Source organism: Balaenoptera borealis (assembly GCF_965194805.1).
Source record: "Balaenoptera borealis genome assembly, chromosome: 1".
In the NCBI taxonomy this organism is placed as follows: domain Eukaryota; kingdom Metazoa; phylum Chordata; class Mammalia; order Artiodactyla; family Balaenopteridae; genus Balaenoptera; species Balaenoptera borealis.
In genome coordinates, this window is record NC_138860.1 from 168,077,756 (window position 1) to 168,317,421 (window position 239,666).

At 47.2% G+C, this 239,666-nt stretch overlaps 8 protein-coding genes and 2 long non-coding RNA genes across 47 annotated transcripts; 7 read left to right on the plus strand and 3 right to left on the minus strand.

Annotated features, from left to right (window-relative positions):
* The first annotated feature begins 7,250 nt into the window (after positions 1-7,250).
* On the plus strand, positions 7,251-27,439 carry AK2 (adenylate kinase 2). Of its 3 annotated transcripts, XM_082366604.1 has the most exons (7): positions 7,256-7,427; positions 16,504-16,629; positions 18,368-18,478; positions 18,607-18,701; positions 23,030-23,102; positions 24,296-24,491; positions 26,541-27,439. In XM_082366604.1, exons 1-7 carry the CDS (start codon positions 7,329-7,331, stop codon positions 26,543-26,545), a joined length of 705 nt encoding a protein of 234 aa, XP_082222730.1. In that variant the 5' UTR covers positions 7,256-7,328; the 3' UTR covers positions 26,546-27,439. The 3 variants fall into 3 exon arrangements, 2 of the variants coding, with proteins under 2 accessions (XP_082222730.1, XP_082222731.1); XR_014237390.1 differs by lacking the exon at positions 18,607-18,701 and having other exon boundaries at positions 7,251-7,427; XM_082366605.1 differs by lacking the exon at positions 26,541-27,439 and having other exon boundaries at positions 24,296-24,662.
* A 37,597-nt stretch (positions 27,440-65,036) lies between these two features.
* Positions 65,037-108,409, plus strand: RNF19B (ring finger protein 19B). 5 transcript variants are annotated; one of them, XM_082379137.1, is made up of 10 exons: positions 65,037-66,179; positions 78,141-78,346; positions 79,915-80,059; positions 81,430-81,592; positions 82,043-82,157; positions 83,137-83,277; positions 84,223-84,430; positions 87,210-87,341; positions 88,374-88,815; positions 90,186-108,409. In XM_082379137.1, the coding sequence occupies exons 1-10, from the start codon at positions 65,548-65,550 to the stop codon at positions 90,336-90,338; spliced, it is 2,337 nt and encodes a 778-aa protein (XP_082235263.1). In that variant the 5' UTR covers positions 65,037-65,547; the 3' UTR covers positions 90,339-108,409. The 5 variants fall into 5 exon arrangements, with proteins under 5 accessions (XP_082235263.1, XP_082235262.1, XP_082235261.1 ...); XM_082379136.1 differs by lacking the exon at positions 90,186-108,409 and having other exon boundaries at positions 65,039-66,179; positions 88,324-88,512; XM_082379133.1 differs by lacking the exon at positions 90,186-108,409 and having other exon boundaries at positions 65,043-66,179; positions 88,374-89,189.
* Positions 66,186-75,870, plus strand: LOC309622877. The gene is made up of 2 exons (XR_014241167.1): positions 66,186-68,010; positions 68,794-75,870. It is a non-coding gene; the product is annotated as an uncharacterized lncRNA (long non-coding RNA).
* Positions 108,410-110,607: 2,198 nt separating the features above from the next.
* Positions 110,608-117,255, plus strand: TMEM54 (transmembrane protein 54). Of its 11 annotated transcripts, none has more exons than XM_082345880.1 (7): positions 110,608-110,846; positions 111,697-111,771; positions 112,494-112,549; positions 115,471-115,530; positions 115,686-115,874; positions 116,004-116,138; positions 116,517-117,255. In XM_082345880.1, the coding sequence occupies exons 1-7, from the start codon at positions 110,831-110,833 to the stop codon at positions 116,637-116,639; spliced, it is 654 nt and encodes a 217-aa protein (XP_082202006.1). In that variant the 5' UTR covers positions 110,608-110,830; the 3' UTR covers positions 116,640-117,255. The 11 variants fall into 11 exon arrangements, with proteins under 11 accessions (XP_082202006.1, XP_082202007.1, XP_082202009.1 ...); XM_082345887.1 differs by lacking the exons at positions 111,697-111,771; positions 112,494-112,549 and adding exons at positions 111,778-111,899; positions 113,096-113,289 and having other exon boundaries at positions 110,628-110,846; XM_082345886.1 differs by lacking the exon at positions 111,697-111,771 and adding an exon at positions 113,096-113,289 and having other exon boundaries at positions 110,629-110,846.
* A 128-nt stretch (positions 117,256-117,383) lies between these two features.
* HPCA (hippocalcin) lies at positions 117,384-125,659 on the minus strand. 4 transcript variants are annotated; one of them, XM_082345812.1, is made up of 4 exons: positions 125,289-125,383; positions 122,262-122,660; positions 117,880-117,985; positions 117,384-117,758 (listed from the first exon to the last, which is right to left on the minus strand). In XM_082345812.1, exons 1-4 carry the CDS (start codon positions 125,346-125,348, stop codon positions 117,661-117,663), a joined length of 663 nt encoding a protein of 220 aa, XP_082201938.1. In that variant the 5' UTR covers positions 125,349-125,383; the 3' UTR covers positions 117,384-117,660. The 4 variants fall into 4 exon arrangements, with proteins under 4 accessions (XP_082201938.1, XP_082201936.1, XP_082201935.1 ...); XM_082345810.1 differs by lacking the exon at positions 125,289-125,383 and adding an exon at positions 125,477-125,659 and having other exon boundaries at positions 117,384-117,985; XM_082345809.1 differs by having other exon boundaries at positions 117,384-117,985; positions 125,289-125,390.
* On the plus strand, positions 117,867-118,888 carry LOC309623701. The gene is made up of 2 exons (XR_014241464.1): positions 117,867-117,976; positions 118,063-118,888. It is a non-coding gene; the product is annotated as an uncharacterized lncRNA (long non-coding RNA).
* A 1,274-nt stretch (positions 125,660-126,933) lies between the features above and the next one.
* On the plus strand, positions 126,934-170,925 carry FNDC5 (fibronectin type III domain containing 5). 3 transcript variants are annotated; one of them, XM_082345984.1, is made up of 7 exons: positions 126,934-128,222; positions 138,671-138,928; positions 140,506-140,621; positions 141,125-141,323; positions 141,684-141,773; positions 143,847-143,980; positions 169,042-170,925. In XM_082345984.1, the coding sequence occupies exons 2-7, from the start codon at positions 138,760-138,762 to the stop codon at positions 169,048-169,050; spliced, it is 717 nt and encodes a 238-aa protein (XP_082202110.1). In that variant the 5' UTR covers positions 126,934-128,222; positions 138,671-138,759; the 3' UTR covers positions 169,051-170,925. The 3 variants fall into 3 exon arrangements, with proteins under 3 accessions (XP_082202110.1, XP_082202109.1, XP_082202111.1); XM_082345983.1 differs by lacking the exon at positions 169,042-170,925 and adding an exon at positions 144,889-145,285 and having other exon boundaries at positions 126,937-128,222; XM_082345985.1 differs by lacking the exon at positions 169,042-170,925 and adding an exon at positions 144,339-145,285 and having other exon boundaries at positions 126,940-128,222.
* S100PBP (S100P binding protein) lies at positions 149,491-181,079 on the minus strand. Of its 9 annotated transcripts, none has more exons than XM_082345750.1 (8): positions 180,943-181,034; positions 177,926-177,967; positions 174,906-175,022; positions 173,296-174,134; positions 172,549-172,634; positions 170,932-171,035; positions 154,311-154,398; positions 149,491-152,094 (listed from the first exon to the last, which is right to left on the minus strand). In XM_082345750.1, the coding sequence occupies exons 4-8, from the start codon at positions 174,130-174,132 to the stop codon at positions 151,953-151,955; spliced, it is 1,257 nt and encodes a 418-aa protein (XP_082201876.1). In that variant the 5' UTR covers positions 174,133-174,134; positions 174,906-175,022; positions 177,926-177,967; positions 180,943-181,034; the 3' UTR covers positions 149,491-151,952. The 9 variants fall into 9 exon arrangements, 8 of the variants coding, with proteins under 8 accessions (XP_082201876.1, XP_082201877.1, XP_082201883.1 ...); XM_082345751.1 differs by lacking the exon at positions 180,943-181,034 and adding an exon at positions 180,786-180,918; XR_014232370.1 differs by lacking the exon at positions 177,926-177,967 and adding an exon at positions 167,282-167,309 and having other exon boundaries at positions 152,079-152,094; positions 180,943-181,065.
* Positions 181,080-181,221: 142 nt separating this feature from the next.
* On the plus strand, positions 181,222-210,007 carry YARS1 (tyrosyl-tRNA synthetase 1). Of its 4 annotated transcripts, none has more exons than XM_082345524.1 (13): positions 181,222-181,451; positions 184,656-184,802; positions 184,939-185,114; positions 191,976-192,105; positions 194,647-194,727; positions 198,537-198,629; positions 201,131-201,266; positions 201,742-201,827; positions 204,720-204,855; positions 205,633-205,730; positions 206,593-206,786; positions 207,329-207,470; positions 209,155-210,007. In XM_082345524.1, exons 1-13 carry the CDS (start codon positions 181,395-181,397, stop codon positions 209,263-209,265), a joined length of 1,587 nt encoding a protein of 528 aa, XP_082201650.1. In that variant the 5' UTR covers positions 181,222-181,394; the 3' UTR covers positions 209,266-210,007. The 4 variants fall into 4 exon arrangements, with proteins under 4 accessions (XP_082201650.1, XP_082201653.1, XP_082201652.1 ...); XM_082345527.1 differs by having other exon boundaries at positions 181,224-181,364; XM_082345526.1 differs by having other exon boundaries at positions 181,232-181,600.
* A 285-nt stretch (positions 210,008-210,292) lies between these two features.
* On the minus strand, positions 210,293-238,769 carry NHSL3 (NHS like 3). Of its 6 annotated transcripts, none has more exons than XM_082345408.1 (7): positions 238,181-238,769; positions 216,864-217,034; positions 216,723-216,778; positions 216,308-216,431; positions 215,628-215,744; positions 213,013-215,544; positions 210,293-212,582 (listed from the first exon to the last, which is right to left on the minus strand). In XM_082345408.1, the coding sequence occupies exons 1-7, from the start codon at positions 238,410-238,412 to the stop codon at positions 212,560-212,562; spliced, it is 3,255 nt and encodes a 1,084-aa protein (XP_082201534.1). In that variant the 5' UTR covers positions 238,413-238,769; the 3' UTR covers positions 210,293-212,559. The 6 variants fall into 6 exon arrangements, with proteins under 6 accessions (XP_082201534.1, XP_082201533.1, XP_082201536.1 ...); XM_082345407.1 differs by having other exon boundaries at positions 216,864-217,037; positions 238,181-238,768; XM_082345410.1 differs by lacking the exon at positions 238,181-238,769 and adding an exon at positions 228,331-228,521.
* Between the last annotated feature and the right edge of the window lie 897 nt (positions 238,770-239,666).

The following is a 239,666-nucleotide window of genomic DNA, read 5'->3' on the forward strand; positions in this document are numbered from 1 at the left end:
GCTCCCCACTGCCTCTGTCCTTTCCCCGCCCAGCCTCAAGGATGTGGAATCTTAACTCACACCTCCCCCACCTCAATCTACCTTCCACTCCAAACTCTAACTGAAAGTGCTCCCTTGTTAAAGGTCATGGACAAACTGTTTGAGGCCAGTTCCAAGGAGCTTTTCTCAGTCCTCATTTTGACTCCTTCACGAAGGCAGATTATATTATTGTTCATGAATAGTCACTGCTCCTTCTACTGGGGTCCTCCCAGTGGGAGAAGTATATTCCTGTTCTCATTGCCTGCAGTATGGCCATGAGACTTGCTTTGGCAAGTAAAATATGAGTGCATGTGACCTGTGCCATTTCTGGGCAGAAGCTTTAAGACCCAACATCATTGTCCTTTTTTAGTGCTGGGCTGGTAAATGTTTAACAACAGGCCCTCTAAGGGGAAAAAAGTATTTGCCAATTTCTATAGTATAAATGCTCCCACTGTGACTGATTTCAAGCTACCAATGTGACATCACTGAGCGTGGACTTGGGAAGATATTCACACTATCAGCTCTCACTAGTACAAGCCATCTCTAACACAGCTGTGTACCTTTTGTCCCTCCCCTGAGAACAGCACTGTTCTCGATAAGGACTGCTCAGCCACCATCCCCGATGTATAACAAAACCACAGCTGACCTGCAGCTGACATGTACCCTTTTCTGTAAGTTAATATTTTGGGGTTATTTGTCACTGCAGCATGACTGCGCTGAAGCTGACTAATGCACTCCCTGAAACTCTTTCTTTGGCTTTGGTAACACTCCTTCTTATCATTTCAGTCAACAGACATTTATCAGTGCCCACGGCATATGAGAGACAATGTGGCATATGGTTAACAGTACAGGCTACGGAGCCAGGCCACCTGAGTTTGTCGTCCAGCTCAGCTCTGCCATAGACTAGCCATGACCTTGGGTAGATTACTTAACCTCTTAGTTCTTCCATTTCTTCATCTGAAGAATGGGACTACTATTAGCACCTACCTTATAAAGTTGTCACGAGGATTAAATTATTTAATATGTGCAAAGCACTTAGCACAGTGCCTGGCACAGGGTAATCAATCATTAAATGTTAGCTTGTATTATTAGCCCTAGCCACAAGGCCCCACACTAGGAGCAAAAGATCCAGTCAGGGCACCCCTGCTCTCAGGGAGTTTATTTGCAGTCTGAGGCAGGAATCACAATAAAAGCAGAAAATTACAATAAATCATGACAAGTGCAAGAAAAGGAGGGTGTGCTCTGGGAGCCAGAGCATCAGGACAACTAACTCAGAGTGTGAGGCTGTGGGTCAAGTGCCCAGGAAGACTTCATAGAGAAGGGAATAAGTAAACTGGGCTTTAAAGGAAAAGTAGGAGTTTTCCAGATGAAAAACCTTATGGTGGGTAGAATGAAATTTCAAGTTTTCCTCTTAACTCTCTAATCATTCCCCAATTCTTTTGCTGGCTACCTCTTTCCCCTTAAGTTCTAGGTTCCCTGATTTAGTCTTCATTCCCCTTCTCCTCTCTCTACCCTCTCCCGAGACAAATGCATCTGCTCCGTGGTTTTGATGCAGGTAGTAATAGTTAAGGCACTGTGCTAAATACTTTATATCCATCATCTAATTCAATACTCACCACGATCCTATGCGGCAGGTATGATCATCCTCACTCTGCAAAGAGAAACTGAGGCCCAGAGAGGTTAGGTAACTTGCCCAAGTCCCATATGGTGCCTTCAGCAGCAGGTACCAGAGTACCCAAATGAATGTGGTTTGAACATGAGGGATTTATCTCCCATCACAAGAAACTTAGAGGAAGGTGGTGCTACTAGATTGTTTAATTGAGCAGCTCAGTAATGTCAGACTCTGGGTCAGCTTCTCTGAGTCTCTTGGTTCCTCCCTCATGGTCCCAGGATGGCTGTCAAGCTAAGTATTGCATCCTCCCTCAACACCCAGAAGCAAGCAGGAAGGGACATGTTCCTCCTGGGCATCTCTCTTTTTACTGGAGAAGAAAGCCTTCCATAGAAGCCCCTAGGAAAATTCCTGTGAGTCCCTTCCTCCCCGCCCTCTTCTTTCTTCTCTTACCCTCTCAAGTTGTAGCTGCATGCAGGCTGACCCTCTCTCAGCTCTGTACCCATCAGGGTTTTGGTGCCTAACCTAAACAGTGAAGGAATTGATTGAATAACGTGGGGTGTTTATGAATTCCAAACATGCATAGGAACCAAAAGCAGTTAGTCTAAGAACACAGGCAAAGACGTGGCACAGGAAAAACCTGGTTGGACGGCCACTACTGGCCATTGACCACCAGCTGCTGTGGGACTCTCCCCTCCCCCCAAGAACAGGCTCCGCCACTTCACCTCTCTCTCTCAAAGGTCAAAGTCCTGGGCAGGAACATCCCACTGGTCAGGCCTGGTCATGTGCTCAGTCCCCAGTTGCCAGGAAGGCAAGCAAGGTTCCACCCTTTCAGTTTCTGTAGGTGAGCCATGGCTCTTTTTTCCCCAAGCCCTTTGCAGCATAGAATTTCCAATGACGTAAGAGAGGCGTTCTGCTGAGTACCACGGTTCCTTCAAATTGCCATAGTCTCTCTTGCCTCCAGACCTTTGCACACACTGTTCTCTTTGTCTCCTCCCTCCTCTCTAGGCAGATCCTCCTCATTCTTGAGATTTCATCTCTCTTAGATGTCACGTCCCCTCAAATCCGGGCTAGGTGCCACTCCATTGTACTCCTGCTGCAGCCCGTTCTTTCCCCAGCATAGCCTCCATCACTGTACTGAAATTCACCATCTTGTCTTTTTTCCCCACTTGACTGCAAGTTCTATGAGGGTGGATACCCTGCCCTTCTCGTCCACCACTGGATCCCTAGCACCAAGCACAATACTGGGCACATAATATATGCTCACTAAGTGTATATTGAATCAATCAACTGAAGAATGAATGAGATGAATATTAATGGCACCAGCATCCCCCTATTCACCTGGCCCAAGACTGGGACATTCTCATCCCCATCTGGTCTGGTGTCAAGTCCCATTAATTCTACGCCCATAGAAGAGTCCAGTTCCTCATTACCTCTCTCCTGGACCTTTGCAATAGCTACCTGTGACTTGACAGCTATCATGTCCAACAGTTCTTCCTTCTTTATTTTGGAAACTGTCATCATTTGCTCTGGCGGAATTACTTCTCCCTTCTTGAAGTCTTGAGGGGACTGTCAGTCAAGGTACTCTCCACATTTGCCAAGGGGCGAACATGAGATCCAAGCCAAGCCAGGACTTTGACTATTGAATGGAATGGCAGAGATACAGAAAACAGCTGAGCTGAGTCATTCCAATCGTAGCATCCTTGAGAAATTGTTTGTTTGGGGGTAGCCTCACCCAAGTTTAGAACCAAAAGAGAGATAGCTACGGAAGTAGGGCAGAGGGAGATCAGAATATCAGCTTTATTACTGACAAAGTTGTTGGGGATGTCCCTTTAGGTCCGACTGACAAGCGGGTTTACTAATACTGAACCCCCAAATTAATCTTCTCCACCCAGTCTTAGGCAGTGCTGGAAAATTGTAGTCTTTCCTGTGAGGGCCAGACCCTGGGAAATTTAGAACATTGAGGAAGAGAGCAAAAAACATGGTTCTTGTGGGCAGGTGGATCTGAAGGAGAAAGAAGGAGGAAGAGCTGAGTTGAGCTCCATTCCTTCTCCCTAAACTTACCAATCAGATAAGTCACTCTTCCTCCTCCTCCTCTGGGGAGGATAGATGGATGAGGGGGTGCGGCAGGAAGCAAGAGTATTACTCTAAAAGGGGTCCCTCCACACGGAAAAAAGCTGGAGGAAGAAATAAACATTCCCCTCAGCATTGTCCCCTTGTTCCTGAAATCTATTGTAGATTACCCAGAGCAGCTCTGGCTCCTCTCATTCCTGGGGCTGGGAGTTGTACAGCTGTATCCTTCCAATTAACTTCTTTCTTGCTTAATGTAGCCAGAGTCTGTTTCTGTTGCTTGCACCCCAAGAACATGCATTCATTCCTATTGCTGCTGTTAACAAATTTGGTGGCTTAGAACAACACAAATGTATTATCTTCCAATTATGGAGGTCAGAAGTCCAAAATGGGTCTTATGGGGCTAAAATCAAGGTGTCAGCAGAAACTGTGCTCCTTCTGGGGGCTCTAGGGGAGACTGTTTCCTGCCTTTCCAGCTTCAGAGGCTGCCATCATTCCTTGACTTGTGGTCCCCAGCCAGCAATCACACCACTCTGACCTCTGCTTGTGTCAGCACATCTTCTCTGGCTCTCTTGCCTCCCTTTTATCCTTATGAGGACCTTTGTGATTATATTGGGCCCATCCAGATAATCCAGGATAATCTTTCCATCTCAAAATCCTTAACTTAATCACATCTGCAAAGTCCATTTTGCCAAGTATGGTAAAATGACCATAAATTCCAGAATTAGGATGTGAACATCTTTGGGGGGCATTATTTTGTCTACCACAAAACACTAACAGAAAGATTTATTAGCTTGTCTTGCGTTCATTTCTTTCCTCTGCAGTCTGTCCTGCAAGTGATCTTTATAAAATGTGAATCTAGTCATGACGATCCTACCTAAGAAACTTCCTGATTCCCCAAAGCCCATTGAATAAACCCCATAACACACCCGACTCTTGCTCCAAACGTTCTCTCAGCCTGAAATGTTCCCCCACTCCAAAACCAAATCCTCTGTAACCTTCAAGGTCCCTCTCACAGAAACCTCCATGATCCCTCTGGCTGGAATGCATCTGCACCATGAGTCCCACATCTGCAGAAACTGTCTTGTCACCTGGCAGTGCTGGGTACCAGCCAGTCAGACAGATCTAACCTTTCTGTGCCTTTGTTTCCTCTATTTAAAAAATGCAGGGACTTCCCTCGTGGTCCAGTGGTAAAGAATCCGCCTTACAATGCAGGGGACGCGGGTTTGATCCCTGGTCAGGATACTAAGATCTCACATGCTGTGGGGCAACTAAACCTGCGCGTCACAACTACTGAGCTCGCACATCTCAACTAGAGAAGAGAAAAGCTGCACGCCACAACTAGAGACAAGCCCGCACGCTGCAACGAAAAGGTCCTGTGTGCCGCAGCTAAGACCCGACACAGTCAAAAATAAGTAAAATAAATAAATAATAATAAAGAAATCTTTTTAAAATTTTTTTAAAAATTAAAAAATGCAGATAATAAAGTAGTTACCTCATTTATATTTGTTGTGAGAATTAAATGAGACAATGCATATAAAGTGCTGAGCACAGCGCTGGCACACAGTACCCAATATCAGGTAGATGATAGCAGTTATTATTAAAATTTAATAGTTGGGGGACTTCCCTGCTGGTCCAGTGGATAAGACTCTGTGCTCCCAATGCAAGGGGCCCAGGTTCGATCCCTGGTCAGGGAACTAGATCCCACATGTGCCGCAACTAAAGATCCTGCACACCACAACGAAGATCCTGCGTGCTGCAACTAAGACCTGGCGCAGCCAAGTAAATACATAAATAAGTAAATAAAATATTTTTTTAAAAAATTTAATAGTTGAGTGAATAAATGAATGGAGTACTCTCTCCTTTCCCTGGGCTATCAATATTCCCTTTATGATCCTTAGCATGCCCCAAAACTAGGACATTTAAAAAACTTGAATGAATAAACCTGATGTTTTTTGTATTTCTGTGTAATCTTAGCTGCTTTGTCTCCCGGGGGCTCCATGCCTGGTCAGGATCACTGTGGGGAGTGATGGTAGAAGGGAAAGGCTGTTCTTATTCTCTCTTGTCTGGTGCCTCGGGCACATGAAACCTTGATAAACTCTGGTCTTTTTGGACTGAGGTGAATTTGGGGCACATAGAGGCTTCCACCAGAGAAAATATGCTTGCTCCCCACCCTCACGCCCGTGAATCTTGTGCTCTCTGGGGCACCAGTTTGCCATTCTCAGTGTTAATTGTGACTCTGCTACTGTGTGACTTTGGGCTGGTCACTGCATATCTTCCTGGAAAATGGGCATAAAAATTCCTGCATCCTTCAAGGTCAGGAACCTTGTAGAAGTCCAGTGCAGGCATGAGGAATGAATGTTAACTTCTTTTCTGAGGTGGAATAGAAGAGACCAAGCTGAAAAGATAGAAAATTCATTTCCAGGATACAAAAAATGAGTTCTGGGACTTCCCTGGCGGTCCAGTGGTTAAGACTTCACACTTTCACTGCAGGGGTCATGGCTTTTGATCCCTGGTCGGGGAATTAAGATCCTGCATGCCGCGTGGCGCGGCAGGAAAAAAAGAAAAAAAAAAAAAGAAATGAGTTGCAATAAGCCTGTGGGGAAACATAATTGTTTTATAATCACTCTCTGGACTAAAGGTCTTGCCAGGACCTCAGGGGTTGCTTCATGGGGGTGTGGATGAAACTTTCACACACCAAAAAATCTGTCCAAGAGAAGGTCATCTCTTTTGAGAAAAACTACCTTTTCCTGTTTATTACAGAATTCATTATAGAATTTTTTGAAAATATAAATATGCACAAAGAAGGGGAGAAGCTCCTGTAATCACACAATACAGAGATCATCACTTGTAACTATCAAACAAATTGGGATTTTGTTGCAACTGTAGTTTTGTATCCCGTTTGGTGAACATTTTCCCATGCAATTAAATATTTTATGCAATGGGGGGGGGGGGATTCCAGTATACAAATTTGTTGCAATTTATTTAACTAAGCTCTTATTGTTGAACATTTAGCATATTGCCTTTGTTTTTCGTTTTTGTTTTTTTATTTACTTGTTTTGGACTTTGGGGCTGTTATAAGTGCTTCAATTAGTATCTTTGTTAGACAGATCTTTACGTATATCGTAGATTATGTCCTTTGAATTCCTGGAAGTGGAATTGCTGGACCAAAGGAAATTTGATACATATCTGCCAATTTGTCTTCTAAGACTGATTTCACCCATTTGTACTCCCACGGGCAATTTTATAGGACTCACTGGGGTTGCCGGTGTCATTAACTGTCAAAAGCCAACCTAGAACTCCCAGCCGGGCCTCTAGGTTTGCTTCATGTTTTCCCGCCCACTCCGCATACCCGCCGCGCGCCCCACACCCACGTCCATGATGGCCCGCCCCTTCCTTACTCCCTTACCGATTCTGTCCAATCAAAAGCAGCCTTCCCCAGTATCGATGAGTGGTTGGTAAGATGAAGTGTCCGTCGCGCTCAGGGGTGGGCGTAGCGGACTGACGGACGTGTCGACGGGCCATTGTGAACGGCGAGCGGGGCGTGCGTGGCGTGCGTGGCGCGCTGGCCTGGAAGCGCTGGACTTGCGAGGAGTGCAGGCGGGTTGAGCAGCGAGAGGTTTCGGCGGCCATGGCTCCCAGCGTGTCCGTGGCCGAACCGGCTAGAGAGTGTCCTGAAGGCATCCGGGCCGTGCTTCTGGGGCCGCCCGGAGCCGGCAAGGGTACCCAGGTGAGTTGCTGAGCCGGGCTTGTCGGCAGAGCCCGTGGGACTCCAAGGTCAGGGCTGCCGGAGGTCCGGGTCGCCCCTGAGCCGGGCCGCTGGCTGAAGCCAGGAGGGGTACCCTGGCTGGCGTCTGGGGTTCTAGCAGGTGTTTGGGGGAGTGTCCAAATTGGAGGTCGAGGGAGTCTGAGTTAGAGATCTTGAGGGACCCAGGCTTGAGGTGCCGTGTTAGGTGATCCTAAGGACTGATTAGATCCCTTAAGGGTTTAGAAGCTGGGAAGATTTGAAGGGTAAGGTGAGCCCTGGGCTGAGGCATGTAGATTACAACCCGAGTGGACGCAGGGACCCCAGATTGCCTGCCATTTGGAATAGGTTGTCGAGGGTTACGTTCCAGGCACTCGGGGTAGGGGGAAGTTTCTGGTAGTGACTAACGCCTGAAGGTGGAGTAGCATCTCCCGCTCATGGGGGAAAGCGGGAGCTGGCCTGTGCTGGTTAGGAGTACTGCTAAGAGAAGTGAGGTATGACCTGCCTGAGACAGTTAAGTTGGGGGGATGGGAGAGAGTACCTCAATATACAGGTGAGAAAACAGGCCCAGGGAGGTCAGGCGGCTTTCTCAAGTTAGCAAAATTGACTTCATGGAGCCTGGAACCTGAGGGCTCTGAGTGATTGGAGTCTGAAATTACCTTCTGCTGACCGTGGGGCCTCACTTGGCACCTGGGACATAATGGGCCCATAGATCAAGGTTGGGATTTATGATCTCACTTAGGATTTCGAAGCCCATAGGTTGGATTATCAATATCCTCCTCCTGCCTGGGGTCTGGCATTGCCCACCCCACCCCACCCCACCCCCCGCCACCCGCGCTCAAGTTTTTGATTGCTGTTAGGGTCTAAAGAGGGAATTCCTGAAAGTCTGAGCTGCTAAGGGAATGGGGTTCTGGGTGCTGCTCTGTGCCCCCTCTTCTCTTCTGAGCCCTTGCAAAGATTGCAAAGTCCTGGCAGACAGATCATTTGTCTTACTCATTCCTGGGGCTCCCGTGACACCCAGCACATTATTTGATGAGGTTACTGGAAATGGACGAACACAGATTCATGTGGGTGATGAGGAGAAGGGGAGTCTTGGAGATTCAGTTCATTCCTGTGACTTTGCTTTTTGGCTCTGGCTACTAGGTGAAGAAAGACCACTTTCCCTTTTCTCTCTATAGCCAGAGCCGATTTGCCCTTGGGGGTCATTGTTACCTAACCCCCTTGTCCTCAGTAACATTGAATGCTCCTCTTTCCTGTTGCTACCACTCTCAGTTATTAGGTAACCTGCAGTTTAGGAATGTTTAATCCCAAACTCTACGGACTTTTGCTGTGAGTGACCGAGATAAACAAGGTAGCTCAAATGCATCAGTTGTTTTTTCTTAGTTCATATTGAAGTTAATAATTTCAGTAGTTGTGAAATGGACAACCCATCCCTGTGCTGAGACAAGGGCTTTATAGTTTAGCAAGCTTTGTAACTTCTAAGCCTCACTGCTCTCGCCTGAAAAATGGGGCTAATACTTACCTTACTCATTCAACATGTCATGAGCACCGAACATTGGAGACAGCAGTAAAGCAGACTGATAAGGTCCTTGCCCCCCTAGACCAAAAGTTAACAAGGATACTGGAAAATTATGTTATATGTGTGTGTAAAGCACACCTAGATGACAACCTGGCACATAGTAGGTGTTCACTAATTATTGACTCCCTATCTTAGTAACACATCCCCCCAACCCCCAGCTCAGCTGTATCTCGGTGTAAAGGGTGATGTTTTCAGGAAGTTTTGAAGAAAATTATACTATGAGCTGATTTATAAGGGTGTATGTATGATGGGAGTTGGTCAGAGAAGGCCTTGTGGAAGTTGAGGAGATGTGACTAGAGCTGGGACTTAAGGGTAAGATTTACACAAGTCGCTTAACCTCTGTACACCTTTCTCTCCGTAACTGGAACAATAGGAATACTGGTGGTTGTAGTTTTATGGAGTTTTTAAAAACAGTGTTCCTAAATCAGAGGTTGCAAAGTGGCAGCCTGCAGCAGAATTTAGCCTGCAGACACACCCCAGCTTTTTATTATGAAGAGTTTGAATACACAAAAGAAGACAGGATTGTGTAATGAGCCCCCATGTACCCATTATCCAGCCCCAGCTGATGGCCATTCCTTCCCCATCCTCTCTCCCTTCACAGATTATTTTAGAGCAGCTCCCAGACGTTATAACACTTCATTTGTAAATATTTCAATGTGTATTTCTAAAAGACGAATTCTTTTTTGTAAACAAGCACACTATCCCCTAAAAACAATAATAACAGTAAATGTTTACATTTCCATTCATTTGTCTCACAAATATGATCATTTCAAGTCCCTTTTAATTTACAGGTTCCCCCTTTTTTTTTTCCTTGCAGCTTTTTTGTGGAAGTTGTTTATTCTGGGAGTATCCCTCTTTCTGAGAATTTTTTTATTGTATCCCCATGCCATATTTAACATCTTCCTCTTTCTTTCCTGTAAAAAAACAATTAACCAGATCTGGGTTCAATTTTTGGCCCAACTACATCACAGGTGGTGGTGTGCTGTCCATTAGGAGGCATACTGTGTCTGCTTATCTCTGGTGTTGAATGCCTGGGTCCAGGAATTCACTGTGGGTGGCAAAATGGTGATGTTCTACTTATATCATTCCCTTTTCATTTATTAGCTGAAATATTTCTGTAAAGAGAAACTTCTCACCTACTATTTGGTATGGTTTGTACAGTAAGGGTAGGTTAAATGCTTGATTTATTCCTTTAAGTTGTCAGCCTTCAAAATAATAAGTTGACCACACAGTGTTTTCAGTTGTGAAATTTCACTTAAAAATCCAGAGCTCTCGTTTCTCTTGAGAAGACAGATCTGGTGGTTCTGGGCCTCCATTCCAGCGTGGCACGCAGTTGAGTGGGGATGCTGCTTTGGGTGGTCCATGTGCTCTCCTGTCCCCTGCATAGCCCTTTTCGCTGCCTGTTGCTTATATTTGACCCGCTTCATTTGTGTTGCCTGCCTGGTAAATGTTTGTGATCTTTGATGTAAAATCCTAACCTGGGTTAGTGCCTAGTGCCTGCTCAGTAATGTTTGTTTTCTTCCCACTAGTGCTTCCTTTTATACCTGCATAACTCAGTATTTTAGGTATTTAATGTTGGCATGACTGAAATAATCTGTTTCCTTTTAAAACTTTTAATTTTTAACTAAAATAGTTAAACATTTTAAAACTACCTGCTTTTGCATCAACATAATAATGTCTAAAACATCTGGAACACTTGGATTTGTTGTTTTGTTTAAATAACCTTACTTCCCTGTCTCCCTTTTAGGGTTAGATGTTCCTATGGTGTGGCCAAAACAGGGGTATGTTTTCTGTTTCCTCTGCCAGCCCCTTTCATAGTTTCTTCCATGTGTCCAGCTGACACCAGTTCTTCAAGGCCGGCACGCTTAGGCCGTCAGCTGCCATCTTGCAGGTCAGGCTCTGTCAGTTATGTCGGTGCATTGACGCTCACAGTGCAAAAACAACTCTGTGAGACCCATGCTCTTACTCCCCCTTTTACAGGTAGAGAAACTAAAGCTCAAAGAGCTTGTTCTCTGGGTTACAGGGCACGTAATTGGCTGATCTTGCATCTGAATGACTTCAAAACTCCTGCTCTTTCTGCTGCTGTCTGCTGCCCTGGGTTAGATTTGTCTCCTGCCCTATGCATGTTTTGTTGGATAAGTTCCGTGCTAGAGATGCAGGGCAGCCCTTGCCCTCAGGAGGGTTTAATATTGCAAAATAGTCACCCTGTGCTGGGTTATGTGACAGACCCTACCCCCCACAGCCAAAGATATTACAGGTGTCATCTGATTTAATCCTGCAACCCTAGGAGGAAGGTCCTGTTGTTATCTTTGCCTTTGCCTGGTAAACTGAGGCCCAGTGTGTATCTTGCCCCAGGACATACATAAAGTAGCAAAGATAGGATTTGAATTTGTGACTGATTCTTGAACAGCGTTACCATCTTATTGTTGCTATCAATCTAGGTGTAGGGGCAGAAATGAACATGCATGCAAGCAGTACTTACTAGTGCACAGTACCATATGGGAAGTGTGAGATGAGTGACTGACAAATGCTAGGACAGTTTGGGGTTAGAAAAGAACTATAATTTGTTGAGAGTCTTCCATTCTTCCTCCTACACACCCAGTGATGTTGGTACTAATATATCCAATTTATAGTGATTAAAGGATCACTGGCCTGAGGTTACATGGTCAATTAACAGGCAGAGCTGAAATTCAAACACAGGTTTCTGTGCTTTTAAAAAACTTTTTAATTGAAGTATAATATACATAGAGAAAGGTGCAGATATCCTAGGTGGGCAGCTTGATGAATTTTCACATGTGAACACACTTGTGTAGCTTATACCCATATGAAGAAACAGAACATTGCCAGCACCGTGAAGGCCTCCTTGTGCTCCCGTCCACACATATACACACACTTTCCCCAAGGACAGCCACTAAGGCTCTGGGGTGGGGGGGTGGCGTTGTTGTTAGTAAAGCCATGTGGTGTCATGGATAAGAGCTAGGGCTCGACAATCTTGAGGCCAGTTGCCAGATCTGCTGTTACTAGCTTTGTGATCTTGGGCAACTTAGCCTCTGAATTTCATTTGTAAAATGCAGATAAAAATAGTTACTACCTCACATATTTGTTATGTATTATACATACTAAATACTGTAAAACAATGCATGGAAAAATTGCATGGCATCTTGCAAACACCCAGTTAGCTGATGTTGATATGATTCCTTCTTGGAGGAAGAAAGGGTAGTTGGGGAAGGTTTTTGGTGGGAGAGATATGCTCAGAATTTGACTACAGAGGAGGGTAGAGCTTGGATCAGTAGGAGGAAGGGAGAGGGCATTCTTGCATAGAGAGGATCTTGAGCCGAGGTCCACGCAGAGGCTTATGTAATTGGAAAACGTATAGAGCAGCTGTTTGCAGTTGTGCAGGGCATCCTGGTAGGGGACTTGTGGAGGCAAATTTGCGTAGCTTGGGAGGTATAGGAAGTTGGCTGTGGAGGACACGGAGTGCTGGACTAAGGTGTTGGGACTTCTCCCCTGTTGCCCTGGGGGAACGTTGAGGCTTCTGAATGTATGTTTGTTGGGGGGTGGGTAATATGTCCAGCAGTATTTTAGGAGATGATTGCAGCTGCCATGTGCAGAAGCATTGGAGGTGGAAGTGGGAAAGACTGCAGCAGAAAGATGATTTCGAGGTAAGAAAACAAGTGAGCTTGATTAAATCAAATCTTAAAGACTGACATTTTCCCTTTATTTCCCTAAATGCTGGGCGCTATGCTGGATTCTTTTGCGTATACGATCTTGCCAAATCCCCATAACAGCTCTGAAAGTAGACATTGTTGTCTGTACAGTAAGTCCCCTACATACGAATGAGTTCCATTCCGAGAGCGCGTTCGTAAGTCAAATTTGTTCGTAAGTCCAACAAAGTTAGCCTAGGTACCCAACTAACACAATCAGCTATATAGTACTGTAATAGGTTTATAATACTTTTCACACCAGTAATACATAAAAATAAAATAAAACATTTTTAATCATACAGTACAGTACCTTGAAAAGTACAGTGGTACAGTACAACAGCTGGCATACAGGGGCATCGGGTGAACAGGCAAGAAGAGTTACTACTGACTGGAGGAGGGAGAGGAGGTGGGAGATGGTAGAGCTGAAGGATCGTCAGCAATAGGAGATAGAGGGCAAGCTGCAGTTTCACTCACGCCTGACGTTGATGGCACAGGTTCTGGTTCCTAGCTGGATTCAATTCTATCTACCCTCTTGAAAAAATGATCCAGTGATGTCTGGGTAGTAGCTCTTTTTTTCTCGTCATAGATGGCACAGTACCACTGGATTGCATTCTGAGCGGCTGCTGCAACCTTCGTGTACCATTCTGCTTTCAGGTGCTGTGCCTTTAACAGTGCCTCCTCAAATAAAGAAAATCCCCTTGCCATTTCCTGCATCGTGAATCTCTTCAGTTCTTCAGTTACTTCTTCCTCTTTTCTGTCTTCGTCCTTTCTCTGGGCCTCCAATTCCTGGCACTTCTTAGTACCAGCTACATCACCGCTTCTTTTACACTTGTTTCAGGACATCCTGGGCTTGAAATAAAGATACTATACTTCTGTACTCTTTTACAGTACTGTACGGTAAGGTACACAAAAGCGCAACCACTTGTAGAGGATGCACGCATGTGACAGTGTATGCCAGACACGTGAACTAACTTACATGATTGGACATGTGAATGCACGTTTGCATCTTTGAAAGTTTGCAGCTTGAAGGTTTGTATGTAGGGGACTTACTGTACTCTAGAGATGAAGAAACCGAGGCCTAAGGCTATATAACTTGTTCAAGGTGACACAGTGAGTAAACTGTAAATCCCAGATCTGTACCACTATAAAACCCAGTCTTGTACCCCTGCCCCAGGGCTTCACAATCTGTGTGCATCAGAATCCCACCACGCTACCTGAAAACCACTCAATCATACACTTTAAGGGCAGGCCTGGCTTTGTATTTTTAGCAAGTGCCCCGGATGATTGTGATAATACACTGATGTTTGAGAACACTAACCCCACCATGCTGCCTCCCTAGTGGTTTTAGCCATTCTGAACCACACCCCCTTCCCAAACCACAGGTTTCTCATACAGAGGGGGGGCCTATTTCTTGGGCTCAACAGTAGCCCATGGCTAGTGAGACACATGTGGCTCAGGGCCTCAGCAGCAGCTGAGTGTGGCCCAGGGGTCAGCAGCACAGCCAGTCCTGGAAGCTTGTTTAAAATGCAGATGCTCAGGGCCCACCCTGTAGAATCAGAATCTGCATTTTAGCAGTACCCTCAGGTGGTTTGGAGTAGGAGAAGCATTCCTCTAAAAAAAGTATAAGCGTGAAGTGTAAGGGGAATGAAATACAGCTATTTCATCAGGCTTCTTCTATAGTTTGCAAGTAAAGAGTAATGCAAAAAAGAAAGACCTTGAAAGGAGGTCTTTTATTTACTGAATGCCTACGGTGTGTCTGATATTTTGGGTGCTTTATTTCATTTTATCCTCACAACAGCCCTGTGAAGTAGACATTATCCCTATTTGACTGGTAAAGAAACAGATTCTGAGAAATTAAGTAACTAGCCAAAGGTCATAAAGCTATTGAAGGCAGCCAGGGTTCATGTGCAAATCTGTCTGACTCCAAAGTTCATGCTCTTTGCAGCCCACCCCATTGACTCCCGTGCAGCCAGCAAGAAATGAAGGAGCTAGTCTTCCGCCATGCCGCGTCTTCCCTCTGGGAGTGTGCTTCCGCACAGCCGTAGAGTCTAGTCACCTGAAATAGCACAGTAGAGTCCTATGGTTTAGAGTGGTAAAAATTGGAAGGTTAGGTTCTGTGCTAACAGCTCTTCTCTGGTGTTTTGGTTACTCTTTCCCCTGGAACAAGCCTGACCTCCCAATTTTTCACCCAAGTTAATTTCAACAACCAAGGAGAAAGATCGGCAGAAAAGCACAGCTCTCTGGGTTTGTGGCCACTGTGCCAGCCCGAAGGACCAGAAGGTTTTCTATCACCAGAGCGTCCTGACCTTCACTGGTTTCCCAAGTGCGGTTTTAAATACCTCATCTGGGTTCCATTTTGCTATGCAGTCGGTTCTCTGAGCTGAATCAGTCCATGAGTCACAAGCCAGCACTTGTTGCCCTGAGCCCTATCTATTTAGCCTTTACCATGTGCACCTGAGAAAGCTCCCAATGAACTGGTTTGAACAAGGTTCCCACCCTACTTCTTTTCCAAAACAATTGAACCAGAAAGCAAAGTGTTAGGCTGCTTGAACTGGTTCTATTCCTCATGAATTCTGCATTCTTTTTGGCCACTACAAAACCAATGTCGAACTCTCCAGGGTCTCTTCTCTTCTAGTCTTCATTCTGTTGTATAGTCCACCAAACTATGAACTCATAGAGGACAGAGTCTGTGTCTCCTATTCTTCTGTTTCCCTGGTACCCAGCAAGGTTCTTAGAAGAGGCATCTTCGAAGTATTAGTATTTTCTTTCTGTATGAATGAATATGGAATTGACAGGGGTTACAGTAACAGCTGATGTTCACTGAGCACTTACAATGTGCCTGGCCCTGCGTATGTGGAATTCTATATAATCTCATCAATCCAGTGATATAGGTAACATCTCCATTTTACCTAGAGGAAATTTAAAATTTAGAAAAGTGATACAATTCTTCGCAAGTCACATATCCAGTCATTGGTGGACCTGGTGTCTGAAACCCAGGCAGTTTGACTCTCAAGCCTATGCTCTTAGCCAAAAGGCTATACTGCTCCCTAAAGCTACTAAGCACTTACTGTTTGCCAGGTGCTCTTCATATATATGTCTCATCTGATCCTCACAGCTACCTTCTGAGACAGAGACTTTTTGCCTTCATTTTAGACAGATGAGAAAACTGAGCCTCTTGAGAGGTTAAGTGATTTGGCCCAGATAATGCAGCTACCTAGTGACAGGGAAGGGGAAGAACCGAGTCTGCCAGAGGGAGACTTCTACACGTGGCTCCAGCTGCCTCCCACACTGGTGACCACAGTACTTGACAGCCACACGTCCATCCCTTTGGCGAATATTCATTCAGCACATTACATGCCAACCGTTGTGCCAGGTGCTTTATATACATGAACTCATTTAAACTTCAGAGCAACCGTGTGAAGTGTTGGTACTGCTGTTTCTGTTTTTCCCATTTATAATGGGGAAACTGAGGCTTACGTGTCACTAGTGTGTCTAGTGGAAGTAGTGATAATAGCTGATATTTATGATGGCTTCCTGTGCTAGGTGCACTGTTTTAAGTGCCTTATATGTATTATCTCATGTAATTCTTAACTACAACCCTATAGTCATATGTTAGAATATAATGTAAGGTACTTTTATCCCAGTTACAGGTAAGGAAATAGGCATTTGTCAGAGTTCACATAGTCAGTAAGTGGCAGGGCCAGGTTCATACCCAGGCAGTCTAACTCCAAGGCCTGCACTGTTAACCTTATCTTGTTTTTTGTCTTCCCCTTCATAGGCACCCAAGTTGGCTGAAAACTTCTGTGTCTGCCATTTGGCTACTGGGGACATGCTGAGGGCCATGGTGGCTTCTGGCTCAGAGCTGGGAAAAAAGCTGAAGGCAACTATGGATGCCGGGAAACTGGTAGGTTTGGTGGTACCAGTGAATGTTGATGTTCCTCAGAGTCTAGATCTGCCCTGCCTAATAGGGTGAGCACCAGCTACATGTAACTACTGAAATTAATTTTAATTTAATTTAATTTAAAATTAACTTCTTCAGTTTCACTTGCCACATTTCAAGTTTTTGCTAGCCCTCACAGATATAGAACATTTTAATCATTGTAGAAAGTTCTGTTGGACAGCCCTGTACTGCGGGGTATTTTAACAAACTGGCACATTATGTGAACTTTTACAGTAGCAAGTTACTTGGTTCATTCTGAATTTATGACACTTATTTTATTCACGGTATTCTTGAAGCTCCTTTGTGCTGGCACATTTTGTAATATACCCAGTTTTAAGGCCAAGAATGAAACTGCCATCCCTAGGCCAGAACTCAAGGGTGATTCAAGAGAGGACTCAGGTAGTCTCAGAAGTGTTTTTAATCTACTTTTGTGATTCTGTTCTGTGTCTTTAACAGAGGGGTTGCTTGGCAGTTGACAAAAGTAATCCTTCTTATTTGGTGAATATAATAGCATTTTCTCTTGTTTTTAGTCCAGTTGATCTGATGGGAGAAGTACAATTTATTACCTACTAAATGTTTTTTGATTAGTGCCAGAGCTTAATTGTAACTGAGTTATTCTGGGACTTGGCCTTAGGAAGAAGTCATTTTGTGCTTGGCTCTCTGGTCTTTACGTATCTTAGAATATTGGTTGGGGTGGGTGCTGGGCCTCCTGTCAGGCTTTGAGATTCTGGACCTGGGGTAGCCCTGCCTGTGCGCCCAGCTGCCCCTTTACTTCTAGCTTTCCCTTCATGTTAGTGAGGCCGTAAGTCAAGCCATAAAGCTAGATATTTTGGACTTTGGGTCTTGGTAGAAGATCCCATACTGAGAAAAAATTGGGTTGTGGCAATGAGATTACTTATCTCCAGCCTTCACTTAGTTGCAGAGCTTATACTTTGTCCCCAAGTTCACAGCTGGTCCCAGGAGATAAGAGCATTAGCTACCAAAATGGGCAGCCTTCACTCTAATACTGGCAGGGAACTTTTCTTGCAATGAAAGCCCAGGAGGAAAACCAGTTTTTGGAAGCTAGGAAGGATCCTTGTTGGGGTTTTTAGAGAGGCTCAGAGGAGTGTTTGGCTGGCTTCTTGGTTCCCTGGTTCTGAACCAGTCTCGCCAAGGTCAGTGAACTTCTCTGTTGCTTCATGTCCGAGATAGCCTGGGTCACTTTACTGTTAGCCTAATCAAAGTTGTGAAACAGGAAAAGTTGGTGCCTTTCTACATTCTGGTCAACGCCCATTCTCTCCTGGAGCCCTCCTCAGGTGGTCTCTCAGCCATATGTCCTCACTTATGTCTTGAAGATAGCTGATTGCTGAGGAGCTGTTATCTGACTGCTAGGACTCTGACTAATGGCCAGAGAGGCCCTCAGGACCTGAGAAATGGAGGTCTCCTGGTGGGGTGATAGGCACTCCTCTTCCCTCACCCAGATTACTGGGACACAGGAGAATCTCAGGGGAAGAGAATGTGTATATGGCAACCACAGAAATAATCATGAAACTGAATCTTCCAAATGGAGCCACTCCATATTTGCTCTGATTTTTGCTTCTTTGGGGTCAAGAACCTGTTTAGTAATCAGGTTATACAGACATAAACTTATGACCCTGGAGTTGGGCTAATGCCACCTAGTTAATGGATTTACCCCCAAGATTGTTTTGTTCTTGACTTCCAGGTGAGCGATGAAATGGTTGTGGAGCTCATTGAGAAGAATTTGGAGACGCCTCCATGCAAAAATGGTTTTCTTCTAGATGGCTTCCCTCGGACTGTGAGGCAGGCAGAAATGGTGAGTGGCTTGGTTTTGTATCACCATTGCATGAAAGCAAATCCTGGCCCTCTATCTCTGTATTCCTTTGAGGGAAATGGGTCTTATCAAGCTCTGGTAGCTTAGGTGGGCCACACGCTCTTTTACAGCTTGATGGCCTCATGGAGAAGAGGAAAGAGAAGCTTGATTCTGTGATTGAATTCAGCATCCCAGACTCTCTGCTGATCCGGAGAATCACAGGAAGGTATTTGTCCCCTGAAGGTCTCTTCTTTTCATGCTTCCTCAGAGCTTTGTCAGACGACAGGAACTGCTCCGGCCTAATCCCAGCCGTGAAGCTTAGTGCCGTTTCCACATGGATTGACCTTATTTGGTGACATGGGATGGGGATGTGGAAGGAAGAGCAAGGGATCTGAAGTCCAGCAGCAACTCAGTCCTGTCACCTTTTAACTCTGACCCTAGGCAAGTTTCTTAACCTCTCTAAGGCTGTTTCCTCATATGTAGAGAGGGAGTAATAGTACCTGCTTCGAGGACCCATTGTGCATGGTAGATAGCATATTGTGCGTATTTCAGAGCCTTGCTTACCTGGGTGCTTAAGAAATACTAAATTCCTTACATGTGTATCTCCATTTTAGTGCTTTTTAAGTCCGATTTCAGTTGCAGTTGCCATACCTTGCTGTAGGCTTTTTATTATAAAAATATTAGGACCATCTACACAGTTTAGAAAATTGAGGAAAAACTTGCTCATGGTCCAGCCAGCTTAGCGAATAACACTATAATTTTTTTGCGTGTTTTGTTTTAAAGTGCTTATTTCTCTATAGTAGTTAACGTTGAACACAGAAATGCTTCTGCTTCTGATGAGTTTGCTCCTAAAAAGTGCCACTGCTTTAGGCTACAGTTTCCTCAGCCCTCTTTCACTACCACTCTACCATCTGCTTTGTGCCTTCCAGAAATATGTGGGAAGCTCTCAACCACTAAAAGACTCTCCCATTCTTGTCCTTATTATGGGCTATATAGCTTTTTTTTAATCCCTCAGTCACTTTAATGGAGTCTCAGGAAGGTGGTCAGCCTACCATCTTGAACCAGACTTCCATGACTATTGTTTTTAATTGCTGCATGATACTTCACAGTACGTGAACCATCATTTACTTAATTGTTCCCCGATTGTTGTACATGTGTGTTCTTCCAGTTATCCATTGTTAAATTCATGCTGTGACCATCGTAGTACATGTAAGTTTTTTAATTAAGGGGGCAGTGTTTTCTGATTGTAAGTGTTATTACTTTGATTTCCTAATGAGGTTGAACATTTTTCTCCATGTGTCTGCAGTCCATATCTTTAAGGAGAGAGGCAGCAGAGTAAGTGTTGGAGGTGTTCTCCTGGAAGGCTGTGTTAGATACAGTGGGATCCACCTTATATTAATTTTCTTTTCAAATGTCCAGGTTTCATGTTTCCAGCTATTGCATAGGCTCCTTCAGTGCAGGAATTTTGTTTCTTTGCCCTGGCACAGAGTAGGCAAACAAAGTTGATGTAGTCCAAGAAGCAGTAGGGTTGACAAGAAGGGACATGACCAGGGCTGCGGTCCCGGACATTGCAAAACAGATGTTAACAGTACTAGGTGACACGAGGGGTCTTTGATCTGATCAGCTCAGCTTCCTAAGTGCCTGCTTTGTGCAGGCACAGCTCTGGGAGCAGGGGACCAGTAGAGAATATAGAACAATATGCTGGTGCCCATGTCTGACCTCAGAGCGTCTACAACCCCTACATGAAACCTGGGCTGTTTAGTGCAGTAGGGGTCCAGGAAGACAGCCTGGGGGCAGGGAGGGAAGTCTGGCTAGGAGAGGTGTAAAGTCAGACTTGACCTTCCTGGATAGAGAGGATTTTGCTGAGGCTTTCCCAGAAGGGAGTAGAGGCAAGAATGAGTATGCATTCAGGGAGGGGCTCTAGCTAAGGCTTCTGGCAGAATGTCTGTCCAGAGCTGGAGAAATGGCTTGGGAGGCTGGGTGGTAGAATGAGTGCGGTTGGGAAGGTGGAATGGGAGCCTGGCTGGGGAAGGTCTGCCAAGGAGGAGAGGGTAGACAGGAGTGAGTCAGGAATCATGGGATGTTCTTAAGCCACTAGGCGCTGTGGCAGATACAGCATTTTAAGAACATTAGCTTGGTCCTGGTACACAGGCTAAATTGAGGGAAATAAGAAACAGACAAGGACCCCACTTGGAGGAGCCTGATGTGATCCACCGGTGAAGTGATGGAGACTGGGGTTGGCTGGTGGGGCACTGAGGGATTCTGAAGAACAAACTCCAGAATTGTAGAGGGCGAAAGAGGCAAGACTCGGTCTCTTGGTTTGGAAGTGAGTGGTGTAGTGTGGCCCTCTCCCTTACAGAGGAGGAAACAGAACAGGTCAGACTATGTAAAGGTGTTTTTCCAAGCCCACTTGCATATCAGTGGCAGAACTAGCACCAAAAACCTGCTTTCTGCCTCCTCGTCCACTATGCTGATTGTTGCAAGAAAAAGAGTCAGGAACTAGCCAGTTTAATACGGATCTTATTTAAATCTGACATGATAAGGACCCCACTGTAAATGTCTTCTGAATTGGCTCTGACCTCACTTCTAATAATTGTATGGGTTATTATTTTATTTCTTGCCATAAGTATGGCTGGTGGGTTTTGATTTTAACCTATTCAGTGTTGGCTCTCTGGTATCATTAGCCTAATGTCTTGTACCATCCCCATTTTGTGGATGAGAAAACAGGTGTCTAAAGTATCACACCTAAGGTAGCAGTGGCTGTAGCATCCCAGCCCAATCCCTCCACATCGTCACCTCCGCCTCCAGGCCAGGCTCAGTGGCTTATAGAGCTGTTTTGGTTGGTACTTAAGACCAGTCCCATTTTAAGAACTTGGAGATTGGTTTCTTTTCCCTTCTAGGGAATGAGTCTTGCCTTCTTCTTAAAATGATATTTGGAAGTGGGGAAGGAGCAGTGTTATATGTAACTGGAGGGCTGAGGGAATCTGGGAATGTGCAAGAGCTGATGTAGAGACATGGAGAGGAGAGAATTGTGTTTGTTGCAGCGTGGCTGCTGTGTGCCCTGTGCTTTCCAGAAGGTGAAGAAACAAGGTCCAGGGACTTCCCTGGCGGTCCGGTGGTTAAGACTCCACGCTTCCACCGCAGAGGGCATGGGTTCGATGCTGGTTGGGGAGCTAAGATCCTGCATGCTGCACAGCGTGGCCAGAAAAAAAGAAACGTGGTCCACATTTCATGCCCCCAGCCCTTCCCAAAGGAAAGCTGTAGCTGAGCCCCGTAGCTTCTGCTCTTCCTCTCCTTGGGTCTCCTAGTGGGTGTCATTTCCCAGTGGATGCACCAGAGGAACTCCTCCAGCAACTCAAGTAAAGGAGGGCCCAACCTCGTGTTACATGATTGCAGTCACAGGCCCACTCAGTGTAACTTACTCACTCTGCTATCAACTTGTCCCCCATGCTGTAAATGGACCACCTTATTCTATAAATGGACCACTTGGCCCCCCAAAATATGCTGTCATTAAAACACAGTATCACATTTTACAAACGTGTGGCTTCAATAGTCTAACCCAGACTTTCCCAACTGATGTGCTGAGATGTTGACCCCCTCAGCCACGAGAGCAAGCACCCTGAGTACTTTCTGTGTATGCCAAGAGGTGAAAAATGTTGGGAAGCTCTGGCCTAACAGACCTTCATGAGGAGAGTAGCCATCAGTTAAATAAGCAGACCTTGGTTGGCATAGAATTGGGAAGCCACGCGAAGTTGTGGGCACCAGCTGCTGAGCAGTGTTTGGCCTGCCTCCTTCCCTTCTTAGGTTTCAGGGGTCCTGTGGTGTGACCATTCCCAGTCAGGAGCGTGGGCTTGTTGCTTAAGGGGACACGGCAGAGATGCAGCTGCCAGCTACATATTCTGTACCAAGTAAATGCTTCTTGAGCTCTTTATTCTATGACTTAATATGTTGTTTTCCCTGATGCCTTGAATATTGCCCTCTGATGGCTGGGCTTTCTGTGTCTGTGTGGTCACAGAGGTGTTCAGCATTGTCTGCTGGTGTCTGCATCCACAGCACATGTTTTTCCTATAGCACCTTTCACCTTTGGTTTTATAACGAAACTAATTTAGAAAATAAGGTTAGTTTCTCTGTCCTCTCTCCCCCATGGCACTTTGTCCAAATCTCTGTTAAAGGATTACCAAATTTATTGTAGTTATTTATTTCCACATTTGTCTCCCCCTCTAAATTAATCACTGTTTGTGAGCAGGGATCGTGACTCATTGCTCTATAGCCCCTGAATTCAGCTTAAGGCCTGAATCGGAATGCTCTCACACAGCCGAATTAGGCCGTCGTTATACCAGCCTCTTCAGCCAGACACGTATTTTAATGTTGGGTCAAAAGAGAAAACTTACTCCCTCTGGCATATGCCCAGTTATTTTCCTAAGCAAGAGATGCCTGTAACGGGGTTCTCTGCTGGATTAAAGTCCTTGCATCCAGCTTCTCTGTCTGTGCTTGTCATCTTGGAGACCCCTGGGGTTCCGGCAGCCTGATTCCTGTTCATTTGCTGTCTTTCAGACTGATTCACCCAGAGAGTGGCCGTTCCTACCACGAGGAGTTCAACCCCCCAAAGGAGCCCATGAAAGATGATGTATGTAAATTCAGGACGGGAAGTTTCCTTTTCTTTCCTTCCTCTCTCTTACTTCGCTTTTTTTCTTTTTTCTTTCTTCCCTTTGTTCTTCCCATTTTCCCTTTATTCCTACCAATATTACGAACTTAACCATGAGAAATATTGCTATCACGTAAATCGCATGGGCTGTGGCTCGTCTTTAGAGTGTCCCTCCAAGTGGTTTATTGCTTGACCTTGAGGTAGCCACCAGTGCCAGCCACTTCCCAGTGCCCAGTGTGTACCTGTCTTTTGTCCAGAGCAGCCCCTTCCTGGCATCATGGCAACCTAAATGGTGAACTAATCAGGAGACGGCTGCTTGAAAGCCCCGGATTAGAGCCACGGTTGGGAGGACAGTACTGAAGAGATGTTTGTTGACCAGTCCTGCTTCAGAAGAATATCGTCTCTCTCTAGTGACTGTACTGTGCCCTACAGATTCAGAAGAGCCTGGCCAGGTTAACACTGCCAAGTTCCTATGACAGTCTTTAATTGTTTGCAGATGTAAAAGGGGGGGTCTCATACATGTTCACTGTAACATTTGCCGTAAATAGTTCACCTTGTCTGTTTTAGAACATGCAGGCAACAGTAAGAATTTCCTGGATTTACCTTTGTCATATGAGACAAGTTCATCAGGTCATACAGGTTCCTAAGCTATCTGTCAACTTAGTCACGTTTCACAGAGTTGGCAGTTCTATCACTCAGTGTTCCCTGTCGCTTGCCACTTTCAGAATGTTGATGGCCGGCACCCCAGTAAAAACACTGAATACTTATGCAGCTAAGATCCTAATTGCTACTGCATCTGTGATTTTGATGTATTCTCCTGGTCTCAGGGGCCTCTGTCTTTCTTGTTTCTCACCCTAGAAGTGTTTGTCTTGGAAGCTGAACAGCCTGAGCACAAGCCGTGAGAGAAAGACCTTGTCTGTCCCTCTGTCTCAGCCCTTTCCTCACAGTTGCTGTTTCAGGCTCCCTGATTTCTCTGGACCAAGTGGTCTGCTCCTGGGACCAGCTTGCTGGGAGTAGTGAAGTTCTTTATGGTTCTTTATTGGAGGGGGTCTAGATTGTCTTGTCTTTCCCTCTGATGGACTTTGGGATCAGACAGCATCTCAGATCTGCATCCAGCATTGGATTAGGAGAACTTGCTGAGTCCTGGCCTTTCATTACCCTCTTCCTGTTCTCAGATCACCGGGGAACCCTTGGTCCGCCGATCAGATGATAATGAGAAGGCCTTGAAAATCCGCCTGGAGGCCTATCACACTCAGACTGCCCCGCTGGTGGAGTACTACAGTAAACGGGGGATCCACTCTGCCATCGACGCATCCCAGACCCCTGACGTTGTGTTTGCAAGCATCCTAGCAGCCTTCTCCAAAGCCACATGTAAAGATTTGGTTATGTTTATATAATGTTGGGTCCAAAAAGGAACTTCTTTCTTCTTCCTATCCTTGTTGAGGGAGTGGGTGGGAATGGCGGAGCAGGCAGAGGGAGGCTTCTTCAGGCCAGCAAGAGTATCATTTGATGGACTGATTAAAAAAGCACTTGCTTCATGTATCTTTGGCGTGTGTGCAACTCTCATCTCATCTGTGTGTGTGTGCGTGCGCGTGCGCATGAGTGTGTCGGTATAAGTATGTGTACACTCTCCTACTTTCTAAGTTATAGGCAAGATTGCTTTACTAGCTGTTTATTTCTTTAGCCATACTCTAGATTTTATTTTTTGACCAAAATAAACTAACTCAGGTATCTACCAGGCGTTCCAGTTCCCTAGTATTTTTTCCATCTCAACAGCTAATTAGAAGTCCTGGGTCACATGAAGTCAGGCAGGGCCACAGTTCCTAGTGGCAGACTGTTGGCCAGAAATTCCACTTGTTTTCTCACCCGTAATGAAAAGCCAAATGAGTCAGTGTGTGGAAAGGGATCATTAATTTTTTTCCCCTAAACAGGAAGGAAAAGGCACTTACATTATAGATTCCAGAAATTACTGGGAGAGGATATCACCATAGAAAGAGCCAGGCCAAGTTGGAATATTTCTGTGAACTGCACCATGGTTCTGTAAAGTAGGAATCGTTTGGGACCTGTGTTGAATACTGAATTGTTGCCAAAGAATTAAACCAGGTGAAAGGTCCTTTTGAATTTAGACTCTCTTCTGAACATCCAGGCTGGGCATCTGAGGGCAGTCAGTCCACTTCCCCAAAGAGAGACCAGGCTAGGTTTATTTTTATTTTTAATGTTCCCCTCTGTTTCCAAGTATGAACAAACCAGTGATTTGAGGATCATTTTGGGATCATTTTGATTAGAATTTATTCAAACCCAGTCTCTCTGCAGGATGTGAAACCCATATCCCTTTTAAACTCAAACCCTCTCCCTTCCAGATCCAGTCCTTCACCCCTTACGTCATGATGGTGGTGGCCAGTCTCCCCAAGAAAGGATCACCCCAAAAATAAGATCACCTATGGCAGTAACCAGCTTTTATTCCTAACCTCAGCTCCCAACTATTAAGCATTTCCTGAGGTCCATGCTGTGCCTTTTGGTCTCTGGTTTGATTTGGGGCAAACAGATGAATTAATAGACTGCTGTGAGGGACCACAAAAACAGCAGCCTCTGGAAAAAAACCATTAAAAAAAATCAGTGGCAGGTCCAGTAAATAATGCCACCTGCCCAGTGTAATCTGCTGACTTAGTTTAGTGGACTATAAAGTGCCCAGTCCCCATCTGACCTGAGTTCTGCTGTCTGTGGGACCACCAGAGGTTTTGTCCTCTGTCCATCTGGAAGCTGGCTATGGGCACGTGGCCATCTCGTGTCCCTCTTTGTCTGCTTCAAGTGAGTGTCTGCTGACTCTGCTCTGCGTTGTTTCCCTGTCTGTAAACTAACTCCATCCATTCTTAACGGAAACCCAATCTGGCGTGGGGTGTTTCTGGGAAGCACATGACTTCTGGGAATGGACAAGGAAGGGGAGTGAAACCAAAACTGTCAGCTATGTCTGTGGGGATCTGGGCTCCTTCTCTGGGTGAGGGTGGCCTCATGAATCTTGGAGTCGACTCCTCTTCGAGTAGGGACAGTTGCAGGCATTTGGCCTCAAAGGTGAGGTCCTTGAATGTTTGCTGATAGAGTGTGCATGATCCTTACTCAAATATTTGTCATCCGTCTATATGCATTCACGTGTGCACACACGTGCGTGTGATTTTTGGGCTATCAGTGAAAACTGGAAGATCGTCGGGGGTGCATATGCCCTTTTGGGGGTAGGTACGATTCAATTTTTGCTTCATTTAATTCCAGAACCGTAACCTCAGCAGGCATGAGAGCTTTCACCTGGCAGAGAAATGTCCAGTGTTTAATGCATTTGGTTGCCGGGGCGTGCATGCCAAGCTTCTCTGATATTTACTTGGTTTTTAAAAACCCATTTTGTTCTCTCTTGTTTCCTCTCTATTTCAGCCTAGTAACAGAAGGCCAGGCGAGACTGCACCACTGCTCATCACCCTGCGGCGTGATCCCTGCTCTTAGGTGCTGGGCAGAGGGAAGGGGTGGTCAGGGTAAGGATGGAGAGGGAGGAGTGGTGAGGGCTCAAGAGGAGAATGGGAAGAGCAGCAGTGTTGTAGTGAAGCAATTTCTTTTCCATGGAGTAGGAGTCCTAAAAAGTATCAGCAAAGGGAAAAATTGATTTTTTAAAACACTGATTGGAGGGTATAAATAGAAACAGGGAGATGCAGTATTATTTCTAAGGAATCACGTTGTCATTTACTCCGGACTGGTGACGATATTTTTTAAAGCCAGTGCCCTAAGACCTCAGCTTTTATCAGAACCTCATGCCAGCCCAGGAATGCAGGAAATCACACTGTTGTCCTGTCTGTCCTGTAGCTTGGAACAGGGCAGGAGTTGTCTACTAACCCTGGTTCCCCATACCATGAGATCAAAAAGTCATCTCCCCATTTGAAAGAGATATAGAGTGTGTTCATGGGGGTAGTGGCTCAGCAAATCAGGTTTACTGGAGTCATGGGGCAGGTGGAGCAGGCTGGTCTCACTCCCTTTCCAACCTACCACTGATGTACCAGCCCACCGGCTCTCGTGGGTAAGCTCTCGACAGCCACCCAGCATATGCCACAGTCCTACACTCTTGCCTTCTCCATCCATGTCGTGTGAAAGGACCCTTTTTAATAAATGAGCAAGTGTCCTAAGCGACCTTATCCAAAGATTGTCCTTTCCATCCTCAAATCCTGTGACTGGGATCACTCAACAACACTGTGATGTATTATTTTCAATGAGGTGCCTTTCTTAACTGTCCAAATGCTGCCTTGTTTGGCCCCTAAATCAATAAAGTGTGTTAAATGTTTGTATCCCCTGTTGTGGCGTTTTTTTAAGGGGATGTGGGCTAGTAAAATGACATTGAATTCTGGATCTGACATTGAATTCTGGATCTGACATTGAATTCTGGATCTTGTGGTCACTAGAAGTCGTGAGAAGACAGGAAGGTCCAAGTGTATGTTCATCAGAAGAGCCTGCACCCTCTTGACCTTCAGCTGATGTGCAGGATTTTCTTGAGCCCAAGGACAAGGCAGCTTGGTCTAGTGGAGACCAGCGCTGTGCTTGGAGTTCAGGGGATGTACAACGAACTCCAGCCAATCATTTACTCTGCTCCTGTTTCCCATATGAATAAGAGACTGGTGATGCCACCTTCTCAGACTCGTTGGCAATAAATGAAGTTTATAAGAAGAAGCTTTTTGCTTGGTGCCTGGCACACAACAGACACTGGATAAATGCTAGTTGGAACTGAGGGTACACAGAAAAAATACCTGCTTCTTGCCAGGCTGGATGATTATTGAGCAGACAGTTGTCCGCAGCCTAGAAAGCCAGTGCTTGTAATCCCTGAGCCAGATTCTTGGCTGCCTTTTCAGCTGCCTCTTTAATATTCTTGGTTGCTTTGTAAATCCATTTCTTCCCCTGCAAAAATGAGCTTAAATCATTTGTCCAAACTGAAGCTCTCATGCTCTTTGGAAGGGCTGCCTTTGCTAGTGAGGTTTCTGAAAAATGACAGCTGTCCTGAAAACAGAGGAAGCTGGGCTGGAAGCGCTGTCCTCCAGGCAGGCGCTCTTGCTCTGGAGAGGGCAGGGCTGTCCCTGGCGTATGAAATCCTGCCGCCTCTTCCAACTCCTCCCTCTTCTGCTCCACCACTTCCCCCACCTCTACAGAGTCATTTTCAGGTGTCAGCATGACTTATTTGCCCTGACCTTTTCATCCCCTGAGGTATTTAAATGCTCCATGAAAATTTTCTTCCCTTCCATGATCATCGTGCAACAAACTGGGGGAAATCTGTGTCAGAGCAGCCTGGGAGCACACATAGTATGGTTGGAAAGGATAAATTTAAAGAAGACCGGGTGAGCTGTTATTCACTCACTTTGGGCTTGGTCTCATCTGGAAACCGAGATTGGCTGAGGTAAGAGTCGCCACCATGCAGGGAGGGCTGACACGCCAGCTCCTGCAAAGTGGCCTCACACCTACAATCCCACAAAGCACCCTAGGCAGTTGGAAGTGCCTTCTATCAACACTCAAGGAAGCCTAGACTCGGAGTGGTGGTCGCATTCCTGAGGGCACCATAAGAAGCAGAGTCAGGGGCTTCCCTGGTGGTGCAGTGGTTGAGAATCTGCCTGCCAATGCAGGGGACACGGGTTCGAGCCCTGGTCGGGGAAGATCCCAGATGCCGCGGAGCAACTAGGCCCGTGAGCCACAACTACTGAGCCTGCGCGTCTGGAGCCTGTGCTCCGCAGCAAGAGAGGCCGCGATAGTGAGAGGCCCGCGCACCGCGATGAAGAGTGGCCCCCGCTTGCCACAACTAGAGAAAGCCCTCGCACAGAAACGAAGACCCAACACAGCCATTCATTAATTAATTAATTTAAAAAAAAAAAAAAAAAAGCAGAGTCGGAGCTCAGTCTCTGACACCAGAGTCTCCCCTTGACCTTGTTGCTGAAGTGACTGAGTGACTTGGCACCGCTGCAGCAGAAAGGGCCCCTCCGGATGGGTTCTTTTTCGCAGACGCCCACACCACCAGAGCTGATTTGGGGGAAATCATTGCCAGACTGAGGACCCAAGGTGTGTGCTTAGGATTTCGTGTGCATGAAATGTCGCAGACAGGACAGAGCAGGGTGAAGAGCAGCCTTGGTCCTCAGGAAGCCTCACCAGCCTTTTCTCAGGAAGACAGCTGAATGAGTCAGAAGACAGATTTCAGCAGCAACTCCACCACCAGCCCTCTGGCAAGTTACGGCACTTCATCAGTTGAATGGGAATGATCCCCACCCCTCAGATGTGCTGACAACACTGGTGACCAAGACATTCACGCGGGCCAGGTTGCCCGGCACACAGCAGGTGCTCAGTGTATGCTGATGGAGTTCAGAGAGAAAATGTGGGTGTTGGCAAGAGCTGTTGTCTTCCTGACTCAGGAACCAGGCTAGGTTAAGGATTCTTTTTTTTTTTTTTTTTTTTTAATTTAGGTGTACTTGATTTACATGTTGTGCCAGTCTCTGCTATGCAGTAAAGTGACTCAGTTATACACATAGAGACATTCTTGTTTTATATTCTTTTCCATTATGGTTTATCCCAGGAGATTGGATATAGTTCCCTGTGCTCTACAGTAGGACCTTGTTGTTTATCCGTTCTAAATGTAGTAGCTTGCATCTACCAACCCCAAACTTCCAGTCCATCCCTCTCCCTCTCCCCCCCTCCCCCTACCCCTCCCCCTCCCCCTTGGCAACCACAAGTCTGATCTCTATGTCTGCGAGAGTCTTTCTGTTTTGTAGATAGGTTCATTTGTGCCATATTTTATTTTATTTATTTTTTTAAATTTATTTAATTTATTTTTGGCTGCGTTGGGTCTTCATTGCTGCGCGTGGGCTTTCTCTAGTTGCAGCGAGCGGGGGCTACTCTTCATTATGGTGTGTGGGCTTCTCATTGCAGTGGCTTCTCTTATTGCAGAGCCCAGGCTCTAGGCGCCCAGGCTTCAGTAGTTGTGGCACGTGGGGTCAGTAGTTGTGGCTTGCAGGCTCAGTAGTTGTGGCCCACGGGCTTAGTTGCTCCACGGCATGTGGGATCTTCCCGGACCAGGGCTCGAACCCGTGTCCCCTGCATTGGCAGGCGGATTCTTAACCACTGCGCCACCAGGGAAGTCCCCTGTGCCATATTTTAGGTTCCACATATAAGTGATATGATATGGTATTTGTCTTTCTCTTTCTGACTTATTTCACTTAGTATGATAATCTCTAGCTGCATCCATGTTGCTGCAAATGGCATTATTTCATTCTTTTTTATGGCTGAGTAGTATTCCATTGTACATATGTATACCACATCTTCTTTATCCATTCGTCTGTCGTTGGACATTTAGGTTGTAAGGATTCTTAACCTGAAGATCTCCTAGAAGTCTGTGGACCTCTGAAATTGTATGCAGAATTCTGTGTTTTTGTATTTTCATAATTAGGTTCTGCATACATTATCTTATTTATTCTTCTCAATAACCATGTGGAAGTAAGTACTATTATTATCTCCATCTTATGTCTGTGCATTTTGAGGCTCATACACCTGTGAATGGCTGAGCCTGGTCCGTGGCTCCACACGTCAGCCTCTTGCCACCGCACCAATTGTTTTGACGCTTTGCTGGGAGAAGGGAAAGATTCTCAAGGCACTTGTGTGATACGGAGCAGCCTGAATGAACAGAGCAGAATTCGAGTAGGTTTGCTCTGTCACAGTGAAGGGCCTGGGTCAGGAGTTCTGCCTCAGGGTAAGGCCGTTTTCTGTGTCGTTTTTCTTTCTTGCTTCCTCGCTATGGGCATGAAAGCACCAATGGACTGGATTTGCAAAGCTCTTAGAACCACCCCTGGTCCAGAAGGACGGGTTACTGTGGGAGAGAGGAGTCAGTCCCCCCCCCCTCCCCGGTTCTGGAAAGGGTGGCAACAGGAGGCTCTGCCTCACGGTCGTGCCTCTCAGGCTGCAGCTTCAGACGGCTAATGGCATTGCGTTATTCATAACCCCAGAGGGAGTGCCGCGCTCCTGACATCTTGGGAATGTGGCAGCTCTGTGTTTAGAGTCATCCAGGGCAATGTGATGGTGAGCTGCTCTCGCACAATGGCCTCTTTCAGGTGCCCAGTCTGGACGAGGTGCCCCCAGCAGAGAGCAGAAGGGAGGAGAAAGACAGGTGTCAGAGGGCAAGGGCAAGACAAGACTTAAGCTCCCATACTGTGCCGGTAACTCAGGCTGAATAGATGTGCACTTTGGGGGTAAAATCGCTGTAGAGCAAATTATTACATTGTACGGTGTCCCTTAAAGACTTTTGAGACAAGTCGCTCTTGAGCTTAGAGCTAGGAGATACTTTTGCTTCCTATTTAGCTGGTCTGCATTCTTCTGCTAGGTAAGAAATGCTTCATTTTCTACTGTTTCCTTTTTGCCCTGGCTGTGAGGAAGCTTGTCTTATGTTCACTTGCTATGCTTTCCTCTGCCCTGGTTTCTTAATAAAATTCTTACTCCACCTCATCCGAACTCTGCTGTTGTAATTTTAGTGTTTTGTGCTCGGATGTGTGTTGTAAACTGCCTTGAGTCTATTTTGGAAAAGAAGTGGGGAGTGGAGAAAGGGCTAATTATGTGGCGTAGGAGGTCAGATTGCAGAGAAGAGGGTAGCTTCGTGGAGGAGGTGGATCGGGGTGGCTCGGTGGAGGGAGGATGGGCGTTCCAGGCAGAGGGCACGGCCCGAGGGAAGGTACAGAGACCACTGGTGCTCACTGGCGGCTTTTACCTAGTGAGCCCCTAGAATTCTTGGGAAATCTACAACTGGTTGGAAACAGTGTTTTTCAAACCAAGCATAGGGACCACAGAAGGGAAGTTTTTCAGCTCAAGAGTAGTGTCGAGGGACTTCCCTGGTGGTCCAGTGGCTAAGACTCCATGCTCCCAATGCAGGGGGCCTGGGTTCGATCCCTGGTCAGGGAACTAGATCCCACATGCCGCAACTAAGAGTTCGCATGCCGCAACTAAAGATCCTGTACGCGGCAATGAAGATCCCGCATGCCGCAACTAAGACCCAGCGCAGCCAAATAAATAAATATTAAGAAGAAGAAGAAGAATGTCGAGAACACAGAAGAGCAGGAAACAAGGACATGTACACATAGGGTTGAGGGCCCACCATAAGCTTAGCCCACATGCCATCCTTCTTCCCTCTTCTCCCAAACTCTCCACATTGGTGCTTTGACCATGAATTGGGTGATCCTTTGCTGTGGGACTGAAGAGGGGGAAGTCCCTCAGTTTTACTGTCAGCTCAGTGTTCAGTCATGTGCCTAGTGGTGTGGACATGGGTTTGGGGATGACAAAGATGACCTGTAGTTAGATCTTGGCACTGACTGTAGCTCACTTGTGTACCTTGGGGAGACGCTTAATTGCGAAGCCTCCACGAACTCATCTGTAAAATGAGGATCATAGCATCCATCTGTGGGTGGGCAGAGTCAATGTGAATTGAAAAATAGCAGCTGCCCGATAAATGACCCTTTTTTTCCTCCTTTCCCATGGCCGCTTGCTGAGGATAAAAGGACCTTACCATAGCTACCAGGTATTTCAGAATGTCTACTTCACCCATTCCTATTCCCCAGTGCCGCCTCCATCCCCCTTGGCTATTGCACCAAACCAGGACAGGCTGCTTTTCACTGCAGTGTTTGCTGAAACCACCTCTTGGGCTGGCCATACCTGTTCTTATTCTACAGACCACTCGATGGCTGCCTGCAGGAACTGCCCTTGAAGTCAAAATGAGAGGGAGTGCAAAAGAGCACGATGGGATCAGCTCGGTGCTTTGTGACCACCTAGAGGGGTGGGATAGGGAGGGTGGGAGGGAGGGAGACACAAGAAGAAAGAGATATGGGAACATAGGTATATGTATAATTGATTCACTTTGTTATAAAGCAGAAACTAACACACCATTGTAAAGCAATTATACTCCAATAAAGATGTTAAAAAAAAAAAAAGAGCACGATGGGAGAGATCTGTGTGCTTCCGAGGCAGGGGCACCAGGGAGGTGCCGGACTGGGCTGAAAATTGCCCTAAAGGAATGAGAGCAGTACCTCTGCATTGTGGTTGGCACGATTAAACAGGTTTATGTATATCAGGGGCTTTAGAACATTGATGGCCTGTGTGCTCAGTATCTGTTCCCTAGCTGGCTCTGGCTCAGCAATTCCACTTTGTTAAACATCCTAAGGAAATGACTAAATATGTGCAGCATTTGTATGACAGGGTAAGAATTGGAAACAACCTAAATTTCCAGCAACAGGGGGGATAGGCTATGATTCATTCATGGGATGAAATAGTATGCGATCATGAAATCATTCCAAGACAGAAAAATTTCATGATAAACTATTGAGTGAATAAACAAAGGTTATTAAACAATAGAGAATGGGTCCATTTTTTTTAACTAAACATTTTATTTTGGAATAATTTTAAGTTTACAGAAAGGTTCCAAAGATAGTACAGAACGTTTCTGCATACACTTCACCTAGCTTCCCGTAATGTTAACATCTTACATAACAATGGTACATTTGTCAAAACTAAGAGATTAACACTGGTACATTATTAGACTCTGACTTTATTTGGTTTTCACCAGTTCTTTCACGAGTGTTCTTTTTTTTCTGTTTCAGGATCCAACCCAATATACCACATTGCATTTAGGGTGTTTTTTGTTTTTAAAGTTTATACACATAGAAAAAGCATCTGGAAGGTTATAGATGAAAATATTTTAACTGTGATCATAGCTGAGTGTTGGAACTAAGGAGTTTTTCTAAAGTTTTTCCTGGGTCTTCTCATTTTTCTGTGTTTAATGTATCGCATACTTAACAAAAACAAAAAAAATAATGCCTTCAGGCTGAGCTGGTGCCCTCTCTGATTACTCCTAGTATGACTATGCTGTGTTGTGATTATTTGTTCATTCGTCCTTCTCTTCAGACTGACCTCAAAAGGAGGGGTCGTGTCTGTTCATCCCTCTTTCCCCATCTTGAAGCATGGGTGGAGGCACTAAATTACTGAATTCTGGTTGAATGAATGAGTAAAGTCAGAGAAGTTTATTGCTACCAACTCTCACAACTAGTCTTAGCACTCTCAACTCAAGGAAATCCCAGGCTTATGTTTCTCCAGTTAAGTGACCCCTGGCAGAAGTACTGGACCTTTTTTTAAAGTTTGCAGTCCCAGAGTTGACTCTCATGCCCATTACTGAATGAATCGCTGTGGCCAGGGGCATGGAATATGCCAATCAGCCAGGCCTAGGTCAGTTGATCAGCCCTTTAGATGGTGTCCAAAGAAAAGTCAGAGTTCTACGATCCAAAGGAGCGGGGATGGATGCTAAGCAGGTTAAATACAACTTCAGAGTCAGCTCCCAAAGCACACATTCAAATCCCTGATTCTTTCCATCAGACTATAAACTTGAGGAGGGTAGGTCCACATTAGTACTGTTCATTGCTAAATCCCTAACAGCTAGCATAGCACTTGGTATGTAGCAGGGGCCTAATCAATATGTAAGTGAATAAATACATCTCTTGGTAAACAAAATTGTTCAACTAGATGGTGTTTGAATCAGGATGATTGTAGTTGCAAATAACAGAAAACTGGCTTTAAAAAGGAAATTTGGGGCTTCCCTGGTGGCGCAGTGGTTGAGAATCTGCCTGCCAATGCAGGGACACGGGTTCGAGCCCTGGTCTGGGAAGATCCCACATGCCGCGGAGCAACTAGGCCCGTGAGCCACAACTACTGAGCCTGCGCGTCTGGAGCCTGTGCTCTGCAACAAGAGAGGCCGCGATAGTGAGAGGCCCGCGCACCGCGATGAAGAGTGGCTCCCGCTCGCCACAACTAGAGAAAGCCCTCGCACAGAAACGAAAACCCAACACAGCCAAAAATAAATTAATAAATAAATTTTTAAAAATTTTTAAAAAAAGGAAATCTGTTTTGTGCAACCTGAAAAGTCTAGTGGAGCGTGACGGGCATGATTTGATCAGGACTCTATTTCTCTGCTAGTCTCCTAGCTCTGTACTCTCAGTATCATCCTCAGGCTGACTTCTCTCATGACAGCAAAATGGCTGCAGCAGTTCCAGATCTCACATCTATGCTCTATACCATCTGGAGCCAGAGAGAGAATCTGTATCCCAGAATTTCCAGCAAGATTCACTGTGGACTGAATAAGGTCATTGGCCGACTTGTGAATCGGCCATTAGGGGCCGGGGTTATTTATTGGCTTAGCTTAGATCGTGTGCCTTACCCTTAGAACGGGGGGCAGGAGGAAGTAGAATCAGCTTCCCTGAAACCATGTGTATTCCCAGTGGATACTGAGACTTTGGAGAAAGGGAAAGCAGTCTAGATCCTGGAGAGGTAACAAACAGGAATCTGACTCAATCGCTGAATTGTGTGGCATAGACAAGGGCTGCAGAAGTTAAGAGAAGGCAGTGAGTGAGGGGTGCAGCAGCCAGAGAAGGGAGGCTTCACAGAGGAGGAGAAGAGATGGAACTAAACCCTGAGATGAATGATTTAGGCAATGGGGAGTAATGGGGTGGGTGAAGAGGAGGGAAGGACCTCCCGTGAAGATGTGATGAGCATTTCCATGTGCCAGACTTCATGCTAAACCCTCTGTAGGCATTATCTCAATTAATCCCCACAGCGACCTGCAAGGTTAGTGCCTTCATCATCTCCATTTTACAGATGAGAAGCTGAAGCCCAGAGGACACACAGTAAGTGTTGAAGTTGGGACTTGGACCCAGCTTGTCTGGCTCTGGAGCCATGATACAAGTGAGTGAAAAGGACCAAGTCACCTGAGAACCCTGTGCACTAGTGGAGTGGCCTGACCTCAAAGGTCATCGTAGAGGTAGTGAAGAGTGTAAAGCTAGGCTCCAGAGTCTCATCTCCCAGCCTGTGTTCATGCTGTCTCCTCTACCTGGAATTCCTTCTCCACCTACCTTTTCAAATCCTACCTCTTCATGGCCCAGTTCAAGGCCTGAGCCCCATAATACATTATAATGCCTAGCCATGTGAATTGCATGAGACTGTCTTCCCACTAGGCTTCTGTGAGGTCCTCACAAAAACTGCACTTCATCTTTGTTTTTGGGAGGCTTGACACAGTGAACTGCCCTTTACAGTTGCCATGGTGACTTCGTCTGAGGACTGGAGGGACATCATAGACACAGAATGATAGAGCCCTCGGATTTGCCTTATCTAATCCTCTCACTTTATAGGAAGACAAACAGGCCAGGAAGCAGTTGCCCAAGGAAGCAGTTGAGTATAGAACCCAGGAGTCTGGGATTCCAAAATGATATGACTTGAAGAACATTGTTAGCTCTGGAGCCAGACTGAGCTCAAATCCCAGCTTCTCTGTGCCCAGGCTGTGTGACCTGGGCAGGTTACTTTACCTCTCTGAGCTTCATTTCTCTCAGCTGTGTAGTGGGGTTGTAATGGAGCCTACCTCCCAGGGCTGTTATGAGAAATAAATTAGATAGCCCTAATAGAGTTTCCAGCACAGAATCTTGCACATGATGGCTCTGCAGGAATTGAGGGCTTTTGTTATTGGAGTTATGAGACATGGTGACACCAACCCCACCCAGCAGGGCCTTTGGAGTTCTCTCCTCTTCCACATCCTAGTCCACGCATCTTCCCTTCAGAGCAGCTGAGAGACAAAAAGGAAGTCGCTGTGACTTTGGGGTGGGGGTGGGCCAGAGTCCCCCTCCCTTGGGATGCTGGCTTGGGCTACTATGACTCCCTTGTAGGTCAGAGCCCTCCCCTGTCCCTTGCTGCCCCACTGGCCTGAGGCCACCAAAGCCAGGCCCTGAGCCTCCGCTGCTTTGGCCTCAGGCTGGCACAGGTGTGGGGAAGTTGCAGAGCTGGGCGGGCTTGAGCTGGAGCTGGGCCAGAGTCGCAGCCTGCAGCGGCAGCAGTGTGGTCCCTCACATGCTCTGCGCCAGACCAGCAGAGCAATAGGAATGACAGCACTGGGCAGACACCCAGAATGTGAGGTCCTTTGTCTCTGGGGTGGAGGTACTCCCAGGGCCAGAGAGCACAATCCCAGGGCTGGACCCCCCGACTCCCATCCAAAAGACATACCAGGTAATCCCCTTTGAGAGTCCCCACCCAGCCCCTGCTCCTGTGCATATGAGCCCCTGACCCCCCAGGTTCTGCTTCTCCCTGACTGGGGGATGGTAGACAAGTCACTTCACTCCTGTGCGCTTCCTCCCCTGTACCATGGGGATAATGATGCCTTCTTCAGAATTAAATAGATTCCCATATGTGAGAGTGTCCCATGCTAGGTCTTCACACAGTGGATGCTCAATATATGTTTCTCTTCTCCTCTCTCAGCTGTGTCGTTGCCAGGGCAGCAGGGATAAGAACCAAGGCATGATTCCTTTGACAGTTTGCCAAGCTCTGACCATGGCTGTCTGAAGTCATGCCTTCCATACCCACTGGATGGACTCCCAACACCTGGGCTTGGTCCTGGTTCTGCCCCTTACTAGGCAGCCTTTATGTATCATTCACATTCTATGAGCCTCAGTTTCCTCATCTGCAAAATAGACACATTCATTGATTCGACAAATTCACTCTTGTCTGTACTGGGCTCTGGGGACCAAGAAACAAAGATGAATGAGACTGCTTGCCTTCAAGGACCTCACAGTCTAGTAGGGGAGACAAATGTAAAATCAGAGACACATGGTGGGAGCAGTAAGAACACAGCAGGGAGCGACCAGCTTAGCTCAGGTGGATTGGGGAAGCCCTCAGAGGAGGGGACATCTGAGTCACACCTTGAAAGATGAGTAGAAATTTGCCAAGCAGCCACTGGGGACAGGTTTTGTGTCAAATGTGTTTTATTATTTGGGCTGCCTTTCCCTACTAGCTCCTACCTCAGCCCACCTTGCTCACAGGGGGAAACAAAGAAATGCCCTAGAAACTCATCTCCAGGCCAAGAGTTCCTAGCACAAGGGGCAGGGGAGGCATATCACCTGCAGGGCAAAGTCTAGACCCACCAGCCTGCCACACGGAGGCCCGTCCACCTTCATCTTCCCCTTGTATTTTACGCTCTGGCACAACAGAACCACTTAGAGGTCCCTGAAATCAGCACCACCCTATTTCTCCTCCCTGAGTCTCCTCCCTCTCCACACCCACCTGGCAACCTCCAGTTCATCTCCTGGAAACATGATGGGGTGCAGAAGCCACCTAGGCACCTTTTTATTTATAAATACATGGACTCATCCTGCCTCCCCAAATGACTGGGCCCTCTTCAAGGACAAAAAGTAGGTCTCAGTCTCCTCTGTTGCCCCAGTGCCTAGCACGGGGATTGATCCAGAGCTGCATTTCTGGATGGATGGTTCAAAGTCCACTTTTTCAGCAAACACTGGGCTCCTGCCTCTGGCCTGCTGGTGCTGAGCAAGGCATAGAGGATACAAGAAGCACAGGGTACAGTCCAGGGAGAAACACATGTCAACAGGTAATTACAGTGTTGGGTGACATGGTGGGAACACAGGTGAGAGCAACTGTAGGTTTCCCCTGCTATCCGAAAGCAGAGCATTCCACTGCAACCTTTCATAAGCTAAAACGGCATAAGGTAAAGAAGCAATTACCTTAGGACACAAGGATGCACAAAATAAATCAAAATAAAGCACAGATGCTCACAGACACAGTTCAAAGCTATGGCGGCTTGATGCTGAGGTGCTGAGTGTAGTTCCCAGGGAAGGAGCTGGGCAGTGCCACTTTCACTGCCCTGCTCGGGATGCACGCTGCCCCTACAGCTGGATGCAAAACAAACGCTGAATGCTATTTTCGATTTTTGCCTTGTTTTGTAAAAGCAAAAATCCCCTACGGATTTCTCTTGGCCTGCAAAAACAGGTACTAATGTAATGTAGGTCTTTTGTAAAAAGCAAAGTGGTGTAAAGCAAACTTTTGAAAAGCAGGGGATACCTGTAACTTTGGGTGCACTGGGGAAGGTTTGTGGGAGTCAACTTGGAACTGGGCCTTGAAAGTGGAGCAGGAATTTGCTGGGTGGTGAAAGAAGAAAAAAAATTGTACAAGGCACAGAGGCATGAAAAAGCACAGCATGCTCCAGGGACAGCAAGTATTCGTTATGGCTGGGGCCTGGGGGCAATGGCCGGGGGCTGGGAGATGAGGCGAGGGGAGCAGGCAGGGGCCGAGGAGCAGCACACCTTACCTTCATGCCAGAGAGTCTGGACACATACATGTCCTAGATCCAGTTATTGAAGATTTTCAGACAGGAACGGAATGATGTGGTCAGTTTGAATTTTAATGTATAGGGGAGAAGGGATAGAGAGGCCAGGGAGAGGCTGCTCTGTTAGTCCAGGGATTTGGGCCACTTAATAACAATGGTTAACACTCAGCGATCACTCTGTATGCGCCCCATTCTAATTACCTCATACAAGTCAACTGATTTAATTCTCCAAGGACCCTATTTTAAAGATCGAAAAACTGAGGCATAAAAGTTAAGTACCTTGCTTTACTTGGTAAGTGGTGAAGCCTGGATTTGCACCCTGGCTGGCACACTTCAGGGCCCGTGCTTTTAGTTTCTGTGCTATATGGGTTCTCACTATCATTATAGTAATAATAATAATGCTATGCTAACGAGTGTTTGTTGAGTGCATATTCAGTGCCAGGCTCTGCTCTGTGCACTTCGGACTCTTACCTCGGGTTTAATCAAGTTCTAATCAGGTTGGCAAGGAGGACACTGTCCAGCTGGAAGGCCATCCCCAGAGCCCATAGTCCAGGCCTTGCTGTGACTGAGCCACTCAGAGGACCTGGCCACTTCCCCAAATTGCTGACAGCGACCTTTGGCAGAGGCATCCAGAGCCTCGTGCTGCAGTTGGCTGAGAGCCCAGCCAGAAGGGCTGAGCCAGTGTGGGGTGGGCAGCTGCAGGGCCTGGGCCCCAGGGGCCTCCAGGAGCCCTGGCTCAAAGCCAGGACACTGTGCAAGGCTGCTACAGCCCATAACTGGGGACCAGGCATCAGGACCCCTGGGTTTGGGCCCAGCTTGGCCACTGATGTGTTATGGGATCTTGGGCAAATCCCTACCCCTCCATGGGCCTCAGTTTCCTGGAGGGTGAATGAATAAGATTGCCCCTGTCCTTGACCTTCCTTCCTTATATGGCCTGTGATGGGCAGGGCAGTGGGAGTACCACAGAGTCGTCTCTCCTGCCAGGAAAGCCAGGCCCCAGGTTATTTAGGATCTCTCCTTGGTGCCAGGCCCTGTGCTGTGTACCTAGGCCACAGAGCAGGGCTGAGCTGATCCCTGCCTCCAAGTAGTTCCCAGTCAGTTGTGGGGTTGGGGCACAGACGGGAAAACCAATCACAGCCCACTGTGGTAGGTACTGCACTGCATAGAGAGAAGGGTACCCAAGGAGGGGTCTGTGGGGCTCCAAGGAGGAAGCAACTGACTCTGTCTGCAATGACCTGGAAGGCCTCCAAACAGGAAGTCCATGGAGCTGGACTGTGTCTTGCATCTTCCAGGTGGAGAAGCGGGGGAGGTGCGTTCCTGTTGAGGGCACAACCTATGCAAAGACCTGGAGGCAGAAAAGCCTGGGTCTGTTGAGGAAAGGGTGAGAGCCATGTGGCAGGCGGTGGAGAGGGCAGTGTGTATGTGTTCGAGGAATGGGGCTGAACGGGCAGGTGGGAGGCAGCAAGGGGCTGCACTGAGCACCAAATTGCCAAGGCACAGCTGAAGGCTCCTCGGCCAGAAAGAGCAGGGCCCACACACAGGCTTCGTGGGCAGCTGGGAGGGCCAGGAGCCTCTGGAGTCCCAGGTGGCCCATACCACCTCCTCCCTTCCCGAGGCCAAAGGCCATCCTGCCTTGCTGTTCAGGGCACTCCATCCCCTCCAACCTGAGATAAAGCCCTTCACAGAGCTGCCCATTCATCCCAAACACCTCACCCTTGTGCGCTTCATCCTCTAGCTTCTGGGTTTCTCCAGTAGTCCAGTGAGGTAGCTGAGGCTCAAAGAAGCCGCCAGGTGATGCAGAAACAGTTACTGAGCACCTGTGGGTCAGTCACCACGCTGACCTCTGGAGAGCAGGCCAGACAGGATGCCTGCAAGGAGCCTACAGTCTGGCTGGGAGGACAAATGCTAAACAGGTGAGCATGCCAATAATTAATGATTTACCGTTGTTTGGATTGTTTAGAAAAATATACATAGCTGGAGAACTTTATAATAGGGAGCTGACCTCTCTGGGAGACAGAGAAGGCATTCCTGAGGAAGTGATGTTGCAGTCCGAGCCTGAGGATGCAGAGTTGCTGGCTTACTCAGTGAAGCATCAGGGGGAAGAATGTTACCAAGTCCCAGATGACTTGTCCCAGGTCATCTGGCCACAAGGGGGATCTGATTCCAGGCCCACTGCCTCACAGTCCCCTCCCGTCAGTATTTTTCTCACATTATTCAAATGTCAACAGCAAAGAATTTCCATATCTTTGATCTTGCTGGATCCTCCCTGAGGTAGGGCCCACCTGCCCATTTAGGGGCAAACTGAAACCTAGGCAGTCCAAATGACTCACCCACTTCCACACAGCGAGTCAGAGCTAGGACAAGAACCCACATGTCTGGGCTCTGAGATACCCAGTGAGATCATGGAGGAAAATCGCCGCTGTCTTTCCCAGCATTGCCTTGAACCAGACCATCCCTGGGATGACAGACACCCAAGGGACTTTCCTGGGAAACAACTTCCTTGAGGGACATGAGAGCTGCCCAAGAGGGTAGCCCAGAGCTCAGAGCAAACACTCAGACCATGGTTCTTTCTGCCCTTGATGTTGCAAACAGACTGCTTTTGAATGAAATGGAGCGTAAGCAAGGGCTGGACAGGCCTCTAGGGGATGTGGGCACCACCCTCAGAAAGACCTGTGAACCGTAGGAAGTTCTAAGCCCTTGAGCACTGGGCCCTCAAGCCCTGAAGTGGGATGGGTATCTTTGGACCCCAAGGGGGTCTCATTCCCATTCAGGGAACTCTGGGTCCCAGTGCGAAGACCTGTAGGCCATTACAGAGAATATCTTTTGGGGGTTCTAATGAGGGGTCTTTGGATACTGTGGACCCTGGGGAGGGGGTTCAAACAATAACAGATCACTTGTCAGAAACATGGGAACAGTTGAGGGTTTGAATATATTTGTGTGTATATATTTGCCGTGTATCTATGGAGTTGCTTCAGTCCCTTTCATTCCCAGAGCACTCATTCGTTGATTATCTTATGTGTTCCACATTGGCCCTAAGAGCTTCATCTTATGGAGCAAAAGAGATTGAAGATGGAGAAATAAAGAGAGCTGACCAAATCCCCACAGAGAGGGACACATCGAGAATCAGACCTGACCCTCTCCTGTGGCCTCCATCTGCCCTTGCACCCTCTGCCCATCCTCCGCCCACCCTCCCCCAACCCAGCTGGCCTTGCCTTTCCAGCCTCTGCTGAGCTGCAGGCCTTAGAAGCCAAAGAACCAATCCCCACTCCACACCTGAGTTCTCCTTTCTGAAAAAGCCTTGTCTGGGGAGGTAGGATGAACCAGAGACCTTAATCCTGGCTCTGCCTCCTTCCCTGCATTGCGGTGAGTTTAAGTGAAATCGTGGATCTGAAAGTGCTTCGTAAACTGAAAAACGTTGAACCAACACAAAGAAGGGGAAATCACCACTCTGCTCCGTACAGAGATGGGTGGTTTGGAGTTGTGCCTCTGAGGGGCTCACGGTCTGGCTAGACAGACACACAGACCCACAACCTCAATATGGCATGACTAGTGTGCCGGCCAAGAGATGTGCCGGGCACTGTGAGGGCACGGACAACTCCTAAGGAAGAAGGGGAAGGCCCTGAGCGGAGGACACCTTGGAGATGGGCCCTGAGGGATGTGTGAGAGTTTACCAAGTAGACAAAAGACATGCATTTCAAAGGCAGGAACAGCTGGTGCAAAGGCAGGGGGGCCTGGAGAGGGAACGGTGTCCAGCTAGAGCAGGAGAGTCCAGTCAGCGATGGGGCAAACGAGCCTCGGCAAGGCAGGCCAGGGCGGGGCAAAGAAGAGCGCTGAAGTGCTTACCAAGAAGATTTGGAGTCCTTTTCAGTAAATAATGGGACTTCTAAAGCAGGCAAGTGGTACTTATGCAAGAAACAGTTACTCGGTTTTTTTTTACAAATTTCAAAATAGAGGCTCAGAGTGAGCAAGCAAATTGCCCAAAGCCTCTGTATTTGTCAAGAAAACAGAACTAATAGGAGATATGTATGTCTCCATACTTATATGTATGTATGCACTTATATTTATATTTTATATATATTTATATTATACCTACAAAAGATTTATTATACATATATGTATAATAAATATACATATATATATATACACACATATATATAAAAGAGATTTTTTTATAAATTGGCTTATGCGATTATGGAGGCCAGCGAGCCCCAGGATCTGCAGGGCGAGTCGGCAAACTGGAGGCCCAGGAGAGCGGATGGTTTAATTCCAGTCCAAGTCTGAAGCTATCTGGACACCCTGTGAGCAGTCAATTTGACACATAGAATTATCACAGCCTCACAGCTAAATAGTGGTAGAGCTGGGGTTCCATCCCAGGACTATCTGACTCAAGAACCCGTTGCTGCGGCAGCCTCTGGGCAGAGATCCAGGGCTCTCCTTCCCCAGCCTGGTCTCCAGCCCCATGCCAGCTGGAAAGAAGCAGCCAGTCACCAGCCAGGTTAGGCCGTGGGCCAGTCAGATAACCCAGCAGGACTTGGGGAAGGAAGGAGTAAACAACAGCCTCTCTGTTTCAGGCAAGGCTTTACAAAGGGTTTTACACCCTCTTGGGAGGCAAGGTGAGGACAAGGGGGTTGGGGCTTCAGAGAAACTGCCCAGCAGGAGCAGGACCTGCTCCGCCCTAGTCAGGCATCTGAGCAGCTATGCCTCTGTCTCCCGTCTCCCCCTGCTCCCTGGCCTGGAGAGCCATTGTTTTCAAGATTGCTAGAACTGGAAAAGCCCCCAAACTTCCCTTCTTCAAATCAATTCCACACCATTATGCAGATGGCAAAACAGAGGTCCAAAGGGCTTTCCCACTCAGCGAATCCAGTTCTTGTCAACCCACGTTTATAGGTCTCACTGTGTTCCATTGTGTAGGGGCTTAAATGGTAAAGGGATTGGATAGGCAAGTCCAGGAGTGTGCTTAAGTGACCCTTTCCCCCACCAGCCTGGAGCCCCTAAGGAATAAAAATGGACCCACCTCTGGGCCTCCAGTGTGAGTACAGGGCCTAGCGTAGAGAAGGTGTGGGGCTATTCAGTAGTGTCCCCACACGTTCCACAAGGTCCTGAGGTACCTGTGAGAGACACAGAGAACAGAATCTACATGGGGCTACTATAAAGGTGGGTGGTAAGAGACAAGGAGTTGAGGATAATACATCCCAGGTTCCAGGCTTCAGCTTCTGGGTACATGGGGTTATCCTTCTCTAATTTTAAGGACAGTTGGAAGAAGTGCAGATCTAGAGGGAAGATGACAAGAACAGTTGGGACCTTGAACTCATGAGTAAAGGTCTGGAGAAGGAAAAGTAAGAGGCTTGTTTGGGGAAGGCTGTTGGTGTGTCTTGGAGAGCAGGAAGAATTAGGTATGAGTGGTAGACGGTTTTGAACGGAGGATGAGGTTAGTCCTTGATTCCCTCGGGGCAGTGGAGGGCCACTGAAGGTCTGTAAGCAGATCCTCAGAGAGATGATTCCAAAGGGCACTTCCAGCAAGCACCATGGGACTAGCACCCTCAGATTCCTCAGAGAGTAGGGGGAGATGAAGCCGGGCTGTGCCCACATCAGTGTCCACTTTCTTCCCCGTTCACCTCATTTGAGCTCAGCAACCCTGAGAGTGGGGAGGGGTAAATGCCCATTGGGCAGATGAGAAACTAAGACGTAGAGAGGTGAAGTGTGTGCCCAGGGTCACAGCTGGGAAGAGAATCACTTGGAGCCCATCCCCCTCCTACTTTACAGAAAAAGAACGAGAGGCCCAGAGGGGAATATCCCCATTTTGCCCATGAGGAAGTAGAAACACAGGAAGGTTGGGTCTTCTCCAAGCTGTTCAGTAAATAGTGGTCAAGCCCTCCACCTGTCCTAGGTATTTTTTCATCTCTCCACAGAACTGGGCCTTTCTACAGTCCCCAAGCCCAGAGTTTACAAAATATTTGCCTTGGCCACTATATCTTCGGTTCTAGATAATGCCACTGCGGAGCCAGGTGCAACCTTACCCTCCGTACTGAGATCCAGGGAGGGGAAACAACCTCCCACGTCACCCAGAAAATCAGGATCTGACTCCAACTATTTCTCTTGGACTGGCAGAATAGAGGCTCAACTGGTGGTGGGACCAGCCTCTGGGTGACCATGGGAAACCTCTCTGTGGAGAGGAAGGTTCTGAGGCCCAGAGATGGCAAGGGGCTGGCCTGAGGCTCCACGAGCTAAGACCTGTTGCTGCCCTATCACACCACTTGGCGAACACCAGGTACTTTCTGGCAGTGATGGAGGATGGGCTGGGCCCCAGTGCCTGCCCCACATCCCACCATGAAAGCACACCAGGAGCGAGGGGCTTTCCACCCAGATCTCTGAGAGAAGTTGCTCCATCACCCTGTCTCACCACAACCATTTCCTTCTCTAAAAACTCTCTTCGCCACAGGCTCTGAGGCCAGCCAGGCTGTCAACATGGAGGACCCAGACTAGCTTCTCTAGCTGTAGCCACACCAGGCTCAGGAATGTCCCAGGAGGCCTCTTGCCTCTGCTACTGCCACAGCTGAGGGTGTGTGCAGGGTTGGCCTCAGAGTAACACGCTCCCATTGTTGCAAAGCCATCACACATCACACACAACAGCTCACTTAATCCTCACAGCCAGCCCGTGGGGGTGGGAACACTTACTATCAATGGCCCTTTTACAGGTAAGGAAACTGAAAGCAGGAAAGAGCTCCGAGTAACGACTTTTCCCTCTGACTGAGCAATCTACTCTTCCTAAGGGTCTGCTCAGTAGTGTCGAGTATCACGTTCTGAGTTCTGTTTAGCTTTCGGAGGTTATTTTGGAAGTTGCCTGGGAAAGAGTTAAGCTTCGCAATGCGCCAAAGCGGAAGGGTCCCCCGGGGTTGGGGAAACTGGAGCGGGAAAGGAGACCTGACTTAGGGAAGGTCACACGGCAAGCGAACTGACTAACTGGCTGGGGTCAGACTTGGCGGCGGGAAGCACCTGACAGGCTTGCACCCTGACACCAGGGCTGCTGCCTCCCATCCCTAAGGCCTCAGCTTCTCAGCTCTCTAAGCGGGGAGCCCTTCCAGAGCTCATGCCTCCGGTGGCGCCGCAGACTATGGGAGCTGCGTCTGCGGAAACCGGTTTATCTGCGTGGGTGCAGAGATTCTGGCCCCGCCCCCTTTGGTGCGGGCAGTTCCTTCAGCCCCCTCTAGCTTCCCGGACCCCTCCAGCCCCGCCCCAGCCCCGCCCCCTGTACCCCAAGCACCAGAGGACTTAAAAGGCTCCGCCCCCAGAGATGCGCCAGGTGTAAGGGGCGGAGCCTCTCGTCCCAGCGGGGCCAGGCGGGAGTCACGCACCTCTACCTGAGGAGTCCCACCTTGGGAGGTGAAAGGTTCGCTCCCCATAGGAGAAAGAGGGTCTGGCTGGTGGGCGACGCCTGCTGCTACTGACTCATTCATACACTCATCCATTCATGCATTCAACCTCCCTGATGTTCATTCGTGCACTCCATCAGCAAATTCTTATCCCAGAACCTTCTAATTCTCTCACTAGACTCCTCCGGACAGCCACACTGGGTCACGCCTTTTGCTGGACTCTGGGGACACAGAAATGAACAAGGTGGACATGGTCTCTGCTCTGGAGGAGTTTAAGAGTGTAAGGAGGGACTTCCCTGATGGTGCAGTGGTTAAGAATCCACCTGCCAATGCAGGGGTCATGGGTTTGATCCCTGGTACGGGAAGATCCCACATGCCGCAGAGCAACTGGGCCCCTGCGCCACAACTACTGAGGCCCGCCTGCCTAGAGCCCGTGCTCCGCAACAAGAGAAGCCACCGCAATGAGAAGTCCGCGCACCGCAACGAAGAGTAGGCACCGCCGACCACAACTAGAGAAAGCCCTCGCGCAGCATGAAGACCCAAGACAGCCAAAAATAAATTAATTAATTTAAAAAAAAAAAGAGTATAAGGGGTACAGCAGCGTGTGTCTGATGCTATAACAGAAGGATGGGCACAGGACAGCAACAAGACGAGGAGGGAGCCTCAAGTGTGAGAGCAGCCAGGCAAGGCTACAAAGGGGAGTGGCATCTGACCTGGATCAGGAAGGGAGCAACAGATGGCCAGGTGAAGTTAATAATAGTAACAACCCAAATATAAGCTCTTTGCAGGCTCTTACTGTCTGCTTTATTTCCATTACTTTTCATCTTTACTACAATCCTGGGAAGTAGATATTATCACCTTCATTTTACACATGAGGAAACTGAGGCTTCAAGAGTTTACATAAATTGTCCAAAGTGATACAACCAATAAGTTTTTTAAAAGCCAGAATCTGAACCAGGTCTATCTCCAAGTTTAGACCTAGATTTAAGTTTAAAAATACCAAATGTTAACTATAAAGGCCTGGAGGCTATACCCAAAATATTAGCAACGGTAGTCTCTGGGAGATGAGTTTACATTGTTATGCATTTGAATTATGTATGAGACGAGATATCTCAGTTAGAATTCAAAATTTCCCTATGGCAGATTAGTTTTGTTTTCTCCTATTCTTTTTCTTCCCCCAGAAACAGAAATTGCTTGACTGTGGGGGTTTTTTTCTTCCTCGATTACAAAAATATAGTATCATTTTTTGAAAATCAGTCCTTTTAAAAATAACCATTTTCAGTGATTAGTTTCCCTCTGTGTTTTCCTAACTTACTGCATCAAGCATGAATTACCTTTGTAATTCGAAAGTAAATGCTATTTTTAAGAAATGAATTGCACACCTCAAGGACTCAATGATCTGAACCACCAGAGCTCAGGCAGTTCCTGAAAAAAAGGCTTGGGGGTATTGGTTGACCTCAGACAAGAGTGAGTCATCTCAGTGAAGTAGCTGCCAAACACTGGGCAGACAAGTAGAAACGCGAGCCCCAGATTGGAGAAGGAAACCTCCCCTGCGCCTCAGGGCTGGTCAGACCTCATCTGAGACTCAGGCAAGCTGGAGAGCTGCCCCGCAGCTGGGGAGAGACCTAAGCGCAGTTGAGGGACCTTGGAGAAGAGGCACCTGGGGAGAGGTCTTCACAATACACACACAATTGGCGTGCAGGTATGAGCAGGGCGACCAGGGGGCTTAACTTGTCTGGAGAAATAGCAAGCAAGGAGAGGCTGGAAGACCGTCTCATTAAAGGGTAGCTGTGTGGGTGATAGATCGCATTAGGAGACCTCCCTAATATGTACAATGTTAGTCAGATATGAAGGGAGAGAGATACATCCCCAACTCAACATCTCAGAGGGAATATGCTGGACCTATCAATAGTAAACAATAGTGATAACAATAATGAGAATTGTTTGTTGAGTGCCTATTGTGTGCCAGGCTCTTTATGCCTAGCACATTATATGTAATATATATTGTAATACATGTAATTATATACAATATATAATATAAATTATGTCAATTATTATATATGGTGTGTTATATAATATAATTATATAATATAAAATATAATGTTTATAATATAACTATATATATAGAGAGAGAGAGAGATAGGCATAAAGAGCCTGGTGATATATATACCAGTGACTTTCAAATTTGAGCTACACTAGAATCCTCTGGAAGGCCTCTTGCCACACAGATTGCTGGGTCCCACCCCAAGAGTTTCTGATTCAGTATGTCAAGGGTGGGGCTAATTCACAGGTGATTAAACGCGGCTGGTCTGGGAACCACACTTTGAGAACCACAGTATACATTATCTTATTTATTTGTCACAACCGCCTTACAATAGAGGTTCTGTTATCAGCCCCATTTTACAGATCAAAAAACAAACAAAACAAGACACATCCGATGTTCCTCACGGAGGTAAAATTACTGTTTATAGCTAGTAAGTGGCAGAGCCTAGATTTGAATCCAGGTTTTTCTGACTCCAAATTTCAGACTTAACCAAAACAATCAGTTCTTTTTTTCAGTTAACTAATAAATAGAAATCAAGATTCTAGTGTTTGAAATTAACATAACATTGTAAATCAACTATACTTCAATAACATTTTTTTAAAAAGATTTTCTTATTTGGTAACAAACCTGTAAATTTTTCCTTCAAGTTATTAAAGAAATAAAAATTCTGATCCTGGAAGAGGCTGGGCAGGAGTTACCAGTATTCCAGAGACGGAGAAAAAGCAAATCCTTGCGGGGGAGGCGGGAGTGATGATTCAGTCCCTCCCTCCATGTGGGAGGGGCTTTGGATTATACCTTGCCCAGCATTTCTCAGTTCTTACAGCTTCAGGATCTCACGTTGGGGGCTCTCTGCTGGGGCAGTCGTTCCTCCCTTTCTTAGGATGCAATTGACCAAACACGTATCGAGCATCTTGTTCGATAGAGCAGGGTAGGCTGAGTAATGGCCACCCAATGATACCAGGTCCTAATCCCCAGAACCTGTGAATGTTACCTTATATGGCAAAAGGGATTTCGCAGATGTGTTTACATCAAGAAACTTAAAATGGGGAGATCATCCTGGGTTATCAGGTGGGCCCAATATAGTCACAAGGGTCCTTATAAGAGAGAAGGCAAGCACAGAGAAGAGAGTGGAAGATGCTTCGCTGCTAGCTTTGAAGATGGAGGAAGGGCCACAAGCCAAGGGATGCAGCTTTAGAAGCTGAAAAAGCAAGGAAACAGATTCTTTCCTAAAGCCTCCAGAAGAAATGCAAGCCCTGTCAACACCTTGATTTTAATCCCTACAAGACCCATTTTAGCCCCGCAAGACCCATTTTGGACTTCTGACCTCCAACTATAAGATAATAAAATTGTCTTGTTTTAAGCCACTAAATTCATTGTAATTTGTTACAGAAGCTATAGGAAACTGGTATGAATATGTGCCAAAAATAGAAAACTGCCTCTGGTTGTTCCATAAATGTGTGAGCCAATAAATACGCACACATCCACATTCTCGCTCACACTGCTTCTGCCTTGTGCATGCAGGGGAGCAGGTGCATACAGTGGCCTCAGTGGCATCCGGCCTCAAAGAGTGAGAGTACCTGGAGCCACCTAGACCCACACAGACCACTTCTGGGCTTACTTCCACAAGTAAGCAAAGGTGATTCATTTCCTCAATAAACATTTACTGAGTACCTGCTCTGGGCCCAGCTTGGTGCCAGATATGGATATGAAAGATGAGCCAAACGGATCCTCATGGGGCTTCTGGTCAGGGGGTGGGGCACAGAAATTCACTGCTCTTTCACATTCATAATTATAGTGTGAGTGTCTCAGAAGGGGGTTCAGTTCTAAAGTCAGCACCCAGGAGGAAAGGGTGTATCATTCAAAATTACATTTGAGGGCTTCCCTGGTGGCGCAGTGGTTGAGAATCTGCCTGCCAATGCAGGGGACACGGGTTCGAGCCCTGGTCTGGGAAGATCCCACATGCCGCGGAGCAACTGGGCCCGTGAGCCACAATTACTGAGCCTGCGCGTCTGGAGCCTGTGCTCCGCAACAAGAGAGGCCGCGATGGTGAGAGGCCCGCGCACCGCGATGAAGAGTGGTTCCCCACTTGCAGCAACTAGAGAAAGCCCTCGCACAGAAACGAAGACTCAACACAGTCATAAATAAATAAATAAAAGAACGTGAATTTCTTTAAAAAAAAAAAAAATTACATTTGAAAGCTCTTAAATTACCTATAATGCACAATAATTCTTTTGCATGCTTGGGTCTGAGAACTCGGCTGAAGGGAATAACTAAAGGAAAGGCTGTCTTGAGATATCTGTACATTGAAGCTGCTCTGCCTTTAAGAAAAAGACCCCATCTCTAGGGATGAATTGAGGTTGGGCAGAGAATTTGGGAGTGCTCCTGGCACCTGCAGGGTGATTCCAGTTTGCTTTTATATTACACATGTATCATCTTAGTGCACGTTAAAAGATTAGTTGTTGTTTTTTTTTAATACTTTATTTATTTATTTATGGCTATGTTGGGTCTCTTAGTTTTCGTGTGAGGGCTTTCTCTAGTTGCGGCAAGTGGGGGCCACTCTTCATCGCGGTGCGCGGGCCTTTCACTATCGCGGCCCCTCCCGTTGCGGGGCACAGGCTCCAGACGCGCAGGCTCAGTAATTGTGGCTCACGGGCCCAGTTGCTCTGCGGCATGTGGGATCTTCCCAGACCAGGGCTCGAACCCGTGTCCCCTGCATTGGCAGGCAGATTCTCAACCACTGCGCCACCAGGGAAGCCCGATTAGTTTGTTTTTATGAGGATAATACAAATTCTGGAGCTGCATCTTTGGAGGTCAGTGGTTGGAGGATAAGTTCGTATTATTTAAATATGCCTCGGATATGAATCCACAGGGCAAACTGTGGGCAGTATTATTATGGAAAAGAGCTGAACCCATGAGAAGCTATGGTTGGAAGAACACGGGGTCCCACAGAGGTTTTCCCAGAGGAAGTGACATTGAACTGACACCTGCAGGACAGGGGGACAGGTGAACATTAACCAGGAAAGACGGCTGACCGGGAGAATATTCCAGGCATGCAAACTACCTCAGTAAGTGGCTAGAGTTGAGACCTCCTCTGTAGACCCAAGAGAGTGACACCCACAGTCCCCTTGCTGCCCAAAGATACCCTGGGACTCTCTGCCCTAACCCTGAGACCTTTAAGAGATCCTTGTCTGTGAACCCTAGGCACAATTCTACTTCCTGGAAAATGCTGGGGATTTCTTAAGATTTGGGATTTCTTGTTCATGCCTGGGGCACTTTTTGTTTTCTGGAACAGTGTGGTGAGGCTTTGCAGGGAGTGGTCCTAGAATCTGTTCTGACATCAACTTGCTGTGTGACCTTGGACAAGTCAGGTCTCTCTGGGCCTTGATCTGTCCATCTGTAAAGTGGGTTGAGCCCTTCCAGCCCTGACACAGTCCCTCTGGGACTGTGGAGAAATAGCGCCCTACAGTGGTTTGAAACCCCAGACTGTGGCACCAGCTCTGAGTGGGAGTCCTGACTCCACAGTTTACTGGGACCTGGGGCAAGTCATTTCACCTCTCTGAGGCTCCATTTCCTCATCTGTTTTACAGATGATGCCTTCGTTCCCATCCCTCTGGATTGTACGAGGATTAAATGAGATCAGGGACATAAAGCATTTGTTGCTGTTGCAGCTGTGGTCATTTTTTGTTATGGCTGTGAAATGGGACGAGTTAACTCTGCTGATTTCTGCAGAATGCACCACCCTCAGGGTTTACCACCAGTGCAATCTCGGCAAACAGCGTCAGAAGTTCCTCTGATGGGTGTTCAGGGAAACACCCAGAACTGGGTAGCTGCATTTGGCAGGAACTGAGGAAACTCCCCACAGGGAGTTATGACAGGTGGGCGGTGGCTGTACTAACTTGTGAGTACGAAGATGATTCCCAGACTGAGCTGCAGGAGTAGGCCTGGGATGGAGTCTGGGTAGCCTGAAATAGTTCAGGGTGGGAAGGGAAATGTCCTTTGCCCTCAGCTGGTAACCAGGGTCAGAACAGGCTGGAACAGGATGGACAGGAGGAGGACTGAGTCTTCCCTCACCTATGACCAGCCCCTGAGCCTCTGGCCCTGCCCCACTTTGATTCTGACCACCTGGTGTCTATTCATATTGCAGCTTAGACAGTCTGACTGCTCTTGATACAAGGGATAGGAAACTGAGTCCCAGGAAGGGGTAGGGACTTGCCCAAGATCACAGCAAATCGGAACCAGAATTGAAGTCTCCAGGTCTCAGATCCAAGAATCTCTGACAGCATCCAAGAATCTCTAAGGCTATGTGAACTTAGTCAGGTCACTCCACCTCTCTGAGTTGGTTCCCTCATCTGTAAAATGGGGCTCATCATATCTACCTCTCAGGTCTAGATAAGGAGCAAATGAAAAAATGACTCAGATCCAAGACTTGGTCAAGTGAGTGAGTAGCTGGTTGTTGCCTGGCCACTGCAGCAGCCCCAGATGTTTTCTATCTCCAGACTTCCCTGGGAATCAGGCCACCCAGTGACAACTGGGCTCAGACCTCAGAGAGAAAAGTCTCTGGCTTATGGGGCAGTAGGGAGGAAGGCTTCTCCTTCTGAAGCACTGACCCAGGCGAGGCACAGTCAGTTCCCTTCCAGGTCCTAGAGGTCCTCCCAGGCAGCCCAAACTTGTCTATCTTTCTAGCTTAGGGACAGATTTACATGAGTCCTTCTCTCTAGGCAGAGCTGAGCTGTGGGCTGTCAGCACACACAGCAGCAAGTGCTGGAGGAGAAAAGCCTGCCGGGGCCTTTTCATCACCACTGAGAGGCACCTTAAGAGAGTAATCTGGAGACACACCTGGGCCCAAACCCTGGCTCTGCCACTCATTGGCTATGTGACCTTAGGTCACTCCACCTCTCTGAGTTGGTTGCCTCATCTGTAAAGTGGGATTCATCATTTCTACCTCTCAGGTCTGGATAAGGAGCAAATGAAAAAATGAATGTAAAGTACCAGGCCTAGAAGTGGGCACTCAGTATCAGCACTGGATCAGTTAGCTTTCTCAATTGCAAACAAGTCCACTCTAGGTCATCTTGCAGAAAAGGGCCAGAGAATCAGGCTGAGAGGCTATACAGCGAAAAACAACAAGCCCAGAATGCAAGTTCACGGCACGGATAGGGCGGCATGCACCAGGGATGCTCTGCAGGCTCGCTTCCCCGACAGCACTGTTTAACGTTGCATCCTCCTCCTCCTCCTCCACCCCATCAGCACTCCCTGACCTCCTTACTCTGCTTAGCCCTTATCACCTTCTGACATAACTTACTTATTATGTTTACAAGTTGTCTGCTTTCCCATAACTTACTTATTATGTTTACAAGTTGTCTGCTTTCCCTTGTAAGCATCATGCGAGCGCGGATCTTTGCTCTGTTCACTGAACAAAGTATGGCACATAGTAGGTGCTCAAAAATATTCATTGAATGAATGTACATAATGTCCCTGAGGTCACACAGCTGGGAAGCAGCATGGCTGTGATTAGAATTCAATTTTATTTGGTTCCAAAGCTATAGCATCTTCTTCCTAGGCCTGTTAACGAGGCTCAAATGAGTTCACGTGTGTTAGCCACTTAGCACAGTGCCTGGTACAAAGGTTATTGTACCATAAATGTGGGCTGCCATCATCATCATCACTCTTACTATTATTATTATTGAAGGGTCCCCCCTTCTCTCCTCATGGGCTCATTTTTCTAAATTCCATAATACTTCCGTCAGCTATCTGGGGTGTGACTTCAAGCCTGGGCAGACACACTGACGTGAACCTCAGGAAGGAAAAATACAGGTGTCTCCAGACAGCCCAGGTCGCAGGGAGCCCTGCCTGCCACCCCCACCCCAGGACCCAATCCTCTATGTGGCCTATATTGTAACTGACCTGAAATTATTCTCTCACAATGGCAAACAACACAGACTTCCTGTGTTTTGAGAAAGGGGAAGTCCAGCCAGCAATTTACCTTGAGTCATTTGTTTCACGAAGGAAGCCCCTGCAGTAGGCAGAAGGTAGCAGAAGAGAGAAAGGAGGATTCTAGGAGTGCTACCACTTCTCGGCTCCATGCTGAGCAAATCTCCTCTCTGGTCTTAATCTTCTCATTTTGGAAAATGGGACAACGATCTTTATCTCACCTGCCCCTCTGCATTGTACTAGTATCAATGACTATGTGTGAGGAGCTGGGAATACGTAAGCACTGTGCAGCTGGGAGGCCTTGGAATGGCCCCTAAGTCCATAAGTTAAAAATACACAGATCTGGGCTTCCCTGGTGGCGCAGTGGTTGAGAATCTGCCTGCCAATGCAGGGGACACAGGTTCAAGCCCTGGTCTGGGAAGATCCCACATGCTGCGGAGCAACTAGGCCCGTGAGCCACAGCTACTGAGCCTGCGCGTCTGGAGCCTGTGCCCCGCAACAAGAGAGGCCACGATAGTGAAAGGCCCGCGCACCGTGATGAAGAGTGGCCCCCGCTTGCCACAACTAGAGAAAGCCCTCGCATGAAACGAAGACCCAACACAGCCAAAAATAAATAAATAAATAAATAAATAATCCTTCCCTCTACTAAAAAAAAATACACAGATCTGGATTCAAATCCTGCCTCCATCACTTTCTAGCTGTGTGTTCCTAGGAACGTAATGGACCCTCTCTGAGTCTTGGTTTCTTTTTCTATAAAATGGGCCCTTGGTTTCTTCAGCTGTGAAATAATAGCTTATCTCCTAAACTGGTTTTGAGGGTTAACCGAGAAATGCACATCAAGGCCAGGAAGGACCTAGGCTCAGAGCAAGCCTTCAGGAATGGTGGCTCTTGTTTTTAATCCTCGATGACCTCTCACTTCCTCACCTCTCCCCTGTGTGCTGCCTTGTCCAGTCCCTGCTGTGCTCAGGACAAAGCCCCTTCTGAGACTGCTTCTCATAGACCTTCTCCCACATCTATGAGGCCACAAATAACTGTTAAAATAGTTTTACTGATTACAAAAGTAATAAATCCATGCTAGAAAAAAATTTTTAAGCAAATAAGTAAAAAGAAGAAAATAGAGATTACACATAACTTCACCACCCAGAGATAATCACTATTGATTGGGTGACTTTCCTCCCTGATTTCTTTCTAATGAATGTGTAACAGGATGTCCCTGTTGTTTTGGCAGAGGTAACAAATGCCATGAACCATGGACCACCCAGGCAGAGCATGCCGAAGGATGGAGAAACCAGTTCTACCAGCATTACCCCATCACCCACCTCCGGTCATCACAGAGTGTGTGTGTGTCTGTGAGAGAAACAGAGACAGAGATGAAGAGAGAGGAGAGGCTGGTTGGGAGGGATTTCTTATGGAGAGGACTGTTGGTTATTGTTTGGTCCCCACTGCAAAACCCCCTCCACCCCAGAGAGGTGGACTTGAAGGGAACCACTTGGCAAGTTTGAGATGTACCTGGGGTCCACAGACCAAAGAGAAAGGCAAGTCTAAGGCAATGGCACACTCTCCTATCACCCACACTTCACCCAGCACAGAGCTTATCACGGTGAATTGGAAATGTTTGCTGAGTTGTCTGCCTCGCCAGCTTGACCTAGAAATGGCTTTCAGTCTGGGCCTTGTATCCCCTACCCCTGCAGAAGGCCTAGCACTTAGTTGATGCTTGCTAAATGTTCTGGTGAATTGAGTGAAGACTGAAGAAGCTGTGGAATCGAAAGCAGAAAGATCAAGGATTTTAGAACCACACAGATCTAGGTTCAAATCCTGCCTCTGCTACTTTGTCGCTGTGTTCCCCTTGAGGAAGTCACGTCATATATCTTACCTCATTTTTTTCACTTGAAAAATGAGGATAATTTGAGTTTCTGTTCTGCAGAGTTTTGAATGATCAAGCGGTGGCACATAGTAGGTGTTCCAGCAATGATGAATGAATGAAGACACAGTAGTCTTGGAAACGCTGCACACTGGCTGGGCCTCCCTGTTTGAACTGATACAGTTCTGGAATTTCTGGATCCTGGTTTCTTTCCCCTGCTCCTTTCTCAGTCATCGTCATGTCATTGTCGTCATCATCATCATCATCTTTATAGCAGCAACAACAGCTGCTGGTTGAATGGAAATTTACAGAAATTCCATGACCTGGTCTCATTTAAATCTCACAATAATCCTGTGAGATCTATAATTCCCATTCCACAGACAAGAAAACTGAGGCCTAGAGAGGGTGAATGACTTGTCCAAGGGCACAAAGACCTGAGACTTGAGGTGCTGCTTTTGGCCTTCCTTAAACTAATTGATTTAACATGTACTCAGCACCCACTGTGTGCCAGGCACTTGAAATTAGCAGCTTGGCTCCTGTCCCCTTATAGATGAGTGGGAAGGACAGACATGCAAGTTAAAACAATAATTATAACTCTGCATAGTAAGTGCTGTCCAGGAAAACTCCAGAGAAGATGATTATTTCTTCTGCTGGGGGCAATCAGCTGGAGAGCGAGTCCAGTCCACTATTTTCTATCTCTGTGGCTTTGGGCAAGTTACTGCACCTCTCTGGGCTCTAATTTCTTCATCTGTAAAATGGGGATTATGATAATAATATCTCTCTCATACAATCACTGTGGGGATAACAGAGATAATGTATGTATTTGCACAATGTCTGGCACAAGTAAGCACTTAGTAAATTATAGCTGGTTCTTTATTACTGTAACCTAGATGTCAGCCAGGGCCCTCCTGACCCCTTGAGATCATGGGATGAGCCCAAGCACTCATTCCAAAACCCTCTCCAAAATTACTGCGAATTCTTGGGAGATTTGATATCTCGTGGTCCAGCTCCTGATTCAGCCTGCACTATCTTTGATTAGCACTATGCCAAAACATGTAAAACTTGGCCCCTTCAGCCATTTTCACAAACACCCCAGTCGGGGCAGCCTCAGTGAGTATAGAAGACTTTTTTGAAGATTTCCAGGAATGGGAGACAGAGGAAGAGACCACATCACAGTTACAAAAGACCTCAGGGTGAACTAAAAATACACTGGTTCTTGGACTTCCCTGGTGGCGCAGTGGTTAAGAATCTGCCTGCCAATGCAGGGGACACGGGTTCGATCCCTGGTCCAGGAAGATCCCACATGCCGCGGAGCAACTGGACCTGTGAGCCCCAACTACTGAGCCTGCGCTCTAGAGTCCGCGTGCCACAACTACTGAAGCCCGCACGCCTAGAGCCCATGCTCCACAACAAGAGAAGCCACCGCAATGAGAAGCCCGCGAACCACAATGAAGAACAGCCCCCGCTCACCGCAACTAGAGAAAGCCCACGGGCAGCAACGAAGACCCAATGCAGCCATAAATAAATAAATAAATAAATTAATTAATTAATTTAAAAAAAAATACACTGGTTCCCAAGACAGCATCAGCGGCTCTTCTGCTTCCCTCTACACTGTTCCTACCCCCTCAGCTGTGGCCAGCTCCTGTCTCCTGGCCATGGATATCTGCCATTTGGCTATTGTCTCTACTCTCACTTCCTAAGGAGCTCTCCAATTTCCCTTCCAGGCATTATCCCACTGTGTGAAGCCTTAGGGGTTGGGGGGCTGGCTTCCCCTCCCGTCCCCAGTCACCCCCTCACGCTCTCCCTCACCCCCTGCAAGTCCAAGCACAACAGGGCCCCTCCCTGGCCTTCATGTAGACCCCATGAATGAGGAAATGTCTGTCATCATTCACAGCAGTTGATGCTGGTGGGTAGGTGTCCTGGCTGGCTTTCTGCTGCCTCTGCCCTCCCCCCGCCTCGGTTCCTACCCATTTCCCAAACCCAGTCCTCCAGTTTCTGGTAGATTCTCAGAGTCCTCAGTAGCTTAAAACGTCTAGAGTCATTTTAAGAACAAATTCAAATCCAATTCCTCTTCTTTGTTCCCTCCACAACAGCTGCCTCTGGGAGTTTCAAGACCACACCTTCACCTTAAACAGTTTTTCAAAGTATTTTCCCAGTGAAAGCCATCCTCTTTCCTAAAGAGAAGAGGTCACACACTGAGGGTCTATGAGTTGCATCTGGTCCACAGGATGTTTAAAAAATCAAATCAATATTTAAAAAGTGAGCGATTACACATAAAAATCTGGATTTGTAGCTTTTCCTGTACACTCATAATATCTGGCGTCATAGGACCCACAGTCCCCGCAAGAAGCATGTTGGCCTCAATGGAGAGCAGCGTCCCTGCCCTCTAGCCAAGTTCTTCTTATGCCCCTGCCCACTGGCCCTATTTATTTCTCCTGTTTGACCCCTGTAATCTTTCAAATTTGTGACCTTTGTTAAGAAGCATTTCAGCAGCAGTTCCCACCCCCCATCGAATTATTATAATAAAGTTGGGTCTATGAATGTGCTAGGTTCGCAAAGGGCAACCTAGGCGAAAAGTACAGCAAGAATAGTCACTTGAGTATGAAAGTGATGGCTGTTCCTGGAGGGGCAAGAGGTCCAGAGGGACTGGGTCTCTGGTGCAAGAGAGCAGTGGGACTGGAAAGGGTTAAGCTGGGGCTTGGTTATGAAGGGCCTTAATGCTCTCCTATAGGGCTATTGGGAGCCAGTGTGGGGTTTAAAGCAGGGCGACACATCATGAGGTGCGCCGTAAGAGAAAAGTGGTTGGGAAGCTCGTGGGGCAGGCTAGATTGAAACCCTCCTGTCCCCCGCTGTCCCTGCAGGAAGCCCAGCGACAGGCTGGGGCAGTGGTCCAGGAGGGCCAGGGATGCTGTGGCCTGACGGCGTGGCAGCGGCAGTAGTAATGGCTGGAAGGGATTCCGGAGGCAGCCTTGCCCCGGAGTGGGTATGCTTGACCTTGACGGAAAACATTGCGTGCGCGGCGGCTGCAGCTCACTCGCCTCCCCGCCCTTCCCCCGCACCGCAGCGGACTGCGGCGGAATCCCGGCCCCTCGCCGGAGCGCACTCCCGCGCGGCTGCGGCACGCGAGGGGCGGGGGCGGGAGAGCGGGGGTGGCAGGATGGCGGGGATGCCAGTCTCCCCCGGAAGGCGAGGAGGGGAGGAGATGGGGAGGCTGGTCACGTGGTGCCGCCACTAGGCACAGTCCGATTGGCAGGTCCCGCAGCGGAGCCACCCGGGCTGCTTGGGTTTCCAGGCACGGAGCAGCCCCCTCCCCTCGTTCGAGGGCTCCGGGGTGCGCTGGTCTCTTGCGGAGGAGGGTGGGGTGGGGACGCTGCTCCCTCCGCAGGGTGTAGCGCAGCCTGCTGCCTGGCTGCTCGCCACGGTCCTCACTGCATCTTGGGAGGTCTGATCATTGTCTCCGTGAGCACATCCCTTCTTTGCTTCTCTCCCGCCTTCCCACGTCTGCCCCTCTTACTACCATGCTAGCTGGAGACCAGCTTTGTTTAGGCTGGCTGAAGCAGGTTTCTGTTACTGGCCGCAATGTTGCAATTTGGGGTAAATCAATTAACCTGGCTGGAGGCGGCGAAGATTAAAACAGAAATCCCACAGACACTTCCAGCCCCTACACATCCAAACCGACATTTTTCTCTCTCCAAACTGCGCCTTCTTTTTGTCTTCATCTCTGTTTCAGGCAAGAAGCCCAAAAGCCATCTCTGTCTCACTGTCCTCCATCAAATCTATGACAAAAACCTGTTAAATTTACCTCCAAAATCGTTCTTAAAACTCAGTCCCCAGCATTTTTCCTTAGTATTTATCCTGATTTGTAACTATGTTTATCTGTGATTGTTTTTGTACAGTTTTTCCCACTGGACTGTAAGCAAGCTCCATGAGAACAGGGACCTTATCTATTCTGCTCATTGCTGTATCACCAGCACTGTACCAGGCACATAGTAGGTGCTTAATAAGTGTTAACTGAATGAACAGATGCACAGCAAGTACTGTACTAGGTGTGGAAAAGGGGCTCAGATTTTAAGATGAAACACAGCTCTAGCCTCAAGAAGTCATCTATCCAACAAACCCACCCTGAGACCTTCTCCATACCAGGTGCTGGGGGGACCAGTGCACAAGATGAGTAAGACTGCATTTCTACCTTCCCCCTACATCTGGGGAAGGGGGACCACACATGACTAACCTAGACAGTAAGACGCTGTGGTACTGGGGAGTCAGGGGTGGTGGCCCATACCAACCTCAAGAGTCAGAAGAGTTCAGGATTTGAAATCTGATGATTGACCTCCCCGGCCAGCTTTGCTGCCTTCTGGCTGTGTGACCACAAGTCTCTTCTCTCTCTGAGGCTTCACCTCCTCATCTTAAAAATGGGGATAACAATATCATCTCAAAGGGCTGAGAGATATGAAAGCACCACGTGCCAGGTTTTATGACAATGTTGGGTGTAGGTGGATGACTGCACCTTCTAGTTTGCCCAGAACAGACTGATCGACACCTGTTGAACCAGGGCAATTGATAATAGCATTCTCTTTCATTCTCAAAAGTGTCCTGGGTTTGGACAGTAAATCATGTGGTCATCCTAGTAATAGGTGTGACACTGGTGTTATCTACATCATGCCCTGGGGACACAAGAGAGGGAGGGAGGTGAGTCTGAAAGTAGGGAGGTGGTGACCATGAAATTTGAACCTGGAATTATGCATGGGATTATAAGCAGAGGGACTAGTATTTGCAAAGAAGCAAGATGCATGGAAGGAGATGAGGCTGGCAGTGGGAACTGTAGAAAGTTTTTTCTTTTTTTTTTCTTTTTTTTTTCAAGACACCAATTGTACTTGAACATTTGTTACTTTTTTTAAAATTAATTAATTAATTAATTAATTTTTATTTATTTATTTTTGGCTGTGTTGGGTCTTCGTTTCTGTGCGAGGGCTTTCTCTAGTTGTGGCAAGCGGGGGCCAGTCTTCATCGCGGTGCACGGGCCTCTCACTATCGCGGCCTCTCGTTGCCAAGCACAGGCTCCAGACGCGCAGGCTCAGTAATTGTGGCTCACGGGCCTAATTGCTCCGCAGCATGTGGGATCTTCCCAGACCAGGGCTCGAACCCGTGTCCCCTGCATTAGCAGGCAGATTCTCAACCACTGCGCCACCAGGGAAGCCCTAGAAAGTTTTTTGAGGAGGGGTTGACATGAGCAGATGATTTCACAAAAGACACCAATTGAGGAGCTGGGGCCAAAGTCCAGGCAAGAGAGGTGATGAGGCCTGAACCAGGGTGAGGTTCCATAAGCACTTTGGAGTAAATAAGACTTGGATATGGGGGTTGGAGGACAGGTCAGAGGCAGGAGGACTTCCAGGTGGATGGGGAAGCCATTCACTGAGGCAGGTAGGGAGGGGGAAGGGCCAGGAAACCTAGGAGATAGGAGGCCACCCAGATCAGACTGACTAGGCCGGTGGCATTCACCATTCCTGATCCAGAGGGAATAATTAGGGGTAACAACAGGTAGATCACTCCTGAGGCCAGAGGAAGGAGCTGGGGCCCAGCAGTATTCAGGTGACATCTGATTAAAATTAGCTTTCAAAGCAACCTGGAAAGGCAAGAGAAAGCTCAAAAGTAGAGCCTCAAGAAAGAGCAGGTTTTACAGGCCACCTTCATTGTACATATGGCTCTCCTTGATCAGAATGTTCCCACAGTGCCCTACTACTTAACAGAATAAAGGCTGAAGTTCTCAGGCTGGCATTCAAGGCTCCTGGTGACCTGGCCCCAACCTATCTCTGGTGAACATTTCATATTTTACCTGCTCATGTTTGACCCCCTCCCTTCTTGTGAAAACATAAGAATTGCCCTTTCCCCTGGTCCTACCATATGTTCCAGGTGGGGACTTTCAATCATGGCATCCCATCCCCCATGACCAAGGGCCCAGTAGCTGTAGTACTTGTCTCAAAGGGTTACATGAGCCCCAAATCACTTTTTTGGCCTAGGCTAGTTTATGTTGTGCTTCTTTTCCTTGCATCCAATGGAGTCATAATACAGAAACTTTCCATTTTTTCTTCTCTTACACATGCTTTCAAACATTCTCTATTCCTGTCACACCCTGTTGCTCACACTTCCTCAGGCTGATCCAGCCTTTGTACCCCTATGCCTTTCTTTCAGGCTCCCTCAGTTTGGAATGTCCTTTCTCTTTCTTACAACTTTTCAACTCTAACTCATCCTTTGAGACCCAATCCAAAGGGCTCTTCTTCAGGACAGCCATCCCTCACCACTGTCAGCAAGGCTTACCATGCCCTCCTCTGGCCTGTCACAGCTTTTTGTACATGACCTTATCACTTAGTATCCCAATGACCTGCTTTCTTGTCTGCAACCCCTATTGGACTGTGCTTCATCTCTATGACCATAGTGCCTGGCAAAGAGCCTTCCACAAAGTAAGTATAAATGTTTACTGAATGAGTGAATAGATAAGTGAGAATCCTTCTCTCTCATGTCATCTCCCTGAGTCACTGCTCAGCTTGTATCAAGTGGAGACACAGAGGAAAAAGTGGGAGGAATTGCTTTAGTCCCTTGATTCACGGGTGATGGATTCAGGAGACAAAACCCAGTAGACATGGGGCCATAGCAAAGTCCAGTGGCATTTATGAGAGGTCAGTTTTCTGCCAAAGCACTGATGGTGGCAGCTTTGAGCTGAGGCAGAGTTTGTTTGGGAACCAGAGCCAAGAAAAGCAAACATTCGGTGCATTGAGGTTTTCAGCAAGCTAGGATTCTGACAGCTGTTTCTGTCAGCTGCACAGGAGGAAGCATCTCAAACCCAGCTGGGTCTGCCTGGAATCAGGGGTCCGCATCTCCTTCAGCACAACCTGACCCAAGGAACAAGGCAGCCTTCTCCCCCATCTTTCATCCCTACCACAGGCACACACCTCCTCGAAGGGGGCTCTGCAACCGCTCAGGACATTGGGCACCGAGAACAAAGTCAACAGTGATTATAGGGAACTGTGGCTGAGATAACATCACTTACTAAATAGTCCATGCCTCCCCCCCTACATTTCCCAGCCTCCTTTGCAATTAATTGGGCCTGTATGACATTTTCTGCCTAATAGTCTGTGAGTGGAAGTAACACGTGTCATTTCCAGGCTGAAGTATTGAATTGATGGTGCACAACCCTCCAGCTCTCTTTCCCCTATTGAAGCAATCCTGAAAGCCTTGGATTGAGGTGGTAGAGCCCAGACTTCTGAGTGACCCAGAGACTGCCTTGCCTCATAGCAGGCTTTGTATGACTGGGGAAAATATATCAATGTGTTAAGGCATTGAGATATGAGCTGTTACCACAGCAAAGCCTAGCCTACTCTGACCAATATACAGAAATTAATTGTTGTTTAGCCATCCAGCATCAAATCTCCTTCCTCCTTGAGGAGAAACATTTCTCCTCCTTATGGGACTCTTTGGTATTGCCCAATCCAGCAGTCATTTCTCTGTTCTTATCTTTCTTCATTTCTCAGTGGGATTTGTCACAATTGACCACTCCCCCCGGAAACATTTTATTTAGGTGTCTGTGACATCACGCCAGCTTGAGTTTTCTCCTGTCTCACAACCCCTGCTTCTCAGTTTCCTTTGCTGGCTCCTCTTCCACTGTTTTACCTCATGAGTCTGAAGTTTCTCAGGGTTTGTTCCTGGGGACTTTTCTCATGGTTTTAAATACCACCCATGAAAAAGACAGCTGGTTACCTTCCAGTACTCATTCCACCATTCTTTATTAATAATAGAGCACCTATTTCTAGGGGCACCTTGTGCCCAATCAGAAAACTACATGTCCCAGTATGGCCATGTGACGATGCTTTGGCAAATGAGATGTAAGCACAAACGTGCCAGACTTTCCAGGCAGTCTTCTTAAAAGGAAAATAGTGTACCTTTCTTCCCTTTTCCCTCCCCACTGTCTGGAATGTGGACCATAATGAGGTGATCTTAAGATTAGAAACCAAGTGCTGAGGACGGCAGAGCAGCCTTGAACTGCCTACTTTGCGACTTAGTTTTCACGAAGAGAGAAATAAATTTCCATCGTAAGCCATTTTTTTTCTTTTGTTATTTGCAACTGAGTATAATCCTAACTGATACATTCCCATTGCTGTTAAAGTGGCTTGCTTGCCTCGCATTTGTAAGTCTGAATCCAGATCTTCCCCCCGGTCAAAGCAGTGGGGAACCAGCAAAAGAAAGGCACTTTCAGGCAAAAAAAAATGCTGGGCCTCCTTCCACAAATTGTAAGTAACGAAGCTACCAGGAGGTAAGAATGGGAGGTGGGCCTAGGAATAGTTTATTAGCTCACAGAGACCACTGAATGTTAGATTAAGGGATTTGGACTTTGTTCTATAATTCTCTTGCAGATAGGGGGACCCCGTCTGTCTTATCTAATAATGCCTCCACTTAACAGATGCTCAATGAATATATTCTTTATTAATTAAAGCTTAATAAACAACAACAAAATAAGTGTTGGAAGGTGGACCAGCTCGGAGTCACCATCTGATTTACCCTTATCTGCTTTTTACAGATGGAGTAACTGAAGTATCATTTGCTGCAAGTGGCAATCGGCCCATCCTTGAGGAAAGGCAAACCGCAAACTCCACCTTGCGGATGATGAGGGTCGGGGCGAAGGTATTGTAGGAGGAGGCCTAAAAAGCAGTCGGGTTACCGTCTCCTCAAGATGGAGGTCCTGGAATCACCTGACCCCGAGGAGGCGGAGCTCCGCTCTAGCACGCCCAGCACGCCCCACCCCGCTTGGCCCCGCCCAGCGACCCCCTCCGGGCGGGGCGGCGCGGGTTGTGAGGCCTCTTCGCGAGGCGCCTGCGCAGTGGGCAGCGGCGCGCGGGGCGGAGGCTTTATAACCACTTCGTCGCTGACTCTCGGTTTCTATCTCTGGGAGGGCGGCTGAGGCGGCGGCAGCGGTCGGGACGCCGGCTGAGGGGGCGCTGAGGCGTGAGCTGTGGCGGCGCTGGGCGCCCCTCGCTCCTCGGCCTCTGGGGGCCATGGGCTCCGAGAAAGACTCCGAGTCGCCGCGGTCTACATCCCTGCACGCGGCTGCGCCCGACCCCAAGTGCCGCAGCGGCGGCCGGCGCCGGCGCCTCACCTTCCACAGTGTCTTCTCCGCCTCGGCCCGCGGCCGCCACGCCCGGGCCAAGCCGCAGGCCGAGCCGCCACCCCCGGCCGCGCCGCCGCCGATCGCCCCGGCCCCTGCCGCGGCCCAGGCCCCGCCGCCTGAGGCGCTGCCCGCCGAGCCGGCCGCCGAGGCCGAGGCGGAGGCCGCGGCGACGGCGGGGCCCGGGTTAGACGATGAGGAGGCGGCGGAGGGCGGCGGCTCGGGCCCGGAGGAGGTGGAGTGTCCGCTGTGCCTGGTGCGGCTGCCGCCCGAGCGGGCCCCGCGCCTCCTCAGTTGTCCGCACCGCTCGTGCCGGGACTGCCTCCGCCACTACCTGCGCCTGGAGATCAGCGAGAGCCGGGTCCCCATCAGCTGCCCCGAGTGCAGCGAGCGACTCAACCCGCACGACATCCGCCTGCTGCTCGCCGACCCACCGCTCATGCACAAGTACGAGGAGTTCATGCTGCGCCGCTACCTGGCCTCGGACCCCGACTGCCGCTGGTGCCCGGCCCCGGACTGCGGGTGAGAGCGGGGGCGTGGCCCGGGGGCGGTGGCCGCGGCGGTGGGGACCTGGGGCCTGGGGCTGGTCACCGCGTGTGACCGGCCCCAGGGGAGGTCCTCTGCGCACCGTCTGTGTGTGTGTGTGTGTGTGTGTGTGTGTGTGTGTGTGTGTGTGTGTGTGTGTCCCAGCGTGGAGGGAGAGGTGAGGGATGACCAGGGGGAGGGAGGGCCAGGCGGCAACTGCGGCGAGCCGGTAACCGCTAACCATCCGCTTGCCCAGAGAGTAGGGTAAACGCACCCAACACCCCACCCCTGCCCGAGGGCTTGAAGTGGGGGCTGAGCAGTCGGAGAGAAGGGAGCTGTCCATCAAGTCAGGAGGCAGGGAGAGGCCGTGTTTGGTCGGATGCATGCCCCTCTGTCCAGAGGTAGGGGGTATGTCTTAATGAGGATGGGGAGGGGATATCTGGCAAAGGGTGGAATGAGAATATCATTCTGAGGGGGCAGCGCTTTGGAGGGGTGTGTCCATTTGGCTAGGGGCATACTTTGCAGCGTTTCAGGAGAAAGGGTGTTCTTTCTGCCCACCACTGCTGAAAGTTGGAATGCAGGTGACTGAAATGGCACTAACGGCAAAGGACAGCTCCCAGGCAGCGCTCTGGGGGCACCCTGGGCATTGTGGTGTGTCTTCTGTGCCAAGCTATTGGGGGGCCCCCTGTGGTTCTTACAGTGCTGTCTGGGCAGGGTGCAGAGTAGACAGACCCTTTCTTTGTCCAGAGAAGCAACGGGGCACTGAAAAGGATGCCCAGAGGTTGACATGGTAGGAGAAAATGTGTTTCCCAGCTCCTCTGATCTTGAGTTCTTGACGATGCACCATGTATGCTGACTTTTTAAGGTCAGTGAGAAAATAGGCAGTAGATGCAGAGACATACTACTACCAGATTTCACCAGCTGGAGCATTCAGTGGAGACCGTCCCCCACCCCCCACCCGCCCCCCGACCCTTACCTTTTAAAATCTGATTGTGTGTTACTGTCAGTACATCCCATGAACGATTGCATGCAGCAAAGAGGGGCGTCAGACTGTGCCATTACCTGCTCTGCGACCTAGGACAGATCATTTTATTCTTGTGTGTCATGTTTTGAGGACAAAAAGATGCTAGGGACTCCTAGTAAAAAGCTGAGTGTTCGTTTCTTTCAAAGGAGTTAAGAAAGGCTCTTAATTGTAGCCTGTATATCAAGGCTGTTTTAAGATTTCCATGATTCTGCTTTTTGTCTCCTTCAAAGGAAGCTGACTTAGAGTGTCTAGGGGAGTAAGATGAGTTATTTTCTTCTATTTTTCTGTTCTGACAAACTTGTTTAGAGATGGATGTGTTATTTAAGCTCACTGAGTTGGGGTTTCTAAATTACTTTGAAGTGTTATGGTCAAAGGTTGGGGCATTTAACTATGGTAGGTCACTTTCACTTTCAGTTAATAAGTATCAGAAAGAACCTCCTAGGCTCTTGGAAAAGTTTGCTTATATCTGGAGATCTGGTGATCTTCCTAGCCTTAAGAGGTTAATTTACGTGGTATTGACGTTTTACAGACACTATTGATCTATTTTCTGAACCAAAGGAATATTTACTTAAGAGAACACTGCTTGATTAACTTTGGAATAGTATATTAACTCCTTTTTCAGATGTGAATTTCCTTGAATTTTAACTGAGAAATGTGACATCACTGATTATATTTCTGGAAAAGTTCTCTTTTTGTTTTTATTTCTCTGAAGTCAATCTCTGTCTTTGCTCACATCAATAAAAATGGACAGGAATTAATTTACAATCTTGATGATGACAACTCTAAACCATTACTGATTTGGAAGTTAGTAAAAAATTAGGTCATTTCTTATATTAGCCAAGTATTGGATTACTACCATCCAGAGGTTTTTTTTAATTAGATAAAAAACTGTAACAATTTTAATATAATCTTTAAATGTGTTATCTGTGGGTTTAAAGAAGGTGAAGTCTGGGAAAAGCAAGCAAGCTAGCATCTGAGTATCTATGTGTCAGGCATACATAATTTAATTTGATCCCTGCAACATTGTAAAATAGATTTGATCTTGTTTTACAGATAAGGAAACTGAAGTTTAAATGAATTGAGTGACTTGTTTAGGGTCATATAACTAGTGGGTGGTGGAATCAGGCTTGGAACACTGGTCTTAACTCCAACCAAGGCCAGTATTCTTTTCTCTCAAAGAATAAAAAGCTTCAAAAAAGCATAGGCTTATCAGCATTATTGGGGATGCTACTGTTTGGGTCATTTCATCAAGTGTGGCCTAAGGACAGTGTTGAGAGAGCCAAAAATGCTAGAATCTGGTTTCTCTTCTGATTCTTATTGTTAACAGCCTATTACCTACTTTATTTTTCTTACCTGAAATAAGCCTAATCCTTTCCTTACTTGAGAGGCCTAATTGATATTTTCAGAGTGTTTTGAGAATTCAGTTGAATGTGTTAGATAAACAGGGAGTAACTTTAAATTTCTGTCACTTCCCAAATAAGTGGGGATGTGGCCAGTGGTTTTGCCACCTCTTTTTAATGTCATGAGAAAAATAGCTTGTTTTGTTTTGTTTTCTTTTAATCAAACTGTTCTATTCTTCTGGGTCAGGTAAAAATCATGGATGAGAACTAGAAGAGAAGCCTCAGACCCCAGTTGTCTCTTCTCATACCTGACCATCTTTACTGCCTGCAGATTAAGTTCCTGCCAGCCAAATTTATCAAGTTCTTTTTTGCTCTCTGTGTGTATATGTGTGTATTTGGCAGGGTGAGGGGAGCATATAAGTGATCTGATCATTAGTTTTACTGTGATTACTCATGATAATAAGAACACTATATGTTAAACAATTCATTATTTGTTTATAAAATATTTGTGGAACAGAGAAAAGAATCTTGAATTTTTCTTTTTTCATACTTAAATACAATTTTATTTTATTCATAAATAAGGGAACTGATTTCTATGGGAAAACATTCACATTATTATTAATATTATTAAGTACAATATTACCAAGTGCAATTTTTTTTTTTTTTTTGCTGTACGAGACTGTGGGATCTTAGTTCCCAGACCAGGGACGGAACCTGGGCCCACGGCAGTGAAAGCGCCGAGTCTTAATCACTGGATTCCCAGGGAATTCCCACCAAGTGTAATCTTTAAAACATACTTTCAAATGAGATAAAATTAACTCAGAATACAGATAACTGACATTTTTATAGTCCTTTATAATCTTCAGACTATAACTTCATTCAGAAATAATTTCATTTTAGTTCCATACAGGTAGATGGTGGTAAACTCATTTTATAAAAGAAAAGCCAGTTCAGAAAAGTTTAAGTGTGGGACCCAGTGTCTCACAGCTGATAAATGGTACAGTTGATATGCTACCCCTTAGAGTCTCTACTTAAGCACAAGGTCTTTTCAGAAACCTCCAAATCATGTAAACATGTAATGTTTTCCTCTCAAGTGCCCTGTTACCTATCTTTAAACCCCTTCAGAATCTCTAGAAGACTGAGGGGTGAGCAAAGGAGACGACAGAATATTTCCTGGCATACAGGGGGCAGATCTTCTGTACAGATGAATAGGAGATAAGGCTGTCTTGACCTAAATTCTTTGTGCAGGTCCACCACTCCAGCCTGTCATTGCTGCCTCTGTCTCCTGCAGAGTCCCCCGTCCCATCTGACTCCAGAAGGTAGTATCATTTATTGGCCTTCCTAGATAACTGAGCTGGATTATCCCATAAACAGGAAGCTTCTGTTTGTCTCTTAACACTTTTATGAGGGAAGAGCAAGCTCCCTGAGCAAGACAGATTTCTCAGTCAGTGAGGGAGGATTTTTCCTTTCTGAAGCCTTCCTGAACCTCTTCTCTCTCTCTCTTTTTTTTTAAAAAATATAATTAATTTATTTATTTTTTAAAGGTGGAGATGGGGAGCTTTTTTTAAAAATGTTTATTTATTTAGGCTGCTCCGGGTCTTAGTTGCAGCACGTGGGATCTTCGTTGCAGCATGCAGGCTTCTTAGTTGCGGCATGCAGACTCTTAGTTGTGGCATGCAAACTCTTAGTTACGGCATGCATGCGGGATCTAGTTACCCAACCAGGGATCAAACCCGGGCCCCCTGCATTGGGAGCACGGAGTCTTACCCACTGGACCACCAGGGGAGTCCCCTGGACCTCTTTTCTTAATTTAGCTCTGTACCTTCATTTTCATAACTCTTTATTCCCCCTACAACGCTTCTCGCCATTTACATCATCCTACAGCCCAATATGTCTTTCTCATGTTTGCCAGAGTACTCATTCTAAAGTGGAACATTTTATATCATTCCCCTGCTTAAAACTGCTCATACCTGACCTACAAGATGACTTCTTATGTTTTTAAGAACTTATTCTTTATATGATCTATCCTTATGATTTAAGACCCTTTATGGTCTCCAACCATCTTTTGATCTTATTTTCTACTTTTCACCAACATCAGTATTTCCCAAGGTATAGGCATTACTAATGAAAAGAAAAATGTTTTATGATTGAATAAGCTTGGGAAATGTTGGATTGAACAAAATAAAGCAACTCTATTTCTGAGCTCCTTAGACCCTTTAAAAAATACTAATATACACTGTAAGTCTTGTTAATGCTAATATGCAAATCTTCAGTCTGGTGTAATTTCAATAAACTGAGATCACCAGGAAACATGTTTTGTTTTGTTTTGTTTTGATGACATCTTTAAAGCATACCTGAAACTTTCCCTATTTGCAGTTTTCTAAACTCCTTGAATAGTTATTCTGTCCTGCCTTCTGTTACTGTCCTTATTTAACACTAAATCTTGTGCTCTGAGTAAATTGGGAGCTCCTCTAGACTAAGATATCTATATTCCAACTTTTTCTACAACTCTGAACAAAATCTTTCAATTAGGTCCCAGAAGAATGGGATGAATAGTTAAATTTTTGATACGGGAGATAAAGAATACAAACACGACAGTTTTGAGAGGAGAAACAGAAAAGAGGAGGGTGTGCAAGAAGAGGACAGACAAGTAATCATTAAACAGACACTTTTCAGAATCATATGGTGTTGAAACTTAGGTGAGTACTGGGTATTACACAAAGGACTTAGACATGGGCCTCTTGACAGGGAGTTTGGCCTGGTAGAGGAGACAGATAGATAAGTAGGAAGATAATTATAAATGCAATGTAATATATACTAAAGAAAATACAAGTGTTCTTATAAGATGGATGGAAGGTTTTGCATGATGGTGTCAATAAAGACTTCGTGGAGGAGGTGATATTTGATCAGGGCTTGAAGAATATGAGTAGAAATTTATACCAGACAAACAAAGATGAGGGTAGAGAAAAAGGTGTCTTAAACCAGAATGTTATGAGCAAATGCATGGAGGTATAAAAATTCAAGACTAAGTCTGGAGTCTTGTTTGGTTAGCCTCTAGATGTACAATATGGGGAACATGATCTGGGAAGTGACTTGAGATCCATCTGAAAAGGTAGATTGGATTCAGATTTATAGGTCTATCTATGCCATGCAAAGAAGTGTAAGTTTGAAGGACTTTTTTCTTTTTTGTTGAAGGATTTTAAGCAAAAGAGTAACATCATGATAGATAAACTTCTGGAACTGGAATTTGGATTGGAGTAGGGAATAAAGAGACTGCAGTCTCTTGCAATTGTCTGGTCAAGAGATGACATGGGTTTGAACTAGCGCAGTAAAAAGGAAGATAGTAAAAGTATGGCTCATTGTGACAACTTGGCCCATGTTTTCCACCCTTATATACACTCAGGGTCTGTTTGTAAGTGATTATATGGCCTGGAACAGTGAAGTACAGACATAATATAGGAACACATTTCTTTAACTCCCAGGGTTTGTTGGAGCATAATCAAATTCATACTATTGGGAATTTTTCCCCCAGGGCTGGAGTAAGGTAATGCTGTGGTCTAGCTTGTCACACATTATAATGTTTCTCAAGATAGGAAATTAACAAAATTAATAAAAGTTGTATGAACTTAAGGGGGGGAGGAAAGGATGCTTCTGTGTTCTTAGCATCATGCAATTTCCTACACCTTCCATTTAGCTTCTAATTAGCAGACCTGAATGCTCTGTTCAGCTAAGAAGGCAGAGTAGGAGAGAGGCTCCAGTGTAGGACATGGAAGAGAGGGAACAAGATAGTCAAGGCAGTTTTGGTCTCAAGGATGAAGGGTTTTTTTTGACTGCCTGGGGTAGAAGATTGCCCTATTCAGAATTTAGGAGTTTGCTCCGCAAAGGGGCTTAAACAGAATTTTAGGATTAAGTTATACTGCTTGACATAAAGAAAGCCAATAGATACATGGATAAGTTTAAAAGATTGCTTTAGGGAAAAGTAATGGCCCAGGAGAAGAGCTAAATGACCTGGGGAAAGTAAAAAACCCAGACAGGAGAGGGTCTCTATCATTCATTCCACACAGGTATTTTAAGCATGAATCAGTGTGCTAGACCCTGGAGATTAAAAGATGGTTGATACTTTTCCTTGTCTAGTCTGGTTGGGGAAGCATACATATAAACAGATAATTACAATATAATGTGTTAAGTATTGTAAAGTAATTATGCACAGACACAAAGTGGGCAACCAACTGCCTGGAAAGGTTAAGTGGATTTTATAGAGAGGATGACATTTGAGCTGGTTCTTAAATGGATAAGTATTTGCCAGGACAAGAAGTAAGGAGAGGACGTTTCGAGGCTGAAAGGAATAGAATATGCAAAGGCCAAGAAGTAGGACAAAACGCGCTGTTTATCTATAGCATAACTTTTGGGGCAAGATCTCAAATGCAGTTTGTTTTTTAAAAAATTTTATTTATTTATTTATTTATTTATTTATGACTGTGTTGGGTCTTCGTTGCTGCACACAGGCTCTCTCCAACTGCAGCGAGCGGGGAATACTCTTTGTTGCAGTGCGTGGGCTTCTCATTGTGGTGGCTTCTCTTGTTGTGGAGCACAGGCTCTAGGCGTGCGGGCTTCAGTAGTTGTGGCGCGCAGGCTCAGTAGTTGTGGCTCGCAGGCTCAGTAGTTGTGGCACACGGGCTCAGTTGCTCCACGGCATGAGGGCTCGAACCTGTGTCTCCTGCACTGGCAGGCAGATTCTTAACCACTGCACCACCAGGGAAGTCCACAACTGCAGTTTTAAAACATGTTTAGTTTAGTTTTTTTTTTAATAGAAATTTATTATTTATTTATTTATTTATTTAATTCATTTATTTTTGGCTGCATTGGGTCTTCGTTGCTGCGCATGGGCTTTCTCTAGTTGCGGCGAGCGGCGGCTACTCTTTGTTGCGGTGCACAGGCTTCTCATAGCGGTAGCTTCTCTTACTGTGGAGCACGGGCTGTAGGCACGTGGGCTTCAGTAGTTGCGGCACTCGGGCTCAGTAGTTGTGGCTCACGGGCTCTAGAGCACAGGCTCAGTAGTTGTGGCACACGGGCTTAGTTGCTCTGCGGCATGTGGGATCTTCCCGGACCAGGGCTCAAACCCGTGTCCCCTGCATTGGCAGGCGGATTCTTAACCACTGCGCCACCAGGGAAGTCCCAAAACATGTTTAGTTTTAAAACATGTTTAGTTTTAAAACATGTTTAGTTTTAAAACTCGAAGGCTGCAAGCACCTATACTTCCATTTTAGGGATAGAATCTAAGGTTTGGAGATTTTAATTAGCTCAGTGTCATGCAGTATGAGTCAGGGGCAAGGAGCCCAGACCAGGCACCCAAAAACAGGAATGCCAAGTCTCGTGCCCTGAGTAATTCTGTGTCATGGTAATAGGTTGCTGGGGGTTCTTGAGTATTTGGGGTTATTTTACTTCCTTGGAACCAAATTCCACACCCAAAATTGACATTGTCAATACTATTAAATGTTCTTTGAAAAAAAAGAAAAATCTGTTAATAAATATTTACTTCCACCATGTGAGGTAGGAATGGATCATGAAATGCTCAAGACTTCCTGACTGGCAGTCTATCTAATATGTATTGTCAGAAGTTGACTTAATAATTTTCTGAGATCATCCAGTACCTTTCTCATTTAACACAAAGTAGCAAGCAAGTCACTTTCTTCAGGAGAAACGTTGTTTATCTTTAGTAGTTATATTACAACTAGGTGGGATAAATTTGCTCAGAACTCCTACAGGATATGAATCATTTGCATTCATACATTGACCTCTTCTCACTTTGCTCTTTCTGAGAAGAGTTTTAATACAGCCTGTATTATGTAACATAGATGATACCTTGTCATCGGTAATTTCAGTGTCATTCTCAAATCAGCTTGCAGAATCTATGATGAACCTGAGAACTTAAGTTGCTATCGTGAACATCTAATGTACAATCAAATAAGCAAACAAACCATAGAATAAATCTAAGAAAGTGTTATTAGTCTTTTGTTTAAGCTGTTTGAGGTCTTTGACTATTGGAGTAGAACATGGAATAGGTGACAAAGCCCCGATGGCAACACCTAAGCCTGAAATCATTGACCTAAAAATTGTTTGAACTTTCACAGCTGCTGTCTTCCATTCTTCATTTGTTTGTTTAAATTACTTTTTTTAAAAAAAGAATTATTTTAAACAAGTGTCTACTTGTTAGTCTGTGCATTTAGTTGACATTTTTAGAATTAGTCAGAAAGGCTAATAGTTTGTAAATATATTGGATTGTTTGTAGGAAAGTATTCTTGGTAAATAAACAATTATAAGAAGCAGTTGATACTGGTGCTGATAGATTCTGAATTGTCCATCTTTACTAAGAATATGTGTCAGAAGGGATTGCGGGGAGATATGGCCATATTCTATGTTAATTCATAAGATAGATGAGTGGTATTCTTGGATTCTGGAACCTGTCAAGAAAGAAGAGATTTCAAGGTATACATTCAAATTGGGGAAAAAATTTTTTTGGAAAGATAAAATGAGCTTTCAATAGAAGTTGATCACGAACCCATCTATGTTCATTGTCTCTCAGTCTGTCGTCAGACCAGCTTCACTATGAAACTTAAAAATGAAAAAGTATTGAAATCATAAAACTCCTAAAAGAAAACATACGCAGAACACTCTTTGACATAAATCATAGCAATATTTTTTTGATCTGTCTCCTAAAGCAGAGGAAATAAAAGCAAAACTAAATGGGACCTAATTAAACGTAAATGCTTTTGCACAGCAAAGGAAACCATTGACAAAGCAAAAAGACAAACTACTGAATGAGGGAAAATATTTGCTAATGATATGACTGATAAGGGGTTAATATCCAGAATATATAAGCAGGGAGAGGGTGCGGAGAAAAGGGAACCCTCTTGCACTGTTGGTGGGAATGTAAATTGATACAGCCACTATGGAGAACAGTATGGAGCTTCCTTAAAAAACTAAAAATAGGGCTTCCCTGGTGGCACAGTGGTTAAGAGTCCGCCTGCCAATGCAGGGGACGTGGGTTCGAGCCCTGATCCGGGAAGATCCCACGTGCCGCGGAGCAACTAAGCCCACGCGCCACAACTAGTGAGCCTGCGCTCTAGAGGCTGCGAGCCACAACTGCTGAGCCCACGTGCCACAACTACTGAAGCCCGCTTGCTTCTCTGCAACAAGAGAAGCCACCGCAGTAAGCCCGCGCACTGCAACAAAGAGTAGTACCCACTCGCCGCAACTAGAGGAAGCTCGCACGCAGCAATGACGACCCAATGCAACCAAAAAAAAAAAAAAAAACAACTAAAAATAGAGCTACGATATGACCTAGTAATCCCACTACTGGGCATATACCCTGAGAAAACCATAATTCAAAAAGAGACATGTACCACAATGTTCACTGCAGCACTATTTACAATAGCCAGGACATGGAAGCAACCTAAGTGTCCATTGACAGATGAGTGGATAAAGAAGATGTGGCACATATATACAATGGAATATTACTCGGCCATAAAAAGAAACGAAACTGTCATTTGTAGTGAGGTGGATGGACCTAGAGTCTGTCATACAGAGTGAAGTAAATCAGAAAGAGAAAAACAAATACCGTATGCTAACACATATATGTGGAATCTAAAAAAAAAAAATGGTTATGAAGAACCTAGGGGAAGGACAGGAATAAAGATGCAGACGTAGAGAATGAACTTGAGAACACAGGGAGGGAGAAGGGTAAGCTGGGACGAAGTGAGAGAGTGGCATGGACTTATATATACTACCAAATGTAAAATAGATAGCTAATGGGAAGCAGCCACATAGCACAGGGAGATCAGCTGGGTGCTCTGTGACCACCTAGAGGAGTGGGATAGGGAGGGTGGGAGGGAGACGCAAGAGGGAAGAGATATGGGGATATATGTATACATATAACTGATTTACTTTGTTATACAGCAGAAACTAACAACATTGTAAAGCAATTATACTCCAATAAAGATGTTAAAAATTTTTTTAAATAAAAAATAAAACAAAAACAAAATATATAAGCAGCTCATACAAATCAACATCAAAAAAATTTTAAAAATGATCCAATTGAAAAATGGGCAGAAGACCTGAATAGACATTTCTCCAAAGAAGACATACAGATGGCCAACAGGCACATGAAAAGATGCTCAACATCATTAATCATCAGAGAAATGCAAATTAAAACCAAAGTGAGACATCACCTCGCACCTATCAGAATGGCTATCATCAAAAAGTCCACAAATAACAAATGTTGGCAAGGATGTGGAGAAAAGGGAGCCCTCATACACCATTGGTGGCAATGTAAATTGGTATAGCCATTATGAAAAACAGTATGGAGGTTTCTCAAAAAATTAAAAATAGAACTACCCTATGACACAGCAATTCCATTCCTGGGTATTTATCTGAAAAAAGAAAAAAAAGGACCAACACAAATTGGAAAAGATACATGCACCCCAATGGCAGCATTATTTACAATTGCCAAGATATGGAAACAACCTTAAATGTCCATCAACAGATGAATGGATTAAAAAGACATGGTATATATACACAATGGAATACTACTCAGCCATAAAAAAAATGATATTTTGCCATTTGCAACAACATGGATGAACCTGGAGGGTATTATGCTCAGTAAGATAAGTCAGACAGAGGAAAAAAAAATACTGGATGATATCACTTATATGTGGAATCTAAAAAATAAAACAAACTAGTGAATATAATAAAAAAGAAACAGACACACAGAAATAGAGTACAAATTAGTGGTTACCAGTGGGGAGAGGGAAGGAGTAAGGGACAGGATAGGGGTAGGGGATTAAGAGGTACAAACTACTATGTATAAAACAAATAAGTTACAAGGATATATAGTACAACAGAGGGAATATAGCCAATATTTTATAACTATAAATGGACTATAACCGTTAAAAATTGTGAATCACTGTGTTGTACACCTGAAACTTGTATAATGTTGTACATCAACTAAACTGCAATTTTAAAAAAGTATACTTGCTTTAGTTTTTGCTATTGTACTTTATTTTATAAATGTTCTATCCTTTAAACAAATTCTAATTTCTCTAAATATATCAAATCATCAAAAGGAAATAGTTTTGTACCCTTATTTATGAAACTTGCTGGGACAAATTGCTCCTAAAGCAGCTTAAACTATGACTGAATACATGCTAGAAATTCAGGCTGGACTCCCGTGGCAGTCCAGTGGTTAAGACTCCACACTTCCACTGCAGGGGCACAGGTTCGAACCCTGATCGGGGAGCTAAGATCCTGCATGCCATGCACTGCGGCCAAAAAAAAAAAAAAAATTCAGGCTAAGTATGATATTTTCCCCTACTTTTTCAGGAGGTAAATATGTGTTTTTAGAATCTCAAGAAACAATTTACTTTCTCACACAGAATATTTTACAGTTTGTTAGGTGTGCTCGTGCATGTGTTATTTGTTATATGTGTGTTCTTTCCTCTGCATCGTATGAAGTGGTGGGGATACCACACAGTGTTACCCCACTGGGACTGAGGCATGTCTTAACTTACTTATATCTCTTCCTGTTTCCTTACCCAGGTATGCTGTTATTGCCTATGGCTGTGCCAGCTGCCCAAAGCTGACCTGTGAGAGGGAAGGCTGCCAGACTGAGTTCTGTTACCACTGCAAGCAAATATGGCATCCAAATCAGACATGCGATATGGCCCGTCAGCAGAGGGCGCAGACATTGCGAGTTCGGACCAAGCACACTTCAGGTCTCAGTTATGGGCAAGAATCTGGACCAGGTATGAGTTGGCATTGTCTCATTTGTCTCTTTATTGATATTTCATAATGTGAGCCCAAAGCTGGGAGAGATTACCTTACTCAAGGATTAGAGAACAGAGACTATTTGTGTTTTGTTTGTTTGTTTTTATAAATTTATTTTTATTTATATTATTTATTTTTGGCTGCATTGTATCTTCGTTGCTGCACTCGGGCTTTCTCTAGTTGCGGCGAGTGGGGGCTACTCTTCGTTGCAGTGCACGGCCTTCTCATTTCGGTGGCTTCTCTTGTTGTGGAGCACAGGCTCTAGGCACGTGGGCTTCAGTAGTTATGGCACACGGGCTCAGTAGTTGTGGCTCACGGGTTCTAGAGCGCAGGCTCAGTAGTTGTGGCGCACGGGCTTAGTTGCTCTGCGGCATGTGGGATCTTCCCGGACCAGGGCTCGAACCTGTATCCCCTGCACTGGCAGGCGGATTCTTAACCACTGCGACACCAGGGAAATCCCAAGTGCAGAAACTATTTGGTAATACTTTCAACACTGTATTTGGTACGTAGCGTCTCTCTCTGACCATTTAGAGGTTGTCCAACCCAGGTGAAATTGGAATAAAGCAAAACTGAATTCTGTAGTTTCTACCTTCTTAGTAATATGTCTCAGATTGGAGAGTAGTTGGGTCCTTTAGCTAGGGGCTTTTTTAGAACTTTCACTGTGAGCAGAAAGACGTTTAGTATTAGAACTGTACTGTTTTCCTACCAGCTTTAAGTACATCACTGGTTTTGGAAACAGGGTACAGATTTAAGGAAAGGAAATAATATTAGTATGGATTAATGATTAACCTTAAAAGGAGGAATATCACACATTCAGTTCCAACCTTGACATGTCAGAGTGAACCTCTTTTAAAATGTCAGTGGGTTTATTGCCTTTTATACGTGTGCTTTATTTCACTGATGTCATTTGAGAGAAGCTAGTAGGAAAGATTTTACCATTCACTTTTTCCTGGCACAGTATAATCTCCTAAATTTTCTTTGTAATAGGGTAGTTCCTAGCTTGCTGTGAAAATTACCAGGTGTATGCTACATAGCATACTCAATTGTTTGTAGGATTTGAATTTTAAAGTATCGTGAGAAGGAACTGTGGATTATGTTAACAGCAAATCACAGTGATACTTGTACCTGAGAAATGAGTTTCCTGAACTAAAATTTTTCAAGACTTAAAGCCAAATGCAGGCTGCAGACTGTTCTTCCTGTAGGACTGTGCTTTTAATTCTGCCAGCCTATTGGCTGCTGAAATTCCATTTTTCTTGGAACCATCTTTCTCTCTAGGGAAGTCTCCTTGCTCACAGTGTGGCTCTAGTGCTGTGTAAGATGCCAGATTGGGGGATAGGCAGCTCAGTATGAGACAGGATCCATTTTATGAAATTTCCTGAGGTCTAGACATAGCCAGCCTTCCAGTGAAGTGGGTTGCACAATTTGGAATCCTCAGTCAAGAATTCTTGACTGCCTCTTCATTTCTTGTGCATACTCCTAGGAATAATAAAATCAAACGAGGTTTAACTAGGGATATTTTTCTACCTATTCTTCCTCCCCCACTTAGCAGATGACATCAAGCCATGCCCACGATGCAGTGCTTACATTATCAAGATGAATGATGGAAGCTGTAATCATATGACCTGTGCAGTGTGTGGCTGTGAATTCTGTTGGCTTTGTATGAAGGAGATCTCAGACTTGCATTACCTCAGGTGAGATGAGAAAGTGTCTATTGTTTTTATAGTCTTGTTCTCTTACTGATTTAGGGAAAAGGATGTCAAAGAAACATCATTGTCTGTCCTCTCATTACAGCATAAGGAAGCTGTAAAAAGTTCCTCTGAAACACCCTTCCAATCATGTTTTTCTCCAGCTCAGCAACTTCCAGTGACTGTTTTCCATTACCTTCCAGATAGAGTTCAGTTTCCCTAGCATGGCTTTTAAGGTTTTCTGCAGTCTGGCCCCAATATACCTTTTTCCATTTTGCTTTCATAAATGCTATGTCCCAGATTATCTGTGTCTCTTCTGTGTTATCTTACCTCCATACTTCTTCATGTTCTTTCCTTCACCTAGAATGCTTTCTAATCACTTCACCCCCCAGCAACCCCCTTTTATCTCAACTGTTCAGTTCTTATTCAGCCTTCAAGGGCCACTTTAAATGCCATTCCATCCCTGATGCCTTCCCCCAGTTTTTTCTGCCTCATTCTTCTTTACTGACATTCTTTAAATGTTCTATAAACATCGTCATGACTTTTACTTCATTTACGTGTCTCATTTTGTTAAACTATATTAAGAGTCTTCAGGCCAGTATTACCTTTTTACAGTTCCTTGGATGTAGTAGTCATTAAAATATTGTCCTGAAGGAGTTAATATTTACAAACTTAACATTCATTGTGTAGATGGAACATCTTCATTTCCAATTTAGCAAACATTTGATTACTTACAGTATACCAATTATTGGGGACACAGGGGTGCGTAAGACATGATCCCTACTTTCAAAATTACTTACTCTATCTAGTAGAGAAGACAGTACAAAGGCAGGCAGTGGACAAAAGTGGTTGGACTCAGAAGGGCTGAGTGTAAAAGTAGCCAAACTCAGAGTATGAAACTGTCATAAAGGGTATGATGAAGTCTTTTTATATCCTATCCCAGGAAGATGGTTTGCAGTATCTACATATGCCAGGAAAACTATGCAAATCAGAGAGAGTTCATTAACTGCAGGACACAGTATGTCTGGATGAGATGTCAAGTGCATAGACTATGCAGGATCCCACGTAGTATCACTCAAAGAAGTAGGTTCAGTTTGGTGGGTTAGAGAGGACAGAGTGCAGCAGAAAAGAATGGAAAAGAGGTTTCAAGTCTGGAGGCCTGCCTTTACGAAAAAAGGAAAAAAAGTAAAGAGCCAGAACTCTAATAGTCTGGCCTTGTCCTTTGCTCCCCCTTATGTAATAAATTCATTTCTTGTAACCTCTTGTAACTGTTAATCACTCCTATAGAAAAGGAGGCTCTTGCTCTTATCAAGCTCTCTGATGACAATAGCTGCATTTGTAATATTGACATTAACTTCAGCATGTTTCCTCTGTAGCCCCTCTGGCTGTACATTCTGGGGCAAGAAACCATGGAGCCGTAAGAAGAAAATTCTTTGGCAGCTGGGCACATTGATTGGCGCTCCAGTGGGGATATCCCTCATTGCTGGCATTGCCATTCCTGCCATGGTCATTGGCATTCCTGTTTATGTTGGCAGGAAGGTAAGATATGTTGAGCTCTGTGCATGTTCCATCTTCAGGTTTGTTGGTAAAGGTTTGAAGGAAATGGAGAGGAGCTTATGTTTCAGAGCTGCCTGAAAACCAGCTGGTTCTTAAATAAAAATAATTTCTTAAATGGATTTTCATAAATCCCCAAGAGATCTGAAAGTTCTTATTAACATCCTGGGCCCGGTTTGTTTCAGTGACTTAAAGGTAAAATGCTTACTTCACTCCCCTGAGTTACTTTGTCTCTTCTTATATTAACTTTTTCTGTATTAGTTTATATCATCCTGGTCTGAGTTAGATTAAAATGTGAGAAAGATGTCTCTTTGACATGGGGGAATATGTTTTAATATAGATAACTTATAAGGGAATATTCACTTATCCTTTTTCTCCCTAGCAAAAAGATTGATGTCCTAACCTGCTGACCTGGATTTTCTTTCTTATTCTTAGATTCATAGCAGGTATGAGGGAAGGAAAACCTCCAAACATAAGAGGAATTTGGCTATCACAGGAGGAGTGACTTTGTCGGTCATTGCGTCCCCAGTTATTGCTGCAGTTAGTGTTGGTAAGAAGCTAGCCAGGACCATGACTCCTCCCCTTACACGACCCACTCCCATCAGCTTTCTGGCCTTGCAGTTTAGCCAGCTGGCCAGATGTTTCACCCTGGATGCTCCTGCATTTTATGTCAGACCCACCTTGGGAGTTTATTAGGCACTATTATTATTATCAGCCACACTAAAGTATCAGAGTTTGGGATCTTTCATTCGTAAGTTAGTGCCTAGAACGCCATCTGGCACATAAAAAAGATTGAATTAAAAACTATTACTTTAAGGCCTAGTTTTTCACCTTTCCTCTTCCTTCTCCACTTGCCACGGAACCCACAAAACAAAATTACTTTTGATTTGCTTAATGCCTCACAGTATTTTGGGAGGCATGAAGGTGTGTTTTAGAATAATAATAATATAATATTTTCTGAGACTCTCCATGTGCCAGGAGCAGGTCTGAGTGTTTCGCCTGTATTAATTTATTTAATCCTCACAGTAGCCCAGTTGTAACAGAAAGGTGCAGTAATTTGCCCAAGGTCGCTTAGCTGGGACATGAATTAAGGCAGTCTGACTTCAGAGTCTGGGCTTTTAACAACTAAGCCATTCTGCCTTCCACAGCAGCAAGATTTTGGAATTAACACTCTGGGGGGATCCTAAACCCTAGGAGTCACTTATTTAATGTTTGATTATTGATTGGTTCTTGGATTAGCACTTCAGCAGTGAATGGAAGGGGGGAAGTGAAAGCAACATACATTTACTGTGCTGAGCACTGTACGTACATTGATCATTGGCAACTCTAGGAAGATATGTCCAAGGTTATAACAGCTGGTGAATTGGAGACAGGGTTCTAATCCAGGCCTTTCTGATTCCAAGTCCAGTCATCATTCTGTCTTTCCTTGGCCCTTTATAAAGTGGTTTGTCTATGTTCAGCCCTGGGAAGGAGAATTCAGGGCAGCTGCAACCTGATGGCCTGCTGACATGTTTCCTTATCTTCCCCAGGTATTGGTGTCCCTATTATGCTGGCTTATGTTTATGGGGTTGTGCCCATTTCTCTCTGTCGTGGAGGTGGCTGTGGAGTTAGTACGGCCAATGGAAAGGGAGTGAAAATTGAGTTTGATGAAGATGATGGCCCAATCACAGGTAAAAGGAGAATTTTAATTTCCCTTTGAATTTATGGAACACAAGATAAAAGTCAGTAAAATTCAGCACATTTTACAGGGAGATTGACATTGGATTATGTTGGCTAATGAGCTTTATAGGAGGTAAAGTATTTTTAGCTTTTCATTTCTTTGTTCCAGAGTTATTAGGTTAATTCCCCTGGTACTTGCCTCTGTGTGGCAGGTACAAACTAGTAGGACTCCAAGTAACTCTTAAGTATGCTGGTAATAGTAAATTACATAATTATAATTATAATAAAGTCTTATATCTGCATGGTACTTTATAATTTTCAGAAGACTTACACAGTTATTATTTTCACTTGGCTTTTACAACAGCTCTGAAGAGAGAGGGCCAGGGCTGTTATTATCCCCAATTAATGGAACCTATTTAAGCCTTTGTCTCAACATCTGTTAAATGGGTTTAAGAGCTTCTGCAGAGCTGGAACTATAGCAAGTCTTCTGACTTATACTTTGATGTTGTTTCCACTTTACCATATTAACTAACCTGGGACACAGAGATCCCCAAAGGTCTTTCAAACTTCCTACTAGAGTCAGCACACAACCTAAGTGTACTTTGAAATTTTCATGTTTAATTAGATGACATCTATAGTGTAATGGAAAGAATAGGAGACTTAGAATCAGATTGTAGTTTTGTGTGACTAGCCACAGACAAGGCATTTAGTTCTAAGCTTTCGTTTCCTCACCTAAAATTGGGGCTATTAGTTCCTAGTTATTGGGAAGATTACGTGTGAGCATATGTTAAAACACCGGATATGTGGTGGCTGCCTGTAGTAGCTATTCATTAAGTGAATAAATGAGTATTTTTCTACATGAATATTCTCTACTCTGAAGAGTCATTGCAGGAAAATGCCAGACTCTGTTTTGATGCTGTGCTATCATCAATTGAGATGTTTGGTTCCATCCCCAGTGGCAGATGCCTGGCGAGCCCTCAAGAATCCCAGCATTGGGGAAAGTAGCATTGAAGGTCTAACTAGCGTATTGAGCACCAGTGGAAGCCCTACAGATGGACTCAGTGTTGTGCAAGGTCCATACAGCGAAACAGCCAGCTTTGCAGCCCTCTCAGGGGGCACACTGAGTGGTGGCATTCTTTCCAGTGGCAAGGGAAAATACAGCAGGTAAGCAATTTCTGACAGAACCAGCTGGAATTATAAGAGGTAACATATCATATTGAGCCATTTCTCTGTGCCAGGCATGTCTTATATAGCATCTCATTTTGATTTAATCATCAATGGTGTTTTTTTGTTTTGTTTTAACTTTTACAATTAGAAAATAGGCTAGAAAGGTTAAGCGACTTAAAAGTTCTGTGTTTCTTCCCACTGCACCATAGTGGCTCCATATAAAGAATAATTTTTTTTTTTTTTTCAACACAATAATCCTGTGTTCCTGGCCAATCTCTCTCTCTGGTTTTTTTTTTTTTTTTTTTTAAATATTTATTTATTTATTTTGGCTGCGCCAGGTCTTAGCTGCAGCACATGGGATCTTTAGTTGCAGCATGTGAACTCTTAGTTGCAGCATGCATGTGGGATCTAGTTCCCTGACCAGGGATCGAACCTGGGCCCCCTGCATTGGGAGCACAGAGTCTTAGCCACTAGACCACTAGGGAAGTCCCAATAAAGGATAATCTTGACTTCAGATCCTCCCTCTACTACATTAGGCTGCCTCCATCAGGAAGGGGAAGCATGCATTTTTGTAGAATTCCCAAGACTGTGTCCTCCATTAGACTTATCACTGGCTTTTAGTTGAACAGCCGTTTATACTGTATCTTGTTGGCTTATTGGTGCTGTGATCCTTAAAACCTTCCTATTCTGATTCCCATTTGATAGATAAGGTAAATCAATTCCATAAACTTGTGTTGAGAATATGCAAAGCTTTATGACTAAAAAGGTTATGACTTGGTTGGTCGTTTTACCAGTTAGGAAAAACAGAACATATTCAGAGGAGCATAGCAGATGTTACATGAGAAGCAGTTATTTGAACGCACTGGAGAAGAGAGCCCTAGGGAGGGGTAAAGGTGGTACAAAACAAAGTAGGGAGGTAGGGGAGATGCTTGCCTTCAGATATCTGAAGGGCCTTGAACTGGAAAAAAGGATTAAGAGTTCTGCCTCATGCCAAGAGATAGATTAAGACGATTTGGCAGAAGCTAGAGGGAAACTAATTTTGTTTCATTATAGAGACTATAGGAAAAATCTATATAAAGTCCAAAGAAAGGATGGATTACATTAGTAGATAACTGACCTGCCTATCCCTGGAAGTGTTTAAAGTGAGACCAGAGGGCCATTTAGCTATTAGAAGGAGTCAAGCAACAGATGGCAGATGGACTGGATCCCACACCTGAGTGCTTGTCAGTTACTTGGGAGCCTTTTAAAAGTAGATGTCAGCACCCTATCCCAGAATTAATAAATTAAAATCTCCCAGATTCTCTCCTAATCTCCTAGGGATCTGTGTTTTGAAAAGGTTCCCCAGGTGATTTTAGCATAGCCATTGCACAGACTAGCATCTGCAAACCACCTAAGGTGATAGATGGCCTTTGTAAAAGGCCTCTTCCAATTCTAACTGTGATTCTATGGCAGAGCTGAAACTAGGACCCAGGTCTCTGACTCAATGTACTTTCCATTGCACTGCCTCATTTTCCTGAGCCGTGGCACATTTTTGAAGGGCATCTAAGACTGGAGCAGCAGAGCAAAGACTCAGGCAGCAGGATGGAGGTTGATTGAATGTGCAGCTGCAGGCTGCTTCTGACTTATCTGCGTTTCATGACTCTGGTTGTCTCTTGTTAGGGGATGCCGCCTGCACATGCTGGAGAATTCACTGCTGTGCTTTCTTAAAACCAACACCCCTGTAAATAAGCAGACATAATTGGAGACTGACTTGCTGAAACTGCAACTTAGCCAGTCCAGCTGTTCCAGTTCTGTGAAAGCCTTTTATAGGAAGTGAATGAGTCAGATGGGTTTGACTGTGAAACCCATTATGAGGAAATACTTAAGTGTGCAACCAAATGATATTGGAGTCAAGAAAGGAAAAGCTATGGGTCCTCTGAGACACCATTGGGAAAGTTTGCTGCTCTTGTCGGAGGTTGACTCTTATTATGTCCTTTAAGCTCATAGGCTGGGGGTAATTTGATTGCTAAATGTTTAAGTTCCTAGTATGTGCAAGACATGGAGGGTAAAGTGTGAATGAGGTGTGGTCTCTCCTTTTTTGGAGTTCACAGATGAGTGGGAAAGAGGTACATAAATTGATTTAATAAATAGGTAGGTGCTGTGGGAGCACTTAGCAGGAAGTGACTGGTTTGATAGAAGAATGAAGGGAGATGATACTTCCTTTGTTGTTAAGGACTGAGTATGAGTTTGTCACATAGAGAAAGGAAACTTTCAGAGAGAGGGACTAGCATATGCAAAGCCATAGAGGTATAAAATGTGTATAGGTGCGTAAGGAAAGAAAAAAATTCAGTGTGATTATGATTTAGGACCTATGGTGAGAGATGGAACTGGAGAGAGAGCTTGGAGGCATATCAGTAGACCTTAAATGCCTGTTGGCAAGAGGGAGCCAAGAGAGGGCTGTTAGAGTGATCAGGTTTTTGTCCACGTTGGCACTGATCTGGAAGTTGTTTGACTTGGACTTAGGGCTACTGGAAAGAGCCCAATTGCAGTTACCCACTCGGGAGCTGTTGAGGGCCTGAATTTAAACAGTAGCAGTGGGGATGGAAAGGAGGGGACGATTTCAATAGATAAATTTAAGAGAGAAGATGTGTGGGCATCTGTTTGAGCTCTTTGACATTTGGAGACGATCAGATCAACTCAATTTGCAAGAGAATAATGGAAGAGGCATGTGCCAGGAAGCAGACTGTCTCAGAATACCCAGGTCTCGCATTAACTTAAACGTCCCCTCTTTACACAGGTTAGAAGTCCAAGCCGATGTCCAAAAGGAAATTTTCCCCAAAGACACAGCCAGTCTTGGTGCAATTAGTGACAACGCAAGCACTCGTGCTATGGCCGGTTCCATAATCAGTTCCTACAACCCACAGGACAGGTATGTGAACAGTCAGAAGCCTAGGAGAGGTTGCATTTTTTTGGTTGGGTTTTGGCCTTAGAAGCTCAATGCCTCATGTTAGGGCTCTGTGTACCATCTAGTGTGATACATAGTGTGTATACCCTGTGAATTCATCAAGCAAGTTCTTGGTATGGGAGTATTTGGCATCTCTTGATTGATTTTTCTTGTTAGCACTTGATTTTTAGAGGTTGTTTCTTTCTTCCTTTTCTTTTTCCTTTTTTTTTCCTTTTCTTTTCTTGGCTATTGCAACAGTGTAATTATTCACATGGAACTGAAGAGCTAGATTGGTGTCCACTGATGTATGTATGTGGCTCTATGGTTTCTGCTCTCATGTTGCTCTTTGCTTGATGTGGCTCCTGTAGCCTATTTCTCTTTATATTTGAGAAGCTAGTGTATCTGGTATGGTGTGACTGCAGCACTCCCTACTGGAGAGATTCTGGTTTCTTCTAATTGTGGCAGAGAAGTAAAGAGCTGTGACTCTTCTTTCACTTTCATATTTTGAGTAAGATAGTGTGAGGCTCTGAACCTTAGTTGAATTTTGGAAGCTCATTTTTAGTTGTTTAAAGAAATTGGCAGAATAACTATTAAGGACCTACTGTATAGCACAGGGAACTCTTCTCAGTACTCTGTAATGACCTATATGGGAAAAGAATCTAAAAAAGAGTGGATATATGTATACATATGTATAACTGATTCATTTTGCTGTACAGCAGAAACTGATACAACATTGTAAATCAACTATACTCCAATGAAAATTAAAAAATAAAGAAATACAGAAATTGGCAGAGATGTTTGTGTTTGTGTGCGTATTTTAAATCAACGAAAAGCTCTAATTGTTCTTCTCCATCTTATTTGAGTGTTAGGTTAAATTTTATTTTCTCTAAAAGTGAGCTCTATTCTACTATTTACCTATATTTTCGGACTTTCTAATCCTGAACCCACAAACTGCTTTTACCAACAGGTATAGCATGACCCATGCATGATTCAGCAAAGTGGATTTTGTCTCCACAGAGAATGCAACAATATGGAAATCCAAGTGGACATTGAAGCCAAACCAAGCCACTATCAGCTGGTGAGTGGAAGCAGCACGGAGGACTCACTCCATGTTCACGCACAGATGGTGGAGAATGAAGAAGAAGGTGGTGGTGGCGGCGGCAGCAATGAAGAGGATCCCCCCTGCAAACACCAAAGCTGTGAACAGAAAGACTGCCAGGCCAGCAGACCTTGGGACATCAGCCTGGCCCAGCCCGAGAGCATCCGCAGTGACCTGGAGAGCTCTGATACGCAGTCCGACGATGTGCCAGACATCACCTCGGATGAGTGTGGCTCCCCTCACTCCCAAGCTGCAGCCTGCCCCTCAACACCCAGAGCCCCAGGTGCACCAAGCCCAAGTGCCCATATGAACCTCTCTGCCCCAGCTGAGGGGACGACTGTCTTGAAGCCGGAAGATGCAGAAGCCAGAGTATGAAGTGGAATAAATGCTCCTGTTCTGAGAAGCACACTTGTAACTGCATCTTTTGGAATCTTTTTGTGGGGGCAGGGATTTATGTATTTTATTTCAGAGATTCTCTGGTCACAGGTTTTCCCCAGGGAAATTCTGAGAAATTTGCAATTTCTTACCAGAGGAAACGTGGAAACTTTGCCCTTAGTTCCATCCCCCGTCCCCTTTGCCCCCCCACCCTTTTTTAGTTTTAATTTATTGGTTAAACTGATGGTGGCAATCTGTGAGGTGTGTCAAAGAGTGTACAGATGGATGTGTGTATATTGTATGTATGCTAACATATTACTGAAGGACACATTTTAATAAAGATTTCTGTCGTAATTCAACTCCTCTCATTTTCCTTGGCTTGGATAGTTCTCCAGAGCCAAGTGTTTGAAACAGACCACTACATCTTTAACAGTCTCTAGATCTAAGCTTTCCTAATCCCAGGGAAGAAGGATGGTATTCTAACCAGACTGCAGTGGAGTCATCTGTAAACCAATGACTCCTAGTATGACAGGAAGCAAAGCCAAGCTTAATTTGGACTGTGTAGTCAGACTGAAGAATTAGCTGAGTCAGCCAGATAGAGAAGCTGGAGATTAAAATGAGCCTTGTTTGCCCTCTAGAGGCAGCTGTGCAGTTTTCCTATTAAAGCTTTATTTACCCCTTTCTGCATTATAGTCACTATTAGAAACGTGCTTCAGAGGAGGGAAGGGGTATCAGTTCCAGTGGCTCTTCAGAAATCCCAGTGAATGTTGCATGGTTATAAGTTGGGGAACAGAGTATTCTTACTGGATAAAGAAATGTACCTATTCTGCATGATCACCAAGCAATATCCTAGGTGTTTATTATGCTCCCGGGTACACATTCCCTGTTCCAAAAAACTCTCTAGTTTTGCCAATCTAGTTTAAGTAAGAGGGACTAAGGAATCTGACTAGGATTTGTAATGAAAGGAGAGAGGAGGCATGCCATCAAAATCACAACATATTTAATTTTATCTGATCTTATAATTTTGTCAGAATTGAGCTAAGTTAGTGCTATTTGGGGTTTTGGCTGTGTCTAGAATAATGGCCTTAGAAATCAAAGCTCATACATAGTATAGCAGAAAAATTAAAAGATTCATGAAACCTGATCTGAGATTCCAAATCTGGCAGTAATTTACTCTGTGACTGTGTGAGTCAGTTACTCTCTCATGCCGCTAATATCCCCAACTCTCAGACAGTATTTAAGGAGCTTCCAATGCCAAACTTCTCTGTCACTTTAGGCCTGGGCCCAGAGGAAGAATTGAAAACATCCTTTCCCTGAGGACCAGATGGCTTTCTGTTTCCTTTCACAGATGCACCTGCTCTTTGTCTTCCTGGCCTGTGCTTTACTACGATGAGGATGATGAGTCTGGACAACAGCCATCTTGGAAGATTCTTATATCTTGGGCACTGCAACCAGACTTAGCACATTGCCCTGCACCTGGGACAGGAGGTGCTGTTAGTGGACTTTGAAGAATGACCTTTGAAGTGGTCTCGAGAAGAATGACCAAGAGGGTGTCTTTGTGTGAAAAAGGGAACTTGTTGGGAAAAGGGGCAGACTGTATGGAAATCTCTGAAATGCAAATTATCAACTCAAGACTTGCATTTCTCTTGAAGCAGCATGAAGAGAGCAATTAACTTGGATAAAATCAAGGAAGTCTTTTGGAGGGGCAGGAGTTTGCAGCCAAACCTGTATTTTTATCTAGGCTCCAGTTCTTACTGCTGCGAGAGTTGGGCTACTTACTCTGAGTGTGTTTACACTTAGCCAAAGTGGGGATCATAATCCTAATTATGGAGTTGTAAGGATTAAGTGAGATGGCGTACTGAAAATGCTTTTGTTAAAGGCCCATATTTTTTTTTCTCCTGCAGGAATAAGAAGAAATAAGGGAGGTTATGGGTGCCATCTAAAAAAAGCCCAGAGCTCTAGACCAGAGGCTATGAAAAACTAAGCTGCTTCTAATCCTTTGCAACACTGTTGTATCTCCTAGACATTAGATGAAAAGGCCCGTCAGCACCACCTGGAGGAGAACATGAGTAATGCGTGGGAAAAGTTGATTATCCGTTTAGAAAATGGGGAAAGTTTAATTTCTTACTTGTACAGCGTTCATTCATTCTGAAATACCTACTACGTTTTAGGTATAGGACGCAGCAATAAGGAAAACACAAAATTCCTGTTCCTGTGAAAGTCACACTCTAGTGGGAAAAGACGGTCAGATGTATAATCTGGATGAGGATAAGTGCGATGAAGAAAAGCAGGGAAAGTGGAAAAGAGAGCTGCTTTAGGTGGGTACTATGGGCCTCTCTGATAAAGGTAACATTTTATTAGAGTCTTGATGGAGTGAGAGAGAGCCATGTGGATTTCTAGGGCAAGAACATACCAGACATGAAAAATAAAGTACGAAGGCCCTTTGGTGGAGCATCCTTAGTCTGTTTAAACACACACACACAGCATAGAGGCCTAAATGGCCGGAACAGAGTGGACCAAGGAGGAGAGTAGTAGATCAGGTTGAAGAGGTGGCTGAGGACAAGATTGTGTAGATTATCAAAACAACTCTGCAGACAATGACATTTTAGGTTACTCTGAGACCAGGAAGAGAGGTAATCTTCAAAGCCAGACAGATGGGGTGTTGTGGTCAACTTTAAAAGTGGCTAAAACTGGGAGAGGGCATGTCTGGTCACCAGTCCTACTTAGATAGGCCAATGGAAAGAAATTTGTGGAAGTGCTAAATGGATACTTATTCATTCTGACCTCTTTCTAATGTACTGTCTTATACTCTAGAGGCTGGAAAGTTAAAACAACATGTCTCACACTTCCTTGCAACCAAGGTTCTGAATGTAATTTATTTTGCCAGATGCACAAACAAGGATATGGAAGGAGGAAATGATTCAGGGGTCATCTTCAGCAACTTTGTTGTTCCTGCAAAAGTATAGAGCCCTTAGGTTTCCCTCCAGTGGTATTCCAGTATCCATCAATAGTTGTGTGGATGTTGAAGGGACTCCTGATCCATAAATAACCGTTCGTGATACATGTTCTAGTAGTCAGCCTCTGCTGGCCTCCTGGTTCCTCATCTTCCTGATGGTGGCAGAGGTAGTGTCTCCCATAGTGGACCGATCTGGGAGTCTTTCCTGGAGGTCCAGCCTAGAGCCCATTTGCCCAGCTTTCCAACTCCTTTGTAAGCACCTAATTTACATGTACTGAATTCTACTTAAAATAGGTGGAAGGGTTTTGTTTCCTGCAGTTACTGAACCCTAACTGATATGGTATTTGGTTCCAAATTTGGTTATAGACAATAGGCCCTCAAAGATGGGATTTTTTTTTTTTTTTTTAATTTATCTTTGACTTCGTTGGGTCTTCGCTGCTGCGCGCGGGCTTTCTCTAGTTGCGGCGAGCAGGGGCTACTCTTCATTGCAGTGCGCGGGGTTCTCATTGTGGTGGCTTCTCTTGTTGCAGGCTCTAGACGCACAGGCTTCAGTAGGTGTACCACGCAGGCTCAGTAGTTGTGGCTCGCAGGCTCTAGAGCGCAGGCTCAGTAGTTGTGGCGCACGGGCTTAGTTGCTCCGCAGCATGTGGGATCTTCCCGGACCAGGGCTCAAACCTGTGTCCCCTGCATTGGCAGGCGGGTTCTTAACCACTGCGCCACAGGGAAGCCCAAAGATGGGATTCTTGATTAGTTATGACTAAGTTGGATTTGAAGGAAATGAGAATCTAGTTGCCATTGAAAATGGTAAGGTAGTAGGCAAAGATGACTTACATCTGTGGTCACATTAAATGAATTGTCTTTTGGATAAAAGACTTTGATAGACCAAGTGGCTGCCACAACAGACCATCGTGTAAGAAATGAAGACTTAAATGGTGGTGGCTTATGCTAGAGAGATTAAAGAAAGAAAATGAAAGGCTCAAGAGTTTAAAATTTTCAGCTCAAAGCTGTCTCTTGTAGCCACAAGGCTGATGTACATGAAAATCAAGGAGAGATTCTGGGTTAAATTCTTAGCTTACCAGGTCTCTTATATGAAAATTAGGATGTTGTTTAGGAAAGAGTAAGATGTGAAATGGGGACATGTGAGTAGATTTGGGTAAATCCTAGTGTTCTGAACCCACAGACTACAGTTAGCTTCTCTTACCAGCAGAAGCAGCCCTCCTCCCTCCTTCCCCCGTTGATAGGGCTGGTCCTGTCTTCCCCCGTTGATAGGGCAACTTACCTGCGGTAGTTGCCTTGAAAGGGAAGGCTTTTGTGTCCCTTCTCATGTACTTCTCATGTCCCACCCACTACCCCTTATTGCTACCAAATCTGTGACTAGAGTCAGATCCCAGTATGCTTCAGAAAGGCAACCACAAAATCTGACCTGAGAGAAAGAAAGGTTACAGAATTGTGAGATTTTGCTAATTTGAATCAGCAGCAACCTGGGGAATGTATGTGGACTGGATTCTAAAGGTATTAGACCAGGAAGAAAAGAACATAATTTTATTTTCATTTGGGTTGAACTTATTAATATGGGCATGATAGAGATTCTGGAATCAGTATACTGACTTTAGCAGCTAAGAGTAGCTCTTAGCTGGTTGGTTGGATGAAACCTGGACTTAACAGTGGTCTACACTCAAATTGAAATGCTAGAAATTCCTTAGTATAGCGTTAGAAGATGAATCCAGAAACATATGAAGATAGAAGTGTTGGTGTAGATTTATCATATGTGTGACCTACTCGTCTCCTAATTTTGCCCTCTAAAATTGCTCAGAGGACATTCCTTTCACAAAGGAATTGGAAAGTACATAGATAAAGGGAACACCATACCTTGAAAGTGCTGTAATGTATGTCCTCTATAGTCGGAAGTGAAGCTAAGAGGTGCTGCCATTGAAATGGAATCCCTGATATCAGTAGGTATGACGGAGATCCTGGAGTGGCAGGGGCCAAGGGGCAGTACCAAGGCAACAGAGCAGGAATACTTGGTTTGTATACACAAAGCAAAACTCCAGGTCTGGCAAAGAGAGGCCTGTTTTAAGTCACCAAAATGGAGAGTTATGGACACTCACTAAATTCTCAGACCCAAAGCCCTTGAATAAAGGAATGCTGAGTACCCTGGAGAAAGCACCCAGCAATATTACCATAACTAAATTGTAAATTTTCTAATCTTCCCCAAAGGAATCTTAAGTCAATTAACTATGTTCCTGTGCTTAGGGAAATGGAAATACCCAGGCCTTTAGGGAATACTTGGAAACTGACCCTAAGCCAGTACTAATCTCAAGGGACCTAAAAGGTCTTTGTGGACCACTAGTTAAAAATAGAAGCCTTTGGGGTGTTATGGGTTGAAAATTCATATGTTGGAGTCCTAATCCCCAATACCTCAGAATGTTACCTTATTTGGAAATTGGGTTGTTGCAGATGTAATTAAGATGAGGTTATACCAGAGTAGGGTGGGCCCCTAATCCAATATGATTGGTGCCATATAAAAAGGGGAAATTTGGACAAAGAGTCACTCATACAGGGAGAATGCCATGTGAAGATGAAGGCAGAGATCGGGATGATGCAACAGAAGCCAATGAATGCCAAAGATTGCCAGCAAACCATCAGAAGCTAGGGGAGAGGCATGGAACAGATTCTCCCTTACAGCCCTCAACAGGAACCAACCCTGTCAACACGTTGATCTTGGACTTCTAGTCTCCAGAACTGTGAGACAATAAATTTGTAATGCTTAAGCCAGCCAATTTGTGGTACTTTGTTATGGCATACCTAGCAAACTAATACACAGGGATCATGTAACTTAAAAGGAATCTTGGCCTGTATCTATCTCACATATTCATCCTGTGGTTATTTCCCAGTTCCTGTAAGCACAGTTGTAATAGATGTATTTGGCACCTGGCAGAATCTTCACATTGACCGGTAGAGTGAAAGCTATTGTGGTAAGAAGAGCAGAGGAAAGCCCCTTGCACAGTCCTCCACCAGAATCATAAGCCAGAAGAAATAGTGCATCCTGAGGGCATGATAAATATTACCGCCACCATCCAAGACTGAGAAATTCCACAGTGGTGATCCCTATCATATCTACATTTAAATTATTTGCCCGGTAGAAGACTTGACATGTAGCTGTTATTTCAAATATAATCACTTTGAAGCAAGTCAACACCTGCCCCAGCACCTGCAGCCATGCAACTACTGACCTGGAATATGCTTTTTTTCTCTAACCCAAATAGCAGAAAACATGAAAAGTAGATTACTTTTACCTGTCGAGGTCAACAGTACCACTTACTGTCCTACCTCTGGGCGGTATCACCTCTCCAGCTCTGCTGAAATCTAATGTGCAGGCACTTTAGTCATTTCCTATTTCCCAGAACATCACTCTATATGTGATGGCATGTTTTTGGACATAAAAAGCAAGAAGTAGCAGGTATCTAAATGCCTTGGTAAAACACAGGTGTTCTGGAGGATAGGGGATAGTCCCTGCGGAAGCTTAAAGGAACTTTCAGCTCCATGAAATTTTTCGGGATCCAGAGCAGGAGTCTGGAGGATGGCAGTTTATCTAAAGTGATCGATGAGCTGTACACCCCCCGCCACTAAGAAAAATCCTGAGCATTTGGTGGATTTCTTGATTTTGAAGGTAGCATACCCCATTTGATTATGCTGCACTGACCCGTTTTCCAAGTAACCCACAAGGGCTACTAGCTTTGATGGGCCCAGAGAAAGAGAATGGTCACCAGTTGGTACAGGCTGCAATGTAAGCAGTTGGAATTTTATGACCTAGCAGATCCAGTGGTGTGCAAAGTCCCTTGGCAAATGAGGCTACTGTACACACACTGTGGCAAACATCCATAAGAGAAAAACAGCACAGGGCCATCAGATTTCGGAGTCAAGCCAGGCTATTTTTGGCATTGGCAATTCTTTTGAGAAGCTGATGTTGGCTTACAGCTGAGCCCTGCTCCATGTTCTGGAGGGACCAGCTGGGCACTTAATATCAGATCAGATCCCTCCCACCACAGAGAAGACAGGGATTTGTCCTCACTGGAAAAGACACTCAAGATATGAATTGTTTCCATGTATGCCAAGCCTAAAATATTCATAAAGAATAAACTTTAAATGAGAAAAATAACAATTATCAAGCCAAAGACATCCATCCCCCCATTATTCTAAATTTGACTATATGTTCACTTTGAGAAGCATAGTGGTTAAGAGGGCAGACAACAGAACCAGAATGCCTGAGTAGGAATTCTAACTCCACCATTTATTTAAGTAGCTATGTCCTTGGGCAAATTATTTAACCTTTCTGTCTCCGTTTCTTCATTTGGGACTATGAGGATTAAATGAATACATATGACAGTGCCTGGCCTGTAGTAAGAGCTATATGGATTAGCTAGTGTCATCCTTTTCATTTATTATTATCATGCTCATCATCATTGTTACTATCCATGAACTTACTGAATGTCTATTCATCTTATAGTATTCCACACAACACTGCCTCTCATCAAGTGAGGCAATGGGCTAAGACCCATGGGATCATCCAAAGCAGCTGGCCTCACACAACAGTCAAATGGCACTATTGGAAGACAGCATCTCATGCAGTGGAAGTTCTGTCCTATAGGATGAGGTATACGTTCTGAAACAGTGACCTATATATAACCCATTCACAAAAGTTTTGCTTCTTGCCCCTGTGACTTTGGTCTTTGTTAGTTTAGAAGTCTCAATACCCAAAGGAGAAGTACTTCCACCAGGGCACATAACAATGAGTCCATTGAACTGGAAGTTTTTGGCCACTTGGGGCTCCTCATCCACTGAACCAATAGCCTAAAAGGGGGCAATTGTGTTAGATGGAGAGATTGATCCTGATTATCAAGGGAGATAGGTTTATTGTTACTCAGTGGGGGCAAGAATGAGTGTGCCTGGAACTTAAAGGGTGCTCTGGGCTACTTCTAGTACTGCTGTATGCAGGAGTCAAGGTTAAAAGGCTATTCCAGGGAAGGCTTAATTCCTTTAGGAATGAAGATTTGGGTCACCACACCAGATAAAGAGCCTCATCTGGCTGAGATACTGGCTGTGAAAATGAACTTCATAAGTAGTAGAGAAAGATATTTATGAATATAAGTAATTCCTGAAAGGTGGAGAGATGAGAACTATATTAGCATTTCATATTTTTCCCTTGCTCTGGTATGTATATATTTATAGATATCATCCCATTTCTTCCCCTCCCACATTTTCCCTAGTATCATAAGGTGTGTTGGTAAGTTGATCAGTTAATCATTAGGTTGCAGGTTGTTGAGACAGGATGGTAACTGAACTGGAATAAATATCACCCAGAGCTGGATACATGGCTAATGAGATTTTGGATCTCTCCTTTTAGGGAGGGTGAAATTGTATAGATGTGGTGAATTGCTTGTCAGCATCCATTCCAATCTCTTTCTCATAGTGCCAAGGCCAGAGTTAAATGCTACACTTCCCAGAATCCCTTGCAGTTAACATTCTGCATGCAAATTAGGGTCTATAAATTGCATCCATTTATATAAGAGTTGGGAGGAGAAAGTAAGGCAAAGGCCATCTCCCAGCTGTGTGGTTGTTGCTTCATGTTTGTGGCAACCTTGAGTTACTTCAGCAGCATTCCAATGTCCAAGCACTAGTTTCATGAGGTTGAGAAGCAGTGGTGGCAGCAGCAGAGGTAGATTTCTGATCCCTGGTCCTTAGATGGCAGCCACATGGTGTGTGTGTTTTTTAACCATCTTCTTTCTTTATGGAGATATAACTCACATAACATGAAATTCACCATTTTACTTTTTTTTTTGGCCGCACTGTGCGGCATGCAGGATCTTACTTCCCTGACCAGGGATCGAACCTGTACCCCCATGCAGTGGAAGCGCGGAGTCTTAACCACTGGACTGCTAGGGAAGTCCTGAAATTCACCATTTTCAAGTGTGCAACTCAGTAGATTTTAGATGTATTCACAAAGTTGTGCAACTATCACTGCTGTCTAATTCCAGATGATTGCCATCACCCCCCTGAAAGAAACCTATTATCAGTCAGTCCCATTTCCCCCCTCCCTCCAGCCCTGACAACCACTAATCTACTTTCTCTATGGAATTTGCCTATTCTGGACATTTTGTATAATCATACAAAATGACTTTTGTATATGACCTCTTTCACTCGGCGTAAGGTTCTCAAGGTTCATCCATGTTGTAGCATGTATCAGTACTTCATTCCTTTTTTCTTGGATGAATAATATTCCATTGAATATTGTAAGGATTTTGTATGGATATACTACATTTTGTTTATCCATTTGTCAGTTGATAGATATTTAGATTGTTTCCACTTTTTGGCTATTGTGAATAATGCTGCTATGAATATTGATATACAGATATCTTCAAGTCCCTGGTTTCAGTTCTTTTGGGTATATACTCCAGGAGTGGGGTTGCTGGATCATATGGAAATTTTATGTTTAATTTTTTGAGGAACTACCATCCTCCTTCCATAGAGGCTATACCATTTTACCTACCAGCAATACACAAGGGTACCAATTTCTCCACATCCTTGTCAACACTTGCTATTGTGTCTTTTTCATTATAGTTATCCTACTGTGCATAAAGTGGTACCTCATTGTGGCTTTGATTTACATTTCTCTAATGACTAATGATGTTGAGCATCTTTTCATGTACTCTTTGGCTATTTGTATATCTTCTTTGAAGAAATATCTAGTCAAATCCTTTGCTCATTTTTAAATTGGGTTGTCTTTTTTATGGTTGAGTTATAAAGACTTCTTATATATTCTGGTTATAAGTCCCTTTACAGATATATGATTTGCAAATACTTTCACGCATTCTGTGGGTTGTCTTTTTACTTGGTGTGTTCTTTAATGCAAGAATTCTAGTAGCAGCCGCCTAACTCATCACCTTCATGATTGTGCCAGTTAGCAGCTATTCTGGGGTCTTGTTCTGGAAGTCATTCCTGGAGCCCACTCCTCCAGCCCTCCCAACTATTTTGTTTAAACCTCTGATTCCCTGTATCAAATCCTTTTCTGCTTAAAATAGAGTGGTTTCTGTTTCCTGCAACTGATCCCTGACTAGTAAACAGCACAACTTGAAAACTTCGAGCAAGGATGTGACGTGTCATTTTGCTAGAGCTGATGTGCAGCCAAACTATAATAATAATAAATTCCTGGAAAGTCAAATTTGGACACACCTTTGCCAATCCCTTCATTTGTCAAATGAAGGAAGGAAATGGAGGCACAGTGAGGAAGACACAAAAACCATGAAGCTGAGGACCTGCACCTCCCTCTCCCATCTCCCAAGGCCAGCAGACCTGAGCTGATCTTGCTTCATGAAATCAGCGGGATCTAGGTCACGTAAATCCAATGAGGCCAGCCCTGCCAACCTTACTGCAGCTGATTGGACACAGGATTTGGGCCCAAGCCAAATGCTGCTGTGAACAACATGGATGTGATGGAGGCCACACACCCGTGTGAGGCCGTCTGGTATGAGAGACGTAAGTGCTAGGAGCACATCCAGAGCACGTTGCCAGATCATTGTTCCTGTTCTCCAGGGACCTGCTTGGGGCCCCTGAGATGGCTTCCCCTGATACCTCACATCCTCTGAGTCCGTACCATGGCCCCCATTCCTGAAAGTCATCTGAACACCTGAAGAAGCTAGGAACGTACCCAGCCATGGCCACTGATTTTCTGGAGATCGAAGCCTGTTCGAAAAAGAAGCAGGCCGCAAACCCCGATCTGGAATTCATGCTCTTCCCACTCCAATATGGCTGTACCTCATGCAGACATGAGGGAGAGGGCTTCATGAGTGGAGGGTGACAAAGAGAGAAGACTGCTGGTTCTTTGTGGCTGAATTATCAGGCCTGAGTTGTCATCACAAGGATCCAGCAAGGGCGGGATAACCACCCCTCCTCTTACTTTTGTGCGTCTGCCTTTGTGAGTGGCTTGGGATATAGTTCCAGCTCTGGATACTGCTTTGTCATTCCTTAGGCACCAGCCTTTGAGGAAATCCACTCATTGCTCACCATATGTGGACAGCTGCTCTGTTCAGGCTCTGTGTCAGGGCACAGAAACCGACACCCGGAGACAGACCCAGGCCCTGGAGATGGAAAATCACCAATGAAAAAACGCTTCTTGAAATCATAGATATGAATGAAAGGGAAATTGGCCTTCTCTTTTCATAAACCTTTAACCAGTGAGTGCAGGAACGGAGCAGCCAGGAAAGGGAAGAGGAGAACTGGGAATGAAGGAAATGATGGGGTGAGGATTTCAGGAAGGAAAACAGGGTTAGCTGACATGTGAAACAGGTCAAGCTGGCCAAGGGCTGGATTTGTCACAGGGGAAGTAACTGGTAACTTTGGAGACAGCAGTTTCAAAAGATGGCAACAATAGAAAACTGATTTCGTTTAGTTGAGGTGTGAGTGAAAAGTAAGGAGGTACTGCTAAGAAGAGGAGTTTGTCTTTTTTTAAGTACAAGAGATTCAAGCATGTTTGGAGGCTCAGGAGAAAATAGGGTAGAAATGGAGAGAGTGACAATATAAGAGAAAGGAAGCTATTAGATGGTGCTTTGTCTCTAGGAAGATAGAGGGATGGGATCAAGGGCACAGGCAGAGGGGCTGGCTGTGGACATGAGAAGGACCCCCTCTGCTCTCAGCTTGGAGGGAGGTGGAGACCACCATGAGATCTAGTCTCCTTCCCCAAAAGGGATAATCTTCACCATGAGAAGATATAAAATGCCTGCCACAGAACAGATGGTCGATAAATATCAAGCCTTTCCTCCCTTCCCTGGCGGTGCAGTTTCAGTCCCCTGAGGCCACATGTGACGTCACTCTGGGGTGTTTCAAGGCTAAAGAACACAGCTCCAGCTGGAGAAATTAAACGCAATCCCAAGCTTTTCTGGAATTCTAGGGGAGTAGAGGCTGCTTTCTCCTGAGGTTCCAAAGCTGGGAAGTTGTAAGCATGGCTCTTCCTCTACATGGACAGAGACTGCCTGATACTGAAACCAGCACAGACGAAGGCAGAGCTGAGAAATGGAGCGAAGACAAGAGACAGAGCACCTTTGAACATACCAGATGACATTGGGGTTTTTTTTGTTATTGTTCTTGTTGTAGTTTGGCCACGCCACGTGGCTGGCGGGATCTCAGTTACCCGACCAGGGATTGAACCAGGGCCACAGCAGTGAAAGCATCGAATCCTAACCACTAGACCACCAGGGAACTCCCTATGTGACATTAATGCCAGGACCTAACCACGCCTAAGGCCCCCAAACTTTCCCAGAACGTCATCCAACAAATTCCTTCCCGCTACCCAAAGCCCATTTCTGTTAGGATTCTGTCACCTGCAACTGAAGTTCTGACTGCTATGAGAAGTGGGGTGTTGCCAGTGATGCCCCTAACATGTGGAAATGGCTGAGTTGAGGTGGGGTACAGAACAGTGAGGATTTTCCAACTGTTGCGAGAATCCTGGGATTTTCCATTCCCAGGAGGCTAGGAGGTCAGCATTCCCTGAGATGCAGCTTCAAGGCCAGGGTCTCCTGAAGCTCAGACCATGTACCTGACGTAGGTGGGATGCTTAGGGGACTTGATAAAAATTCATCAGGGGGTTGTGTGCGTTGGCTATTTTCCCAAGCCTTGAGTTCAGAGTCAAAGGGATAAATTTTGCAGAAAGAATAATGAAGAATAAAAGCTAACATTTCTGAGGCACTCATCATGTGCCAGGCTCTCAGGGCTTTACACATATTAACTCATTTAATCTTCACAATAACACAAAGAAATGGGTACCATTGTTATTCCCCATTTTACATTTGAGGAACTGAGGCGCGAAAGAATTTGCCCAAGATCACAAAGCTAGACAGGGATAGAGCTTGAATCCGGGCAACATGACCTCTGAGCTTATGTACCTACAGCTTTGCTAAGAGAGATAGCCTGTAGCCAGCAATCCAAGCTGATGCAGAGTCTGACGGTCACATGCTTTGCAAGATTGAAAAAACTCATCTATTCACGTCAAAGCTAAAGTGAGTGGGAATAAAGGCAGGGAGGTAGGAAGCCCAGCCCCTCCCAAACCCTTCCTACCTGTTCCCACTAAGAGGACAGTGACCCTATGTAAAGAGCCTTCCACTGGGATGCAGCCTAGTGGTCAGGGACAGCCAGCTGTGCCTTGCCCCCATGCCTGGTGTTCACAATTGCCTCAAGGCAGAGGTGAAGCTGGAGGCCCTGAGCTGAGGACTGGGAGGTCCTGTTGCTAAGACCCTGCATACCAAGATCAAGGTCTAGATTTAGGGACCATAATTCATCATTCTTCTGACTTGGTTATTAACTCATGGAGTTATCCAAATGTGAATAGCCAGAAAACTTACACAGCTTTTAAGGGAGTGGTTCTGTGAGAGAAACCCAATCCTGGCACGTGGAATCCTGTAATTGATCAACCCCAGGGGCAATGTCTTGGCCCCAAACAATACCAATCGGAAAGCCTCAAAATTCTTCCAAGATGTGGCCACAGTTACAATGGTTAGATGAGATTCCCCCAACCTGGCAGAGCAGCCAGACTGGCCTCATTTTATCAAAGCAGGGAATCCTTGCTGTTCTCACTCTGCAGGATACAATACACACCACGGACCACTGGGTGTTTTTTCCCCTCCTCTCCTGTTCCAAATGGGATTGCTTATTTATAATTACCTTGTGTTCCCTTCATCAATGCACCAAGGTATTAGGGGCTGATTAACTTTATTGTTTATCTATAGCAGTGTTTCCCAAACTTTTTGGTCTCAGGATCCCTGTACACTCTGAAAAATTGAAGACCTGAAAGAGATTTTGTTTATGTGGATTACATTATTGATATTTGCAATATTATAAACTAAAATTAAGAATTAAAAATAATTATTTATTAAAAAATAATAAACCCATCAATGTTAAAGTAAATAATACCCTTTTCAATGAAAAATAATTACATTTTGCAAATCGAAAACATGAGTGAAAAGAATGACATTGTTTGACATTTTTGCAAATCTCTTTAATGTCTGACTTAATAAAAGGCAGCTAAATTCCCATATCTGCTTCTTTATTCAATATGTTGAGATATGTGGTTTTGGTTGAAGTACAGAAAGAAAATTCAGCCTCACACAGGTATATAACTGGGAAAAGGAGGCGTATGTTAAAAGGATTTTCAGATAATTGTGGATATTCCTCTTTGATACTCTACCTAAACTTGACAAGTCATAGTTTTGTAAAATTTAGTTTCAGTGTGGAATCTGAAACCATATCTGTCAACTTTCCATTACATTAAAATACATTGGTCTATCTTGCACTTTGAATTCATCCTTAACCTGTGCATGATTTTGTACAGTCGTGTGTTGGTCACTTGGAAAGTATTGATTGGTTCACTGAGTTATACAGATCTTCCAAATGTTGACACATTTCATTATACAATATAAAAATCATATATGTTAATGTCACCACTAAAAGTCTTTAATATTGGGAAGCTGCTAAGCTCACGGCAGTGGAGACCAATTTTCCAAACATCTAATTTTCACTCAAAAGCTCAAATTTTATCTTTGGCAGCAAATATTGTCAATTTTTTTCCCTTGAATTGACAGGCTCACTTCCTTCATTTTAGAGAAAATGCCTGCAAAAAAACCTACATTTCCATAACCACAGTATGTCTTTCAATCCTTCTTTCAAGTAGAAATGGTGCTCATGAAAAAAAGCAGCTAGTTCATCTTGTAACTCAAACAATGGCACAGGTGCTTTTCCTGGAGACAACCATGGTACTTAGGCAGACGGCAGAATTCTTCCCATTTTGTCAAAATATTTAAAAGAAGTATACTCAAGGGTAGAGAGTTAATAAAGTTAATAATATTTACTGTTTCATCAAGTCATTCTTAAGTGAATCTGGTATATTTTTTTTTTGCTGTGTGTGCACAGCAGTGACGGATACAATGACTACGAGGGTATCCTGGAGTCCCTACCTTTCATAGTGCTAAGGGGACGGCTGTTTGACCCACCATTGCTTTTCCACCATCAAAACTGGAAAATAACATCTTAGAATTATGATAAAAATAGTTTTGACTTCACAGACTCCCCGATAAGGTCTTGGGGATCCTCAGAGGTTTGCAGACCACACTTGGAGAACCACTACCAATGCTTTATTCATCAGTTAACAAATATGTATCATGCATCTACCATGTCCCTAAATAACACCATTCCAGGCCCTGAGTTTTGAGTAGTGAGCTTTATATGAGTTACTTAATGCCTCTGCTCTCATATGGCCTACATTCTTGTAGACAGAGCAGAAAATTAATATATAAATGAACAAGGTTATTTCACCTAGAGAAAAGTACCTTGGAAAAATAAAACTCTGTACTCCTTGAACATTATATAGTAATGAATGTCAATTATTTCTCAATAAAACTTAGGGGGAAAAAGAAAAGAAAACTGGATAATTTAATAGAAGGAGGCTTTGGGGTAATTTACATTCACGGTTCAATATGGTGTCCACTAAACCCTGTGTCTATTTAACTTTAAATTTTAATTATGTAAATTAAATAACTTAGTTTCTCAGTCATACTAGCCACATTTTAAGTGTTCGGTAACCACATGTGGCTAGTGGCCACCCTATTGGACCATGCAGGTATAGAGCATTTCCATGATTACAGAAAGTTCTACTAGACAGCACTGATTTAGACAGACAGAGAAAAGATTTGAAGATTTGAGGACAGAGTATTGAAGGCAGAGGGACCAGCAAGAGCAAAGATCTACTTTAGTGCCTTGAAAGAAAAGGAGGAAGAGCAGGTGGCTGAAGTGCAGTGATTGAGAGGAGAGTGGTAGGATGTGGTATCAGAGAGATGAGTGGGGGGACCTCGGCATGTTGGACATTGTAAGCTGTGGTGAAGCCCTACATAGGCCACTAAAAGGAGGTGTTTATTTTGTTTTGTTTTTAATTTATTTTTGGCCATGCTGCATGGCTTGCAGGATCTTAGTTCCCTGCCCAGGGATTGAACCCGGGCCCTTGGCAGTGAGAGCACCACCAGGGAATTCCCAGGGAGGTGTTGATATGACCTGATTTATGTTTTTGAAAGATCACTCTCTTTGCAGTGTAGAAAATAGATTTTAGGCGTAGATGTAGAGGGGCCAGTTAGGAGGCTACTAGATGCAGGGAGTGGCTGTGGAGATGGAAAGAGGCTGTTTGATTTAAGATATATTTTGGAGATAGGATGACAGGACTTGTCGATGGAGAGAATATGGAGAATGAGAAAAAGGGAGGAATCGGAAATGCGTTTTATGTTGTTGGCTTGAGCAACTAGGTAGATGATGGTGCCATTTATTGAGATGGGGAATACTGGAGGAAGAATGAATTCAGGGGAGTGGAACTAAGGGCTCTTCTTGGGTATATTCAGTTTAGATGGCCATTAGATGACAAGGAGGCATTTGGGTACACAAGTTTGGCATTTGGGTACACAAGTGGTCAGAGATGGAGATATATATTGTTGTTACTGACATTATCATTGACAAGTTGATAGTATAAAAGCCAAGAGACTGGATGAGATCACTCAGAAAGAGGGTGCAGATGGAGAAAAGACCTTTGCCCAAATTCTTAGGCATGCCATCATGAAGGGTCAAGAGAGTGGAGGCTCTTAAGAAGCTGAAGAATTGAGAAGGTAATAGAGAAAGTAATCTGGAAAGATAGGAGATAGGTGTCAGGGAGTAGGGTGCTGAAACGTAAGGTCTTAGAGGTAGTATAGTTACTGAAGATGGCAAGGTCAAGGGTTTGACCTTAGAATGGGTAGTTGAAAACTACCATGTGGGGTCTTAGCAACAGGAACTCCCAGTCCTCAGCTCAGGGCCTCCAGCTTCACCTCTGCCTTGAGGCAATTGTGAACACCAGGCATGGGGGCAAGGCACAGCTGGCTGTCCCTGACCACTAGGCTGCATCCCAGTGGAAGGCTCTTTACATAGGGTCACTGTCCTCTTAGTGGGAACAGGTAGGAAGGGTTTGGGAGGGGTTGGGCTTCCTACCTCCCTGCCTTTATTCCCACTCACTTTAGCTTTGACGTGAATAGATGAGTTTTTTCAATCTTGCAAAGCATGTGACCGTCAGACTCTGCATCAGCTTGGATTGCTGGCTACAGGCTATCTCTCTTAGCAAAGCTGTAGGTACATAAGCTCAGAGGTCATGTTGCCCGGATTCAAGCTCTATCCCTGTCTAGCTTTGTGATCTTGGGCAAATTCTTTCGCGCCTCAGTTCCTCAAATGTAAAATGGGGAATAACAATGGTACCCATTTCTTTGTGTTATTGTGAAGATTAAATGAGTTAATATGTGTAAAGCACTGAGAGCCTGGCACACAACAGTGCCTCAGAAAGACCCACTGCGTTGGGTCTTCATTGCTGTGCGTGGGCTTTACTCTAGTTGCGGCCAGTGGGGGCTACTCTTCGTTGCAGAGCGTGGGCTTCTCATTGTAGCGGCTTCTCCTTGCGGACCACAGGCTCTAGGCGTGCGGGCTTCAGTAGTTGCGGTGCACGGGCTCAGTAGTTGTGGCTCACAGGCTCAGTAGCTGTGGTGCCCGGGTTTAGTTGCTCCATGGCATGTGGGATCTTCCCAGACCAGGGATCGAACCCGTGTCCCCTGCATTGGCAGGCGGATTCTTAACCACTGTACCACCAGGGAAGTCCCTGTTTCTTTTTCAAGATTGTTTTGGCTTATTCTGGGTCTTTTGCATTTCCATATGAATTTTGCGATGAGCTTGTCAATTTCTGCCAAAAAAAAAAAAGGCAGCTTGAATTTTGGGGAGAATTGCCATCCTACCAATATTAAGGCTTACAATCCATGAACGCAGGATGTCTTTCCATTTATTTATGTCTTCTTAAATTTCTTTTATGTTACTGATTTTAAGCAGAAGAGTGACGTGATCTGATTTATACTTTAGGAAGATTACTCAGTAGTATGAAAAAACAATTGGGGGAAAGAGATGCTGCATGAACAAGGACAATAGTAGCAGAGACAAAGAGGAAGCACTAGTTACAGAAATATCTATGATGTAAATCGGCAGGACTTGACGATTGACTTTACGTAGAAAGAGAGGAAAGTGTAAAGAATGAATCCCAGGTTTTTGGCTTGGGTACCTCGTGATGCCACCCACTGAGATAGAAAATACACAAGAAGCAGTAGGGGGTAAAATTTGGTACATGTTGAGCTTGAGGTGACTGGACACCCAGGTGGAGAGGTAAGATCATTGGATATTTAAATCTGATCCTCAGGGGAGCTGTCTAGTCTGGGAGAATCATCATATAAAAGGGGAGCCATGAGACTACATGAATTAACCAATGGGACCCATAAAGGAAGCAGCAAGGATACAAAGGAATACCAATATTTAAAGGTTGAGCTGATGACAAAAAGTCTACAATGGAGACTGAGAAGGAACAGCCAGAGGTAGGAGGAAAACCGGGAAGGAGATGTGTTACAGGAGTACGGAGAGAGTGGCTGATAATAATAAGTTAGGAACTGAAATGCTTCATTGGATTCAGTGTGGTCAGAAGTCACTGGTGACCTATAAGAGGGCTCTTCCAGCAGAGGGCTGGACCGCACTGCTGTGGAGTGTGGAGGAGGTGGTAGTTGAGAAGATGGAAACAGCATGTAAGGATAATTCATTTCAGAAGTTTGGAGGGGAAGGGAAAGAAAGTACAAAAGCAGTAAGTAGAAATGTAAAGGGAGCCAAGGGAAGGTGTGTTTTTTTAGGATAGAAGAGACTTGGGTATGTTTATAGGCTGACGGGAAAGACTTGGCAGAAAGGAAGAGGATGAGGGATGAAGTGTGGTCCATGTGGAGCTGGAGGAGTGACTGGGAGAAGGAGCAAGGTGAGTGGATTTAGAACAGTGCTTTCCAAATGTTAACATGCATACTAATCACATATCTCAAATCTCCCTTCTTCTTTCCATCTTCATAGCCACCATCCTGGTCCAAGTCCCCTACATTTCTCATTTCTCACCTGGACAAGTGAGCTGGCCTTCAGATGCTCAACCTTGTGATGTAGGCTTGGTGGTAAAGAAGCCAGGAGGGGCTAACTGAACAGAAGAAAGGAGAATGGGCTGGTGGCCTCTGGGAAGTCAGAGGATGAGGCCATGGGAGTCAAAAGACCAGCATGGTGCAAGAGAAGTCTTTGTGGGGTGCTCAAGGCTGGGATTTCAGAGGGGACCGTTCAAGGCATGAACCCGGAGAGGATGGCTGGGGTCATGATGAAGGTCACTGAGGAGGTCAAGGAAGAGTACTGGAGGGTCCTTCACGTGGATGAGCAGGGCAATTTGGAATGACTGCCTCAACAAAATCTGGAAACCCAAGTCCTTGATAGATGGAAGGGGATGGCAGAGAGGGCAACAGATCAAGGTGATGAGAAGGGGTGGCAGAGTAAAGCCGGGAGTCAAGAGTCTCAGAGAAGGAGAAAATTACATACGCACATAGGAAAAAACCCTCCAAAATGTGAATGCTGATTATCCGTGGGGATAGGGAGGATTATGAGTAGTTCTGATTTCTTCTCTATACTTTGCTGTTTTTTTCCTCTGTTTTCTACAATAAGCTTTAAAAAAAAAAAAAAAAGAAAGAAATGTAAAAGATAGAAAATATACAAAGAATAACAAACTCCCCATTCACACCATGTAGAATTTGTCATTGTAAATATGCCTAAGTCCCCTTCAACCCCCTCCTCCTCTCAGCATGATCACTTGGCTTTTCGTTTTATGTATGTGTATGGAAAGACACAAAATTGAATATGGTAGGGTCCGTGTGTGATTGTTCTACTTAGAGGGAGGAAGTATTCTAATAATCAGGGAGGAAAAAGCCTTTCTCAGGTGAAGAGGACTTGCACAGGGACTGGAAGCCTGAACCCCCTTCCCAGCTGAGCAGCCTGGCGGGGAGGCCATGCCCTCGGAAGACCCAGAGTCCAATTGAAGTGTACTGAACCACACCTGGTTGTTAAGTGTTCCAGGAAGAGAGAGAATTTCTATTTGTATTTCTCTGGCTAGGTTTCAACCAAGTCTCATATCTCTCAAGTCTTTTTATTGCTCAGAAATCTGGGAAGGCAATCACTATCTCCATTTGACAAATGGGGAAACTGAGATCTGGGGAAGGGCTGTGAGCTGCCAGGGTGTCACAGTGAGTTGGTGGAGCACAAGGGGCTAGTGCTGTAGCCTGGGGTTCTTTCCAGAACCCCAGAACCCTAGCCAGTGTGCAAAAGGGTGAGGCGCAGGCAAGGGACACTGGACAACTCAGACGAATGGACTTTGGCCACTTGACAATAAGCAAAGAGAAATGGCAATAACTTCAGGGCGCTAAGGCTGGGCCATGGCTGGGAAACTGTGTCAGAAGAGAAACAGGTGGGCCGTTCCCTCCTCAGAGGCCCCAGAGAGTAGGCCCACTCCCTGGAGACTGTGGCTCCCCTGTCCCCCACCACACTCAGGAGCAGCCTTCACAGTTAAACAGATCTGGATTCAAGTCTCAGCTCTACCAATGATACATGCTGTGTACTCTTTGAAAAGCCCCTTTACCTTTCTGGGCCTCAATTTTCTCATCTGTAAAATGGGGTAATAATCTTTAACTCTCAGTATTGTTCTAAAGATAGAAAGAGAGAACCCTCATTTATTCATCTGAAAGCAAAGACATTTAAAAGGTCTGGGTCCCCAGCCTAATTCCAGACTGCCCCAGTTGGGGTCAGTGTCAAGGGGACAGCCTGACACTGATAGAGAAGCCACATGCACGCACATGCATGAGATTTGACATTGGCTTTGCAGTGACCACACGTGCTCTCCAGGGCAGCCCTTGGGAGGTGGACTTGGTCATCAGTAAGTTGTGTGCCCCACACACAAGGCACATGCATTCAGTGGACAGCTGGTGTTAGATGCATCAAGCCAGCCCCTACCCTCAAGGCCACTGACCAGTGAGGTAGGGGGTGCAGACTGTGAATTGATGCTGCCCAGATACCATGGAAGTGCCTCCCAGAGGCCTGCCTGAGGGCCAAGAGCCCAGGCTGGCAGCCACAGCACGGCCACATTAGAGAAAGGGCACTGAGACCCCTACTCCACCTCTTCCGCTGGACACTCTTGTGTGAGTCCATTTCTACATGTTGAGGATGAAACAAAGGGTCATTCTGGCACATTGAAGGGGCACAGTAACCAATAGCCAGGAATAGGAACGCTCTTGTTAGGTGCTCCTGCGAAGTCTGCACTTTGCAAAGATACTCTAGAGGGTTTTCAAAGCGTTTTCTTACCTCATTTTTGTATCTCACCATGACTTTAGGGGACAGGAATTATTATCCCTGATTTTCTGAGAAGGGAACAGAGACCCCCCCCCCCATCTCCACCCCCACAAGTAAAGCACCTTGCTCAGCATGCGGCCGAAGACCCTCAGGCCACGGCAGGGAGGAAACCTGAGGTCACGGCGCAGGTCAAGGACAGAGTCTGGCTCCCTAGGTAGTGCTCTTTCACCACCCACTGTTGCGCTTCCCCATCCTCTAGAAAGAAGTGGATTCCCAGCCCTCACCTCGGGGCTTTCCTGTCCAGCTGCCCACCAGGTCGTGACAACCACGCATCAGGCCCCCATCTCACTCCCTAGCCCGGACGATCGCAGCTCCTCTAGGCCTCAGTTTCTAGCTGTAAAATGGGCATCACTGGAGCGGGGTGGGCTGCGGGGGGTTGCTGGCCGGGTGCCGGCAGGCATCGAGGCGGGTGGGTGGGGCCAGCGCTGTGACTCAGCCGGGAGGGCCAGGAAGGGCTGCCCAGCCGGTCGGACGGGCCCGGGATGCAAACGAGCCGCCGGGGCCCTCCCGGGGCCGGGCCGCCCAGGGGGTGACGGGAAGGGAGGCCGGCCGGGCGCCGGGTGCTCCGGGCTCGAGGCGGGAAGTGGGCGCGGCGCGGGCTCTGCTGGGCGCTCGGCGGCTGCGGACCAGTATGGGAGTGGGGCCGCCCGGCCACCCGCAGCGTCTGGAGCCCCGCTGAAGCCGCCGCGGAGACCCAGCTCGGGAGCCGAGATGTGTCTGCGCCTGGGTGAGCCGCGGGGGGACGGCCCGGGAGGCCCGAACCCGCCCCAGATCCTCTGGCAGGGGCGGAGCACTGTCGTGGGCGCCCGGAACCCCGGGGTCCAGGCCGCCTTCTGTGCAGGTCACTTTCTGCTCTGGGCCTCAGTTTCCTCAGCACTGAGCTGGCGAGAGGAGGGCTTCTGGTATCTTCCGATGTGGGGTAGCACCACGGCCTCTCGCTCGCCCCCACTGCCCCCCCACCCTCCTTTCTTGCGGAGGAGGGACCCCCAGGTGGGAGGAGAGCAGCCAACCCCCACTGCCCCCAGAAGGGAGAGCACAGGGAGGGGATTCAGAGCCCGGGAGTTCTGAACCAGAGGCTGCCTGCCCTTGGCTTCCTCAGCCTCCCAAAGGGCTCCAGCTCCCATACCCTCCACTCCCCCAAACCGGGCCAGGTGAGAAGGGCCATTGGCAAACACGATCCAGACAGAGGAGTGGGACTGATGTGTCCCCTCCCCTCACTCCCTGGACGCAATGATGCTGCTCTTGGGCATCAGACAGACCTGGGGAGTCCCTACTCTCTAGCCAAGAGAACTTGTGAGCCTCGGTTTCCTCATCTGTAAAGTGGCGAGGGAGCACCACCTCCTAGAACCATCCTGAGCCAGGGACTGCCCTGAGACTCTGTCCAGTGCTCCAGGCACAGCCCCACGCTGGCACTGTACCTCCAGTTTGACCAAGTCTTGGTCCTGGGATGCTGTTGTTCATGAGCCCAGCCCTGAGCCGGGTGTGGTGTCTGGGTGGCCAGGTAGGTGGGTGGATGGGGTGAAGTGGGTCAGGCCCCTGGGACAAAGCTGCCATGCCCTTTCCTGTTTGGCCAGCAGTTAATCTTCATGATGCCATCCAGTCCCACGGTGCCTGTCCAGCCCATCGTCTGCCCTCTGTTTCTCCTCGATCTGGTACAGCTCGAGAGGGTCCTGAAGGCTCCAAGGATCTCAGAGACCGGCTAGACCAACCCCTTCCCATTTTACATATGGGGAAGCTGGGGCCCAAGAAGGAGAGAGGCTGGTGCAAAGTCGCACAGAGGGTCTGTGACTGAGTAGCCCCAGCCCTCTGCTCCCGGGGGCTTCCTCTGGGCGCAGCGCCCCCAGGGACATCCAGTCTAGGGATTCCTTCCTTTCTCTCTCTCTCTCTGGCTGCAATACTCTCATATATGAAGTATGACCCAATCCTTGCTGCCACAGATGGGGACACTGAGGTCTAGGAAGGGACTCACAGGTCCCACAACGAGCAGCTAAAGGAAGAAGGGGAGGCTGTTTAGTTCTAGGGGCCAGGCCAGTCTTCCAGTCTCACAGAGCTGGCTAGAGTGAGGGGGCTGGTGAGCCTAAGGGGCCAGCATGGTGCAGAGCCAGGACCCAAAGGGGACATTCCAAAGAGCAGATCTGGAACAGCCGGAAGGAGGGCTCCTGATCCTGGGAGTGTGCAGATAGGGGCCGAGTAGCCACTTGGACACTCAGAGAGGATTTGCGTATGAGTCCCTGGCTCATGTCCCTGCCTAGTGCCCCTGCACCAAGAGCTCGCTTTCCCAGCACCCCCCGGGTATGCCCCACTTTCCCATCCATCTCCTCATGGGACCCTCCTTCCCCACTGGGAAACAAGGGTTATTCTTCCCATTTTACAGATGGGGAAATGAAGACTCGGAAGTTTGAGTATTTTGCTGGAGTCAGTTCAGCAATTGTGAGTTGAGTATCTACTGTGTGCCAGGCCCTTTACACCAAACTGAATCCTGAATAGAACCTGATCCCTGCCCGGTGAACTAGGGGCTCCTTGGGGCCTGGGCAGTGACCATCAAGCTCTCTGTGGTACCTCAGGGCCTGGCATGGAGCAGGCACTCAGTGAACATTGATGTAACAAATGTATGGATGAAAAGTATCAGTGGATGCAAAGCTTAGTGGAAGGATCATGGGTCTAGAGCTAGAGACCTGGGTTCAAATCCGGACTGTGCCACGCATGACCTTGAACACTAACAAGGACTACTACCCTTTATTAAGTACCAGCTGTATGCTTTTCCAACCTTAGAGATCCAAGGACTCTCATGAAAGCACTGTGAACTCCTTTTCCTGATGAGGAAACTGAGGCGCAGAGAAGACAAGTTACTGGCCTTGAGTCATCCAGAAATAGATTTAGAACCCAATGTCCATCACTCCTGCGGGGGCCTCAGTTTTCTCCTCTGCCCAGCAGGATGAGCCCTACCCATGGCCCTGACATGGCTGTCCCTCACAGGTAGCCTGAGTGTCTGTGACTTCCGGAAGATGCTGATGAAGACGGGGCTGGTGCTGGTGGTGCTGGGCCACGTGAGCTTCATCACAGCCGCCCTCCTCCACGGCACGGTGCTGCGCTATGTGGCAGCCCCCCATGATGCTGTGGCTCTGCAGTACTGTGTGGTCAACATCCTCTCTGTCACTTCCGCCATCGTGGTATGGCCAGGCTGGGAGGGTGACTGGCAGGAGGGGGCTGGAGGGGGCTGGAAGGGTCTTCGATGAGTCCCCAGCCACAGCCTGGGGTGGGCAGGCAGACAGCCCCAAGTACTAACCCCTGTTCCACCACTTACCAACGGCACCAGTCACCCAACCTCTCTTTGCCTCAACTTCCTCAGCTGTAAAATGGGGATGGTAACAGTGTCCATCTGAGAGGGTCCTGATGAGTATTGAATGAGATCATCCACATAAAGTGCTGAGCACAGTGCCTAGCACATGGTTAACACTCACTACTGTGAGCTTGGATTATTATTACAATAGGGAAATAGTCAAGGCACTGTTGGCCAGAAGGAAGGAGCATCAGCTCAGCTTGGGAGGGTTCACAGAGGTGGAGGCCCCTGAGGTGGGTATTGATGGATGAATAGGAGTTCAAAGATAGGCTGCAATTACCATAACCTGGGTATGAAGCCTGCTGGGGCCAGCAGGTAGGAGAGGAAGCTGGGATGGCTTTCAAGTACGGAGAATGGCAAATGCAAAGGTGTGGAGGTGGGCATGGATAAGGTCTGCTCTGGAGACACAAAAAACTAATCTGGCAGGAGCTTAGCATTAGGCCTGGACTATAAGTGCTCAATAAATGGTAGACATGGTTATGACTGGATGTCAGTACCTGTTTGATGAATACATGAATGAAGGGGCCTGGTATTCTCAAGTTCGTAAAGCCCTTTCCCAACTGTCAGCAGAGGTGGCTACAGCCTTTGGGGAACATCTGCACATCAGTGTCTGAGTTCCACCCCTGCCACCTCCTGGCTGAGGGGTTTCTTTCTCTCTCTAAGCCTGTTCCCTCCCCTGCAAAATGAAGCTCAGACAGCCTGCTGGCCCTAAAGCAAGGATCACAGGCCCCGGCAAGTAGGAGAGCCTAAGTCAGTGGGACAGAGCTAGGCTGTACAGATATGTGCAGTGTCCCTTGGGGTTACTATTATTGTTGTTTATTCGTCTCACCAACCTTGTGAGGAAGGCAGGCAAGGCAGTGAGCTCGGGGTTAGGAGGTCCACCACAGATGGGCTCTGGGCTGGACCACTTCAGCTGTGCTCTTATTTCCTCAGTTAATCCCCACAGCTCCCTGCAACACGGGGCCATTATTTTCCCCACTTTACAGAGGGGGAAACTGACTCAGGGATTCACCCAACCTCTTGCTGATACAAAGAAGCCAACCTGGATGTAAAACAATCTGTGGCTTACACCAAAGCCAGTGTCCTTTCCCTGAGCTCATTCCTGCTGAGCAGGCTTAGCCCAGAGAGTTTGAGGCACTTACTAGTGGCTGCACAGTGAATTACAGACATTGCTGGGCCCCCTCTCATCTCACCTGCCTCCCGCGGGTCCAGCCCTTGCCTGATAAAGTGAGGGAACTGAAGGAGGGAGCCCAGCTGAGTGAAGATATTAAAAAGAAGATATTAAAAAGAAGATCCAGAGGGCAGCTGGTGGGCTTAACAGTGAGGTGGGCCCGCGTCTTGGGGCTAGGGGTGGTTAGGGAGGCCTGCAGGAGGGAGAACCCAAGCAGGTAAAGAGGAGCAGGAAGGGCGTTCCTGAGAAAGCGCTGTGTAGGTGGCACCAAGAGTAGGCTCTGTGTGGGTGTCCATATCCAGGGCGATGAGGAAAGAGCCTGGCCCAGGGTGGAGTTGAGATACTGATGGGACAGGGGCCAGGTCACTGAGAGCCTGGGATAGTTAAAAATACTCCTAGGGATTTTGAATTCTACTCCATAAAGTATCCTGGTTTATTTTAAAATAACAATTTTGTTTTTAGTTCCTTGCCAGTTGAGTTACTGAGTTTCTTCCAAAATCTTTTCCACTCCAGGGAAACATGTCATATATATCCTGTGACATGGCTCTGTGGCCCTGGGATACACAGGTCCCTGCTTGAGAAATGCAGCTGTAGGCAGTGGGGAGTCATGGAAGGTTGTAGGCAGGGAGTGACTGTGTTTTAGAAACGTCACTTCAGGGCTGGACCATGAAGAGGCAGTGTCCCCATGCGGATGGGGGTAATGAAACCAAAGCTAAGCAGGGGGTGCGGGTGTGGAGGGCTAGAGTTGGTGTTGGTAGAATCTTTGCTGGAGAGTGGCCCTGACCCCCTGCCCACTCTCCTCCAGCAGGGGGTCAGAGCTGACTTGAGCCTCCTCCACAGGTCATCACCTCAGGCATTGCAGTCATCGTGTTATCACGCTACCTCCCCAGCATCCCTCTGGTATGTGGTACCTCCTGGGATGGGGCTGTACGGGTAGGGGCAGCAGCCACCAAGGGCCTGGCCTGCTTGGAGGGGGTGAGGCTGGCCCCATGGGGGCCAGAGCTGCCCATGGGGCCGAGCCTGATGTCCACTGACCGGTGGCCTCCTTCATCCAGCGCTGGACAGTGTTTAGCTCGAGCGTGGCCTGTGCCCTTCTCTCTCTGACCTGTGCTCTCGGCCTCTTGGCCTCGATTGCTGTGACCTTTGCCACCCAGGGCCGGGCACTGCTGGCCGCCTGTACTTTTGGGGGCCCCGAACTACTGGCACTGGCGCCCGACTGTCCCTTCGACCCCACTCGCATTTACGTAAGTGCTTAGGCCTGGGAGGGGGTGGGAGGGCAGCGAGGTGCTCATCAGAGGTGGGAAGGGTTCTTGGAGTCCTGCCCTCCACTCCTCAACCCCAGGCAGCCATCACTGCCCCCTGTCCCCCTACAGAGCTCCAGCCTGTGTCTCTGGGGCATCTCGTTACTGTTCTGCATGGCAGAGAGTGTGTTTGCTGTCCGCAGTGCCCAGATCACCCACCAGTTGCTGGAACTGAGGCCCTGGTTGGGGAAAAGCAGCCATCACATGGTAAGGCCTGCCATCCCCCCCCAAGCCCTGACTCTTCATACTTCCTGGGAGCCCCTGCTGGGGAGCTCAGTCTGATCTGTCCCCACCCCTCTGTAAAGGGCCCCCACCTTGAAAACTGGGGCAATAGTTTTCTCCCCAGGACCAAAAGGAGAGACTTGGAGGCTCAGAGAACTCAGATCTCCCAGCTAAGTCATACAGCTGACACTTGGCTCTCCCAAGGCCCAGGATGAGTCTTGGGGAGGGGGAGAGGTATCTGGGCTGGAATTGGGGGCACTCCAAGGGTATGGCCTGACTCTTGCATAGTGGAGAGTAATGATGTCCCTTCACCCAAAAATCCTCCCGCCCCCCCACTCCTCCCACTTTCTGGATGTCCTAGAGGAGGAGACCCAGACCCAGTGGGCCTGGCAGCCTCTGACGTCTCCACAGATGCGGGAGAGCCCAGAGCCCATGGAGGACCATGACCTGCCGAGCTGCACTAGCTCTGGGCTGATGACCCTTTGACAGCTGTTGCCTCACCCAAGCCCTGCGGCCACTGCGGCCCTCCAGCCAAGTCTGCACTGGGATCAGGCCAGGATTCCTGCAGCCAGCCAGGAGGGCTCACTGCCACTCCAGGACCTGGGGGGGGGGTCTTTCACCCCTCTCCTCCAGCCACCCAGCCCACTGCACTGAAACGAGACTTTATTCTGAAGATATTAAAAAGAACAGAGATGCTCCACGTGGATGCATGCAGCGGGGGGGGGGGGGGGACTCGGCCGGGGGCCTGTGCTGCTCTCCCACACAGGACACTGTGGGTGGCGCTCTAGGTGTGTCTGCCCATCTGTCTGTGGGCCTGTGTGTGTATCTGAGAGAGACAAGACACACAGAGGGGTCAGTGGGTCTGTGTTCATCAAAATGCTGAAACGCAGGCGGGGGTTCATGGGACTCACAGCTGGGGGGCTGGAAGCAGGAGGTTTTCCTTTTGCATCATGGCCTCCGGGGCAACAAGGGCAGGAGCAGGCAAGGTTGAGGCCCTCCTGCAGGGAAGGATGGCTCAAGGAAGGTTTCTCCTCAAGCCCCCAAACCTCTGGAATCCTTCTCTCCGCTCAAAATAAAAAGACAGGCATGATTCCCAACTCCACCAAGGCTGAGATCTACAAGGGTTGGGGTGGAGGCAGGGAAGCTTGCCCCGTGGTTGGCGGAGGGAAGTCTGGCCTCGTGGCTGGCTGTGTGCGCGGGTGGGGGAGGGGGAATGGCTGAAGTTCTGATAGCTAGGTAAGGGAGGGCTGACTCTGAGGGGCAGACCAAGCCACAGCCTGTGTCTCTATCATTGCCAAAGGGAGATATTGCCTCCCGGATGGGGGGTGCTAACCACTTGCGGGCTTGGGCCTTGGGGGGGCTGCAGGGTTCCTTTCTCCATAGGCCCCTCAGAGTGCAGACCCTGGGGGTGGCAATCTGACCCCCAGCCTGGACAGACACAAGGGCGAGGACGCTGAGAGCCGGGAGAGGGCCAGTGAAGGCAGGGAGGGGAAACCTGGCTCCTCGCTCAGAACTGGGAGGCGCTGCTGGGGTCGCACTGCAGCAGACGCACGATGGACGGGTCGCTTTTGGCCCCGCGGATGAACTCCTCCAAGGACAGCTTGCCTGCGGGGTGAGGGGAACAGTGACGGAGGAGAAGGCAGCAGCAAAGCGAGGGGCTGCAGAGCCGCGCCGCGGGAGAGGAAGGGGAAGTGGCTCCCGCCCCGCCCCGCCCCTGCCTCCTCACCGTCGTTGTTTGTGTCCATTTGGCGGAAGATCTTCTCAGTCCTCTTTTCCGGGGTCGACTCGTCCTCCGGCATCTTCATCACGGACGAAACCATCTTGTAAATGGCCTGGGGTGCGGGTGGGGAGGGAGTGAGGGGGAGCCTGCCTGATCCCTCCACCCCCAACTTTCCAAAAACGCCCCCAGGTGCGCTGACGATTGCCGCTCCCGCCAAGGTGAGGAGGAGAGCGGGTGACGGAGGAATGGGGGGACTGGGAAGTTCTGGAAGGAGTGACTGAGAAGGTTTCCAGAAGAGGGGGCTATTGGAGAGAGCCCTGAACAAGTTCCCTTGGAGCGCTCGGTGGGAAAGGAATTGCTGGCAGAGGGATCTGCATGTACAAAGGCCCCAAAGCGGGCAGCCCTGAGTGGACGCCGAGAATTTGGGGATGGCTGAATGCAGGGGGTCAGGAGAGATGTTGGAGGACATCGGGGCCCAGATGGAGAAGAGCCTGGAACGCCCGGCCAAGGAGCTTGTGCCGGACGCCCCAGGTTCCCAGTTAAGTCCCAGGATGAAAGAGCTGCTTCTCAGAAACTTCGGGGCTCCGGGCGGCCCACCCTCGATGGCCGACAGGGGGCGCTGGGCGAAGGGGATGACACTGGGCTGCGATGCCACTGTGGCCGGCAGGGGGCGTAGAGCCGCCCTGAGAGCTGGAGGGCGGGAGGCAGCTGGGTCCACAGGGCGCGGGGGATATTATGCAAATAAACGCACGTGAGTACCTGCCCGGGGCGGGGACAGCCTCGGCTGTGCTGGGCCGAGGACGGCTGCCGCCAGATGCAGGAGCTTCGGAGGCGACTCGAAGGAGGGTTTTTGCGCTAAGCCTACACAGAGCACAAAGGACTTGGCCTGTGGGCTGGGTCCCGGCGCCCCGGAGCTCAAGGACCAGACCCGTCGCCTCAATCTGCCAGCTTTTTGCTACTGACACCTCCTCCAAGAAGCCTTCCTTCTCCCATCCCATAAACTTCCCTAGCCTCAGATCCGGCTTTGGCCTCCGCAGTGGTCTCTTCCGGCCTCTCTAGGGTCTGTCCCCAACGCTGCCTCTGAGACCTCTTTACAAACACAGATCTCCACCACCACGTCCCCAGCCCAGGGGCCGCCCCCTCGTTCCCAACATACACAGGCCTCCCTCCGGGCCTGCCGTGCACCCAGCTCCTTCTGGATGCTGCCCCACGCTCCTTCTGCTGCCTCCCACTCCTCCTTGGTGCTCAGCTTACATGGAGCATTCTTAGGGAGGCCTTCTCTGATCCAGGCTGGGTCAGGGCCCATACGCTGCCCCAGAGCCTCCTTTGGGGACAACTCTCAGAAGTAATTATGCCTTTGTAGGATTGCTCCTCAGCCCCAGCATACAGATAAGGACCATGGACATCTAGCTAGTGCCCAGATCCACAGAATTTAGCACAGTGCCTGGCATCTGACAGGGACTCCCCTGTTTAAAAGCCACTGGCACCTCCCACTGCCCTCTGTTATCAGGTCCAAACATTTGGCCCTTGGCATTCAAGGCATTTCACACTCTGGTCCCTGCTGACCTCTCCACCATCAGGCCTCCCCTAGTAGGTGATTCTGTCATAACCAAATACCCCTGCGCCTTTCAGGTCTCCCAGAGTTTACAGCCTCTGCCTGGAACAATAATACTAACTACCATTTACAGACACTCACTATGTGCAAGGTCCTTTACATACATTATTCTCACCCTTGCAATAGCCCTGAAAAGCAGGTACTGAGATCCCCATTTTCCAGATAATAAATTGAGGCTCAGAAAGGAAATTGATGGCAGACACCAGATTAGAAATTGCTCCCTCTTAGCCACTGGATAGATGCTTGTGGAGTGCTAATGACCCCTCAAAGCAGGGTATATGAAGTAAGGTGGCCTGGTTCCACTAATCACTTGTTCTGTAGCCTTGGACAAGTACTTAACCTCAGTTTCCTCATCTGTAAAATGGGGTAATCATATCTCCCTCATTTGGACTGTCTAGAGTATTAAATGAGATACTGTGTATAGCTGCCTAGAGTAAGTGGTCACTAAACATAATCATAGTATAACCATTACTCAACCACCACAGCCTCAGGTCTTCCCTGCCCTTCAGTCCCCTGGACTCCCAGATGTCACCTTTACACCCCTGTCACCGAGCTGGTCAGTGTGGCCTGCACACTTGTCTCTCCCAGCAGAGTAGGAGCTCCACGAGGCTGAGGTGAGGTCTCTTCCCTTCCAGTGTGCCCACCACCTGGCACAGGGCTCCGTCCTGAGAAGGACTGAGCAAGTGACTTAGAGAGTGACTGCTCCCCTGTGACAGCCCTTCTCCTGGGCCTCCTAATTAATTGTCTGGAATTACTGCTCACTCATTGTTTCAATGGAGCCGACTTGTAATTAATCGGTCACTAGGGTTTGCAGAGTTCTGTCTGCACCGGTCGTCTGGAGCCGCTGGGTTGCTGTAAAGGAACCCAGGGCCTAGATAGCAGAGGCCAGCCAGGAAGGGGTCCCAAGGATGCCCAAAGAATGGTACTGGCTTGACCAATGCCCTGGGTTTGGAGCTTCCAGCAAGGCTGACATTTACCAGTATACGCCAGGCAACCACACTAAGTGGTAAAACATGAATATCCATACAGATTAGTTGATATCCTGCTGCTGCCCAATCCCTGAGTGACCTTCCACCACCCTGTCTACCCCAACCCTTCCACCAGGACCCCCAGAACCCCCCACTATCCATCAACTAGAGAGTTAAGGCCTGGCCCATGGGAGTCATTGATAATCATTAAGTCTTTTCCCTAGTGATAGACATAGGGAGAGCACCACATCCTAAGGCAGCCCATTCTACTCTAGCTGGAGAGAGCAGACCCAGAAGTCAAAGTCAAGAGTCCACCAGTGGCTGGATGAGTTGGGAGGGGGAGCAGACAGCAGAGCTGAGGGACCAGAAGGGAAAGAATTCAGAGAGGAAGAAGGAAAGGGAGCAAGAGCCTGTACAAAGTGGCACATTCCAAGGATGTTGAAAAGGCCATTCTGGCTGGAGCAGAGAATGTGCAGAAGAGAAAATAATAACTGACAATCGCTAATGTTTACTGAGTGCCAGTTATATGCCAGGCCATCTACTAGAGTCTTTATCCTGCTTTATACCCACAATAGCCCTGGAAGAAGGGGTTAACACCCTCACTTTATAGGTGAAGAAACAAAGGCTTAGGAAAAAAGTGAACAAGGAACTGGTAGGTAAAATAGGACCAGATCCCTGATGGACCTCAATGCTGCTGAGGGGATGGGCACTCTGGAAGGTTTTTGAGATAAAGCTAACGTACTATACTTAAATTTGTTCTAAGAAAGGACATTCCTATCAGGTCCTTAAGTCTCCCTGTGAGATCAGTCTCACCATCCCCATTTTACAGATGGGCAACCTAAGAGTTGAAGCCAACTCCAGAACTGAAAGTCAGACCCCTTTTAAGAGACAGCTCTGAGTGTTGACCAAGTTGAACCTGACTCCACTTAGATGCTGTGTGACCTTGGGCAAGCCACTTCACCTCTCTGAGCCTTATGGGGTTGTTGTAAGGATGCACTGAGCTCATGGGTATAAGCATCTCACAGTACTAGGCTCTTAGTGGGCTCTCAATCAATTAGTTGGAAGGTGGCTGGGTATCCAGATGGAATGTGGGCGACAGAGCCAGGTGGCCCATTCACAGGCTGTGTGATCTCAGGCAAGTGTCTTTACCTCTCTGAGCATCCGTTTCCTCATGAGTAAATGAGGATCAGTGAAACATAACTGGCCTGTACTCTGCAGAAATGTCAAGTCTTGAAAGACAAAGAAAGGCTGAGGAACTGTTACAGATTAAAGTGGCCTAAAGAGATAGGATGACTAAATGCAATGTGTGATCCTAGACCAGAGCAAAAAATGCTATAAAGAACATTATTGAGACAGTTGGCAGAATTCAATATGGTCTGTAAGTTAGATAATAGCATTGTTTCTATGTTAAATGTCCTGACTTTGATAATCATATTATGGGTTATGTAAGAGAATGTCCTTGTTCTTAGGAAATCTATCCTGATGTATTCAGGGGTAGAGGGTCATGTTCAAAACAAGAAAACATTACACACACACACACACACACACACACACACACACACACACACACACGATGATAAAGCAAATGTGGTAAAATGTTCATTGGTGAAGATGGGTAAAGGGTATGTGGAAGTTTTCTCAACTTTCAATTGGAAATTACTTCCTATTAAAGACTTCTTTAAATGGGTCGTAAGAATAGCACCTGCCACTGCCTACCCACAAGGGCTGTTGAGAGGGTAAAGAGGGCTGGCAGGTGCAAGCTGCTGGGCCCTGTGCCTGCCATTCTGCGGGGCCCAGGGGCCCACCTGCACGATCTCCAGCATCTCCTCACGGCTGATATAGCCGTTGCCGTCCAGGTCGTACATGCTGAAGGCCCACATGAGCTTCTGCTCCAGGCGGCCCCGTGAGGTCACACTCAGCGCGATGATGAACTCCCGGAAGTCGATGGTGCCATCGCTGTTGGTGTCAAAGGTGCGGAAGACATGCTCCGCGAACTTGGAGGCGTCACCGTAGGGGAAGAAGTTGGCGTAGATCTTCTTGAACTCATCCACGTTGAGGATGCCCGTGGGGCAGTCCTTGAGGAAGCCCTTGTACCACTCCTGCAGCTCCAGCTCTGAGAACTCTGTATTCTCCCGCAGGTCCTGCAGCATCTCGGGCCGCAGCTTGCTGTTCTGCTTGCCCATGGCCACCAAGCCAAATCCCACCTGGGTCCCCGAGGGGGTCAAGGGACAAAGAGGAGTGGTCAGGCCCTCCTGGCCCCTTGACAACACTCCAGGAGTGCCCCCAGACACCAGCCACCCCAGCCTCTCTTTTGACCCAGTGAGAGAGAGGAGCTGGCCCAAGATCACACAGCTTACATATACCCAGGCACCCTGCCACTGTGTCGGCTCCACACCATTTCCCCAGACCTTCTACTTTCCCAGGGAACAGACCTGGAGACAGAGGAAGAGAAGGGGGCTCACCTTTACTGAGGCCCTTCTCAGTGCCAGCCACTGAGCCTTCCCAGGGTATACCATTTCACCCTCACAAAATGAAGTCTGGGAATTAGCCCATTTTACAGATGAAAAGGTAGGCTCAAGGAAGTAAGGTGACCTGCTTCAGGTCACATAGCCATGAAGTGACAGGGCTAACTCCCAGAGTTGCCAAGGGAGGTGCAGAAAGGCCCTCTGGTCTTCCTGCCTCCTACCCACTGCCCCCTTACTGCCTCACATACACCTGCTCACACAAAATACACCTGCAACCCAAACACTGACCTGTTCTCCCTCCCACCATGTGTGCTTGACAAGAGGCAGAATAAGGTAGGTGTTAGCCTGGGCTCCAGAGCCAGATCACATGGGTTTGAATCCCAGCTCTGCTTCTTACCAGCTATGTGACCTTGGGCAAGTTCCTTAAACTCTCTCTGCCTCATCTGTAAAGTGGGGGTAATAGTACCTACCTCATTATTGTTGTGAGGATTAAATTAGTTAATACATATGAAGCACTTAGAAAGATGCCTGCACATGTAAGTGCTACCTAAGTGTTAAATAAATTTAAAAGATTTACATGTGTCCAGATGCCAACAGTAAACAAATGAATACATACTGACACACATTAAGCTACACAGCTCACCAAACCCACACATGGATCCCATGCCACTCACATACCAGCACACACCCACCCAGGGTCACCATGCCTCCACACACAGCAACATTCCCTCTGTTCCACAGCTCACATGTACTGACACAGCACCACGCACGCACAACTCCCATACCCTGTGCATCGAGACACACCAGCCCACAACCGCACATGTCTCACACATGCCATCACAAGCCAGCTCCCATGCCTACACCTCTCACATGGCCAGCTGCACGTGGGACCCTCAGACACCCTTGCCATCTTTCTTTCTTTACAGGGTGCTGTCAGGTGCCAGGAGAGGGAGCTGCAGCCCTTCTCAGGCTTATGACAGCCCCCTCTTCCAGGGAGACCCCTAGCCAGTCAACCCTCCCCCAACACTTACCTTTCATCTAGTTCAGAAAGGTCCCCTCGTGCAGGAGGTTAGACTGTGGAGGACTGAGGGGAAGGTATTGGAAAGGAGACAGCCAGGCGGTTCTGGACAGGGATGTAGGGATGTGTGTAGGTGAATCTCCCCCCCAGCTGTGAGACAGAGTGAGGGGGTTATTCCTTGTGTGTGCATGTGCACATGTGGGTGAGCGTGTGTAAGTGCATGTGCTCATGTATGCGTGTGTGTCCCTGGCTTCTGCCTTGCATTTGTCTCCCCATGTATTTCAATTTATATCTGTGCATGTGCATATATGTGCGTGTGACTAGGTATGCACCCATTACAGTGTGAGGGGCATGTACCTGTGTGGCCATTTGGGGGACCTGTGTGTGTCCTCAGCAGTGTGTCACATGCATGTTTCTGTAAGTTGGTTCCCCTCCTTTCTAAATCAGCCTTTTTTGCCCCAGGCTGAGGACCCACTGAACAAGTGTGTGGGAGGGCACTGAGGAAATGCCTGGGGCCGGGGTGGCCGAATGTGTCCCTTAGTCCCCTCCTCAAGGTCCAAGGAACTGGGTCATCTGGGTGGAGGCAGAGAGACGCGCTGGGCAGGAGAGATCTTCCAGTGCCCCCTCCTCCCTGCCACCCTCTGAGTCCCCCCCCCCCTCAGTTGGAAGACTTGGAAACGATGGTGGTAGAAGATTCTGCTGTCTCCGCAAAGACCCCGTCCCCAAAATGGAAAGGACCTAAGCTCGGTCTGAGAAACCCGCCTCGGAGACCCTCTCCAGTCCTCTCCCCAGCTCTCGCCCTGGCCCCCGCCTCAATCCTTTCAGCACTCGGGAAGCGCCAGGCGCGTGGCCCTTCCTGGAGGGGGCGTCCGGAGGCAGCCAGAACGCGACTCCCCAGGCTGGCCACTCGGCGGTCAGGACCCTGGATAGCGCCACGCGTTTCCCGGCGGGAGCCCCACTCCCTGAGTCCCCGGAGGGAAAATTCCTGGGAGGCACGGGAGCGGCGGTGTTGGGGAGCCCTGGACGTGGCCCCCTACCTCCGGGATGCCCCTTCCTCGCACCCCCTGACCCCGGCCGAGCAGCCCCCACTCACCCAGCGACGCGGAGACACCGACTGCGCAGGGAAGGCGGCGCTGCTGCAGCGCGCGGCGGCAGAGGCGGCCGGAGGGGCGGGCGGGGGGCGGGGGGCGGGACTGCGAGGGAGACGCCCTGCAGCGTTAGCCCGGTGCCCCTCCCCTGGGGCGGGGGTCCCCGTTCCTCCCTCTGCCCTCGAGCCCTGATAGTGCGTGGAGCAAAGGATTAGGCTCCGCCCCCGCCCCTGCCCGGGAGAGGGAAGGGGACGCCCTCACCTCTCCGGCCCCCCCTCCCGAGGGAGCACCCCGCCGGGGGAGGAAGGCAAAGGTCCCCATCTCCTCAGCCTCTCGACTCAGGTAGCCCGAATACGGTGGACAGTGGGGGTAGTCAGTGCCCAGACACCTCTTTCCTAAGCCGGGGACAACCCCCGACAGCTCCGCCCGCCTGCCTCCCCCATCCCTACCTGGGCTTGGAGCCGCAAGTCACTCCGAGGGCGGAAATCGGATCCTGGGCGGCTCGATAGGTACCCTCCCTGCACCTGCGCCTCCACTCCGGAACTAACTGAGCTCTTCAGAAAGGGGGCAGCGCCCACTCCTCCAGTCCCTGAGGTCTTGGGGGGCAGGCACGCCCCCTACCCCGCCTCTGCCTTAGAGAGCCCCACCCCCTTTTCCCGCCCGCCACACAGGATCTCGTGCCCAGGACCCCTCTCAGAATGAATTCCACCTCTTAACGTGGATCTAAATTGCTCCTCCCATTCCCCCCCACTCCAATCAAGAAGCCCTCTCCCTCCCTCCCCAGCCTCCCCAGTGCCTGTACTGGATTGCGATAAGTGAGGGCTGGGGAGCATCTCCAGCCTGGGGGGTTCTGAGGTGTGTAAGCCCCCTGCCTGCAAACAGGACAGCCCCTTTCCAGAGTCACTGAACTCTATCAAAGCTTCTCCTGCCAGGATGGGGGCTGCATCCTCCTTCCCACAGCCTCAGCAACAATCCAGACCTCCTGGGCTTGAATTTTGCTCTTTCTGTATTTCCGGGGGGGGGGTGTTGATCCTAATTGTCCCCACTTCACAGATGAGAAAACTGAGGTTCAGAGGGGTTAAATGATTTTTCCAATGTCTTGACAGCAAGCGAGTGGGCTTGGACTTGAACCCATGTGTCCTCATCCATTCATTGCACAAACGTTTATCAAGCATTAGTTCTGTGCCCAGCACTGTTCTAGGCAGTGGGGTTACAGGAGTGGACAGTAAGGCATGAATATAATATACAAGTCAGTTCTGTAGTGTATTAGATAAGTGTTTTGGGAAAAGTTGAGATCAGTGTGTGGAGGTTGGGATAGTGGCAGTGCTTAGGACCATGCCAAGGACTTTAGATTTTATTCCAGGTGAGATGGGACGCTCTTGGGGCTTTGAGCAGACTGGAAGCTTACTCAGATATTCTGTCCTCAACTGACTTTGAGGAGTGGGGTCCAGGATGGGATCAGGGGGCCCTCTCAGGGTGACAGATGACCAGGGTGGCAGAGATGGGTCTGGTTTCTGGACCTACTTTGAAGGTGAGCTGATAGCACTTGTCATCTGACTGGACGGCTCCTCCCACTTCCTTGGCAGCAGCTAGGACCCTCCTGACTCCCTAGGGCTCAGACCTCCAGGTTCTCAGACCAAGCCTGTCAGGTGGTCCAAATCTAGCCTTAGTCTCTCCTGCTGGAGGACAAGCGGGGAGCCTCAACTGGAGGAACTCGGGAGCCAGGCCGTTGTGGGTGAGGGCAGCTGGACCCTCCAGAACATTAGTTCCTCTCTGTACCTTGGCTCTGGTGTTGGGACCCCCGGGGAGGCACCAGACGTGTGTGGGTGGTTCCCAGCTGCCTCCTGCGAGAGGACCTGGGGGTGGGGAGAGACTTGCCACTCAGGCCCCTTGAGTGACAAGCTCCCTCCCCTCTCCCTCCAGGTCTGGAAGACCGGCTCAGCTTGGGGCTGGGAGAGGGACCTGCCCCTGGCTCCTCCTCACCCTCCTCCTCTTTCCTCTATCCCCTGCCAGCAGCCTGAGAATCTTCCCAGCCAGGTCTGGATCCTCCTTTCCATCCTTGTGGGGTCTCAGTTTCCCCTCACTGGGGACTGCTCAGCCACTCTGCTTCCTCCCGCTTTCCCCCCTCTCCTCCCAGCTTCACCTCCTTCAGGCTGACTCCTGGGTTCAGCCTCTCGGGAGCCTACTTCCCCCACCCCACTGTTTTTCTTCTCTGTGTGAGTGACTCTGCTGCCCTGCCCTCAGGACCCCCAGTCTGCATTTCTGTCTCCCCAATAGATGGGGCTTCTGAAGACAAGGCCATGTCTTGTCCTCACCCTCGGTACCCCACATCCCTTTGACTTTCCATACCTCAAATGAGTAGGGTGGATGGCGGGGACAGGGCAGAGTTTGGGCTCTGGGAGCTCTGCTGATTACTTCCCATCAGCCACCTCTCCTCTCCTGGGGGCCTAAGAAGTACTGGGAGCCCCCCCGAGCCAAAAGGGAAGGCTTGGGGCTCCCCACACTGTACCCCAAGGCCATTGGCCCACGAGGTATAGCCCAGAAAAGGGAGGCAGAGGGCAGTTGTCAGAAGGCCTGGGTCCCTCACTTTGAACGACCTGGAGCAAGTCTCTTCCCCTTTGTGAGGAGAAAGGTTAGACAGGTGACCTTCGTGCTCTGACATCCCTATCAAAAACCCTAACCAGAGTACAGACAAGACAGGCCTCACTTACTGCCTCACTGGCCCCTGGGGGAGTGTGGCGACATGAGTTTTACACAGATGAGATCCCAGTGGCCCCGGAACCCTGCAGATTTGAAGGATTCTCTGAAGGCCTGTTGCAGGGGTGGAGGTGAGGGGTACCCTTGCTGGTGATACTCAGCGCCCCCCACCCCAACCCAGACTGAGGTGTCTAGGAGGGAGGGAAATGCAGAAGCGAGTTATTGAGAGAATCAAGCAAGGGATGAGTGGAGCGGGGACTGCATATCTCTTGAGCACCTACTGTATGCAGAGTTCTTTGCCTATGTCACCTCCTTTGATCCAAACTAATCCTGAGGAGGCAGTAATGTGACTGCCATTTTACAGATGTGAAGACTGAGGCCCAGAGAAGTGAAGTCACCTGTCCGAGGTAATACAGCAAGAAAGTGACAAAGCCAGAATTTGAACCCAGTTCCATGTGACTCAGGAGCCCAGGTCCCTCTCTGGAACCTCTCAGTGAGGTAGGTGAACCTAGCCCCTCCCCATCCCCCTCAGAGGCACAGCTCCCAGCCTCCCTCTTAGGTCCCAAATGGTTTGGAAAATCCTGATGGGAGCAGATGGTGGGGACAGATGGAGGGAAAAGCATCTCAGGGCTGAATTACACAAACAAACATTGATAAAGTGATTAAAACCTCAAGCCACCCCTTTCCAAAGGGCCCTGCCCACCCCAGCCTGGAGCACAGTGGACCCAGAGGTGGGGACCTGGGGATCTCTGAATGCCCAGCATCTTAGCCCAACTGATCCCAGCTTCTGCTCACCTCCCTCACTGCCGGGGACCACCCCCGGACCAGAGCCCAGGGCGGCAGAGCTGCCAGGAGCACAGCCGGGAGGGGGAGGGGGCGGGCCTGGCTGTTCCCGAGGGAGCTGGGCTGAGAGGAACAGAAAGGCGGGAGGGTGGGGAGGGTGGGAAACTCCTGGGAGCTGAGAACGAAGACCTGAAGTCAGTGGTGGGCATGGGCGTGTTACGGTGGGGCTGGCGTCCCTCAAGCAAGCCTCACTTTACAGATGGGGCTCAGCTCCCACTGAGCAGGGCCGAACCCTGTCCCACCACCCATCCCCATGGTGGAGAGGGGCAAGGCCCTTCACCTGCAGAAGGTCTGGTCGGTTTCTCCATCTGTAAAATGGAAACTATAATATTAACACCTCCCTGGAAGGGGCTTGTGAGGATTAAGTGAGATGGAGCTTGTAAAGTTCAGGGCACTGGGCCTGCACACAGGCAGCACTCCAGGCTGTTAATAGGGCCTCCCTGCTGTAGCAGGATTGGGAAGGCTGGGGCTGCTTGGACAGTGTCCCTCTCCAGAGCAGCAGTCAGGGCTTGAAGATCCCACCGCAAGAGCCCCTGAGGCTGCCGGGCTCTGCAGCAGAGGGATCCTCCTGGGGAAAAGCAGCTGAAGAGCACCAACTCCCTCCCGAGTAAAGGCAGCTGATGACTCTGCCCAGCCCAGAATCCAGGACCCCCAGGGAGAGAGAAAGGGGCTGCATCTTTGCCGGTCCCTCTCTATGAAGGAACAGACTTCGGAGGGCAATAGACCCAGGCTCAGATCTTGATGTGGCCCCTTCCCAGACTTGGGAAAGTTGGCAAAAACAACCCCTCTGACCCTCTGGCTCCTTCTCTGCAAAACCTGCAATTCCAGCTGCTTTCTGGACTTATTCCCGCAAACCCACAGACACCTCAGACTCAAGCCAGTCAGTATCCAATTCATCACCTTCCACCACAGCTTGCCCTGTGCCTGGGTCCCCCTCCATCACCAAACAGGCCCGAGATCCACCATCCAGGACCCCTCCCTTCTCCTCACCCCCACACCTGCTTCCTTTCCAAGTCAGCGTGTCTACTAGGGACATCTGTCAGCCCTGACCTCCTCTCTCCTTGCCGCCTCCCCTTCCCCACACCCTCATCGGGTTGGCCCTGTATGATGGCTCTGGCCCTTTTACAGCTCCTGCCTTCAGTTTCTCTAAACCTAATCCCCTTCCTCCCTGCTTAATAACCTTCCATGGCTCCCCACTGCCTACCAAATTAAGTGGACATTCCAGGCTCTCCATGACAGACCCCAACCCTAGCTTCCCATCTCAGCTCTGCCCGTCCACCTTCCTTCAACAACTCCCCACCAGCCAGCAATCCTCTACCAGACTGTTGGGATCTCCTACACCAAGAGAAGAGATCTAGAGTCAAGGCTGGGGAAAGGGGGCTCCCTGCTCCCTGACCCCCATAACGCTGCATATGGGTTTTAACCTAGTTGGGGGTGGGGTGAAGTGAAGCAGGCAGCTGGGATCACGTACCAGCCAATGCTTGTCTGCACAATAATCCCTCTGCTGGTTAAAGCAACTCCTAGCTGGAAGGGCCTCTGGCTCAGCCAGGGAGAAACAGTCACTTGCTTGTGGTCACCCTGCCAGGGCACCCTTTTGTCCCCTCCCCAAGTCATAAGTGACCCCTTCTGTGACAGCTTTCCTGACAGATAAGCATTCAGATCTTTCTCACACATTTCCATTGCTGGTTCGCTTCTCCTGGTCCATCTCTGACGGTCTGAAATTTGTTGCTGGGTTCACAGCAAATAGAATGGTCACTCTTGGAAGTGGAATAAAGGGCAAGAGGCTGAGTGTTCACTTGTGACTTCATAAGCAGTTCTGCCTGGATGTATTACAACCTGCATGCAGGACATTTGAGACTTGAGTCAAAATCTAAAGAGTCAAGATTTCTTTTTTTAATTAATTAATTAATTTTTTAAAAAGTTTTGGCTGCACCGCATGGCATGTGAAATCTCAGTTCCCCAGCCAGGGATTGAACCCGAGACCCCTGCTTTGGAAGTGCAGAATCCTAACCACTGGACCACCAGGGAAGTCCCAAGAGTCAAGATTTTTAAAAGATGGTTCTTCCTCCACTGGGATCTGCTCCCAGAAGTCTTCCAGCAGCCCAGCTCTGCCCTAGGGGGTTGCCCAGGCTGAAGGCTGCACCCAGCACCCGTGGCCAGTGTGACTCTTCTCCCAGCAGACCTGACCCCACCACTGGCCAGCTGTGTCCTCCTAGAGCCCCGGTTCTACTACTGGGAAAAGCCTCCCTCCCTGAGTTGCTGTGAGCAGCCCACAAGACACTGGGAGGGTCGTGCACATGAAGGAGGCTACTCTGTGACACTCCAGGGCTCTGGGGTGTACACTCATACAGCCTTGAGGGCAGGGGCCCCCAGCGAGAGGAAAGGTAACATTCCAGCTCAAGGATTCTGCTGGCACCTGCGATTATCCCCATTTTATAGAAGAGGAAACAAGCACAAAGAGATCGAGTTCCCTGCCTGAGCCTGTGCATGGGGTTAGAGCCAGATTCAAGATGGGACCTGGCTCTGTTTCCTGAGCTCTTTCCAGTGGGCTGGGATGCCTTGGAGAAGTGAGAACTTCCTAGAGGGTTCAGAGGGACGCAGAGTCCCAGAACCCAACCCCCAGAGGCTGAGGTTGCCAAATCCCAAGGCCCTCATGCTCTGGATCTGTCTTTCTTGCCGGGAAGACTGGGTCAGCTCTCGTTTCTGGCACCTTAGGCTCTTCCCGAAGCTGGGGATTGCCTCTTTGTTTCCATAGTAACAGCGAACAGGGGGGCCTCCCGAATCAGTGCAGGGATACTGCACAGGTACTGGCAGGTATGCATGTGCCCTGGGAATCCCTGGGATGGACAGCCTAAGGTACATGCACACATACCCACGCACACCCTTGCACATGCATGCACACCCAGTGCATGTGTGTGCACACCCACTCCCCCTTGCACGTGAAGGCACATGTACAACGTGCCCATTAGCCGAGAAATGGGTCAGGACATCACCCTGCCTGACATGAGCCACTCTCACAGCCACCCTGGCCCACTCAGGCGCGGGGAGGGTCTTGGGGAAATGAATGACTTCCACTTTATAGTAATACATTTATAGATACTTACTATGTGCCCAGTACTGCATTTTCCTTTTCACATATAACATCTCCTATACTCCCCACACCACTCTGAAAGAGGTGCCTGGTGAGGAAACAGGCTCAGAGAGGTAGAGTGATTTGCCTGAGGTCACACAGTAGCCAAGATTTGAGCCGAGGACTGTTTGGCTCCTGCCCTCCCCAATAGACCCCTTGGTGCCAGCCCCAAGAGCATTCACCCTGGGATCCACAAACACAGATGGGGGTGCCTGGCAGCAGGTGGAACAAGAGCTGAGGCCTCCCAGCTAGGATGCCAGGGTTCCTGGACTTGTGGCTCTGGGCACTGGGTTCCCTCTCTGGCCTCCAGCCATTCTTGAGACTGAGGAGTGAAGGGAAGCCCAGAGGACCGCGAAGTCTTTCCTTCCACTGATTTCTCCCAGTCAGCAGAAAAGGAGCTTTGAACAGCCAGAGAAAGACCCACTGGGAATCTCCTGCTGGTAAAGCCACCTGGGTTCACTTGTGAGCTCCCTGCCCTTCCTCCAGAGACAGGAATCCAGCTGCCAGGGTCCTGGCTTCTCGACCTCTCGGGCCTCTCAGGCAGAACTTGGGGAAATGAGGGGGCCTGAGGCTGGAGGCTGGGCCAACTGAATCATCCTGAATAGGAAGCTGGGAGGTGGGCTGTCTTGCAGGAGGCAGCTTTCAGCAAAAAGATGATGTGACAGTGAAAATGGGCTGCTGGGGAGGGAGTGAGCTCCCTGTCACTGGAGGCATCCCAAGTTGGTAGGCACTGGATGCTCCCCGGTTAGGAAATTCAAGATAACCAGTGACTGAGTGCTGCGTTGTTCTCCTCATCACTGCCGTCATAGCACCACTGATTGGAAACCCTTTGTGTCAGGCACTTTAAGATACAACTGCCACCACTGCTAATAAAAATAGCAGCTCCCGTGTACTCAGCCCTTTTGTGCTTGATCATCATTGACTCCTCACAGAACCCTGTGAGGCAGGCACTATCCTTAGGCCCGTTTATGGATGAGGAAACTGAGGCTCAGAGAGGCACGGCAGCAAGATTCAGGTTCTGCCTGGCTGCTGAGTCTGTGGTCTGCTCACCTGGGATCTGGCCTCCTGGCACCCAGGCAGAGGGAGCAAAGCGAGAGGCAGAGCGGCCTCCCCAGCTAGGGCTCTGGGTCCCCCCCCTGGGTCCCCCCCCCCCGCCCCCCTCCCCAGCCTTTCCTGTTCTGGGCAGCACTATGGCCCAGGTGTGCGCCCTCTGCTGGCCATGACCTGGTTCTGCAGAGCCATGTTTTCAGGCTGAGGGAGACCCTGGGATGTGGAAGGTGGGTGGGCTCTTGAGCCTAGACCCTCACTTTAGATGGTGGTACCTGAGGTCACCCAGCCAGTCAGGGTCTGAGCTAAGGTTTGAACCTAAGCACTGTCTGATTCTCAGCCTTCCGTCCTTCCACCCCTCCCTGGTGGGGAAGGAGTTTTACTCCAGCAGCCTTCGCATCCTGCCAACCCCTCCCCGCATCTGGACCCCCTAAAACAGAGCCTCTAGCCCCACTGCTCCTGAGAGATCTTAGTGACTGTGGTTTGTAGCTGAGAATCTGTCTCCAAAGGCAAATTTGGGGTCCATGATTTGAGGCAATTTGAGGCATGGAGATGCTACTGACTAGCTTTGTGACATTGGGCAAGATTCTCAACCTCTCTGAGCACTGTCAGATGGGAGTCAGTTCCTTTGTAGACTCTGAAGAACTGAAGAAATTGGAGGAGGTCTCTTTTACCCATTTAAAAGGCCTTTACTCAGACCTCTCCTCTACCTCTTCCCTCCTCCCCCCCTTCCCCCCTCCTCCTCCCTCCCCCCACTTCTTTCTCTCTTCCTCCTCTTCTCCACTCCCCACTATCTCTTCCACCACTCTGTGGTGTGGATATTATCTTTCTTTTCAAGAGGAGGCATTTGAGGCTCAGAGAGCCCAGCGACACCCAACCAGGTGTTTTGGCTTAGAATCCAGACTTTGGCGAGCTGACCCCTCCCCTATTCCCTCGTCACTTCCTCTCTCCTCACTCATTGCATCTCATCCATCAGCTCCTCCTATAAAAATTTCCCCAAATCCTCCATCAACTTCTCTCCTTGTCCCTTGCCACTACCCAGGCCAAGACCCATCTTTTCTGGCCTGGTGACTGCAGCAGCCTCCTTGCTTCCTCACAGGTCACTCAGCCTGGTTTTCTGCAGTCTGGCTTACACACTGGAGCAGGTGAAGTGACCCTTTTAAAATGTAAATCAGATCATATCACATCTCTTTTTGAAAGTTTCCACTGCAAGTGGAATAAATCTAAGCTCTATTCCACTCCTCCAGGCCCTGTGCTATTGATCCTAGCCACCTTTATTTCCTCCTTCTTCCCCATGAAGTCCCAGTCTCACTGGCTTCTTTAAGTTTCCTGACCATGCCAAGCCTGCTCCTGCCCCAGGGCCTTTGCACTTGCAGCTCCTGTGGCTGGAGCACCCTTCCTGTGATGTGTGTTGTGCCTGCCCCCCTTTCCTTCTTAGTTCAGACATCGCCCCCTCAGACCACACTACCTAACATTTTCCCACTCAGCCGTTCTCAACCATATTCCCCCATTTTTGCCATAGCCATGTGAGTCTTTGAAGATATTTTACTGTCATTAGCTTCCTTGTTTCTTGCCTGTCTCTCCCACTGGAACATGAGATCCATAGGGGCAGGGACCTTGTCATCCTGTCCACAGCTGTGTCCCCAGGACCTAGCATAGGACCTGGCAGTTAGTAGGTGCTCAATATGTGTTTGTTGAATGCAGAAAGCCCTCCCCAGCCCTGACTTCTTTTGCAAGCTCAGAGCAGTCTTTCAAATCCAATCCTATTTTTCCTGCTCCCATTGTCACAGCCCAGAGCTTGTAGCAACCCCTCCCATCCCTCCCTGCCACGCTACTCTGCCTCCCTTCCTTCCCCTCCACATAGACACTATGCTTTCCCAGGCCTCAGGCCAATGATTCCTTTTTCCCTCTGCCCCTTTTGCCTCATTTGACTAATTCCCACCTGACTGTCAATACTAATTAACTCAGGTGTCACCTCTTCCCAGAAGCCTTCCCTGCTTTCCTTTTAAGTTAATACTCTCTCCTGGCCCCTGTAGATCCTTGGTCCCTCCTGGTCCATTAGGCAGTCCTCTCTTTGTATATTAAGAATATCTCTCTCCTTAAGGAGCTCCTCAAGAACTTGGACCAATCTGGTTCATCACGATGTCTTTGGCACCCAGCCCCAGGCTGGCCTGGAACAGGCATTCAAGAAACATTGAGCTGGGCTGGCCTCATCATTGCAGTGATGGGGACTTTGGGGGATTAGACCAGACCAGTGTCTCCCAGCTGTATGACCCATGGCAAGCTACTTCCTCTCTTTAAGACGCAGTTTCCTCATCCGTAAAATGAGTATAACATTCCCAACTTCTTAGGGTTGTGAGGATTCAAGAGAAGCTTCTCTAGTGTATGTAATGCTCTGGCACGTGGAAACTGTTGGGTGAGTGGTGGGTCCCTTTTCCAGTATGGACTTGGGCCTGGGCTTAGCAACTGCCTCTGTGAGCAGCCAGCCCCCTCAAGCCCTTTAGGGGAGGAAAATGTATATCCTCTAGTGAGCCCTAGGCCCAGGACCCCTGAGGAGCCCTCAGAGCTGAAGGGAAGATATAGGCAGACTGGATCAAGCCCTGAACTTGAAGCCGCATCACTGAATTTAAGACATGGCTCCATAATTCACTGGCTGTGTGACCCAGTGTGAGTCCTCACACCTCTCTGAGCCTCAGCTTCCTGATCTGTAACAGGAGCTCAAAACACTTATCAGCCAAAGACTCAAAATAACATGGACAAAAAGCCAAGTCTGGGTAGGTGCTTCATTACTGGATCCTCAAAGCAATCTCCTTCCCTTCTCCTAATTCTTCCTGTGATTTGGGGTTTGTGTATCTAGGGGACCCCCTAGACAGGGCCATTCTAGGTGGCAAAGAGGAGCCTTCCCATTCTAAATGCTTACCTGCAGCCTGGGTTAGGGGCTGGGACTCTGGACAGCTCTGGACACTCAGGAGGATCCAAATGCTGGTGACCTCACCAGGTGCCAATGTGTAAGTGACCAGTCAGCCCCCTAGGAGGTGTCTGTGGAGTCCTCCAAATGCAGATCATCTTTGGAGGACAGAGGCCCACCCCTCACGCCCCCCTCCCAGAACTCCGTTCATGCATTTAATCATTCTTCCACTGCTGTATTTCCAGAAGGTTGAACAGAGCCTGGTACATAATAGGTCTCAATAAATATATGTTGGAAGAACAAGTTTTTATGTTCAACACACACTTGTTGTCTACTGCTCTTAGCCCTGTGCTAAGAGATGGTGTACAGATGGTGCACACAAAGGAACTGGTCCTGACAGCTCTCTCCCAAGATCACCCAGGGGGCCTCTAAATCCTCCCAGCTCTTCCCACCCCAGACCCAGCTTCCACTGGTTGCCAAGCTCCAGGCATCAGGACTTTTCCCAGAATCGAGGTAATGCCCAAGCACCCCATGTATCATGGGGCCTGGGAAGGCTGCACACCTGCAGCCACAACTCTCCAAATCCTCTCTGTCTTTCATGTCCCGTCCTCCAGCCACTCTTCCCCATCCCTCTCAAAGCCTCAGACACAGCCATATCCGCCCACCCAGTGCCCTACATCTACCTGGGGTTATACCCAACGTGGCCAGCGGGTGGCGCTGAGACTCCCTTTTCCCCAGCGCTGGACTGGACTCCACACCCCACCAGGACCCTGTCCCTCCCTCATTTTCTCCCCAGCACGGACAGGAGCGGACTCTGTGACCTCTAACTGACCCCTCTCTTTCCTGCTGGCTCCTGCGATGAGGCCTGAGGAGACTCCAGTTGCTCCTGCAGGCCCCGGGTTGTCTTTTCCTGCCTGGTGGTGGGGGGGGGGGGGGGGTCCCAAGGGGCCAAGCTGCAGCTGGTGGGGCGGGGCTGGGCGGGGTGAGGCTGAAAGCAGCTGCCGGGAGAGAGAAAGAGAAAGGAGAGAGAGAGAGAGAGAGAAAGAACAAGAGAGAGAAGGGAAGGAGAGGGAGGGAGAGGTGCTCTGGTTCCCTGGCTCCTATCCCAAACAGGTGGAGGTCCCAGCTGAGGCTCTCCCCAGGATAAGGTATGTGTCTGAGGAAACAGAAGGGGCCAGGGGTGTCAGCGTGCCAAGCAGAGCAGGCCTAGGGGTACTGAGGGGCTAGCGGGTTAGGTTCTGCTGCTGAGCAAGAACCCCTGAGCCCCCTCCCATCTCACCCCTCCCAAGGTGACCAAATAGAGACTTGGGGGGCAGTACAAGGAGTCGAGGGGTGGGCATTAGGAGACGAAGGCTCTATTGCTGCTCTGGACTCCATACGTGAATTTGCACCAAGCTCTTCCCGTCTTTTTTTTTTTTCTTCTTCTCTCTTTTTTTCTCTTTTTTTTTTCTTCCCGTCTTTGAACCTCAGTTTCTTAATCTAAAATGGAGGCAGAGGCCGGGGGCTCTTAAAGATGTTTTGTGGGATAACTTTGCAAGGTGTCCCTTTTTCAAAAAGAATTCGTTCTTCCAGGGGCTTCTGAAGACCAGAAGGCTTTTAAGACCCAAAGGGATGCCCCCCTAGTGGTGGAATTTCAGGCAGTGGGTGGAGGGAGTCATTTAGAAAGATGGGCGGTCCCTCCATGTCAGGGGCCCTGAGGCCCTGGTCTGTGCCTCTCTCCTCAACCTAGTTTCCCTGACTGGGACTCAGGGTGGAGAGTGACACAGGGTGGCGGGTGGGAGCTTCCCCAGGTGTCTGGTGCTCCAGAGGTCCTCTCATTAGGGAGAGGGTGGTGGGCGCAGGGTGAGGGTATTTCCCTGCCACTCCAAGATCAGAAAAAGAGTGGATTAGGCAGCAGGGTGTGTGGCACCAAGGTAGGGACAGTGGTAGGCATATGGACGTCCCCAGGGTAATGAGGGAGGGGTCACCCGAGCCCTTTTTGAACTGTGGCTGCTGGCCACGTCTCCAGAGTCCCCTGCCCTTCAGAGTCATTAGCTCATTCACTGCTCACACCCTTCAACCAGTCCAGAAGGGTGAGGGTGGTGGGGGGGGGCTGGAGCCATTCCTCCCTCACCCTGCTCTTGGGAAGAGATTGTTCCAGATTGTTCTCTGGCTGGGGAGAAGCTGGCACGGGCAAGTTCTAGGATCTCAGGGATCCCAAGGTGGGAGACAGTCCAGTCAAGCACATGATGGGGAGTCAAATCAGCCTGTGTTCAAATCCTGGCTCTGCTGTGGGTCCTTGGGGAAGTCAAGTAACCTCTCCAAGCTGCAGTCTCCTCCTGTGCAAAATGCGGACAACAGAGCGGGCCCTTACAAGGTTGCAGTGAGAAGCAGTCGACATGGTGCAAGTAAAGCCCCCAGCGCGCAGCTGGCACCTAGCTGATGCTGTTGCTCTCATTATGGAGGGAAAAATGGAGGCCCAAGAAGGGAAGGACTGGCCTGGGGTCACAGAGCTAGGCCCTCCAGTGAGTCAGAGCACCCTCTTCTCAGCCCCATGGCAAACGCTGAGCACCTACTGTCTGCACCCCAGCACCTACGGAGCACTCTAGAGTCACCCCCATCCCTACTAGGATTGCTCCCCTCTGCTCACTCCTGCCCCAGCCTGCAAGGCCTCGGGTCTGGGGCTGGGGCAGAGCGAGGGGTGGGGACCCCCAGGCGCGGGAGGGCAGGTCAGCTTTGGGGCGGGTGCGATGGGGGCCCAGAGGAGCGTCTCCGTGGCACTTGTCCTCCCTCTCCCTCGGGAAAGGGCAGCGGTGGCGGCCGGGTCAGGGCTGCGCGGCGGGGAGAGAGGCTGCGTGCGAGGCTGGGGCTGAGCACAGTGGGGCACGGAGAACCCCGCTCGGGCTCCGGCACAAGCGAGAGGGTGGCAGAGCGGGTCGGCGAAGCCCCGCGGACCGGGTCATCGGGGGTGGGGGCGGCGAGGGGGCGGCGAGGGGGCACCCTCCGCCCCTCACCCCGCCCCCGCGCCTCTCCCCGCAGCGGGGGCGCCCCGCCCCTCGGGCGCCCGACGTGGACGAGGCCGCCGCCGCCGCCGCCGCCGCGCGGGAGTCGCTGTCCGCGGAGCCGACATGCAGGCGGCGCGGGGCGGCACGGGGCGGCCGGGCCGGGCGGGCCGCGGGCCGGAGCGCCAGCGCGAGCGGCTGTCGCACGCCGGAGCCGCCGCCATGCACCCCGGGCCGCCCCGCGCCGCGCTCCGCCTGTGGCTGGGCTGCGTCTGCCTCGCGCTGGTGCAGGCGGGTAAGGGGGTCCGGGCGCGGGGCGCGGGGCGCGGTCGGGCATCCTCGGGTCCCTTGCCTGCTCCCTGGGGACCCCGTCTCAGGCCCGCTCACTGCTCCCCTCGCCCCACGCCCCAGCCCCAGCCCCTTTCCTGCTTGCTTGACCCCCAGACCCGACCTCCAGCTCTCAAACCCCTTCCCACCACCCCTGCTCTGGGATCCACGGTCTTGGGATTCCCCAGCCCCCTCATCCCCTTGCCCTGACCCCAGGCCTTTCCTCAGGAGCCCTAGTTCCTTTCTCTGGCCCAGGGAGCAGCTGAGGACACCGGTCCCCCCACCTTGGGCCTCCCTCCTTGACCCAAAGCCCTGCAGGCCAACTCTGCAGGTCGAGCGGGATGGGGTCCCGCTGTGTGAGGGGGATGGGGGCTGGCACCCGAGGTCACGGGGACAGGTGGGGTGGACCCCGAGCCTGGAGTCTGGCCTGCCCCCTGGGGCCTGGCCTCCTCCTCACCCTGCCCCTCCTGATGCCCTGTCCTCGTCCCTTCTGGCTGCTGCCACCTTGCTCATCTCTCCTCCTACCCATCTCTCCTTGGCTGCTCAGTGCTGTCTCCCTGCTTCCGTCCTGTGTCTGTCTCTGATACCCCACTTGTCTGTTGTCCGGTTCTGTGTCTGCTGCCCCTGTCTGTGTCCCTCTGTCTCTCTCTGACTCCATGTCTGGCTTTGTCTCCCCAGGCCCCAGACCTATGAGGTGAGGGGTGAGGCTCAGGCTTAGGTCTTCTTCCCCTTTAAGTGCCTGCCTCTTGGGGATACAGAAGCTGTGTGAGTCTGCTGCCCCTCTCCTAGAAAGTTCTTCCTTCCCTGACCCCCACCATCCTCATCACTCTCCTCTCATCTGGTCCCCTTTGTCCTCTCCTCCCATCCAAGAGGCCCTACCCTCTTCTCTTGACTCCACTGAGGGGCCGTGCTCTGAGTGACCCCATCTTCCTCTGCTGCCTTCCCACCTGCCTCTTGGGGCCGGCGGGGTGTGGAGAAGAGGCCTTTCCCCAGGCTTCATCCTGCCTGGGTCTCCACAGTACTGGGGCTTCTTTTCGTGGGCCTCACTCCCATCCCAGGGCTCACCCAGCTAGGCTCTTCTCGACCTCTGGGTCTTTCTCCTTCCCTCAAGGTCACTCACTTGACAGTGCAGTTCTGTAGAAAGAGCACTGGACTGGGGAGCCTTCTGATTGCTTTGCACCAGACTAACCTGGAGCTCCTGCAGCCCGGCCACCTATGTCTCCCCCGTGCCTGTCTCCCCACCTCTCATTCCTCCTCCTTTAGACCTGGCCCTGGCCCGGGCTCATCAATTTTAGCTCGAAACCTAGTGGGGCCAGTTGTGGCCAGCAGGCATTCCCACCCTGTTTACAAGGAGCCTGGGGCCTCTCAGGCCTGGCTCTTCAACCACTAACGAACTGAGACCCAGGTGCCAATCCCACTGGAAGGCCTGGGTTTCTTCCTTCCCATCTCATGGCCATCCCCAGGTTATCTTGTCATACTGACGAGACCGTGGGCCTGGGCCTCACAACAGGGGGTGCTCACGCTCAGGTGCCTCCCCACCCCCAGATAGCCCCTCGGCCCCAGTGAATGTCACCGTGAGGCACCTCAAGGCCAACTCTGCAGTGGTGAGCTGGGACGTCCTGGAGGATGAGGTCGTCATTGGATTTGCCATCTCTCAGCAGGTAACCCTTGAGGGTCCCTGGGAGGGAAGAAACACATCAAGAGAGAAGTGGTGGATGGGGGAGGAAGGGGTGCCGAAAGAGAAAGGAAAAAGGAGCGAGGAGCAAGAGAGATGGGCAGAAAGCTGCACACGTGGCTGGGAAGGGAGGCCCCAGAAGGGAATCCTTTGGTTGGAATCTGGGAATTAAGGGCATGATTTTGATCTTAAACAGATCTGAGTTTAGGACCTTGCTCCAGTTCTTGCTAGTTGTATGGCCTTGGGCAACTTCCCTAACTTCTCTGAGCCTGTCTCCTTACCTGTAAAATGAAGATATCGATACCTACCTGCAGAGATGATGGGATGCTTGAGTCAGATTGTGGATGTCCGGGGTTTAGCATGGTAGCCAGGTGAGGCCTTATCACTGCTGGAGAGGTGGGCAGACGTGGGGTCGGGGCCTGAGCACTGAAACCTGGGGCCCGGCTTTTTTTTTTTTTTTTGGGGGGGGGCCCGGCTTTTGCTCCACAGAAGAAGGACGTGCGGATGCTGCGCTTCATCCAGGAGGTGAACACCACCACCCGCTCGTGCGCGCTCTGGGACCTGGAGGAGGACACCGAGTACATCGTGCACGTGCAGGCCATCTCCATTCAGGGCCAGAGTCCGGCGAGCGAGCCCGTGCTCTTTAAGACGCCACGGGAGGCTGAGAAGATGGCCTCGAAGAACAAAGGCAGGCCCGGGCCATCGTTAGCAAGGGACGGGGTGCGGGGAGGGGCGGTCAGGGCTAGCGCGGCGGGCGGCTGGAGGAGAGCGTGAGCCCCCCATCCTCCCCCAGCCCCTGCTGCCTAGCCAAGCAGCCCCTGAGAGAGGGAGGTCCACTCTGGTCCCCCAAGCTATGGGATACAAACTTTCAGCTCTGGATTAAGTCCAGTTGCTGCCACCCAAGTAGCCATCAGCATGTTCTTGAATCTCTTTTTGTTAGATGTGTGGGCACCTGTAGAAATAAGCCCTTAATATTTTGCGCTCGGCCCTAGAAATGTGGCTGGCAGGGGCCCAGGGAGTCCTGGAGCTAGTGTCTCTCTCCACACAGATGAGGTGACCATGAAGGAGATGGGGAGGAACCAACAGCTGCGGACGGGCGAGGTGCTGATCATCGTCGTGGTCCTGTTCATGTGGGCCGGTGAGTCTGGCCCCAAGAGCTTCTTCACTTCACCTCGGGGAAGTGGAGGACCCTCACCAGACCCTTTACTCACAGAAACGAAGGGTGAGGGGCTTGGAGGCAGTGAGAGGACTTAGGAGCCTAAGTTCTGCTCTGGGGGCCAGATCTGATCCCTTCTCTAACTGACCTCTCACCAAAAAAATAGCAGTTCGGTAGCTGCCTTGTAGGATTATATGAGTGATTGCCCTCCCTAATAAGTGGCCAAAGCCCCTGGCCTTCCAGCCCTGGCTGCAGCAGCCTCTCCGTATTCTTCTGGGTTGCTGTGCCTCCAGGTGCTTCAGGCCTGGGCAGCTCAGGCTTGGGACACCCTCTTAACCCACTCATCCTTCTTGACACAGCTCAGAGACCGCCTGCGTGAAACCTCCCCAACCCATCCATTAGAATGTTCCTCCTGCCTCGATGCTCCCACGGCACCCCGTGTGCTCCTCTCTAAATTTAGCCCTTCTTAGCTAAGTTAGTTGGGTTCCTGTCTTTCTCTTTTCCCACTTGTCTGTGAGCTCCCTGGGGATAAAGACCATCACCTTTGTACTCAACTCAACCAGAATTTACTGAACAGCCACTCCATTCCAGAGAGTAGTGCTACAGTCGTGACTAAGAAGAGCCATGTGCTTGTAAGGAACGCAGTCTGGGAGACGCCAGGCCCGTACTTAACAATAATTCAACGTGATGAGTGCTATAATAGCACCATGTATGGAAGCAGAGGATGGGGAATGAATTAATTCTGGGGCCAGGAGTAGAAATCAAGAAAAACACAGAGAGGAGGTAAATGGGGATTGAGCTTTGAAGGATGAGTAGGAGTTCACCAGGCAGCCAAAAAAGGAAGGGTATTCTGGGCATGTTGTGTTCAAGAAGGAAATTAAGCTCAGCCTGACTCAGTGCAGCTGCGACCCAAGAGAGAAGATAGAAAGTGAGGGGTAAAGGATGTTGAGGCTGTCAAGTGGACTAGAGTCCTTGTTGAGGGAATTAAACACCATGTCGAAGTTATATGAGCATCGTGGTTGAGAGGACAGGCTCTGTTGTAGAAGCATATGGAAAAATATGTTCCGTAGACACAAAGAAAAGCAGACACTTGAAAAAAAAAAAGCAGGAAAAACAAAGGATTGTACAAAAGGGGAGGTTTGCTTATGGTGCATTATTAGACTTGGCACAGACAGTATTCACATCATTGTAACAATATAAAATAGTGAATTAACTCAAAATTGTGATGTAATTCTGCTAGGATGATGAGGAAGGAAGTAGAGGGAGTGGTTAGGCTCTATCTGCCATGGTGGGACGTCAACAGATAATCTCTAACACAGATCAGGAAATAGCACTATAGAGTTCCCTGTGGCCTAGTGGTTAGGATTCCGGGCTTTCACTGCTGTGGCCGGGTTCAATCCCTGGTCAGGGAACTAAGATCCCGCAGGCCGTGTGGCGCGGACAAAAAAAGAAATAGCACTGTAAATCAAGTATAGAGGGAAAACACCTACGAGAGTTGGAGGTGGTTGCCTTAATACTATTGGACTTTCAAAAAATATTAGTTTGATAGCGATAAACATTTAGGAGAGTGCAGGCCCTGGAGTGCACACCCCCACTCCACCGTGTGACCTTGAGTGAGTTATCTAAGCTCTTCATCGCTGTCCTCCCTCGTAACCTGGGGACAGTAATAACCAGTGCTCTCAGAGAGCTATGCGGGCTCAGTGAGATGGAATGTCAGGGCCCAGCACAGGGCCTGGCACATGCTAGACGAATGCTATTGTTGCCCTTTGTCCTAAAGGAAAGGGGAGCCCTCTGAGGTTTAAACGAAGGGAAGGGAGGAGACACGATCAGAAGCATGTTGTAGGAAGATCAGCCCAGCAGCAGTGAAGGGGCTGGTGGGGAAGGGGACAGGTGGACACAGGAGCCAGAGGCCAGAGGCAGCCTCTTGCAGTAGTGCCAGTGAGAGGCCATCTGGAGCCCGGTACCCACAGGAGCTCGGCCTGGTCTAGTGGGCATGAAGTGGAGGGGCAAGGACTGGGGCTCTGGCCTCTGACTGCTCTCCCTTGTCCCCTGCAGGCGTCATCGCCCTCTTCTGCCGCCAGTATGACATTATCAAGGACAATGAACCCAATAACAACAAGGAAAAAACCAAGAGTGCATCAGAAACCAGCACACCAGAGCACCAAAGCGGGGGCCTTCTCCGCAGCAAGGTGAGGGCAAGACCTGGGCCCGGGCGGGGGCCCCGTGGCTGGCACCCTGGTAGTCCCCGGGCTGCAGAAGGGGTCAGCTTGGGGCCTGGCATGGCTGCAGCTGGACAGAGCCAAGCTTGGCCGCTGCCCGTGTGACACAGGGGACACTGCAAATTGATTTTGGATCCTCTCCTTTTGCAGGGTGCCAGGAGCCAGTAGGGGTTTAAAAAGAGGGCAGTGAGTGGGGAGGGCAGAGCTCCTGGTAGGTGCGGGACAGCAAGAGTAGGGGTTCTGGGCTCATTCATGCTCCTGCTGTGCTGTGTGACCTTGGGCAGGTGCTTCACCTCTTTGTACCTTCATTTCCTCTTCTGTAAAACAGATATGAAAACCTTTTCAGTGCTTGCTTTGAGCAGCTCAGAAGAGAGACATAGAGAATGGAAGAGAATCTCATGGTTCTGACGATGATTATCCAACAAACAAACATCTGGCTCTCTCTACATTTCCTCCTTCCTCCATCTCCTTACACCCTCTGGCTTACTGTCCTCTCTCTTGGCTTCTCTCTGGCGCTCTCCTGAAGCCTCTTATTAATCCACCATCTCCAGAAGCACCTCAGCAATGTCAGTGGCTGAGGCTACACTCAGAGGCAGATCTGCAGGATGTGAGAGAACCAGCCAGCGGGATGCTCGGCTAGGGCCCAGGACCCAGTCCTGGCCATTCAGCTGAGTGAAGCTGAAGGCTGGGTTTGAGAGGCAGAGAGATAAGCCATCCAGGCAGGGCTCCTCCTTTCCTTCCACCTGAGACAAGAGCCTGGCTTTTAGGCTGCAGCCCTGCTGCTCCCTTCCTTCTGGTGTCTTCTCCCTGTTTCCATCCTTGCAAGAAGTCTGTTCAATTTAGCCCTGGCTGCTTCTCTCATTTTTTTTTCCTCCCAGTTTCCAAACAAGCCCTCGGTGAACATCATCGAAGCATGACTGCCTGTCTGCAGGGAGAAGGATTTCATTTTTCTTCTCTGCTGGACCCCAGGTCCATGGGCACAGGGAGAAAGAGGACTGCCATGGGGCGGGGGGGGAGGCACAGCTAGCTGCACAGTTCTCCCTCTTCCCCCCCCCCCATCCTAGTCTGGTGAAGAAGGCTGAACTGCAAACCCAAATTCTGCAAAAAATAAGCCACAAAACTAAAAGGCCTGGCCCCGTTCTGGAAAAGGCAAAGCTGCATGAGACACAGCCTTCTTTCTGCCTCCTCGCCTCTCCTGGACTGGCTTCCTCTTTGAGAAAATGCACAAAGCTCCTGGGAGATGACAAGCACCTAGACTGACAGAAGCTGTGTCTTTCAGGGAAGCTGTGGGGCTGCCTGCCGGGCAGGGGCCTGGCTGCCATCAAGCCTTTGCTGGATCCAGCTATCAGGGACGTGTTTGTGGTGCGATGCACAACTTTGCGAGTGTGTAAGATGTTGTCTGTTCTGTCTCTTTTGGAAAACACAACCGAAGGGCTTCACTCCAGAGGGCAGAGGGATTCCCCGAGCTGGTTGCCTGTGTCCTCTGTCTTCTTTGGCCCTTATTTTGACTGTAAGATCATCAGTCTGGGGTCTGAAGGAGACAAAGTGGGAAAGAGACCTGGAAGGTACTGGCCCCATTTCTTTAGGAAAAGTCTCTTGGAGTTGCAACAGTGCTGGCTTGCACAACTGAAAAGGTACATCCACATGGGACACCCTGGGGGCTGCTAAATCACCCCCTCTGGGGTGGATGCTGCTGGAAGGCGGGCCCAAGCCATTCACCATGGACAGTCAGAGCAGTCCTGACCTCCGGGGTCTCCATATCTTGCCATCTCATCCAGGGGTCGTGAAAGCTACCCAGGGTCCTCATGTCCTTCCCTAGAGCCTGAGTGGTGTGAGGTGACAGGTCTCTCCCTCCACTGCCTCTTTCTGGTTTAAAAAACAAATGGTGCTTGCTAAGGAAGGCAGACCCTTCCCTAGGACTGACAAGTCGCGGCTGCTGAATGCCTGCGTGGGAAGAGACGGACCTCTGCGTCTTCCATTCGTGGCTGAGGACGAGAGTGGGGGCGACTGCGCTTGGCACAAGCCTGGCACGCAGTCGGCGCCCAGTGAGTACCTGCTGAACTGAATGAGAAGCGCGGTGACCCCCAAGCCAGAGAGCTGAAAGCCATTCCCCAGTGACCGCCCCTTCTTTGCGGTCTACAAGAGCTCTCGGGGCTGGGGCAGCTGCCACTCTGCTTTGCCCGAGTGCGGAGCACAGAGAGGGAGGAGAGACAGGGTGAAAGGCAGATGTCAGCAACACTAAGGGCTTCCTCATGGGAGGGCGTGAGGCTCCACTCATTGTCTTGTGACTTCCATCCCTGCTGAATGGGGCTGCAAGGCCAAGGCTCCTTAGGAGAGAGGTCCTTACCTCTGATCCAGTTAGAGCAATAACCACTTTTTAAATGTAAAATAAAAAGACAAATGAAAAGGCACATCCTTGTCTTCTGGTAAATGCCCAAGTGTTGCCCTCTTTTTCTGGCAGTTGGCAGCAAATCAGGACGTGTGGAGGAGGGAGTCAGTTCTCTCCATTTTGGCCTGCAGCTTCTTAGGGACAAGCCTGCCAGCCAAGCTGGAGTTGGAAGGGAAATCTCGAACAGATGGGGGTGCACGTGTAGGAGGAGAAAATAGTTGCTCTATCATCCCATTACTGAGGCCCGCCCCCCCCAAACTGAGCTTGGGCTGCCTCACCGCATAGGTATGCAGGCTGGAGCTCAGTTTTTAAAACAAAGGGTTTTCCCCTCTGGATGGGGTTGGTGCTTTTCCTGGCCAAAGGGAATGCAGTCCTGCTTCTCCCAGCGTGAGGAGGAAGTAACAAGGGACTGCAGAAGCTGCTTGCTGCAGCTCAGGACTCACAGCATGCTGTTCGGGGATGTTAAAGGAACATCATTCTGATCCCGCAGCAGGCTGAAAGGTAGAGGAATGATGCCATTAGCCAATGAGAAAACCAGTAAATGGGGCACCTTGACATTTCTGTCCAGAGCCCGGAGGAGCTTAGGAAATGTCAGGTGAGTGGGGCTTAGGGTAGGCTGTTCTGGAAGGTTCTGAGAGCAGAGGGGAGCAGGTCTTACAGGCTGGGTGGGAGAGTGGGTAATCGATTAGCACACAGAACTGCCAGCCAGACCTCAGAGCGGTACTTCCCAGGCCCTCTGTGCCTGTCTAGTGCCAGATGATGGAGAAACTCCAAGTCAGCATCAGGTATAGACAGCTGTCAGTGGGGTCCAGGGAGTGCCACTAATGGGAGTTTGCTGTCTTTACCTTATCTGTGCCTGTAGCACATCATCTTAGGGTAGGAGGGGAGTGGAGTGAACAACACGCCTCACTAAACTCCATTCCCTTTAATCACCTCCCTAAACCCCCAAGTTCTACAACAACTGAGCTCTTCCTGAATCAACTGTAGTGACACAGTGGAAGCCTACGGCTGTGACTTGGGCTGTGGTCCTTTCTTCACCCCTCACTTAGATCTGCAGATTCCCCACAGCTTGGGAAGGGCCCAGGCAAGTTGTCTGAGACTGAGAGACCCGCCCTGCAAGACCACAGCAGGTCTGTGGGAGGAACGCTGGACTGAGGCAGGAGACCCTCAGGCCAGTTACTTCTCTGATGGGGTCCTGGACTCCTTATCTGTCAAAAACCAAGGGGTAAGAACAGAGGATTCCCAGACCCCACCCACCACCTAGAGTAGGAGCCAAAGGGCTTCCTTATGGGACAGGAGGGAGACCCCGGGGTCTACGGAAAGGAAGGAGGACTGGTGTTTCTATGAGGCAGGAGTCTTTGCTCTCTCCAGTCCAGTCCCCTCAACCCCAGCTTTTCAGCGTGGGCCTCCTTTCGAACCCACTTTTATGATCTCTAGTTCAACCCTTTACAGAAATATTTAACATCTCACCACCCCAGTCATGTAATGTTTCAGACTTCTACTTTCTCACCCTCTTTAAACCTATTTGACAGATTTTGGATTTTGCTTTTAAAAAGTAGCCTCCAAGAACAAAATGCTTTTGTAAATGGGACACCCCACCCCCCAAGCTCCATCGGTACAATACTCCCAAACCCTCAAATGTTATTTGAAGCTGAATTGAAGGAGATCTTTGTATACAAATAATTCCTTAGTGATACAGCATTTCAGGACTAGATGGCTTTAAAGGTTGTCCAAAAGATTACATTCCACCGCTTCCCAATGGGTGCTGGGAGGGTCAGATTTTTCTGTCTGTGGCATGTTCCAGTTGTCATAGGGGGAGGACAGGTGGGGAGGAGTGACAGGGCAGGAGCTTTTAGTTAAGGAATTCCACCGTTGGCCAGCTGATACTTCCTGTGACAAGTGGACATTTTTTTCCTGACAGGTGCTCTGGCCTACAAAACAAGCATACCCTAGAAACAGCTTAGGAATAATTGTTTTCTCTCAGAAAAGCAGGAAACTCTGCTTTCTAGTTTTAGGTGGTTGGGACTTTTTCTTCCTGTAAAAGTTCACAACAGGCTGGTAAGAGAATGAGCTTTTAGAGAAGGTCCATTTCTCCTCCTCCTCACTTCTCCACAACATAAAACGAACTGAGGGTAAAGGACACCACCAGCTCAGAGAATCCAGCCTGGTCTCTGAAACCTTTGAGGCCTACAACAACACATTGCTAAAAAGGAAATAAGCAATTACTGGACAAAGGAACACCTACACCTGAGAGGACAAAATGGATATGTGTATGTATAGGTCAAGAGACCTCGGATTCAGACAAGAATATTAAACAGCTGAGCATTTAGAAAATTTATATTGAGGCTTTCACCTGTAGGCTACATGTTAAAAACTTACAGGACAGCAGGACAGAGAAGCCTATCCAAATATGTTGCTACTTAACGTCTCAGCACGAGCTGAGACTGTAAAGCATTGGCTAATACAGGTGACAAGCTCTTACTGCCTTCCTTTTCATCTTTGCTCCTGGGGTAAGTCTAAGAAGCTTAGGTTCACGAAAGGGATCTAAGGAACGCTGTCTCCCACATCTACCCACACTTATCCAACCTTCACCCCAGGTTCTAGGAACAATTTCTGGAGAAGTTGGGTTAAGAACAACTATCAATTCTGGTTTCTCACATCCCTTTCAAAGGGAGAATGCCCCAGGTAGCTCAGTTTCTTCCTTATCAGTGCTGGCTCTGGAGAAGCAGAGAGACACAGGGGTCAACCATCAGCCACAGGAAGGAATGCGAGGCAATGCCTGTGTGATGGGGCTGAGCCATTTTCCCCCTCTGCAAAAACAGCAGCACAGTGATATTTAAGGCTCTCCCTATGTCACGCTCCTGATGTGCACTATATGTAGCTGCAAATCCCAATCAATTTCAACATTTCTTAACTGCTGGAACGCCTTTCTTAACACTGTAATTTACCCTCAAAAGAACAGGGAGCACACACCCTCGCCTCCCCGGTACCACATTCTACTAACTGCCGCCCCTCCCACACCCCACTAACCTACCTGCACAAAGAAGGAAGGAACCCTCCTTCAGAGGCCGCAATAGACGGCCACGGTACATAAGCCACCGACAAGAACTTTTATTTCCTTGTAATGACATTAAACACAACTGCTACAAGGGGAAAAACATGACAGAGGAGGCACCAAACTTCAGTTTCATAATTGATCCTGACAACAACCAAAGTAAATTGGGGTCTGCATTAGATGCAAAACTACGGTTATTTCAGGCTCTTTACTTACAAGTAAACTATGTAAACAGCCCATTCCTACTCTGCATTGTCAAGACCCCCGTGGCGAGAATGTTATCACAGATAAAGAAAGCTAGGTAGGCAGTTAAATGCACACAACCCTTATGTAAATAAAACAACACGGCAAGAATTCTACATGAAAATTAGATTTAGAGGCCAACACCAAATGTGAGATATGTAGCTTTTAAAAACAGATTAAAACTCCAGATTCTACCCACTACCATCTTTAAGGCGAACATGCCTGATAATGAGTTTTCTTTGGCTTTGTTTTTCTTCTTAAAGAATACCATGTTAACCGCTAGGGAACAGTTCTCTCCTCCCCCAGTCCAACAGATTTAATTAAGCTGCTAAAGCTTGAAAAACAGAATTATTTGAGCAAAGAGGAAATGTGATTGTCACATTTTCTCGTTAACCCGTCACTCATTTGATTTGGCAAAGGCGATGCTCCCATTACACATCAGTCTTAAACCCTCCTGTACCAGGGAGGCAGGAGCATGAGTCTTAGACTTTTGCCTAAGCAAAAGGCTGTCCCTTTACTCCTTGGTTATCTGTGGGGAACAAGACAACTGCAATGCTAATTATTCTAGCGACAATTCATTCTAACTATGCTATAGTTCCAAAGGTGGATGTTTGTCCCACTCCATCAAGCTAATTTACGGAAACCTGGAGAAGTGACTGATATAGGAAATGCCAACTGAAATAACAGATTTTGACTCTTGCCTTTGAACAGAACTTCTCCTTTGCATTTTGGTCCCAGACTCTAAACCAAATGTCGAAGGAAAAGAGAATCCTTGACTGGATAGAAATAGTTAACACTTAGGGACGTCCATCTAAGTTTACTGGTAACTATGACCAAGTTTCTCCCAAGTCAGTTTCTAAAGCAGGGTAGGATGTTTAAGATGGGTTACTTGCATACAAAGATGGGGCTGATGGAACAACAAAACCAGACAGAGGCAGTGAGCCCAGTATCACAGGCTGTGCTATAGCAACTAGGTACAACCTTCACACAGAGTGAACAACAACAGCACAAATGCCAGACTGCAAAATCTCCTAAGAGATGTCTAGAGCTGTTTGTAAAGAGAATAACAAACTCCTAAGACACCCATTAAGATAGCTGCACATAGCATTACCCTTAAGATCAGGTAATGCTTTGTGCACAGGCGTAATCAAAACTATTTTAGATTCACTTTAGTAGTTCTGTAAAACTGTACATCAGAGGTTTGACCAAGTAAGGAGATGGTAACATCCTGGATCAAAAGGCACCTCTTATTAACTAATAATGGAGACAAAAGACGGCTTCTCCAAAGTCTCTCCCACAGGATGGGAAGCTCACTAACACGTCAACTCATACTTGAATTGGAGTTCAGCAGATGAAACTGAAGACCGACTGACACCTCTCAATAGCACTGCTTTCTGGCCTGTCCTAGAGTCAAGACTCTGGGTGGGCGGCTCTTCAATAAAGAGAGCAGTAAGGCTGTTCTTAAGAGGCATACCTATGTCTAACAGGATACAGGAATATGCCGGTAGAGCCCTAAGGTCACTGCGGAAAAAAGAAGGAATATCCTTGAAGAAAGGCAGAGAAGGCAAACAGTCACAAGATCACAAATCAACAGGGGTTGTTAGTCACCAGTCTTCTGTTAGAGTTAAGATGTACAAGATTTGTAAACACTATTGTGCAAAATAAATTTAATGAAGAATGAAAAAAAAGCCAAAAAATAAAGGCAGCTAGTAGGTACAAAAAGAAGAGAAGATTTACACTTCTAATTTGTCCTTTCAACTACTTCAGATGTCCTGGATTACCAACTTTAAAATACTGACACGTATTCTGAGATTCAAATAAAAAAGGTAAGAGGGGTTGTTAAAAGTGACTTGTATCCATTTATAAGTCGTCAGCAATAATTAACACTGGCTTGCAGCCTGATAAAGAATCTCTTCCTCATAGGAGATTAAAAGATGATTTCTTTTGGGCACCAGAAGTAGACTTCACCTCTGCACAGAGGTGGGTGTTTTGACTTAATGCTGGCTTTCAGGTGGCAGCCACCTTCAATTTAAATTAAAAAATTAAAACTATATCAACTCAACACTGTTTAAATGCATACACACACATAAACAGGAAGGACCTTATACAAAAAATTTCAAGTCAGCAATGGGCATTTCCAAAAGGTGACAAGTTCTTTAAATTAAAATGTTGTGAAAAATAAATTTCAAAATCTACAAAGCACAAAACAGCAGAAGATGAGATGCTGCTCTGGACAGGACCCTGGATAGGGACCTTCACTGCTGATGGGAGGAGACAAATGGACTGTACGGGAAATCTGGTAGACGCTGGAACCGATGGTGGCTTCGCATGTTCTGGTCAACCCACTGAGTCAGACTGTATCTTTGCAGAGATTTCTGTCGGAACCGGGCGTAGTTTCTATCAGCAGAGAGGGAAAATAAAAAGAGGATAGATGAGGGTTTCAGCTGGAATGGTTATTTGTATACAAAAAAGGCCAAGAAAACTATTTAAAGAATATTGTTACTTTTGGAAATTGGATATTCATTTTATATTTTGATTCTCATAATTTTAGAAATTTTATATTATTTTCCTTATATGAAAGTCACATTATAAGTTCTATTTCCTTCCAATTTCCAAAGCCACCTAATTCCCATACAGGTATTATGGTGATATGGTCCATATACACGAATGTTCTAAGAAAACCCAATGTATAATGTATAATAATGTTTAAGCAGGAAAAACCCATTTTCTCCCTCTGGAAACATTTAGAACAGGATCTATATTTTATTGCTTGCATCAGACCTGTACCTCCAACAGGACTTCACTGTCTGACACAGCTCAAGGCTGCTCAGGACACAGCAGTTAAAATTAGAATAAAATTCCCAGAGAAGGTAAGCATCACGAGAATCACACTGCGAGTTTAGAAACTGAACAGACTAAAAGTTTCTTGAGAGCTTCCTTTAGTCGTGTACTGGGCTGGGGTTCTGAGCAGGACCCTCTGAGATAATTTCATCCCATTCTCAACTCCAGCTGGTCCTAATAACCACCTGGGAAGCTTTAATTTAAAGATATAGACTCTTGGCCCCTCTCTCCACCCTTAAACTTAATAACTTAGAATCCCTTGAGTCAAGCCCTGGACATCTGCATTTTTAGACATCGCCATAGGTGATTATGGGGAATAGCCCAGGTTGAAAATAATTTTAACAGTACCTGGTGTTTATCTAGCCCTATATGCAAATACTTGCTGAATTCTTTAAACATCTCACACCATTTAATCCTAATGACAATCCTACCAGAAAAGTACTCTCATTAACTCCTTATACAGGATAGGAAACTAAGCCTCAGGTAAAATATTACTTCCCCAAGGTCATAGAGTGGAGTAAATAGAAGAGCCTGGATTTGAATTCACATCTGACTGCAGAATTTAATAACTATTACACAACACTGCCTTTCCGAGTACTGCTGTCATTTTGGCAACTATAGAGAAAACACTAAGTTTAAAGGCCCTGATGTGGGAGCACGTCTGACATACTTGAAAAATAGCAAGGAGAGACTTCCCTGGTGGCTCAGTGGTTAAGAATCCACCTGCCAATGCAGGGGACACCGGTTCGATCCCTGGTCCAGGAAGATCCCACATGCTGCGGCGCAACTAAGCCCGTGCACCACAACTATTGAGCCTGCGCTCTAGAGCCCGTGTGCCACAACTACTGAAGCCTGTGCGCCTAGAGCCCGTGCACCACGACAAGAGAAGCCACCGCAATGAGAAGCCCAAGCACCACAATGAAGAGTAGCCCCTGCTCGCTGCAACTAGAGAAAGCCCGCGCACAGCAACGAAGACCCAATGCAGCCAAAAATAAATAAATAAATAAACTAAATAGTATGAAAAACAGGAATAGCAAGGAATCCAGTGTGACTAGAGCAGAGTGAGCAAGGTGAATAGTAGAGGAGATGAGGGTGGTGAGCTAACCAAGTCAGCCTAGACCAAAACATATAGGCACTTGTGATCATGGAGATGGGAAGCCACTGGAAAACTCTGTGCAAAGAAGAGAATCTGACTTATGCTTTAAAAGAATTTCTCTGGCTGCTTGAGTTGAGAACAGTAGACAGGCAAGAGCAGAAGTAGGGAGACCATTTAGGAGACTTGCAACAATCCAAGTGAAAATGATTGAGAAATGATCAGGTTTGGGATATATTATACGTAGAGCTTATAGAATTTGCCAATGCACTGACTGTGGAGTAAGAGAGAAAGGAATCACAGATGACTCCAAGGTTTCTGAATAATTGGATCAAGTAACTGAATAAATCTGTAAAACCACACTGCATCAAGAAACCAGAAGATTTCAGGACTAGAAAGGCTCTTTGACATCAATTAGTCCAATATCTTAATTTTACTGTTGTGAGGACCAGAGAAGTGAAGTGATTTGATCAAAATCACATAGCTAGTTAAAAAGTGCAAAGCCAGTATTAGAACCCAGGTTTCCTGAATTTCAGTCCAATTCTTATTCTATTATACTGTATCACTTCTTTTTCTACCTCTGGAATTAAACAACAATTACAGCCCTACCAAAGCTCTACCAAATTTCTCCTGTAGCAAAATTCTACCCTTTTCTTCCTTCTTCTAAACACCCACTCACCGCCTGGTGAGGTCCGAAGGATGCTGCCATTTTGGGTTCTGCATGTGATGAACTTGACCCATCAAGGCACACAGCTCCCCCAAGGTACCTGTGATACAGAGAGATCAGTGGTTAGGAAGCAGCTCAGTGAACTACCATGTCAGCCTAGGTCAAAACATGTGCTTTCAGGGAAAGAGAAAACAGGCACTGGTCCTAATACTATCTATTTATGATTATCACAAGCAGTCAGCACAAAAACTATAAGCCAGAGAAGGGAGCTTGCTCTTGGATGATATGATGATGAAGAAGCAGCAATAATGACAGCCACCATTCATTTACTCAACACTAATTTATTAGCTCCTATAACGTGTGAGAAACTTTACTGGGTCCTAGAATATGGTACAGACAAGACACTGGACCTGCCCAATGAAGTTTATACAGAAGACGGGCAATTCCAAAAACTTTGATAAGTGTAGTGACAGGAGAAATACATGCTGCTATGAGTACAGAGACTGGGGAGTGGGGGTTAGAGAAAGTCCCCTCCAGGGGAAGTAAATTATAAGCAGGGATCTAAAGGATATATAGACGTTAGTGGGAGGGGTGGGAGGTAGGGGTATCCAGTAGAAATAGCTAATATAAAGGCCCAGAGACACAAGACAGCAAAATACATTCAAGAAACAAGAGAAGTTGAGAATAGAAGGCGGGTAGGGGCTTTTTGCTTAACAACAAAAATAACTGGAGGCAATTTTTCAAACACCCGGGAGCCAGGCAAGGTGCTAGGCACTTTACATGTTATCTTACTAATTCTGAAAAAGTATCTTGTATGGAGATAGATTTTTATTAACATCATATTAGAGATGGGAAACTATGGCTCAGGGAGGTGAACTTGCCTTAAATGATTATTAAACTGGACTGAAAACTGGCTCTTGTTAGATTCCATGCTTTTGCCACTATTTGATAATGCTTATTTTGCACTTAAGGACTGAGACTTAGGCTGAAGCTCACAAAACCAAAACTTATGGTTAGAGAGAATAATTCCCCTAGACCAGTGGCTCTCAAATTTTAACATGCATCATAATCAGCTGCAAGTATAAAACAGGTTGCTGGGCCCCAACCCCAGTTTCTGATTCTGTAGGTCTGGAGTGGGACATGAGAATTTGCCTTTGTAACAAATGCCCAAGTGATGCTACTGCTGCTGCTGGTCTGGGAACCACATTTTGAAAACCACTACCCTAGACAGTGGAGACCTTTCTTTCAGCTGGTTTACATACTTCTCATTATCGTATCTACTCTGCTCCCAGGAACCAAGAGCTGTCAAACTAGGCGACAGACCATCTTTTCATGTTCTGGTAAAAGATATTTAACTTAACTTTTAGGACCAGTTTAATTTATTTGAAGCCTCAAGAAGCTCAACTCTGTAGAAAAAGTATATACTTTGGAGTTTAGGCAGACTTGAGTTAAAATTCCAATCCAGCCATTAACTAGCTCTGTGACCCTGGGTAAATCATTCCTCTTTACTTATCTATGAAATGTGGACAATAATAATATTTTGCTTGAACTTAAATATCAGGGTACATAAAAGACCTAGCATATCTTCTGGCACTCAGGCAGTGTGCAGTAAATGGTAGCTATTATTATTATGGTGTTACAGCCTCGGGACTATGTTAGCTTGCAAAGACTCTTCAAAGCCTGTGACAATCAATCACCTATTTATAAGGAAAAAATGCTTATTAAATGGATCAGTCTACATATAAACTATGAAATGCTTTATAACACTCAGCAGAAATTCTCTAACCATAATGAGATGATACTTTTCAGCAAAAATTTATAGATTCATTACATTAAAAGTTTCTATGCAGTTAAAATAAAAAAGCACAACCAAGGGTAAAAGAAGACAACTGACAAAATGAATAATGTACCTGAAACGTATTTGCAAGGGTTTACTGTCCTTATTCTGCAAAGATAAGTCTCCTCATCAAACAAACAAAAGAGGTCAAGGACATGAATAGGTAATTCTCAAAACTAATACAAGTAATCAATAAACGTAATGAAAAGATGCTCAATCTCACTAATATGGAAATAAAACATATTAATCTCACTTCTTGAGAAGGAAATACAAATCAGAAATGAGTTTTCCCTTTAAGAGAGAAGTAGCTTTTGATTAGAAAATCCCTTGCCTGTTTGATTTGTTAAGCTAAAATCAAAGGTCTCTACTCAAATTGCTTTTCCTTTACCATACTTTCATATCACTAGCATCCCCCTCCCTCTAGCCCCCACAAAAAGGACATTTCAATGGTGAGGAAATCAGCTTTGCAAGAATTTCAAGATACATTTTTCCTGCCAAAGCATCACCAAAGGAGGGCTGGCAAGATATGGAAAGTCTGGTGTCCAGTCTCAAATGGGACAAGATTATCTGCAGACCATGTCCTTCAGCTCACTCATCTCTTACCATGTAGACTCTATAAAACTGTCCTGACGATGGAGACTAAAGATATACCAATAAACCTCCTACAAAGAAACCTATTCAGTGTAAACTAAAAGAAGAAAAAGACTGATCGATTAGGCCCAATGAGGCTTCAAGTATTCAACTGCTAGGCGTCATAATCTAGCAGCAGCAACTTACATATAGCATTTACCATGTTTCAGGCAGTATCCTATGTGCTTTACATATATGAACATATTTATTCCTTACAATAATCCTACAAGGTATGTCCTCCAATTTACAGATGAAGAGGCACAGAGAAGTAACTGGTCCAAGGTCACACAGCTAGTGACAGAGCCCAAATTCCAATAACAGAATACCATCATAGGGTTGAGTTTCCTGAAAAATTTTCTAGGACTGACATTTCACTGTGGGGATTAGAAAGCAAGAATCATATTGCAATATGTCTTGTATACCCAGTTGATACCTCAGCACAACGCTGAGTAAACAAAGGCTCAATAATTATTGTCTCGGCTTATGTACCAAGAAATGTTAGTTTTCATTAGCACTAAGAACTTACTGATGTACCAGGGTAACCTTTATTATTAATAAGGGTTATTGATCTAGAGATAATGGGAGCTAATATTTATCAAGCATTTATTATGTGCCAGGCACTCTGCTAACTGCTTTGCATGTATCCTATCACTTAATCCTAGCAACCACATGAGGCAAATACCATTATCTCCATTTTATTCATGAATAAACTGAAGCTTAGAAAAGATACTCATCTATCATCTAGTAAATGGGAAAGCCAGGATTCAAACCCATGTGGGGCTATTAATCCAAAAACCTTATTTCAGCTCATAGCTTCAATCTCTTCTTCCTCCAAATTTAGAGATGCTAACAAGAATAGAAACATTTAAATTTTCTCTTTTCATAGTTTCCAACAGATGGGCTTTCTTGGACCAACAATCAGTACCATGGGTTTATTTTAAGTTGTGGCTAAAAGGTGGTAAAGACTGTCCTTTGTTTTGTGGCTAAGAATGAAATTCATCTAAGAATGAAATTAGGAGGAAAAAACCTCAACATTTCAGAGATGAGATCAGCGGTTCACCGAAACAATCTATAAATATGCAGCTGACTGATTTGGGGAAAAATCCAGTCTAGTAACTATCCTTAATAGGTTAAAAGTAAGTCAATTGTTACAAAGGAAGAGTAATGATAACGCTGAATGCTTGCTATGCCAATGGCCCTTCTGACAGGTCTTATACATCACCATACTTTGTACCACATGACCAAGAACAGAGACTCTCTCTGCTGGCTAATGACCTAAGATCTGGCACCTGGCCTGGCACCAATAGGTCATTAAGTGAATCAATCAGATACTCTCCCTTGGAATGTGAATGTGAGCTTTAATAATGAGAACAAGAGAGAGAACAGCACACAGAGGCAGGGCTCTAGGAGAGGACAGACACTTGAGATAGCTAACAGAGAGCAGCAGAAGCACTAGTCACAGAGATTGATAAGATTAGAAGTACCAGAATCACTAACTCAGCATGGAAAACCTACTGAAAAGGGAACAAAGGCATCCATTTCTGAGGGGGCCTGGCTCTATGGTTGATTCTTTTTATTATGAGGCCGAGCTATGTTGTTGAGCCTCTAATCTTCATCTTTTCCTGTAAATCCTTAAACTCAGTTACTTAAAGGCAATCACAATGTCTTTATTCAATGCAATCAAAAAATTACCTAATACAGGGGAGGGAATGAAGAGGGAAGGAAAGAAAAAAAAATGTGCTACAGGGGTATAGGCTACTGCTTTTACAAAAAGATTAATAAAATAGGAATAGGGAATTCCCTGGTGGTCCAGTGGTTAGGTCTCCATGCTCTCACTGCTGATGGGCCAGGTTCAATGCCTGGTTGGGGAACTAAGATCCCACATCCCACAAGTCACACAGTGTGGCCAAAAAAAAAAAAAGGAAAAAATGATTAAGTAGAAAGCCAGAATGCAAACATCCAGGCCAACAAAAGTGTGATGATCTAGTACAAATCTTGACTGATTTTTTCCATGCATATAAGGCAAAAAACAAAAGAAAGAAACAGGAATTATTATATAACTCATTTCTGCAGTGTTGTATTGTATAGGGGATACTGAACAATGTATGAATGTTCTCAACAGTAATGGCAAATGTAGAAACAGAATTTACATAACCACTGCTGCTTATGGTCTTCAGTAAAAATCAAAGCAGACTTCCACTTCTAATCATAATGAATGGGCATACCTCCACTGTAAGCAACTACAGACTGGGCAAAATGTATGAAACAACTGTATTCAGACTGCTCAGAACTATAATCCCTAAGGGAAGGGAAACAATTGAGGTGAGACTCAAAACTTCTTATGAGTCTATGAGTTTATAATTTTTCAAAATAAAAAGTTTTTTTTTAATGAAGGCAAAACAAATATAAAATAAGTAAACAAAAACAGAGACTTCACAACAGCAGACCTGCACTGTAAGACACTAAAAGGAGTTCATCAGGAAAAAAAGAAAATATGAGAAGGAATCAAGAGCACTGGAAATGGTAAATATGTGAGTAAATACAAAAGCCCTTTTCTCATTTAAAAAGTGTCTTTAAAAGATAACTGTTTAAAGTAAAAGCAATAATCAGGGACTGCCCTGGTGTTCCAGTGGGTAAGGCTCTGCACCCCCAATGCAGGGGGCCCGGGTTCGATCCCTGGTCAGGGAACTAGATTCCACGTGCATGCCGCAACTAAGAGTCTGCATGCTGCAACTAAGAGTCTGCATGCCGCAGTGAAGATCCCACGTGCCACAACTAAGACCCAGAGCAGCCAAAATAAATAAATAAATATTTTTTAAAAACAAAAAAATAAAGTAAAAGCAATAATGTATTGAAGAGTTTATAATGTATGTATATATAATATGTATAAAAACAGTAACAAAAAATGGAGATTTGGAAGGGTACTATTGTTAGGGCCTTACAGTATATGTTAAGCGGTATATTATTTGAAGGTAGACTGATTAAAGTTAAAGATCTGTATTGTAAACTATAGAGCAACAGTTCTCAAAGTATGTCCCAGGATCCGTGGGAGTCCTCAACACCCTTCTGAGGCTTCACAAGATCAAAATTATTTTCATAACAGCACTAAGATGTTATTTGTTTTTACTACTTGCAATCTCTCAAAAGTGTACTGGGGAGTTTTCAAGAGGCTACACAACATGATACAGAACGCAGAACCACATGAGAACCTGGTAGTTTTCTATTAAGCCAGATGTTAAAAGAAATTTGCAAAAATGTAAATCAATGCATTCTTCTCCCTAAAATTTTGGTTTTGTTTTGAAAATTATAGTTATTTTTAATAAAAACATTATGTTAACATGCAATGAATTATCTTAAAATATATTAATAAATATTTTAACAATTTACCAGTTATAACTTTTAATATGGTTGCGTATAGATAGATAGATACAACGCAAACAAACAAAAACATTTTGGGGTCCTCAATTTTTAAGAGTATGAATAATCTGTAAGAGTGTAAACAAGTCCTGAGACCAGAAACTGTGAGAAGTACTACCCTAGAACAACCACTGAAAATAAAACAAAGAGGTATAGGTAATAAGTCAAGCATGGAGATAAAACGGAATACTAAAAAATACTCAAAAAAAAAAAACACAAACAAACCAAATCAAAAAAAAACACAGGAAAAGATGAAAGAAGAAACAACGAACATATAGACAAATAGAAAACAAGTAGTAGGGGCTTCCCTGGTGGCGCAGTGGTTGAGAATTTGCCTGTCAATGCAGGGGACACGGGTTTGAGCCCTGGTCTGGGAAGATCCCACATGCCGCGGAGCAACTGGGCCCATGAGCCACAACTACTGAGCCTGCGCGTCTGGAGCCTGTGCTCCGCAACAAGAGAGGCCGCGATAGTGAGAGGCCCACGCATCGCAATGAAGAGTGGCCCCCGCTCGCCGCAACTAGAGAAAGCCCGCACACAGAAACGAAGAGAAGACACAGCCAAAAATAAATAAACAAATTAATTAATTAAAACAAAAAACAAAACAAACAAAAAAACGTAGTAAGATGGTAGTTAATTTAAATCCAACCCTACTGATAATTACATTAAATGTAACTGGACTAACACTTGAATTAAAAGACAGATTGTGAGGGCTTCCCTGGTGGCGCAGTGGTTGAGAATCTGCCTGCCAATGTAGAGGACACGGGTTCGAGCCCTGGTCTGGGAAGATCCCACATGCTGCGGAGCAACTGGGCCCGTGAGCCACAACTACTGAGCCTGCGCGTCTGGAGCCTGTGCTCCGCAACAAGAGAGGCCGTGATAGTGAGACGCCCGCGCACCGCGATGAAGAGTGGTCCCCGCTTGCCACAACTAGAGAAAGCCCTCGCACAGAAACGAAGACCCAACACAGCCTAAAATAAATAAATTAAAAAAAAAAAAAAAAAAAGACAGATTGTGAGACCAGGGGGAAACAAGACTCAACTATATGCTGTCTACAAGACATCCACTTTAAACATACAGATAGCGTAAAAGTAAAAGGATGGGGCTTCCCTGGTGGCGCAGTGGTTGGGAGTCTGCCTGTCAATGCAGGGGACACGGGTTCGAGCCCTGGTCTGGGAGAATCCCACATGCCGCGGAGCAACTGGGCCCGTGAGCCACAATTACTGAGCCTGCGTGTCTGGAGCCTGTGCTCCGCAACAATAGAGGCTGCGATAGTGAGAGGCCTGCGCACCGCGATGAAGAGTGGCCCCCGCTTGCCACAATTAGAGAAAGCCCTCGCACAGAAACAAAGACCCAACACAGCCATAAATAAATAAATAAATAAAAATTAAAAAAAAAAAAAAAAAAAAGACATCCACTTTAAACATATAGATAGTTTAAAAGTAAAAGGATGGGGCTTCCCTGGTGGTGCAGTGGTTGGGAGTCTGCCTGCCAATGCAGGGGACACGGGTTCGAGCCCTGGTCTGGGAAGATCCCACATGCTGCGGAGCAACTAGGCCCGTGAGCCACAACTACTGAGCCTGCGCGTCTGGAGCCTGTGCTCCGCAACAAGAGAGGCCACAATAGTGAGAGGCCTGCGCACCGCGATGAAGAGTGGCCCCCACTTGCCACAACTAGAGAAAGCCCTCGCACAGAAATGAAGACACAACACAGCCAAAAATAAAGAAATAAATAAATAATTTTAAAAAAAGTAAAAGGATGAAAAAAACATATCATGCAAACACTAATCAAAAGAAAGCTCGAATGGCTATTTAAATCAGACAAATTAAACTCTAAAACAAGGAATATTACTAAGAGTAAAAAGAGACAGTTCATAATGATAAAGGGGTCAATTCTTCACGAGGACATAATATTCCTAAATGTACACACATCTAATGGCAGCGTTTCAAAATACATGAGGCAAAAATGACAGAACTGAAAGGAGGAACAAAAACATCCACAACTAGGGTTGAAGATATGAACACTCTTCTTTTAATGAGAAAATCTGTAAGGATATAGAATTGATCACTACCATCAACCAACAAAACCTTATTGAAATTTATAGAACACTCTACCAACATCAGAATATACATTTTCAAGTACACATGGAACATTCACCAAGATAGACCACATGCTGGCCTATAAAGTAAGTCCCAGTATATTTAAAACGATTGAAATCACACCAAGTATATTCTCTAACCACAACAGAATTAAACTAGAAATTAATAATAGGAAGACAGCTGAAAACTCCTAAATATTTGGAAATTAAGCAACACACTTCTAAATAACCCATAGGTCAAAGAAGAAATCACAAGGAAAATTAGAAATTGCTTTGAACCAAATGAAAATGAAAACACATCAAATTTGTGAGATGCACCTACGTAGCACTTAAAGGGAAACTTGAGACTTAGAAAGGTCTCAAATCAATGACATAAGTTTCCACATTAAAATTCTAGAGAACAAGAACAAATTAAACCCAAAGTATATGGAAAAGAAATAATAAAGTGAAGAAAAGAAAATAGCCAACAACATAGAAATATGAAACTAGAAACTTACTTTGGGGAAAAAATTAATAAAATTGACAAACCTTTAACTAGATTTGTTTAAGAAAAAAAAGACAAATTACCAATATTAGAAATGAAACAGTGAACATCACTACAGATCCTACAGTAATTAAAGGAATAATAAAGAAATTTTTAATGAATAATTTTATGCCAATAAATTCATCAACTTAGATAAAATGGACAAATTCCTTGTAAGACACAAATTACCAAGAAAAAGAAGATAAAGAAATTCTGAAAAGCCCTGTATCTATTACATCTGTAGTTACAAACCTTGCCAAAAAGAAAACTCCAGGCTTTACTGGTAAATTCTACCAAATATTTAAAGGAAGAAACAATACCAATCCTGCACAAACTGAGAAACTGAGGAGAAAACAATTCCCAACTAAATTTATGAAGCCAGCATCACCATGATACTTAAACCAGAGGAGGACAGTACATACAAGAAAAACTGAAGACCAATATTCCTCATAAACAAGACATAAAAACCCTTAAAAATACTAGCCAATTGACTAAAGGATAATTCATCAAGACCCAGTGACTTTATCCCAGGAACGTAATTGGCCTAACAGTCAAAAAAATCAATAAATGTAGTACACCATGTTACAAAATAAAGGAGAAACACAGTATGATCCGAATAAATGCAGAAAATTCATTTGACAAAGTTCATCATTCATTCATGATAAAAACTCCCACCAAAGTACAAATAGAAGGGGAATTTCCTCACCTGATAAAGAGCACCTATGATGAATCTACATCTAATATCATACTTAATGTACTAGAGATCCTAGTCAGTGCTGTAAGGCAAGAAATAAAAGGCTTATAGATTGGAAAGGAAGAAATACACTGTCCTTATTTGCAGATAAAGTCATGTTAACATAGAAACTTCTAAGGGGTCTATTAAAAAGTTACCAAAAGTAATAGAAAAACTTAGCATGGTTGTAGGACACAAGGTCAACATAAAAAAATCAACTGTATATCTATATGCTAGCAATGACCAGCTAGAAATTGAAAATTAAAAATTATCACTTACAATACCATAAAAAAGCATAAGATACTTATGAATTAATTTAACAAAATATGTACAAGACCTGTACAAAAAACTGCTGAGAAATTAAAGACATAAATAAATTGAGAACTATATCCTGTTCACGGATTGGAAGGCTCAATATTGTTACGATATCAACTTTCCCCAAATTGTTCTACAGATTCAACACAATCCCAGTGAAATACCCGACAGGTATTTTTTTTAACAAATTGACAAGATGAAATTGATTTTAAAAACTTATGGAAATCCAAAGGACCAAACAATTTTAAGACTCACTATAAAGTTATAATAATCAAGACAGTGTAATACTGACATAAGAAAACACACATATATTAATGGAACAGAATAGAAAAGTCAGAAATAAACCCATGGAAAGAATAAGTTTTTCAATAAATGGTGTTAGAACAACTAGATATTCATATTAAAAAAGAAGAACCTAAGCTTTGCCTTACAAAAGCCATAAAATAGTATAATCACTTTGGAAAACAGTTTGGAAGTTTCCTATACAGTTAAAAAAACACATACTAAATGACTCAGCAATTTCACTCCTAATTATTTTCCCTAGAGAAATGAACACATGTTCACACAAAAAACCCATATATGAATGTTCACAGATGCTTTATTCATAATAACCAAAAACTAGAAACAGAAATGTCCATCAACAAATGACTAAACTGTGGTATATTCATACAAGGAAAAATTCAGCAGTGGACATATAAGAACTATTGATACATGCAACAACATGGAGTTGTTTTAAAAAACTACTCCAGGTAATAGAAAACAAACACAAAAGAGCACATACTGCATGATTCCATTTATATGTAACTCTAGAAAAGACAAATCTAATTTATAATGACCAAAAAGAAATCAGTGCTTTCCTAGAGCTGAAGTGGAGGCAGGGACAGATTGACTGGGATGGAACACAAGGGAAATTTTTAGGGTGGTGGGAATGTTCTATCAAGCTTGATTGCTGTGATGATCTCACAAGTGCATAGTTCTGTCAAAACTCACCAAGTACACTTAAAATGGTTGCATTTTATTGCATGTAAAACATACCACATTAAAGTTGATTTAAAAAAAGAAAAGAAGTTAAGGCATACTTCCAGATAAATATAGCAGGTTGACTGCATGACTTTATCTCTTCTTGCTCCTAACATCCCTCACTAAATTAGAAAAGAAAGGTCTCAAATGAATGATCTTAGCAACCCTCTAAAGAATCACTTGTAGTTTAAAAAAAAAAGTGAGGTAATTAACAACTCCAGAAAAACAAATAATTCAAGAAAGAAAAATGAAACCATAGTACTACACTACTTGGCTTTGCAGTAAACAGTATTTACTTAGTTGTAATACAAATAATGAATACTGATTTAACAATCATTAGGATAGCTACCACCAGAAAACAGAAAATAACAAGCATTGGTGGGGATGTAGAGAAACTGGAACCCTTGCGCACTGTTGATGAGATTCCAAAATGTACAATCACTGTGTTAAACAGTATGGAAGTATCAATAAAAAATTAAAAATAGAACTACCATATGACCCAGCAATCCCACTTCTGGGGACATAACCAAAAGAATTGAAAGCAGGGTCTTGAAGAGATATCTGCACACCCATGTTCATAAGCAGCACTATTCACAACAGCCAAGAGGTTGAAGCAATCCAAATGTCCACTAAAGGAGAAATGGATAAACAAAATGTGGTATATATACATACAGTGGAATATTATTCATCCATAAGAAGGAAGGAAATTCTGGCACATGCTACCCCATGGATGAAACTTGAGGAGACATTATGCTAAGTGAAATAAACCAGTCACAAAAAGACCAGTACTATATGATTCCACATATATGAGGTTATCTAAAGTATTCAAATTCATAGAAACAAAGACTAGAATGGGGACTTCCCTGGTGGCGCAGTGGTTAAGAATCCGCCTGCCAATGCAGGGGACACGGGTTCGAGCCCTGGTCTGGGAAGATCCCACATGCTGCAGAGCAACTAAGCCCGTGCGCCACAACTACTGAGCCTGCGCTCTAGAGCCCGTGTGCCACAACTACTGAAGCCCGCGAGCCTAGAGCCCGTGCTCCGCAACAAGAGAAGCCACCGCAGTGAGAAGCCCACGCACCACAACGAAGAGTAGCCCCCACTCGCCACAACTAGAGAAAGCCCGCACGCAGCAATGAAGACCCAATGCAGCCAAAAATAAATAAAATAAATAAATTTATTAAAAAAAAAAAAAAGTAGAATGGTGATTACCAGGGGCTTTGGGGGAGTGGCAGGGGAAGGCTAGTTATTTTTTAACGGGTGTAGAGTTTGAGATTTGCAAGATAAAAAAGTTCTAGAGATCTGTTTCACAACAATGTGAATAAACTTAACACTACAGAACTATACACTTAAAATGGTTAAGATGGTAAATTTTATGTTACTTTTTTTTATCACAATCAAAAAAAGAAAGACTAATGGGGTCATGTCAGAAAACATAGGAGCCCGCTTGAAGGATTTCTCATTGGTCAAAACTGGGACAAATTGAGCATCAAAAAGAATACTGACTATAATTGATTAGAAGACATTGATTTTTTTTAATTCATGAGGTAATAGTGATACTAAAAAAAAAACTGAAATCTTCATACAAGTATGCTAGCTAGTAATTGTAGAAGAAATGATATATTTAGGAAATCAAACATTTTCTATGCAACTCTCTGTGTAGTAGCTGATTCGGGCAGAGATCACCAATGAATGATCAAACCATTAGGTGAACAATTGTTGTGGAACAGGATATTCAAATGGTACCAAGGAATCACCCCACAGATGACTTACTAATTACAAAGGGGAAAATGTACCTTAGAATGGAAAGATACGGCAGTTAACACTTTAACAAAGTGATCAAACTTATCATCACTATTAGTGGAACAATCTGTCATTAGGTGGTGCCTCCTTATTTGATATGGGATGAACACACAATGGTACCTATGAATTATTCCAGCTTATCTTAAACGCTTAGTCTGAATCTAATCCCTCCTCTAGACCCAACTTCCAGTTTACAGGAAATACAGGGGATGGAGGAACAAGTTAAACAACGCCACAAGGAAACAATCAGACACAATTCAGAAAGTGGGACAAACTACAAACCAAGTGACCTAGATTAAGAGGGACTAAGGAGACAATAACTAAACACATGAACCTTGATTAGATCCTGTTTGAACAATTTACAAGAAGACATTTTTGGGAAAACAGGGGAAACTGGAATATTGACTAGATATTAGATAATTTTAAGAAATTATGATTAAATATAAATTGCCAAGAAACACGTGAAAAATGTTTAACCTCATTAATTATTAAAAACAAAATGTTAAAATTTACCTGTCAAATTGGTGACAAAAATTAATACAATTTTTTTGGGCAGGACAATCTGGTAATGTGTAACGAAAGTTTTAAAAATGTTTATATACTTTACCCAGCAATTCCACTTCTAGGCATTCATCCTATAGAAATAAGAGTTGTACATAAACATTTATGAACCAGAATGTTCACTGCAGCATTACTAATGAAAATGGACATAACCTAATTATCAAGATGGAATAATAAATGATACTTCATAATCATTAAAAATCTTAATTTGAGATATTTAACATGGAAAGGTCCCTAATACATTAAGTAAATGGAAGAGAGTAGTTATTTTTTGTGATCCTAGAGGGCAGAACTAGGAACTACCACTGGAAATTATAAGGAAGCAGTTTGGCTCAATGTAAGGACTAATTTTCTAACAATTAGAATTTTCTGAAAAGAATCTAAAAAGGAATGAACATATGTATATGTATAACTGAATCACTTTGCTGTACACCTGAAACTAATACAACATTGTAAATCAACTATACTCTAATTTAAAAAAAAAAAATTGTCTAAGCAATGAATGGCCTGCTTCATGAGGTGATGAGTTCTGCACTATCAGACTCTAAGCAAAGGCTGAAGAGTCACTTGGCAAGGATATACAGAACAGATTTATATGTTAGGAGATTAAGGAGATCTTAATGGTCCTTTCCTACTCTAAGAATTTATAATCCCATATAAAGTTATCCATTAGCTGGGATGTCAGAAAGGAAGTGGTTGGTATTTCTTTGTAAATGCTATTAAAACCCATGTGGCACTAAACTAAAAAGAGATTATACCTATATTACAATAATAGAGTTGAAGAATGATTTACATTATTGTATTCTGTTATCAATAATATATACATTATTGATAAAGTGAAAGAAGATGATTGATTAACCTAATGGAGAGGATTCAAACTGAATTGATAGGAACTAATTTTGAAACTGCCCCCTATTAATTTCTCTGTGTCTAATAAGAAACCTGAAGAGTTATACTTTTCCAAGGTGAAATAGCACTAAACATCTTAAAAAGAAGGGCAGGAGACGCTCTGCTCCTTCTTTTTGCTTCTAGCTGCCCAGTAATTCACATATAAAGAGAGGAGAGAAAGAATATGCCCACACCCCCCCTGCAATATGGTATATAAAATCTTTAAATGTTGGATGTATGAATATTAGGCAGTGGAAAGTGACACAGCATTTAGTATCACACTTGGTTCCTGGAAGGCAGAAGCAAGCACTGGAGGCCTATGAAGGTTTTAGAGTAACTGGTAATGTTGAAAATTCTTAGATGTAAAGAAGAAATCCCCTAAAAGATGCACTTAAAAAACCAAACAAACAAACAAAAACCAACCTTTTATTATGGAAAATTTCAAATATACACAAAAGTAGAGAATAGTATAATAAGCCTCCCCCTCCCCCCCAATCACTCAGCTTCATTTATCAACGTTTTTGTAAGGCTGTTTTCTCTAATCTTTCAGGTTGAGTTTTTTCGTTTTGTTTTGTTTTTAGATTTAAAAGCAAACACCTAACATCACACTATTTTTACCTATAAAAACTTCAGTATGAGAAGATACACTTTCTTGCTAATAATACTAAATATTTAATAAATGTTAGTTGCTATGGCTAGGTACTGTTCTATGCATTATACTACTACTTACATGTATAATTTTCACATAAACTAAGCCTCATTGTTATCTCCATTTTATAAATGAGAAAACTGAGTTTTTACTGGCTCAAGGTCACAAAGCCAGTAAGCAGTGGTGCTAGGATATGAACACAGAAGTTAACTCTAGCCCAGACTTTGTCTTCCCGACCACTAAAGCAGGCTGACTTTTCTCTATTCTAGTTATTCTAGCCATTCCTTATGGCATATAGATTGTTGTGATAAAGTGGAACAGGGACTGCTCAATGAGGAAGAGACTGGAAAAGATGCAATAATATGAGCAGCTGCTCACTGCTCTTCTTGTGAAATTTTCTTTTCTAAATGCCCCAAATGAGAAAGAAAAATGTGATTGGATATCGTCATTGTCAACTGCCTAGGATACAAAAGAAAGTAAGTCACCTCACAGAGGGAAAGCAATGATCAAGTCTCTTCCACAGAGGTTGAATATAGATGAACTTCTTTTAATTTGCCCCTCTAATGAAAGCGGGGGTGGGGGTGGGGATGTCTCTAGTTCCACAAGTCCTTTAGTTCAAGCAAAGTGATCTCATACGTAGAGGCCGAGCAATCAGTATGAGTAGTATCTGACTGCTTAATGAAATCTCTGGGTAAAAAATAAAAGGACCCCGGAATATAAAATTCTTCTGGCTGATGTCTCAGAGTTCTAAACCTTTCACTCACAGCCTTATAAAAAGAAAAAAAAAACTACTAAGTAATTCAAGATTTGTCAAAGAAAGGGGAGTTCTCCTTTGATCTTCAGCCAAAAATTCTTCTAAAACCCTCCCTACTGATTTACAATAGATCTTAGAGTAACTGAACTACGTCATCTTCTCTGTGGAGCCTACCAAGGGCATCCTCCTTCCCCACCTTCCGCTCTGCCCAAGCACAAACAGAAGGGCTCCTTCCCTGCTCCTACTGCATTTTATACATAATTCTACTAGAGCACTAATCAATACTGCAGTGTAATTATCTTTTCCTCTCTGGATTATCAATTCCCAGAGGTCCAAGACCCTACCTTACTCTTTACATTTCCAATCCCTAATCTTCAAACTGAGCACCACTGAAAGTACTCAAGAAAGGTGTGCTGAATGAATAGAGAAAAAAAGCTAAAGATGATAGAATATGGAGTGATCTTTATGAGAAGGAATTCTTTTACCAGTATTTTCTAATCTCTACACCTTCAGTACAGTTCACAAGCTTCCCTTTAGGAATTTCCCATCAGCCAATAGTTTAGGATGAATGAATGAAAACATGGACTATAGTCTCTTGAGGGCTGGAGAAAGAATTCAGCCATTTTGGTTTGCAATAGCTTTTAATGAACTAGGGAGAACTCAGACTGAAGGATCTGGAAGATAGTCAAAGCCTTTCAAGAGCTTTTATTCAGATGCCAAGATGCAAGATGGTATTTGAAATGCCTGCTTTCTACATTTAAATGCTGAAGGCAACAGGGAAAATAATTCCAAATAAAAAACCAATGATTACCAAGCAGTGCCTGGTCGTCCACTTCTACTAATCTTTAGACAAAAAAATCCGAAGCAAAAAAAGCCCTAGCAAAAAAGGTCTGGTTACAGCCCTCAGCCATGAGGGAGACACTTTTCATGTACTGGTATGAGTCTCCTTGGACCCCTCTCTAATACTGGTTAGCCAAACCACTTTGAGGATTATCTGGTTAGGCAATCCTTTGAAGTAAAAATCTTTGGATAAGAAGTTATCTTTGCTCTGTTTTGGAGAGAGATGTCCAGGAACAAACTATTCTCGATCATCAGGTACTGAGACTGTCAATACACATATGATATTCTGGAAATGCTTTCTGGAACATGACATTGTAATTGTTACAGGAAAATAATCCTGCGCACAGGCTTCAAAACATTTTGAAAATAGTCCCTTTTGATGATCTCTGTTTAACATTTTTTCTTATTAAATGAATAATTTGCATTTCCTCCAAAAAAAAAAAAGAAGTTATCTTTCTCACCAATTTACAAACATTCAAGACAATCTCTCAGTTTAAGCTATATTACACTGGAAAAAAAAGTCTCATCACATTTTTTATACGCCATTCTTTGATTACTGTGTTACCTTGGTTAGAGTCCACTGGGTCTTCTATATGAGCAATGACATTCCTGAGATAACTTTGCTTCTGCTTTTCTAGATCTGATGGTGAAAACGTCGGAATATTAGTCCTTGAACAAAGCAAACCAGGAGGAAAAACAATCAGTTAGAACCATGAATATAGTGCTTTGTACAGAGAAGACATATACAGCTGATGGATTAGAACAACTAACTCTCAAAACACTCTCTAAGATCCAATGACAAAAGACAGTGTTAGTCACGTAATATGAAGCTGCAACCAAGTATGGAGTTGAGAGAAAAAAGAAATAGATATAACCTGCTGTTAACAAGGCATAGGGACTTCCCTGGTGGTGCAGTGGTTAAGAATCTGCCTGCCAGTGCAGGGGACAGGGGTTCGAGCCCTGGTCTGGGAAGATCCCACATGCCGCAGTGCAACTAAGCCCGTGCGCCACAACTACTGAGCCTGCGTGTCACAACTACTGAAGCCCGCATGCCTAGAGCCCGTGCTCCGCAACAAGAGAAGCCACCCCTATGAGAAGCCAGTGCACCACAACAAAGAGTAGCCCCCACTCGCTGCAACTAGAGAAATCCCGCGCACAGCAACGAAGACCCAACACAGCCAAAAATAAATAAATAATTAATTTTAAAAACCAAACCAAAACAAGGCATAGCAAAGCGAAGACTGCTTACTCCATAGAGAGAGAAAGCATTTGTTGAGTAATTCAAGGTTAGTCAGGAAATAGCTAACTTCATAGAGCCACAGAAAAACTGAATAAGATAAAGACCAAAAAGAACCAGCTGGATCTGGCAATTAAAACATTGATGACCTTGGCAAGAACAATTTCTGGCCCTCGCTCATGCTGATTACACTGTACTAAGGAGTCTGTGGATGAGACAGTGAGTTTATTACTGCTCCAAGTAGCCTTAATTTCCACTGTATGCAATTCACAAAGTTCCTTCAAGTAACCAAAGCAAAACAAGAAAAAAACCCCAGAAAACTGGGATTAGGAGTGGTAGGAATAAATTTAGTATCTGTGTAATCAAAATTTTTAAAAGAATCTCATTGTAAGGAAGCCAATCTGATTCAACCTAAAAAAATAGCTTTGCTAATTGAAAAGGCCCATGTAGAGATACTGCCATCTCCTGGCAACAAGAGAACAGATTGAAAAGGTGACCCAAATCTGCAAACTCTATAAAATTTTCTCCCCAAGGACAATTATATGCAAGTTGGGAGAGATGACTAAATGATTTTCTATATAGTTATATCTTAACATTTTTGTAAAAATTATTCTAACTTCCTATATCCGTGACCAGGCTTCCCCACACGCAGGAAAAGAAATCTTACATTTATACAGTGCTTTCACTAATATGTCTTTTTTTCTCTTCAAAATAACCCTGTGAGGCAGCAGGGAAGGCATCATTAGCCTCATTTTATTGACAAAGAAACCAAGGTCAGAGAATATTTGACTTGTTCAAGGTCACATAATTATTGGTAGTCCCAGAACTTCAAGTATGCTTACTTCTGGTGCAGGGCTTTTCCCCCACACTAAGGAGAAACTCAGGAGAGGAAGAAAGCAACTGAAGAGAACCAACAGAAACCAGAATACTTCACTATACCATTACCTTGTTTTGGTTTGCAGAACAGGAATGACTTTGCCTAGTCTTTTTTCATGGACCTTCAGCTTCCCAGAATCCTTGTCAAGAACATCCTGCGTTTTTTCAGAGCAGAAAGAATGAAGAAGCAAAGATGGCCCGTAGTTATAACAAAACATCATTTATGGAAATATTCTTGAACTAACGGCTACATAGGCATACTCGTGAACCCTAGTGTGTACCGGGCACTAAGGGAGGTGCTTTAAATGAGATAGTGACGGTAATCTCAAGAAAAAAAAAAAAGAAACCCTAAGCAGTATGGACTGTTATACCCATTTGACAGATAAGGAATCAGGCTCAAAGAGGTTAGGTAAATTGTCCAAGATTTTTCAGCTCTTCAGTGGCTGACTCAGAGCTGTTTTATCTAATATATACAGCGTGGCAACCAAAGACTGAGACTTAGGCTGAAACCCAAAGAAAGGAGAAATAATAATAAAATCATCATCATCTTAGTCTATTCAGTAAATGGTTAATTTAGTATTATGTACCAGTTACTGTCAATACATTATTTAATTAATCTTTACTATACTGTAAAGTATCATTTTCTCCAATTTATAGATAAGAAATTGTGAGGGAACAGAGAAGCTAAATAATTTGCCCAGGGTCACAGTGCTAGTCAGGATTCAAACCCCAATTTATTTGAATACAAAGCTCTGCTATACAGCTTCCGAATGGAAATAATTTCATTCCTCTCTTCACCTTGAAAAATATACTTACTTCGTTTGATGAACTGGAAACAACCGGAAACCTCATTTCAAAACTTGATTTATGTGATCCATTTCTCCAGGATGACCCCGTATTAGGAGTCTCTGAATGGTCCAAGATCTGAGAGAATACAGGTGTAGGTTTCTTACTGTCAGACATATCTTTATCAGAGACAGTTTGTTTAAAGTTACTGTTTGAAGAAGAGAGTGGGGGTTCATCATAGGCAGAGTTACTGAGGCTGATCCCTTCAGATTCTGTGCAAATTATGCTCTCATTTAGGCTAAGACCATCTTCTCTCATCTCTTCTCCATGGGAGGAGGGTTTTTCAGTAACTTCGGATGTATCAGTCTTGTCCTTATCAAGTACATCACAAACTGTTGGATCAAATGGTGCAACTGTAACTTTTATAAGATTCTTTTCTAGTGCAAAGCGTCTGTTCAATGGTTTAGTAGGAGTTGGTCCATGACCAACTGATGTATTTAGTTGAGGTAGTTTGAAGAGGCTAGGGGTCTCAGCTTCTGGTCCCAAGCTGTACAATGAATTTTTCTCTTGGGGAGTATCAAGTGGAATTTGACTCCCTTTCTCTCCCTTCTCAACATTCCTGCTATCATCATTAGGCAAGCCTCCTCCCCAAGAAAAGTGCTCATTTGATATGTCATCATCCTTCAAGAGCTCCTGAATCTCTTCCTCCGTGAAACTGAAATGGCCATCATCTTCCCCATCAGACAGCTCCAGCAAGGAGTCATCCAATCCGTCCTCATCCAAGGAATCCCAAGAAAATGGGGCATTGTCTTTAGGCAAGAGAGAGGTACCAGAAGACTGTTCAGAGGGCACTAGTGAGCACGGCATATCTGGAGAAATAAAAGGCAGTTTCGCTGAGGAACAGGAAATACCCTTATATCAATTCCAATCTGCTCTAGAGAGTGGTGGTGTCTTAGTATTTCAAATTCTTTGCACTATGACTTGTAACATGAGAAAGTTTTAAGATATTTAAGCTTACCAGAATCATGGAAATATATATCAGAACAATGAGGTACTTTTTTTTCCTATCAAAGTGGCAAAAATTAAGATGACCCAGTAATCTAGTTTGGTGAGAATGTGAGAAACAAGGATCCTCACACACTATCAATGAGAGTATAAGTCAGTACAATATTTTGTGGAGAGTAATTTGGCAACAGCATTTGACCCAGCAATTTCACTTCTGGAAATTTATCTTGCAGAAGTACCTGTACAAAGGCACACAGATACATTTACAAAGATGTTCAAAGCAGCATTATTCAAAACATCCAAATATTGGAAACAACCTAAATGTCCACCACCAGAACTGTTCAGTAAAATCATGGTACATTCATGTTATAGAATACTTTACAATTATTTAAAAACACAATGAAGTGGATCTGTATATACTTTACAATTATTTAAAAACACAATGAAGTGGATCTGTGTATACTATCATGGAATAATATCTATAACATACAAATAAAATAAATATGTATGTAAAATGTTTGGATTTTCACAGTTTACACTTTTTAGAAAGCAAACATGTATTACTTCTGAAAATGAAAAACAAAAAACAAAAAAAACTTTAAGCATACAGTAAGATAAAGAATTGTCTTTCATACTGTGTGGAGCTGCTGGTGTGATCTCTGCCTTTGCCACGAGACCAAATGGAAAAAGGGTTCAGCTCCTGCTAGCTGTTCGTTTCAGGAGACTTGTCAAAATGATTGACTCCCACCTTCCTGCAGGCACAAAGAAAATTAGAGGATCTTCTCATCACTTTCAACTCTGCTAATTACAAAGTCAACTGCATTATGCTTTAAGGTGCTCCATCTATTAATTTTGATCTTGATTTTTTTTAAATACCACAAAGTTGGATTTCGAGTCAAGAACATCAAAGAAAAATCTTTAGAGGAAAAATTATGCAACTAAGGAACTAATTTTCCTCCTACCAACAATTTATACTTTCTTAAGAATATCATTTGCTCTAGTAGGATGAGTACTGTCTTGAGAGTCCTAAGACCTGGGTTGTTGTCCTGGTTCTGTCACTAACCAGCTGTGATAATTTGGGCAAGCCACTTAACCAGGGACTTGTTTCCTCATTTACAAAATAGGGAAGGGATGGAGAACAGGGATTAGGTGATGTCTAAGATTCCACCAAGATCTAAAAGTTATTATTATGACCATACATAATACATACAATATATGTATTATGACCATACATATATACATATATAATTATGACCATACATTTTCAATACATATATAAACGCAAAGAACAGGTCTGGAAAAATACAACACAAAATTGATGACTGTCATAACCTGCGGGGGAATCCTGAGAGGACAAGGGGAGACTTTAGTATTTTACTTTTTTACTTGAATATTTATATATTACTTGTATAATTAAAACCTAGCTCTTAAATAGCTAATGATGGACCTAATCTCTATTTTCTAGATGGCAAAGGTGATAGAAAGCTGATATTCACATATCACACGTCAACAGCTAAGAAGCTATAAGAAACACTTAATCACCAAACTCAATAATTTGGAAAATTCTTGTAGCCTTTTAACTGTGAATTCTCCTCCATCCCACTTCCCTCCCTGAATTTTACTTTTGGTTCATGCATTTTCAGGAAACATTTTCTGAGCTACTATCCTCACATAGCACTGAGCTAGATAATTTGTCTCTATGATTTCTAAGAAATAAAGATATGGTTTCCACCATCAAGGAACGTATAATCTTCCTACAGAGACAACACTGAAAGTTACGTACCAATATGAGAAAATACAAAATGCTATGGACAATAAAGTACTAGAGAAAGAGGGAATTCCCTGGTGGTCCAGTGGTTAGGACTCCATACTCTCACTGCCGAAGGCCCAGGTTCAATCCCTGGTCCGGAAACTAAGATACAACAAGCCGCGCAGCGCAGCGGGGGGGGGAGAAAAAAGAAAGTACTAGAGAAAGAGTTAGAAGGAAATGGGAAGGATTACAGAATTTTAGAATTAGAAGGAACCTATGTAATGTATAGCATGGTGACTATAGTTAAGAATACTGTATTTTTTATTTTAAAGTTGCTAAGAGAGATCTTAAAAGTTCTCATCATTAGAAAAAAATTCCTAACTGTGTGAGGTAATGTATGTTAACTAAACTTATTGTGGCAACCATCTTGCATTATGTACATATATCAAATCACGTTGTATAACTTAAACTAATACAATGTTATATGGCAATTATATCTCAAAAAAACTGGGGGGAAAACAAGTTAAAAAAAAAGGCTTGTCCATCTTAGAGATGAGATGGGACAAAAAGGGAAGAAATATTAAGCACCTGTTATAAACTATGCACTGTGAGACACATTTTACAACTCTAACCCCTCAATATAACTCTATAACACAGATCTTATCAAAGAAACTAAGCTGTTATATTTAAACTTAAGAGTTGCCATGGCTTTTTATCTTATTTTACCAATATTTCAGCAATTGGGAGACAGTTCTAGGCACTGAAGCAGGTGTCTCTATGAAGAGAAAAGTAATTTCTCTGCCCAGTGACTGGGTTATATTATAGAGTGAAGTTATTTCTTTAGGCAGCAGTAAGAAAAATGTTTACTTTTGGAAAAATTTTTCTTTTACTTAATGAAGTTTGTGGGTGTCAAGCACAAGTATCACAGGCACAGGGGTTAAGCAGCCACATTTCTGAAAGAGAAGCTCTTTCTGAGCCACCACCCCCACTCTCCAACTCCTTCCAAAAGGTCTAGTCCTGGGAGTTCCCAGGCAGTCCAGTGGTTAGGATTCCGCACTTCCACTGCAGGAGGCACGGGATCCCAAATGCTGCATGGTGCGGCCAAAAAGAAAAACGAAACAAACAAACAAAAGGTCTAGTTCAAGCATTTGTTTAACCAAATGAAGAGTTCAATACATTTTCACTTTTGGGAAACTAAAGTTCAGAGGCATTTAGTATACCAAGTATACAGAGCTAATATGCTAGAACAAGGATCCAAGCCCAAGCCTAATTCCAAAGACAATGTTTTTTCTTGTTTTTTTCTACCACCCTTGTGATAGACTTGCCCTGGATCAGTAAGCAAATGGCAGAGCCTTCTACATTCAGTACACTCTCTAATATACTACGAAGGATGCAGACATCAAAGAGGGCTTTTGGTCCCTTGGCAAAAATAATTTAAGCCACCTTATTTTGCACAGGCTTCCCTTGATTTCCCAAGTGGAATGGAATAACATGAGAAATAACCATGAATGTGGCCAAACCCCACTGGAAGAAAAACATCATTACTTGCAAACTTTACTATGCACACAAAGGACAACTATTCTTCATAACCACTGAAAGCATCAATTCCTATGCCACATGACATCCACAGGCACAGAGCTGGCTCTTCTGAGCTTCTCTCATAGAATGTTCCAATAGGTCTAGGAGCAAAAGCATGCAGAACAATACCATATACATATAACATTTAACTTGCACAAATCATTCTCTTCACAATTTTATTTCCTCATTTAAAAAAATACTTTTTATTATAATTTAAAACATACACAAAAACAGCATAATAGTATAATGAATTCCCACATACCCATCACACAGCTCCAACAACTATCGACCCATAGCTAACCTTGCCCCATCCACTTCCCCCTTTACCAGATTATTTTGAAGCAAGTCCCAGGAATCACATCATTTCATCTGTAAATAACAAGAATTCCTTATCATAAAATATCCAGTTCATATTTCCAGCTATTTTATGTCACATTTTTTAAGATTAAAAAAAAAATCAGTATCCAAATAAGGGCCATATATTACAATCGGCTGATAGGTCTTGTAAGTTTTTTAATCTACAGATTCCCATCTTCTTTTTTCCTTACAATTTATTTGTTAAAGAAACAATAACATAAATTGTGTATGGATACATATATATATATCATTAAATAGGAATAAGGAACACCAAGTTCAGGATAGTGACTACCTCTGGTGGTGGTGGTGGGGGAAGAGGAATGGCAAGGGGGTGTGAGTAGCTTCAGTTCTATCTGTAATGTTTTATTTCTTTAAAAAACATTAATAAGAAAAGACCTAAAACAATAAAGCTGGGTGGTGGGTATAACAGTATTTGTTATTGTTACATGGTATAACTATAATTTTTATATGCTTGAAATATTTAATAATAAAAACATTTTAAAATTAAGAAGTCAGTGGGGAAAGATACAATGATTACATTTAGAAGTTTCAAATGTCCTCCCTTGTAAAATAGGGACCATCACAGTACCTACCTCATAAGGCTGTTGCAAGAATTAATGAGATCATGAACATCAAAGTACTTAGCATACTACAGGCACAAATGTAAAAGCTAAGTAAGTAGTGGCTGGTTATTATTTTACCCCACCATCACCATCTCCCTGACCCCTAAAGAGTCAGTCAGTCTTAAGAGAAGCACAGTAATGGTAGGAAAAGATTGTTAAACCGATAGGAAACTTCCCCTGGTCCTTGCCTGTTAAGAAATTATTCAGTATGCTCTAATCCCTTCTAATTTAACCCAGCATCTTGTCAACCACACTGTCATAATAAATTGGTTAAACATGAGGCCGTATGGACATTTGAAATATCAGGCAAATTCTGCAAATTAACAGTCACTGAAGTGAGACACTGGACTAAAATTCAGAGACCTCTGTATTTCACTTGAAGTCTCTGAACCTCAATACAGATGAGAACACCATTCTGAAAAAGGGGGGATAATTAGTCACTGTTAACTTCAAACACGGATTATCATGAGGATCAAATGAGGGGATGTTTATGAAAGTATTCTAAACCTGAAATCCTTATACTAATGAAAGTTGATATTTAATAAATCTCTGCAAGGGAGGAAAAAAAATCTCAGATAAAACCGAAGTTCTAAAGTGAAGTTCCACAAGACAGCCTTAGTACTTCCCTGTCTGCCATTCCACCATCACCTGCCTTTCTTGGCACTTGCTTTGTAGTGATCTGAAATATGAGGATCTCCTTATTTTTAAAGGAAAAATATTTTCCCCATCTCCCAAGTCTATCTCTTAATTCTCTGCTCCCCATCCCTTCTGTGACCCTATTCTGTCCTTCCATGTCTCTCTCACCTGTCCACCCCCCTCTTCACACTTCAGTTTACCACCCCCTCCCTCTGTTCTCTAACCTCCTGGTTGCAACTTCAGAAATTGGCTCCCTTTCTATTTTTATCGTACCTAAGAAAACCTACTGCCTTAAAGCACAAAGCCTTATTTTATTCAGGCCACGAAAACTGCAACACCAGACACAACCCCACATCCCTCTTTCAAGGCTCTAAAGCCAAGACCATTACCAAGCTGTATCTGACAGGTATGGCCAAGGGAAAGGATTATTTCCAAGAGACAGGACTTCCCCAATGACGTTTGATTTCCAACCTTTCCTACATGCAATACATGTGAGACATACAGCACTAAAGGCACTCAGTAGGCTTTATCACTCCATAAAACGGCCATAAAGTTTAATCAAAATCAAACTGAACTGAAATTATTTGTAAAAATTGTGCAACGCCCTTTGCTGTAAACACTACAGGACAGAAAAACGACCCAGGGCTGGAAATCTCTGCTTGAGGTAACGTTTCGCTTAGATGAGGGTGCCAGGACTTTCCTCCCACATGGGCATAGAGACCAAATACTTCCCAGCTGCAGCAACAGGTTTCTTTTTAAAAAGAAAAATGTCTTTGAAATGATTTAGACAGGTTTGCTAAAGCTTGAAGCCTCTAACAAATCCACAGGAAACTGGAGGTCAGGTTGGGGCAGCAGGTAGGCAACTCAATCACTTCCTCTCGGGGGCCCACCCTGCAGTGCCAACTGCCCGCCCTCCAGCCCAGGAAGGAACCGGTGCCGCCTCCAGTCCTCGAGCGCTAGGAGGAAGGGGGATCGCAGTTCACCCTTCTTAGGATACGGCTTGGCCGCCCCCAGCTCTCCCTCAGAAGCGCTACAGCCGCGACACGGCATCGCCCTCGGGGCAGGGCCTTCGCACTTCCCTCCTCCGGCTCCCCTCCTCCCAAAAGACCAAGAGTTCCCGCCTCCCGCGAAAGGCGGGAGAAGCCCGGGGCTTGCTGCCCACCCCTCCCCCAGCAGGAGCGAAAGCGGCCCGCCAGCAGGCCAGCGCAGTGCACCCTCACCCTGCGGATGACTGCCCACCCCACACCTCAGCTGGACCCGGGCCTCTGCTCCCCCCTGGGGCGGCTCAGCCTCTCCACCCCCCACCCCGCCGCTCGCAAGGCGCGGCCGGAAAGTCCGCGATCTTCTGCCTACCGACACCCTCCCGGCCCCGTGGGGTAGAGGGCAGAGGCACTCCCTCCACCTCCACCTCCAGCGCCCCCCAGCCCCACTGGGTAGGGAGAACGGACCTCACTCCCCCTCTCGGGTAACCAGACGGCCTCCCTTTGCCTCGGCAGGGTGAGGGGCATCTATCGCCCGCCGACGTGGAGGTGGGGGGCAGAGACACTCCCCCCGCCCCCCGCCGCCATCACCTCAGAAACGAGAACGAGCCCTTCTCCCGCCAGGGTGAGGGCCTCTCAACCCCTCAACGGGGCGGACGGCTTGCGCGGCCCTCTGGAGAAGCAACAGGCGCCCCCATCCCCCTCCCAGCCGAGGAACGCCGACCCCCCTCGTCCCTCGGCTGTTCACCTCCAGAAACCGGGCCCAAGCCTAGGTGAACGACTGCACCTCACTCCGCCCCCTCCGCCATTTTATCGCCCCCTCCCCGACCTCCCCCACCCCGAGGCTGCCGGGCCAGCGCCAGGGGGAGGGCAAACAGGCAGTGATTGGCAGGAAACCGCCCCGCCTCTCAAAAGGTTGCGCCCCGCGCAGGCGCCGCAACCCCGCCCTCCGCACCGCTTACCCCACCTACTGGCTCCACCCCTGTTCGTCTCATCGACCCGCTCGACTCTTCGCTGCTCCTGACTCTTTCCTGGCTGCTGGTAGGAGGACAAGGGTCCAGGCCGAGCAAGCCGAGCGACGAGTTCAGCTGATGCAACTTAACTGGACCTGCGTGACAGTTCCCTGCACGCGGCGACGGCGGCGACTGAGAAAGGGGCGCGAGTGCTGGGGTGAGCGCGGGAGACGGAGGGGACAGAGCCATGGGGGACGCTCTGAGCCCTGAAGAGAAGCTGCACCTTATCACCCGGAACCTGCAGGTTGGGCCTCGGGGTTGGAAGTGCGCCGTTGGGGACTGGGGGCCGGAGGTCCAGTGATCCTGGGCCCCGCTACGGGCTCATAAGTGTGTGGGGCCTGGGACTCCGCGCCGAGGCCGCTCTGAGAGAGACTGCAGTCCTCCTGCCCGTCGGTCAGTACCGCAGAAATCACAGTAGGCTCACCTCCTATGTGCAGTTACTTGTGTTGAGCCAGGCTTCGAATCCAGGGCTCCCACCCCACCCACCCTATTATGTGCCAGGCGCGGTGCTAGGCGCTGGGGGATACGTCAGGACCCTGCCCTCCCAGAGCATGTCTGGAGGAAATCAGACGTTTAAAATGACCCATAATCCAAACACTTAATTACAGTCTAAACGAGTACTGGAAGGTACTTTACGCGGAGATCTTTCTTGAAAGGAAGTTACGGGGGAGGGCCGGGGGGAGTGTCAGGGAAAGCTGAGGAAGTGACCTCTAAACTGCGCCCTGAAGGATGCGGATCACTTCTTCTCTCCATATATGTTCGTGCTGGTTCCAGGCACTGCAGGAGTAGAAGTTAACCAGAATAATGGGGGCTAAAAACGTGTCAGGTAGAAGGAATCCAGGTCAAGATCCAGAGGGGAGAAAGAACCCTGTGGTTCAGAGAGAGGGCTAACTTGGCTGGAGTAAAGGAAGCAAAATGCAGATCAAGCACTTAGGAAATATTGCTCATTCCCTTGACTCTTTCAGGCCTCTACTGTCACACTGTCTGGAAGGCCTTTCTTGGCCACTTTATTTAAATAACAAACCCCTGCCACCAGAACTGCCACATCCCTTGCTCTGCCTTTTTTTGTTGTTGTTTCTCCATAGAACTTACCACCATCTGACATCCTATACATTTTACTTGTTTGTTTAGGAGGCATAAGCAGGGAGCAGGTCATGAGGGCCTTGTAAGCTATGTTTAACATTGGGCTTTTAGGGGCTTCCCTGGTAGCGCAGTGGTTGAGAATCTGCCTGCCAATGCAGGGGACACGGGTTCGAGCCGTGGTCTGGGAAGATCCCACATGCCGCGGAGCAACTAGGCCCGTGAGCCACCACTACTGAGCCTGCGCGTCTGGAGCCTGTGCTCCGCAACAAGAGGCCGCGACAGTGAGAGGCCCGTGCACCGCGATGAAGAGTGGCCCCCACTTGCCACAACTAGAGAAAGCCCTAGCACAGAAACGAAGACCCAACACACCCAAAAATAAATAAATAAATTTAAAACAAAACAAAAAAATTGGGGTTTTAGAAAGGGCAGTGGTTACATTGGTTGGGCCACAGCTTCTTTTTCTCTTTTTATGAGATACAATTAACATATCATAAAATCCACCCTTTTAAAGTGTGCAATTCAGTGGGTTTTGATGTAGTAACAAGGTTGTTCAATTATCACCATTATTTAATTCCAGAACGTTTTCATCATCAAAAATAACCTGTACCCATTAGCAGTCACTGCCCATTCCTCCCATCTCCCCAGCCCTAGGGAAACACGAATCTGCTTTCTGTCTCTAATTTACCTGTTCTAAACATTTCATATAAATGGAATCATAATATGTGGCCTTTTGTGTCTGGCTTCTTTCACTTAGCATAATGTTTTCAAGTTTCATCCATGTTGTTGCACTTATCAGAACTCTATTCCTTATGATGGCTGAATAATATTCCATTATATGAATATACTACATTTTGTTTCTGCATTTGTCAGTTGATGGACATTTGGGTTATTTTCACTCATAATTTGATCTTAACCAGAGATTCTTGCATGCTTCCCCTTAGCCAGATCCTTTGTTTCCTAATCTCTCTCCATAAAATAAAGAGAGGTTGGGAAGAAATGACACACAGAGCTAGTGGCATTGCCTTACTCGGGTTTTAAAGGGTAAGTGATATGACCTTTCCTTGAGTAGTGAAAACTCGCCAAGTATCCAAATAGTCAGGGGTTCAGAGGATCAGCCTCCAGCTGGCTTGGAACACAAGATTTTAACGGATCCTACTAATAGCTGATTCAAACCAGCAAAACAATTTTTGTCTTTCATGGCTTCCAACAGCCCCCCACAAACTGTCACCTGAAGAAACACTAAAAGCTCTTATCAGCAGCATACTAGCCTATTAGGATTTTTCCAATATTGTCTTAGGGCAAAAGGAAATTATTATTAAAGTATTTAAATAGGTGAATGATAATCAAATTTTGGTTTTTAAAGACCTCTCTGGCTTCCTTTTGGGACATGGATTGGAGAGAACAAGAGTAGATGTGGGAGACCTGTTAAGAGGCTATTACGGTTGTCTTGGTGTGATCTCTAATGATGGCCAAGACTAGGTTGGTGGTGTAGAGGCGGAAAGAAGTAGGAGGACTTAAGAGCTGTTTCAGAGTAACTTATGCAACTCAGTGAATGATACTACCAGTTATTGCCCTGGGGTGAAACTAAGTGAAAAAGATGGTTGGGGAGTGAGGTAAGAAGGTGAAAGCATGAGTTTAATTTTGAACATGTTGTGTTTGAATTAACTGGGTTGATAACAAGTACATGTATATAGGTGTGAGCAGGAGATCTGGTAGTTACTAGCTCATAAGTAGTAATTGAAGCAACTGAGGAGGATCAGTTAGGGAGAATGTAGAGTAAGCAGAGAAGAGATAGGGCCCCAAGGATTGCTATTATTTAAATGATCAGGAAGAAGAACAGCTGCAAAGAAATCTGAGTCCCAGCAGCCAGAAAAGTAGGAGGAAAACTAAGACAGTAAAATAGAGAAAACCAAAAGAGGAGATTGTTTCAGGGGGAGTGAGGACTAAAAAGTATTCACTGAATTTAGCAACACGGAGGCCATCTGTGATCTTAGCAAGAGCATTTTCAGTGGTGTGATGCTGTATGGAATTCAGACTAGAAGGGGAGATAAGAAATGGAGAGCAGGAGAAGAGACACCTTTCAAGAAGTTGGCTGTGAAAGGAAGGAGCATGAGCTGACAGAGGGGAAGATACGGTTAGAGACGTGCTCCATTCCCCTAACGTCAGTGTCTCTGCACTGGAGTGGTACTGGCAACAGCACCGGCTTTATTTGGCTCTCACTCAGCACTGAGAGCCTGGCTAGACCTCCCTGCTGGCTCTGAGCCTGGACCCTCAGTGAAATATACCTTTGTTTTCCTTGTCACAGGGTAAAGGATGAGCAAGGTGGGGCACTGGCATTAAACCAGCTCTTCTGCTTCCACAACAGGAGGTTCTAGGGGAAGAGAAGGTGAAGGAGATACTGAAGGAGCGGGAACTTAAAGTTTACTGGGGGACAGCAACCACAGGCAAGCCACACGTGGCTTACTTTGTGCCTATGTCTAAGATCGCGGACTTCCTGAAAGCAGGATGTGAGGTAAGAACTAATGTTATAAAGCAAGCAGTTGCCTTTGGGCAACGGCCAAAAGAGAGACTTAACAAGACTTACCTCACTTGTTTGGAGGTACTTGGACAAATTCACATTTTCATGGCCCCTTATCTCTTATGCCCAGGTAACGATTCTGTTTGCGGATCTTCACGCGTACCTGGATAACATGAAGGCCCCATGGGACCTTCTAGAACTCCGAACCAGCTATTATGAGAATGTGATCAAGGCAATGCTGGAGAGCATTGGGGTACCCTTGGAGAAGCTCAAGTTCATCAAAGGCACTGATTACCAGCTCAGCAAGTAAGTGCTCAATCATCCACCCTCCTTGTGGCTCTGGTGCTTCTAGCTAGTTACAGGCCTGGGGGGTCAAGGATTAGAAGCTGTTGGGCTCTACCTGTTAAGAACCATTAAAAATTGTATACACTTTGTCCTTTTAATTCATCCATCAAAAACCTACTGACTAGTAAATACCTAGGTACCATACTGTTTGCTGGAAATATAAGTGTAACCACAACAAAGTCCTTGGCCTTGCAGACTTCACAGCATATGGGAGAGTGGTGAAAAACTCAGCCTCACTTTCTCCTTCCAGCCTCAGCAAATAATGATAAAAGAAATGTGAAAGAAAACTTCATATTTGTAACATTAACATACATATAATTTTATGCCCTAATTTTTTAATCTATAGTTTCCTAAGTAACTGCCGCCCACTCCCCCTATCCCCTGGCCGCTGCCTCATAGTTTCCACATTCTTTAATTTTTTTAACCTCTCAAATAAGCCATGTATCACTCTAATGGTCACTTTTGCATTTAAACCCTTAGAACAACTTTTTAAGGTAAGCATTGTTCTATCCTATTTCACAGATAAGGAAATAGATTCAGATTTAACTTTCCCAAGTTCATGCAGCTAATAAGTAAAAGGACTGATGATGTGAACCCAGATCTTGCTTACAAGTTGATTTCTCTTTTTACTTCATCTAACTTAATTTTCTTTACATTCCCCACTGTTGGACATTTAGAGTTTTAAATAAAGCATATACCTCAGAGATATTGCAGGTTTGGTTCTAAACCACCTCAATAAAGTACATATCACAATAAAGGGGGGTCACATGAATATTTTGATTTCCCAGTGCATATAAAAGTTATGTTTAAAAAAAAAAAAGTTATGTTTACACTATACCATAGTCTGTTAAGTGTGCAGTAGCATTATGTCTAAAAAAAATGTGCGTGCCTTAATTTAAAAATACTTTGTCATGGGCTTCCCTTTTGGCATAGTGGTTGGGAATCCACCTGCCAATGCAGGGGACACGAGTTTGAGCCCTGATCCGGGAAGATCCCACCTGCCGTGGAGCAACTAAGCCCGTGCGCCACAACTACTGAGCCTGCACTCTAGAGCCCACGAGCCACAACTACTGAGCCCGCGCACGAAGAGCCTGTGCTCCACAAAAGAGAAGCCACTGCAGTGAGAAGCCCATGCACCGCAATGAAGAGTGGCCCCCACTTGCCGCAATTAGAGAAAAGCCCGCATGCAGCAACAAAGACCCAACGCAGCCAAAAATGAAATAAATTAAAAAAAAAAATTAATTAAAAAATAAAAACACTTTGTTGGGGCTTCCCTGGTGGCACAGTGGTTAAGAATTCGCCTGCCAATGCAAGGGACATGGGTTCGAGCCCTGGCCTGGGAAGATCCCACATGCCGTGGAGCAACTAAGCCCATGTGCCGCAACTACTGAGCCTGAGCCCTAGAGCCCGGAAGCCACAACTACTGAGCCCACGTGCCACAACTACTGAAGCCTGTGCACCTAGAGCCCATGCTCTGCAACAAGAGAAGCCACAACAGTGAGAAGCCCGCACACCGCAACGAAGAGTAGCCCCGGCTCACCGCAACTAGAGAAAGCCCGTGCACAGCAACGGAGGCAACACAGCCAAAAAATTTAAAAAATAAAATAAGATAAATAAAATTAAAAAAAACCACTTTGTTGTTAAGAAAATGCTGACCATCATCTGAGCCTTCAGCAAGTCATAATCTTTTTGCTGGTGGAGGGTCTTGCCTCGGTGTTGATAACTGCTGACTGATCAGGGTGATGGTTATTGAAGGTTGGGGTGGCCGTGGCAATTTCTTAAAATAAGACAACAGGGGAGTTTGTCACATCGATTGACTCTTTCACAAACAATTTCTCTATAACTTGCAATACATTTTCATAGCATTTTACCCTCAGTAGAACTTCTTTGAAAATTGGAGTCAGTCCTCTCAAACCCTGCCAGTGCTTTATCAACTAAGTTTATATAATCTTCTAAGTCTTTTGTTGTCATTTCAACAGTCTTCATAGCATCTTTTTTTTTTTGAATTTTATTTTATTTATTTTTTTATACAGCAGGTTCTTATTAGTTATCCATTTTATACATATCAGTGTATACATGTCAATCCCAATCTCCCAATGCATCCCACCACCACCTCCCCCCGCACCACTTTCCCCCCTTGGTGTCCATATGTTTGTTCTCTACACTTCATAGCGACTTCACCAGGAGTAGTTTCCATATCAAGAAACCACTTTCTCTGCTCATCCCTAAGAAGCAACTCCTCATCTGTTTAAGTTTTATCATGAAATTGCAGCAATTCAGGCTCCACTTGTAGTTCTAGTTCTCTTGCTGTTGCCACCACATCTGCAGTTACTTCCTGCACTGAAGTTCTGAACCCCTCAATTTCACCTCTGAAGGTTGGAATCAACTTCTTCCAAATCCTGATCATGTTGATATTTTGACTCCTTCCCATGAATCACAAATGTTTTTAATGACATCTAGAATGGTGAATCCTTTCCAGAAGGTTTTCAATTTACTTTTCCCAGATCCATCAGAGGAATAACTGTCTATGGCAGCTATAGCCTTACGAAATGTATTTCTAAAATAATGACACATGGAAGTTGAAATTACTCTTTGATCCACAGGCTGCAGGATGGATGTTGTGTTAACAGGCATGAAAACAACATTAATCTCATTGTGCATCTCTATCAGAGCTCTTGGGTGACCAGATGCATTGTCAATGAGCAGTAATGTTTTGAAAAGAAACTTTTTCTGAGTAGTAGGTCTCAACAGTGGGCTTAAAATATTCAGTAAACCATATTATAAACAAATGTGCTGTCACCTAGGCTTTGTTGTTCCATGTATACATCACAGGCAGAGTAGATTTAGCATAATTCTTAAGAGCCCTAGGATTTTTGGAATGATGAATGAGCATTGGCTTCAAGTTAAAGTTACCAGCTATATTTGCCCCTAACAGCCTGTCCTTGAAGCTTGAAGCCAGGCACTGACTTCTTTCTTGCTATGAAATTTCTAGATGGCATCTTCTTCCAATATAAGGTGGTTTCGTCTTCATTGAAAATCTGTTGTTTAGTGGAGCCACCTTCATTAATTATTTTAGCTAGGTCTTCCAGGTGACTTGCTATAGCTTCTACATCAGCACCTGCTTCTTCACCTTGCATTATTATGTTATGGAGATGGCTTCTTTCCTTAAACCTCATGAAGTCTGAAGCTTGCAAAACCCCTATTGATGTCACTATGGCAAAAAATTTCAGCTTGTTGAAGGCTCAGATGATGGTTAGTGTTTTTTAACATTTATTAATTAAGGTATGTACATTTTTTTAGGCATAATGCTATTGCAAACTTAATAGACTGCAGTATAGTGTAAACGTAACTTGTATATGCACTGGGAAACCGAAAATTTGTGTGACTCACTTTATTGCAATATTCATTTCCTTGCAATTGTCTGGAACTGAACCCACAATATCCCCAAGGTATGCCTGCAATATGAAAGATCACTGATCACAGATCACCATAACAAGTATAATAATAATGAAAAAGTTTGAAATATTTAAGAGTTACCAAAATGCGACACAGAGACATGAAGTGAGCAAACACTGTTGGAAAAATGGCACCAATAGACTTGCTTGATGCAAGGAAAGTTTGCCACAAACCTTCAATTTTTAATAAACACAGTATCTGCAAGGCACAATAAAGTGAAGTGCAGTAAAACGAGGTCTGCCTCTACTAAGAAATTCACCCAGAATACAGCCCAGAGAGATGGACAAAAAAACTGTAAGCGTGGGCTTCCCTGATGGCGCAGTGGTTAAGAATCCGCCTGCCAATGCAGGGGACACGGGTTCAAGCCCTGGTCCAGGAAAATTCCACATGCCACGGAGCAACTAAGCCCGTGCGCCACAACTACTGAGCCTGCACTCTAGAGCCCGCGAGCCACAACTACTGAGCCCGTGTGCCACAGCTACTGAAGCCCATGCGCCTAGAGCCTGTGCTCCACAACAAGAGAAGCCACCACAACGAGAAGCCTGCTCACCGCAATGAAGAGTAACCCCCACTCGCTGCAACTAGAGAAAGCCTGTGTGCAGCAACAAAGACCCAACTCAGCCAAAAATAAATAAATAAATAAATTTGTTTATTTATTATTTTTTTTTAAAAAAAGAATACTCAGTGGCCAGAAACCAAGTGAAAGTGGAAATACAAAGAGATTTGTATTTCAATTAATCTAAGATGCTTTAAAAAATACTGCTAATTAGGGACTTCCCTGGCAGTCTAGCAGTTAAGACTCTGCACTTCCACTGCAGGGGGCACAGGTTCAATCCCTGTCAGGGAACTAAGATTCCACATGCCATGTGGCACAGCCGAAAAAATAAAATAAAAACAACAACAACAAAAAATATTGCTAACTAATCTATGACATACCTTTATTTTAAAAAGTCACCTAGATTTCAGAGATGCTCAATGTTTAAAAAAGTGTGTCTTAGAATCTGTAAAATACAAGAAGAACACTGAAGACTACATGTACCTTGAGGGAGCTCGTTGAATTGTATGTGCTTGAATTTTGATTTTTGTGGCCTCGCAGACCACAATGGGGTAAAAAAAAGGAAAAGATAAAACTAGAGTACTAGGCCAAAAGGTCCAATATTTGAGTAATAAGTGTTCCAGAAAAGAGAACAAAGAGTCAGAGGGAAGGAAATGAAGTACTAATTTAAGGACAATTAAAGGACATGAGTTTCCAGATTGAAAGGGCCTGTCGAGTGCCTAATACAATGAATGAAAATAAACCCACACTAAAGTACACTGTCTTGGGACTTCGCTGGCAGTCCAGTAGTTAAGACTGCGCTTCCACTGCAGGGGACACAGGTTCAATCCCTGATCTGCGAACTAAGATCCCGCATGAAAAATAAATAAATAAATAAATAAATAAATAAATAAATAAAATGCATTATCTTGACATTTTAAAGCACTGGGGACAAAAAAAAGTATTATACAAACTTCCAAAGGGACAAAAGAAATCACATACAAAATGTCAGGAATCATAATGGTTTTGTGTTTCTCCAAAGGAACAGTGAAAGCTAAAAGGGGATGAAGCAAAACCTTTAAAATTCTGAAGGAGAGGAATTTCCAACCTAAAAATCTGTACCCACCCAAACTACCATGCAAGTGTAGTGGTAAAATATCTGAAAATATTTATTGAAAAAAATTATTTTCATGTTTTTGTTGGCTATTTGTGTTTCCTTTTCTGTTAATCAAGTATCTATGCAAGTGTTTTGGCCCATTTTTTAACTTTTTTTTTTTTAGGAGTTCCTTGTGTGTTCTAGATACCAAGTCCTTTTCATTTATATAGCATGAGGATAGAGAATTAACTACTGGAACAGAATAAAGAGTTCAGAAATAGGTCCTCACTAATATGGAAACCTGATATATGCCAGAGCTGGCATTGCAGGTCAGCAGAGCAAGAATAAACTTTTTAAGAAAAAATGGTGCAGAGACAATTGGTTATACACATAGGGAAAAAGATGATCCCTTCATTTCAAGTAGATTAAAAATTTAATTGTAAAGGCCGAACTATAAAACATATAAAAGACAATGTATAAAGCTGTCCTATGATCGCAGGTCAGGGAAAATTAAACCAGACACACCAAAAGCACAAATCACAGGAAAAGATTGATGAATTTACCTTCATTACAGTTAAGACCTTCAGTACATCAAAAGTAAGATAAAGTAAAAAGACAAGCCACCAACTGGGAGAAGATATTTATAACATATATAACTGACAAAGGAGTAATGTCCAGTATTATATGTCAAAAACTGCAAAATCAGTTGTCAAAAATGAATCAATCCAGTAGGAAAAACTTAAGTAGGCATTTCACAGAAGAAACCAAACACCCAGTACATTTTTGGAAAAATGCTTAACCCCCTTGGTTATTATTCAAAGAAATATAGGTTAAAATTACAGTGAGAAACCATTCCTGCTTACCAAATTGGCAAAATTTAAAATAGAGTATTAAGTAATAAAATTGATTAAAAGCCACTCTGTAAAATAGTCTGACATTATCTTGAACTGAAGTTCAAGATGCAAATTCCCTATGATCAAGAAATTCTACTCCTAAGCATATATAAAGGAACTTGCACATGTATACCAGGATACACATATGAGAATATTTATAGCACATTGTTTAGAGATACAAACATAGTATAAAACAGGAAAGAAATACAAAAGTTCAGGCTTGTGGTTGGTTACTCTGGAGAAGGAAGAAGTGGGATCGTGGAGGGGTGCACAGGAGCTTTACAAGTGATAGGTCCCTTAAACTGAGTGATGGGTAGTCTATTCTTAATATTGTTCATTATTCCTTACATGTGTTTAAGTTAAAAGAAATAAAAAAGACAAGGAAGATAGACTGAGAAATTCTGATGTTTATTTAATAGGCATTCCAAAAGAAGAGAGTAGAGGGGAATGGCAGAGAAGCCCTATTTCAAGAGATAAGCAAAGAAAAAGATTAATTAAAGCCATCTTCAAAAAGGACAAACAAAAAAAGTAGTATTTATTTTTTAAAAGAATATCCTTTTTTCTGGCTGTGCCACATGGCATGCGGGACCTTAGTTCGCCAACCAGGGATCAAACCCAGGCCCCCTGCAGTGGAAGCTCGGAGTCTTAACCACTGGACCACCAGCGAAGTCCCGATAAAGTCATATTTTAAAGGAGAGGATAGACTGCTCACGTTTTAGAAATTACCAGGCAGTGTGCTCTCTGAATGTCTTAAGATCGGGAGAGTAAATTAACACCGCACTTTAGGATTAAACTGAGGCCTGGGCCCCGTCTTACAGCTGTCCCCTCTTGTCTCTTCTCAGAGAGTACACGCTAGATGTGTATCGCCTCTCCTCTGTGGTCACACAGCATGATGCCAAGAAAGCGGGAGCTGAGGTGGTGAAGCAGGTGGAGCACCCTCTGCTGAGTGGCCTGCTGTACCCAGGGCTGCAGGTACCTGGGAGGGATGGAGTTGCCCGATGACCTTTTCTGCTCTAACTACTGGTCACAAACCTCTCTCTCAGCCCCAGGCAGACCCATATACTGGCTGTTCCTTCACCTTGCCATAGGCCTTCCTTCCTGTCTTCCTTCCCCCCACTGCCCCTCCCCCAGGCTTCCTGGACCACTGTTTGACTTCTTCCCCTACCTGTCTGTCCTTTAAAACACTGCTCATCTCACAGGTCTTCTTTATGGGTAATCATGGTCCCTTAATTGAAGAACATTAATTTCAGAGTGATAAGTGAAAATAAATTTTAAGCATGACCTTATTTCCCATTAAGCAAAACAAACACATCATATTTCCTGTGTGTGCATATTTGTATGAGCATGGAGAAAGCATGGAAAAATTCAAGCCAAGCTATTGATACTGGTTATTAGCTCAGGAAGGTAGGATGAAAATGTCGGTAGACTTAGCTTTTCCTTTGTATATTTCTCTAACGTTTGATATAAGAAAATCAAGTCATACAAACTACTGTATATAAAATAAACAAGATCCTACTGTATAGCACAGAGAACCAGATTCAATATCTTATAATAAATTATAATGGAAAAGGATCTGTAAAAGAATATATGTACATAATATATATTATATACATATGTAGAATATATATTTTTTTATATACATATATAAAAAACTGAATCACTTTGCTATACACCAGAAACTAACACACATTGTAAATCAACTAAACTTTAATAAAAAATTCATTTAATTTAAAAAATAAATTTTTTTTAAAAACTTGAAAGAGAGAAAAGAAAATCAAGTCTTCCCTTGGTCAGGCACTCTAGATCTACAGTGTCCACTATGGTAGCCTCTTGTCATAGTCATATGTGGCTATTGAAGTAATTAAAATTAAAATGTTTAGTTCTCCAGTCACACTGGCTGTTATTTCAGTTTGCTCACAAGCCACGTGTGGCTAGAGGCTAACCTGTTGGACAGCACAGATATGGAACGTATTCATCCTCACAGAACATGCTGTTGGACAGTGCTGTTCTCACATTCTAACTGCTTGCTCACCTTCCCTTCCTCTCCCCCCTGAATCCGATCGGACACTAAACGTTATCAGTTCTATTTCTTAAAAATCTCTTAAATTCCTTTTTGCTCTACATCCTCACCGACTTGGTTCATCGTTATTTCTCACCTGGCCTCTCACAGCAGCCTTCCGGCCGTTTTCTTTATCTCTAGTCCTCAGGCCGCCACTCCACACTCTGCCGTCTCACTGGCGTGATTTTTCTGCAGTGCGTGAATCATGTTTCTTCCCTCCTCAAAATCATTCACTGGCCAGGGTGTTGCTAGGCACCCTCACATGGCATTCGGGGTCCTTACCAACTTTTCTTTTCTTTTTTTTTTTTAATTAATTAATTTATTTATTTTTTGGCTGCACTGGGTCTTCATTGTGCGGGCTTTCTCTAGTGGCGGTGAGCTGGGGCTACTCTTCATTGCGGTGGCTTTTCTTGTTGCAGAGCACAGGCTCTAGGCGCGCAGGCTTCAGTAGTTGTGGCACTCGAGCTCAGTAGTTGTGGCTCACGGGTTCTAGAGCGCAGGCTCAGTAGTTGTGGCGCACGGGCTTAGTTGCTCCGCGGCATGTGGGATCTTCCCGGACCAGGGCTCGAACGCATGTCCCCTGCATTGGTAGGTGGATTCTTAACTACTGTGCCACCAGGGAAGCCCTTTACCAACTTTTCTAACCTCATCACTCACCATTTCCCACACCCCTTGGAGTCTGTGCTTTTGCAGACTGAATCACTCATAATTTGCCTAAACACTTCACACCTCTGTGCCCTCTCACATTCTGTTTCCTCTGCATGGTGAAAAACATCTGTATATTCTTCAAAACCAAGCTCAGCCCACAATCTGATTCTAGGCAGCCTTCACCACCACCAGTCTGAACAGAGATAATACTTTCTTTCTTCGTGTTAGCATGTTCCTTAAATGAACATGTAAGTTAGCCCTTGGCATGCTGTATAGAAATTACGTATTCACGCGTCTCTCTCCCCAGCTAGTTAATTGGCTTCTTGAAGGCAGAATCTGGGTCTGATTCATCTCTGCATCCACAGGACTGGCAGTAGGCCTGACATCTAATAAGTGATAGTAACTGTTTGTTTATACTAGTTCAGTCTTGCCCCTTTTTTCTGAGCTCTCACAGGACTTCTTATGCCAGTTATTTGACACTTGTCACAGGCTGCCTTATTCATTGGGTACCTTTGACATGACTATGATATGTCCTCTCTCCCTTCCTCACTGGACAGTGAGCTTCCTGAGAGCAGAGACTCTTCTTATTTTTTTTACCCCATGACATCCACATCGAGTACTGTTCACTGCAGGCACTCAGCAAATGTGTATCTAGCTCTTGAAGCCAACAGGAAGGCTGAGTGCTGCTTATTTGCTTCCTGGTTCTACCTTTGGAAAATTTTAGTGGTTTTCAAAAGTTTCTGATTTCTTAGACCCATACAGAGGAAATACAGTAGGAGTTTATGCTCATATGTTTCTTTCCACAGGCCTTGGATGAAGAGTATTTGAAAGTAGATGCCCAATTTGGAGGAGTTGACCAGAGAAAGATTTTCACCTTTGCGGAGAAGGTTAGTGTCCTCTTTTTCCTATCTTTTTTTCTTTTGACCCGCAGAGGTGTGCATTAAAGTTTCTTGAATGTGCCAGTGCCAGCAATCATATGGTATGGTAGGTATTATTCTCCTGTTTTGCAGATGAGAAAGCTGAGGGTAGAGAGAGTAAGAAAGCTGTCCAGTATCACACAGTTAGTGACTGAGCAGGAATTAGCATTCAGATCTGTCTGGCTCAAAAGCCTGTGCTCTTGCTGCCGCCACCAGGAAGCTGCCCCCAAAGCTGTTGGATTTGCTTCTTTTTTTTTTTTTTCTTCTTTTTTGCTTCTTTCCTAATAGCTCAGTTTCCAGGGAAAGGTAACACCAGTCAGAACTACTGTTCTTTCCCAGACCATTCGGTCCATATTGTTCTGGATCTTAAATAAATGACTCATCTCTGAGATGAGGTTTAACAGGGTTTAAAAGAGGAAATTAGCACAAACCCATAATACTTCTTTTCTGGGAAAGAACTTGAGTAAGTTGAAAGGGGCTATTGAGAAGTGGTTGGTATTTTTGAAAGCTTCTCAAAACCTCGTATTGGTAAGGGAGTAGAGAAAACACTGCTAGTAAAAATGTAAATTCCTAATGGGTGATTTGATGACTCTAAAATGTTTCTACCCTTTGTCCTAATAATTATACAAATGTGTCCTCAAGATATAATTTTAAAAGTACAACATGGGAGTTCCCTGGAGGTCTAGTGGTTAGTATTCGGCACTTTCACTGCCATGGCCCAGGTTCAATCCCTGGTGGGGAAACTGAGATCCCGCAAGCCATGTGGCGCAGCCAAAATTTTTAAAAATTTTTTAATTTTTTTAATTTAAAAAAATTTAAAGTGCAGCTTAACTTACGTATAAAAGTATTTGTTATGTTATCAAATTAAATCAAAATCTAGGAAATAAACTTACATTCAATGGCAAGGGATTGGTTAAATACATTATGATAAGTCCTCACAGTGGGATTTTTTTTAAATTAATTAATTTATTTATTTATTCATTTATTTATTTTTGGCTGCGTTGGGTCTTCGTTGCTGTGCGCCGGCTTTCTCTAGTGGCGAGCAGGGGCTACTCTTCGTTGCAGTGCGCGGGCTTCTCATTGCGGTGCCTTCTCGTTGCGGAGCACGGGCTCTAGGCACACGGGCTTCAGTAGTTGTGGCTCACGGGCTCAGTAGTTGTGGCTCATGGGCTCTAGAGCGCAGGCTCAGTAGTTGTGGCACATGGGCTTAGTTGTCCACGGCACATGGGATCTTCCCAGACCAGGGCTCGAACCCGTGTCCCCTGCATTGGCAGGAGGATTCTTAACCACTGCGCCACCAGGGAAGTCCCCTCACAGTGGGATATCATATAATATTTCAAAATGGTTTTTGGATATATTTAATAAATGGGAAAATGTTTACAGTCCATGTATTTTTATTATTATTCAAGTATTTCTTATTCCATTTTATCTCCTCTATTAACTTTTTAGTTGAACCTTTTATTATTCTAGCAAAGATATGGCCTATGGCCTGTTTTTGTATGACTCAGAAGCTCTAAGAATGTTTTTTATGCTTTTTAAGGGCTATTAAAAAAAAGTGAAAACAAATATGCAGTGGCGACCACATGTGGCCCACAGAGCCTATAATATTTATTATCTGGCCTTTTACAGAAAAGTTTTGCCCAGCCCTGCCCTACAGATTACAACATCTGTCTTTATAATCTATTACAGTTTGTTAGATATTTTTACCACTTCCCAACAATGCAAGAACCTACAACAGTTTTACCCCATTTAACGCCCTCCTGCCCTTTGTGCTGTTGTCATATATTTCATTTTTACATATATTTTAAATCCCAAAGACTTGATTATATTGTTTTTTAAACACTCAATTTTCATGTATATTTACCCCCACTTACCCTTTCTGATACTCTTGATTTCTTCCTGCGGTTCTGTGCCTCTGTGCTTCCCTCTGGGATAATTTTCCTTTGGCCTAAAGACCCCTTTGTGTTTTGTGTTTGCAATGCAGGTCTCTTGGTAATGAGTTCTTTCGGCTTTCTTTTGTCTGAGGACATCTTTCCTTTGCTTTCTTTTTTGTTTTTGTTTTTTTTTTTCCCTTGGCTTTCAATGGGTATAAAATTCTAGGTTTGCAATTATTTTCTTTTAGCATTTTAAGGAGTTGTCCTGTTGCCTCTGGCTTTTATAGTTTCCATTAGAAAGTCACCTGTAAGTATCATTGTTTCTCCTTTGCAGATAGTATATCTTTTCTCTGGTTGCTTTTAAGGTTTTCTCTGCCTCTGATTTTTAGCAATTTGACAATGGTGTTTTTAGCTTTAGTTTTCTTTGTATTTATCCTGCTTGGATTTTGCTGAGCTTCTTGAGTCTATGGGTTGATATTTTCATCACATTTGGAAAATTGTCCCCTACTATTTCCTTTAAATATTGTTTCTGTCCTCTTCTCTCTCTCCTCTTGAGACCCTAATTTTACACAGATTAGACCTCTGGATCATGTCCCACATGTCTCATAGCCTGTTCTGTTGTTTCCCTCTGGGCTTTAGTTTGGTTATTGTCTATTGATTTTTCTTCATGTTCATTAATCCTGTCTTCTGTTAAATCCATCCAGTATTGTACTGTGCCATTTTAGAACTTCCATTTGATTCTTTTTTATATATTCTAATTCTCTTTTATAGTTCTCCATCTTTTATCCATTTTGTCCATCTTTTCCTCTGTTTCCTTTAACACACCAATCATAGTTATTTTGACATCCTGATCTCCTTATTCCAGTATCTGGACTGTTTCTGTGTCTGCTTTTATTGACTGTTTCCTCTTGACTATCAGTCATTTTTTTCCTGCTTCCCATTTCTAGTACTTTTTAGTATATCATGAACACCAGAGATATGCTGTAGAGGCTCTGAATTATATTTATAGAGTGCATGTTTTCTGTTTAATTACTGACTTATCACCTTGATTCTGTCAGGGGTGGGTTTTAGGCTTTGATAGAATAGGTCTATTTCAGTTTGCTCTTACTCCTATAATATGAACCTTATCTTAGTATGTGGCCTTTCTGGGGTCTCAAACTGAAATCTCATGGTATTCACAAAGCCCTCTCTGCTTTGATTGGACCTAAACTTCAACTTCTGTCCCCCCAGCACTGTGGAGCCCCTAAAATTTGTTCAGGTCTCCAGCCTCCCAGAGCCTGTTCTCTGCTGGGCTTCCTGCTGTCTCTCCGAATGAACGCACAGCTATGAGTCAATCAAGAAAGCAATGGAGAACTTTGACCTAGATTTTTGGAAGGGGCTCCCTTCTCTCTGGAACCCTCCCCAAATCCTAGCCTCCTTGTAGCCCTGAATTCCAGTCTCTATCTCCTCTGCTTAGTCAGACTGCTGCTCTCTGCTTGGTCTCTTTTTCCCAGCACTCAGTTTGAAAAAAATGCCCTCAAGGAGAAAGCCAGGGTGGATGTGGTGTCACCTAGCTCCCTTCTCTCAAGATTTGTACCCCTACACTTGTTGCTGTCTAATGTCTGCAAATGGTTATTTGCAGCTTATAGAAATGGAATATTTCTATATTTCCAGCTTTTAGAGTTGTTTATGGTGGTAGGGTAAGTCCAGTAGCCTCACAATGTAATATGAATAGAAAAACAGTAGGAAAAAAATACCCTTGTTAATATTATGATCACCACTGAAAAGTTATATATTCAGTAGAAAAAAAAGATTGGCAGGAATATATCAAACTGTTATGTGGCAGGCCAGATTAGATGAGATCGGGGCACTGAGGAGGAATTTATACTAATATCTGCTTTCATGTGTTTCTTTCTAACCCCCTAGTACCTCCCTGCACTTGGCTACTCAAAACGGGTCCACCTGATGAATCCTATGGTTCCAGGATTAACTGGCAGCAAAATGAGCTCTTCAGAAGAGGTAGGTTGCCAGCTCTGACTTGAGTCGAGAAATCTTCAGCAAGAGATGAAGAAATTGAGGACTAGAAAGAACAGTAACCTGGCTAACTAAAATTCTCAAATATCTGAGCTATAAGAAATATTAAGTTATGTAATTAATTCCAGTGGTTCTTGAGTATTGAAGGACCCAGGGAGCAGTCCTGATGAGATCCAATCATAATTTTAAGTTTTACCACTGCTGATAAAAAGTACAAGCAAAGGAACTTCCCTGGTGGCGCAGTGGTTAAGAGTCTGCCTGCCAGTGCAGGGGACACGGGTTCAAGCCCTGGTCCGGGAAGATCCTACATGCCGCGGAGCAACTAAGCCCGTGTGCCACAACTACTGAGCCTGCGCTCTAGAGCCCATGCGCCCCAACTACTGAAGCCCACGCTCCTAGAGCCCGTGCTCCGCAGCAAGAGAAGCCACTGCGGTGAGAAGCCCATGCACCGCAACAAAGAGTAGCCCCCCACTCGCCACAACTAGAGAAAGCCCCCACACAGCAACAAAGACCCAACGCAGCCAAAAATAAATTTTTTAAAAAAATGTACAAGCAAAAGTAATTTGTTCACCTGTAGAACTGTGATAAAAGTCAGCCTTATTAATGAGAAGGCTGTGGTTGCATTTCACCAATTAGCATCTTTTTTTAAAATATTTTATTTATTTATTTGGTTGCGCTGGGTCTTAGTTGCAGCCGGCAGGCTCCTTAGTTGTGGCTCACCGGCTCCTTAGTTGTGGCATGTGAACTCTTAGTTGCAGCATGCATGTGGTATATAGTTCCCTGACCGGGGATCAAACCCAGGCCCCCTGCATTGGGAGCTCAGAGTTTTAACCACTGTGCCACCAGGAAAGTCCCGAGCATCTTTTTTTTTTAATTTAATTTTTATTTTATATTAGAGTATAGTTGATTTACAATGTTGTGTTAGTTTCAGGTGTACAGCAAAGTGATTCAACTATACATATACATATATCCATTCTTTTTCAAATTCTTTTCCCATATAGATTATTACAGAATATTGGGTAGAGTTCCCTGTGCTATACAGTATGTCCTTGTTGACACCAGTTAGTATCTTGATTCTTAGGGTAATGTTTAATATAATGGTTTTGATAAATATGATGTCTTTTAACATTTAAAAGTCCTGCTTGGGGAAAGTGCAATTTTGTTCTGATCACTAAGGCACAGAATAGAAGAATTAGTGAAACTCAAAGATGTGAAAGGTTGGGTTCTGAGTTCCCAAACATGGCTGATCTTCAGAATCAGCTAGGGGACTTTTAAGAAAGAGAGAGAGAGAGAGAGAGAGATAGTTGATTAAGGCCCTGTCCTTAGAGATTCTGATAAAGTGGTTCTGGGGAACAACTCAGGAATCTGTATTTTCTTTCAAAGCTTACTGGTTGATTCTGATTGGAGTCATTTTTGGACACTCACCTAGTGCTTTAAGTCTGATTTCTAGATCTTTGTCTGATCATGGATTGGTAAATATAGGCATAGAAACGGTTATTGTTATTTTTAAAGGAATAGACTCGTTCCTTTTTCTCTCATTAAAATGCCCTATGTGTCAGTTGTTTCTCTGACAAAGTCTATCACTCACCCTATTTGGTAACGTTCACCATATCTTCGTCCTGGAAATCAGTGCCAGCAGCAGTTCCTAAATGTGACTGCAGCAGAATCACATGCAGAGCTTTTTAAAATACAAATGCCTGGGCCAACCCCAAGAAATTTTGATTCATTAGGTTTGGGTGGAGCCGGTAATTTATGTTATTTTAAGCACCCCAGGTGATTCACATACAGTCATATGTTGACCAGAGCTTGGTAACCACTGGACACAAATGAGCGTTGAGTTCACTCACTCCAAAATAAGAAACAAAGCCTGTTACCCTAAAACGGACAAATGGCTCTAGATAATACCTAATACCTGGTGTTGGTGATGGCTGTGAAACAAGTATTCTGACACACTGCTGATGGCAATGTCACTTGATATATGCCTGTCAGAAAACAGCTTGGGGCCTAGCAGTTTTTGGTAGCTATAATCCTAGAGAAGGCAAAAGGACCTCTGCAAAGATGTTCATCGTAGCATTGTATATAGTTTGTAAAAATGAGAACATAATCTAACAGTTTAGAAATTGCTAAATAAATTATGTTGTCACTAATAATTGAGAATATAATACAGCATAAAAATTACAAGCAAAGACTAGGTAACCACTCAAAAGTACTTATGATACAGTCTCAAGTGAAAAAACACAGGAGGTTTATTCTCCAGCTACAAATTTGTAACGATTCCATATGCTGCAAATAAGGCCTGGGAAGAACAGAGAAAAATTAAAGTATTTTTATTTAGTATTGTGAGTGGTCCTTCACTCCGATTAATTCTGCTTTTGTTAAAGTCATTTAATGTTTAAATCTTTGTCCAAAAAAATTAAAATACAGATTAGTTGAGCATATTCTCATTTTCAACCACAAGAGGTCCTCCTCTCCTCCCTGGCTTCTAGGAGTCCAAGATAGATCTCTTGGATCGGAAAGAGGATGTGAAGAAAAAACTGAAGAAGGCCTTCTGTGAGCCAGGGAACGTGGAGAACAACGGCGTTCTGTCCTTCATCAAGCATGTCCTCTTTCCCCTCAAGTCTGGTAAGATACTGCCTGTTTTCTTCTCGGAGGCCAGGCTGAAATAGCAAAACCAGTGCTGTGATCATACTTGTGGTTTGTCACAGTCTTCCTCCAGGGGCTGGCTTCCCCGATTCTCTGCTCTGATTTCTCATATATTAATGTGTGATTGAAGTGGGGATATCGTTGAGTTGTCTGTGTGTTTGTTAACAGGGTAGGTTCTAAGTGTGGTGTCAGGGTGGGCAGGGGTGGTAGAAATGAAGGGGTCAGGCAAGTGGACTAGAGGAATACAAAAGAGATGTAAGACACGATCGTTCCCCCGAGCTTGGATGCTAGCTGGGTATCCAACATTGCCACTCATGCAATTTAAAAACAATAAAATGCCATATGATGAAGTTCAAAATATATGGCAGAAACTACAGATACCCATACCTTTGGGCCAGGAATGCTGACTTGCCATTATCAGTGAGTTTGTTGGCATGGATCCTTTTTCTTATAGAGTTCGTGATCCTTCGAGATGAAAAATGGGGTGGAAACAAAACCTACACAGCTTACTTGGACCTGGAAAAGGACTTTGCTGATGAGGTAATACCAGAGGAGGAGTAATCCCCACTGAACTCATTCTGACAAACCTCTCCATGTGGCCTCGCCAGGTTTCTTGTTATGTGCCACAGGGCTCTGTCATCATGCTCTTGGGGCCATATATTTTGTATTAATGGCTTAGATTCACGTGGTTCATGGATTAGATTAGCAAATGGCACAAAGCTAATATATTGGTGTCCTAATCACACTCCAAAGGACTTAACCTGGAATGAAGGACCGACAAACTCAGCAAGATGAAGCATTTCAGGGACAGGTACAAAATCAAGGTTCAGAAAAGAGACACAACTATAAAAGAACAATAGAGAATACTATTCATTTCGACAAACAATTTAACAAAAGACTCACTAGGTGCGCATGTGTTTGGCACCATGCTAGGGGCTGGCATTACAAAGAGGATAAACCCTCATGAAGCTCATAGTCCATAGGAGAGGCAGACATGTGAATAAATAATCATTTACTGGTTACTGTACCAAGCATACATGGTCCAGAAATAGAACAGGAGGAAGTGATTACCTGGCTGGCTGGGAAAGCTTTGTGGAGGGGACAACATCCAAACACGGTTTCACTTGAGGATTAGGAGTTCATGAGGAAACCTGTGAGGGAATGTATTGTGCACAGATGTGGTAAGATGAAAACAGCGTGGTATCTAAGGAATCACAAGTGCTTTCGTCTGACTAGAGTCTACAAGGTGATGGGGGGCACTGTGGGAGAGGGAGGCAGGGCCAGATCATGAAGGGAAGGAGTGATGACAGTGTGTATGGGGAATGAAAGGCGGGGTCTTGACTGACTGAATTTGGGCTGAATCGTCAATGTGACAGGGCTGTCAGAAATGTTCATGAGGTCTTGGCCTCAGTCATCAGAAATGTAGAGTCTGGAACCAGGGAGTTGATCGTCCATTCAGTTCTACATTGTTCTGAGTACCTTTGGGATTGTGCATTCAGCCCTGGACTTCAATTGTGTGAGGTTTATTTGACAATCTGGGGTGTGTTGGTGGGGAGAGGAAGGATGCCATGATAGGGAACAGACTGCAAACTGTGTCACAAAGCACAGCTGAAAGAACTGGGCGTGTTGAGCTGGGAAGCAAGTATGTGTTCACCCATCCTTGAACACAGGAAGGGCTCTCCTGGGCGAGGGTTGAGGTTCCTTCTTGTGGCACCAGACGGCTGAACTGGGGCTGCGGGTGGGGACCACAGGGAGGCTTGTTTAGGCTTGAAGAACTTTCTAGTGGCCTCAATGGTGTGGTGATGGGCAGGGCTGCCTGGCCTGACCTTGCATTCCCCATCACTGAGGTGTTCAGGCAGAGGCCAGAGGACCACTGGAGGCAAGGTTGTGTGAGGGTTTGAGCATCAAATGGAAGAAAAGACTCAATGACCTCTGAAGTCTGAGGGCCCTTAAGGCCCATTTCTTGGACATTTGGCAGCTATTGCTCTGAAACCCTTCTGTCTGCCATCTGAGGCAGGCCACAGAAGCCACACCCCACTCCTCAACCCTGTGAACAGTCCTTTGTGGGACTGATGAGACGGAATAGAAGAAACGCTTCTGAAGACAGAGCTTGACAGCGTAACCAGCAGCACTTTCTGTGATGGTGGACATGTTCCATCTGTACTAACACAGTCGCCACTGGCCACATGCGTCTGTTGAACCTCACAATGTGACCAGTAAACTGAGGAACTGAATTTTAACTTACATTTAAATGTGCACATGAGGCTTGTGGCTACCATATTGGACAGTGCAGGTCTAAAGCTTTTCTACTAAAAATGAAACATTCGGGACTTCTCTGGGTGGCACAGTGGTTAAGAATCCTCCCGCCAGTGCAGGAGACACGGGTTCAAGCCCTGGTCCGGGAAGATCCCACATGCCACGGAGCAACTAAGCCCGTGCGCCACAACTACTGACCCTGCATGCCACAACTATTGAAGCCCTCACACCTAGAGCCCACGCTCCACAACAAGAGAAGCCCCCGCAATGAGAAGCATGCCTACTGCAACGAAGAGTAGCCCCCGCTCGCTGCAACTAGAGAAAGCCCACGTGCAGCAACGAAGACCCAATGCAGCCAAAAATAAATAAATTATTTTAAAAAAGAACTGAAACATTCCCGAGGAAACGAAGGAATAACATCAGAAACAAAAACATAGGCATTGTTTTATTACATGTATTCATACCTAGGGGACGTCCCCTCAGAAGATCTTAGAAGATCCTTTGGGGCCAGATTTGGGATCTAAAAGTGGTAGTCACAGGACACGAGAAGAAAAAATGGAATTACTGAGCTCCTACCATGTACTAGCACTACTCACCATTTTTACCCATGTTACGTGATTTAATCCTTATTCTGACTCTAGGAGGTAAAGGTATTGTTATTTTCACTTTTTAAGTGAAGAATCCAAAGCTCAGAGGGGTTAAGTGCCTGGTTGGGAGTCACCCAGCTAGCTGGGACTCTCACCCCAGGCTCCAACTCCAAAGCCCTGTTCTTCCTTCTTGCTCACTCAGCTTCCCCCTCAGGCTGTCTGTAGCTCCTAGGTTCCCTATGTGAATGTTTCCCTACCTGTAAATAACACGTGCTTTACGCCACTACTCGGAGCATAAATGGAGGGACTAGAAGAAGTCAATTAAAAACATTCAGCCTCTAAAAACCCTCAAGTTAATACGGAATTCAGTGTCAAAAGACCTGGGTCTTGGACATATTAGATAACCTTTTGAACCTATTTCCCCTTCTCTGCTCTACCAGCTTCACAGGCTTGTTCTGAGGTTCAAATAAGACTCTGCCCAGAAAGCACCCTGCATCCTATATGCACATTATTCTTAGTAGATTCAGGTATCCTATGCCCAGTTCACCTGTTCCAGTGCCCCTTCTCACCTGGCCTTGTACACTTGCAGGTTGTGCACCCTGGAGACCTAAAGAATTCTGTTGAAGTCGCCCTCAACAAGTTGCTGGATCCCATCCGGGAAAAGTTTAATACCCCTGCACTAAAGAAACTGTCCAGCGCTGCCTACCCAGATCCCTCGAAGCAGAGTAAGGCCAGCTGGGGAGGGGTCGGGCTAGGGGCGGTGGGGGGGGGGGGGTGACATCATCAGGTAGAGAGCCTGTCAGTGGGCCTCAGAAAAGAGTCTGTCTTCAATTCAGGCCCAAGAAGCCGGTGGTGGGGGCGTGGTCTGAAGTGCAGGAATGTCATGCCCCGTTGACTGATGGAATGGAACTCCAGTCATCTTGAATTTGGTATGGTTGGTACTATGAAGTGATTACATCCTGCTGTACCAACACTGCTATGAGTGCTGGTTTGAGACATGTACTTTGATCCTTTCACAAAATCCGCCTCTTCAGTTAAGGAGACCAATTGGGTTAGACCATGAGGGTAACACAGCTGCTCGGGCAGGGTCTGCACAGCATCGCAGGGAAGCTCATCTCTCGCCCAGTTCCCTTCCACGTGCTCCTGACTGGTTCTTAGTGGGCCAGCCACGCATCCACGATGCTGAGATGTTAACATTGAGAGTCTTGTGTGGCCCTGCCAGAAAAGGAGGAATGGCTGAATATATGCGGAATGCCCGAATGGTGGCAAAGCTACACTTGGCCCCTCCCCTCCCCTCCAGCCCAATACCTGAAGGAGAGAGAGATGAAATCTGGCATGTCACTTTTCAAAGGCTGCCGGCTCTGTTTTAAAGAAGGTATAATTCAGTGGGTAGATTCTGGGGATTCTGTACTAAGTCCTGCTAGTGTCATCTGGGGGAATCAGCAGCTGACCTGTCATGGGAAGGAGGAGAGTTCTGAGCCTTGGGTTCTTCTCATCTCCAGAGCCAGTTGCCAAAGGCCCAGCCAAGAATTCAGAACCAGAGGAGGTCATCCCATCCCGCCTGGATATCCGTGTGGGGAGAGTCATTAGTGTGGCCAAGGTACTCATTTTCCACCATGTCCCGGAGAGGCAGACAGGGGTCAGGTTTGTCTGCTTCCATCTGGAGGAAACCTGGCCTGGGATGGGAAGTAACATCCCTGAGGTCATACTGCGAGTCAGAACCCAGGCATCTAATTCCAGGCGTCAGGCTTTTCCCTTTGCTATCTCTGGACCTTATTCAAACAAACACAGCCAGGAACTCAGAATACGGAGGGATGTTAGTCAGAAGGAGCTTGTTTATCCATCAAATCCAGTCTGATTGACTCACCTGGTCTCTCCCAGCTTGTCTGGACTAGCCACAGGCCTTATCTTGGATCAGCTACTTTGTCCTTCCCTCTCCCCACCCCAGAAAATGGTGAGGGGAGGACTTCCTTTTTCCCAGAGGCAGATGGCTATGCAACTGGTGGCCTGGGACCAGTGGTCTGGGTATTTTTTTCTCCCAGTATTGATTTGCTTTTCACCATATTAGACTAACCACCAAAACTACCTTGAAATAGCTGCTGATGCTCTTGTTTCGGATGGTGAAGCCAGCAGCTGTCTCCCATCTTCCAGTCCCCCCAGGACTGGGATTGATCTGGTGCACACATGGCCATAATGGTGGCCACCCAGGCAGTCCAGGCCATTTTAATCTCTGTTAGAGGTTCCTTCCACTTCTAACACAAGTAATTAGGCTCATGTTACTCAAATCTGCCTCTTCGGGGCCCCTTCTCATGTCTGCTGCCTGGGGCCTGGAGAGTTAGCGCTAGAGGGTTCCTCCAGGGCCTCAGTAAGGAGTGGATGCCCCTTTCTGGAGTCAGAGGGTTCACCAGGCCCCATGATCTATTCCATTATGATGCTATCTGAGCCTGATATCTTGCCGGCAGCACCCAGATGCAGACAGCCTGTATGTGGAGAAGATTGATGTGGGGGAAGCTGAACCACGGACTGTGGTGAGTGGCCTGGTGCAGTTTGCGCCCAGGGAGGAACTGCAGGACAGGCTGGTGGTGGTGCTGTGCAATCTGAAACCCCAGAAGATGAGAGGAATCGAGTCCCAAGGCATGCTCCTGTGTGCTTCTGTGTGAGTGAGGACTTGTGGGGTGGGGAGCGCAGGGCCTGGGGAGGCCCGGAAGAGGGGGGATTAGCCCACATACTGCCCTTCCACATGCCAGGTGGAGGCCCTGAGAACACTATGCAAAATATGGTGCATGGAGGGATTATTTATTGTACAAGAGCCGTGGATGAAGCACTTTACCTAAAGTTAGCTTTATTAAAACAGAAATTGAAGATTCTAAGCTGTGTGCATGCTCAGGTCTCTCTACTAGTAAGAGGTGAAACCAGGATTCAAACCCAGTTCACTGGCTGTTAGGTCATATACTTCCTCCCCTAAAAGCCCAGATTTTGGAGTCTCTCCTGACATAGAATTTCAGTTCAGCCCTGGTTAACCCAGTGCTGGTGATATCCAGAGACGTAGTACAGCAGTGAGGAACTCCTAGGGCCCTGGCATTGAGGGTTCCCTAAATCCCGTTAGGCCCCTAGGAAAAGGCCCCAGTGCTTTGGCCTCCATGGCAGCTGGAGACAGTCCATAGCCTCACTCTTATCTTGTCCTGTGTGTCTTCCCAGAGAAGGGGCAAGCCGCAAGGTTGAGCCTCTGGACCCTCCTGCCGGCTCTGCTCCTGGTGAGCGAGTGTTTGTGAAGGGCTATGAGAAAGGCCAACCAGATGAAGAGCTTAAGCCCAAGAAGAAAGTCTTTGAGAAACTGCAGGTAACAATCTGCACTTTTTCCCTCATACCAGGGCTGCCTGGACTGTCTCCAGATTGCTCTGTCACTGAATCCACACCTGCCCTTTTCCCAGCTGGGCCTTCCTGCATCTAAGCCCCTCTCTTCCTTCTTCATTCCAGACCTGTCAAATGAGGTGCCTGAGGAGCCTGTGGGCCCTCGCAGATACTGAGCACTGACAGACTGTTTGAGGCACTGTGTCAGGGACTTGAGACATTTCCTCATTTGACCTTCAGTCTGTGATAGGAGATTATCCCCAATTTATCTGGCAGGATACCTGCCAAGGCCACACAGGGTCACCGGAAATGATAGAGCCAGGATCAGAGCCCTCCCGGGGTCCCTCCTGCCCACCTTGATCTGAGAGCACTCATTCTCTTTGCTTCAGGGGCATTGACTCACATGGCCTGCCCTGAATTCATTCATTCATTCATTCAGCACCAGTGTCCGGCACTGTTCTAGGTGCTTGGGCTACATCAATGAATAAAGCAGCAGAGATTCACTCTCCTTGTGGAACTAATACTACACGTGTGACTTTTTCTAGTCAGTCACCTTGTTTCCCCAACTAGACAGTATTTCTGGAGGGCATTTAGAGTGGTTTCTACCTCTCCATCCTCCTGCAAGTGGCAAATGGCTTTGTCCCCTCCCTCCTTTCCTAGTTTTCCAGGCCAGTTTTTTGAATCCACTATTTTTTTCTAGCTATAAAATAGGTTTTCATTGTAGAAATGGCTAAAATGTAGGGGAAAATGAAGAAAATAAAACATCCATAGTCCTGCTACCTAGAGGTGCTGAAAAATGTCGTTAGTGATTATTTCCTTCTGGACTTTCTCTATGCATAGTGATAATATACTTATAGTTTGAGTCATACCATGTTTATTGTTCTCTTTTTTAAAATATTTATTTATTTATTTATTTGGGTCGGGTCTTCCTTGCGGCATGTGGGATCTGCTCGTTGCAGCGCGCAGGCTCTTCGCTGCGGCGCGGGCTTCTCTCTAGTTGTGGCACGGGCTCCAGAGCGCGTGGGCTCTATCATTTGTGGTACGCGGGCTCTCTAGTTGAGGCGTGCGAGCTCAGTAGTTGTGGCACGCAGGCTTAGTTGCCCCGCAGCATGTGGGATCTTAGTTCCCCGACCAGAGATCGAACCCGCATCCCCTGCATTGGAAGGCGGATTCTTTACCACTGGACCACCAGGGAAGTCCCGTTTCTTCTTTTTTTTTTTTTTTTTAATTTAACTTTAGGCCTCAAAGATTTCCCCATCTTCTTAAATATTGAGGGGGAAGAACCACACACACACACACACACACACACACACACACACACACACACACACACATACATACATATATATAGTATTATATCATAATGATCATAATTTACCCCAAACCTGATTAGACATTGAGGTGGTTCTCAGTTTTTTACTCTTAGAATGCTACGATGGATGTCCTGGTACCTAGTTCTTTGTATTTATTCATGATTATTTTCTTAAACTAAATCCCTAAAATGAACTTACCTTAGGCAAAAGATAGGAATACCTTGAAATGAAAGCTTTTCGCAAACTGCCCTCTTAGAGAAGTTGAATCAATTTACACTACTAGTAGTATAAGAGTCTTTGTTTTCTTGTAGTCCTGCCACCATCACTATAATCACTTTTGTTGTTGTTTTTCTTGTCCAGGCTGACTTCAGAATTTCTGAGGAGTGCATCGCACAGTGGAAGCAAACCAACTTCATGACCAAGCTAGGGTACATCTCCTGTAAATCACTGAAAGGGGGGAACATCAGCTAGCCAACCTGGCGTCTTCCTCCCTTCTCATCATCCTGAGTCATCTGCTGTCTCCTTAATTTGCTCCATCCATCATCTGCTTACCCATCTCCCAGGACACTGAAGCAGGAAGTTTGGGACTGTGTTAGGTGCAAGACTTGGTGAGGGGCAGCTCAGCCTCCCCAGGATCCAGGATCACCCTGTCTGGCTGCAGGGAGAGGCTGACCTCCCAGGTAGTGATGAGCGCGGGGCAGTGCAGGGAGTGCAGCCCTACCTTCTTCCCTTGGCAGCTGACCTGACAAATCTGGTTTCAATATAACATAACTCAGAAAAAGTTTATGCCATAATCCTTGTAACTGGAAAAATATTGGTTTCCAGTTTTCCTAGCGTTATCCCAGCAGCTGTGCCTCTGGCTGGGATCTGGTGCCTGAACTGGGCTAATTACAGCCTCTCCCCAACAGGAAACTGTGGGATTTGAAAAGGGAAGGGAAGGGAAAACAGAGAACCTGGTGGTCTACCAAGTGGTTGGCAGCTTTCCCCAATGCCTGCCAACCCTGAGGCTTGTCGCTGGGGGCAGAGCCTGCCCCAGAACTCCTGGATTGCCCTTTGATCCTGCTGGGGGGACACTCCCTAAACCAGCTGCGTGTTGTTGGATGGCACAGCCTGGTTCTTTCTTCAGGGAGGGTGTGGTACTTCTCCATAAGGCATCTCAATCAGGACCGCTAAGCATCATTGTCATAAATTCAAATAAAATGTCTGAACAAGGGTGTCTGGACGGGACCTGTCTGTGAGCTGCACCATCTCAGGAAAGGAGAGCACAGTGTGTAGCAGCTTCTGGGCCCCTCACCCAGCCTCGGGCTGTTTGTATCTTGGACTTTTGACCCTGTAATGGGAGCGGGGGTGGACTAGGCTGGATGGCAAGACACCTTGACGTTCCCTTTAGCAGTGTTAAAAAGAAGAGGCTCACTTTACGGTCCAGAACGTTGTCCCTTCTAAATGTGGGCCCAGACCACCACCTTGACCCACCCCATTAAGAAGCAGCAGCCACAGCCAAGTTTGAATCATTTAATTAATTAACATCTTCGAATGAAACCCACACAGAGCTTTTTCCATGTGTATCACTCCAGCTTCAGGGCAGAGGGAATAGATTGTATAGACATATCAAAGACTCAGAAACTTAAAGAAATATATATATATATATGTGTGTGTGTGTGTGTGTGTATATATATGTGTATATATATATATACACACACACACACACACTAACATTTTTATGGAAATTAAAAATCAGAGGCTTTTGGTCTCTCCATGTGCACTAGGTCAAGCTCATTTACCCAAGAGGACAAAAGGATTGCCTCTTGGAGATCCTCCCTTCTCCTTTCTACTCTGTCCCACCCAGTGGGGAAACAAGCTCAGAGGAATCTAACTGAAGATAAGGGGCTCCAGTAACATAGGGAGGGGAGGGAAAGAAACACAGAAGGTGGGCTCCCTCCTACCTCCAGCAGCTCCGAGGCTGCTGCCAGGGCCTGGTGTCATGGAAGCTTTGGCCTGTTCCTGGTTCCTGGTTCCCGGTTCCCGGGGGGTTGAGTCAGGAGCTCTGAGCAGAGGAGTGCTTACTGACTGTCCTCTTTCCCCAACTCACTGGGCAGGCACAGCACATACCCAGCAGCAGCTCTCCATTACCCAAAGGGCAGGGAAGAACATTGGTTTATAGCTACAGAGAGAAGAGAATAGTGAGAGAGGGCCATAGGAACCTGGGATCTCAGACCACATCCCCTGTGTTCCCAGCTCTTTTTCTGGGAGGGGGTCAACCTCTCTCCTGGGTGGAGGAGAAGCAGCTAAAAGCAAGGTCCCTTGCCTGGCTCAAGCCTGAGTCACTGTTGAGGAAAGAGGATCAAGACAGAAAGAGTGACCTGGTGACAGCCATGCTGCAGTGGAAGGAGGCACTAGGGCCACCCCTGTGGAGCCACTGGGGCCAGTGAGGAAACCAGCTTACCGAGATAGGTGGCACAGGTTGAAAATGGAAAGGTCAGTAAAATTCCTGGAGGAGAGATCAGTAGCGGAGGCTGATGTCTAGGGGGGAACCACCCAGCCCGCCCCTAGGAGCGCTGAGTTCCCCCTCATTGACTAGGGAAGAGTCTGTAATAGAATGCACATTTGGCTTCCTATCCTGTCACTCAGCGTCAGCTCCCCCCAGTGGAACCACCTGTGCTGAAAGACAGCTGCAGAAAGGACGTGCTCGGAGCAGAGTAAAGGTCAGAGGATGAAATCCATAGGGCCGGGTCTGGGCCCACTGCCCAAATAGGCTCTTCCCTGCCAGACCCACCCCTCCATCCATGTCCTCAGTACTTCCTGTCGAGCTGAAAGGAACCCAGCTTTGCCATGGCCTGTGGCTCCTGCCTCTGAAGAGTCGTGCCCGCCCACCCCAACCTGATCAAGTAAAACAGGGCCAAGTGCCCCATGACGTGACTCTCTACTCTGTTCTCCCACTCTCTGAGGACAGAGAGAGCCTGTGGACCTCCCCTCTGGTTCTTTCTCCCCCGCCCATTTGGGCCCTGGCAGTCTCCCACTTCCTGTCCCCTGCATGGAGCACCTGGCAGAACTAGAAGGCAGGAGGCTGGTTGGTGGTAAGTTGAGGCACAGGAGGGCTAAGCCCCGCTGCACCTTTTGTGCTTTGGAATTCCACAGCCCCACTCCTGCCTCCAGCCTGGAGAAGCCTGTGGGAATACAACGACTTGCCTACCTCCAAGAACTAAGGATACTTGCAAACTGGATCGGAGGAGGGGGACAGATTAGTCCCAGCCATGGGCTGGCTGCTGGGGACTGATGCTGCTGCCATGTAAACAGGCCCCTGGAATGTGGCTTCGCGGGCCCTGGAGGATGGACATGCAGCCACTTTTCAAAAGTGCTTTGATTCTGGACTACAGCATGTGCATGATTTGGACATTAAAAAAAAAAAAAAGGAAAAAAGAAACCTCAAGTGAGGTGTTCTGTTCCCAATTCTGTGGCCTTGAGGCCAGCAGGGGGCACAGACACCCACTCCCACCAGCTACCTCCTTCAAGATGAGGCTAAGGCCAAGACTGAAGCAGCAGCTGCCAGAGGTGAATCCATTCAGGAAAAGCCATGACAGCCGGATGACTTGGAGGACAGGAGCCACACCAGGCTTGCGTAATTACTGAAGGCCGTGGAGGTTAAGGCTGCAGGCGTCCTCCCTATTAGGTTAAGTGTCTGCCGTATCCTCTCATCCTTGGAGCCGCTCAGGTCCCTGAGATTGTATTCCTGGGATGGGTCAGCAGTGCCAGCAAGGTGCCTGGTGGTCAGACCAGCTCTTTCTGTGGGTCTGTGGAGAGAAAAGAAGGGACACTCAGCAAGGGACCCCCGAGCTTGGTTCTGACCACTGAGAGCCCAGGGCACATCCTCACCCCCTCACTTTACTGACCACGACAGCAGCACTGGGCTGGACGTTTTACAAACGTTCCCTCTGCCACTATAATGTATCGTTGCCTCACACTTTACAGTGAGGAACCCGAGGCTAGGATGGGTAGATAAAATGGCAAAGTTGGAATTCAAACTTCAAATTTCAGTAGGTCTGACTCCAAAGCCCCACAATCCATGCTCCTTCAGTGCAGCTCATCAGAGGTGACAGGTCACCCTTCCCAGGCACCCCGAGACCAGAATCCAAGAGCAAATCCCTAATGGCAGGACTTCTGATACCTGTTTCCCATGACCAGTGATGGGACCCACACCCCACCCCTCCCGGCCCACCGTACCTGTGCCAGGCAGGCCCAGCTTCTCCTCTGGACCCACCCGCTGCAGGACATCTCCATTCTCTGCCAGCTCCTCCTTAGTCCTGTCCTCGGCATGGGGGAGCCCGTTGGTGGGAGGAGCAGGAAGGGGCTCAGCCCGAGGAAAGCTGGGGGAGGTGGGGGGGGCGGCTCCCCCAGAAGGCTTGCGGGCCACAGGCGGGGGGGCCTTAGGTGGCTTCTTTGGGGCCTGGGGTGGCCGTTGCTCTGAGATGCTCCGAAGTTCAGCTATCAGGTTCCGCTGGAGGTCAGCCTGGGTCTCAGGGGACACGGGCTGCTCCAGCTGCAGCTTCTTGGTGCCCTTGGAGAAGATGAAGCTGGCCGTAGAGGCAGGGGACCGCGGCTCTGCCTCAGGTGGTCCATTGGGCTGGTCACTCACAGGGCCCACGCTGGCAGCCAGATTGGAGGCCTTGAGCTGAACAGCAGCGTGGAGCCCTGAGGAGGCAGGCGCTGGGCTGGCCCGCCCTGACAGGGCCCTTCGCAGTGGCTTCTGGGGGGCCGACGGCCCTGACGCTGGAGTCGGAGCCACTGTGGGAGTGCCTACAGAGCGCAGCCGAACCATCTGCAGGAGTGAGGGTGTGACCAGGGGTGCACCAGCATCCTCCCTGGGAAGGCCGCCACCCTTGCTGCAGCCCCCCGGTTCCCTCCGAGGGACCTTGGCATGAAGCCCTGGGACAGAACCAGCAGCAGATGGGGCTGGCAGAGCTGGAGGAAGATCTGGGGTACCACGGGGCTGGCTCTGGAAAGAGACAGTAGCTAAGGAGGGCTCCGGGGGGCGTGAAGGGTCTGCAGGCTCAGGGCCAGCCACAGAGAAAAAGGCCTCCTCGGGTGGAGGGAAGTCGGCCATAGACAGGTCCTGCTCCTCCGGTGCAGGAGGCGGGGGTGGGGGCCAGTTGGGATCTTGGAGGGCCTCCTCAGCAGTCCCCGGAGCAGACAGGGCCTCCTCAACCACCTCTGGCTTCTTAGTGGGTGGGGGGGGTGGGTGATAAGATGGGGGTGGGGATGGTGGGGGTGACTGGTCTTTGGAGGCACCGGGAGATGCCTGAGGTGGGGTTAGGGATGTCTGGGGAGTAGGTGGGGACTCAGGGCTGGCAGCAGTGGTAGAGATGGGCCCAGGGACCAAAGCAGGGGCAGCTGGAGCAGGGGCAGCTTGGTTTGGGCTCTTGGGCTTAGAGGGAGGTGGGGAGAAGGGGGCAGGCACCTTGGGGTGAGGAGGTATGACAAACCTGTCACCCAGGGCGGTCGACACGTGCGGACCAGAGCGGTCTGAGGGTGCCGGATCAGAGGAGGAGGAACATAGAGACGTGAGGGAGGAGGAGACGGAGGCCCCGGGAGATCGAAGGGAAGTGACACGCTCTGGTTTAGGGGGTTGGGCCTTGCCTGGGGAAGCAGGGGCCCCTGTTAGACCCTTGGGAGGCAGGGTTGGGGTACCACTTTGGCTCGAGTATCCACTGGAGGGTGAGAGTGTCCGTTCTGGGGAGCGTGGGGGACGCCGGGAGCCACCTGGAGACAAGCCAGGCACCCAGCTGCCTGCTGAGCTGGATGGACAGGGTGCTGCCCCCATCCCTTCTGACCCGCCAGTGGTGGGAGGCCGGGGCAGCTGTTGCTGCTGCTTCCGCTCGGGCTTAGGAGGTAGCCCCAGGGGCCCATCATGTGCTGCTGAGCTGCGCTGATGGAGCGAGTGGGTCCGGCGGGGAGGTGGCGGGGGCCGCTTCAGCTTACGTAGGGACACACTCCGGCCGGACAACTGGCCACCGCTCCGAATGCTGACAGTGTCCGAGGCCTCGGCAGTGCTGCCCCCGCTGGGAGAGCCCCGCCCGCTGCCCCCCAGGGGAGGGGGCGCCACGTTACTGCTGGCCACAGAGCCCTCTGGCCGGCCCTCTGAGCCACCCTTAGAGGAGAGGGTGGAGCCGTCAGACACAATGGTCTCAGAGGACTGAGAGTGGCTCCAGGTGTCACTGGAGGAGGAAGGGTGGCGGCTGCGGGGTCGCGGGCTGGAGACCGAGGAGAAGTGGCCCAGCGAGCGGATGGAGGCCGGGCTGGCTGAGAGCAGGCTGCAGCGGCTCAGCGTGCGCAGGCTGCAGCGGCCCAAGGCCACCACGTCCACTGTGGGCGGCAGCACGGCGTGCGGGATCAGCTTCGACAAGTAGGTGGCCTGGGGCGAGATGGACATGGCCGGGCTCAGGGGTTCTGGAGGCCCTGCCCCTCCGGTCAGTCCGGGCACTGCTAGGGACATGGGCCGGGTCAGTGGCAAGGGCCGGGCCCCCGTGGACCGGCCAACGAGCGTGTCATCCCGGTAAATGCGGTCGATGTGGCGCTGCAGCATGGCCTCTGCCTGGGCACCGGCTTCGGCCTCCGCCTCCAGCGCCTGCAGGGACACCCTGGCCCCTGGCCCTGAGGCCGGGCCCGCCGGATGGCCGTCCACCGTGGGGATGCGGACAGCGTCCCGTGGACCAGGAGGCCGAGGAGTACCTGGTGCCTCACGTTCATTCCGCAGGCCTGGAATGGACAAGGAGGGCGTGGGAGTCAGCAGTGGGGGCGGCCGGGGCTGCCCGCCCACAGCCTCCTCATCAGGCGCTCACCGAGTTCCTTCTGCACGTGCTGTGGCAGCCCCAGCACCGTGCTCCGCCGCTCCCGCCGTCGCCGTCCTGACTTTCCAGATGATTTGGGAAATGAGTCATGCGGTCGGAAGGTGGAGCCTGGGGGCGAGTCCAGGGAGAGAAACTGTTAGAGCAGGTCTTGGGGCACATTCTGCAGAGCACAACTTTTGTAGAATATTAGTAAGAGCTCTGTGAGAAAAGATTTCCACAGTCAAGTAGGCATGGGCAAAGCTGGGTTAAACGAAGCTAGACGCTTTTCTGGAAGGCTTTACTAGGTCAATAATGATGATTTCCATTTAGCGAACACTTATTATGTGTTAGCATGCTAAACACTTGGCATTCATTCCAATAAGGTACGTATTCTTATCCTCATTTTTATAGAACATCAAACAGAAGCACAGAGAGGTAAAGGGTTGGCCCAAGATCACAGAGCTGTAAATAGCAACACTAGGCTCAAAACCAGGTTTCTCGACTCTTCACTGTCCTGCTTTTTGGTTAATGCTCATTATGAACCTCCAAGAGGACACAGGGTACTATGTTTCCTGAATCCACTGAATCACAGTCTTGGGAAACACTAGATTAGGAGGAAAAGGGAAAGCTGCAGGTGCTGGGTGCCCACCACCCCCTCTCCTGCCCAACAATCCTGGCTGGTGAGTGGGTACCTTTGCGCTGGATCATCTCAGAGCGGACGGAGAGAGCATCCTCTGCCGTGGAGCTCTCAGCTGTGTAGGACGTGGTCTGGCTGCAGAAGGAGATGCTATCATCATCTGGCCCGGTCCGGGAGGACTATTGGGGGAAGAAGGATCAGCCCAGAGGCGTGAGTGGGGCTTACCTTTGCCTCCTCAGGCTCCCCTTTGTAACTTCTGACTCAGATTCACCCCCCACCGACCTGCCCCAGCATCACCTAGCACTGAGCAGGCATCAGCTAGAGCTACCCTGGACCAGCCCTCAGGGGTATCTCGTCTAGCCTTCATGATACAGAAAGGAAACAGATCCAGAAGGGTTCAAAGACATACTTGTCAGAGGTCAAGCAGGGAGAGAGGAATACATCAAGACTGAGCTGGGGGCAGGGCTCACCTGGATGCTCTGGGTGTCTCCATGGTCCCAGGCACCCTTGTTCAGTTTCTGTTTTTCTGAAAGGCATCAGAAAGGTATGTTGAGCTAGGCCCCTGACTTTGGGAGCTGAAAGTAGCGCTGGAGACAGGAGGAGAAGGTTACCTTGGTGCTGGAGGGAACGGAGCCCCTCCTGGGCCTGCGTGTGCAGCTCTTCCAGGTGAGGCGGTCGCCCACTGGGGAAGAAGACATTGTCCTGGTGCTCATCCACTGCAGACCCTAGCCCCTGGCCTGGCCCCACACTTAGTCGTTTGTCGCTCTCAGCCTTGGCAGAGCCTGCTGGGAATGGAGGAGGAAGGAAAGTGAGGCCCAAAGGTATCTGGGCCCTGGGAAGGCACAGGCACTGCAACAAGGGCACCCACAGTCCCCAGAGTGCACAGGGCACCTGCACATACATGCAGTGCCTACTTCCCCCAGTCTGTACTCAAAACCCACAGTCCTGGGGTATACACTCAATATACACAGCCCCCAAGTACATACACGAGCTATAATCCAAGTGTACATATATCTGAGCACCCACACCACACAAAGGGCCCCATATAGGGCATCATACCCAGGGCACACATGCCCACCATATATGCACACAACACCCACAGGCTTCATTCAGTATGTATACAAACACATAGCACCCAAGTAAAACCACATCTGTGTACCCACACCAAGAGCACACCCAGCCGCCACATATACACATGACACCCACAGTCCCCATTCTGTATATACACAAACAGTACCCAAATATACAACTGTCACTCAGGGCCCCATGCAAGACACTCCAGTGTACACATAGCCCATAGCAAATACATTTCTCTTGTCTCCAGATCCTGAGCTCCACTTTACAGGAAAACAAACCACCTCTTTGTACACCCCATTGGCTCAGGTCCAAGAAAAAGACACATGGGACACTAGGAAGGGGTGGGCACTAGCAAAGGTCTTAACCAGATTCCCAGGAAGTCCTGGGGTGTGGGCTAAACCAAGGATATGGCCACTTGGGTCCCCTACTCACCCATGCAGCTGTCCCTTAGTGGAAGGATAGGCTGGGGAGAAGAGAAGAGGGACCCCAGCCATACCACTCCCCCTGAGGCAGCTCCAGCCTCTCTTGGGGAACAGTCCCAGGTATCCCCCTCTCCTGGAGGCCCAGGGCCCTGGTGCAGAGGAGCCAGGGGTCCATTACAAAGGATACTGTTACAGGCCCTGCCCATGGAGGAGCTGAGCATCTAATCCTGGGAATAGGGGCTGTGTCAGCACTTTGCAGCCCCAGCCCCCCTTTAAACAGAACCCACAACATAAGCAAAAGCTCTGGCAGGGTCATGTGACCTTGGCAGCACCTTGTGGAGGGACAGGAACAAAACAAGCCCTTTAAAGGGCCATGCCCCAAGATCAGGGTCTTCAATTCAGACACCTGAACTGCCCCTTCCGCCTTCCTGAGCACATTCTTCAACAGCCAAGCTCCTGCCCAGGGAATCCTCAGGAATCCCACAAGGTCAGAGCTAGGAGGTCTCTCAGTGATCCTCCTCTCCCCAACCTCCTGATTTTACAAGTCCACAAACAGGCTCAAAGAGGAAAGGTCATGCCTAAGGTCACCCAGCAAATCGGAGTCAGAACCAAGACTAAACTCCAGGTTCCCCGAGGGGACTCCTGAATCACACTCAAACTGGGGGCCCTCTGGCCCCCACATCTTAATCTAGGCCTAAAAGCCCAGTTCCTAGGACGAGGAGGGCATAGGCCCCTCCCCTCAAAACTTCACCCCCAGGCCTCTAAACACGATTTCCCTGATCTGCTCCCCAACTTCCAGGGGTACTACTTTCCTTTCTACTCTGCTCCCCACATCCCATCCTCCCACACACACTGAGCTGACCCCAGAGGGGGTGCACTAACTCTTGCAACTGAGGTATTGGGATGTACCCAGTAAAGCGTGAGTACCCCTGGAGGAAGGCAATCTTGCCCGAGGACTGCAGGCTTCAAGGTCAGAGACACCTAGAGCCATCCTCTGAAACACAAGCAGAAATCAAACAAAGGCAGTAGGAAAGCTGCTGGACAAAGGCACTGCGGCCGACAGGGGAGTCTGGCCTCATTACCAGCCCTCATCCCCCACCCCATTGCCTTCCCCGGCCTTGATCCCCCATTCTACATAAGGGTCTGGCAAATGGGGGTGTCGGGGATCCCTTATCTCCCCCCCAGCCACACCCACTCACCCTTCTTCTTAAAGAGCCCAAGGAGCGCCGGGAGGTGGCGGCCCAGGAACACCACCATGACTGCCGGCGCCACTCGGACCGTCCCCTACGTTGACCTCTCCAGAACGCCGGGCGATGCCTTCACCATAACCCAGCGCTGAGGGGATGAGTCTGCCCGCCCAGCTGCTGAGCGCCGGCTCCAGGCAGAGGAGGGGGAGGGGCTACTCTCCAGGTCCTCCTCCCACCTTCACCACTGATCCCGCCCATCCACCGACCCCGCCCCTCGAGTGCAGAGCAGGAGCAGGCGCCTTCCCACACTCCAACAGGGAAACTGAGGCCCGGAGTCTCTGGGTGCTCGGCTCTCGTGGAAAGGATGACTAGGAGGGCCAAAGATACTCAATTCCAGGGGCAGCCCACTACCCCTGTCCCCAAGTCCTTTTCTAAACAGTCATGAGCCAGAGCTAAGGCAAGGGTCCCGGCTGCCAGATGGTGGGTGCAAGAGCCACTAGACTAGACTTGGCATGGTGCCCACCCCCAAGTCCTCCTGGCTGGTGAGGGTGATTCCCTGGGGAAGGAGCTCACAGCGTGGAGCAGCCAGGCAGAAGCCCAGGACTGCCTGGGCGGATGGCAAGGACACTGGCAGAGGTCCCTGGAGGAGGAGCCAGCCCAGGACACAGTGCTGGGAAGCCAGGGAGATGCCCAGAGCAGAATCACGGTGACTGGTGCTAACAACCCCTCACACGTACGTCCAGCCCCAGACTTTCCAAAGGATTATCTTCCCACTTTAGTAATGTAACATCAACAGCCAGAAAAGCACTGTGAACTCTCCAAGGTCACACAACAGAGGCAGGCCTTCAACACAGACCTCTTGCTCCTCCAGCCCAGGATTCTTCTCACTGGTCTCACTCTGTGACTCAGTGACTCTCTTGGATCACCAGACAGGGAGAACGGAATTAGCCATAGGTGAGGGCAGTAAGAGTGGGGGGCAGGAGGGAAGGTACTTGGAGGGAAGTCAGGTCCAGGTTCAAATCCAGCTCCATCACATACAAGTCATGACCTCACATGGAAACAAGGCTAATAACTCCTCTTTATAAGATTGTTGGATCCATTCATTTAACCAGCAAATATTTATTAAACTAGTACTAGGGGCTACAGCTATTGGAAAACTTTTATCTTGTTCACCAGTATATCCCTAGTGTCTGGCACATACTATGAGTTCAATAAATATTCGATGAATACATGAATGAGGTAAACTGGCAAAATTTTAGATAGTGAGGGCAGAGGAGATGTGACAGGAAGTGGGTGACTTTAGGGGGCATCAAGGAAAGGCTATTGGAACTGAGACCTAAAGAAGGAGCCAACCAGGGCAAGTGCTGGGCATACAACCTTCTAGAAAAAGGCAACAGCAGGGACTTCCGGTGGTCCAGTGGCTAAGACTCCACACTCCCAATGCAGGGGGCCCGGGTTTGATCCCTGGTAAGGGAAATAGATCTCACATGCCGCAACTAAGAGTTCGCATGCCGCAACTAAAGATTCTGCATGCCACAATGAAGATCCCATACGCAGCAACGAAGATCCTGCGTGCCGCAACTAAGACCTGGCGCAGCCAAATAAGTAAATAAATATTTTTTAAAAAAAGAAAGAAAGAAAAGAAAGAGGCAACAGCAAGCAAAAAGGTCTTGAGGCAGGAGTGGTGGGGTGGTTTTCCCAGAACAGAGAGGAGGCCAGTGTGGCTGGAATATGATGAGCAAGGGAGAGAATGGCAGGAGATGAGAAGAGGCAGGAGCCAGGTCAGGTAGGGCCCCAGAGGCCTTGGCAGAGTCTGGATTTTATTCAAAGAACCCCAAGAGGTCAGTACTAAAGGTTCAGCTGAGTATTGACGATGTTAAAAGAGATTCCCCCTGGCAACTCCAAAAAGAGTAGTTGAGGGGCTTCCCTGGTGGTCCCGTGGTTAAGACTCCGTGCTTCCACTGCAGGGGCATGGGTTCCATCCCTTGTCGGGGAACTAAGAGCCTGCATGCCGTGCTACGCACTGCGGCCAGAAAAAAAAAAAAAAAAAAAAAAAAGAGTAGCTAAGACTGTGGAAGAGAAGGTCTGTGAACTATAAAGTGCTGTCCCCCAGACTCACCTGAGGACACCCCTCTCTCACAGCACCTTTCTCTCTCTCTGAGTCCCTAGGGATCTAAGAATTCACAATGGCTCCCACGCTGCAAGATCCTCCTACTGGTCCTTCCCCATTTGCTGTGCCACTTCTCAGGGACCACTCATGCAGATAGCTGAGCCTTCGCTCTCTAGAGAACAAAATTCTGTGGGGCTAGATAGTATATATCCTCAGATCATTGAAATCTAAACAACACTCTTAAGAAGTAGGCACATTTTTTTTTTCTTGGCTGTGCTGTGCGGCTTGCGGAATCTTAGTTCCCCAACCAGGGGTTGAACCCAGGCTCCCGCAGCGACAGTACTGAGTCCTAACCACTGGACCGCCTGGGAATTCCCAAGAAGTAGGCACTTTTATCTCCGTTTTACAGATGAGGAAATGGACACCAGAGAGGGCAAGCACTATATAAAGCTGGTAAATGGCGGGACAGCATTCACACTCACGACCACTTGAATCCAAAAGCCACGTTCTGCCCACTGTGCCAGCTACAAACCTGATCTCCCCTCTGAAGAAGGTTGGGATGACCCTACCATCCCCCAAAATTTGAGGTTTCTTGACCACATCCTCCCCTCTTCTCTCCCTCTTAGGCCAGACCCATCCAACCCTCTTATTAGTCCCACTCAAACAGAAAAGAGCAGTAGACCGACACTTGTAGGGTGATTAATTCATGCCAGGCACCATGCCAGGCGCTGGTGGAAGGCAGTCTCTACCCTCACAGATCTGACAACAGTCCTTCGAGGCAGGTACTCAAAGATACTCTCCTGGTAACTGACCTGTGAGGCTCACAGAGCCGGGTGACTTCCCAAGCTCTGCCTGGTTCCAAAACTGGAGCCTTCAGCCATGCAGGACAAAGGGACGCTCAGCTTCTCCCAACCAGGGAAACTAAGGGCTGAGCTCTGCTAAGTCAGGGGCGGGGAAACATCAGCTCATCAAGGTCCCAGGCCCGTAGCTTGCAGTCAGGGTCACAGCTGCAAATTCCCCAGCAGGATCCAAGGCTCTCACACTTGATAACATCTGGTTCCCCCAACAAAACCCGTCCCGCCGCCCCCCACCCGCGCCTTGGCCAGAGCCTGAGGTCCCTCTGAGCCACCCCAGGCACAGGTCTACACACCTGTAGCTTGTTTGGGGAGAGACTCAGCAACCCGAGTCTCGGATGGAGAGCATGCACCTCACAAGGAAACTGAGGCCCAGAGAGCGGAAGGACCTTGCCTAAGGCCACACTTGGAGTCCGTGTTCCAGGACCTTCAGCCCCAGCACAGTCCAGAGGTGCTGCCTGGGACTGAGGCTCACCATGCAGCCTCCGCCTCCCCTACCTGCCCAGGGGAGGAGGCTTCCCGGATCTGAGAAGACACCTTGCTCCAGGCCACGCAGAGCACACCAGGAAGCACACCTGCAAGTTCTGGAGGGAGCTGAGATACAGACCACCAGCAGAAGTGTGCAGACCGCACCTCCAAAAAGCCTCACCGGGGCCATCCCCCACAGGCGGGCGCTCTCACCACCACGTCCACAAAGCACACCCACGCCTCCCTAGTCCACGCCCTCCCCACACCCGAGTGCCACTGCGCAGATTCACGCAGGGCCCTGCTGGGTGGCTGCGTGTACACGAGGGCAGATGCATGTACCCACCGCTCTGGGGCCCCCCTGAGCCTGCAAACAGAGAGGAATAGGAAAGGGAGCCCCTGCCCCCGCCCCCCCAAGGCCACGTGCACCTGTGCGCATGCGTACGCACTGTCTTGGCAACATCCTCCACGGGGTGAGGCCTCAACCTGCCCCATTCCAGAGCAAGGGGCGGGGGCTGCGGCGCGCCCTGCAGCCAGGCCGGCCTGACTCAGGGGAGAGGAATGAAGGGGGAGGGCACAGCTGCCCAGGTGGCCTTGCTCTGGAGCCAGGATTCAGGGTGTTTGTAGGCCCCTAAGTCTCAGCCCCTCACTCTTGTAATGGTGGGCAACAAGGCCCAGAGGGGACCCGGGCCTTCCCATAGGAGCAGAATCCAGAGCACGCGTAGATTTTATCCTCTTAGAGGCAAGACAAAACTAAGTGAATATAAGTCTCAGGCGCAGGCGCCTTACAGTTCTCGAAACACTCTCCTCTTCTACTGTCTCGAAGAAAGCGAACGAGAAACCTGCAAGGTAGGTGTGAGTTCCCTTCTTACAAATGAGCACAAGGCTGGAGGGACAGTGACTTGCTCAAGGTCACCCAACCAGGAAGTGGCCGAGCCCAGAACCTGGGTCTCACTGCAAACGCCTTAGTGGACCCTAAGTCTCAGGAAGTTAAGGGGTTGGCGTGGGAGGGAGGGGGCCATAGCCTCAGTCACTGCCCAAAGTGGGGGAGCTCTGCACCCCACTTCTGCACGAGGGGAATCTCCCTCCTTCCTCTTCTCACTGCAAAGGCCCAGCCTAGCCAGGGCAGGGCTGACAGGCCGGTTCTAAGGTAAATATTGGGGGGTAGGGAGGCCTGGGACAGGAAGGGGAGGATCCCATCCTACAGGCGCCTGGGGGAACGGGCAGTAACACAGGGAGGAATTAGCTACCATAATATTAGTAAATGTCATAATGAGTTTCCGGGTCAGTATCTGCTGCCGACAGTAACATAATAATCTCTTTCGGCCAGGGTGCGATCCTGACTTTCCAAAGCCCTTTCCTTTGTTCCTTCAAGGCATGATTATCCTCATTTCATAGATGCCGGAGAGGCAGCCACCATGAAGCCAGGAGAGAAAAAGGCTGGGAGTCGGAAGGTCTGTATTCCGGGCTTTGGACAAATGAATCAGCCTCTCAGGGCTGCAGTCTCATCTGTAAAGTGGGACTAATACCCACCTCACAGAGTGCCTGGGAAAGTTAAAGCCACGCAACCAAGTGTAACCACAGTGTTGTCATCAGAGGGAGCCTCTTGCCTATCCAGGTGTGGGTGCCTTTTCACTTTCAACGATCATAAGCCAGCATTTGCTGAGTGCCAACTGACTGAGACACACATGGTCTCACTAAATCCCCCTCACCATACAGAGGCACTCCCCTAGGGTTAGTGACTAGCCCAAGGTCACACAGCTAATAATGGCCGTGAGCCCAGCTCATACTGGCTGCTGTTCTTCCCATGCCCCTAGAGGCCTCCTCTCCCATCCACTTCTGGCGCTCTCTTCAAATCTCAAGTGGAGTTGAGAACCATTATTAAGATAAGGTCTGATAAGGGACACTTAACATCAGCTTCCTATCAGCTCCTCAGTGACCTAGCCCTATCTGGCAGCCCTAACCACCCCCTGTTTGGGAGGAAAGGGAATTCGGAGCCCACGCCAGATATCCCACTGCCCTGGGAGTCAGAGGTCCTAGGCCTGAGCTCTCACTGCCCCTCAGTTGAAGCATGAGCCTGAATCAGGCACTGCCTTCTTCTGGGCCTCAGTTTCTTCATCTATGAGGTGGGACGGTTGGGGAGATGATCTCTAAGGAGCCCTTGGCATGTATGACTCTGCTGCTAGAAGGAGGGGAGTGGTCCCTCACTTTGGGTCAGGACCTGGGGCAGCAAGGGGGTTCAGCTTATCTCAGATCCCTCAGACCAGAGAGGGCTGGGCCAGCCCCTTATCTGGAAGCCCAGGGCTCCCACAAGCAAGTCTAGACATACAGTTGGTCACAAGTCTCCCCACCCCAGTAAAGGAGAGGAAACAGGAAGAAAGGGGGCAAGGGAGGTAACAGGAGCAGGTCTTCTCCCAGCTGCGGCCACTGGTGCTCTAGGTCCAGAGGCAGGGCAGAGTCTGACTCCACCAATGACTTAGTCCCTTCCCTCAATCTCATCTGCAAAGTGGGAACAATAAACCCTATCAGGAGGAGGGCCATGTGTGTAAGCCTGACAGTATAATGCATGGGAACAGGAAGAGGACAGAGTGCTGGGGGTGCTCCTTGAGCTGCCAATTCACATCCTCCACCAATCCTCCATACCTCCCAGGACCAAGTGCCCAGATGGCCTGGGGCTGGGAGGGTTGAGATGGATTCCTGAGAACCAAGGCCAAACAATCCTAGCAGGTTACAGTGTCTTTGCAGCAGTGAGGAGGCCTCTCCCTATTCACCCTCACCCTTCTCTATGGTCCAAGGGCATTTGTAACATGGGACCAACCCTTCCTTGAAACTCAGTTTCCCCTCCCACTGCCCGCCAGCTCCCTCTCTGAGCTCTTGGAGGCTTCAGTGCTTAGTCCTCAACCCCTGCCCTTCCTCCACAGTGCTTCCTCCACCTGTGCACCATACGGAGTCCAAATCCCCCAGGGCCTCAGGCTTTCTTCACCCGGAGGACATGCAGGCCCCTCCATCATAAGAGGATATCCATCTACACCTAAAATAATTAAGAGCACAGGCTTTGGAATCTGACAGGCTTGGGTTTGAATCCCTGTTCAGCAACCTCCTTGCTGAGTAGCCTTGGACAAGTGACTTAACTTCTCTGAGCTCCAGCTTTCTCATCTGTAAAATGGGAAGAATAGCTTACAGCTTGTAAGACCGTTGGAGGACAAATGAATTAATCAAGGTAAAGGGTTTGGCATACGGTTTATCTCTGCTGCCACCCCCAGCCAAGCAGCCTCATGCATAGAGCCTTCACAGCACTCTCTGGCCCATACTCTCAACATCTGATTAATCCCAGGTCCTTCCTATCACTTCTGCCACCTCCTCCGCAGTGTCTCTGCAGCTGCCACTCCTCTCCACTCCCACAGCCCTCAACCTGTCCCCAGCCCTCACTCCATCAACCTCTCCCCTGGATTACTGCAACAGCCTCCAGACTGTTCTATGAGCTTCCACTCTCACCACCCCACCCCCCAACCTGTCCTGCCTGCACCTGCCATCTTCCTAACATACCACTTTCATAGGCTCCTCACTTGCTCAAACACCTTCACTGGCTCCCTTTGGCCTGTAGACTCCAGCCCTCTCTGCTTGCCTTGCGTTCTTTCCCCCATCCTTTCACAGACTAATCAAACGAGTAAGTACTCAAGCCCCAGTCCCATACCTGGACCTGTGTCAGCAGAGGCTGAAGCCAGGGAAGCCTTAGAATCCTCAGCACAAGTAAAAACAAAGATTGAAGTTTACATTCACTTTTTCTCCTCCCAGGCACAAGGAAGAAACCTCAACTACTTTGCTTTCCAGCCTCCACACTCAGTCTCAACCCCATGCCTTTGCTCACGACCATACCCCAGAGCTGAAATGCATCCCTGGCCAGGTTCTCTTGTCTAATCAACAATTCAGGACTAATTCCAACCCTACAGTTACTTCTTTAATACCAGCTCCCCAGTTTTCTAAAACTGACCGCAACCCAAAAGCCTTTTAACATATAGCCTAGAATATTCCCTAGCCTCCACGCTTTCTTCTATGTTCCCTTGACATTGCTTTCTGGGTTTTTAGGAACACCTTTAAAGCCTGGTTGACCCTTGAGTTGCAGCAGGAACTGGAAGAGCACAAGAAATGCTAGAAGCCCCAGGCCTCTTCCGTAAGGGCTGGCGGGCAAATTATAAACACAGCCCTCTTAATCTCTCTCTCCCCCACCACAAATGGTCACAAGTCTGGATCCACAGTTGGTTCTCAGGAAACCATCAGATTAGAGTGGCCATAGGAGGGCAGATGAAGATTCCCCAGCCCCAGCCCCACCCCCTTGGTGCCGATTCCAAGAGGAGAGACAGGTGGACACAGCCCAGATTTCAGGATTACTGGGACAGGGAGACTACTGGAAGGTCCAGAAGTCTCTCATCAACCCAGCTTCTGAGGAACCTCAGAGAGCCTACCAGCATTTAATTAATCCTTCTCCTAATAGTCATGATTATTCTTCAAACCACTGCAGGCAATGACCTTGGACAAGCCCACCTTCTCTCTCAGTCTCTTTCACGACTGTAAGGGTCCCAAGAAGTCACCTAAGCTAAGCTGCCCTTATTTCACAGACAGGCCTCCCTCTAGGAGCCAGGGAGGTCCAGAGAAGTGAAAGCAATCTGCTCAAGGTCACAGAGCCCATACCAGAGCCACACTGAAAACCCAGACACCCTAAATCCCAGCCTAGGCCCTTTCTATTGCCCCTTGCATGGAGGGATGAGATCATCAGGCTCAATTCAGAACCTCTAGGAATGTAGGCCATCCTGGGAAGTCATGGGTGGATTCTCCCACCACAGGAGGGAGGCCCCCCAAGCCACCTTCTCCGGGATTTTCTCATTCCCCAAAACCAGCAGATACCCGACTCTGTTGGAGACCCCTTATCTTGCGGGGTGGGGGGTGGATCACCACCCTGCCCCTACCCCATGTTTGGATTCACCAGGCGGAGGAACTAGGCACTCTACACAGCCCCTCCTCCAACACCCCTTGGGACCCGGGGATACCCTGAACCGCCACACCCGCTGGGGGGAACCAGGAATCCTGGCTCCCAGCCTTGGGGTTGGAGGCCTTCCCAATTCTGCCCCCTCCCCCCGACTTGGAGGATGGAATGTGACCCGCGGACAGATCCCGCAGCACGCCGGGAAGGGCTGCGTTCCAGCTCGGCGGCTGCACTGAAAGGGGGGGATGCGGCAGCGACCATGGGGACCGCGGGTGGGGGGGGGAAGGGGGACAGAGAGAGGCAGCGGCGGTGCGGATGGGGGTGGGGAGGGAGCCCAGAGAACCAGTCCGACTCCCGATCAAGCCAGATGGAGGCGGCCCGAGTCTCCAGCCCCTGGTTTCCTGCTTCTCCCCTCCACCTTTGTCTCCCCTCCCTCCTGCAAACTTTCAGCCTGTGCGGGCTAAAGCCTGGGGAACAAATGTGCGTGCGTGCGTGTGTGTGTGTGTATAAGTGCTTTAGGGTCTGGCTGGTTGTGCAGTTTTGAACCTGTGTGTACATACGTGTGCCTAAGACGTTGGGCAACTGTACCTACATGAATGTGTCTGAATCTGCGACTGGGGTGGTGTTCGTGTGGCTGGGTAAACCGTATACATAGGTATATGTACCTGTATCTCAGGATCTGTGTCTCCCACAGCGATCGTGTGGGTGTGAATGTGTATGTGATTTTGTGTCTGCATGTCCGTACATCTGAGTGGGTGTTGTGTATGTGACTGTAAATTGTTAACATGTACATGTGCCCGCCCGCGGGTATTCGTGCGTACATGTGTCTCTGTCTGCATGTGAGGGGTGGGGTCTGTGCGGGGGATTCCCGGCCCCCCAAACTCACACCCAACAAGCCCCAGGAGGGGGCAGCAGCGGCGGCGGCGGCTGCGGCAGGAAGACCCTCCTCCCCGCCTGCCCCGCCCCCACCCCCAGCCCCTACCTGCCGGCCGCCTCGCCGACCGCCCGAACCGCCAGAAGCTGCGGGCCCGGGGGCCGCTGGGGGCCTTCCTCTTGTGGTGTGAGTTGCCCATGGTGGGCGCGGGAGCCGGCGCGGGAACCCTAGCGCAGCCCTACCAGCCCGGCAGCCGGGCCCGCAGCCACAGGAGGGAGGCAAAGAGAAGCGCGGGCGGCCACCGCAGGCGCCCCCAGCCCCAGCTCGGCCACGCCCCCGGGCTCTGCGGCCAATGGCCGGGGCGAGGGAGGGGCCGGCAGAGGGGCGGAGCCTGGCGCACATCCCGTAGGCTCCACCCCTCTGAGGACCTGGGAGACCTGCCGAGCCGCCCCGCCCCGCCCCGTGCTCTGGGAAAGGCCGGGCCTGTCCAGGTGGGGCTGACAGATCGCTCGCTCTCCCAGGCCAGGGGCTGCCTCTGAGGACTGCAGTGGAACCAAGAGAACTAGGGGCCCAGGCTCCAGACAGGCAAGGTCTGGAGCCTTGCTGCTGCTAGGGCCCACCAACCACCACCCCGTGAGTGTCACGTGTCTGTGTATCGCCTGTCTCTGTTTGTACAAATACATCTATCTGACTGTATCTCTGTAGTAATGGTGTTCAAAATAACAATAGAACCCTTTTATATAGCGCTTCCTATGTGCCAGGCACTGTGATAACTGCTTTCATGCATTACTTCATTTCACCCACAAAACAATTCTGTAAGGTAGGTACTTTTATCATCTCCATTTTACAGATGGGAAAATTGAGGTTCCATGAAGTCAACCGATTAGCCCAAAGTCAAACAGCATTAAGCTACAGAGCCAGTACTCAAACCCAGACCGAGTCCAATACCCACTGCTCCAGGCTACCTACCCCACCACTTTATCTGTGCCTCTCCATGACCTTGAAGGAGGGCATGTAATTGGGCATTTGTATTTGCGTTCTTAAATGTGGCTGTGTAGTTGTTTATCTGTGACCCTGAACATGTGGGTTCCTCTCTGTGTCATCACCTGTGTGTAACTGCATGCCTGTATCCATATAATTGAATCTGTTTACATAGGTTTGGATGTGTGCTTTTGTATATTTGCCTGTATAATTGTGACTCCCTCAAGCTGGCTGAATATCACTGCTTTTTGTGTATTTGAGTGTGTAATAGTCTGCTTGAGTGCATGTAAGTGCATGTAAGTGAAAATGTTTGTCTATAAGACTGTAATTGCATGTGCTTTTCTGTATCAATATGACTTTGCAACTGTCTGCTGATATACCCATATCTATCTACCTTTGGGGGGCGGGGTATGTGTAAGTAATGGAGCATATAGGTAAACATACATGAAAGCACATGTCTGTGTGCATCTAACCCTAACTCTCTCTCATCTCCCCTTAAATAAGTCTTTGTTTTTCAAAGCCCAGGCCAAGGTTCACCTCTTCTGAAAGTCTTCCAGGTTGCGCAAGGCCCCCACATCTTTATATTCTCACAAGTGCCCTGTGTCCAGGGACCTGCCCAGGACCCCACATACTGGGCAAGGACTCTCCTTTACGATCACTCTGCCATCTCTCCAACCAGGGGCAGCATGGTATAGACAGAGAAAGAGCACTGGGCTGGAAGTCCACGGCCCTCAGTTCTAATCCCCTTCCGGCTCATCCTTTCTGCCACCGGGGCAAGCCCCTCCTTCACTACACCACGCTGCCTCTTATGCCCAGTGGCTCCAAGACACCCTGTTCCCTCCCTGCAAAATGGGAGAGTTAAAGCTGAACCACACCCTCCCTGAGGCCCATCTCTTGCTAAGAGACTGAGGTTGACAACAGTGCAGTCCTTGAGGGGGCTGGTATTTTATTCATCCACCCAGAAAATACTTGTTGAGCATACACTGTATACCACGCTGTGTGCAGCAGGCTCCCTGCCTTGCACAGAGAAGAGGGTCCTAGTGGCAGAGCTGGATGAGACCTCAGAGATCTGCTGGCCCAATTCCCTTAATTTACAGGTGGGGAACCTGAGGCCCATCAAGGGGAAAGGTGGTATGGGGGGGCAGAGAGAACACTCAAGGGTAAAGTCCAAATCCCTCGGCATGCATTCAGTGAGGACAGGCATGCAAAGAGCTTAGAAGGATGTCCGGAGTGTAGCAGGTACCTCGGCCTTCACAGGAGACCTTGCAGGAGCTGCCCCCGCTCACCAGTTCAGCCTCATCTCTGACCACACCCCTTTCATTCTCAGAGCTCCAGCCACACACAACTGCTTGCTGCACCCCAGTGCACACCTACAGGCCTCACACATGCTCCTTCCTCTTCCACCTCTGCCTGTCCTCAAGGCCTTGCTAGACAGTGTCCTCCTCCATGTCCTCCTTGACACCCCTCCTCCCCCAGCCCAGTTCTTGGGGCTCCCACAGGCATTAATGCTGTCCACTGATACAGTACTGATCACACCTAAGGGCTCCCCGGCACCCTGTGTAACACCAACCCAGCACTTGTCTCAAGGCAACAGTGTGCTTTGGTAGCTCCCTTTCCAACCAGAAAACAAGTTCCTCAAGGACACTAATCCTCTCACTCCTCCTAGTAGCCCCAGGCTCAGCATAGTGTCTGGCACACAGTAGGTATCCCTACGTGTTGAACAGAAACTGGCAGAGGTGGTGATAATGGCACCGTGAGCACTAATGGAGATGAAGAGGCACAGGCAGGAGAGTCCAAGGCACTCTCCCAGTCTTACCTTCTTTCACTACAAAGGCTATGCTTGCTCCCAGATCCAAAAGGAAGAGTACTACCAACGAGTCAAGTGCATGGGAGAGCCTGGGAGAGCCTGGGGTAGGACTGGTGGGAAGAAGTAGGTGGTATGGTAGGCATATGGACCAGAACTCCTGGAACCACAAGGCAGGGCTTGAGTGTCTTGTGACCCTCCTGGAGGATAGTAGTAAAGGCCTCGGCTGGCTAGGGGCTTGGAGAAGAGGGTATCCTTAAGCAGGCAGGAGGTCCTACTTGGAACAGACCCCACCAGCATTCTCCTGGGAAGCATGCACTTTGCCAGAAGATTCAGGGTTTAAACCCTTGGCAGGCTGAGCTGTCTCCATCTCCCCTCCATGCCAGCACAGAGCACCCCGTGAGTGCAGCTGACAGCCTTTGGTGAAGCAGCCCCCAGGACAGCGGAACACTAGAGCACAGAGTCCTGGGGAGTATAGTCATGGGGGAGGTGGACAACGAGTTCATCCCTCCTGCCCAAGGAAGCTGCTTCCACCCACTTCCTCCCCCAAGTCAGCCACAGGACTGGAGGTGGCCATCCGTGGGTTCTCCAGATGGGAGGTAGAGGTGTGTATACCTGCTCTCCCCACCCCGCCACATTCACTGCGGCCTAAACAATATACAATGCCTCCTCTCATTAGTTTTCTTCAGCATGTGACAGGCCAGGAGCAGCTGAGACAGCTTTGAGGGTTTGGGGAGAGGGGAATTTCCGAGGGGCGGGTGGGGGAGGGGAGGCGCTCCCCCTGCCCTCTGCTGACAACAGATTAGAGATTTTTCTGGCCACAGGGTATAGCCACCCCAGAGCAGCAGACCTTGCTGGCGGCCCTGATTCAGGGGCAGGAAAGGGAGAGTGGTGGGGGGAGGGCCCCCCAGCCTGAGGGGGATTTCCAGGAGAACCTGGGCCCTGTGCCACCGGTGGGGATCCAGGGCCTCCGTGAGGAGGGAGGGGGAGAGGCAGCTGGACCGGGCCCATGAAGGTGTCAGAGGTAAAGGAGGGGATGGATGAGGCCTTCTTGGCCTCGGCTTCCTGCTCCTCTCATCCCACCCCTGGTCGGGGCCCCTTTCTGGGATGGGATTTTTCCATTAGAAGTCAGAACAAAGGAGTGGGGAAGCTGAGGTCAGCCTGGCAGGTGTGGGCTCCTGTTCCGCCTCCAACACTGGTTGGCTGTATGACCTTGAGCAAGTCACTTCCTCCTCTGGGCCTCAGTTGCCCATCTGTATGTACCATGAGGGCTCCCTGTGACATCTCAGGCTATCAGCTCTGAGCGCCCAGGATCTGGAGATACCCATGCTCTGGGGGCCCATATCAGATTACCCACCTATCACCCAAAGGCACTTAGTGCCAGGCCCTGTGCTGGGCAGGGCAGAGGGAAAAGACAGTCAGCCCAGGGCCTGCCCTCAGGATGTTCAGAACAGTGAGGTATGGTGATGCCTGTGCCCACGGAACCCGAGAGCCAGCTGGTCCCAACCCCCAGCAGGAGCCTTGCCTGGTTCCAGCTCTGCAAATCCCTCAACCCCAGCTTCCCCTCATTCTTCCATTTTAGCTCATGTCATCTCTTGGGGAAGCCATCTTTGATCGCCCCCTGGGATCACTCTGTTCCCTCCTTAGTCACACTTCTTGACCCTTAATTACTTGTTCAATGTCTACTACCCGCCTCAAACTGTGAGGTTCACGAGGACTGGGACCTTGTCTTTCATTCATCCCCAGGACAGAGTCTGGCACATAGTAGGTACTTATTACCTAATATTAAATACTTAATAAGTATTTGTGAAATAAATTAGTGAGACACCCTCTCCCATCTGGACCCAAGGCAGACAATGCTCATCACTTCAGAGGGGCTTGAAGAAGGTGGACCCAGACTCCCTTATGGAAACCACTCTCCCACTGATGTATCCCACAGCAGAGGGAGCCCTGCCCATATCACATCAGTCAAGGCCCCAGGCTAAGGACACTGAAATGCCCCTCCCCAAGAAGCAGGTGACCAGAAAAGCATATCCTGGGACTTCCCTGGTGGTCCAGTGGTTAAGAATCCACTTTCCGGGCTTCCCTGGTGGCGCAGTGGTTAAGAATCTGCCTGCCAATGCAGGGGACACAGGTTCGAGCCCTGGTCTGGGAAGATCCCACATGTCGCGGAGCAACTAAGCCTGTGTGCCACAACTACTGAGCCTGCGCTCTAGAGCCCGCAAGCCACAACTACTGAAGCCCACACGCCACAACAAAGAGTAGCCCCTGCTCGCCGCAACTAGGGAAAGCCTGAGCGCAGCAACGAAGACCCGGTGCAGCCAAAAAAAAAAAAAAAAAAAAGAATCCCCCTTCCAATGCAAGGGACAAGGGTTCAATCCCTGGTCGTGGAACTAAAATCCCACAGGCCGCAGGGCAACTAAGCCCGCGCGCCGCAACTACTGAGCTAGTGTGCTCTAGAGCCCATGCACCAACTAGAGAAGCCCGCGCATTGCAACAAAAGATCCCGCCTGCCGCAGCTAAGACCCAACACAGCCAAATAAATAAACGAATAAATAAATATTAAGAAAAGAAAGAAAAGCATATGCTGTTCAACTCCAAATCTCTTGAGCACCCTGCTCTAGAGTCTGGGGGCAATAATTTCCCCAGGAGTATCACAGAGGTGATGACACTGGACCAGGCCTTGAGGATGAACAGAAGTATTGGATAGAAAAGGGAAGGTAAACACATACTAGGTGGGGAACAGCACATGCAATGGCACAGAATGTGGAAATACATGGAGTGTTTATTGAAAGGCAAACAGATACCACCCGGACCTCAGAGAGGCAAAGTGACCACTAACCAAAGTGCCTTTGGGTCCTCACTTTGCTTTAGAGCTACACAGGCCCCTTCCTCAGCAGGGAGAGTTGGCATTATTCACCCTGCATTCTCCTCACCCACCTTCCTATGACATCCAGACCACTGGGTCCCAATGTCGTGTCCATCTGACTGGCCAAAGGTAGGCTCTCCTTCCCTGAACATAGCTCCCACCCCCAGTCCCCCTTCCAGCTTGCTCCTCCAGACCATTCTCAAACTCAGAGAATTCTAGAATGAGAAAGGGCCACTAATGGTCAGAGGTCATTAAACCCCATCTTTATTAAGACAGACTGTGTCTTGCCAAGAATGGGGCAGGACTTGGCAAAGCAGAACTCAAAACGCAGGATTCTCTCCATAACCCCATGCCCAGCACAGCTCTCCGAGTGAGTGGCCAACGTTCATGGGGTTAAATCTGCTGAGCCTGGCAGGGTAGCTCCTAAATTCTCACTATCAGTATCGGAGCCATCCCCAGCGCCCACCCCCCAGCCACTGCCCACTGCCTGAGAGAAACCTTCGGGAGGGCTGTATACTCCTTTCCCCAAAGTTGATCCTAAGCTCTACAGCAGTTACTCCCCTCCAGAGTCAGAAACACATCCAACCTCATATTATCTTGTTTGGAGAGTATGGCCTCTGGAGACACATTGAGTGGCTCTGTCAGTGCTACGCTATGTTCATCATGTCCATGCAAGTAAGAACCTTGCCTGTCTTGTCCCAAATATTTGCATTACCCTGACCAGTGCCTGACACTATATAGTAAGGAATATGTCTTTTTCAAATGAATGAAGCTGAATGACCTTGACCAACTTACTTTCACCCTCTGGGCCTATTTTCTCACCTATAAATGGTTGTAACTGACCACCTCCCAGGTTGTTGAGGACAACAAGGGAAAACACTCATGAAAATGCCCGGCCAGGGTCTGGCACATAGCAGCCTTCATGTTCCCCTTCAAATTAGCCAGCATCCTGCCCTCCTTCCACACTCTGCTCACCTCCTCCAGGAAGCCTCCCCCGATTATCTGCCGGGCTCCAGTCCTGGCATCTGTCCCAGAAACACTTCCTCCCCACACACTTGTCTAGAGTCCACATGATATTTCTGAAAAATATGGATTCCTGCCTGTTTGTTTGTTACTTTTTCTGTGCCTGAGTCCTCCGCTGGACAAAGGAAAGACTCCATCTTCTGTGGTTCCCCCCTCAATAATCATCATCATCACGGGTATCTGAGGTGTAACCAATGAGTTGTTTTCCAAACATGAATCAGGATAAACTTAGCTAATGCTCAAGTCCTCAGCATCACAACAGCAGCAACCTGCTCACATCTGGGCCATGCTCCACAGTTCACAATGCACTTGCATGTCTGTCTTCTAATCTGATCCTTGAAACACCCCTGTAAAGCCAGGATTTGTTATCTCTATTTTACAGATAGCAGAACTGAGGCTTGGAGGGGTTAATAACCTGCCGGTGTCACATGGCCCAAGAGGGACAGACCAGGGCCCAGGACAGAGTTGTCCTGTCAGCTTCAAAGCCCATTCCTTCCAGACTGGGTCCTTACAACTCAGGTGAATAAACTCACAAACACAATAACAGCGACCCCTTACATTTCTATGGTGACTTCACTTTCAAATAATTTTCACATCCTCTTTTGTGAGAATCTTGGAAAGCTCACAGAAAGCTCACAGACCTATCGATGATATGTCCAGCCGGAAGGTTACCCCAGTGAGAAGGTCCCCTCTCTTCAAGAGACAGTAATGGAAACAGTGAGGCCACAGAGAAGTTGCTTGCCCAGTGTCACAGGGCTTGCTAACCGCTGGGCCAGGATGTGAACTCTCATTAATTTGCCTGACTCTGATACTCTTCTTACTCTATCAAGTTCCCTCACTTTTCTCTGGGCCTCTTCCCATCTGTACAATGGGTTGGATGAGAAGATCTTTAAGCCTTACTCCCTGGTCTATGTCCTTGGGAGAATCATGAAAGCAGGACCAGTTTTGGAGTCAGATGATTTGATTTCAAATCCCAGGTGGGCAAATCAATCGCTCACTGTCCCTGAGCCTCAGTTTTTCCATCTGCAAATGGTCGTAAATGATAATGGAGGTAAAGGACGCAGGGCAGGGGGGCGGTGGGGGGGTTCTGGCACATTCAGAAAAATAAATGTCAGACTTCCTCTCTTTCCTTTCTAAGTCTGTGCAGGGCAGTGCAGGGAGCAGGGGGGTTCTGGAAAACAGAGGCTCAAAATCTATCCCAAGCTCAGTTTTCCCTTTTATAGTAGGGGACTCAGATTAAGGAAGCCAAGACCTGCATCTATGGGTCTTTGGTTCAGCAACTGGGAGCGGGGAGATAATGACCTCCCTAGCAAAGGCCCCTGACCTCCCAGGAATTTTCTGTGTGTGCTTCCTCCCCATCTCCCCCAGTCTTCATTCTAAACATTTTCCCCAGAAAGAGTTAAGCCTTCTTTGGGCTTCCCCTTCCTGACCAGCGGTGCCAGTGGAGATTAGAGAGATTGGATTTATTTCTCTTAATAAACAGAAAAGAAGTTTGGCCAGGCAGGTGACAAGGAAACAAATGGAATAATAGGAGGTTGGAGCAAAAGGAAGGACTTCCTCCAGACATACCTGCGGCCACCCCCAGACCTGGGGAAACAACAGCCAGGGGCAGGGAGGTGTTGCCCATGCACGTGGTCCCAAATCAGGTCGACCTGCTGCCCAGAAAGCCCAGTGCTACCCAATACCAAACACAAGGCAGGGGGAGGCCTGCCACTGACCCAGTGACCCTTAACCCAGACTGTCCGAGCAGGGACCTACAGAGTCAGCTTTTCCAGCCCCTGCCCCCAGGCTGATCTCCCAGGGGAAAAGTTTCCACTGCCCTGGGGTACGCCACTAGCCTTCTATCTCTAATCCTGACAGTCTGACCACAATCCATCCTGCTGCAATTCTGACCCATGCCCCCTTGAGTGTGACAGGGATGACTTCAGACTGAATCCCAGTGGGGCAGCCCTGGGACAGACTTCATGTATTGTGGGGACTGCAGAGCCCTTGGAAACACCCCTCATGCAAACCTTCCCATGGGGCCTGGCCCAGTCATCTCAGCCCCAGCACCCAACTTGTTTGTGGCTGGGCTGCAGGGGAGCAGGGCCCATATCCAAAAGGAAGATCAGGCCGGATGCAATCACACAAGAGGCCTTTCACCCTCTTCCTGACCCCTAAAGTGTTCCATCTAATTATCCTCCAGCGGAGGTGGTTAAAGGACACTGGGCGGGTAAACACAGGTGAAATGGGACGGGCCTGCACACACCGCCATTTCCTCACCTCTAGCACTGCAGCAGGAGCACAGGAAAGGTAGACTTCCTAGGACGGCTGGCCCCAAGGGAGCCCCACCCTCTTGCAGAGACTCATGCCTTCCCCCTCAATCAGGAGACAGAAACAGAGAGGAAGATGAGGGAAGAACAAAGCAAGCGGCCAAAAGAAATGTGATTCCAGTAGGGATGGGCCAGATCAGCCACCCCTCCCCTCAGGCTGCCCATCCATCAGGCCAGAGGGAGCCTAGAGGCAGGGAATTAGCTGTAGTACTTCAGGTACCCACGGCTGCCCCAGGTACAGCCTCTCCATTAACTTGGGCCTGTTTCCCCCATCTGCAAGCACACTTCCAACACAGGACCGTTTCTACCACGGCGGGGGCAAGGAGTGGTGGGTGGGGCAGTTGGCTCAGATCCTGAGCTCACCACCCCAGGAGGTGGATGTTTGCGGTTTGGCCCAGGTGAGTGGTGAGGGGGGCCAGGTAGGAAAAGCTAACACTGCTAAGAACCTAAAGCATGTTATGCTCCGTGCTGGGTCCTCTGTGGGGCTGGAAACCCAGATCCACCTCGATGGCTGAAACACCTTTTGAGTGCAGCTGGCTTTCCAGACCCAGAGGGACCCCCCCACCAGAGATGCAAGGCCACGTGCCTCTCCCATTGGCCCCAGGCCAGAGTCAAGACTCTGACCCCCTGACTCAGCAGCAGAGGGCAGAACCTGAGTGAGGCTGGGGGAGGGGGCACCGCCTCACCGTCCCAAGAGCCGGGCGCCAGCACTTCCTGCTTAAGCCAGGGGATTCCTGCCCCCTTCGGGGGGTCCTCTCCATCTCGAGCGGGGCAGGGCTGAGTCTGGGAAATTCTGGGGGCGGGACGGGCCAGACTGGGGGTACTCGGACTGACCCCCGGGCTCTTCGCTCCCCAAGCAACGGCGCCTAGGGAGTCACCACCTCCGACACGCCGCGGACCCCCAGAGGAGCCACCCAGGCCGCACCCTCGGCGCCGCCCGGCGCCTGCCCAGGTGCCCGGCCGCCTTACCTCGGCCTTTACCCTTGGCCCTCCTGGCCTTGTCGTCCGCCTTCTTGGCCCGGGGGGCGGCCGGTTCGGCGCCCTCGGTCCCTGCCGCCTTCTTGCGCCGCTTGCCCCGCAGCCAGCTGAAGGCGCGGCGGAGGCCGGACACGCCGGAGCGAGACTTCTTCTTGCGCGGGGGGCCGCCCGGGCCCCCCGGCTCTTCGGCCGCAGGTGCGGCGGGGGACGCGCGGGCCTCCATGGCTCGGCCGGGGGACCCGGCGCGAGGGTCAGGCCCCCTGAGGCGGGGCGCCCATGAGCCGGGGGCGGGCGGGCGGGCAGGCAGCCGCCGCGCGGAGACGCGCCCGCAGAAAAGTTTGGGCGGCGGAGGCAGAGCGGGCGAGGAGCGGGGCGGGCGGCGGGAGCGGCGCGGGAGGGGCCACGGGGCGGCGGGCGGGGCGCGAAGGCCGGCCGGGAGGGACGGTGCCGGGAGGGAGCGGCCGCGGGGCGGGGGCGGCGCTGCCTGCGGCCCCTCCCCGCCCCCTCCGGCCCTCCGGCCGGGGTCCGGGAGGTCGGGGGCTGGGGGAGGGCGAGGTCCGGTGCCGAGGGAGGGTGGTCCCGCTCCCCGGAGCCGCGCCTGCGGGCTGGGGCCGAGAGGGCGGGGTCGCGGGGCGGGGCGGGTCCGGGAGAGGGCGGTACCGAGGTTCCGTCCCTGCGGGGGCACTGAGGAGAGATGGGTTCGAACAGAGAAGTACGGGGCCGAGGATGGGGGTGCGCAGGGAAAGGGGGTAGAGAGATGTTGAGGTTGGACCCCAAGAGAACCTGGTGCCCTGAGTTTGGTCCGGGACGAGATGGGGGATTCTGGAATTCTTCTGCAATAAGGGGATTCTGAGAATGCTTTCCAGGACCCGGGCAGTACTGAAGGTTTTACTCTAGAGACAGACGTCAGACCCACCCGAGACCTGTGACCGACAGTGGGTCTTCCTCTCCCATCTGGCGACTGTGAGTCGTCCCTTCACTCCTTTCCTCTTCCTCACCCCACCTTCCCCCAGCCTCCATCAGTCCTCGGTGTGGAGCTGGGACCCATGCCTCCTGGGTTCCTGCTTCATCCTTGGGTGACTGCGATGAGGAGAGCCGTGCCTCGGTTTACCCTTGGGCCAGGCTGGGAGTCCCCAGAGCACTCCTGCCTGGGTCAGAATTTTCCACTGAGATGCTCAACACTGATTAGAGCTGATCTTGGATTGAACTCACAGCTTTATAAGGTGCTTTGAGATCCTCTGCAGGTGACAAGTGTGACTGAGGAAGCTGCTAGGGAAAGGAAGCCTTTAAGAATCATGAAAATGCTGTGCTTGTTTCCTCCAAGCTTCTGGCTCTTTATTACAGCTGACCAGGCACTTTCATATCATCTGATCCCACAACAAGCTCTGAGGGAAGCAGGGCAGGGAGTGATACCCCCATAGTACAGAAGGGAAACTGAGGCCAGAAGAGGACAGTGATTGCCCAAGAGCACAGAGGT

Coding starts and splice junctions, on each gene's coding strand:
- AK2 (XM_082366605.1), top strand. CDS start 7,329: ATGGCTCCCAGCGTGTCCGTGGCCGAACCGGCTAGAGAGTGTCCTGAA. Junction 7,428..16,503: donor GAGCCGGCAAGGGTACCCAG/GTGAGTTGCTGA, acceptor TCCCCTTCATAG/GCACCCAAGTTGGCTGAAAA. Junction 23,103..24,295: donor AGGAGCCCATGAAAGATGAT/GTATGTAAATTC, acceptor TCCTGTTCTCAG/ATCACCGGGGAACCCTTGGT.
- RNF19B (XM_082379137.1), top strand. CDS start 65,548: ATGGGCTCCGAGAAAGACTCCGAGTCGCCGCGGTCTACATCCCTGCAC. Junction 81,593..82,042: donor CTGTTTATGTTGGCAGGAAG/GTAAGATATGTT, acceptor TCTTATTCTTAG/ATTCATAGCAGGTATGAGGG. Junction 88,816..90,185: donor TCTTGAAGCCGGAAGATGCA/GAAGCCAGAGTA, acceptor CACAGATGCACC/TGCTCTTTGTCTTCCTGGCC.
- TMEM54 (XM_082345883.1), top strand. CDS start 113,068: ATGGCCCTGACATGGCTGTCCCTCACAGGTAGCCTGAGTGTCTGTGAC. Junction 115,875..116,003: donor TCGACCCCACTCGCATTTAC/GTAAGTGCTTAG, acceptor GTCCCCCTACAG/AGCTCCAGCCTGTGTCTCTG. Junction 116,139..116,516: donor GGAAAAGCAGCCATCACATG/GTAAGGCCTGCC, acceptor GATGTCCTAGAG/GAGGAGACCCAGACCCAGTG.
- HPCA (XM_082345809.1), bottom strand. CDS start 125,348: ATGGGGACCTTTGCCTTCCTCCCCCGGCGGGGTGCTCCCTCGGGAGGG. Junction 122,661..125,288: donor CGGGAGGGGGGGCCGGAGAG/GTGAGGGCGTCC, acceptor TCGGGGACCCAG/GTGGGATTTGGCTTGGTGGC. Junction 117,986..122,261: donor AGATGCTGGAGATCGTGCAG/GTGGGCCCCTGG, acceptor CCCGCACCCCAG/GCCATTTACAAGATGGTTTC.
- FNDC5 (XM_082345983.1), top strand. CDS start 138,760: ATGCAGGCGGCGCGGGGCGGCACGGGGCGGCCGGGCCGGGCGGGCCGC. Junction 141,774..143,846: donor GGTCCTGTTCATGTGGGCCG/GTGAGTCTGGCC, acceptor TGTCCCCTGCAG/GCGTCATCGCCCTCTTCTGC. Junction 143,981..144,888: donor GGGGCCTTCTCCGCAGCAAG/GTGAGGGCAAGA, acceptor TTTTCCTCCCAG/TTTCCAAACAAGCCCTCGGT.
- S100PBP (XM_082345757.1), bottom strand. CDS start 174,132: ATGCCGTGCTCACTAGTGCCCTCTGAACAGTCTTCTGGTACCTCTCTC. Junction 154,399..170,931: donor CCCAGTGGACTCTAACCAAG/GTAACACAGTAA, acceptor TCTGTATCACAG/GTACCTTGGGGGAGCTGTGT. Junction 152,095..154,310: donor CCTTCGGACCTCACCAGGCG/GTGAGTGGGTGT, acceptor CTCTGCTGATAG/AAACTACGCCCGGTTCCGAC.
- YARS1 (XM_082345524.1), top strand. CDS start 181,395: ATGGGGGACGCTCTGAGCCCTGAAGAGAAGCTGCACCTTATCACCCGG. Junction 201,267..201,741: donor CCTCTTTCCCCTCAAGTCTG/GTAAGATACTGC, acceptor TTTTTCTTATAG/AGTTCGTGATCCTTCGAGAT. Junction 206,787..207,328: donor ATGCTCCTGTGTGCTTCTGT/GTGAGTGAGGAC, acceptor GTGTCTTCCCAG/AGAAGGGGCAAGCCGCAAGG.
- NHSL3 (XM_082345407.1), bottom strand. CDS start 238,412: ATGGAGGCCCGCGCGTCCCCCGCCGCACCTGCGGCCGAAGAGCCGGGG. Junction 217,038..238,180: donor GGCCAAGGGTAAAGGCCGAG/GTAAGGCGGCCG, acceptor CTCCATTCCCAG/CAGGCTCTGCCAAGGCTGAG. Junction 212,583..213,012: donor GCTGGGCCTGCCTGGCACAG/GTACGGTGGGCC, acceptor TTCTCTCCACAG/ACCCACAGAAAGAGCTGGTC.